Genomic DNA, 288,358 nt, shown 5'->3' with positions numbered 1-288,358 from the left:
CCATACAGCAGCTAAACTCTCCCTTTCCGGTTGTGAGTATGGCTTCTCAATTTTATTCAGGGCACGACTCGCATACGTCACAATGTGTCTTGCACCTTCCTTCCTTGGTTCCACTTGTGCTAAAATCGCTCCTAAACCCACAGCACTGGCATCCACAGTAATCTCAGTGTAAGCTAACTGTCGGTCACTGACAAGTTCTTTCTTGATCGACTCAAAGCTCTCTTTGCATTTCTCATCCCATGAATACCACTTCCTTTTTCAACAACTATCTCAGAGAATCAGTTAATGTTGCATATTCAGGCACATACCTAGCACAATAACCAGTAATCCCTAAAAATGATTTCAATTCTGCTACATCTTTTGGTGGTTCTAATCCAAGAATGACATTCACCTTATCTGGGTCAGCTTTTATTCCAATTTCTGAAAAAATGTGCCCAAAGAATTTCAAACTTTGTTTGTTCACCTCACATTTCAGGCTATTTAAAGTCAAACCGCACTTCTGCAGCAATTTACATACTTGTTCTAATGATTCATCATGTTGTTTCTGATTAATTACATAAACAAGTATATCATCACTGTAGCTGAATGCATTTCTTACTGGTGCTATCACTTTCCTTATTGACTCTTGAAATATCTCTGCAGCAGATGAGATGCCAAAGCTCAAAACACTTATATCTAAACAGACTATCATGGGTGGTAAATGTGGTTATAGGTCTAGATTCTGGATCAATTTCCAACTGATGGTATCCCTGATTTAAATCAAGTTTTGTAAATCTGATTGCCTGATTTAGACAAATAATCATGTCCTCAATAGTGGGACCTGGGTGCCTTTCTCTCTGTATTGCTGTGTCAGGTAACCTCATGTCCACACATAAAGAAAGACGCCCATCTGCCTTTGGGACAACCACTAACAGAGATATGCACGGTGTGGGACCACCCTTTACTCTCTCAATGATATCATTATTGATGAGTTGTTGCAGTTCCTTAGACCCCTTTGCTTGTAGATGCAAACCTATTTGTCTTGGATGTGTAGGAACCGGATGAACTTTAGGATCAATGTGCAAATGTATCGCATCTCCTTTCAACTTTCCTACACCACTGAATAACTTATGACATTTTTCCTTTTTCTTTTCCAGATCCAACATTTCCTCTATCATTGTTTGTATTTTTTGACTTTGTGATGGCATCCCTTTTATCATTTCCGATTGACTATAATTGATATCAATGAATCGTAGTTTTGTAGAAGACTTGCAGCTAATTAGACATCTCCCTACCGCACGGCTGCTTATGACATGCATTTCAATCGGTACACAGTTATCCTTATGAATCAAGTCACATTTAAATTTTCCTTTGGAATTTAATGGTTGCGTTGCTCCCCATTGGAAAATATTAGCTTTCGATGGTTGCAATGGGTATAGTTGAGCCATCTTTCCATGTTCCTTTTTACTCATTACATTCACCGTAGCACCAGTGTCAACTAAAAATTGTATGCTGTGTCCACTTATGTTCACTGTGACTTTTATAGCTACGTTTCCATCCAAAGTGTTATGGATTAGTCTCACATACTCTTTGCTGTACCTGTCGTATTCTTGATATTCTCTACTCGTGCACTCTTCCTCTAGTGGTGGATTCTCATACACATCTCCATATGACATTCTTTCTTGTCCTTGATCTTGGTTTGATTGTGATGCTTGGATTTGTTCCTGCTCCATTTGCTTTGTGTCTTCCATTTGAAAATTATCCATAGCCCTAACAAATCCCTGTTGTTGGACCTGTTGACTTGGGTTTGTTCTTTGACTCCCACTTGGTCTTTCCAATTCCTTCTCTGGGTATGCTCTTGCATTAACATTCCTCTGAATTTCATACCTTCAATTTGGGAATGTTTGTACATTTGATTTATATATTGGCACTGACCACATTCTTTCTCTGCACATTGTTTGAAAATGGTTTTCTTGACCGCATTGCAGGCAGGTTTGGCCAATGGCAGGACACTGGCCTCTGTGCGGGATCTGAAACCCACATCTGTAGCATTGTCTTTCCATGGTATTTTTGCAATTATTCTATACTTCTTGGCGGGGTATTAACCCAGTTGATGAATTGGAATATCTTCTTTGCCTTTGTACATTTTGATTTTGACCCACAGCAGCAATAGTGTCCAGTCTTTTTGGGTTTTCCATATTCGCCACCTGTGTATCCACCCTTTCATAAACTAAAGGTAAGAGGTTTTTTTAGTAGATGTTTTCTAAACTGAAATGATACACAACCTTCAATAATTCTCAGTCCGATTGCCTCATTATTGACGTTTCCTCTCATCGCCATGGTTATGTACCTAATATAACTTGATTACAGTAATACACAGGAGTCCTTAAAGTACGTCTTTCACTTATTTAATCATCAAATTAACTGACTGCAGCCTCCCACAACTTTCCAGATTTTCCAGGCCCACTTTACATTCTATTACATCATTCATATTCATCTTTAGAACACTACACATAACAGCAGCCAGCATGTGATACATAACATCCGGGAGAGCCATTCCTGCCTCCATAGTAACCATCATCTTTGCACTGTTTGGGATAGTCTTGGTACAGCATCGAAGTATCATTTCACACAAGCAGAACAACACCAACAGGAGCACCATGATCAGGACCAATATCTTTAACACTGCCCCAAGCCAAGTTGGTGACCTTGAGAACAACAGGCCTGTACCCCTGCTTCACATTCCATGTCCATCTTCAATGTGTAGGGGCCCGACGATATGCATCAGAGACGCGTTTTCTGCATCATTTGGAGGGTGGTATGTATAGCAACACAGTCTTTTGTTTTTACATATGCCCCTCCATCACCGTCAGAAGATCCAGAACATACCAGTTCAGGAGTGTCAGTGACTGGATCACTTGCAATTCACTCATGATAGCATTCAGGCCTTGTTCAGTATCATTTGCCAGCTGGATCATCTCCCATCTGATGATCTGCAGCCATTTTTCATTTGCTGGAACTTGAACACCTGTCATCAGAAGGGAGGCAAAGAACACCACTGTCTTGGCGTACAGGTGATATTTATAAGAGATTGCTTCTGACAAGTAATTCAACCTCCTCTTCTGTATCTTCAATGAGCGCGTCTCCCTCTTTGCCGGTGGGGGTTGGGTCAGAACTTGGTTCTGATGTTGTATAGCAGGTTTGGATGCAATTGCTAGATGAGCTTCAGGCACCACCATAATAGCAGAGTGCAGTGTTGTTAATTCACAGGTGCCCCGCCAAGATGGTGGGAGATGCAGGTATGCTTGTTGGCAGCACACCCAGTAGAGATCCATAGGAGCTGCTGTTCCTTTTGCAAGATCTGGAATGAACATTGTTTTATTGCTTTTGGTATTGGGGCCAACCAGAACTGTCCAGTGCATTCAAAAACAAAACTCATATTCTTCAGGTGCTTGAACCTTCAATGGAATTTCACATATCTCGAACCATGTCAATTTAGAAACATACTGCCCCATATTGTGAAACAGTTCTTACTGATGTTCCATATTACTTCTTCTCCAAACCCTGCCACACAGCTCACCACCGCCATGTCCCCTCTGTTTGACATGAACATAACTGCATGCAATTTTAGTATGGCACATTTTTCTTCATCCTTGTCCATTAGAACAACTTGTACCTTGTGCCCCTGGAACAAACTGCGAACCCAACACAGTGCCAGATGAACCAAAAACTGGACTTCCAAGGATGGCATTTACTGCAGTACTAACATGTTTGGCACCCCTGGGGTATAAGGGAGCTGACATAACAGCTCCCATTATATCTCTCCCTACTGAGTGCATGCACCTGTACCACATGTTACTAAATTCTGGATGTTGCACATCAGACATTGCATCAAAAACAATTCCTTTGTACTGAGCATATTCATTTTCTTCATCTAGCCCCCTTTTAAGCTGCAGCTTAAATTGCCATAATACTGTGTTGTGTAAATGTGTTCTTTTCAAGTTCACTAAAGTAGTCATAAAATCATCTGTGGGTGTTGTGACATCAAAAAATTCCCTATTTCCAGATCCCTCTATACTACACCCCAATCCCCCTTTATATGCCCTAACCATATAAGGTATTTTAGTTACTATGTTTTTATTAATTTACATTTGTTGCTTGTACACTCTGCTTCCCGGATGGAAGGTGCCTGGCTTCCTGTTTCAGAAACGCTTTGCGGTCTGTTCTTGATTTCAACTCGCCTTACTGGGTGGGGTCTGGCTGGTGCGATAGAATGTGCATTCAAAATGGATGCTCGTATCGGAGGCGCAGAAGACAGTCACAGCAGGCAAGGGCCTGGTGTGACAAAGTCACGCCTAAGTCGGGGCTGTATGTGCTTGTCCCTGCGCAGACTGGGCCTTGGGCCCCTCCCCCCTTGACTGGTGCCTCTTCCATTAATATGTCTAGCAACATACTCTGTTTAGATTTGCTAAATATAGCTCCCAACAATACTATTTGTCCACCAGGGTTTAGCATGGTTTCGCCGAGTATGACACATATGTATGGAGCTGGGTACCCTTCCTTGGCTTGCTTTCTACTCAATTCAAGTTCCTTGGTAGCCCATGCCCAGAATTGTTATAATCTCATAGATGATCATAAACTGAATTTGCTTTGTATTTCTGCAACTTGGCTCTGTGAATATTCGGACCCTTCTAACATTGAAGCTCTGCCTCTGGGCTATGATATTTTATGCTGTGACCGCATATCCACCCATCAGGTGGGGCCCGGGATGTGGGGGGCATTGCAATGATTTTTAAGGCTTCTTTTAAAATTACTCCTATAAAACATAATATTAAAATTAAATCCTTACTGGTTCGCATTCAAACATCTGCTACCACTACTATGGATGTTTTATTGGTCTATCACCCTCCAGGGCTTGACCGTCATTCTGTTTTGATTTCCCAGTTTTTGTGTCTGAACTCCAGCATATTATCTCTAATCTGCTTATTTCCTGTGACTTCAACCTTCTGGCTAATAAGCTCAGTGAGCAAATGCTATCTCATTTTTTGACCTCTATGCTGGACTTGGGTCTATCTCAATGGGTTCTGTACCCGACTCATAAGCTGGGTGGGTAATACCTTTGATTTTATTTTCCCCCAGTGACTGCTATTTCTGTTTCTCCGGCACTCCCCATTATCTGGTCTGACCATTTGTTGTACCAGTCTCAGTCTGTTTAATGGGTCCCTTCCTATCAAGGCCCGGACAGCCAACTTGGAAGCGTAGCTGGCACTCCGCCTCTCGCCAGGAGTTAGGAACCCTCATTGCCACTCATTCTGCTCTGATTGATTCTTGTACTTTCACTACTATGTCCCTTGCATTTACTGATGCGCCTGACTCTGTTGGTCCTCTCAGGTGCTGCATATCTAAAATGTGTCCATCCGAACCTTGGTTCATTGATGAACTTAAATCCCTTAGGCTTTTTCGTAGACAGGCGGAGAGGAAATGGAGAATTGCATACAGGCCAGCAGACAAAGTTCTCTTTTGCCAATCCGCAGTCAAATATTAAATATAAGCCATCCTCTCTGGTAAGCAAATTTTTTAAGCAAGAAGGTAGAACGTGCTATTAATCAACCTAAAGCACTACTCAGTGGAGTCGTTTCTGTCCTCGCCTGCTAAGTTACATTCTAGCATGATTCCATCTCAGGATCTTTGTTATTCTTTGTCAACCTATTTTGATGAAAGGATTGGTACCATTCAGAGTATGATCAACAGCTCCTGCTCTCATCTCCCCATATCCAATGCACGTTGTGCAGACATCTGCTCGCGTACAGTATAGTCCTCCTTTCCGACCTTCTCCTTCTTAGACATTCTGTCTGCCATCCCTAGACTAAATGTGCATCTCCTCTGGATCCCACTGCACTTTTCCCCTTTCCCCCTCCCCTGCACTTGCGCAATCTCAATGTCTCCTGGCCTAGTAGCATAGCTGTCTCTGTCTACCCTCTGTTTTCCCTCCCTTGCCTCGTTGCGCCTTGAAACACTTGCGTATAGGCACGTTATAAATGCCATATCATATCATATCATTGCCCTCACTCTCCTTAAAGATATTTCAGCTGATATTGTTTCCTGGATCAAAGTAGCAGGGAACAGCTCTTTTTCCTTAGGCCATATCGCCAATGACCTGAAGCATGTGCTAGTTATCCCTCTTATTTAAGAGAAACCTTCTTTGGATTATGCAGTTTTGTCTAATTTCCATTCTATTTCATCCTCTTGTTCCCTATGAAGTTGCTTGAATCTCAGGTCTATCGTCTTCTGGGTTCTTTTGTAGATTCTTCCCTTTTCTTTAATCTCTTTCAATCTGGTTTTTGCCCCGACAGGGGCATTGAATATGTTCTTGTTTCAGTGGTGAACGATCTTGCTTGCCTAGTAGACCATGGTGGTGTGGAGCTTGCTGATTCTACTCAATCTCTCAGTGGCATTTAACACTGTTGGCCACCCCACCCTGGTTGCCCGACTATCCTCTGCAGGCCTTTCTCTCCAGGTGCTTTCCCGGTTTTCCTCCTTTCTTTCTGGTTATACTCAATCTATTTTCCTTTCTCCTTTTTCTTCCAAACCAGTGTCTCTATCTTATGGAGTCCCACAAGGCTCTGCTCTGTCGCCTCTTCTGTTTAACATCTACATCCAGCCACTTCTTGGTCTCATCCATTCCCACGGCTTCCTCTGGTACTCCCATGCTGATGATATGCAGATTATTCAGTGACTCGATCTATCTCAGCCTGACATGGCTGCTTGGTTTAGGGACTGTTTGGAGGCCGTAGGTGGTTTGATGACCAGGAACTGGCTGAAACTGAATGGCAAAAACACAAGGGTGCTGGTTGTGGGATCGCCTTTTTCTCTGTCCTTCTGGACTCCTGACTTCTGGCCCTCTAGTCGCTGACGTTTTCCACTCATAGTTAATCTTGTGAAAGATCTGGTTGTTAAAATCTCTGCCTCATTGTCAACGTCTGATCAGGTGTCATCTGTCTGTCAAGTTGCCACTTTAAGCTAAGGACACTTCTTAAGGTCCTACCTTATACTCCTTCTCAATTTCATGCTCCCGTTGTTTCTGTCCTGACAATGAGCGGTATGGATTATGGTAACATGCTCTACTTGCCTCAAACATCCCATTTAATTAATCAAATTCGGCTCTTGCAGAATATGGCTGCAAGAGCTGTGCTTCATCCTCCTTTGGGCTCTCACATGACCCATTTTCTGCATCAGCTTCATTGGCTCCCTGTAGGAAAGCTTGCAGTGTTTAAATACTTATGAATTGTGCTTAGAGCCTTTTACAAACTGGGAGCTGAATAGCTTCAGGCAAAATGTTGTCCTTACATCCCCTCCAGAGCACTTTGACGATTCAAGTCCCCTGGATAAAATATTCCGACATAGGCGGACATGCGTTCTCCGTTGCTGCAGCGAAAGTTTGGAATTCTCTTCCATTTGCCCTCCTGGCTATTGATAATCATCTCTCTTTCCACTGTGCCCTGAAGACTCTCCTGTTATAAAATGGTGGTACTGCTCGTGTTGGTCACCTATGATTCCCCTTGTTCCAAGATGTATTTGAGCGGTTGCTGTGCTTTACAAGTTTTATTAACATAACATATAAATGCACTTGACAAATACCAAAATATACCAAAGAGAAACCCACAACCAAGGTAAAAAAGAACTGTAATACAGTGAGACCTGTAGAACAGCCAAGTGTACTGGAAAAAGTAGAGATAAACCATTTAATTTCGATGAAAATAGAATGAAAATAACTCAAAACAGCAGCATATTAATATAACACCAGCCTCAGCCTTTGTTTCCTCCTTCATATCAATATTTACAAAAAACATTCAGACAATATATTCATAGAAGGAGGTGCTGTATGGGGAACCTTCCTAACATCGGAAAGATGCACCCAGCACCTCAGTTCCTTCACTGTGACCGTGAGTGGAGTGGCATACACTCCACTACCATATACGGTCTTTTATAGTGGGGCTCACTCTAGCTGCAGACAAAGTTTCTCAAGTAAACTGCCTCCCCCAGATGTAGCTGCAGTGGTGGCTAGTTTGAAGAATCTGGTGCAGCGCTGTTCTCTTCTTCCGCTCGTTGTGGCGCAATCTTTTGAGAAAGGTATTTTTATACATTGTGTTAACTTAGTCAAGTATGATTTAAATTTGCCTCCTAGAATTGATGCAGGCCTTTGAGCATCAGAAGCACTACACACAAGTAATAGTGGAGTGTGCATATGTCTTGTCCTCACTATCTCGTGAGGGGAGAGGGGATGGCCCTTACAGGGCTGGATCCTCAAACGGAAAAGGGCAGAAGGCAAGAAATGCACCCAGTTTTTCTTAAGTGTATCACATCATTTCGATAGCTTGGCCTTCAAGAGGTTGTTCATTCTTTCAACAATGTCGCTGGCCCGGGGATGGTAAATGGAGCACATGTTATGTTTAATCCCTAACACTTCTTTAAATAGCTCATTAAAGAAGTGGGTGCCGTTAACACTTTTGAGAGTCTCGCACACTCCCCATTAGGGAAACTCTTCTGTTACCAACATTGTAGCTGTCAATTTGGCATCAGGATGTACACAAAGATCAGCTTCATTCCAACGGGAGAAGGGACAGACCACTACTATAAGATAATGAAAGGCGTTGCACCATTCTCCTATGTCTGCAAAATCAATGTGGAGGTCTCAGAATGGATCAATTGGGCAGGGCAACGTCCTTAGGGTGTGGCCACTATTTCATGTCTGTCAAATTGTACAATTTGATGTAAACATATTTTAAAGTTCCTGTATGTTTGGCACATAGCAATCCTCCTCGGTATCAGCAGCAATATGCTGCTTAGACACACACAAGGGGTAGGGAAACTGATCAAATGCTTCTAAGTCAAATTCCTGATTGTGGACACCACCTCCTCTGCAACAGTAACTTCTCACTCTGAACTGTTTGGGTCCGCAACTATATAACTTTAGTAATGCGTAACGCAGTATATGGAACATGTATTTGCAATTGCATATTAACAATTGTTGGGCGTTCAGGGATATCTGGCCGCCATAAATATGCAGCCAATTTCGCGGTCACTTCTGCTGTTGCATTGCCAAGATAAATTAAGTCCCCGCCATTTGTATGGGTGGCACACTTGACGATCGCAACGCGTATTGGCTGTGAGAGAGCATGAATCAATCTGTCTAGGAAGGCTGCATGCTGTACTGGGGATCCATCAACTCTCTGAAACCCTTTTCTCATCCACCTCAAAAAATCCTGAGTGCAAGGTTGTTGTGACATGCCAAGTTGGAATATATTGTTACTCGACATCCCTGCCTGCCTCTAGAGCCTCAATGAGAGCATTTAGTACAGCTGTCAGTGCAGAATAATGCCCCAGTAACCTCTGGTGAATTAATACATTGTAATCTCCATCAACCAATCAGACCACTTCTCAAACAAATTCTATTCTGTCCTGTAGCAAAAGGACCCTTGATACAATAACAGTACCTCAATTAATTGCATAATTATCACCACTCTCTGTGTTAAAAGATTGTGAACATTTCTATCAGATACATATTTTATCTCTGAAGAGGTGTCGTGGTGCAAGGGCGCCTCTGAAAGTGAAAAAACAAAGTAAAAATAAAAACAACCCCTCGTTTTTAGACTCTTTAAGAGAATTAAAGCAGATTTATCCAAAGAAAGAAAAAAAATGGCTGAAACTTAAAGATATATCCTCTTGCCAATCTGCTAAATCTGCATTGGTAGGTTATGAACAAGGAATTGCTTTAGCAAAAAATCAGTTTTTTGCAAAGACAAATTCAAAGAACCACTCTAAGTAATTATTTGCTACAATTGGGAGTCTTACCTCACCAATATGTGTATAATATAATTTGCCTCTATCTTGCACTTTGGCTAATGAGTTTAATGCTTTCTTTAGTGACAAGGTCAACTCTATTCATATACATATAGATTCCCAATCAGGCTTCGTTTTAACTTCTAGTCAGATTCAAGATTTCTCAATACGATCTACCGCCCCAATCTCCTTGTTTTCATTCTCTCTGGTTGATCTGGATGATATTGAAGTCCGGACTCATAAACTCAAACCTACAAATCATGACTACGACCCTATGCCAGACTATCTTGTGGTGCAACATGCTTATTCCCTGCAACATTTTATGACGGATTTTGTGAATGCATCGTTAGTGCAGGGAATTGTACTGCGGGAATTAAAATAAATCCTTTCTGATGCTTTTGCTGAAAAAACCTACCCTGGATCATCAGATTCTGCCAAACTATCTTCCAATTGCTGGCTTTCCATGAACTCTGAAGATCCTGGAAAATTAGTCACCACTCAGTTGCAGAGATACTTGGAAGAGAATTTCATCCTCAATACTTTCCAGTCTGGTTTCAGACCCGGCCACGGGACTGAGACGGCGCTGGTGGCTGTGTGGGGTGACATTTTGAGGGCCGCTGATGAAGGTGATCTGAGCATGCTGATCATACTAGATCTATCAGCGGCCTTTGATATGGTTGACTTTGGTCAATTGTTGGCCAGACTTGCTGAGGTTGCCCAGGTATCAGAGGGAGCATTGAGGTGGTTCTCCTCTTTTTAGAAAATCGGACCCAAGCAGTGAAACTGGGAGGTTGTTATTCTGAAGACCTCCCAGTTTTTTGTGGAGTACCACTAGGGTTGTCGTTATCTCTGATACTTTTCATTGTCTATCTAAGGCCTTTGATTGATATATTTTCCAGGTTTAAGTTGAACTATCACTCATATGCGGATGGCACGCTAATCTATGTCAAATTAATAACTGTACCAGAAGCCACAGAATTTGTCTTAGCCTGTGCCACTGCCGTTAAAAATTGGATGATGGAGAGTAAGCATCAGCTTAACCCCATTAAAGAGGTCATGGTGCTTGGCCCAAAACATCTCCTTTAGAACTATCCAGCCACCACCTCCTGCCCTGCCATTGTCGATGCTGCCACATCCTTCTCATATAAGGTAAAACATGTAGGCTGTTTCTGGAAAGCATCTTTGAGTTGTAATGTGGCTGTTACTTTTAGGAGCACCAGACAGTCAACTGCAGTGGCTTCAGGTAGCCCAAAATGCTGGTGTTAGATTGGTGTAGAATCTAGTAAAAAAGGTTTCATTTCTACACACAGGCGAAGATTGCATTGGCTTGCTGTCTGGAGACAAAATGAATTTAGAACAATGTGTTTTGTACACAAGTGAATTCAAGCAACTGCACCTAGATATCTCGCCTTAAAAAGAAAGTTTCATCAGTCATCTCAAGTTTTATGCTATCTGGCAAATATATGTTGTTCCTCTATCTCTTGCGTTTCTCAGACGACCATTGTTTTTGTATCAGGGGCCCCAGCCTTGCGAACGGAGTCCCAGAGGAACTAGGAAAGACGCTGTTGTTTGTTGTTTTAAAAAACAACTGAACACATATCTATTCCAATGACTTACATATTCTCAGTTTCTACCTTTCAAGTGTGCATAGCACCATAACATCTGCGCCTAGATGCAGTTCTCTGTTTGGTTCCAAAAGGATCTGCGCATTATAAATCATAAATCAAGTCAAATCAAACTCTCCTTGCATAATGGAATCTAGCATACTTCTATAATATGTTAAGGGTTTGGTGTCCATAGAGCTGTGTTGTATCAAAACAGCTGTCATCATTATGGCATTGTAATGCGAAAAGAGAGAGCACTCTTTAGTAAAGTCAGGGGCTGCTAGGACAGGGGCAGTGGAAATGACATCTTTCAATTCTTGAAAACTAGTGAGCATTTCATCAGTCCAAATAAATGTATTTTTCATCCACTGGGCCTCTTTAAGGGCTTGCAGCAGTAGTCATGCGTATGAGGATTAGAGAAAAATCCAGGCCCTGCAATACTTGCACAACCCCAGGAATGTTTGCATACCCTTAACAGTTACTGGCTTGAGTGTGCTGTGCACTGCTGCAGCGCCTTCTGGAGTAACTCTCTTACCATTAACTGAAATCAATTGGCCTAAATACAACACCATCTGCTGACAATACCGCAACTTTACTCTTTCCACCTTGTACCCTTTGTTGGCCAACAACTTTAGTAATGTAATTGTATCTTCCATGCACTGTTGCTCAGTAGTGCTACACACCAACAGGTCATCCACATACTAAATAAAGGTAATCAGCACCTAGGTATTGCCCAAATCCTCATGCAGAACCCTGTTAAAGATACTCAGGGACTCACAGTACCCCTGTGAGAGCCTAGTATGTTCAAACCACCTCCCGGCAAACATAAACACAGTGAGGAACTGAGAATCTGAATATAGTGGGACTGAGTAAAAAGCGTTCTTAAGATCCAGTAAAGTGTGTAGCCGCATTGGGTAAGTTACACAATATCATGGGGGGATTAGGGACCACAGGAAACTCTGCCTGTACCATATATCATTGAGGGCCTGTAAGTCCTGAATCATTCTCCAACTTGCTCTCTTCCATTTCTTTACGAGATAAATAGCCATATTGCATGGACAATTTGATGGTACTTTGATGCCCTGATGTAGGTGGGCCATATGTCATAAATCCCTCTTTAGCTGCTTTGGATAGCGCATACTGTTTAACTCTGGGTAACACTGTACCTGGCTTCAATGTGCTATGTATTGGTGCAACATCCCACAGGAGCTCGACGTCATGAGGGTTACTTGTCTACAGTTGTCAGGTACCTGGGATAAATCCTCTCGGGCAAATGAAGGGGACATGGGACCTTCTAATAACACGGGACATGGGACATGTTTCTACTGTATCCTTATTTTTCAGGGTGCACATACCTCCAATATTATCTCCCCGTCAATGTCTGTCACTATTAACACAATCCTTTCTTTCAATACCAATTCTGCTTCTATGTCAAGCATGATAATAATCCCTACAACAGGTTCTTGGGGCTGAGCGGGGCTGAAAAGAAATTCGGAGGGCACCCACCAGTACTGGATGGCCAATTGCGGTACTGCCAAAGAATTACTGTGATCCCATAAATAAAAATATCAGGTGCCATCGGTATTCCTCTTGCCACTGCTTTATTTCCCATAGCATGTATGATTAACATGATTCTTACATAGCAGATACCAGGGGTCAAATACACCACTCCCCTCTCAGTAAACAAAATGGTCATGTTGAGTTTACTTATATATCTCTACCCAGTAGATTGATAGGGGATGATGTGGAGAAAACACAATGGGGCCTGTATCACTATGTCTCCTACTTTAATGGGTAATTCTTTTGTAAACTGAACCAATAGTACTGTCCCAGAGAAGCTCTGGATGTGCATTACCTCGCCTGGCAAAGGGAATCCTCCCTCACTAATTCATGATTTCATTGAACCTGTATCCACCATGAAGATGGATGGTTTGTTGCCTATCTCCACACCCACCAAAGATTCCTCTTCTATGTTGGCAGTGACCAATAGAACTGGGCACGCTAAGGCTCTCTGTGGGCTGCCAAGTTTGGATATGTGTTTGTTCCTGGAAAAACAAATGGGTTCCCTCCAACAACAGTGGAAAATGTGTAATGGGTCACTGTGCAATTGGGTACTGCTTTATTATTCTGCACTTGGGGGACATGCTGCTGCCACTGGTGTACCAAATATGTTGGTGCACCACCAGAGCCTGGTGCAGTGGTGCGCCATATGTGACTGCTAATGGTGCTTGCATATAAAGCTGATGATATGGGCACAGGCCTCCTTGAGGGTATGGTATGGCTGCTGCTGCAAGTATGCAACCACTTGTCTGCTCCTGCACTCCCTGGAAAAATGGCCCATCCACAGACATGTTCTACACTGTCTTACTCCTCCTTCTGTGGCCCTATTCCTCCAAAACCACCTTGTCCCCCCAGGAGCCCTGAAGAAAAACCTCTTCCTCGCTGGTACCCCCCTTGGTACTGATGCTGGTACCCACCATTCCAATCATATTTGCCTCCCCAACTGGGCCCTGCTCGCATGTCTGCCTGGACCTCTGTGGGTTCCACCTGTCCTTCTGTCTGTACCATTGTTACTGCCCTCTTCCAATGCAACTTTTGCTAGTTTTTTTCTGCACCATTATCACTTCCTCTATTCGTCTTTGCTGAGCCGGTTCCCTCTCTTCCTCTTTCAACCATTTACAGTGATGTACAATAATAGACTGTATTTCTGTGCAGCCCTTGGCTTCAATCCCTACTATCTTACAAGAGTCTTGTGTACCTCCTTTGGGAGTCCTCTTTTCATAAAAGAACATGATTGCTCAATCCCAGGAATCTCCCGTCTCTGCCCTCCACAGTTTCTGTATTTGAAAAATGTACTGAGTGGGGTCTTCATCATCCCACATTGTCTGCTGCATTATTGAATGAAGATCAGGCCTATTTGGATATGTACTCCACAGCACCGCCCATACTTGGGACCTAATGTCATTGAAATGTGCTCCATCATGGCTATCATCCCCTAACTTCACAACCAGATACCCAGCCTTAACCCAAATGTCATTGGCCTTATTCCTCGGTAATTAAACAAATACACTTTTTAGATCCCTATAGCCAATGTCGTCCCAGCCGTCTGCTTCTCAAAGACATATATTCACTTACCGGCTCCAGCAGTGAGAGATGTGAGTGCCTTTATTATGTTATTTTTTTCCCTGTGGGCCCATGGTATATACTGGGCCCTCCCAGGTCCCTTATGCAATAATGGGAATTAGTACCCGGTGAGGGCGCAATCAGAATGGAACAAGCATTCTGATTGGCCCTCGCTGGGGCTTTACCCGGCCAAGAATCCCTCGATTCTCGGCCGGGATTCCAGTTGCCTTTTTCACGGCAGGGGCATTGTAGCCCCTCAGAAAATGAGGAGGCTCGAAGCAGGGCCATCCCCACTCCGAGCCTCCCCACGGCTGAGAAGCTGCCTTCGCCCAGCGCTGGGGACTCATGTATTTTTTTTGGTTGTTTTCTCTAATCCTCCCACCTCCCCATCCTCCCCACCCCACTTACCTTCAAGCTTGCTATGTCCCCGGCAGGGGACGATGGAACCCTCCAGATGTGTGGAGACTCGGAGCGGGGCCCTCCCCACTCCGTGTCTCCACACAGCTGGAGGCTTCCATCGTCCCCCGCCGGGGACTCGGGTACGTTGTTTTATTTTTTAGTTTTTTCTGCCTGGCTAGTTCTTCTTCCGTCTTTGTAAACGCTTCTTCCAACTCCTTCGGTGGTTTCCTATCTATTTATTCCTGCGTTCTTGCTCTCGCAGCTGAATACACTGTAGGGTTGGGGAGTTTATGGTACTCGGCCAGCATGGGTGGCGGGGGAGCAGGAGTGGGCAAAGGCACGTGAGTGGGATTTGTGTATCCTGATGCAGCGCGGGTAGGGTAACAACCTAATGGAGGCAGAGACTAGTCTGTTTCTGTAGCGGACACTGTGCCGGGGGGTACTGGAGCACTCGGGCGCTAGGCATGGTAGTGTTCGGGACACAGGTTGTGGGTGACATATTCACCATTTTAGGGGGCTTTATAGGGACATATTCCAAGTATTCCACCATTTTCCACAATTCCATCACATTCTTTCTAGTTTTCAACTTCTTTCCTCTGTACTTAGCTGCCAAAAAGGCATACACATGGCTCAAAAGTCTTTATAGTTTGTTCCCTGTTCCGGCCATGGCTTATACTCCCCTACTTTAGTCTATGCTAGCCATTCTTTGTGGTATTTAAGAATGTTTTTTCACAAGAAGGGAAGAGCTTTACACATACACTCCAGCACGGTTACCGGCTCCGTCGTAGCCACCCTCTTTCACTGTTATACAATACTTCTATTAACCTTGCGCGAACCAGCGGGACTGTTCCCACCCGTTACCTCCCTTTTAACCACCCACTACCAATGCCCCACCCTTGCCCTCACTCACAACCTCCAGGACTGCTTTCACATGCATCCTCACATCACCTGCAAATCTTCTCTCACACAAAGTCAGGCCCTCCCTCCGCCTCTCCTCATCACAATAAAACTAACATTAATAAAATCACAATAAAGACTACTTTTCCATTCCAACACCCCCTAGCTATCGGGTGAGGAAATCCGAGGTCCACAAGTGGTCTCTACAACAAATTCTTCTTGTCCTCATGCACTCCACTGGGTGGAGGGATCCCAGGTCCACTGGTACAAGGTAAGAAGAAAAAAGGTATGGATAGGGCCTCAGTATATTAGCCTATATCCGTACTTCTTTTTTCTTCGTTACACAGCCCTGTCCTAGTAAAATAGGAAAGGGTGCCGTTATACCACAATCCTCCATATTATAACCAAAGCAACCTATAAACAATCTCTCCAAGGTGCGCGCAAGGGACTTGTCTCTGCAGGTGGGCGCGGGCCCTTTGGGTGTGGGGCCAGGAATCCTCAGTCCTTGCATGGGAGTCTGGGATCACGTCATGATCAGCAATTTTGTAGGGTAACCTTCCAACAATCAGACCAAGAAATAACAACCAGCTAGGGGAAAAAAGCTACTGCACCCTTTTGTGAGAAGAACAAGAACTTTATTTGTATAAAAAGGAAATGGCGATAGGGTATTGTAAGTCCTCTGCCGCAGAGCTCTCTCTCCTCTTTAAAGCAAACAGCACATTATAACTCTGAAAATCATCACCTGTGACACATACAATATATAATGTTCACCCCTACCCTCATTGGCTGCTGCCTATTTACACATTACTAATCACATATATTCCCCCAGTTCATTAGTCGCATCATCTTTGTATCTGACTCCTTCATACATGGGTTTCAAACTCTTCACCTTGAGTTGCTGTTGGGTGAAAAGTTAAGTTACTATGAGCACTGCCCTGCCCTGAAGCCTAATCATGTGATGGGCACCTGGTCCTCAAAATGAGCTCAGTGGATAACTTCGAAGTCAGTCTGGTGCTTGCAAATAAAGCAACTCTTTTCTCATCCCAGACACACAGGCGCCCCTTCCTTGCCTCTCCGTTATAATCTTATAAGAGTTGCCATCACATTGGGCTTTCCCTGGTACAAATCATGGGCCTCGTTGTCCTCTGCCCCCCCCCCCCCCCTTATCATCTACTCTTCCCAAGGAGCAGGCCTGGCTATTCTGCAGGTCCCACTAATCAGCCTAATATATGAAGGATTTAGGAGTGTTGTTCATGGGCATCTGGTAGTTGAAATGAGATGGCCATTATCCTGGGGGATGCTGGTGTCCAATCAGCTCGAGTTTTGGCAGCTCAAGACCTCTGCCCTGGCTCCCATGGGTAGTCCTTCACAACCTGTTGCAGCCCCAACTCGTGTTCGCTGTTCACATTCCTTTCTAATTTTGCAAAACTCTAACAGGATATATTTGTGTGCATGTTTGTGTGTGTTCCCTACCTCTCCTGGGGTGAGGTTAGAATATTCGACCACAAGGCCTCATTGTTCTATGTTTCCAACATGGCCTGAGAGGATTAAGACCTACCTTCAAATATGGTGTAATTGCCATGTTTCTTGTCACTGAACAAAGATTCATATTATTTCTGTTTTATGCGCATGCAGGTATTCACCTAACACCCTATAAAGCGTATTGTTCATTTACCTTGAATGTATGTAAAGTCCTGCAGTCAGCATGCCCTACGCATTCAACTATACCCACAAGAGTCCCCCCTGACCCCTGTGCCAGCTCATGTGCATTTCCCGGGCATTAATATATTCTCAGCAATCTAAATCGTTTGGGAGGGGCTGGGATCTGAACATGCATCCCAGCACTATCGATCCCAGCTAGTGACAGATAGGAACTGAGGAAGGGGGCATGACTGTTGTACTCCTGACAAATTCAATTTTATACATTATCAGTAAAATCACTAATTTCTCTGAATTACCAGTTTCAGCATGACACAAGATTGTCTTTATCTGCAATGCTGCAATGCTACAATTATGTTCTACCCTGAGGTAACAAAGGGATAACATAATGTGTGTCAGAGCTTGAAGACTAACTTGGACCAGGCAGGTTTATACATCTGCAGATATTACTGAACCTTCCATCATAGGACTAACTTACTTCTGCACTGGCCCCCTAACTTCATATGGGCAGCTCTTACTGGTGTGCCCCTGAGCATTTCAATCATGAAACTTGCTCCAGGACATGCAAAATACAGGATACAAATTTAGACACATGTGCCCATTCTGCCATCTTTACCCGTTATTGACACAGGGTTCTTTTAACATCTATTTCATAGAGGGCATAAAATAGAGTGACAACCAGGGACCCCTGAGGTCTCCCTAGCTACTTCTGTGGTCTTCCTTCCGACCCCTAAAAAAATAAAAAAATATATTTATACTTTTTTTTTTATTATTAAACTGAGGCTCCTGGGCTGTGGCCAGCAACATGTGGCTCTTTGTTTCTGGAGTGACTGTTTTTCTGATAGCTATAACTGGTAAGATAGCTCAGTGAGTTGAGCGCTCGCTGCTGCAATGTGTGTGTTGTGTGATCTGCAGGTTGCAGGTTTGACTCCCTGCAAGGTTAACTCAGACTTTCATCCTGCTGAGGTTGATAAATGAATACCAACACAGGTTGGGTGATATTGTATGTGTATCTGTACTATATGAAGCACTTAAGCGTAAGTGCTATATAATAAACACATCATTATCGTTTGGCCTTGGACGCCTGCTTGCATGCACAGTAATTTGGTAATATGGGCCTATTTGCACTGATATTAATAATACGTATGGTGATGCATTCTTGTATAAATGTATATCACTGTATATTGATATTGTAACCATATTTTTCGAAGTATACTTAGAAACAATGCTATGTGATGCCACTTCCTCTTTTGTCAAGGGGTGAAAGGCCGTGTTCCATCGCTTCCCGTGATGTCACTTCGGGGTGGTGTCAAATGACATCACTTCCTGTAATGTCAGAGGTCAAGGGCCATGTGATATCACTTCCGTTACCCCTGGCATTTTGGTGAAATTAGGTCCCTAGGGACAACATATGGATATACAGGTACCAGAGCAGCTTTATTTAGCTTGCTATTTTGTTTTTTCCATAATTTCTTTGTATTACTTTGTATTGGTTTCAATAACGTTTCACACATTTAGACATCCGATATTATCACGTTTTACAGAAAAAAAGAGTAGACAAATAAACAAACAAGAAAAACATTACATACACATTTAAAGACATACATTAAAAGTGTCCCATTCATACATATCTAAAACGCAACCTAGCTGAAATACCTGCACTATATACTCAACTAGACTGTCCATCCTAGCTTCCCATCATTGAAGAGTACTTCCATTTTCAGGACATCCTACCGTAATAGTATAATTTCCAAATCTAATAATGATCACTTGCTTTTATGCTTCCATAAGATCAAGAACTCATTCCTTTTCCATGGCTGGCATCTGTGCAAACATCACAATGTTATTGAGCTTCTTTTCAGCCACTGGCCAGACTCTAATTATAGCCAGCACCAAAGAGAATCTGCAACCCAACAAGCATCAACACCAAAACATTCTCCTGCTTAATTTCACTTAGAACATCAATACACTTTCCATGATAAAGTGCATTATTATCTACCACGTTAAAACAGCAGTCAAAACGTGCCTTGTCAATTCCTCCTTATCTAACTGTTTGCAATATCTTTTGCCCTCTAGAATATCATACCATGCTCCTCATATACCCTGCACTTTTAGTCCATTCGATCTCAATAGCAGAAACATTCTCCTAAACCTAGGCGAAGGAAATTGGCACAGATAACCCTACAGGTTCAAATAATTAAAAGGCATTCTAACAAACGTGCTTACACTTTTTAGCTTCCGTACATACTCATGATTAATGGCCCAATCCGGAAATCTCACATGTTTAAGAAATATTGCAGGAGTGCGCCATGTTCGTCTTCCGAATGTGGGCTCCACACAATGGTTTCATTCTTAAACTCAAGCAGAGGAGGGATAGACCTGTCCTCCATGGCACTCTTAAGAATCGTTAAAATTGAAGTTCACCCACGAAGCTAATTCATCACGAGAGAGACTTTTAAGGCAGTGAATATAGTTGTCATCATACTCAATCCCATGTCTAGACATGGCTTTTAGATTGTGATCTTTCCACCCCAGATGATTCGTCTCCTCATTAATTGCTAATTCCTGAACTCTCCTAAATTTAAAACCATCATTTTCCACCCTCATTGTCAACGACAGGACGGCATGGTCACTAAAGGTATTAAGCTTTACTTTTAGCAACTCTTCTCTCTTTAGTCCTTTTTCACTCATATAAAAGTAATCAATTATTGATGTCTTCTTTCCTTGCCTCCATCTGGTTGATGCCGGATTATCCTCCGCTAATCGCCCACTCAGCAAGACCATCTCTAAATCAACAGGAAATTCCACCCAACGGTGAGTCTTTTGGAAGCAGGTACTCCCATTCTATTAGAGTGTTGTACTACCTTTTTTTGTTCTAAAGTTTTGCTTTCCACACAAGCGGTATTGACGTCACCCCCAATTATAATCACATCATCCGGATTACTAAGCAATATGGAAGCCAACATTTTATACACATACACCTGAATACGTTCTGTATAAGCACCCCCTGGTGGGTCATAAATATTCAGAACGGCATTTTTTATATTCAGGCCAAGATCAATTAGCAAGATTAATACATTGGAATACCCATCATCAAGAGCTACTTCTTCTGACTTAAACATATTGTGACAGGCTATCAATAAGCCACCCATGGGGTGCCATAGAGGCCCTTTTCTAGACTTTTTTATAGTGGCACCGATATCCTTCTATTGCAATACCAATAATAAGCCAGGTTTCTTGCAGCATAATGATATGAGGTGAATGTAGCATATGGGTCGAGCCTCCCTTTCCTTTAACTAAATGTTTTGTGTTCCACGATTTTATTCATCACTGTTATGGCCTCTTGTCCAGTAGGGTGGGAAGAAACGAAGGTAACTAAGCCCAATGATTATCTTTCTCACTGTTGTCCTCAAAATATAGCCTTAATTCAGATCTCGAGAGAGCAACCGAACGACCACCTACATGAACCATTAGGTGCACCTTTGTTTCAACTTTGGAGCTACTTCCAAGCTCCCAATGGTACTGGCCATGCTGATCTATATCGTAGCCCAGCTTTAAGAGCAAATTAGAATGTTCTTATATGGTTTTTACTACTTCCTTCATGTAGCAATTGACTCTTGTCGCAGGGCAACGGGTATCATCCAGTTGCTCAACATATTCAGCCTTGACTCTCCAATCCTCTCAATGGTTGCAGCGAGTAGCATAGATTTAGCAAAGAGTTCTTTTCTATTGTCATTGATCTAGGCACATTATTAAAGAATTTTGTAATGGCTGTTTGCATTTGATCACTAACCAATGCTTTATTACCTTGCTGAAAGTAGTTTTAGATTTTTCCTTTGTATACACAGGCTGACCTGTTTGTCCACGACTGCTTCAGAGCCCCCCATAGAAAATTCAGCATTACTAGAAGTTGCACCCTCAGTAATTTGGTCCTCTCCCCCGAATGTTTGCTGCACAAGTTATAGTTTCTTGTGGACATTTTCCAAGTCATACTTCAAGCAACCATGCTGAACCGTCAGCAGCAGAAAGAAAGCAAGGACAAATCTTTTACTCAAGTCACCCGGCAGAGACCAGACCAGATTGGCCCTCGTCTCCAACCCGCCGCCATAAAGGCAGGACCGCCGACACTCAGCCACACTCCATGCCACATTCTGCGCCACACTTTGGTTATGCTAGGGCTGATAAGGCAGGGTGTGCCGCATAACAGAAAGTCCATACAGCAACTTCTACTACAAAGCAATTAGGTCTACCACCAAGACCATAGACACTCAGCCACACTGCGCTATCATCAAACCTTATTTTTTCCATAATCAAACCTCACTGTCCTCTCACATGCTTATCTTTCAGAATATTACGCTGAAATTGAGTCACGGCCAATATCCTATATATGAACACACCTCTCATTCACATCAGTCAACAAATACAATTGGATAATCACTGTAATTAAAATCTAGGCAGGAAGATAAGTGCGTTTTAGCCTTCATAGACATGCTTGATTTGCAAAACATGGGTTGGACAATTCCTTACAGATACCGAATCGTCCAAGATGAAATTACCAAGAAAGCGGGTGAGTTTTTGCTAACGCACAAATAGTTGCAGATGATTTAATGAGTATAGCTAGCAGACTGTTGTATAATCTTGCACAGATGACAGGCGGCGTGGTGGCAGGCTGGATGGCTTTTATTCACCGATTAACAAACTGCCATCAACATATAAGTATTGCAAGGCCTGGGGGCTAGGCAGGGTTGCCTAATAACAGTTCCTGGGCAGGGAGACAGGAATGTCCAACATTAGTAAAGGCCCCAGGCCCTAATCTCGGAGGAGCCGGCAGGACGCGTCTTGCCGCGTCCTCTGGTGCTCCCGTAATGACGCGAAGCGCGCGGGGGCGGTCCTAGCCGCCTACGCGAGATTTCGCGAGAGTAGGGTACTCTCGCGATATCTCTACACACCTCCCTTTGGTAAAGAAAGAAGAGGTTCACTGCATAACATAGTCAGTGTATCTCACCGGTCTTCTGTGCTCTCTTCTCGGCCGGTCACCCTTCCCAGTGCGATCTTCCTGCTGCTCCTGTTCGGGTTCTGGCAAGGGTGATCCCTGTTCCATCTCTGTTTCTTCCCTTTCTTTGTCGTTTCTCTCGGGCTCCCTTGGTTCCCTTCGCTCGTTGTCTATTCCTTCTTCGGCAGACGTTCTCTCCGGGGTTCTTGCTCTTTCTTGTCTCTTCTGATATAAGGCTACTCTTTCCAGATTCCATGTGCGCCCGTCCTCTGTGCGGACATGATTGGTTCCCCTGTGGACCACTTTGGTGGGTCTGCTGAACCGAGAGCCCGTGATTTGGTCCTTTTTTGGTAGTCTTATTTTAACCCAATCTCCCCCTCCAATGTCTGACGCTTGCCGGGTTCTTCTTCTTTGGTCACTCCATGTTTTCATTCGTGCCTTGCTGTTTTCAATTCTCCACACCACTTCTGACATGTCCACGGCTTCATCTTCTCTCACTTTGGATAACCAAATTATGTTGTATAATCTTGCACAGATGACAGGAGGCGTGGTGGCAGGCTGGATGGCTTTTATTCAACGATTAACAAACTGCCATCAACATATAAGTATTGCAAGGCCTGGGGGCTAGGCAGGGTTGCCTAATAACAGTTCCTGGGCAGGGAGACAGGAATGTCCAACATTAGTAAAGGCCCCAGGCCCTAATCTCGGAGGAGCCGGCAGGACGCGTCTTGCCGCGTCCTCTGGTGCTCCCGTAATGCGCGCAAAGCGCGCGGGGGCGGTCCTAGCCGCCTACGCGAGATCTTGCGAGAGTAGGGTACTCTCGCGATATCTCTACACACCTCCCTTTGGTAAAGAAAGAAGAGGTTCACTGCATAACATAGTCAGTGTATCTCACCGGTCTTCTGTGCTCTCTTCTCGGCCGGTCACCCTTCCCAGTGCAATCTTCCTGCTGCTCCTGTTCGGGTTCTGTTCCATCTCTGTTTCTTCCCTTTCTTTGTCGTTTCTCTCGGGCTCCCGTGGTTCCCTTCGCTCGTTGTCTATTCCTTCTTCGGCAGACGTTCTCTCCGGGGTTCTTGCTCTTTCTTGTCTCTTCTGATATAAGGCTACTCTTTCCAGATTCCATGTGCGCCCGTCCTCTGTGCGGACATGATTGGTTCCCCTGTGGACCACTTTGGTGGGTCTGCTGAACCGAGAGCCCGTGATTTGGTCCTTTTTTGGTAGTCTTATTTTAACTCAATCTCCCCCTCCAATGTCTGACGCTTGCCGGGTACTTCTTCTTTGGTCACTCCATGTTTTCATTCGTGCCTTGCTGTTTTCAATTCTCCACACCACTTCTGACATGTCCACGGCTTCATCTTCTCTCACTTTGGATAACCATGGTGGTATGAGCGTGGAGGCTGCACTCCTCCATCTCAACATCCGAAACGGAGATATTTGCGTTATTCCGTTAGGGGTGAGTCTGTGGGCCGCTATGGCCTCCCTGGTAGTTTTTAGGGGGTCCATCCCCGAAGCCGTGGCTAGTTGTATGGCTCCCTTAATGAACCTGTTGGCCCTTTCAACAAGCCCATTTGCTTGGGGGTGGTACAAGGCCGCCTTCCTTTGGCCTATATTGTTCTTTCTTAGGAATTGTTCCATGTCCCGTGAGACCAGTTGCACCACATTGTCTGTTACCACTTCCTTGGGGAGGCCTTCTCTTTGAAAAATTTCTGTGAGGACTTCAATTACCGTCGCTGTGGTAATGTTCGGGACAAACTCTGCCTCGACCCACTTGGATAGGTAATCAACCAGCACTATGCCGTACCGATGTTCTGGTGCCATCGCTTCCAGAGGTCCTATAAAGTCTATGCCCACTTTTGACCACACCGCTTCTGGTATTTCTGTGGGAGTTAGGGGTGCCTGTCTGAGTTTCAGTCTTTTGTCACTATTGAGGCACTCATGACAACGCTCTATCATGGTGCGAATCTCTTGGTCCATGGACGGCCACCAGTAGGCCTCCCGGACTCTGCGCCGGGTCATCGTGTTTCCCAGGTGACCAGCGTGGGCTCTGCATGGGTTGGTGCTCCTCATGCCTATAGGTGGGATTATCTGGTCCGTCTTCATTATAATTCCGTCTGTTTCCGATATCTCTTCGGCTACCTTCCAATAGGGTCTCATACCTTCCGGCACCATTTTTTCCCCTGGCCACCCTTCCTTGATCCACTGACGGATTTTCGCCATGGCCGGGTCTTTCTTGTCCTCTTCCAGCCAATGTTTCTCGCTGAGTTCCATATACTCAGGTGCTTTTATGTCAGTGATCGATGCTACTATGCATTCTCCTCTTAGAAACGTGGTGGCCTTGTCTTTACCTTCGGGCAATCTAGACATGCAGTCAGCCTGCGAATTCTTCCACCCCGATATGTGCTGCACTTCGAACGTGTACTCCTGCAGTTTTGCTGCAATGCCTGCCAATCTGGGTGTGGACACTTTGGTACCTCCTGGGCTGAGCATGTGGATGAGGGGTTTGTGGTCCGTCACCAACTTGAATTTCGTGCCCCACACATATGTTCTAAAATGTTCTACTGCCCATGCACACGCCAACATTTCCTTTTCTATGGTGGAGTAATTTTGTTCCGCCGAGGACAAGGCCTTCGAGGCAAAGGCTACCACATGCTCCGTGTCCCCCTTCTTCTGCGTAAGAACTGCTCCTAGTCCGTATGCACTGGCATCAGTGGTGATGACTGTATCCCACTCCGGGTTAAATGGCTGTAAACACGGCGCTTCCATGATGTGCCGTTTTATACTTTCAACCGCCTTCCTCTGGGGTTCTTGCCACGAGAATACCGAACCCTTTTTGAGTATGTCACGGAGTGGTGCTGAGGTTTCAGAGAACAAGGGAATAAATTTAGCGTAATACTCTGCCAGTCCCAAAAATGATCTTACTTCATCTTTGCTGATCGGTTCTGGTGCTTCTATGATTGCCTGCATCAGATTTTGTTTCGGGCTTATCTCTTTTTCAGAGATTTTGTACCCCACGCGATGTTTGACCGGGACGGCATTTTTTTTTAGCATTATTCTATGGACAAAGCCCTTTATGTGACCCGGCTCCTCCGAGAAACGTTTTGGGTAGTCACTCTTGACTATGGGCCCATCCCTCGCGCAGACAGACAGTACCTGGTCTTCTGTGCTGGGGTCCAACTTGATTTTGAGCTTGTCTTGGTCGTCCCATCCCAGTACTGCTGGGCCTTCATGGCTGAAATAAATTCTGGTGGTGGTTTCTCTTCCTTTAAACTCCACCTTCCCTTTGATATATCCCAGCAGTTCAACTGACGCCCCTCCAAATACTGTGGGTTTGTGGCGTGTGGTGAGAACTTGGACCTTTTCTTTTCCGACCATTTCCTTGTATGTTCGTAGAGTATTATGGTGAGATCCGATCCAGAGTCCGCCATCACTCTTGTTTCGCAACCGTCAATTTTGATTGTGCAACAGGGCTTTTCTCTTCTTGCCCTTGTGCTGTTTACCATGATGACTGTGGGTCTCCCCTCATCTTCTGAGGATGATTCTTGCTCCCTGGTGTGATCGGTGTTTACACTGGTGACCTTCTTGTTTCTCCACCGACATACCACGGAAAAATGGCCAATGCGTTTGCAGATTGAGCACTCCTTATCTCTAGCTGGGCACTCCCTATCGAATGCCAGGTGTTTGGGGCTGGTGCACCTGTGGCATTTCAGAGGTTCTTTCTTACCTCCTCTCCCCTCTCTTGTGTCCGGTGTATATCTTTCTCTCTTTGAGTGAAATGTGACAGCTTGGATTTCCGCAGAACTCTGGGTTCCCGTGAGTTCTTTTCGTCTTCCCGCGGTTTCTTCAACCGCCCTGGCAATTTCGATCGCCTTCTCCAGTTGTAATTCTTTCTCCATGATGAATTTATCTTGAACTTTTCTGCTGTTGGTGTGGACTGTCAACATGTCGCAGATGAGGCTCTCAGCATTGTTGCCGAAACTGCACAGCGCTGCCAGTTCTCGCAGCTTGGTGACGTAATCGTCGACCGGTTCGGATATTTCTTGTCTCCGAGTGTAAAAGCGTATTCTATGCAACACCGTGTTCTCTTTACTGGCAAATCTCTTCACTATTCTCCTAACCGCCTCCTTAAAGACGTCATCGTTGTCGCCAGCCACCGGGATCGGGGTAAGACTCTCAAACACCCGCTGTCCTTCCACTCCCAGGGCATTAAGTAACATAGCCCTGCGCCGTGCCGCTGAAAATCCTGCCCCTCCTAGAGCCTCTACATACGTCGTGAACAGGGGTTGCCATTGCGGCCACGGAATTGCCGGTTTACCTGGAGTTTGCAGGAAGGGGGGTGGCGGCGTCGCTCCTTGCATGTTCCCACGTGGGTTGTAGTGGTGATCCTCGTCGCCAAATTATGTTGTATAATCTTGCACAGATGACAGGAGGCGTGGTGGCAGGCTGGATGGCTTTTATTCAACGATTAACAAACTGCCATCAACATATAAGTATTGCAAGGCCTGGGGGCTAGGCAGGGTTGCCTAATAACAGTTCCTGGGCAGGGAGACAGGAATGTCCAACATTAGTAAAGGCCCCAGGCCCTAATCTCGGAGGAGCCGGCAGGACGCGTCTTGCCGCGTCCTCTGGTGCTCCCGTAATGCACGCGAAGTGCACGGGGGCGGTCCTAGCCGCCTACGCGAGATCTCGCGAGAGTAGGGTACTCTCGCGATATCTCTACACAGACCAAGCTGTGACAGTGATCAAAGGGAAAAAAACAGCTCACACTTAACCAAGAAATCTAAAATCACGTTAGGTACTGTAAATGATCACACCAACTAAAAACAAGAAGTATTGACATGTTAAAGCAGCAACACGAAACTTCCAAATGAAAAGGATTGTCTCACTAAATGAACACCGAAGAATGTTTATAAAGAGTCTTTAGTGTGAGCGTTGAATGAGATGCCGGTGCTGAAAACGTTCTTGTCTTTTTTTACTATGATTGATTAATGATAAACTTCGCTGAAAAGTGTCATGTCATCTGCACCTTTCAGCACAGCCAGCACAACTGCAAGGTTCACACCCAAGCAACAAGTACGAACCAAGAAATATCTCATTGGGCTGTGGGTCTGCCTTTTATCTTTTGTAGCATTATCAAATCTATAAATGCAGTAATCTCATAGGAAGTTTGATTTAGCCTTTACTTTCAGGGACCGATTTTGATTATGGTGATCCATGGGGGGAGCAGACTTTTCTTACTTTGGCACAAGAATTTCCACATTTTTGTATTCTACCTTTGTCCCGGGCAAGGGCGCTCAGCCAATCAGGTGGCTGGAACAGCGGGCCCAGCGTGGCGCCATCTTGACTGTGTAGAGTCAACAGGGAGCATATTCCTGTTGCCTCCCCACGTTCCCCCACTCCAGCCACCCCGAAAAACAAACCACACCCTTTCCCCACCTCCTTCCCTCTTTGTCCACTTACCTGCTGAAATGGAGCTCTGTGCTCCGGTCCCAGAACTCATCCGGCCCATGGTGGCCACCATGGAAATAGAAAAAGGACTAATTCCATTTTTCTATGCTAGTGGCCATCTTAGTTGCATTCTTTTTACATGAGATTGGACTCGCACAATAGGCATGCAGCCCTCCTCCTGTAAAAAAAAGAAACTATTTGCAATCCGTATTAACCCCTGGTGCAAATGGCTACCGCCCCCTTGTCAGGAGGTGGACATGGCTAGTTTTGGCCCACAACCCTCGCTGAGGCTGCTCGCTTAGCTTGGGCCTGGCTAGTCTTGGGCAGGCGGGCTGTTACTGCCCATGTCCGCCCCTCGATGTGGCTGTGATTGCCATATTAAAGAGGGCAACAACGTGCTTCATGTGCACCACCTTTGAATGTGCATCATCGGGGTTACAGATCTGTTTTTTTTAATGAGCTGTCTCTGATCTTTAATTTAAAGTGTGCACCACTTACTATACGAAACAGAGATTAACAGGGGTAAATGCAAAATAACAAAATATATGCAATATGAAACACACCCTAGATTTGCAAGACACAACCAAGAACTAAATCACGCAGTTTGTCATCTTTAAGGGTTTAAAGTTAGTGGTCTCAGGGTATAATTTATTTCTTCTCTTGCTCGGGCAGACTATATATACATATTAAGATAATCCGATTAATCACAACAAAACCCTGGAAATTTGGTGGGTGTAGAAAGTGACAAACATCCTAAATGTTAGTCCCTCCCATTCCCGGAGAATATCATCCAAGATGTATTTTTTCACATCATTGTTGATTCCTCCTGTGATCTCATGCATGTGGTCTTAGGGTTAGTAACAGGGAGGGAGACTTGAGTTAAGACAGTTGTCACTTCCTTCACCTGCCGAATTTCCTGGGTTTCCTTGCACTGAATGTGATCATCTTAACTACGTCTTATCTAAAGTTTGTTTAATGCATTTCAAGGGTTTTGTTATGTTACATCGTCTTCGGGGTCTACTCGCCACAGCCTTCATCCATCTCCACTGTCCAGATTGTAATAATGAAGCAAAAAGGCAGTGGCCCACGGACCATTTCCTTCAGCCGAGGCGCATATCCACATGCCTGGTGTTGGGAAAGATTTCGTAATTGTAGGTAATTTTCCTTCCATGTGGCAACCCCTAAACTTTTTGCTGTTGTTTTTCACCTTGTTCTTGACTTTGAAAGAGAAGTGCAGCCTTCTGCCGCACTCCTCTGGGCTTTCGCTCCTTTCTTACGGGGTGTAAGAGGATTCAATTCAACACTACAGCTAAGTCAACGCCTAGTCTATAATACTGAATGAAAACCCTTATTGATATATCTTTAGGTCCAGTTCATGCGTTCTGGATGACTACCCCTATATAACACCCCTCTCTTGGAATCCCCCTGACCCCACTGAGCCAAGAAGTAGTTCTGTTTTGCAAGTTAAAAGGTTTATTTGATAATTTAAACAATAGATATATAGATCACACTTTATAATAAATTAATAATTGACTAGCACACTTAATCTGATATGATAAAGATTAACAACGGAGAATCTGGCACTAACACGCTTCTCTATAATCAATAAGGAGTTGACATGAAATGGATAAGGTAGCACACTGGTGAATAGGAGCAAAAGAAGAAGGTGGTACAGAATGCTTTATGTAAGCTCAGGTGGATGCAATATTCAATGAATGCAGTACAGAAAATACTCAATATGATTTCAACCAAACAATGTAATCACTTTTCTCTGGCAATCCCCTCCCCCCCTTGATGCAAGGCAAGGAAATGGAAGGAAAACACACAGTTCTCAGAAATGCAATCAATGTAAATCAGTTCACCCCAGCAAGCTTACACTACAGAAAACAGATAGGAGTTTTGAAAACACAGGCAAAATGCTTTGATATGTGCTAGCAATGGATGAGAAATATGCTGGAAATGCTTTTAATTCCCTTTCAGAGGTTCAGGGTGAGTGGTATCTAGTTAATATTAGTCCAGGCTCACACTAGCAATGAGGCAGGGATAGTTAGCAGGTTAAACGAATTTCTGGCAAATGGAAGGCAAGCAGCAGCGGTTTTTACATGTGAAGAAATTTGCAAATCGCGGTAAAATTCGCGAATGCGTGTTCCGCGATTGCGGTAAAACTATAAGGGGTAGGAATGCGGTTCTAGGTTCGTAGGAAAGCCACGATTCTAACCTTTCAGATGAAAGTTATTGCAAGTCTCTAGCACAAACGGTTGCGGAGATATGAGCGAGTTTGTGAAGGTCGTTTTTCAGATTTGAAATTTTAAAGTTCAAAAAGACAAGTGCAGCTTGCAACTAGGAAATGACAAGTGACAGCTTTACAAATGACAGGTGACAGTTAGGAGACAGTTCTACTTAGATTAAAATAGGTTGAATTATATTATTTTAACTAGGAGATTGGTTCTGCACAGTTTTCTAGGTACTCACACTATATTCTTGAGTGAAATGGGCCTCGCCATGGATCTGGTCAGGTTTTAAACTCGCCTCTGGTCTCTGCACTTCACAGTGATCTGGGTCAGCTCTCTCTGGTTCTCTGGTCTGGGTCTCTAGTTCTGGATAGATTGAAGTCTCTAGTTTGGCTCTCTGGAGGTTTGATGGAGGTAAAGTATGGATTTTTCCGGCAGAGCTTCCAGCTGCAAATGGATTTGAAAAGTCCCTATCTGTCCTGTCTGTCTGCTTTTATGTGTTTAGAATGTGGGTGTGTTCTAGCATCACTGACCCTACCTCTCTCTCAGCTTCTAATTGGTCAAACTTCCATTTATCATTTGATTGGGGAAGGAAGTGTGTGTCAGCGTGATGTCATTTTATGGCTTGCAGATAGGACACTCCTCTGTCAGATTGCACATATTCTATATTTGATAATAAAAGACATATTTCACAGTTACACAGTTGCTTGAAATTACATATACATGGTGTGGCTGAATTTAGCCATGTCTCTGTCCAAATCTGCTGTTTCTAAGAGCTTGCATTCAGAAATGGCACATAATTGACTTTTTAACTGATTTTTCACTTTCTGACATTGACCCAACTTTACATACATGTGTGCAGGGAGTATGGACATTAACTGATGAAGTTTCAGATTTTTAACATGCATACATTTAGAGTAATATCCACTTTTCCGCTAAAACCCCCCTGAACACGCCACCGGGTCGAAAAACCTCTTAAACTGTGGGCAGAAAAATCACAAGAATTATGGTATCATTTATAAAATTTTCACATGTCCGTACTACGAGTTATTCATCTTTTTAAAGTTATGTTCTGGCTCCAAAGGGGTGTGGTTTCCTCTCAGCACAAGGTAGAAATACTGGTTTATCCAGTTCTGCCAAGCCAGCTTGCTCTCACAGGCAGTGCCCCTCCCCTTTCCTCAGGAGGAAGCCACTTTTTACGACCATTTACGACTCCTGCCAATAAAACCTTTGCCTGAGCCAGGACAGGGCTTTGTTCACTTTCCTGCAGAGCACAGGTAATTCAATTATCAGATAGATGGCATATCCTTAGTGTGAGCAGCAAAAGGCAGCTAGGCCTGGGAACACAGCTGTGACTCAAGTTTCACTCCTGATGGGGGTAGTTGCCAGGCAAATTGGAATCTCTTTAAGCTGTCATTTCTGTTCCCCAGTTTCTGCATTCAAATAAAACTAAACATTTTCACATATGCAGCTAGAAGGCTGATTCTAAGTTTAAAACTGTGACATTTAAACAGTTACAAAGGCATGTGACACCAAACATAGGTCACTCATTTAATCTAAACATTTTCGATTTTAGTGTCTTTAAATCCAGTGCAACTTAAACTGCTGACTCCATAGCAGTTTTGTTATAAGCATTGTTTTGGGCTCTTCATTTCCCAGATTTTGTAGGCACACAACACTCCATTCTACCAAATGTCTGCTGGTGTCCAGTGAGTTTTTAGATGTGTTGCAATGTTTAAAATAGACAGTTTGAGCCTGCCTTCAGAGAAACACAGGGTGGTTTTAAACTGCCGGCTTTTGGATAGTGGTGAGTACTGGTACTGCACCCATTTTTGGGATTTAAGAAAATGAATTCCCAACAATTCTAGGTTGCATTTGGCAATCAGCATTGCCATTCCCAATGGTTTCAGACTACTGTGCGGGTAGTCCAATGGTGATTTTAAAGCGCTTTGAAGCTAACCGGCGCTACTGTTTTTCCTTTGGCAACCCATTTCCCTCATGGCAACCCGGCCTTTCGTTCTCGCACTGGTGGGTGGCAAGTGAGGCAACCATTTCGGTGTGCGCACAAACTGCGCAGCTTTCCTGGATTTCGGCGCACATGTGGGTTTTCCGCTATCTTGAATTTTCTAAGCCCACAGCACCAAATGTTGTGGCATGATAGCTTAAACGTGGGTCAGGACACCCAACAAGCCCCCCCATGCGACTGCACTTTGAATTTGAGTCGATGGGGAGTCGCGTGCCCAAGGGTTTTGACCCACGCACCGGTCTGTCCGCATAATCTTCTTCCTACTCTGTAGATGGCACAGTTCATCATCTTCTTCTCCATCCGGTACTGATCGATCGGTTCTCCTCGCCGGTCCTGATGGGAATATTGGGCGGTCCACTGGGCCCATTGGATCTTCGTTCCCGGTCTCCGGATCGCCCTCCTTGGCCCGTCTTCAGGTTTTCTTTCTCCTAGGACGACAAAGGAAGAGCGGCAATACCTACTCATAGACGTTTTTCCACCACTGTTGAGATAGTGGGGCAGCATATGCATTTCATCATAACAAAACATTACATTCTTATTTTGAAAGAAAAACAGTATAACTAAGAGACAGCTTCATGCAAATCACAATATTTTAGAGACTAGATGTGGTAGGTTTTATGATTGGAACAGAATTAGTCTGAGACAGTACCCGCTAGGATTCCAGAGGATTCCTCCAGTTGTTGCAGAGCGTGCCTGGGATGGCAACATTTCAACTGGTTTATGTGGACCCACTTGTCTTCCCCCGCTGCCAAAGGACCTTTGGGGATGTGGATTTTGTAGGCCACAGGGGAGATTTTGTCGATGATCTCAAAGGGTCCCTTCCATGTAGGCAAAAATTTGCGCTGCTTGGCCTGGTTCCTTTGGAAGTTGTATAGATAGACCCGGTCCGCCACCTGATATTCCTTCCTGGAAGTTTTCAGGTCATAGTGGGTCTTCATTCTATCAGCTGATCTTTCTAGATTCCGCTGAGCATAAGCAAAAGCATGTTGGAGGTGTTTCCTTAAATTCTCTACATACTCATATACTCATGAGTAGTGGAGGCATTTATCAGTGTCTGCTCTTGGGTCCTGTAGAGCAAATGCTGAGGAAGCACCATCTTGCGTCCAGTCATCAACTCAAATGGTGACATTTTGGTTGCAGATGAAGGGGTAGATCTGATAGCCATTAGGACCAGAGGTAATCGGATATCCCAACTTGCCCCAGAATCTGCCACAAACTTCTTTAATATGCTCACAATGGTTCGGTTATATCTCTCTACTGCCCCAGAAGAAGCTGGCCGATAAGCAATATGCAACTTCCTTTTGACCCCCAGTATCTCCCACATCTTTGTCATTACTTCACTGGTGAAGTGGCTACCTCTGTCTGACTCAATCCTTTGAGGTAGACCAAAACGGGAAAAGATGTGGTTAATCATCAAGGCAGCTACAGTTTCTGCCTTGCAGTTTGGGGCTGGGAGACATTCCACCCACTTGGTAAACAAGCATGTCACAGTCAACATGTACTTATTCCCCCTAGCCGAGCGAATCACAGGGCCTACAAAGTCGATTTGTAAATCTGACCATGGCAGTGTCATTCCCCTCTTTTGTAAAGGCGCCCGGTGTGTGAGGGATGTCGGCTGAAATTGTGCACACACAAGACAACCCTTCAAATATTGGTTGAGGTCCTGGCCCATGTGTGGCCAGTATGCAACCTCTCTTAAGATTTCCAGTGTTGTGTGAAACCCCCTATGACCGGCGGTGGCCGCATCATGGGCGTGACTTAACATCAGGCTTCGGAATGAGGTAGGAACCACCCACTGATAGTGGCCAGCTTTGGATTTCCTTACCAGCAAACCGTCTTGGATCCGGAACATTTTTGGACATTTCATCAACACTCTTAGGTCCTCTTTCCCAATGTAATCGGTATCCGTCAGGGGAAAGTTCTCAGGGTCCTCAAGGTGCTGGTAAAATTTACCAATTATTGGATCCCCCTTCTGAGCAGTAATCAAATCAGCATCAGGGGTCTCCTTACTCCATTGTGCAATTGGAAGGTCGTTGTGAGCATTTGTCTGGGACCTAGTGATAGCAGTGACCTGGATTTCCCCCAACAGGGACTCAATCTCAATTAGATCCCCTTGGATGGCCCCGGTTTTGGCCAGCTGATCAGCTAAGTCATTTCCAGTTTTGTCTGGTCCCTCTACTTTGGAATGACCCTTGATCTTCTTCCAATAGATGGTCATCCCATTCGATGTGACCAGATCATCAATGTTTTGGATCAACTTCCCATGTTTCAAGGGTTTGTTGTTAGCACATAACATGCCTCTGGTTTTCCAATTAACCAGGTGCTCCACGAACCCGTTCCGTACATAATCCGAATCTGTGATTATAACCAGTTCGTGGAGTTGATGCTGGACAGCAGTGAGTATGGCCTGATGCACCGCCATCAATTCTGCCACCTGACTACTTCGGGGACCAATTTTGTATCCAGCGGAGGGTTCTGGGGACTCATTCACCCATGCATTCCCTACGCCAGCCACCAGTTCTTTCTCCCCGTTGTTGTCAACATGGTAAGAGCATCCATCCACATAGACAGTGGGCATTCCCTCACACTTGTCCTCTTCAAAGACTTTGTGGGGGGAATTAAGGTATGCCTCCATGTTGTCCTTGATTTTCAGACTTTCGTCCTCGAGACAGTTTTCTCTGGCACAATCATGCAAGTCAGCCAGACCTTGCGCGAGGGGACTCTTCTTGTTTTGGCCATATCTGACCTCCACAGGAAAGCCTTGCATTGAAAGAATCCAGGAAGTAATTCGGGAATTACTCACATTTCCGGCCCGGATTCTGTCACTTTGGAGATATTGCAGAGGCTGGTGTGGAGTCTCCACTATGATGTGCTCCCCCTGGATAAACGGGCGGTAATTCTTCAATGCCCACACCGTCGCCAGGAGTGCCTTCTCACAATCGTTGAATTTCTCCTCCACAGAGGATAAAGTTTTGCTCGCATATGAGATTACTTTATTGACCTTGTCATGCTTTTGGTATAATACTGCCGTCAAGCACGTATTAGAGAACCCCGTCTCCAGGAAGAACTCCTTGTTTCTGACAGGGTAAGCTAGGCAAGGCGCTTGTGAGAGGCTTCTTTTGAGTTGTTTTACTGCCTCGGATTGTTCTGGACCCCATTCCCACTTGACCCCCCCCCTTCAGGAGATGAATCAGGGGTCTGGTGATCTCTGCGTAGCCCTCAATGAACTTTCTGCTGTAATTAGTCAGTCCAAGGAGGCTCCTCAGTTCCCGCAGAGTTGTGGGGTCTTTCAGTTTCTGAAGTGCTTCCACTTTCTTTTCCTGGGGACAGAGACCCTGAGGAGTAATCTCATGCCCCAAGAAATTAACACGGGTTCTACACCACTGTGCTTTCTGAAAGGAAAGTTTTGCTCCGGTGGCCCTCAACTGTGTCAGAACATAACGGATCTCCGCTATGTGTTCCTCCACAGATGAACTTTTGATGAGGACATCATCTACATAAGCCAGGTTACCCCTCGCACCCAGGTCGGGCATGGCCTTATGTAGGAAAATGTTGAATTCATTGCCGGAGTTGAGGTATCCGAAGGGAGTCCGGGTCCATGTGTACTGCTGGCCCCCAAAGGTAAAAGCCAGCTTGTATTGGTCCTCCCTACTGACAGGCACAGTCCAGTATCCATTGGTCAGGTCTATTGCAGTGAATACCTGTGACCCCTGGATCTGGGCCAGCCCTTGGTCAATGTAGGGCAGAGGCCATCGGGAAGTATGGACCCGTTTGTTGAGCTCCCTGAGGTCGGCGCAGAGTCTCCACCGGCCGTTTGGCTTCAATATTCCCAGCACCGGATTATTGAAGGTGCTGTGGACTGGACGGATTATTCCCCGGGACTCAAGGTTCTTAATTATTTCAGTAAGGGACTCCATTGATGCGAGAGGCAAGCGATATTGCTTCACAAACACTGGAGTCATGCCAGGGTCCGTGGGGATTGTTGTTGTGTGGATGTCAGTGCGACCACAGTCATATGAGTCTACCGCAAAGAGATCTTGGAAATCCAAGAAAACTTGTTTCAACTTTTGCTTTTGTTCCAGAGTCACACAGGCATCAGCTAGGTTGACTCTCTCTTCCACCATCTGCCTGAAGCCTGGAGAGACTTCTGGTTTGGCTATTTCAGCGGCCTCCTCCAGCTGGGTGGAGAAGTCCCTGGTCAGAGTGCTGATTTGGACTGGAGGCTTCAGGTGGGAAAGGCAGCCCTCATGGACCTGGAAAATCACCTCATCCCTCCTGAAGTCACAAGTCACATCTTCCTTACCATAGGGGCAGGAAGTGTACACCAGGAAGTTCCCCCCATGCCGGGTAAAAATCCTGTCTGGTGTTGTATTGTCATCACTGTCACTGTCAAAACAGTCCTTGGGGATTGGTCCTAACAGTTCATTTACTAAGTCGATGGAAAAATGTCGGTCATCAACCGCCATTCCAATAATGGTGCCTGCGGCTAGAGTAATACTCTTTAAGTCGCTGTTATCCACCTCTATTAGAATGGTGTCATGTTCTATGTTGACTAATGGAGTTGGGTTTACCCCCAACCCTTGCTGTTGGAGAGAAGCATTTAGATGTATGTAAGCATCAGGGTTTTTCAACTCTTGTCCCCTTTTAACTTTCACTTCCAGGGAGAATTGTCGGGTCCTTTCTGGGATGGTGACTTCCTCTTTAACCTGAATTTCAACTGCATACGGTAGCAATTGAGCTGACCTAAATGCTTTTTCTGGATCAACAAAGCCCATGGGATTATCCGCTAATCGGGACCAAGCTTTGAAGTTTATTAGGTCCAAACTAATGGCAAAGCGATTGAGAATGTCACTGCCTAAGTAAAAGGCGGCAGGGACATCTCGCACGACCCAACAATTGTGGACTATGCTCTTGTTGCCAATGGAGATTTTGAGCATACACCTGCTTGGCAGGAGATGTTTGGAATTAGGTGCTTCCAGGTCCATTTCCCACTTGTCTATCAGTTTGAAGGTGGGAATGGCTGGATCTTTTGGGAGTTGGCGGAACATGGCTTCGCTGATGAAGCTCTTACCGTTGTTCACACACACTCGAGCGAGAACAGAGTCCTTCCCATCATTTAACTGAACAGGGATGAACAACTGCTCTCCAATTTGCTGAATATCAGCCAGGCTTTCAGCTGATTTCACATCTTTCAGGACTATAGGAGTGGGAGTTCCTGATTGTGGATTAGTATAGAATTTCAGAGTGTTTCCTTCCAGCGTGGAGTACCACTTTAGACTGGAAGGAAGGTTGATTTTCAGAAATAGAGAGGACCCTCCACCACCAGTCTCTTGTCCTACTGCTATTACTGTCACGTCTGGAATTCGGCTATTCTGGAAGTGAAATTCTACTTGGTCAGATTTTTGTTCAACCATGTGGCAGGTGCCGTTTAAACTAACATGGTTGACACTCTGTTTTAATTTTATTGGTCGGCTAGTCTGGGTCCAGAGGACCTTGTTTACACAATCTATTAGGGGTGACAACCTTCTCAGGAGGTCATTCCCTAGTAAACAAGGGGTGCCCTCTGGGGTCACAACTATGACTGGGTGTTTCAACTTATGTCGCCCAATTTTAATGTCCAAATCTGCCGTCCCCTCGACGGGAATTTCCTTCCCGTCAAAGTTCTGTAGTTGTCCAGGAAGAGAGGTGAGAGGAATTTGGTAATTCTCTCCCCTTCCTGCATTCAGTTCGTCAAAGGCCCTTCTGGACAGAAGGGTAGCTTGAGATCCAGTGTCCACCAGTGCCGAGATTGTACCCTGCCCCTGTACTTGTACCGGGGCATAATATCTTCCCTCCTTCTCCTCAAGGGGGCACAGATAATGTACATTTTTGGACAACTGGTGGGCTAATTTTCTGGTTTTGGACATTGCTAGCGAAGAGATTTGGGCAGAATTCTGTGGAGAGCCTTGGGAATCTGAAAGAAAAATTTGGCAACTGGAGATCAGAGCCATTGTGGGTTCCCCTGGCTCCGGTTCTGGGCCGCCCCCCCCTTTTTGGAGGCAGTCCCCAGTATGGGTTTGAACCCGGGGATTTTCTTGCTGTTGGTTCTGGGAGGAGATGGTGGGCGGCGGTAGCTCAGTCTCCACATCTCCCCAGTCTGGATTTTCATCCCTAAGGACCCATTTTTCTTTGGGAGGAGTTCCCCCCTCTCTGAAGGAGAAGATCCTTTTCCCAGGATCCTCTGAGGATCCCTCTCCCTCAAATTGGAAGATCTGTACCTCCTCCTCAAACTGAGTCTGTTTGGGTCTTTTGTTTCTCCTACCCCCCCTCTGCTCCTTAGGAGGCAGACTTTCAGGGGCAAGAGATTTTGTTTCCGGTTCCTGGGTTTCCAGGGGCTGTTTACAAGTGAGGAAGGAAGCTTCCTCCAAGGCTTTACACCCCCCTTCCCTTTGTGCCTCCTCCCTGGGAACCGGTGAGTTATCGGGGTGCTGCCCCCGTCATTGTTCTGGAGCACCAGGTCCAGAGTTGGCGGCGTTCTGCGCCGGCACACCCATCTGAGGGTTCTGCTGAGCCCTCAGTATGTGACCCAGATCCCGCGCCATGTTTTGAACCTGGCGCTCTAACTGGGAAACCCGCTCAGGCTGATACGGGGCCCTGTTTTCTCCCCTGGGCTGATCCCGGGAAGGGTAGCTGTCCCTCCTCTGGTAATACACCGGGTTGGGAAGATTTGGGTACCCCTCCACCCTTGGCCTCCCCTCTCCCGGATTCAGTGGTCTGGGCTCAGGGAATTGGGGAAAGAAGGATGGATGGTTTTGGGGCTGAAAGTCGGGTGGATATCTGGGGAAAAAGTTCTGCCCAGGGTTTGGTAGATTTCTGCCCTCCTGTGGGAAGTTTGGAGTGAAGTTCCCTGGGTTAGGTGCTTGGCTGGATCCCCCCCCTTGGGCTGGAGGAGTCCACACATAACCCAGGATGGGTCGATTTCCCTTGTAACGGGGACTTACATAATCAGGAGAGCGAGGGACCCCATTTGTGGGGCTGCCTCCTTGGCTCCCTGTCTGTGACTGGCCCGAGGACCTTCTGGGCCCAGCATTATTAGGTGCAGGTAGGTTTTTAGGCCCCCCCATCTCCAAATCTAAAACGGGGGTGACCTTTACCTCTGCCACCTTGGCAGCAGCAGGGGTGGTGTTGGCTTTGGGGTTTTTCTGGGCATTACTTTTGCTATCTACCGGTTTCTGCACCTCATAGATCTGGGTAGCCTGTTCAATGACCCAGTCTAAAGATCTTTTCTCGTGAAAATCCCTCACGAGCTGGGTCATGATATATTTGGGCAAGGCATGGAAAAACGTATTAATAAATTCCCTGCTATCCGTGCGCACCCTTCTTGTGGTCTGTGCAAAAGCACGCTTTAACTCCTGCACAAATTCTTGTGGGGCCTGATCCTCCCCACATTGCAAATTGTAGGCTGCCTTGCGAGCCTCTTGAGGATTTCTGTGAACAGAAAAATGTTTCAAGATGGCCGCCTTATAGGTGGACCATCTTAAATGATTTTGGTCCTCCAGCCCCGCAAAGAAACTGGAGTATTCCGGGGAGAAGGTCCACTTTACATATTGAATACAGCTTTGGCTGTCCTTCAAATGGAAAGTCTCCATCATTTGTTCAAACAACTCTAAGTGCTCCCAAACAGAATACTTAGCGTTCTTATGGTAAAGCGTGATGACGCTCCTGATCGCCTTAATCTGCTTTAAGGGGTCCTTAAGCAAGGCCCTTTTTGCCTTATTGGCCTTTTTGGTTCGGGTAACCCTTGTCCATTCTTCCTCGGACTCAGAGGCACTGCTCCCAGAGGTTCCCGTCTGTTCTTCCAGGTTTTCCCGGATTCTGCGAGCCTGGGTATGGCTGGCAGAATGTGGGGACCGGGTCTCCTGTGTCCTGCGCAGTTCAGAGGAGTCTTCAGATTCCTCCTTGCTGCCAGGATTTGATGGGTACCCCCTCCACTGACCTAACTGGGCAGAGGTTTTCAGGATGCCCTTAATGGGCCTACTCTCCTGGGGTTCCCCATTGAACTGTACTGTACTTGGGTGCCCATACCCGGATGCCCACCCCTCCATTCCTGAGTGGTACTGGCCTATGAGCCCCATACTCTTAGCTCGATAGTAATCTGCCATCCCTGCGGCCCTGTGCTCATGTGCGCCAGGGGACATGGGGGTGGTAGAGTCCAGGGACTGGGGGAGATGAAGGCCCCTGGTGTTAGGGCTCCTGCGGTTATGGTCAGGAGTCTCTCTTTCCCAGCGGACCTCATCTCTATCCGCCCCTGCTCCCTGTTGCAATGCAAGAGCCTGCATTTGTGCTTTCAGTTCCTCTGTTAAGGCCTTACTCGACTCTATCAGTCCCTCCTGCATCGCTACCTGTTGTTGGAGCCTATCATTGTGTTGACAGAGGGCCTCATTTTCCCTCTGTGCTTCCTGGTTGGTCCTGGAGAACTGGGCCAGTCTTTGCTGCAGGAGGGTTACCTCCTGAGCTGTGTCCCTATTGGCCTGCTCCTTTCTTGCTAGAGCATCCTCCACCCTCCTGGTGTGCTCTAGCAAGTTCTGGTGTTCTTTTTGGAGGTCACCCAGTCCCTGGTGGGTCAGGTGATTTTCTTCCATTTTTCTTTTTAAATGGCAGACTTCCTGGCCTAAGGTATCCCTTTCCTGACTGAGAGCCTGCATCTGTGCTGCCAGGTCGTCCCTTTGCCTTTGGAAGGCACCAGCATTCTGGCGCTCCTGATCAAACTCTGCCTGGGTATCCAGGTCTTTCAGAATTAGTTTGTTGCTCTCTGCCTTCACTCTATCTAGGTGGCCTTGCAGGGTGACTACCTGCTCAGCACATACCCTGTTGAAGTCCAGTTGTTGCTCCAGCTTTTTCTGGTTTTGCAGTAGGGAGTCCAAACCTTCTTGGTATTCCTTCTGCAAGGCCAGAAATCTGGTATCCTGTTCTACCTTTTCCTGTTGCAGTATATCCATATCCTCCTTTATTTTAATGATGTGCTGCCTGCTGTCATTTTCTGACTCCTGGCTCCTCTGCAGCCTCTGCTCAGAAGAGTCCAGATCAGATTGGGCCTTCTGTAATGCCATCTGTTGCCTATTTGCCAGATTTTGGCTTTCAGCACATCTATCCTGCATGTCTCCCACGTATAGGTACAGGTATGCTGCTATCCTGGCAATCTTATTGTGTTCCTCTTTGGCTTTAGGAGCCATATATAGTTCACTCAGGGCCACATGTAAGGGACCCTGATCTCTATATATATCTGACCCTGTTTCAGTGACCTGTTGTGTGATGGCCTGCAACCACGCATCCTGGCCCTGTTCGGTCCATTCACCTCTCACAAATAGCTTATGCAAGAGGTGCTCTCTGGCTATTTTAATTGTCTACTAAGGTCGTCATTCTAGAGATTGGTCTCTGTCCTGACTTACAGAAGTTAGTATTTTATTTTTGCAGAACAGAACTTTTCTTGGAGTGTCCCTTTTGAGGAATGCTTTACAGCGTAATGCAGCGTGGTGATCCGACCGGATGTGTGTATCCCGTCAGTTAGCACACTGTATTAAGCTGCACAAGTGGTAAATCTAACCCAACGTCTCGGCTCGAGCCCCCAATTTGTAAGAGGATTCAATTCAACACTACAGCTAAGTCAACGCCTAGTTTATAATACTGAATGAAAACCCTTATTGATATATCTTTAGGTCCAGTTCATGCGTTCTGGATGACTACCCCTATATAACACCCCTCTCTTGGAATCCCCCTGACCCCACTGAGCCAAGAAGTAGTTCTGATTTGCAAGTTAAAAGGTTTATTTGATAATTTAAACAATAGATATATAGATCACACTTTATAATAAATTAATAATTGACTAGCACACTTAATCTGATATGATAAAGATTAACAACGGAGAATCTGGCACTAACACGCTTCTCTATAATCAATAAGGAGTTGACATGAAATGGATAAGGTAGCACACTGGTGAATAGGAGCAAAAGAAGAAGGTGGTACAGAATGCTTTATGTAAGCTCAGGTGGATGCAATATTCAATGAATGCAGTACAGAAAATACTCAATATGATTTCAACCAAACAATGTAATCACTTTTCTCTGGCAATCCCCTCCCCCCCTTGATGCAAGGCAAGGAAATGGAAGGAAAACACACAGTTCTCAGAAATGCAATCAATGTAAATCAGTTCACCCCAGCAAGCTTACACTACAGAAAACAGATAGGAGTTTTGAAAACACAGGCAAAATGCTTTGATATGTGCTAGCAATGGATGAGAAATATGCTGGAAATGCTTTTAATTCCCTTTCAGAGGTTCAGGGTGAGTGGTATCTAGTTAATATTAGTCCAGGCTCACACTAGCAATGAGGCAGGGATAGTTAGCAGGTTAAACGAATTTCTGGCAAATGGAAGGCAAGCAGCAGCGGTTTTTACATGTGAAGAAATTTGCAAATCGTGGTAAAATTCGCGAATGCGTGTTCCGCGATTGCGGTAAAACTATAAGGGGTAGGAATGCGGTTCTAGGTTCGTAGGAAAGCCACGATTCTAACCTTTCAGATGAAAGTTATTGCAAGTCTCTAGCACAAACAGTTGCGGAGATATGAGCGAGTTTGTGAAGGTCGTTTTTCAGATTTGAAATTTTAAAGTTCAAAAAGACAAGTGCAGCTTGCAACTAGGAAATGACAAGTGACAGCTTTACAAATGACAGGTGACAGTTAGGAGACAGTTCTACTTAGATTAAAATAGGTTGAATTATATTATTTTAACTAGGAGATTGGTTCTGCACAGTTTTCTAGGTACTCACACTATATTCTTGAGTGAAATGGGCCTCGCCATGGATCTGGTCAGGTTTTAAACTCGCCTCTGGTCTCTGCACTTCACAGTGATCTGGGTCAGCTCTCTCTGGTTCTCTGGTCTGGGTCTCTAGTTCTGGATAGATTGAAGTCTCTAGTTTGGCTCTCTGGAGGTTTGATGGAGGTAAAGTATGGATTTTTCCGGCAGAGCTTCCAGCTGCAAATGGATTTGAAAAGTCCCTATCTGTCCTGTCTGTCTGCTTTTATGTGTTTAGAATGTGGGTGTGTTCTAGCATCACTGACCCTACCTCTCTCTCAGCTTCTAATTGGTCAAACTTCCATTTATCATTTGATTGGGGAAGGAAGTGTGTGTCAGCGTGATGTCATTTTATGGCTTGCAGATAGGACACTCCTCTGTCAGATTGCACATATTCTATATTTGATAATAAAAGACATATTTCACAGTTACACAGTTGCTTGAAATTACATATACATGGTGTGGCTGAATTTAGCCATGTCTCTGTCCAAATCTGCTGTTTCTAAGAGCTTGCATTCAGAAATGGCACATAATTGACTTTTTAACTGATTTTTCACTTTCTGACATTGACCCAACTTTACATACATGTGTGCAGGGAGTATGGACATTAACTGATGAAGTTTCAGATTTTTAACATGCATACATTTAGAGTAATATCCACTTTTCCGCTAAAACCCCCCTGAACACGCCACCGGGTCGAAAAACCTCTTAAACTGTGGGCAGAAAAATCACAAGAATTATGGTATCATTTATAAAATTTTCACATGTCCGTACTATGAGTTATTCATCTTTTTAAAGTTATGTTCTGGCTCCAAAGGGGTGTGGTTTCCTCTCAGCACAAGGTAGAAATACTGGTTTATCCAGTTCTGCCAAGCCAGCTTGCTCTCACAGGCAGTGCCCCTCCCCTTTCCTCAGGAGGAAGCCACTTTTTACGACCATTTACGACTCCTGCCAATAAAACCTTTGCCTGAGCCAGGACAGGGCTTTGTTCACTTTCCTGCAGAGCACAGGTAATTCAATTATCAGATAGATGGCATATCCTTAGTGTGAGCAGCAAAAGGGCAGCTAGGCCTGGGAACACAGCTGTGACTCAAGTTTCACTCCTGATGGGGGTAGTTGCCAGGCAAATTGGAATCTCTTTAAGCTGTCATTTCTGTTCCCCAGTTTCTGCATTCAAATAAAACTAAACATTTTCACATATGCAGCTAGAAGGCTGATTCTAAGTTAAAACTATGACATTTAAACAGTTACAAAGGCATGTGACACCAAACATAGGTCACTCATTTAATCTAAACATTTTCGATTTTAGTGTCTTTAAATCCAGTGCAACTTAAACTGCTGACTCCATAGCAGTTTTGTTATAAGCATTGTTTTGGGCTCTTCATTTCCCAGATTTTGTAGGCACACAACACTCCATTCTACCAAATGTCTGCTGGTGTCCAGTGAGTTTTTAGATGTGTTGCAATGTTTAAAATAGACAGTTTGAGCCTGCCTTCAGAGAAACACAGGGTGGTTTTAAACTGCCGGCTTTTGGATAGTGGTGAGTACTGGTACTGCACCCATTTTTGGGATTTAAGAAAATGAATTCCCAACAATTCTAGGTTGCATTTGGCAATCAGCATTGCCATTCCCAATGGTTTCAGACTACTGTGCGGGTAGTCCAATGGTGATTTTAAAGCGCTTTGAAGCTAACCGGCGCTACTGTTTTTCCTTTGGCAACCCATTTCCCTCATGGCAACCCGGCCTTTCGTTCTCGCACTGGTGGGTGGCAAGTGAGGCAACCATTTCGGTGTGCGCACAAACTGCGCAGCTTTCCTGGATTTCGGCGCACATGTGGGTTTTCCGCCATCTTGAATTTTCTAAGCCCACAGCACCAAATGTTGTGGCATGATAGCTTAAACGTGGGTCAGGACACCCAACAGGGGAAACTGACATGCCCTTAAGACAGTCAGTACCGGGGAACGCTGTTTCCCGTAGTTTCTTTTATCATGTTGCGGCTTTAGTGCAACATGACACAAGAGGGCACTGTAAGCTAAATTACAGCTCTCTTGGGTCTCTAGCCTTCTACAGGCCCTAGATACTCGTTTAGGATTGTATTTGATCGGTGCAAGTGATTCAGGGACGGGAATGGTGGCAGCGATCGTTTCTTTGTATTTTGAGCTCCTTTTGGCGTTCTAAGCGCGTTTTCTGCGCCTAACCCAAAATGGTGGCCTGGCTCCCAAAATGGCCAGACCATGAGGCTCCTTTGTCCTGTCCGCTGACCGTCTTGCTCCCTTCACCTTCCCCAGGTCGAGCCGACCCGGGGTCTTCCTTATTTGGGCATGTACTTTCCCGTGAAACACGGATGCTTTCGCGGGCTTCTACTTGTCTTTTGTGTGCCTCCAGGGTGTTGGCTGGGATGTCTGGTCCCAATACACATCCTGGGTGCCAGAGAGTCTAGGGTGGTGTGAATGCCTGGGACCACCGTGGTCCGTGATTGGTCCACGAATGGTGTGAGTGTTGATGAGCGGATCTCCCATTGGGTTCCCTCCGTTTTGGCGCGAAGGGAACCGTGGATAAGAGGGGGCTGGAAACACCACTACCATGTCGATCTCCTGAGTTCTCACGAACGAAGGAATACAGGAGCCAAGTATCCTGCAACCAAGAGGCTGGACCGAGGAATCGCTGGTGACCCGCTGAAGGACTCCTCCTCTGCACTGCTGTCGCCTTGTGAAACCCAGGTTGGGTAATATTTCGAGTCCTTGTCACTCTCACACGCTTCATACACTTGGCGTTCCCAGGTCGGAAGTGAGTAGTGTACATTTGGCTCAGATACACACGGCCGCTCCGTTGCCCTGCTGTGGTGACTTAACTGTGCAGGTTTCTTCGATTGGGACGTCTTTTTACTCAACACGACGACGAGGCGTTCCCTGCTCTTCTGAACCTGCCAGCTGCTGAAACTGACGCGGAGAAGCCTGGGTCTGCTTGCATCAGGGACCGGTGAGTAGTTTAGCTAGGATCTGGTCGCCCTCCTGCAGGAGCCCATTGCTTTTCCCCGCTGTGTAAAACAGCACCCTTTTGCCGTACTCGCGCTCTGCTTCTGCCCACTGTGGAGGCTGCGCTTGAGTCGCGGAACTTGTTCTCCTTCATTTGTGCACTGAACTGGACTGCCTGATTTCCTTAGAAGAGACTCTCCTTTTGCCCGTTGGCACCAGCGTGTGCAGGTACTTTTGAGCACAAGGCTCCACTCTTCGCAGCGCTCGGACTTCCATCTAGTTAGGTGCCTCTGAAGGTGAACTGGGTCTAAGCATTATTTCGCACTGCCTATCTTCCTTCCCTTTTAGGTGGACTACCCATTTCGTGCCTCTAATGCTTGAGACTGTCGTATTTGTATATATATTGTGTTGATATGGTATGTGTTGGTTTACTATTGTGATACTGTGATTTTCTCGCTACGGTCATTGTTTTAAAGGCCTTAAAATAAATGTGTATATATTTTTGATATAACAACTGTTTGGAGTAGTTTGTAAGTGATCTTGCTTTGTGTGCTCATTGCAGGCTTTCAGTCACCCTCACCCCTCTTGAGACCTAGTCTTGACCGCCGCGATCGCTACCTTGATTGGTCTGGCTCGTCCAGAGGTTACCCTGTTCCAAGTAATTAGGTTGGCCTTCTGAACTTCTGCGCCACCAGGACAGAGTTCAGAAATCCGTCTTAACAAATTGGTGTACAGCGGTGGGATACGACTGAAGGTATCCAGTGTTGCGCACAAACTAAGGCATTTCAGGTTATTCCAACCAGGACACGTAGTGAATTGTTGTAGTATAACTTTAAAAAGGCCATAGTCCTATCTAACAGTATGGAAACAAATACTTTGTTAACTTTAAATGCTTCCAAATCAGAAACATTGAAGAAGATGTGTGCGGAGAGAGGTGTTTCCTCTCAAGGCAGGAAATTGGAAATGATCCAAAGAATCGTGGTGTGGCAAGAAGCGCAGCTTGACGCTATAACTTCTGAGGACAGTGCGGAAGGTGGTGGGGCTGCTCTCACTGGTAGAACCGACGGTTCTGCCGCCGCACTAATCCATCGCGACCACGAGGACAGGGAGGACGAGATGTCTAATGTTTCCTCTGCCAGTGCTGATGGGGAGGCTATGCTTGAATTCAAGAAGCAAGAGCTGCGGTTTAGGCAGCAGGAGCTTGAATTCAGCATAGCCAAACTAAAAATCGAACAGGCAGAAAAACAAAAAGACAGGGATCACCAGTTGGAACTGGCCAAGCTTCAGTTTGCAAATGGGTCCAAGGGTCCTGGACATGGGTCTGGGGCCTCCTCTCATCCACGGTTTCCGAAAGATCTGCTCAGTGTGTATGAGGAAAGGAATGACATTATGGACTGGCTGAATGCGTTTGAGTATGCATGCGAAGTTCAACAAGTTGACAATGCTGATAAGATTGCCTGGTTACTCAGCAGACTGCCCCATTCTGGCTGTAGTGCCATTATGGAAATGTCGAAGGCTGAGCGAGCTGATTTCGCAATGTTAAAGCAAACTCTCATTTTAAAGTTTGGGAAGACTCCGGCCCAATATTTGAAACGTTTCAGAGAGTATAAGAAAAAGGAAGGTGGTACTTGGGTATCTTATGTCACTGAATCCTTGAAAAACTTAACTGGCTGGGTCGAAGGTTATAAGGTTTCTACCTTCGAAGGCATGTTAAATCTTGTCATGCTGGAACACATTTTTGCTTCTTCTTCCCCGGAGCTTAAGCAGCTTTTGGCCGATTCGAAGGAGATAGATCCTAAGAAGCTGGCCATTGCAGCAGACTTATGGGTGTCACATTGAGTGTCCCATAAGGACAAAACTCATCCTGGTAAGCAGGAGGAAGGGAAAAAGTCCAAAGATATGGAGGGTGGAGAATCTGCTAAATCTTCTTCTCATAAGGGCCACAAAAAGAAAAATAAGGGTAGGACACAAGAGAACTCACAGGGTAGTGGAGGTCAGCCTCCGAAACAAAACTCTGGTTACAATAAGCCTCCCTATGTAAACCGACCCAATGGATCTTGTTTTGCTTGTGGAGCAACTGACCACGTGAAGGGGGATCCCCGTTGTAAGGTTAGACCTTTGGGGGTCCACTCCGCTAATCTGGCCTTCTCCTCCTACGAGGAAGAAGAGATTACAGGAGCATCCTTCTCCTCAGACTCATTTCCCAGCGGGATAGAGGCTGAGGTAGTTTTAGTGTCCCTGGGAGCCTAAAGTCGCAGAGGCTTATGCTAGGATTCCGGATAATACCAAGCACTACTTTAAAGACAGTGTGCTGATCAATGGAGTAGATACTCCAGCTCTTAGGGATAGTGGGTGCAGTAGCACTGTAGTGGATTCTACCTTGGTAGACTCGGAGGAAGTTGCCAGAGCTACTCTGATGCCCACTAAGTTGGCTGACGGCCCCCTCCGTATGTTTCCCGTAATACCTGTAAATCTTACTTTAAATGGTACAGCAGTCAGGATTCCAGTGAGCATTCAGAGAAACGTCCCGGGAAAGGTCTTGTTAGGTAATGATCTCAGAGCTTTAGGGCTCGTAGGAGACACTGCCGAAAGACCCTACACACGGTCTCAAGCACGGGCAGCATTGGCCAAGTCCAATACGCCGCCCCAGCCGAAGGGGAAACCCAAGGCGAAAGGAGTCGACAAGTCAAGACGAGGGAAAGAGAATATTCCCCCGAGCTCGCCTACCACTGCGGTGGAGGAATTTGGTCAATCGCCCGGGCCTGACGAGGAGGTGGCGATGCCTGAAGTATTTGACCCCAACGATCATCCTGAACTAAAAGACTTGTTAGTTGAAGGATGTCCTGATAGGGACGAATTCAGTAAAGGCCAACGTGAGTGCCCATCTCTGGAAGGCCTGAGGAGACAGGCCTGCTCGCAGCTTGAGGGTGAACCTCCTGGGACGCATAGGATTTATTGGGAAGGTGGACTCCTGTATAGTGAGCCCACAGAGTCTACAGAAGGAGACCATAGGAGGTTGGTGGTTCCCCTTGCTGTTAGGCCCTTCCTCCTGCAGTTGGCGCATGAAGTTCCCCTTTCTGGTCACCTTGGTATGAAGAGGACCAAGCAAAGGTTATCCATGCACTTCTACTGGCCCAAGATGGGGGTTCAAGTAGAAAGTCACTGCAGGAGTTGTGCCTCCTGCCAGTTGTCTGGTAAGGTTGGCGCGACAATCCAAGCTCCGTTGGTACCGCTCCCAGTTGTGGGGGTACCATTTGAAAGGGTAGGGATCGACATCGTTGGTCCCCTTGACCCGCAAACATCCTCGGGCAATAGGTTTATCCTGGTGCTGGTCGACCATGCAACCAGGTATCCTGAGGCCATCCCATTGAAAACTGTAACTGCCAAGTCAGTTGCAAAAGCTTTACTCGGCATATTTACTAGGGTTGGCTTCCCTAAAGAAGTTGTGTCAGATCGTGGCAGCAACTTTATGTCGAAGTATATGCAGGCTATGTGGAAAGAATGTGGGGTCACCTACAAGTTCTCTTCTGCATACCACCCCCAGACCAATGGTCTGGTGGAACGTTTCAACAGAACGTTAAAGAGCATGATTGGGGCTCTGGAAGAGCCTCAGAGAAGAAAATGGGATCTTCTATTACCATGCTTACTGTTTGCCTACCGAGAGGTACCACAGGAGGGTGTTGGCTTCAGCCCCTTCGAACTTCTGTTCGGTCATCCCGTACGGGGACCCTTAGCCATCGTCAAAGAGGGATGGGAGATGCCCACTCCCCCTGTTACTACCAACTTAGTTGATTATGTGCTAGGGCTCAGAAAACGGATGGTACTTCTGATGGGCTTGGCTAGTGATAAATTGAAGGCAGGGCAAGCGCTGGTGAAACATTGGTACGACCAGAAAGCTTCCCTCATCAACTTTACACCTGGTCAGCAAGTCCTGATCATGAATCCCATAAGGCCTCGAGCTTTACAGGACAAATGGTCAGGCCCTTACACAGTGGTGGAGCCCCTGGGTGAGGTTAACTATTTAGTGGACCTTGGAAGGCCTGGACAGGCTCCAAAAGTGTTTCACGTGAATAGGCTGAAGGCTTTCGTCCCAAGAGTCGAAATCGCAGCACTGCTACTGGCTTCAGACTTTGAGGAAGAGGAGTCTGAACCTCTCCCCGACCTGTTCCAAAGCGGTCCTTCAGATAGCTCCTTTGAGGGTGTCCGAGTGGCCCCTCACCTGACTTCTGATCAGCAGGCTGAGGTGAAAAGTTTGCTTAGGCAGTTTTCCCCCCTGTTTTCACAGTCGCCTGGTTTGACACCTTGGTGCAAACATAACATTGACACAGGAGACAGTGTACCTACCAAAAGTAGGGGATACAGGATGTCAGACAAAGTACGGTCTTATATTAAGACGAGGTCAACAAGATGTTAGACCTTGGGGTGATTGAACCCTCTAGTAGTCCTTGGTCCAGCCCTGTGGCTTTGGTTCCAAAGGCAGGCACTTCTGAATTGAGGTTCTGCGTGGATTACAGGGCTCTGAATGCTGTCACCAAGACAGATGCACACCCCTTGCCTCGAACAGATGAGCTGGTGGATACTTTGGGTGACTCCAAGTACCTCAGCACGTTTGACCTCACTGCTGGCTATTGGCAAATAGCTTTAGCAGAACATGCCAAGGAGAAGACAGCATTTTCTACTCCAGACGGCCTTTACCAATTCCGGGTAATGCCGTTCGGGTTGAAGAATGCACCTGCCACTTTCCAGAGGCTTGTGAATCATGTGTTGAATGGGTTGGACGAATTCTGTCTTGCATATCTGGACGATATAGCAGTTTTCAGTGCCACCTGGGAAGACCATGTGAAACAACTCGGGATTGTGCTCCAGGCTCTTCAGAAAGCCCACTTGACCATAAAGGCTAGTAAATGCCAGATTGGACAAGGCTCAGTGGTTTACCTTGGACATGAAGTAGGTGCAGGGAGGATACAGCCTCTACCCAGTAAAGTACAAGCAGTACAAGACTGGCCTACCCCCACTACGCAAACCCAAGTGAGAGCCTTCTTAGGACTCACGGGGTATTACTGCAATTTTGTGGCACACTATGGCACCATAGCTGCCCCTCTGACTGCCCTCACAACTCCGAAGAAACCCAAGAAGGTAACTTGGACCGACGAGTGTGAGAAGGCCTTCAATGGCTTAAAAGACTCCTTGTGCCAGGCCCCTGTCCTCAGGGCCCCTGATTATCAAAGACCTTTTATCATGCAGACGGACGCCTCTGACACCTGGATAGGAGCTGTACTATCACAAGTAGATGAGAAGGGTAAGGAACACCCTATCGGTTTTATTAGTCGCCAGCTTAAGGACAGAGAGCTCAGATGGTCCACGGTAGAGAAAGAATGTTTCTCTGTTGTGTGGGCCCTAAGGAAGCTGAGGCCCTACCTCTATGGGACCCACTTCACTGTGCAAACTGACCATAAGCCGTTAAAGTGGCTAATGAACATGAAGGGGGAGAATCCAAAGTTGCTTAGGTGGTCCATAAGTCTACAAGGCTTCGACTTCACTATTGAGCATAGGCCAGGTGTCCAACATAGCAATGCTGATGGGTTGTCCAGAATGTTTAACCGACCTGAACAAGAGACTCATCCAGGGGTGGATTAGTCCCCCTGTTCATAGTCTGGGAGGGGCGAGTGTTAGGAAAGATTTCGTAATTGTAGGTAATTTTCCTTCCATGTGGCAACCCCTAAACTTTTTGCTGTTGTTTTTCACCTTGTTCTTGACTTTGCCAGAGAAGTGCAGCCTTCTGCCGCACTCCTCTGGGCTTTCGCTCCTTTCTTACGGGGAAACTGACATGCCCTTAAGACAGTCAGTACCGGGGAACGCTATTTCCCGTAGTTTCTTTTATCATGTTGCGGCTTTAGTGCAACATGACACAAGAGGGCACTGTAAGCTAAATTACAGCTCTCTTGGGTCTCTAGCCTTCTACAGGCCCTAGATACTCGTTTAGGATTGTATTTGATCGGTGCAAGTGATTCAGGGACGGGAATGGTGGCAGCGATCGTTTCTTTGTATTTTGAGCTCCTTTTGGCGTTATAAGCGCGTTTTCTGCGCCTAACCCAAAATGGTGGCCTGGCTCCCAAAATGGCCAGACCACGAGGCTCCTTTGTCCTGTCCGCTGACCGTCTTGCTCCCTTCACCTTCCCCAGGTCGAGCCGACCCGGGGCCTTCCTTATTTGGGCATGTACTTTCCCGCGAAACACGGATGCTTTCGCGGGCTTCTACATGTCTTTTGTGTGCCTCCAGGGTGTGGGCTGGGATGTCTGGTCCCAATACACATCCTGGGTGCCAGAGAGTCTAGGGTGGTGTGAATGCCTGGGACCACCGTGGTCCGTGATTGGTCCACGAATGGTGTGAGTGTTGATGAGCGGATCTCCCATTGGGTCCCCTCCATTTTGGCGCGAAGGGAACCGTGGATAAGAGGGGGCTGGAAACACCACTACCATGTCGATCTCCTGAGTTCTCACGAACGAAGGAATACAGGAGCCAAGTATCCTGCAACCAAGAGGCTGGACCGAGGAATCGCTGGTGACCCGCTGAAGGACTCCTCCTCTGCACTGCTGTCGCCTTGTGAAACCCTTTTCACCTTTGATCGAACCAGAAGGCCTGTACTGGTACTTCGACCCTTTGGAATAGCAGGAACAGCTATTCTTGGCATCTTCACCATCTCCTGCCAGTAAGCCTTCGGAAGCGTCTCTGGGCCATCCAGCTGACTGACCAGCTTACACGGGAGTCTTGCTCTGTAACCACCGCCAGGTTGGGTAGTATTTCGAGTCCTTGTCACTCTCACACGCTTCGTACACTTGGCGTTCCCAGGTCGGAAGTGAGTAGTGTACATTTGGCTCAGATACACACGGCCGCTCCGTTGCCCTGCTGTGGTGACAAAACTGTGCAGGTTTCTTCGATTGGGACGTCTTTTTACTCAACACGACGACGAGGCGTTCCCTGCTCTTCTGAACCTGCCAGCTGCTGAAACTGACGTGGAGAAGCCTGGGTCTGCTTGCATCGGGGACCGGTGAGTAGTTTAGCTAGGATCTGGTCGCCCTCCTGCAGGAGCCCATTGCTTTTCCCCGCTGTGTAAAACAGCACCCTTTTGCCGTACTCGCGCTCTGCTTCTGCCCACTGTGGAGGCTGCGCTTGAGTCGCGGAACTTGTTCTCCTTCATTTGTGCACTGAACTGGACTGCCTGATTTCCTTAGAAGAGACTCTCCTTTTGCCCGTTGGCACCAGCGTGTGCAGGTACTTTTCAGCACAAGGCTCCACTCTTCGCAGGGCTCGGACGTCCATCTAGTTAGGTGCCTCTGAAGGTGAACTGGGTCTAAGCATTATTTCGCACTGCCTGTCTTCCTTCCCTTTCAGGTGGACTACCCATTTCGTGCCTCTAATGCTTGAGACTGTCGTATTTGTATATATATTGTGTTGATATGGTATGTGTTGGTTTACTATTGTGATACTGTGATTTTCTCACTACGGTCATTGTTTTAAAGGCCTTAAAATAAATGTGTATATATTTTTGATATAACTACTGTTTGGAGTAGTTTGTAAGTGATCTTGCTTTGTGTGCTCATTGCGGGCTTTCAGTCACCCTCACCCCTCTTGAGACCTAGTCTTGACCGCCGCGATCGCTACATTGATTGGTCTGGCTCGTCCAGAGGTTACCTTGTTCCAAGTAATTAGGTTGGCCTTCTGAACTTCTGCGCCACCAGGACAGAGTTCAGAAATCCGTCTTAACACCTGGCAACTTATCAGATCCCACCAGCCATGGGCACTGTCACTATCTCACCAGCACAGCTAAAGGTGCATTTGACACTGAACAGTTGCACATGGGCCTTTCTCGCCCCCCTCCTTTAATTTCCACAGTGTTTTCCCCCCAAGGGATTTTCGGCAGAAACAACTACGGTCTCCTCAATGTCGCCCCTTAATTACTCACAGTAGTTTAGTTTATAACTTTGAAAACTACAGTACAGATTTGAATCAAACCAAAAAAAGAATTTCTGCAATTCTTTGTCCCCAAATGTATTCTCATTGGCGCAAATTCGTCCAGCAGTTTTTGTGCTATAGGAGTCCAATGGAAGCACCTTTGTCTCTATGGGAAAGTAAATTGGAGTAGGTGAAAAACGCTTTTTTTGCTTTCTCAATGGCTTTTGAACTGGTTGCATGTTATCAATGCCCCACTAGTTTCCACCTTCTGACTTACCTGTCTCAGCTTGCTCCATCCTCCTTGCCCACCGACTTGCCTCCTCTAGTGGATTGGGGGCAACCACAAGTAAACACCTCCAAGGAACCCACCCTTAATATACAATTAAATTCCCCCTAACGATGTAATTTTGTTGATGTAAATTGACACGTTATAATTTACTTCAACAACAGAACGGGACACCCCTCACCTGTTTTACCAACCAGTAGTAGAGGTATATATCCTCTTGAGCAAAATCCTTTGCCCACATTACAATTCCAATACAAGTGTATTCCTTCACATCAAAAGCTGTCCATTCCTCTTAAAGGAAAGGACAGTTCCCCCAATTCACCCACACGTACCTGATTTCACTTGTGTGACCCAGTTGCCACTTATTAGATTCACCCTTTTAGGGCAGCCACAAGCATTCCATCAGCACTACTGATGCCTCCACTCTCCATCTACACCACTGGGTCCACCTCAAATTGCATCTCATGGATAATCTCTCTCTATTTCTTTGTACTATTTTTTTTTGTTTTTTTATTATGTTTTGCTTCTATAGCGCTTATGATAAGCAATGTATCATTTTTAATGACATTTTGAACATGTAATAATGGCACTGTGAACATTATCCGGACAAAAAAAAAAAGCATGGACGAAGAACCATGAGAATTGTAAACGTAATGATGATCCCAAACACTATCCAAATGAAGACGGGCAAGTTATTGAAAATGGGCCCTACAAGCTATAAATAACACCCACACCCAATATCCCAAAAGGCGGGAACAGAGGCAGGTTCCTACAGGTGACCATCAATGCAAGAAGCCGGCAAATAAGAGAGGAGATCAGCATCAAATAAGTATTGCTACAGCTAATCAAAATGTAGATGGGAGCTCCCGATAGCTCTTGCCAAAATACAGCCATTCTTGATTCAACACCCAACCCCCATGAAAGACAATTGTAAATTACAATGGTTCAATTTCCCTTCTTAAATTACCCTTTTGGGTGTTTCCTAATACTGACATGGGTGGCAAAGTCCTATGTGGGAGGTTGGGAGATGGGATGGAAGTGATCTTGGGGGCCAAGTGTCACCATATGCTCCATGTTGAAGGCCCCAGAGGTGGCACACAGAGAATCCCACAGGCTCCCCAGTCCATCAATAGCCTGTTATCAGTGGACTGATCTGCCTAGGAAGGAAAATGAGAGTTCTTCTGAAGTCTCCTTCGGCATCCTTAGTAAAATACCAATCACTTAGGTTTGTATTTCCAGAACTAAACCTCTTTGACCTAAATAGTTGGCTTCAAGTTATCTGTTGATCCCCAGCATGTGACATATGGTTTCAGACGAGAGATCATAGACCTTGACCAGTTATAGATTGAACTCCTGACAAGCAGCAGGTTAAGAACTGTTCCAGTGGATTCAAACTCACACTTTATGCTTTTAGATCTCTAGCAATAAAGAAAAAAGTGTTCTGATTTGCTACCATTCCATATCAAGGGTTGGGTAGGAACTTGGGCGCAGCGGTTTGGTCCCATTTGGTCCAGTCGCCTAGGTGGTTATGTCTCCATAGGAATAAGCGGAGCTCAGTGACCTATGCATCGATCTCCATTGAGCCCAGCCTTTGAATATTTTGCACATATAATGATTTATTTCCTGGAAAGGAGAGAGTCCAGTTTAATACTCATTTGCAATTGGAACATCTCACTGGATGCTGTGGCATTCTGTCCGTACCACAACCCCATACCTTTGGACCCCTTTCAAAATTACACAAGCCTCAGTTCCCAGTGAACAACCAAAGGCCTTGGTGTTTCCATTATTCACATTTTTGGATCAGCCCCTCCAGTTCAACAAAGTGGATGCCGTTGTTTGGTTCCACTGCAAGTATTTTTGGTTTACAGAAGAACAAACCAACACCAAGGACTCCAACCACAGACCCCATGATTCCACAATTGGGAGTCATCTGGAAGCTAAAGAACAAGAATACAATTTCCTTCCACTGGACCCAGAGTTCACCTGAGTACATCATATACCTTCAAGTTCTGACCCACGACACCTTCTTAATGCTGGCATCATTCAACCTGAACAATCACAGAGAGGAGACCATGCGGCTGCAGAAGAAATTGGGAACATATCACACTTGAGGCAAGACTCGGGGTATGTTATGATACGGGCATATCTTCCCGTCCAAATGAAAAACGCCAAGTAACAGAATTCTTCTGTTCATTTAGCCTGTTCCCGTCCGTTTGCTTGAATATACAGGGCCAGAGGCGTTGCTAGGGGGGCTAAGGGGGCTATAGCCCCCAGTCCCAACCGTTCTGGCATTAGCATAGCCCTGTGTCTTTTCCAGACCTAGCAACACCCCTGTACAGGGCCTCCCATGGCACTGAAGGCTGACATCGGGTGCACATGCCCTTGCACCTCAATAGAAGCCTCTTAACTGCACAGACAATAGGGACAGCAGCCCCTCCCATGAGGCGCTGTGAATGTGATCCCCTCACTGCAAATCTGGCCAAGATATCTGTGTATCCCCCTTTGATCTCCTCCTTCACAGTCACTGCTGCATTAGACATTTAATTGCTCCATACTATTTCACCATCCATTCCACCGTAGGTGTGTGTGCATAGCTGAGCACGTAGGTTGGTGAATGCTTGGCTTGTGGATGAATGGATCAATGTTAAATTTGCATGTGGATTAGTTATAAGACTCACAAAAGGCAGGATTAGAAATATTTACCATTAGACAACACCGCTTACCACACACAACCCGTGCCCGGGGCATACAAACATTGATAGAAATACACAGACCTTACAATCAGAAGCTCAATTAATCTTTTCATAAAAATGACTGCTCATATTATTTTCTCATTCAGATGCACATAGTGCTTTTGAGCGGTGTAATGATGACTGTTATTAGCACATAGAAATCATTATTGACCTAATCTCAGCCAATCAGTGATCATTCTGTTTACAGAAGCAGACAGGAAAATACTTTGCTTCGACAAGACACTTCCTCTCTGCAAGGACTCTTTTTTTGCTGCAACATGCTAGTTAAAAAATGTAAAAGAAATTCTAAACAATTGGAAAATGCTTTCACTCGCTTATAGAGAAAGGCATTTACTTTTACATGACACCCCATGCATGCTCATGTAAAAGAAAATTCCACTTCAACCAGGTTGCAATTAAAATGCTTAACTTGAAGACAAAGGTTTTCAAATATAGCAAAAAAACACATTCAATTTACAGAAACTCAATTTGTCTATTCACTTTACTCACTCTTAAAGCACAATGTTTTACGTTAGCAAGAAAACTCTATCACCTATATTTCTACTACCAGAATGTGATAATAGTCTTACAGACCTTGGGAGGAGTCATTATCGTTTGGGATAATGACCCGCCACCATGTTATGGCCGAGGCGTAACCCTTCCTCAGTCAGTGAGGCTGTATTATTACCCTGCTTAATGATACTCATTTTACTGGCCGCAAAAGGATGAAAGGCCCAATCGCCCCGATGATGTGCAGTCTTGCCTAACACACAACAGGGATCCCTGTGCATCCAAGAAGAACAATGGCAATTGCATCCCTATAGACACACACCTCTTCGTGCATTATAAAAAATAAAAAAAACTGCACATCATCACCTATTTAGCAAGTCTGCACACAACACCTAACTTCATATTCAATTATCCATACATTGAACAAGCAGTAACTAAATCTTTTATTTTATAAGACCATCATATCAAAAACTTCCATATTAATAATAATAAAGCATTTATAAAGCGCTACGAAGCCTCAGGTATCTGAGTGCTGCTTATTATTACCCACGGTGTGTGGTGCTCATTTATCGACTTCGGAAGGATGAAAGGCTGAGTTTGGCCCGGCTGGGATTCGAACCTGCATCAGCAGGCTCTGCACAGATGACAAAGCGAGCGCTCTATTGTTATGTTGATGTTATTCCCATCAAAAACATACACTAGGAACGCTTGATGGTTATAAATTCTCATATTCAACCATAACTCAATTCATGACCTATACACACATTTCTAAAAACACTAAACGCAATTCTAAAACAAATAAATAACACAGTAACAATTGCACTGCTAAATAGCCGGCAAGGACTAAAGTGCCTTTAAACAGTGCAAAAAGGTGCCACACTATTGCACCTTCAACAATGCCCATATGCTCTTTATTTTATATGAAGAGCAACAGGTGCTAATAAAAAGTGCGCTTCACAGAACATCCTATTGCTATACAAGTGCTTCTCAGATAATTCAAGTCAGAGGCCAGCGTTTAACCCATAGGCAATTCACCAAGTATGCATAGCACATACAGCAAGGACAGAACAATGCGAACTACTTCACTGAGACACACAGACTAGATACATCAGGAACAACAACAATGCAAGCTTCAGTCACACTCTGCGAGCCAGTACACCATAGGCAACAGCAACGCATGTTTTATCTACAACCATACACCACAGCACAACCTGAAGCAGATCCTATGAGGCTCACATAAGGAGAGGTAAAGCTTGAGGAACAGCAGCGCAAACCTCCGATCACACGGATTACAGGTAAGCAGCACACACGCGGAAGGATTGGAAAATCCCTTTCATGCACAGATGATATATAACATCAGAAGCAGTGATCGAAGTGAGTAGGAACGCTCGGTAGCTATGTTCCAATACTTTATTTTTTTTCTGTTTACCATTCCTCTACTTTTCACGACCATATTCACCATTCTATATAGCAGATTTGTCCATTCATGTCCCTGTGCAAGTGTAAATTTGTAACAGTAGCCTTTGTTTCTAGTCACTTTGACTATTACAATTCCCCAGCCACAACACCTTGTCACATGTTTCACTAGACTTCCTTCTACCCTCTCCCCTGCCGAGACCACAGTTCCACTACTTTTTTCTGTAAACATCTACTGCTGATCCGAAGCAGCCGCGCCGCTTTCCTCATATGTACAGCATGGGCGGTATTCGTTGAAGGCTTCTCCTGCTTTTTGGCCAGTATACTCAGAATACCTTCATTGCCATTCATTTGCATTCATTGGCGTTACTCAGGAGACTAATGGCGAATGTTCATATTCCTTTTGAAACAAGACGGAGCTCAAATCTCATTACATGATTGCGCTGGGTTGTGGAGTGCACTCCGGATAGGAAACTATTTGTGCCCTGGGGCCAGTCGTAGTGGCAACCCTTTGCCATTTTCCTGTATTTGTCACAGCAATCAGAGATGAGAAACCTGCAAACGCAGGCTTATGGGTGACCTGCCAGGACGCGGGGCTACACATTGGTTTGTGGGAGGAATGTACTCAAGGTGATGGGTGTCTTCTTACATGCTCATGGGAGACGTGTAACATTAGCATTCTGGTGTAGTGTTCACTGTGTCCAAGCAGGGGTAAGCTGGCTGTGGGGAAGGACACATTCCTGTGTGGGGATCATGTGCTGAGGTAGGATGGTTGCACATTGACACATAATACCTCCATTTTAACATGGGTGAGGGCAGTGACGGATTATCCACTAGGACAAGTAGGAACTGGCCTATGAGGACCCCTCCTTTTAGGGTCCCCACGACAGTGGATCAAAATAAAGCAGTGCAGAAAATGTAAAACGTGTTAGGAGATCATGTGTGCGGGGGCCCCCACATTTCAACTGCCTCTCGGCCTCCACAGGGTTTAATCCGGCACTGGGTGAGGGCACGCGCCTGCAAAATCAGTTAACATAATTGTCAATATTGTGCATGATGAGCAGATACAAAAAGGGTATACGTCTTTAATGTCAGAAAAAGTAGGCTGGGGTAGAGTGCACATGTGTATTCAATACACAGCCCGTAGAGGGAAGAGGGTACTCTCGGTGTGCCATTAAAGGTCTGATATATGTATTTGATGAACGACGTTATGAGGACCAGTTCTGTCAGCACTGGTAATGGTCAATGCCCAAATAAGTTCTCACCCATTACAGCATTGCTCAATTGACAGAAATTAAAGTGTTCCAGATGCTTACTTACTGCCTCTCTGAACCCCTCAAAATCTGGTAGCATTATACAGAAGGACTGAAGTAGTTTAGCCCTTATGCAGTGTGGGGCACAGGGGAAATAGGGTACTACTGAAGATATTTAACATATAGCAACCTCAAAAGTGGGTTCTCCAGGTGACCCATGTGTTACCCTTTTGCCTGGCTCAATGTGCAACCTAGTGCCAGGAAAAAATATCGGTCACAGCCCAAGCACAGTTACACCTTGCTACCGATCTATGAAACAGTGCCTTAGCACGCTCCTGGGTTTCTCCTGGGGATGTTGAAGACACCCCTGTAATTCACACATTACACAGTAATGTTGTGAATAGTGAATGATTGCCTATTGGTGTAACCTTAATATAATGGGACCAGGGTGTTGATTCTGGTGAACACCTTATCAGCTGGCCAAATGCCTATTCAACTCTGTCAGCAACCAATAACTGAGCCCCATCCCAAATGTTATTTTGAATGTGTTCATGTGTAACACCTGAGCTATTTATTTAATAATATGTATTAACAGCCCTATGTTCTTCCTCCTCCTCTACAACACTCTCTTCCTAAATACCCTCCATCTAGAGCCCTCCGCTCGTCCTCCTTAAACTGTTTGCAGGTGAGCTTTTTTACTAAGCAGAGATTTGGAGGTCGATATTTATCCTCTGCAGGTGCCTCCCACTGGAACAGCCTCCCTGCCTCTCTCCGCCTTGAGCCACAGCTCCTTAAATTCCGGAAACTACTCAAGACCTTCTTCTTCACTTCCTCCTTCTCTCTCCCTCCCCTCTGCTAGCCTCCTCTCTTTTTCTCTCCTGCCCCACTTCTCCTTCCCTTCTCTAACTCTATTCAGTTTTTACTGACTGGTCGCCTGGTTCACCTCTGAAGAGGAAAAGTGGGAGTGTCCCTTCCCTCAAGCCACGCCTAAACTTTGGAAGATGGCGTCACGACTAAAGAACAACCAGCCACACAAGTTTGCACCTCTGCCCACTGCCCTGAATGTCAACATACACTGTGACCATGCTCCACCTCCGAAACCAGACTGCATCCCACACAAGATACGCAGCGGGAACCAAGACGGAGCTGGGAATGATCGAATGGACCAGCTCGACTACACGCTTCGCAACCTAAGCTGCCATCGTTAGAGATGACTTGACTACATAGCCATGACAGACAGAAAACACATGTGCTGTCGCACACCTGGACCATTCACACACCAATCCACACGAAGAACACGTTCAGTGCTATGACTTAGCAGACCAAGCACACTCACAGACGTGCATCGTTATTATTTCCACTTAGGCCAGCAACCGCATTGCAGAAACGCAAGACACTGGAAGAGTTTGTGTATATGCTTGCAGAGTCTTCATGCTACTAACCCTGAGGACAAGACCCTATAGATGGACCGATGAACAAGGAATCACACTATGCACCACTCCTCTTTGCCCTATGGACATTATGCCATGACATGCAGCCCCGGCCGAAAAAAGGGCTCAGAACAGAGCCTACAGGCCTGAAGCAGCTCATGGAACCTAAGGCGCTACAAGGTGCGGAGCACGCAGAGCAGCACCTGGCTGGAGCCACCACAGCCAAGATAGCGATGTTGCAAACCACATTCCGACAAGGTGACACCCGCCACCGCCATGACTATCTAAAGCAAAATACAAATGAAACCCCCATAATTCTGCCTCAACCATGGTCTCGCAACACATGACCAGGCCAACCTGGTGCAGTGCCAATCCCCAAAGACTGAAGAAGCACCGGCGTCCCTTGTCTGGGACCCCTCTTGCAACAAAGTCGTAACAACTCAGACACAAGCGGTGATGGGAAAGGAGCGCTCTAATGGCAGTAACAGAATCTGTCCATTGTTTCTCACTGACACATAGTGATACATTGTTGCCAGCACCAGGTACATCACGGGCTGGGAACGACGATGGTCCCAAGCTTGGGGGCTCGCTGATGGACCAATCAGGACATGGGGGGGCTAACCACTGACGACAATACGACACAACCAATCACTAACTCTCTCCATGTATCATTTTCGAAGTAACGATTTCTAGGGACGAACCAAGCGTACCACCTGACATCTTATCCACCAGTAACCTGTTTCACTATATGGTCCTATAATGAACCTACCACTCGGGGAACCAACCCGGAGTGGCGATAGGTTTGGGGATGAGCTTTCACACGTGACGCAAACTGTTACGTCACACAGGTAGAAAACAGGCCTGCAAGCTCAACTCGGATGAGAAGTTGCCTGGAACCTACGCTCCATTAATTTGTCCCTGCCTGTTTCTTCTAATAAACAGCAGTAACTCATTGCTCTTGTGTGGCCCCTCTTCTTCTTTGGGACACGGAATGAGTTAGGGACTTCCGAGAGCTGGAGGTCCGTAGACCCTGGGTGTGGCTGTGCCGACCACCAGAAATTACCCTAACACCTCCGAGCCTCACAGGTCCCAGGCTCCCCCGCCTGTCTTTGCACTTGCCGCTGGGCCTCTGCACTATGTTCTGACTACTGCTTTTTCAGCATACATTCCATGAGAGGGGTAACCTCTCTGCACTTAACCCTGGGCCCTGCTGGACTGGGTTCCCTTACCCGCCCCCTCCCTTATCTGTCTGTACACTTGCATGACCCGAATTCACTAGGACTAGTAAGTTCTGTCTTGTCCCCCTTTTGTCTCCCCTCCCTAGTTTGGTTGCCCCGGAAACACTTTATGCACTTGCACTAGTAGAAATGCCATCAGGCCTAGTATGCTAGTATCTTTTTTGTTAGATCATTCCGAAACTTCGAGGCCCAAGAATGTCTAATGTATTCCCTTGCTTCCTTCCCACCTTGAAGCACTTCACTTGTGTATAAGCGCTGTACAAATAAACAATTACAATTTTAATACATCCCCTTGCTGTTTATTGGATTTGTTTGTATCTATTGTAATTTCTTGGGGGGAGGAATAGGGAGGTTTGGGAAGCATTATATTAAAAAGCCATAATGGCAATGTCATTGGGAGAAAAAAAATGAATATTCTAAATTCCCCAGAAGATGCTTGCTGAGGCAAAGGGCCTTATATCTTACTAACGTGTGCTTTGTGTGTCAGCTCATATCACAATGTAGAATATAATAATTGTTATTATACAGGCAATTAAAAAACAACACAAAGGAGACCAGACAAACCAACAGAATATTTACTGTACATGCTTGGTTGAGGGTCATTCTGCAGGTGGGAGGTACAGGACAATCAGGGGATCAGGAGTTTGGAATCATGTGTCTTGATGCAGTGCTGCAGTAGATCCTCTCACAACTGTATGTGTGTTTTTCTCATTAAATATCTTGGAATACATGTCCCATAAGGCATAGAGTATATTGGGGTGTACTACATATAACACAAGCATCCTGAGCTTGTGATGGTGGTTGGAAAGGCCCTCCAAAGTATGCACAAAAATAATCTACACTTTACAATTAACCCCTAACTGCTCAGCACCAGCTAATTCAAAATTGGTTTTGAGACACATCTTTCTGGCAGTCTCTGCCCTCTCCCTCCTGTTCACACCTGACATAGTGCTGAGTGCCAAGGACTACAGTTTAAGGTCAATCCGGGTCATTGCACTGCAACACTTTCCTGGAGGAGTTTGAATCCATGGCCACAAGTTAAACACACTTCACATGGGAAAAGCAAATGCGACATTCACGTGATAGAAGTTCTGCTAACGTCACATTGGACCATTCAGTGCTTACACTCGAGAAAGCGAGGGAGAGATTTCCAAGTGCAGATTCACTGCTGGTTCAGTTCTGAACACACTATTTATCAAGGTGTGACCCAATCTTTCGAAAGTGATCTTGAAATGGAAACCAGAAAGTTCTACCCAAGTAATGAAATGCGCCGTGCAAAAGGTTTGTCTTCATCAATAAGACAATGTTGGGAGATGAAGTGCCTTCAAAAAATGAAAGTGACCTCAGAAGGCGAAGAAGAATGTGACCTAAAAAGCCAACAAGATCTGAGTAGCCGAGGTGAAGAAGAAGGTCCTCTTCCCTGCCCTACATAATATTCCACTTTGCAATCATACACTATGTAATTGTCCATTTGTATTGCCATTAGGAGGATTAGAAACCATATGGGGGCATTGCAGTCTGTTGTGTTCTTCCCATTAAAGCCTCTCCTTTTCATTATCTATTGCCATCAGAAGGATTTTCTCCGTTTGAAAGCAAGTACATTGTTGCCTCTTAGGTCTTCGCATTCATGAAGTCCCATGACATTAAAATGCTTTTTGATTCTTTTCTTAATCATGAACACCTCGGCCAGTGCTGGTTAATAATTTGGAGGCGGCACCATCACTGAACGACCGCATAAAGTTGAAGAAAGTTCAGGGGTCTGCCCAGAGGCATGGGGGAGGGGCTGTGGGGGCTATAGCCCCAGGTCATTTGGCTGTAGACCCAGAAAAGAAGCTCAGGCACTAGAACTAAAAGCCAGCTATCCCCAGTTTCAACAGTCAGCCCCAGATCTTTTCCAGAGCTAGCAACACCCCTGGGTCTGACCAACCTGCCTACCCTTCACCTGCAGGGCTGCCTGGGCAGCCCTGAGCTCCTGCATGGAGATAAGTTGCTCTGAACTGTGTACCCAGAATTAAAATGTGCTCCTCTAAAGGAACACTATGTTCCTGCTAAGGAGGCTTGTCACATTGAATGACATTATGAAACATTGATAACAAAATGGAAAAAATACCCTTTGCATTGTGATATGGGGATTTTTGGTGGCTTTAGGCAATACTGGGTGGCAAATCTGCTGGTTCTTAGAGGAAAGTGGAGGATGTACCCAAGGACTCGTAATCCCATTTTAAGGTCAGAGTGGCGTAACAGTAAACGAGGTCACCACCAATTTACTGCCAAACTCAAAATAGGGGCCATGGTCTCCAGCTACTGTTGAGTCCAGATTGCCTCATTATGCTTCTTTAAACAACTCTGTGTTTGTCTCTATTACTCCTCCAGAAAGATTATGTCCATTCACCATCATCTCTGTGAAAAATATCTACCTCTAGTGTTCTCACTGACCCCAACATACTTTTTGTGTGATATATCGAGAGACCTAGCTCTCACTGTAGGAGTACCCTCCGATTGAGTAACCCATGTCTCTCATCCTGGGCATCCTTTCTAACTGTCCTACTTCCATTTTAGTGTGTACATGTTTAGAGTCTTGGGCCAATTTCTATTTATAAGTGTGGCTTCCATTGTACACCATTATGTTGGCCAACCACTGGGTTGACCCTATCATTAAAAACTCCAGATGCGACCCCAACATCAATGCACAGGGGGCGGCCATTAGACTGCATGAATTTCCAAATGAATGTGTCATTATTTCTCAAAGGTGATGCTTCCCCTATTCTCTCCATGACTCCCATTGCTCACAATCTCAATAACAGAGTTTGATATAATTAGGAACCTTGAAGGAGCGTCAATAGGACATAGTGATCTTTAGAACTCCAGAATGGAATGACACTTCCAGAAAGGTCATTCATTTTGTAAGTTCTTAATTATGGCAGTGCCTGGGAACCAAACTCCATCCCGTTAGCAGTCAGTGTTGTCCTACAGGAAAACGCATATGCCAATGGGGCTTGATGGAATTGCATGGAACATTTTTCACTGCCGCACTTGTCCTGTACAATTTCCTGTGCCACTGTAGGAACTGCACCAGGAAACAGTGTCTATTATGGGTACTCTATTCCACAATTCTACAAGAGAAGTCTGATCCTTCGGACACCTGGCAGTGGGCCCCTGAAACTAAGCCCCAGGAAACTCATGTCAACCTAAGGATTGCTAGAAATCCCTCAAAAGTTTCCATGTTTGCCTTCTGCTACCCCCATATAACTGAATAGGAGCATAACCCACCCCTCACCCCCAATCTTAACACTGCAGTTGTTGGCCACACTATGGTGTTCATCTAACTCAGAACGATGGACACTGCTGGGGTCATTTACTCCCAAAAAAGAGTAAATTGCACACTGGGGACCACTTCCATTTGCACTTCAGAGCAAAAGGTCTCCCTAGTGCAACATGAACACCTTCAACCAGGTAATGGCCAAATGTACAACAGAGCCAAGAAGCCTTTACACTTTATTTGATTGAAAAAGTGCAAATGGCTCCTGCAATTAACGATTGCAAGAGGCATTTACAATGGATTCCTATGGACTGTGCCGGATTTTGCCAGCTGAAAAAAATCAGGTGCAAACCACCAGAATATAGAGTGTTTCCAACAGCATGAACATGTCATTCTGGCTGATCATTTTGCAGATTTGGCAGGTAGCGAGGAAAAGCAGGTGGATGTGTTAAGTCTCAACTGCTCTGTACATCTGTGTGGCAAACGATTGAACATTTGTCCCGTTAAGTAATTATAGTCAGCTATGCTAAGGCATGAGGGCTTGAACGTATTGTACTGAAGTTGCCAGCAGAAGTGGTATTAATCCTGCTAGAACCACTCGTCACTCAGTTTTCATTATTTTAATTACGTGGTGTCTGAGGGCAAGTTCCTTCAGGACGCTGAGATGTTCCCTAAATGGCAGGGGTGGGTGGAGTGTGAGAAAGAAAACAGCATGGCGAGAAGTCAGTTTCTCTCCATAACAATGGAAACATGGCCATGTCTACCAGCCCTATTGGCCTCCTTTGTGTGCAATTGTCATCTTCCTTCCCTTCGCAGGCTGCCTCGGCTACCCGGACTGTCAGGATTGTTGTCCAATGCACGTACATAAAAGAGGAAATGCACAATCTACGGACCCATAGAGAGGATAAAACAGCTGCCCAGGCAGATATTTAACCAAACATATAAGCAGTACACAATTTCATAATTAGAAAAAGCTTCATTCTGTTTCATGGATTTCCATTTTAAAGACATTTGTCATGGCAGCCGATGTTTACAGCTCACCTGAAAGATCTGAATTAAAACACGTATATTCTTGTTCCCTTGAATGTGCTCACTCAATAATCAACCCTTATAAAAAATGGCTGCTTAATCTACTTTAGTCACACACCAACCCAATGACAGAAAATATGGGAGTGATCAATCGGGAGCACTTCATGCCTTACAGAGCAGCTGATTGACAGCACATAGGCAATATATGCATGTGAGACCTAGAGCTTTCCCAGCATGGATCTTAACATGTTCTTGTGGCATACTATACTATTCAAATGATATAAACCTAGTAAAATTGTCACAATATGCCATCAAATAATTTTTGAGGGCAGCGTACATTCCATCAATTTTTCTTAATTGTTTGATAGACATTCTTCATACAGGTATGCTCTGTTTGTACTTCCCACATACTTTCATCTGGCTAAAATGTTATTTCTTGTGTGAACTTGTTCAGTTGCTGTTTGTAACGTGCCACTCTCCGTGGTGCGTGATACAATCAGAAAACCTGAGTCAACATCCCAAGGCCCAACCTCTATACCTGCAAGACTTGAGCGACAGCACATTTTTCGGAAAGCGTCTAATTAAAAGAGGTGGTAACCGGTTGCTGGATCAATGTTGTTAAAAGTAAAATAGTTCTGTTAAGCACTTAACTAGACCGAACAAAAAAAATGAATAGGATTTTTTGAACACATACCATGTAGAGGTGTGCCATTGGTGAAACAATTTTGCAGACATTGTCAAAGAATGTGTTTGCTTGTTTGCTTGTTCAATATAGATTCCAGTATAGATTAAAATGCATATGCTGTCAAATATGAGACAAGTATGTGAAAGTTGTCCAAAACGAGCTGTCAGCTCAATGTACATGGTACAGCCAACACAGGTGTAGATGTATCATTATCATTACATTGTGTAGTATTTCTTTTTAAATAGCTTTATTTTATTTATTTATTTTTTACATTTATAATGCACAAAGGCAGCCCTAGGGCATTGTGGCACTGTTTCAAGCATGGCTTACTTAGTTACAGGAGACAGACGGAAAGACTGCCTGGAAAAAGACAGCCTGTCTGTGGTTCGTGGTTACATTGAACCTAATACCAGACAGGTAGTGATTAAAACATGCAAAGTTACATCAAGTGGGCGGCTCTACGGTTTAAGGTTATAGGGAACCGGATACAACTAATACCTTCACGGACACCAGTATCTGGGTGTAGCTACGGGTGTAGTGTGAGTTAGTTGAAGAGCTTCGTTTTGAGGGCTTTGTGGAAGGACAGGTACAAGGTCTCATTCCTAAGTATATTGGGGGGGGCATTCCATTATTTTGGTGCTTTGAAAGGGAAACTGCTGCCGCCCGCTTTGGCCCTTCTGATAGTGGCGATGTTCAGTTGGTTGGAATAGTGTGATCGTTTAGGTCTAGATGCGCTGGCTCTGACTATTTTCTCTGAACGATACGAGGAGGCTGTGAGAGAGAGGCATTTGTGGGTTATGGCTAGGGTCTTGAATATGATGCGTTCTTTGACAGGGAGCCAGTGAGCAGCACGTCTAGCATGAGAGATATGTTCCTTCTTGGTAATGTTCAAGGCTGCTCATTGCGCATTATTTTGAATCATTTTAAAGTCTGTTGAGATTTTTGGCAGAGGGGCCAGCAAAGAGCAATAGTCAAGTTTTGCACCTATGGTGGCTCTGGCTATAGTGAGACAGTTCTAAGTAGATAGGTAGGGTTTAACAGGATTGATCAACTTCGTTGTGAATTAGGCAGAAGAGGCAATGGCACTAACCTGGCATGTCATGGAGAGTGTGAAATCAAAGTACAACCCCAGAGTCTTTACTGAGGGCGCTGTATTGTTTATTGAGTTTATTAAGGGTTTCTTTAAGGCCGTCTAGGAGAATTTCAGTTTTGTCCTTGTTAAGGCAGATCCTGTTGGCTGCCATCCAGGCTTGGGTGGTGGCATAGGTCTTGTGCAGTGACTTGGCATCAATATCATATAAGCCAGAGAAAGGGAGGAGGACCTGAGTGTCGTCAGCATAGTTTGTGTAAGCTATGCCAAGAGCGTCCAGCTTGTCGAAGAGAGGGTTGGTAAATATGTTGTACAAGGTGGGCAAGGTACAGGAACCCTGTGGGACTCTGCAGTGAATGGTGGCTTTGATGAAGTCACCTGTGGAGAAGCAAGGTGGTGAATCAGGGGGCCAGGTGGCCCTCCAAACCAGTGAATGTTGGCCCCGGGTGCTTAATCGGGAGGATGCTCTGGTCACCCTTCCTTGGTTCCCAGTACATGGCAGAGGACTAACACAATGACACATTTTAGGCCATTACTAAGAGCCAGGCTTGACAAAATGACTGCTGCTGTGCAGGAGTGTAGGAATGAGTAGTGGTTTTTAAACTCCTACTCAGCCCCACACTACTACCAAACCAGCAATGATCCCCCTCATAAAGGCGAATCAGGCACAGCCCGATTGGTACCTCTCCTTTGTCTCTTGTGGTAATGTGGGATAAGGGCAGGCTACACCCTTCAGGAGAGTTGTGAGCTAGCAAGGACGCATCCAAATAACAATAGAACTTTGAGGCCAGCATATAGGCAAATTCCAATTAAGGTTTTAGATAAAATAGTTGTCTGTAATTACACAAAAAATTAAAATCACACATATAAAACACTAACAACCCACCCCTGGTAAAAGAAGACACAGAATATGTAGAGTGTTCAAAGAACGTAAGCACCCTGGATCTGGAGACAGGGGTAGAAAGGCAATAGTCTATGCATAAATATAAATGTTCAAAGAATAATGGACTCACTCCAAATGTGGCACTCAGGGAAAACAGTGGCAGTAACAGCGCCACTTTATCCACCTCACCAAATTATAAGAAACACACAACTGATGGTAATTCATCCAGAGTCAATTCCATCAGAGTAATTAGTGCCAAAAAATAAAATGTTAATTCCACCATATTGTAGGATGAAAAGCTGCCATAATACTACGTAAACAGGCTGTAACTCTTTCAAAAGTCCATGCCTCCACCCAGAGGTGGCAGTAATTGTATGTAGATAATGACAATTAAGCCACAGATGCATCCAATTGCATCCAAAAGAGTATTTAAGGACACCTCTCCCAAACCCACTTCCCAGCATCATGCACTTCCCAGTAGACAGGAACTGTACATCAGGGGACCAGAGCGGTGAGAAAATATGATAGAGGGGAGAGTGCCAGGACCCAAGTGGATTTAGGAAGGAGCTGAACATTCTGTGGAAGGTCATGCCAAGTAGCAGAGAGAAGCACCACATGTCAAGGAGCCTAGTAGAAATGGAATCCAGAATGCAGGAATACTACCTAGGGCTAATAATGGATTCACACCTAAGAGTAATGCATTAAATTGTGTGCCTCTAATGTATGTGCCCTAAAAAGCACTTTTCACAGGTGGGAGTCCTCCATGTCATTAAGATGTGAATTAGCCCTGGCTTGCCTGGTGCCTGCTCAAACACCAAGTATTCAGATTCCTGAAAGTATTCCCCAAGATGGTATGGGATTATATGGATGCAATGTATGGAAAGAGAGTTGGAATATGCATCTCTTGATTGATGTGTTAGATTTTCAGCCTTATTGGGTGTCACCAGTGAGGTGTAGCTTGGGTCACTAGGCCCACCAGGCAAGGAACCCAGATCTGGGCTACCCGTCCCACTCAGGGTTACTACAACAAAAAACAAGCAACGTGATGGCTGAAGGTTTATAATTAATCTTAACCTCTGGCATTGCTCTGGGAAGCCCTCCAGACGATCATTATCCACCTGTCAAGCCATTACAGAAAGGAGAAAACCATATGCAAATCAGGCTTGGTTCCATCACAAATGAGCCAGTCCATTCTGACCTTCTTGGTCACATTCCTACTGCATGAGATCAAAAGCATCCCCACACATGTTTTGGCGTCCTTGGGCATCATCAGTGAGGAGTAGCTTGGGTCTCTAGGCCCAAGAGGCTCAGGACCCACCTCAGGGCATCCACGTCCCACTCATGGTAACTACAACAAAACAAGAGAGGTGATAGCTGGAATGTTTGGAATTCATCTTAACCTCTGGCATTGCTCTGGGAAGCCCTCCACACCATTGTTATTGGCCTGGAATGGGAAAGACCATATGCAAATCAGGCTTGGTTCCATCACAGAAGAGGCAGTCCATTCTGAACTGTTTGGTCACATCCCTACTGCATAAGACCACAGGCAACCGCAGACATGTTTCAGCATCTTGCTTTTGTGAATTATTTGATGTCACACAACCTGAAGCTTTTCAAGTTTTAAAATCAAGCTCTAATGCTGCATGGGAAGCGTAGCATTAACATACTCCTTTTATAAAGCGCAGGTACCACCATCCCAAAAATGTGCCCTTTGGTCCGTTTATGGTCCCAGAGAGACTGGTCTTAAAATGCCTTTCGCTTTATAAAGAACATGTTAGGAAAGTAAATTATTCAGTACAGAAATGAAAAAAGACTGCAGAGTTTGATATCCAGCAAATAATGATGACATTAAAGAGACAATCTGGAGGTCATTGTATTTAAAATGCTACTTGCATGCACAGGACCGACACCATTAGCACTTACAAAGTGGTGGGTCCCTTGCATTCGGAGTGAAAAAAACGAATGGTAAAAGCAGACATAATTGCCTTTACTCTTTAGTTTTGCTCTTTGTCTTGTAAAGAAATGCAATTAAAAGAAATACTGTTTGTAAATGATGCTTTGCAGGCGCAATATGTTCCTATGGAATTTGCCTGCTCTTTAGCAGGTGCTGATTTGAGGCAGATTCCATAGGAATCTGTTTATTTAGGTTTGCATGAAAATCTCACGCAGGGCTAAAATGAAGTAAAAACAAGAAACGGAGGAGGAAAGTACAGTGGAGATTAATATGCTGTTCAGTTCTAGTTCTCCGCCTTGTATGCACACGAAAATGGGTCGGAGTGGTTAGTGAAGGCGTACAAGCATTACCCTTAATTGTGCACCTTCATGTACCCCACCACCCATTTAAAAATGCCCCCTCTGTGTTTACATTATTTTTTTATTATTTAAGCAATTAACACAAGCCATTTAATGTATTTGTATGCATTAAATGGTTTTACAGCGTAGCTGACAGTGCATGTTAGCTATATTTTGCAAACCTCATGTAGCAAAGTCTCATTTTGATCCTAAATCTGGAGCCTTCAACAGAAATGGAGAATACAAAAAAAGCTAATGAAGGACATTTCTTGGCAGGGTTTAAGGCAGAAGAACTGTATTCACAGCCAAACCACTTATTTTCTTTTCTCAAATTGGTACATTCAGTAAATACCAAACAAGTAAAAAAGATGCTCACATAGATACATCAGGTTTTTTGTTTGCTTTGTCGATTAGGCAGTTCTTCAGCAAACTATTGCATTAGGGTACAGCTAAAAGGGAGATGGGATATGAGGAAGGATACAAAGAATGTAGGTGTTGTTTGGTTATTTACCCACCCATAAACTGCACATGACCATGGTAAAGCCTATGACCATTCTCGCCCACTTCCTGACCCTCTCAAACCAAAACACACCTGATGGGATCTCATTGAGCTAGCTTTATCAAGAAGTAACATTAGACTTTGTGCTCAAAAGGCCTGCCAGAGTTATTTCAAAGCAGCCTTCTGAGATTTAATGGCTTAATTGCAGATGTAAATGTGCTACTGGAGTACTAAATGTGCTTTAAGCAAGTGTGACTTTAGCCACTTGATTTATAAGAAGTATATGCATGCTTCACTGAAGGCTGGTTAAAATAGAATATTGGCATAGCCAGCACTTTTGGCTTGTGTATACGTATTAAATAGGCATTTGCCAGTCCCTGCTATTTTATGCATATATGTATTAAATATGCATTTGCCAGTCCCTGCTATTTTATGCCCAGGTACTCACACCAGCTTGTAGCTGCTACCATTAATGGGCAAGTAGTACCATTACTATAGTTCCTAGCAAATGTCTACCCATATGAAAGTGGTGGGAAGAAAAAAAGGGGTGCAAATGGTAGCCAAATGCATAATTGTATCCACACACATCATACACTCCTAAACTCACTTTCTAGGAAAAACCAAAAACCTACTTCAGATTTTACACGTGGTAAAATGAATTACCACCTATGGTAAAATAAGCCTAGTTCCTGTGGGATCTCAGTCTATGCACTAATAAATGCAGTCATGTAATGAAAACCCAAGTCATTGGTTTCCAAATCTCTACTTTATAATAATAACAGGGTTTAAAGCTGTTCAGATAAAATACATCATGCGATACAACCTATGTGTACATAAGAATGTGAAAGAACATTTGTTAGATTATTCGCATGCAGTAATAGAATCAACTGAACACAATCTTACCAACTGACCATGGTCCCGATAACCTTGGCGGGAGGTGCGATTTGAGAGAGAGAAAAAATAACAGCAGTGCAAATTGCTTCATGAGCATTTGAAAGCGCCTACGCATAAAATATTGAGAAACATTAGACATGAAACGCTCTACCTTTCTATCTGACTGCCTGTCATGCATGCATGTAGCAATTTCCTCACTTGGGACTTATATTACCAAGAAAGCTGTGCATTGCTTTGCTTGACCAGAACTGGAATTTCCCTCTGTTTATCTGTACACAGCACACAGATAAGGACTGCCACGACCTCAGGAAGCCTGCTAGTACTGGACTCGGCCTGCCCGTCGCAGCTTCAGCATTCGGAAAGGTTTCTGTCTGTCTCTCCCAGGAGATTCCTGAATGTCTGCCCAGCACACCCACTCACAGTTCAATTTATAATCTCCCCATGTCATTCAAAAGAAATCCTTCCCCTCAACCAGATCATCTCACTGAACCCCATGTGGTTTTACTGTTGGACAGCAGTAAGATACATTTCTTCCCTTTGCTTCCTGAATCAACAATGTTGTTTTTAAACAGGGCACATTCCATATTCGCAGCTTGCCACACAAGGTTCAACTTTGCATTTAACCTCATTTGAAAAGAGCATTTTCCAAAATCATTTTCAAGTTATTGTCATATAGATCAATTTACACTAATTGTTATAAATGACATGTTACAAGTTACTGGGAAGGGGTTAGCATGTTAATGTATATTAGAATTTATATTTAGTGCAAGCCAGTCAATTGAAATATCATCCTGAAGTGAACAATTGCAAACATGTGCTTTTTGTTCCTGAACCCTGTACATTTCCCATCTGGTGCCCACACCAGCTACATTTGCCACTGCTTGCAGGTGTTTCTATTCCTCTGTTTCTGTATAAAGCCCACCAACACTACATGTGCATACTAAGCTAATACACCCCTGTAACTCACAGGCCCCAGCTTTTCAGAGCCCACAACTATTCAGAAACCCCCAGCTATTCTTACATATTCCATTATAGATTCACTGATGCAGTAAAGCTCTGCACAACACTTCCACTAATACTAATAAGACTAAACACAAGCAATGATGCCACTAACATGAAATTTCACTCACAAAGAACTTTATACATACATTAAAATGTTTAATTTAATTTAATGTGTTACAGTTTAGCTAATAAACTTTACACATACATGGCAATAAAAATACAATAATAAGATTAAGATTACACAATTAAATAAAATAGCAATGCTAATAACAATAAATAAATAAATCTAGCCTAGACACAATCATACATTCTAAGACCTAAAACAACCTAAATCATCCTAAATCAAGCCCTGTGGGAATCACATCAGAACTCACCAGGATACGAAATACTGACAATATTTGGAAAAAACGGTTAGGAGTTAGAATTCATAATTACAGGATTCACAATTACAGAGTCACGCATAGCCCAAGAAGGGTTCTAGTAAAGGTGTATCCCATCACTACTCCTGAGTGTAGATAATGCTACCTATTCAGATCCTAATGCCCAATTTTCCCTCTATGACCAACCAGATGTTGTATAAAGCAGTAAAAATGTGGATATTTTCGGAGTTTAAGCAGTGATGCCAAAATAATGCCTTGGAGGTTGTTACAGAGTCATGCGTATACTTTCCCATATGTTGATGTATTATGTTTGTCATACTACTACATTGAGTCAGGACATGTCTTGCTGTCTCAAGAACATTATTGATTTTACACAATCTGCAGATCCTTAGTTTCGACAGCAATCGATCTCTCCGGCCCGTGACCCATAGGGTCGGGAGTTGGTCCAGTCTTAATAGGAGTACAAAGCGTCGCAGTCTTTTGCAAGGGCATAAGTTAAGGTAATCTTGTGGTCTCATATATGTATACAACCTGAATTTCACAAATTCATAACTTTTCAATGCACTGAGGTGGGCAAAATTTTCCAACCAATCCCACATATCTATTCGCTTATCTAGGGCTCTCTGAACTTGCCAGGTGTAGTCCCCTTCGCGATATGTCCATCCTATATCAGCGAGATAGCTTAACATTATAGCAGCGGGTGAGAGGGAATTTTGTTTTTTACATATTTCCTTATCCACAGCAATCAATACTGGATTTCTCGTACCACTACGCATTTTAATAAAAAACCCTAGTCTCTTTTTCATCACTATAGCTTTCAATGATGGTATACCCAGCTCTAGGCGTAAAATGGCCATTGGAATTCCTGGGGGCAGCCCCAAGACCCACCGCCAGAATTTCCCTTCTATTACTTGTAGCCAGCTAAGATCTAGGTCGAACAGGGCCTCTAGTCCATAGGTCAACCATGGGTGTAAAAACCTGTACATATAGTTGGCGAGTGCCCCATAACGTGAAACCTCCTTGCTTGTTAGTGAAGTTCGCAACCAGCGATGTAACCTGCGCTGCTCGCGTCATCCGAGAATGTTTGCATATGCTATAGTCACCACTAGGCTCGAAGTCAATACCCATATACCGATAATGTGGGGCGTAAGGGATTATGTTCTTACCCACCATAAGATTTACGCGTGACACTCTTTTATTGGTAAATCGCAATACCTTAGTCTTGTCAAGATTGATAGTAAGGCCATTATGATTAGCATAATCCCACAAAGCAGTGGCCGATCTGCGTAGGCCACTGATTGTGTGATCAAAAATGACCAAGTCATCTGCGTAAGCCAGGACAGTGCATACCAGCTCCCCAATCTTAGGTGGGCAATTTGAGACGGCCGTTATGGCCAATGATATGTCATGGACATACAGGTTATATACCAAGGGGGCCGTCACACAGCCCTGTTTCACCCCCCTGTTCTGCAGCACTTTATCAGTCAGGTGTCCCTCTTGGTCTAATTTCAGTCTGACTGACGTATTATAGTGCAGCAATTTAAGGTAATACAGGATGCCTGCTGGACACCCAAGACCGTTAAGTTTAGCCCACAAACGTTCCCTAGGGATGGTGTCGAAAGCTGCTTTAAAATCAATATATAAAGCGTATAAAGGTGGTGCACCTTTACTGCGTGCTTTAGTTCTCAGCAGGTTCATGACCATTAAATTGTGACTCGTTGAATAACCTTTCCTAAAACCACACTGGAAAATGGACAAAATGTTGGCCCTTTCTACCCATGATTGTAATTCCTCAAGCAGTAAAGAAGCAAACAATTTACCCGTTGTGTCCAACATGGAGAGGAGCCGATAATTAGTGGGATCTAGGCGATTGCCCTTTTTAAAAACAGGTATCAATACTGCTGTTTGCCATGAGCTCGGTATTTGCCCCTGTAACGTTATCTTCTTGAACAGTATTGCCAATACGCTCGCCCAAAACTCGGGCTGTTTTCTCATAACTATATTGGCTAGACCGTTCGGACCTGGAGCTCTGGACGGTTTGAGCGTCTTTATCTTGGAAATTATGGCCGCATATGAGATATCAAAGGCCAGATAGGGAGCCAAGGTTATCTGAGGGCCCAATTCGTCACTCTGTGGTATTGTATCACGGGCTAGTAAAAACTTAACCCATTTCTCAGCTTTAATTGGATTAACCATTTGGCCCTTCGATGACTCCCTAGTATCCCCCAGAAGTGCCCAGATACTACGAGTGTTTTTAGAACAAATCGTTTGCACTAATCTCTGGTGAGCCCAGGTATTAGCGACAGATTTTATATTTTTAATAATAGATCTATATTTATTTTTAATTTTCCTCGCAGCCACTCGTAATGCATCAGATGGTCCTAACTTTTTCTTGCTCATACGCAGTTCCCGTCTCAAGTCCCTTTTGGCATCTCTAATCTTATTATTATAAGAGCGAGGCCCACCCTCCGGTCTAAACATGCTAGTGGTCGGAACCAAAGCATGTGTATGAGAGAAGGCTTTTATCCAATTTTCTATGGATTCAATAGACATGGAATGGAAATCGGGTAAATTTGGCCATTTATCCATCTCGAGTGCCAGTGCAGCCTGATTAATGTTCTTAGCTGACCATCTAATGTTGGAGCCTGATTTATTCGCATAGACTGTGCCCATATTGCACTTGTCGAGAGCTCTCTGTTGTATGTTTAGTATACAGTGGAGAGCTGAATGATCGCTCCATTTATTTAGTGATACAGACATATCTTCCACTAAGAGGAGCATTTTAGGGCACATGAAGATGTAATCCAGGGTACTACTATATAGCCCATTGGACCAAGTATGTTTCCCCGGGTAGTCACTATTCGTATAGCCATTTAGCATTTCCAGATCCCATTTGTCAAGCAACCGACGCCAACGTGGCCCCTCGATGTCGGTTTTAGTATGTGTTAAGAGATGTTTCTCTCTCAACTTGGGGTTTTGAGGGTATTTCCCTGTCTCAGCAGGAATACGACAATTAAAATCGCCCATAACAATAACTGCTCGATTACCAGGTAGGACAGACCAGGAGGCCAGTAATTCATGAAGGGCTTCTTGAATAGGTTCACTAGTTCCCGCATGCGGGGGATTATATATATTTATCAAAAGGAACTTCCCCTTATCATCCTGTGTTCCATATTCAACCTCTACTGCCAGCATATTATCACAAACATTACATGGTATCTGTCTCGAGGGCAGAGAGCTGATCACACCTATCAAAAGCCCTCCAAATGGTCTCCCTTTATCGCCCTTCTTAGCATAGGATTGATAATTCATGTATCCATCAAGTAATATAATGTCCATTGCCCATGTCTCCTGTAGGCATATCAGGCTATGTTTCACAATAAAATTAACCGAACCCTCCGGCGTCAACAGATGAGAAAATCCTCTTGTGTTCCACGATAACAATGTCAAATTTCAATGTTTAGGCAATACCTCTGGAAGAGATTCCGCGAGCCATTTTAGGACCAACTGAACATCAGCAATTTCAACTTTCTTTCCTTTAGGTATCAGGGGGTACTCCACTGGTATGCCCGGCCCACTTATTTCCACAAGTTCAGCACTGGTGTCAACTTCGTCTAAGTCTGCATCAACCTCAACATCCACAGCCCTTAGCTCTTCACGGTATTTCCTAAGCATCTGTGCGGTGGATATAAATTTACAATGTATTGCAGACACACAAGGGTTAAGGCCTTTTAATGGTTCCACAAACAGGAAATCATCTGATTTTAAGACGCGTAGTTCATGGACCGAATGCAGACGTATTAGGAACTCTGATCGTGGCAGCCATCTGCGTTCGCAGGTTTTATATAGAGAGATCGGGTCCGTCCTTAACTGGTCTGCTGGGAGAAATGATGGTACTAGCCGGGGCTGGTTCAGATTGAAGTACCAGGTCAGGGCCCCTAATCCGTGTTTCCTCCTCCTCTTGAAGGTCGGCCTCAAATCGTTCCCATTCGTCTGCCTGGTCCTCTGTTTCATCCACGGTCGGCAATCTTCCCACATCAGCAGTCAGATCCACCGTCACTGGTTGTTCATATTTGGGTGGCGAGACTAGATTCGGATCTTGATCAGTGATAAGCCAACTGCAGAGGCGGCCTACTCCAGAGCCCATCTTTTTCTTAGCTCTGGCTGCCCTTTTTTTTGCTTTTTTTGAGCGCCCCCCAATGTGCGCCGTCTTATCTTCTTTAGTATCTTGCATCGTATTTTCCTTGTTCTTTTGCGCTTTCTTAGCCAGTTTGCGTTGTTTACGGGAATAGAAGACTGTCTCACTCTGGTCCTCATTTACCGAGGAATCTTTATCAGCTATCTTATTTATTTCCTCAGCGATACCTATGGCCTCCGATAGATTGATTTCCGCCTCTTCCTCCTTATTCTTTTCTTCTATTTGTGTATTAGGCAATGGGTTAGTATTCGTAAGAATCCGACCCGTCATTTGGAGCAGAATTTTGAGTGCAAATTGAAGGGAGGCCACTGAGGATTGAATCTCTGCCAGTTCCTTTGCCCCAGGGAACAAGGTGGAGAGATTTCCTTCCTCTGAATCCGGTCCGTCCTCCATTGATACCATTACTAAATTAGGGGAGGCTGACAGTCGGCCCAAAGGTATCTCGTGGCCCATGATGTTAGCAGGAGATGACATAGAATTATTATCCTGTCGCAGACCTGTGTCTTCCAGCGGCCTGAGGATCTGGGGGGTCATCCCCCGCTGAATACTCAAACACAGGTCTAACAGCGAATTGTTATCTATGTTGTCAAAGTTAGTGGAACTCATTGGGTCACCACCCCTATCACCCGATAAAACGGGGTCCTCAATGATCGTTGAGTTAGTTTCTGTTATGGGAAGGGGGGCAAAGAAACCAGTTATGGCTCCCTGTCCCGAGGGAATGGAAATGCTGGATTTTTTCTTGTTATTTATTTTAGGTTTTCTCATCTCCTCGTTCGTCGGGGTTTCCACTTCCAATTGTTTCTTTGTCTTGCGCAGATTATACTTATTTTGTGTCATTTTCTTCCCTGGCGCCATTAGGTCATATAGCAGTGTTTATTACAAAAATCAAGGTACCTTCTCTCTAGCCGGTTTCCAGATTTTGCTACACCCAAATCTGAGCCAGATTTCAACACGTAACCTGCACTGTCCTTACTAAGCTGAAAAGGCGCAGAGCCAGCTGTCACCAAATAGCAGCGCCCCTCAGGCAGGCACTATGCAGGTTCAGCACACACACCCAGATGGACTCCTCACCATATGGTGGCTATACGATTAAATCAGGCCATGGGAGGGAGGCTGGGTATGAAGGTGGGGGGGACTGGTAGCAAGGGGGAGGGGGGGGAAAGGGGCTCAATTTAAGTGAGTAACACTGCTTGCTAGGCAGTGTAATCACTGCAAGTCAATATAGCTCCCCCCTGCACTTTTTCCCCATGTGCTGATTACCCACCGCAAACTCTATCCGCTCCTAGAGTTCCACACCGACAGGAGTCACTCTCCGTAGGCACCCGAGTACTCCAGCAGGTGTCCCGCGGACGGCAAAGTGCCGCCGCGGCTAAGAGCACAGAGCAGGCAGGCTCTACGAGCCGCCTCGAACACAGTGACCAGCGCACGCTGACACTCCGGCGGCACCCGTGTGCTCCAGCTGGCTTCCCGCAGGTGGAGGTGCCCTGCCGCGGCCGCGGCTGTACGATGAACGCCCACAGGAGGCAGACAGGCGCCGCGAGCAGATTCGTCGTCGTACGCTGGCAAGCGAAGGCGGGCTCAGTCTCAGGTTACTGAGGAAAGGACCCTGAAAGAAAAAACGTCCGCACCGACTCAAGCCGACTCAAGCCGCACCTCGTAGAATCGTAACGTCACAACGATTGAGGCCGCCTCCGAGTCTTAGTAAAATGTTTTACATGCTAAGAATTAACTTTGTGCCAATGAACGGTCTAATGCCAGTAAATGGTAAAATTATAAAATGAAATTGTTTAATATTGAAAACTTCGAAATACATCAACAAAAGTGTTTTATATCTAAATTTTGAGATATAAATGTATGCTAAGTAACCAGGCAAAAATGAATACAAAAAAAGAAAGAAGAGGACAATTTAGTAACAAATTGTGTTGCTTTTTACCATTCCAAGATGGCGAGATGCATACAGATGAACATTTAGACTTTGAATAGTCCTACTTTTGTTTCTAAAAATGAACTATAAAAGAAGCTTAAAAAATTGCCTTCAACCACGCCAAAATGCTGGAATACACGATTAGCATGCTGTAATCTTCAATGGCAAACTTAAGATACAAATTCATGATTTAAACAAGTAGATAGGGTATTTAGTGCCATATATAGACAAAGAAAACCTAGGAAACATAATTTAACAAAAAACATAAATGTTTTATTACCTAACAAAAGAGAAGGAAATGCTAAAAATATAGGTGGTAAATAAAACCTGATGAGAACCTACGTACAATATATTGATGGGAGCCATACTTCCAATAATGCATTAAAAGGAATTCATAAGTATCAATCAAACTGACATTTGTTGATGAGGTTTATCTGAAATAATATTTTTACAAGACATGTTTGCTTATTTTCATAATAGTGTATACAAAATTGGTTTAAAATAAAGGAGAGATTTTACTTCAAATTTAGTCGTATTACGAGATACACAACAACAAAAGCATACAATCTCTTACAAGGTAATTGTGGATATTCTATAATACTAGCAGTACAAAAAGAGAAATAATTAGCTCAAAGAGTACTATAATCATACAAGAGAATAATGTTTTAGTGAGTTTTTATTCATACAAATATTGATATACAAGAATGAGAAATGTATTAAGTGTATTTTATAATAGCATCAATGAATGATTATGATGATTACGTTCTCTCTGTTTTCTCCCCTCCTTGTTTCTTTTTTAAATATATATATATTATTTGAATGAGACTGTAGTTAAAACATAGTAACCATAAGAAAGACAGTAAAGACAGTAAAAATAGTCCTGAAGAACCTCACCATTAGGCCCGCAATGATTTAAAAGGACCTATGAGTAAAACACGTGTAGGATGTTCTAGAAATATAGGCTATTCTAGCAGTATAACTATAAAGAATTGACTGCAAGAAGGTGGGGACTGCTCTAGCACTATAGGCAATTCTAGGAGTATAGATACCACATGTAGAGCACCAAGAGACCACGTAGGTGGCAACAGTGTGCAGTATAAGAACCGTTGACATAACATAACATGTAAAAGAAATAATTGCAATAAGCTGAAGGCTGTTCTAACAGTTAAATATAAAAACATTGATTGCAAGATGTATGGTATTTGGTAGACCTAGAAGTAGAGTACAAGTATGAACAATTGATTGCAATAAGTCTGTTCTAGCAGTACAAACTACAAAAAATAAATGATTGCAAGCTGTATGATATTTTGGCCAGAATGTGTACTGTAATTATGAAATTATTTAAAAGGTGAGAAATTAAAGGTTATATCAATCAAGTTGATGATGGGAGAAATGTGTTGTTGATTGAAAAAGTTAAGTTGATTTAATAAGGCTTTTTAATATTTAAGCTGATAAAATAGACATTCATTTTGTGTTTGACGGTAATGGTAAAAAACAGAGAGTATTTGGAATACTGCTTGTTTTTACTGACCACCCAACTTCAAGTTGGATTTCACTGCAATATTTACCCCATGTGGAATAATAAAATCTGCATGCAGTATTTGGTATACTGTATTCAGAAAATACTACTTGGATTGTTTTCCCCACTAATCTGCAGGCTGCTAAACATTATGAAAATCTCCAAAGATACCACCATACTTTTATTTCAGCCACTGGTATTCATATTTCCTTCTAGGGGAAACATAATTGTATAAACGAACCACACTGATACACCCATTAACACAAGACAAGCACAACAGTTTAAGCACACATTGAGGAGACCAACATATCATAGAGAAACATATATGACATACATCTCAAAGATAAAATAAGTCATTTAGATTAAGAACACGCAACATGTGAAGTAAATAACCATAAGGCAAGACCAAGCAAGACCCTGCGGCACACAATACTATGGCCAAGACTTTCTAACTCAAAATATTTGACACAGGGACGTTGCAACACAAAAAGTAACTGTTCCTTGGATTGACACAGCCCACGTTATCTGTGGTACTTACACTGTTCCTGGCTTCTTTCCTTTCCCATTTCCATTGCCACAGCACCACATTAATCATGCTAAGGCCAGTTCCTTTTATATTGCATGCTTCCCAAATGTTCTGCGAGCAGTGGACTCTTCACAAGACCCTTTTTCCCTTGCACTGGATCATCTGTTTAGGAACCAGAAACAGTAACACACCATGAATACGAAAATGAACTCCCATTATGCCCTCTGAATCAGGCATCACTGTATCCTGTGCCCTCGATTGACCAATGACTCAATATTCCTGTGAAACAGCACCCTGTTCATGTTCACAGAGCCACTCTCAAACACTGACTGGCCACTAGTAGGAGCCATTTAGTTTGGTTCCCACTAATTCCCACCTAAGGTTGGTTGATGAATCGAAGTCACTGGCCAGACCCTACTCCCCTCCTGGGATTCCCTGTTCCCTCAGTTGTACTTTAGTTCATTATATGTGTGACAGGGCAGTTGGGTGGGATGCGCAAAGAGACTGGAACTCAGGGAGCTTTTACTAAGCAGAGTGAATGTATTCCACCTCAGGTAGCAGCAAATAAATAGAAAATATGGTTTTGTGTCGAAATCTTTAAAGACACTCTCTCCATGAAGGGTGTGTGGCTCTGAAGCTCCATAAAACAATGGTCTCTCAACCTATGATTCATCATGTATAAGGGTGCTAACAATAACTTTGGGATTTAGGACATTGTGGTTCATTAGAAGAGGAGCCTTAGGGTATTAATCTTTTGTTTGTTGCAATGCTGACAGAAGCTGTTTACAAGTGCCACCGAGCACACACAACATGACAACCCCAATCTGATATGTGAAAGACATCACCTCTATCGGGGGCCTTGGTTCTGCGGCACAAACGTGGAAAGCCGGGATCAAGGGATGAAGTTACACACCCGTTTGAATGAAGTGGTGAGTGAGTGAGAGCAGGTCTGCAGATGCACTCCTGAACCATTTGAGCTCGGGGCTTCTAAGGTACAAGGAGGAGGGAGCTGAACCAGGGCCCCTTGTTGTAAGAGTACCGGGCAAGTAACCACCACTTTTTACGCGGGGGAGAGATCATTCTTGCCCAGTGCACCCCTTTGTGGTTAACACCCTGGGGTGTCCTGTTAACTCCACATTAGTCCTGATTTCCCCTGCAGCTTTGGAGAGGTGTGGGCTCTCAATTAATGATCAATGGTCATAATGCTTATAATTCTGAAATGACTAGGAAATAACTCTGTGAAAGTATATTCTAGGGCACAGTGACTCTCTTTCTTGAGATGTGATTACCACACAGGAAGAGATTCTTAGATTTCCTGGAGAAGATCCTAAACCTCCATCAGGAAAATGTAGACTGGGCACTGTGGCTCTTCCCCCTGAAGAGAACATATCACACTTAACGGCTTTCTCCTTTTATAGTGGATCAGGGGGTGGATGCCTTCGCCCCCCCTAATATTTTTAATGACCTATAAGCAAAATCTCTAAGAATGTTTTTAAAGGGGGCAATCTCCAGTCAACACAGCGTAAACTGTTCTTTGCACCAAGGCCAATACTCTGAGTTATGAGAACAAATCTTAAACAGCCATTGCTTTTATGAAAGAAAATCTCATGGCAGGTTTACAAACAGTGAATTAAATGACAGATAAGATGCCCAATGTATCATCAGATGTAAGCAATTTACCACAGTTTATCTCAATGCTTGTGATGAAATGTGGGGACCTTAATAAACACTTGCACCTCAGTAATATCCATCTGAAATTTCTCACAAAGAATACTTATGTCAAAGACTTACCAGATTGCTTAACTAATCACTGACTTGAATTGCTCCCAGAAGAGCAGTTACATGATAAGGAATTAGTGAGGGCACGTAGAGATTATTAAAATAGACCTAACCAAGAAAGTGAATGCCACAGAGACATTTTCATTCGAACCACAACCTGTTTCTTTGAAGAAAAACTCCTATGAGAAGCTACAGTGTGGGGATGATGTGAATTTGAATGGTGAAATATTTAACTTTTCCAGAACCTCTGTATTCAGACTATTCAGAAGAGACATGCCATTGAACCATGGGTTATAAGTGTCACAACCCCGGAGTATCTCACAACTCCTTCCTGACCACGGAAGCCAAATGCAGTTGACCCCTCCGACCTTGGTGGCACGGGCTCCTGGTTACCTCGAGGCAGCCAATGGGGGAAGAGGGTTAGGTAGAAGTTGTGGATAGGGAAGGGGGGGTTTAGGGTAAGTGGAATGAGGGCAAGGCTTTTGCGTAGTGGATGGGTATTGGGGAAGTAAGGAAAGGTACATGCAACCACGTAATGAAACACACTTGAATAATTCTCCTGTTGTACCTGACCTCCTAATACCAGTGTTCCCTCCCCTGATCAGCTTGGGCACCCTCCTTCTTGATTAGGACTAAGCTCACAAGAAGAATAAACATACAGTGAATCATGACATAGCTGGCAAGCAAATAAACAAACACATAGCATCAGGAAGACCTGGATAAGCTTCTATGTAAGCAGTACATGAACACAAGAGTGTACTCTCTTAGCACTAAAGTGCTTGCTGAACACAGGAAAACATGGCAAAGCATAGCAGTAAGCAAGGAAGTACTGAGAACATTGCTGTGTCCTTAACCCATGTCCCTAAAATTTTCGCTACTTAGATTGTTCCATTTGACATGCAGAGCAAACAAGAAAAGGAACGTTTCGTATGCCATATGAAACATTACTGCTTTAACTCAAGAGTTTGCCAGGGTCTTTATTCTGGCTGTAGATTGTGCCCCCAAATGTCCTCCTCACCAGCAAACCAAGATCACCAACGTGGAGCACTTAACTGAGGCGTGGGGGTGGGGGGTGGGGGCGACTGCCCTCCTCCCAAGGCTTTGAAGATTGTGACTTGAGCGGAAAGAACCTACAGTCTGAGTGGTGACCTCACGCACACAAGGACATTCTCCTGATGCCTCCTCCTCTGGTCTCCGTCAGTGCACGCTCACCGTTCCCCTGCTGACATCCTTAGTCCTGCCCGCACTCCTCTGGCCCCTGCCAGACAGCAATATCACCAACAAGCAGCACAGGCCAGGGAGGGACTTTATAGGCAGTCCTGCTTGCGCGCATGCGCACGCAACCACATTCCCATTGCCTCATGGGAATTGTTGTCTCCCAGTCCCGGCGGACAGAACAGACAGCCTCTGTGCTCCCACTCCTCTTTTCCTCACAATAAGGGCTTTGGAAGTGGCAACAAACTCAGATGCTTCATTCCCCACTGGTCTGCAATTTCAACATCTATGCAGTGCTCATACAATCACAACATTGGGACAAGGATGTGAGCTGTGGGAGATTGAGCTCCAAGTGGAACACAATATCTTGGAACCAGACAGTCCTCCCCCAGAAAGGAGAATAATCTGGACACTGGCAAACAATGAAAAGAGAGCATGTGGTCAGGGCAAACAGGGCACATTAAAGACACAGAACATTAAACATACAAATCTCAATACAAACAGACAAAACATATTCCAAACTAAAGTAAAATTTAAATTCTTAATAAAAGATCAAATAAGTCATCTAAAAATCTAGACAGAGCCGATAACCGTGAAATGATATTTATTTATTTATTTGAGTTATACATAACCTTTCCAAAAAATTAAATAAATATATCTAAAACATTTTTCCACAGAAAGAAAGATCAAATGGAAAAAGAAAAAAGAATTCCCACATAAAACAAGCTGCAGTGATTTAAAACAATATGTACAAACCATTTTATCTACAGATACCATGGATCACATACTTCTTAAAACCACAACATTGTACTCATCAAATCCTTATCGTAAGAAGACACTGGATATTGTTACAAACTCGTAATTTGCCAGTTTTATGTAGTCGATACTATTTTACAAATACTTATCAGATATCTAACAACTGCAAGCTGCAACCTAATTTAAATTCCATATAACATTTCCAACCATAATCTCTCAAGGTTCACATTATCACCATTCACAAATCTCTCAAAATATTATATGCAATCCTTTTTCAAAGAGATTCAGTGTCTCTGTCAACCCTGGGGCACCGCAGTAGTGACACAATGACAAGTCATCTTTCTCCTCTCCCTTAGATCGGTAATTTCCCGAGTCAGCAGAACATTGCATTTAAAGCGCATACAATCATTGCGTGTTCTTTTATCTGGAAATATGGTCAAGTACATGCAACTCCATACTTCCGCCTCTTTTGTCGCCAGAGACCAAATGTTTGTAGAATTCTTTTTCAAAATCTTTAACACAGGTGTTATTCCAATCCAGTTGTTCCCAGTATTTGTTTACCTTATTGGGGTTAAAAATCAACATCTCACATGTTGCCCCGGATTCCGTGAGGAATATTAGACATTCCTTTGTTAACTCCCTTAAGTACTCATAATCACAATTTCTACTACGTACCCCATTACTCAACAAATCATACAAAGTTTCCTTAGAGCTAATAATCAGTTTTCTAAAGAGCCATAACCTGCGCCACTTCACCATACTTCTAATGGAGCACAATCCCAACTCATAACGCAGCGCTTCTACTGGCACACACTTGGGCAGACACTTAAAAACAGATCTTAATAGCCTGACCTCGTGTTTATTTAATTCATCAATCTCCCACGCAAAGGAACATTTCCCATATTTAGAATCAATTTTTTTGAGATGGACAATTTGTGTATTCACCTTCCCCTCGATATATTCCCTACAATGCATTTTCCTTTTATTTTCCAATACGGGGTAACCTAGATACCGCAAATATGGTTTCACATTCAGCTTTTCATGGTTCAAAAACCAGACAGGATTTGCCCTATTTACTTTGTGGTGCAGGCGTAAGATTACCGTTTTCTTTGCATTGATTAATAGTGAGTTAGCAAGTGTGTAGTCTCTAAATACAGTCAGTAGGCGTTGCAGACCTCGTGGTGCATGGTCAAACAACATAAAACCATCTGCATATGCAGTCCAGCATATCGTATATCCCTCGACTGTCGGTGGTACAAAAGCAACCGCCTCTAACACATCACCTGCATCCGAGACATGTAAATGAAAGATTGTGGGTGCAAAGACACAGCCTTGCCACAACCAATTCAAAGCATTTATTGTTTGCGTCAATAGTCCAGAATTGCTCAATCGCACCTGCAACTTAGAGCCTTCATTAAGATGGTACAGGATTGACAGAAGGGCATATGGTAGTCCCAATTTGTATAGTTTCCCCCACAGAGTATTCCTGTCGACCATATCAAAGCCATGGTCAGGTCAATTGACGCCATATAGCCTGGGGCACAGTGAAATGATGTGCTGCTCCATTAATCTGGGCCACAAAGTACAATCAACATCAAAAGTACAGTAACAATGTCAAGTGCTTTAAAGTTTCCATGTCATCTGCACTTCTACATAGTCGACACATTTTATCCTGGAATGCTAGGCCCAATCGCGGTCCTGTAACTTCAAGAGCAGGTAATTGGTTACATTTAAAATGGATATATGTCATACGGGCCCTGGAACCAAGAAACAAACGCAAATAGGGGGAGAGACGATGTTAACTCTGTGAAAGTGCAGCATATACTCTATACAATTTGTAAAACGTCAAGCGCTCAATGGTCACTCGCCAGTCCATCCCATTAAGTTTCTTTTTAACTTTCAGAGGATTTTCCCTTAATTCCTCCCGCAATGACTCCATTTTACTAAGAATATGCCTCATGCTGTCAGAAAACTCATGAATAGAGCAAATAGAACATGATTTGTGCATGGCTGCCAAATCAATGAATAATGATTTATGAGGGGGGATGCAAACATTAGTTTATGAGTTTAATTGTTTCCAAATAACTTGTTTCCAGTGAAATAAAACTGCACTCATGCCCGATTACCGCGTTAGGAGTAGCTAACCAGAGACCCAGGACACTTTTCCACATTGTGCCCTGGAGGGAATTGTAAAGTACCTAAACCCGATGGTAAAAGTTCCACACCATACCTTAAACTGACTTTGACTTTTGCTGTAAAGAAACGAATAAGAGGCAGTCAAGAGCATGTACACAGTTTAGAACATTTTCTTTTCATCTGTGGCACAAAAGGTTGGGACTTAGCTCATAGTCTTTCTCTATACTCAGCTAATGCAGAAACATTAGATACAGTAAAACCCAGGTAGCGTAACAATGGAACTTGATATTTTATTTGTATCGAGCTCGTACACAAGTGTTTCGGAGTGCGATGAGGCAAGGGAGGGGAACAAGGGAGAACAAAACAACAATCTAACTAGGCCCAGTGACATTGAGAACGTGCAAGTGCATGGGAGAGAGAAAGGGGGGAAAGTGCATGGAAGGGGGGAGAAGTGGAAAGTGCTGAGCAAAGGAATACAGATCAATAATAAATAAATAAGTTTATAATAAAAAGCAACAAACAAACAGCCATCATGTGGCAAGTTCTAGGTTTAAGGCAACAGGCAGGGTGTGTCTGATAAGTGCAGAAAAGAGGGGGCGTATGGATACAGAATACAGACTCCAGTGCAAGGGATTGCCAGGAGGCAGTGCGGGTGTGTGGCAGGGTGAGCAGGAGCACAGTGTCAATTGTAACAAGACGCGATTGAGAGGAGCTGCACTACGTGAGCAAGTATGCGCGCGACCAGTGTCTCAACAGATCCGGAGGTGGACTCCCGACGAAAAACGCGCCAACAGGTAAGACAGCGCCTAACCTCCTGCCCAGCTATGTAAACCCTGATGCCATCACCAGCGAGACAGAGACATAAAGCGCCACCAAGCCTTACACAAACCCGACCCCGTTTAAGAGTTTGACCTCTGGGGGTGAGGGACTCGACATTTTAGAAATAGGCATTGGGGGAGGCAGGGATGAGGAGCCCATGCGGGTGCCAGAAATTGAAGTTTCGTTAGAGATTGCACCCGCCGAGAATAGGCAGCAGACTGAATCCCTGCAGAAATAATCCATCGAGGTTATCCAGCCCTTTAAGAACATTGGGGGAAGTAGGTATGAGGACCCTATGCGGGTGACAGAAAGTGAAGTTTTGTTAAAGAGTGCACCCGCTGAGAATAGACAGCAGACTGAATCCCAGCAGAAAGAATCCACAGAGATGACTCAGCCCTCCATTAATATAGAGGAAGGGGAAGGCAATAGTAGCCATAAGTCTGCAATGCTCAATACAGTGCCTGCTCTCTCTCAGGACAGGATAACAAACAAGAAAGACAAAAGTCAATTAAAAAGGGATGTTACTGGTCATCTAGGGGAGATGCCAGAACAAATACAACAGCCGACTTTAAATATACAATAAAAGAAATGATCATACCAACAATTGAAGATCCCCAGGCTGAAAGACATACCTCTGCCCCTGGAATTAATGGGAGGCCTATCAAGGAAAAAGCTATTACCCCACAACAAGTAAGAGAAAAAAATCAGATCAAAACCCAGAAGGAAAAATATAATGATGAACAAGAGGCAGAGCTGCGAGACGAGACGGTCGACCCTGAGGCAGAGGTAGTGCAGACAGAGGGTGACCGGCCAACGCAGAAAAATGAATATCATGAAAATATACAACCTCAATTAGAGGAGCACTTGAACAAACGATCTCTACCTATCACGATCATCTATGAAGATGATAGGGAGATAATTTCAAGCCCCTTAAATTAACCTGACTGGCAGGAAGATTTATGGCAGGACTCAATACAGCAACCTATAACTGCGCCATCTACAGAGTCGGCAAAAGTTTGCACTAATAGCTCTCGGTAACTATGTATGGAGAAGGAGAAAAGTAGAAGCCATATGGTCCCAAACCACGGACGGAATAGCCCGGAATCACCGACCAGGAAAAATTCAACCTTGGCCAACAAATTAATCTAAGATAGCTCAAACCTAATAGGAAAAATCGTGAGAGAAAAAAGGAGGAGTTTCTCTTTCATTATGGAGACGCTGCGCTGGACGAAAAAGAGCAGCTCAGTCCGGTCACTCAGAGGGGTCTATTCCAGAAAAAAACTATGAACCAAACTAAAGGGTTTACGAGCAATAGCTCACTGGATGGGACTACTACAAGAATGGAAGATACTACTCAGCCTCTGTTGGTTGACGATGTGACTTTGAGGAAACTTAGCGAATATTGCAACAAAGGGAGGTTGGAGGATCTTGCGCACATTCAAAATGTAATAATTGCAGTGTGAATACAACGTTGGCCCCCTATCTCAAACTCTATGAAACGCTAAATGATACTGTAACTTCGATCTATGCAATGAATTTGGAAATGAAGGAGCAAATCAAGGAATTAGCAGGTTTTACGGAAAGATTGGACGTAAGGCTCGAGAAGGAGTCAGACGTCTCGTGCCAGTGGCAGAATAGCCTTTGCGATCTGGCTTGTCAAGATTCGAATGATAAACATCTGCTAATGGAATCGATCTTAGAAGATCATAAATGGATACGGAAGTCCTGTGAGTTGAGGGCAACTGTAAATGAAATCCCTAAAGATACACAGAAGAATAACTTACCAACTAAGGATAAGGGGGCCAATGATCTTGGGGAAAGGAGCAACCACGCCCAAAGCAAAAGAAAACAGTGCCCGACAATACTTCAGGTGATAAGAGCCCAGTATCAACATATTCTATATTTCAAGAGGCAAATATACTTCCCCAGGCGATGATAAAAGGGAAAGAGAACACTCTACCGGCATCTCCCTGCCACATTGCCAACAATAAAATGAAAAAACAAGCAATAAAAAGAAAAGCAAATGGATCCCAAGATTTCCTAAGAAATATAAGAACTCCATCACGTGAAGATACAAGACCCCCTTTAAGAAACCAAGGCGTGAAATGACATTAAGTAATCTCCAGCACCAAGATTTTCGGCAAGAACAAGTCACTGAAAGAAAGGATGAGATGGATTCAAGATCAATAGTCAATCTGGACGCTTCTGAATGCCTGAGTGATCTTATCGAAGTTATCAAAGATAACGACGAGGATGAGACATGTGCGAACATCAGCATGACGGATTGGCAAGTGATTGACAAATATTCAAATCTGGAGGAAATAAAAGAAAGAAATCTACAAGAGAAGTCTACTGCTAATAAAAAGGAGACGAGGAGGAAAGGGACGAAGGTATACAGCGAAGCACGGAGAAAGTACAGCAAGGACACAAGGACAATAAGTTGGCTGAAGGATCTAGAAGATCAAAGGACCTCATGCCCAAAATTTCAACCACCTAAGAAAGATGAACCAGAAAATCGAAGATATTCAAAGAATCAAGAGCGACGAAAAAAATAAATCATAGACTTGACGATGGGAACCAATAAGAAATCGCAAATAAAACAGGACGTCAGTGAACGGGGAGAGAGGCTTTAAAGGAAAAGATCGCCAAATCCTTTAAATTAAAACTTGAAAGGCTCACCAAAGATCACAAAAAAATCCTGCTAAACAGGAAAAACACAACGTCTCTGATAAACAGAGTGCTAGTGAAAGAGAAACTACATCCGGATGATATAGTAATCATTGAATTTCTAGATGATAGAAGGATGGATTTGATTATGATGCATCTCAGATCTGAGAGAGTACGGGATATGGTGTGGCAAACAAAAAACACTTTAAGGGAACTAGGCGCGAGGTTGAGCATAGTGGACAATAAGGAGATTAAAGGCAAAAATAACGAGAATGTGCAAAATAGCCAAAATTTGCATAACCCCTAAATAAAAGGCAGGAGGCGAAAAACTTAATTAATGATGAACTAAAACAATTCTCTAATGACAAACAAGAGAATATTACTCAAAGGAAAGAAAAGCGTACCGAGAGACTCCCTGAAACTGACCGGAAGAGAACTAGTCAGAAAATAATTGAGAATTCTCTGACAAAAATGAAGTATACTGTGGACAATTCAAGAAACCCACGGTTCCAAAGTAAAGCAGGAACCACCAAAGAAACCCAAGGGGAGAAGAGGTCTGGGGCATCAAAACCCACCCTGGAAAAAAAGAAACAATAGGAATCACAGCCCAAGCGAGGACCCCTACTAGCCTCATGGAACACCAGAGGATTTGGCCATTTGTACTCTGGTGAATGTGAATTTCTGGAAGAGTATGAAATCATATGCATACAGGAATCTTAGGTAAGATCTAGTCCTGTATGTGAAGGCTATCAATCATGTATGAATCCAGCCCTAAAAGGTCTATTCGGACGGCCAAGAGCGGGTCTCTTGACACTAATTAACAAGGACGTAGACCTAGAGATTATTGAACATCTAAATCGGTACACTCAAATGGTCAAATTGGTTAAAAACAGAGGACAAAGTGAAATAAGAATGCTCCTAATAAATACATATTGGAGTCCCATAGACTGTGAAATAGATCAGTATTTAACAAAGATCATGGAAATGATTGACACATCAATGTTTGAAGAGCCAAGTCAACTGATTCTAATATGTGGAAACTTGAATCTAAAACTCTTGGACTCCTCGGGAAGGCTGAGACCAAAATTATATCCAGGAACATCGAATCGAGATGGATTCGGGAAATTAATATACCAGACATAACGATGATAAATGGGCAGACGACATGGGGATATTCCAGATGCTAAATGGGCAGACTACAGGAGACATTCCAGGAGAAAATATGTGGTTCTGTGGCAAAAAGAGTGCCTGCTTAGATTGCTGCTTCGTGGCTGAAAATACAATTAGATGGATAAAATCAATGCATGTAAAGAAACAAACTACGAGTGACCATGCAATGATAGAAGTAGAACATTTATGGCCCTCTAACTAACTGACAAATCCCATGAAGCAACAAATTGAACTCACATGGGGCAGAAACAGAATACAGCTTAAAACCGCCGATATCCCTCAGCTGACGGCCAACTTGGATAACAACATAAGGGAAAATCAAAACGGCAACACGGTGGAGTATAGATGGCTCCTGAAAGATTTTGAGATGAAGAGAGACATAAACAAATCTACAAGCTTAACAAGGAAACATGCATATAATAGTGTGGTGGCAAAAAAGAAAAGGGAACATCAAGCTGAAATACGTAGAATTAACCAAAGTAATCTAACGGACAAAACAGAATTGTTGAGGCTGACAAAGCAGAGGTATAAGAACTGGTTAAAATCGACCAAAATTTGGAGAGCGCAGTGTGATGCAGAAAAGATGCTGGCTGCAATTACAACTGCCAATGCCAGCTCCCTTTGGGAAATAATAAACAAAGGAGATGATCTACAACCTGCATTAACCAACAACCAAGTATCTAAAGAAAACTGGGTGAATCACTACACTGCAATCTTTAAGAAGGAGAGGACTATTGTTACGCTCACCTGGCTCCCATAGGGGCGTCGGTCGGACCCGGACTGCTGCGGCCTCCACCAACGTGATGTGTAGTGCAGAGATGACAGACTGGACTGGCCCGCCTAATCTCGTCTGCTTGACCCGTAGAAGGATTCTCCTGCAAGTGGACAGAGAAATTTAGCCACCCGTGGATTCCAGTGATGGCACCTCCCTGCTCTCCCCACTAATCACATCCAAAATCCCCTTCCAGTACTCTCACTTTATATTCTTAAAAGAAGAGCTCTCCATCCTGCGTGGATTGCAGGGGCGCTTAGACACCAGTTGCTTCACTGGTTAAAAGGCGTTGGGGAGTTCCGGACGAGAGTTGACTCTGAGGTTCCTGGCGAAGACCAGTAAGTATAGAGTTCATAGAGTTCAATATGTCCGATGTTCACTCGTATCCCATTCCTTTCTTATCTTGCAATGGAGTTCGAGAAAAGATGGTCTTGTGGCGGTAGATGGTGTTCAAGTAAGAGTCTGTATTATCCGATGCTGTCCGGTAAATGATGCATGTATTTAACGTGTTGTTTTCTCTCCGTTTTCAGATGTGGCGTTTGAAGATGTGAAGAGTTAAAGAATAATGCCTCTGCTGGTAATCAAGTAAGTCTATGGTGGTAAGAGAGATTGCATTTTTTGTCTCTCTCGGCTCACCTGGTTGTTTCTTTTGTCCCCAGATGACAGAGTCGGCGAAGAAATGATGGAGGCAGCGACGGATCAAAAGGTGCTGTAAAGACTGGTGATTATGGCACGGCACTGCAGCTGGCGATGCGACGCCTGTAGAAACAATGTCCTTTCCAGGTGCTGAGACGTGATGGTTCCGGAATCAGGTAAAAAACTGGAATAAAGTTCGTTTTCTAACCTTGCCTTTACTTTCCTTCTTCTCTAGGAGCTCCGGATTCAGGACGGGCGTGGCAGAGGTCTGGAAGCTGACTTGCAGGCACGGTGAGAGTTACGCTGCTGGATGCAGAATAACGCGAAGCGTGTGTTGCTGGTCGGGTGTGGTTTAAATAGCCTCAAAAGTAGTCCCAGGTAAGAAGTCCCTAGAACCACACCCGAGTAAAAAATAGTCCCTGAAGAAAAATAGTCCCTTTCAGGCTTCATGTTGGATTGGAGTCATTTGCAGCATGGTCTGCCTGAGGTAAGTAATGACTATGAGCCTGGCGCTTTAGGCGCCACAACTGATTTCTACTATGAGCCTAGGGCCTAAGGCGCCAGGACTGACCCCAGATAGCCCCTACCCGGGGCTGCTGAGGTTTTACTAAATGTCTAGATGCCTGCTCCCGGGGCTGATGGGCTTGGTCCAGATGCCTGGGGGTAGGCATCATGACAACTATAACATCACCTAACAAGATGCCTAATTTGAAACTGTGGGCCATTGATATAGACCTAGTGGATATATCACTAAGACTTACTCAACTGAGCTCCTCAAGAGCAGCCGGCCCGGACGGCATATCAAATAAAATGTTAAAAGAAAATAAGGAGGAGTGGGCAGATTTCATTCTGATCCTCTTTCAACAGATCCTGCGAGAGAGAGTAATACCTGCATCTTGGAAAGAAGCGCTGATAGTTCAAATTTTCAAAAAGTGGGACCGTACGAACCCCAGGAGCTACAGACCAATATCTCTGATGGACTCTATTGGTAAAACCTTGTCATCTATCCTGTTAAGAGATCTAAAGAAGTGGGCACTGAGTACTGGCATTTTGGACAAATGCCAGATTGCCTTCATGAAGGGGGTGGGCACCTCCATCAATCTGTTCCTACTAAACCCACTGAAAGCCCGGGCTTTGGAGACAAAGGGGAATGTATACCTGGGCTTTATAGACCTCGGGCAAGCGTTAGACGCAGTGAACAGAGAGTGACTGTGGACAAAACTAAAAAAAATGGAATTGCCCGGAAGTCCTATTAGAAGCAATCTAAGAATTGTATACGAACACAACAATTTAGATAATTGTCTCGAAAGAGGGAGACACCACAGAAAAGATCTCGACAACAAAGGGCATTAAACAGGGTTGTGCCTTAGCCCCCTTTTTATTTGTCCTATACATTGCAGACATGCAAACCTCACAGGAAAATATAAGAGCTTTTGCACCGAAATTGGAAGGAGCAGAACTTCCATGGGTCCTGTATGCGGATGATGTTGTCTTCATCGATCAGACGGCAATAGGGCTACAGAGGAGAATCAAGGAATTAAAAAAATACCTGGACGAAAACAAAATGAAAATCAACATCTAAAAATCCATGATTCTTATAAGACAAAGAACAATGGGTAGAAGGAAGAAAATCCCTTTTAACGTGACAATTGAAAATCAGGCCCTAAAAACTGTGGATACCACTATTTATCTGGGAGTCAAAGTAAACAAAAACAGTAATGAACAAGCTCAACTGAATTTCCTTAAGGAAAGACTTGTCAAATTAACAAATCAAGGGAGATAATTGCATCGGAGATATGGCGTATACTCTATGATACTGATCATAACATTCTGGACACAAAAGGTAACACCTATCCTTACACATGGAGCTGAGACCCTCTTAAATTTACCATGGGAAGCATGGGGAAAATTCGAGGGGTATTCTGGAGGAACATTTTAAGACTACCAAATTGTCTGAAAATGGCAACAATCAGGCACAAATTGAGGTTGCAATCCATGGCCTCAATAGTACTCTGGAAAACAATCTCCCTATTCCGGAAATGTTTCCTGAAAAAACCATCAATCCCGTTTGAAATCCTGGTAACTCACCCGAACATCAACAAGGACAAATTCCTCGGAGCATGGAAACAAAAATGTCTTGACCAACTCCAGCATAATAACATCAACCTAGAAATGCTTAAAACAAATCCTGAAAAGGCGAAGAGATGCCTAAAAGAAAGAGACTGGCTAGAAACAGATACATTAAAGGCTGAGAATGGATACTGTCTCAACATTGTATGGGATAAGAAAGCTCTGAATCATCTCACATCATATATTACAAAATGTCCATCTTCCCACTACAGAGATCTGTTGATGTGTTGTCGACTGAACTTATTACCATCAAAGGAAGTGAAATTTCTAAGGAAACAGATAAGTGAACAAGAGACTCTCTGCCGCTTTTGTAAAAATGGGGAAAGGATGGAATCAACAAGGCATTTGGCGTTATCATGTCTGAAACTTCAAAATTTAAGAAGAAAATATCTGAAGGTGATACCCACACGAATGGAGCACAGTACAGAAGAGGAGTGGTGGGAATGATTAATGATGGTCGATAAAATCGGCCAGACTCTAGATGTACTGATGCTAGTGGAACGGCTATACATGGAAATAAAGAAAGATGACAAAGATGATGACCTGAACTCTGAAGTGGAGGAGGAAGGAGAAATTTAAAGGACTCTGAGAAGGACTCTCTGCTGTACTGTTCGCCTCCTTGTAGATGGAAAGGATCATTACATGGAACATTTGTTAAAGGTTGACAATTTGTTTAACCAATAAAACAATGAATAAAAGGAAAAAAAAAAAGAGGAAGGTCATGCGGTGCTTCCGGAACAGGAGATGGTTCTCCGCAAGTTTCAGAGTGCCAGGGAGGTTGCTCCAGAGGGAGGCCCCAAGTGAAGACAGAGATCTACCCTCAGCTTGTTTCTTTGAAAAACCACTGACCCTGAGGGAGTTAGAGGTAGAAGAGCGAAGAGCGAGAGAGGGAAGGTATTTACGGAGGGACAGCTGAAGGTATTTCGGACCCAGGCCCCATAAAGCCTTGTGGACAATGCAAAGGGTTTTGAATTTACATTCAGGAGCTACTGGAGAGATTGCAGGGCTGGAGAGATACGATCCCAGTACTTGAGGCCGATGACAAGTCTTGCAGTCCTGTTCTGGATAAGTTGCAGAAGGTGGAGGGTAGAAGAAGGTAGATTTAGATGAGGCTGTTACAATAGTCCAATCTAGAGACAACCAGGGCTGGCGAGACAGTGAGCTTCTGGAGGAAGGAGAGGAAAGGTAGAACACCTCTGAGGAGGTCCAGTAGGAAGTTTGACTTTTTAGAGACATCAGCGATGTGGTCAGAGAAGGAAAGCGTGGAGTCAAAAATGACCCAGAGGTTCTTAGCCCTGCAGGTGGGGGAGGAGGAGAGCCAAGGGCGGCCAGCCAGAGAGTGAGAGGAAAGGAGGGTGAAGTTGTGCCGATGAGGAGTATCTCTGTCTTGATTCAACCTAGTATCCCCCACAGCCCAATAAATTGTCTTGGGCTTGCTTTTTGTGGTGTAAAGGGCTATCTTAGACTTGGAACCATTAATAACCAAGTTATTTTCCAGTGCATATTCCAAGAATAAGTGCAACTTTCTCTGGAGACCTATCAGTGTTAGATCAAAAAATAATAGGTCATCAGTGAATGCCAACCAATTTCTTTTTGCTATCGCCCAGCTTAACCAGAAAAGTCATGTTGGGTGTCCAAAGTTTGTCCAAGTCTGCCAAGTAAAGGTTTAAAAATAGCAGTGCCAACACGCACCCTTGTCTCAAACCAATAGATGTTTTGATAGGTTTCTTCCACCTGCCTCCTGGTCCTGCCTAGGTCTGACCTGACCTTCCAGAATCTGCCTAAACTGGATAACTATGTTTTGCACCAATGGCAATGTTACAGTGAGATTATCTCTTCAGTACCTCTCCTTCTTCCTCCACCTGTTCCTACATACTCAGACCACCTTCTCATCCTATTTGTCCACTGACAACCTCCTTTCTGGTGACTCCTCCTGCCACCTCTTTCTGAGGGTCTAATCCTTCCGTTTCCTTTCTCCACACCCACATAGTGACTCTGGATCAATAAACCTTGCCACCTTTGTTTTCTTTGGTTACTGCCTTCTCTGTCTCTCCTGATGTTGACTGTCTGCACCACCCAGTGTTACCATCTGCAGCTGTATTACACTCCCACTTCAAGGGGCCACCTTATCCATCTTAATCCACTCCCCTCCATATAATGGCATCACCTCCACCTCTCTCCCACTTTTTTGAGTCACCACCTCAACACCAACCTTACCTCTACGCATATGATACTCCAATGACTCTCTCCAGCCTGTGATCTCTCCAAATGTTTCTCTTTGCAACTGCCACTAAACTACAAACCCCATCTCCAGAAATCCAGGCTGACTAACTAGGGTCTCTGTTGTGTTTAGAATGCTTGACTGATTAACTGCACCTGTTTCTTTTTTAACATAGGGGCCCAGGCTGCGATCAGCTGCCTCTTTCAAGTCCACTTGGACTCATTTTAGGGGGTCAGAGAAAACATTTATCTTGCCTGTTCGCCATCTTGGATTTTACTTTGCCCTTCCTGCTATCCTTTCGGTCTGCTTTGGAAGGCCACAGAACCGGTGCATCCCCAGAATGTGAGCCTGTGGCTGAAAGAACCCATGGTAAAGTCTCTAAACCCTCTCAATGTAAAAAGAATGATTTCTCCCGGTAAGATTGAAACTTTGTATACTCTGTGGGGGTGCGCTTTGCTGGTTGAGAAAGGGTTAGTGACTTTGTTTATTTCATGGGTAGACAGATTGCTGAGAAACTATGATCTGGCAACAGTGCATAATATGTAATCACCTTTGGCTCAGCGGAGAGGGGACATCTCTCTGGGCCTTTTCAATCTACCACAGAATGCATTGTAACAGTAGCAGGATAAATGCTACACGTATCATCTGAATGAAACTGACTCTGCTTAAAGGGAAACATTTTGAGTCTATTTAAAGAGAGTTTCGGGGTCTCTCTTTTGGGGAGGGGATGCATAGGTGGTTTTGTGGCTTCCTGACATGCAATGGGGACCAAAGGATTGTATTCAAGGGGTCTGCCCCATAACTACCTCATGCCCATCATCCACTGGTTCACGTAGGCATCTTCCCACTGAGCCACACCATTGGTGGTCTGCTGAGCCAAGGTGGGGAATTTGCACAGGAGGGAAAGAGTCATGGCACAAGTATAAATCCACCTCCTTCTGAACAGCTGAAGTGCACGTCCATGGGGAAGTAATATGCACGCATTGATTCATAATCAGGGGTACTTTTATTGAAGAGTCAATGAATAACATTTACCCTTCACACTCATCCCCATGCATGTGCTTGAAATTGATTTAATCATTTCACACAATGGGAGGATGAGGAAGAGCTTGGATGGGGTTCTGTGGATGAATGTGAGAAAACACTGACACAAATAGAATGTACCAATACAATGCTCATGACAGCGGAAAATGATGCAGTGAAGACAACATGGTATGAGAATGCTTGGATCGTTAATAAGGCTTGAATTATCTCATATGAAATGTGTACGAAATATGCTAAGTTTAATAATTGGATAGATGTTCTTCCCATTATCTGGTAAAACAAATCAGGTGAGATGAGTGTTCATGCGCTTTAGATTTAACCCTTTAAGTGCCCTAGAGGTACCTGGCCCTGTTAGAGGCATACCAGTGTCACAAAGACACAGCAGATTATACAAGGGACCTGAATATTTGGAAATGAATAAACATATCATTTTTTAAGTTGTGAACAAATAAAGATGACCAGGTGAGTAAAATATAAGAACTCTGTTCAGAAGGTGGCATTTATAGAAACAGATTGCTTTTGGTATTGTCTTATGAGAAGAGCACAGGCCTCTTTGGTACTGGGACTACTTCGATTTAGATATTAGAAACAGGGACTTCATTTCACCAAAATGCCAGGGGTAGCAGAAGTGACATCACACGACCCTTGACCTCTGATGCAATCACAGTAAGTGTTGTCATCTGACCCAACGGAAGTGACATCAGGTGAAGGGATGGAACACGACCTTTAACCCCTTGACAAAACAGGACGTGGCATCACATAGCATTGTTTCTAAGTAAGTAATTACAGTATCGCTGTAAAGTGATATACATTACATACAAGAATGGATCACCATTTGTATCATTAACATCAGTGCTTATAGGCCCATATTACCAAATTACCATGAATGCAAGCAGACGTCCAAGGCCAAACGATAATATATAGCACTTTTACGCTTTAGCGCTTCATATAGAACAAATATACATACACTTTCACCCAACTTTTGTTGGTACTCATTTATCAACCTCAGCAGGAAGAAAGGCCGAGTTGGCCTTGCCAGGAGTTGAATCTGGAGATCACACGCACATTGCAGCAGCGAGAGCTCTACCCATTGAGCTATCGTACTGGCTATAGCTACCAGAAAATCAACCACAATAATTAAGTTTATAATTTATTTTTTTGGGGTAGCAAGGGAGACCACAGGAGTTACAAGGGAGACCTCAGGGGTTGCATTTGCCACTGCTGGTGACCCCTAAATAACGTCCCTGAAAAGAACGATTTTTGTCAATTGGTAGTACTATTTTTATATCCTCATAATTTAATTCATAATTGAGCTCTACAGTTATCATCATAGTTTTTTCTCTGTGTCTTTGAGCCTTACAAAGAGAGTTCTTTAAAGATGCTGACTCTGATGAAAACTATGGGTTCCTGACTTTTGTAACAGACTTATTTCATTTAAAGGTAATGGGCCTCATTACGAATCAGGCGTTAAGGGGTTAACGGCGCTGTAAACGGCGCCGACCCTTAACGCCTGATTCCAAGGTCCCTTTGCGCCATGGTGAGTTTAACGCCTGCTTTTTGCAGGCGTTAAAATCCATGGCGCTAAGGGACCATGGTGCTAATTACGCCACCGTAATTTACGGTGGCGTAATTAGCGCCTTCCCCACTCCCATTATGCCATATGGGGCAAAAATGGGAATGGGGAAGGGTAAAAAGGGAAATGGGGATTTACCGCCCCACTCACCTTGGAATGGGGCGGTAAATCCGACATCCACCATGGTGTAAACATAGTTTACACCATGGTGGTAAGGGTACGACCCAGGCGGTAACTTACCGCCTGGGTCGTAATGAGGCCCAATATGTGTTAAAATATCTACATTGTTGGTGATTTCAGAATCAACCATGTGTAGAAGCCATTCAAGGAGGGGTCTAGTATGGTAAGGTCATGCATTTCCAATGTATTATCAACCAGTAAAGGATGCAAGCAATCCATAGGGACATTATTCCATTCATGTGCGGCAATATATTTAGTAGGGCAAAGTACTAAGCCCAAGAAAAAGTAACATTATCCTCCAAGAGCGATTTAATAATCTGAATTAAAGGTCATAATTGAGCTTGAGACTTTTGGGTAGTCATAGAATACACCATAGAGAGAAACCAGTGATAGCTGTATCCATGTAAACCTTTGTTTAGTCAAATATTTATTTATTTATTTATTTGTTGCATTTGATTAGATGCCCAAACCCTTGGGTATCACAGCGTAAATTACATATATCTTCGTTTTCATGTCGAGGTTACATACATTTTGATTTGCAGATACAGCACAGTCATATATACAGATTGGTTATCGTTTGGCATTGCAGTTATCTTGTGATACTGAAAGGGGTAACCAGCTCTGAGAGAGGGCTTGTGCTGGGGTTTTAGTATTTATTGAATAACCATGTTTGATTTGGTTTTTAAACTTAGGTAAGGACGTTTTGTTGCACAAGTGGGAGGAGTGAATTCCAGATGCGGGGGGCTGCAATGGGAAAACTGGCATTACCTGCTCTTGTGGTGGTGAAGCGTGGGATGAGTAGCTGAGTATTGGCATTGGATCTGAGTGCTCTAAGCAAGGTGTGTAATGCAGCTATTGAGGTAGGTGGGGGCAGCATCAAAAACATTTGTGAGTGGTGGTTAGTGTTTTGTGTAGGATTCTTGCGTGCACTGGGAGCCAGTCTGCATCTCTTCTATGATGCGTGATGTGTTCTCTTCTCTTGATGCACAGTGCTGCTCCAAGGGCTTTATTTTGTAGGAGTTGGAGTTTGGTTAAGTTTTTCTTTGAGGTACCTAGCAGTAAGATGTTGCAATAGTCATTTTTGTGAGGATGAGGGCTCTAGCAAGTGTTAGGCAGTTGTCCGAAGATAGGAGAGGTTTGCTTGGTGTGATTAGTTTGGCAGTATAGGCCGTTGAGGAGGCAAGGGCGCTGATGTGATTATTCATGGTGAGGTTAGAGTTGAGGTGCACTCCTAGTGTTTTGACTTTGTAGGAACTGGTGATGGGTGTGCCATCGATCACCATGAAGGTGTAGTCTGGGTGGTTCTTCGTTATTTTGCCGCAGGATTTTGCCGCAGTGATTTTTTTTTCGATAAAAAAACGGCGATGAAAAGTCCCGCGACAAAAAATCCTGCGGCAAAAGAACGGTATACCGTCGGGGTGGAGTTTGCTGAGTCTGGTCGGGGAACCAATTATGAGGATTTCAGTTTTTTCTCCATTAAGGCAGAGACTGTTATTAGCCATCCAGTTTTGGATATGGGAGTAGATAGTGTTGATGGTGGCGGTGTCCGGTTCCAGGTTGCCTGTGATGGGGATAAGGATCTGTGTATCGTCATCAAAGTTTGTGTAATTTACTCCCATAGCATCTAGTGCTGCAAAGAGTAATTTAGTGTAGGCGTTGTATAGATCTGTTTTTTTAGATCCAAAAGGGCGGTTTCCGTACTGTGGTTGTGGCGGAAGCCTGATTGTCTTTCCCCTAGTAGGTGATTTTGTTCAAGGTGGGATTGTACTTTGGTATAAGATATTTTGTCGATGAATTTGAGGAAAAAATGGCACTGTTGTTATTGGCCTGTAATTAGTGGGCATAGTTGGGTCCAGCAATGGCTTTTTGAGTAGCGGTGTGACCCATGCTACTTTGATGGATGCTGGTATTTCGCTGGAGTTGAAGGACTCATTCACGAAGATAGTGATGGTGGTTGCTAGTGTGGTTGCGCATTCCTTAACTACTTTAGCTGGAGTGCTGTTGCCTTTGCAGTTAGAAGGCTTTAGTGAAGGTACTGTTTTGATGACTTGATCAGAGGTTACTTGTTTAAAGTGGAATTCTGATACATCCGAACTAGTGGTAGTAGTTGGATGGTTGGGGGGCGTGAGGTGAGATCTAGTAGTTTTTTTATGCGGCAATTTTATTCTGGAGCGTGGTCACTTTAGAGGATAGAGCATCCTGAATGGTGGTGCACCAAGTTTTGCTAGGGATTATGGGGCTGGTGGGATGGATAGGAGATTCTAGTTCTCTAATAATAGTAAATAGCTCTTTAGTATTGGAAGCTGCGGCTGCTATACAGTCGTTGAAAGATTCCGCTTTGTGAGAGAGTACACTAAGTTTGTAGGCTTTAGATCATTTTGTAATTTGTTTTGAAGTTTTGGGGAATTTATATAATATATACGTATATATAAATATATCACCACCTCTATCTAATGAAGTTTTATTTTTTTTATTTTTTTATGTTGGCAATCTTTCCACCCCATATATAGTGTGTGATATATTTCTGCAACCCTCCATTAGAGTGGAAGTGCTAGAAAGAAGGTAAGAAAGTGTGGCAATACATGTGTCTTTTAAGACATTCATTCAGCTGAACCAGGATACACACAACTTCCTCCAACTAGCCACATCCCTCCAATTGTGAGCCACTAGAGCTGGATAATTGACCTTAAATAAATCTAAAAGATTACGCCTAAGGTTTACTCACAAGTGGACCCAATCCATTGCCCAATTAAATAGAATACATCTTCAAGAATAATTGTCATGTCAGGTATGTATAATACCTAAGAGATCTGATTTAACATAAATAATTTTGAAGCACAACATATCTTCACATTTTTGTAATTTATCTTGGAGGACCTACAAGGATACAATACAAAGGGATCTTGTAATACCAACAAAATGCTGTCCGCAAAGCAACTAATTTAAATACCAATTGGCCAAATGTTCTACTATGATTCATGATTAGCCCTCACATGTTTTTCAAAGTGATCCATGGCAAGCACAAACAGTGTTGAGTGGGAGCAGCCATGCACATTCCCCTATGTAGATTGAATGCAAAGAGGGGTTGCCATTAACTTTGATTATAGATCTGCTATTGATGTAAATGGTGAATATTCATTGTAAAAAGGTTTCAGTGACACATTTTGCTCTCTCCGTTAATGTTAGCAGAATTGATGGGGCTTGCTGATATCATGTCATTTTATCTAGAAGGTGAACAACCCACCTGATGTTATCGAAGGTCTAGTGGTTCTAGACAAATCCTGCTGGGTCTGAGATTTGCTCTGATCTAGTTAGCAAACCTCTACAAAAATCTTAGCATCAACATTTAAAAGAGTTATGCGATTGTATGAATTCTATTTTATGGGATCTTTGCCCATTTAGGGATTAGATTAATTACTGCCTCACTCTTGAATGGAGAAATGCAACCATAATGAATGCATTAATTAAAGAAGGTGGTTAAGTCAGAGAGGATATGCTTGGCATTTTTTGCAAATGTGGCTGGTGAGGCTATTAGGCCTTGGGGTTTTATTTGGTTTCCATTAGTACTTTTCTTTTTTAATGGGTTCCTCCAAGGTTTCATGTTCTTCCAAGGAGAGCCACAGTAGGGACGTGTCTGTAATGTAAATAGAACATGTAACTTGATTTGATTCATCAGTTGAAGAAACAGTCTTATGAAAATCACAGGGAACCTCCATTTTAAATTGTTCTTCATGCATGATGTTCACTTTCTCATCTTTTACAGTTCAAACAGAATCTTGATTAGCTTCCAGGGCCAGGACAGGAGTCTGTCACCTTTTGCTACTATTCTCATCACAGTGTTTTTGACTTAGAAGGACTCTCTCAGATATATTGCATGTTTATTTGGTTTATGATTGACATTAGTTTTCAAAAGATTATCATTTTAGCTTGTGCTTCTAGAGCAGATTACATAGCGGCCAGATGACCTAACACACTTCCCCTGCTTTTACTTAAGACCAATTCCATTGCTAAAATAGTTCCCCTAATGACTGTTTAAAGCCTTTGATGTTCCATCAACGCATTATTTGAGAAGAACTCCTTAATTTGGGCAGGCACTTAACTACAGTTTAATGGGTCCCTAAGAATACGTTTTGGGTGGGTCCATGTACGCACTGTGTAATAAGAAGGCGTAGGCATCAAAGACATCTTTATTATGCTATGCTTAGCCGGCCAGATAACACAGTGAGCTGAGCGCTCACCCCTGATATCTGTGTGCAGCCTGCTGTGGCAGGTTCGCATCCCGGCACAGTCAACTCAGCCTTTCATTCTTTCGAGGTCGATAAATTGAGTACCAATATGAGGGAAAATAATGCCATCAGTTGTTTTAGTACTCTGAGAGCCATGGGTGTGTAACACTATTTAAGACATGTATTATTAATATTATTATAAATATAGTGATTGTGCCTATGCTTACATCTGTTAAAGTAACCATTGGGCCTTCTTATTCACATATACAATCAAATATCGTGCATGTGGGAGAAGAAATAGTATTATCTCTGAAAGACGTGTAATGATCTCCATGTATCAAAAACATATATTCACTAACCTCTGTTTGTTTCAAGGATTCGGATGCTTGTTTGGCTTGTGCCTGCCGTCCTAAGGAATCTTCTAAAGTTGTATTCATAATGATGCATGGGTCACTACTGGTAACTATTCTTTAGCTTTACTAAAGTGAGAATGATTTGGAAAGAATTCTTGGAGCATTTCATGCCATGTCAAACGGTGGCATGGTCAGAGGCGATTGTAATGTCCCTCCCAATTTCACGGTAGCAAGAGTCTTTCTCATTTTGGGGATCTAATAATGTATCCATAACTCCAGATATTGAATCTATATTGAATCTATATGACATTATATTGAATCTATATGACAAATGGCCATACGTGCAGGTTTCTTTAGGATTAAAGCAATAATCTTGGTGGGAAATATACTTAAGCCTGTGTTCATCTTTTTGTGCTGTATGTGTTTTCTGTATGAGGGCAATTATAATGTTCTAATTTTTAAAAAAGATAGGTGAATTCAGCTCTCTTATGTTGACCTGTAGATGGTGGCATTGGTCAGAGAGGAGGTGGGAGAGATGACCAACTTGCAAACCAGGCTCTCGAAGGAAGAGTAGGGCTGGGTAGGTATGAGGGAAGAAGGGACCCACTCAGGGAATATAAGAGAAACCCCACCACCTGCACAGTTAGGATGAGGCTTGGAGATGATCTTATAGCCTTCGAGGAGAAGGGAATCAAAAGCAGTGACTGAACTAGCCTTGAATCATGTCTCGGTAAGAGCAAGGATATCAAGGTCAAGGTCTTCAAAAAGGAGGCAGATGTCGGCAGAGGTTTTAATGGCAGAACAGGCATTGAGGTTTTCCAAGGAGGGGTACAGTGGCATAGTACACCAGTCAGAGGGGGGAAAGGCAGAGAGAGTGGAAGAAGGAGTATCAGGAGTGGGGAGGAAGATAAGAAGGGATTACAGGCACCGGTCAAAGAGAAGGAGGTTGATTTGAGGACCCTGAACCAAGATAGTGCCAATGTGATAGACATTAATCATACACCTGGATGATGCAAAGCCCGCCAAGAGGACTTCCCAATTGGTGCCACCATTAATGGGTGAGGATGTAAGAGAAGAGAGAGTAGAGATGAGATGAGGAGTCCATAGATATGGAGAAGGGACAGAGAAGAGGATATCAGTAAAGATCTGCTGGACATTGCACTGACATAGGTCTCTGCGATAGGTAGTCAAGGTTAGTGGTCAGGATATCTTTTGTATGCTTTTTTTCTTCCAGTCCTTGTGAGAGAGGGAGGATAGGTGATAGTATAGCAGTTAGAAAAGATGGTGGAAATGGTGAGCGCCACAGTGGTGGAGGAAAGGAGAAAGAAAGAGGAGGGCTGCACCACGAAGTACAAGCACAATTTACCAGGCGGCTTAGTAGCTGAAGGAAGCAAGAGACAGATGCACTGGGATAGCAATCAAAGCACAGAAAACATATGCAGGCCACAAACATTCAATTTTGATACAAGGTACTCTGAACACAAAAAAACGAAATTGGCAGCACCGATGTAAGGGCACCTAAATTCGATTTTTGATACAAGGTACTCTGAACACACAAAACAAATGTCAGCACAACTTTTCAAAAGGACAAAAAGTGATGTCGGTAGGAATAAGTGAGATTAAGTAAGGCAAGGAATGTAGAGTGTTGTAGGCACACCAAGATTCAACGGCTGTTAGAGATTAGTGAAGAGCCTGTCCCCAATGCCCAGTCATTACTCACTGGTAATCTGCAGTTTGCAGTGAGTTGCTATGTAATTTTATATGTATTCAGAGTAGTTAATGAGAATGGGATATGTGTTACTTTAAGGGTTGCTTTGTGTTCAAGTTGATACATTTCAGATGTGCATGCGTGTAGCAAAACAAAATGTCAAAATCTGCAATCTGGGTATGGGTTGGCCATGAAGCGCCTAGAGGCTGGGCAACAAGAAGCTTCACAGTGCGCATGGGAGGAAGGGGATTTGTGAAGAAGAAACCACTGTAAAGAGGATGCAGTAGTTTTTAAAAAAATGCATGCTCTGATATACATATATGGGGAATTTACAAATCTATATGCAGTGTGCTCTTTTCATGAATTGGTTAAATTCTGCAGTCAAGATTTGCGAGGTGAATTCTGAGTGACTGGGAAAAACAGATTTTGCAGGTTTTGGAACCTGAAGGGAAGTTAATGAATAACTGCAAGATTAAACAGATGGTCAGTCAAGAGGACGGTGCAGGGTTTTTATGGCTTGGCAGTATCGCTGAAGGCAGTAATGCAATTTGTTAAGTACCTGGGAGTTTGTTATTTATTGTTCAGGGGGATCCTGCCATTTGCTTTTTGCCCAGCAATAAACCTGGAGTGAAGGACGCACAAGGTCAGAGTTGATTGATTCTTTTTGGGTTTCAATTGTTGTCTCAGGATGTGACTAGAGGCCATGCATGTAAATTGGTAGTCGTTTAGATTAGAGTGTTCCAGAGACACTAGCAAGTCAGGGTGGGTGAGATGGTTATCGCTATTTCAAAGGAAACCTGTTTATTCCTCCCCTCCTCATATTGTTTGAAGTACACTTGCAAACTATGTGTGATTACATCTGGGGTTAGGAGGTCTCAGGCCAGCTGGGACTCATAATGAATTATGTTTGTATGTGAATATGTAGCTATGAAATAATGTCATGATTTACCACAGAAGACTCCGGAAAAGGGGTGTGCTACGAATATGATCTGATGATGGTAGTTAACCAAAAGTGACCAATGAGAATGTGGAATTTGAAGCAAGACTGGATTTCCTTTGTACAGGTTTTGACCAATCATGTATGGGTGGTGGTTTGTAGTACAAATATATGGGACTGTTCTAACTGTTGCCAATATGTATGTAATTTGTCAGCCGGTGTGGTTCGGAGAGACTAGATAATAATGCCAACACCTTTTCTAGGATGGTCCCCAACACAGATTTAAGAGGATGCTTCAGCTAATGTTGTTGATTTGGTGGAATATCTATACCATTAACCAGGTTTGGTCTCTAAGGAACAATCAGGGGAATCTAACACATCCATCAAAAGATGTAGATTCCTACTCTCTTTCCATACATCCCATCCATATAATCCCATACTATCTGGGGGAATACTTTCAGGAATCTGAATGCTTGCTGTTTGAGCAGGCACCAGGCAAGCCAGGTCTAACTCACATCTAAATGACTGGGAGGACTGGCACCTGTGAAAAGTGCTTTTTAGGGTAAACACATGAGAGGCACACAACTTTCTGGATTACTCTTAGATGCCATCCATTGTTGCCCCTAAGTAGTATTCCTGCATTCTGGATTCCATGACTACTAGGCTCCTTGACATGTGGTGCTTCTCTCTGCTACTTGGCATGACCTTCCACAGAATGTTCAGCTCCTTCCTAAATCCACTTGGGTCCTGGGACTCTCCCCTCTATCATATTTTCTCACCGCTCTGGTCCCCTGATGTACAGTTCCTGTCTACTGGGAAGTGCATGATGCTGGGAAGTGGGTTTGGGAGCGGGATCCTTAAATACTCTTTTGGATGGAATTGGATGCATCTGTGGCTTAATTGTCATTACTTTCATACATTTACCTCCACCTCTGGGAGCAGGCACTGATTTTTAGAAATACTTACAGTCTGTTTAGGTATTAATATGGCAGCTTTTCATCCTGTAATATCATGTAATATACTCTGATAGAATTAGCTCCGGGTGAGTTACCATCGATTTTGTGTTACTTATATTTTGGTGAGGCGGATAAAGTGGCACTAATGCTGTTACCACCACTTGTTTTCCTTAGTGTCAAATTCGTAATGAGTCCATTATTCTTTGAAAAGGAATATTTCTGCATAGACTATGGCCTTTCTACCCCTGTCTTCAGTTCCATGGTGTTTCCGTTATTTGAAAACTCTAAAGATTCTGGGCCTGATTTACAATAACATTTTAATGGGACTGTCCCATATTAAAGCATGTTTGTAATTCAGGTCCTTTGTGTCTTCATTTGCCTGGGGTGGGTTGTTAGTGTTTTTATAGGTGTGATTTCTTTTGTGTAATTACAGACAACTATTTTATATAAAACCTTGTTTTGATTTTCCCTATATGCTGGCATTACAGTTCTATTTTTATTTGGATGTGCCCTTGCTAGCTCCCAACCCTCCTGAAGGGTGTAGCCTGCCCTTGGCCCACATTACCACAAGAGACGAAGGGGAGGTACCAGTCGGGTTGTGCCTGATTCGCCTTTATGGTGGGGATCATTACTGGTTTGGTAGTAGTGTGGGGCTGAGTAGGAGTCTAGAAACCACTACTCATCCCTGCACTCCTGCACAGCAGCAGTCATTTCGTCACGCCAAGCTCCTAGGACTGGCATGAAATGTGTCACTGTGATTGTCCCCTGCCATGTAACGGGAACCAAGTTAGGGTGCCCCTATTAAGCACCCGGGGCCAACATTCACTAGTTTGGGTGACACCCGGCCCCCTGATTCACCACCTTGCTTGTCCACTGAGACATGTAGGTGACTTCATTAAAGCTATATAAAAATGAAGACTACATGATCTAATGATGATTATACATCTACACGTGTGTTGGCTGTACCATGTAGACAACTTTCACCTACTTGTCTCATATTTGGTAGCATAGAAAGACTTACTTTAATATGCATTTTAATCTATACTGGACAAGCAAGCAACCTCTTTGACAATGTCAGCAAAATTGTTTCACCAGTTCCAAACCACACATGAGCCACAAGCGGCACACCTCAAAATAGTATCTCTTCAAAAAATCCCAACCATGTGTTTCTTTTTTGTTAAGTGCTTAAAATAACTATTTTACTTTTAACAATATTCATCCAGCAGCCTGTCACCACCTCTTTGATTTAGACAGTTTCCTAGAAATGTGCTGTCACTCAAGTCTTGCAGGTATAGAGGTTGGGCCTCGGGATGTTGACTCGGGTTTCTAGTTTTATCACGCACCACAGAGAGTGGCACGTTACAAACAGCAACTGAACAAGTTCATACCAAAAATACAATGTTAGCCACATGAAAGTATGTGGGAAGTACGAACAGAGGGCACCTGGATGAAGAATGTATATCAAACAAATAAGAACAATGTATGGAAAGGGTGCAGCCTGCAAAAATTAGTTGAGGGCATAGTGTGGCAATGTAACTTTTTGATATTAGTATGTGACAAGAACATTTTAAGATCCATGTTGGGAAAGCTCTAGGTCTATATAGCCTATGTGATGTCAGTCGGTTGCTCTTTGAGGAATGAAGTGCTCCTGATTGATCACTCTCATATTTTCTGTCATTGGGTTGGTGTGTGACTAAAGTAGATTAAGCAGCCATTTTGATAAGGGTTGATTATTGAGTGGGCACATTCAAGGGAACAATTTATACGTTTTTATTAAATCCACATCTATCAGGTGAGCTGTAAACATCGGGTGTCATGACAAATGTCTTTAAAATGGAAATCCATGAAACACAATGAAGCTTTTCATGATTATGGAATTGTGTTTTGCTTATATTTTGTGTTAAATATCTGCCTGGGCAGCTGTTTTATCCTCTCTGTGGGTCCGTAGATTTTGTATTTCCTCTTAAGGTTGGACAGTCAGGGTAGCCGAGGTAGGCTGCGAGGGAAAGGGAGATGTCAATTGCACACAAAAGAGGGCAATAGGGCTAGTACATATGGCTATGTTTCCATCGTTATAGAAAGATACTGGCTTCTCGCTTTGCTGTTTTCTTTCTCACACTCCCCCCATCCCTGCCCTGCAGGTCACATCTCAGCATCCTGAATGAACCTGCTCTCAGACACCGCGTAATTAAAATAATGAAAACTGAGTGACGAGTGGTTCTAGCAGGATTAATACTACTTCTGCTGGCAACAGCAGTAAAATATGTTCACGCCCTCATGCCTTAGCATAGCTGACTAAAATTACTCAAGTGGGACTTGAGAACATAGTGTTTTTAAATACTGTCTACAGGGACTTAATTTCACCAAAATGCCAGGGGTAGCGGAAGTGACATCACACGACCCTTGACCACTGATGACATCCCAGGAAGTGATGTCATTTGACCCAACCCCGAAGTGACATCACGGTATGTGAAGGAACATGACCTTTCACCTCTTGACAAAACAGGAAGTGGCATCATATAGCATTGTTCATAAGTACACAGCGAAAAATAGGGTCTTCAGGTTAATCATTCTGATGATTACAAAAAAGCGCTCATTAAGACATTGAGAATTGGAATGGAACTATCAGTTCACTGCTTCATTTCATAAGTAGAACGAAAACTGAGCTGTTAGAATAGGTGACGGGACGAATAGGGGAAATCCCCCTCTGTTTCTGTCAAGTTGGCCCGACTTGTGATCAGGAGGCCTGGTGGGAGAACTCAAAGTGTAGCCGTTGAGTTCTTCCTACCAATGTGTCCCTTTGTATTTCTAAGTAAAATTACAAAGGAACCAATTAGTCGAAAGATGGTTCTACTGTTGCAGCCGAAGATGGAGACAGAAACCGTGGAGCGTGGAAAAGCAGCTGATCAAGGAACACCGTAATGATGGCAGGTATACACCGAGAATAGGCTGTAGGGGTTAAACCAGTTATCAGAAAGCTACGTGTATAGAGCGGAACACAAACAATTTCAGAAAAGGACAAAACGATAATCAGGAATCAGGTAATAGGCAGTGAAAACTTACCAATGGTAGACAGGGAAAAGATCCTACTGAGCAAACTCTGCAAACCCAACCTATCCTTAGCTCACGACGAAACGAGGACGCCTAGACGGAGTTTGGCAGTCTCAAGTCCACAGACTATCCCGTCGAAACGAGGACGCCTAACGACCTGAGCGCCGGGAATCAGTCTCTAGTTATTTGCGCTCTTATTTTTGGGCATGCAGATTTGCTCAGGTAGGTGATGAATAGTGCCACAGTGTAAACAGTTGTTGTTCCTTCATTCGGCGTGTTGAGTCCGAAATGTATAAGGACTTTACTGGGAAGCCGGTGCAAACAGTAGAGGTAGAGCAGGTCCAATAACGTTCTGACATTTGACAGCGTGCGGACAATAGGGTAGAACAGGATCAGCAGGCAAGGCAGGTTAAATAGCGTTCCGGGGTTCGGCAGCGTGCAGACAGATGCAGATCAGAATCAGCAGGCAAGGCAGGTCAAATAGCGTTCAGGGGTTTGTCAGCATGAGGACAGATGCAGATCAGAATCAGCGGGCAAGGCAGGTCAAATAGTGTTCCGGAGTCTGGCAACGTGGAGGCAGTTCAAGAAGTAACAAACGTAAACAGACAAGGAAGCAAGAGTTCAAGAAACACAGACTGCGGTACAAAAACAAAGCCAGGAAAGGATAAGCGCAGTCAAGAGAAACAAGACGTGGTTCAGGAGCTTACAGCGATTTCGACGAAAATCAGAAGCAGCGAGCGCAGCTACCCAAAAGCATTATATTGGGTAGCCGCGAACTTGATTGGCCCCTCCTCTTCCTTGCAGTGTGATAGTTTGTTTGTGGAGAGGACGACATAGTCGCCATGGCAAAATGGCAGCACGGGTTCGGAAAGAGTGTTTTGGCTTTTTCTCAAAGGAGCAGAGTTTCTTTGAAACGGATAAGGGCTGACGTTGAATACTTTAGGTTGGATGTTTTGCGGTGATCTTGACAGTTCAACACCCCAAAGAAGGCCTCCCTCTCCTGGACCAGAATTCGGCCACCAACCGGGGAGCATGTATATTCACAGCAGGCTCCCAGGTCCTGTCCTCCGGCCCATAGCCCTTCCAGTCCACCAAATAAAGACGAATCCCCCTCCGAACTCTGGTATCCAGGATGTGACTCACTTCATATTCATCACAACCCTGAACGTCGACCGGAGAGGGGCGCAGAGGCAACCTAGTGGAAGGAAGACAGGGCTTCAACAAAGAAACATGAAACACGGGATGGGTATGCCAACTGTCCGGCAGATCTAGACGTACTGCAACAGGATTGATGATCTCAGACACTCGATAGGGACCAACAAAACGAGGCACAAGGAAACGATGACCAGGAATACGAAGATTCTTAGTTGTCAACCATACTTTGGATCCCACCCTGTAATTGGGCGCTGGGAGCATGTGAGCATCGGCTTGATCCTTTTGTTGCAACTTGGCCTTCCGCATATGTGAAGAAACGTTGTCTCGTATTTTGGCCCAGTTCCGGACGCAGGCCCCGGCCGCAGGGCTCAAGGATGACAGGTCTGGTTGTATGGGCAGGGTACAAGGATGACGTCCACACATAGCAAACAAGGGCGATGTTCCCGTGGATGAATGCACCAAATTATTATATGCAAATTCTGCCATTTCCAACAAGGGCAACCAGGATTCTTGGTGTTGCAAGGTAAGACACCGAAGATATTGCTCAAGAGTGGCATTCAACCTTTCGTTTTGCCCATCCGTCTGGGGATGGTATGCAGTGGAAAAACGATCTTCGATACCTAAGGAGGTGTTAAGGGCTCGCCAGAAACGAGAGGTGAATTGTGGTCCACGATCTGTTACAATCACCCGAGGAAGACCAAAAAATCTAAAAACATGTTGTAAGTATAATTAAGCCAAAGCAGGCGCCGTGGGAAGCCCTTTGCAGGGCACAAAAAGAGCCAATTTTGTGAAATAGTCAATGACGACCCAAATGGTATCATGGCCTCGATCGCATGGCAATTCAACAATGAAATCCATCGAGATCATGACCCATGGTTCTCCAGGAGTCGGCAATGGTTGTAAGAGGCCAATCGGTTTGGTTGGAATACACTTGCATTGAGCACATATTGCACAGATGGCTACATAGTCCAGAACATCCTTAGACATTGTTGGCCACCAAGACCTGCATCGCAACAACTCCAGCGTCTTACGAGTGACAGGATGAGCTGAGAATTTGGTTTCATGGCACTAACGCATAGCAGTGGTACGAGTCTCCGAGTCAGGGAGATACAGCATTCCATCATGGTAAGGAACGCCATGGACCACAGTCAAATTCAATTCTTGAAGGAGTTGTGGATTGGATTTAACCCAATGTTCAAGGGCTAGTCGTAAAGGCTTTTGTATTCCACACGCACAAGCTACTTGAGCAAGCCGAAGGACTGTCCGTTCGTCTCCTAATGAATGAGAACCACCATGTAATCTGGAAAGAGCATCAGCTTTAGAGTGTCGGGAACCAGGTCTGTAGTTGACCTGGAAATGATACATGGAGAATAATTCATGCCAACGGGCGTGTCTGGCGGTAGTGCACTTTACTGATTGCAGGGCCAAGAGATTGCGATGATCTGTGAATACTTGAACTGGTAGAGCAGTTCCCAAAAGATGATGACGCCAGACGAGGAAAGCATCCCTAATGGCCAAGAGTTCCTTTTCTGTAATAGTATAGTTCGCCTCATAAGTGGTGAGTTTTCTTGAATGAAAAGCTACCGGATGTAACTGACCACTATCCTTGCACTCCTGTGAAAGGATGGCCCTGAGTGCAATGTCTGAGGCGTCAGCCTCTACCATGAATGGTAGATCCAGATTCGGATGCATTAAGACAGGCACGGAGGTGAATGAGGATTTCAAATGATCAAAAGCCGTTTGGGCATCTGGCGTCCACCAGAAAGTTTGTTTAGAACTGGTCAAAGAAGTAAGGGGAGCAGCGATAGTGGAGAAAGAATTTATGAAACGCCGGTAGAAGTTTGAGAAGCCTAGGAAAGACTGCAACTGCTTAATGGTAGAAGGAATCGGCCATTCCAAAACCGCCTTGACCTTGGTATCACTCATTTGTACACCCTTGTCGGTGATGTTATACCCTAAGAACTCAATTGAGGTAGCATGAAATACACATTTCTCTAACTTTGCATATAAGTGGTTGTCTCTTAATCGTTGGAGGACTGTAGAGACGTGTACAACGTGGGTCTGGTATGATGGAGAATAGATAAGAATGTTGTCAAGATAAACCACCACATAAGTGTCCAACATGTCTCGAAAGACGTCATTGATGAAATGCTGGAAGGTAGCAGGAGCATTACATAGCCCAAAGGGCATAACACAATACTCATAGAGACCGTATTTAATTTTGAATGTGGTCTTCCATTTATCTCCTGAATTCATTCTTATAAGGTTGTATGCACCTCTTAGATACAATTTTGTGAATATCTTGGAACTGCCTAATTGGTCTAAGAGTACCGAAATCAACGGTATTGGATATTGATTTCAGACTGTAACTGCGTTCAATTCCCGGTAATCAATACAGGGGCGAAGATCCCCTTCTTTCTTGGGTACAAAGAACATGGGTGATGCCGCAGGAGACCGTGATGGACGGATAAAACCCGCACTGAGGGCTTTATCTATGTATTCTTTTAAGATGGCATCCTCTTTGGTAGTTAAGGAATACACCCTTCCGTTAAGTATTTTAGCACCAGGGATTAGATCAATAGGGCAGTCATAGGGCCGGTGAGGTGGTAGAACCTCGGCTCCTTTGGCATCGAAGACATCTTTGTAGGCCGAATACTCGGGAGGCAAGGACATGACAACAAGAGCACCCACCGCGGACGCTACCTCAACAAGAGCATGACAAGGAGCTTCCTTAGGCACTTGGTGAGTTTTACAACGCTTTTCACAGTGCTTAGAGTAAAAAAAAAACAACCCTTCGATCCAGTCAACAGTAGGGTTGTGAGTTCTGAGCCAGGGCAAACCAAGGATAATTCTGAACTGTGGTGCTGTAATAATATCAAAGGTGATAGTTTCAACATGACCCGTGAGTGTAGTCATGGTCAAGGGTATGGTTTGTTCAGTGACCAAGCCGGACATTAACGAAGTACCATCTACGGCATTCACTACTTCTGGGTGGGTTTTGGTCACAATATTCACGCCTTTCTCATGAGCGTAAGAGAGATCAATATAGTTACCAGTGGCTCCCGAGTCCAGAATCGGATCACCAAACCAGGAAGGACCCCACATGGGTTGAAAACAGACATTGAGCGTGACCGGAGAGTGCATCATGGAGTCTTGGGACACTGGACTCAGTAGGGGGACCCCTTCCACTACCGAGTCAATGCGTTTTCTCTTCTTCTTGGGTTTCTTTGGGCAGGCCTTCAAAAGGTGGTCGGGAGACCCACAGTAGAAACAGAGGTTATTCAAACGTCTCCTTTCTCTTTCCATGGAGGTTGAGGGACCCCGCACGGCACCTATTTGCATAGGCTCAGGTGCATTAGAAAATGACGTAGAAGTGGTGACCAAGACAGGCATTGTTCCGCTTTTTTCACCCTTCCTCTCAGCTCTCCGAGCATCTATCTGGAGGACGAGATCTAACAATTCATGGAAGGCCGCAGGTACCACTGGAACCGTAGCAAGGATGTCTTTGATATTATCCGATAGGCCTTTATAAAACAATGAGGCCTTCTTGTCCTCAGGCCACGCTGTTTCAGCTACCAGTTGGTTAAACTTAGCTATATATGACAACAAAGATGAGTCCCCTTGTTGAATAGCCAGAAGCTCAAGTTCGGTGGCTTGGGTTCTATAGCGAGTGTCAAACACCCGACCCATTTCCTGCAGCAAGGCATCACAATCAAAGAGCAGCGGACGCCCTGCCTCCAATAGAGGATTAGCCCACGTGGCTGCGGTACCGGCTAAATGTGACAAGACAAATGCTGCCTTTGTAGCTGTATCAGGAAAGGCTGTGAGCGACATAAGAAGTGCAGGCGACATTGATTTAGAAAGGTCCGATAAACTTTAGGGTCGCCATGAAAACGCTCAGGGGGAGCTAATGGAAAATGGGTGGCCATGACCAACGAAGGCTGTACAGCTGGCTGGGGATTTGGAGAGGCAGAACCTGAGGCCACTGCTGGTGGGGGCACTGGCGCCATCGAAGGGGCTCGTGCTTGTAATTCATCGATTCTTGCTTGAGTGGCATTATGAGCGGCCGTCATATCGGTCCTCAATTCAGCCATCAACTGCATAAGAGTGACCAGAGTATCATTGACATCCATCTCTCTATTTTGTAGGCTTCTGATTATGTCAAGTTGGCCCGACTCGTGATCAGGAGGCCTGGTGGGAGAACTCGAAGTGTAGCCGTTGAGTTCTTCCTACCAATGTGTCCCTTTGTATTTCTAAGTAAAATTACAAAGGAACCAATTAGTCGAAAGATGGTTCTACTGTTGCAGCCGAAGATGGAGACAGAAACCGTGGAGCGTGGAAAAGCAGCTGATCAAGGAACACCGTAATGATGGCAGGTATACACCGAGAATAGGCTGTAGGGGTTAAACCAGCTATCAGAAAACTAAGCATATAGAGCGGAACACAAACAATTTCAGAGAAGGACAAAACGATAATCAGGAATCAGGTAATAGGCAGTGAAAACTTACCAATGGTAGACAGGGAAAAGATCCTACTGAGCAAACTCTGCAAACCCAACCTATCCTTAACTCACGACGAAATGAGGATGCCTAGACTGAGTTTGGCAGTCTCAAGTCCACAGACTATCCCGTCGAAACGAGGACGCCTAATGACCTGAGCGCCGGGAATCAGTCTCTAGTTCATTGCGCTCTTATTTACGGGCATGCAGATTTGCTCAGGTAGGTGATGAATAGTGCCACAGTGTAAACAGTTGTTGTTCCTTCATTCGGCGTGTTGAGCCCGAAATGTAAAAGGACTTTGCTGGGAAGCCGGTACAAACAGTAGAGGTAGAGCAGGTCTAATAACGTTCCGGGATTTGACAGCATGCGGACAATAGGGTAGAACAGAATCAGCAGGCAAGGCAGGTTAAATAGCGTTCCGGGCTTCGGCAGCGTGCGGACAGATGCAGATCAGAATCAGCAGGCAAGGCAGGTCAAATAGCGTTCCGGGGTTCGTCAGCATGAGGACAGATGCAGATCAGAATCAGCGGGCAAGGCAGGTCAAATAGCGTTCCGGAGTCTGGCAACGTGGAGGCAGTTCAAGAAGTAACAAACGTAAACAGACAAGGAAGCAAGAGTTCAAGAAAAACAGACTGCGGTCCAAAAACAAAGCCAGGAAAGGATAAGCGCAGTCAAGAGAAACAAGACGTGTGTTCAGGAGCTTACAGCGATTTCGACGAAAATCAGATACAGCGAGCGCAGCTACCCAGAAGCGTTATAACGGGTAGCCGCAAACTTGATTGGCCCCTCCTCTTCCTTGCAGTGTGATAGTTTCTATGTGGAGAGGACGCCATAGTCGCCATGGCAACATGGCAGCACGGGTTGGGAAAGAGTGTTTTGGCTTTTTCTCAAAGGAGCGGAGTTTCTTTGAAACGGATAAGCTCCGACGTCGAATACTTTGGGTTGGATGTTTTGTGGTGATCCTGACAGTTTCAGTTGAAATCACCACCCTCACTGAATGAGTTAAAGAAATATGGAATATCAGATAGACTTGCTATGGTTCCTATAACTAAGAAATAGCCACCGGACCACTTCAGTGATTGCACAACACTTTAGTGACCAGACAGGACTAGAAATAGGTTTACCAAGTTAGGTGGATTTGATGATATCTAAGAGATCATAACTTGAGAATTGCATAAGGATATGAATGAGAATCTCAACAACAAGATAGGTGTGCCATCTTCCTAATAATTAGATTATTTATATACAAATGTTGATTATTTGTCACACCTATCGATTATTTGTCACATCTAACATGATTTACTGGATATGTAATACAAGAGATTGTAACTTGAGAAATGTATGAGGTTATGAGTGAGAATTCCAATAATGAGATTCACCAACTGATCTATGCGACTGCCTATCAATGGCAACTGTTGATTATTTGTCACATCTATCTTCTATTAATTGGAAATGTATTGCAACATATTTGAAGTTTAAAAGTGGACAGATTTATCAATTGGATGAGTATATGGATGAGAATACAAATGATGAGGTAGGTTCACCAACTGGTGAATTTGACTACCTGGTAATGAGATTACTAATATATAACTGTTGACCATTATTTGTGAAATTCATTTTATATTTATGTAATACATCATGCTTTGAAGATTGTTTAAGAGTGGATAGATTTATCCATTGGACTAGCAGGCCCTTGGCCAACAAGATTGCAATGAACCCACGGTGGTACATTATCTATTACATCAACATTTATTTACTACAGATTTAACATACCAGGTCAAATGATTGTGAGCATGAACCCGATACTGGTCATGGGAATGTTGTACTGTGGAGAAATTCAAAATAACAGCAACATTCAAATATTGGAATACTCTATTTTTGCAAGTTCAGGTCGATCATGAATTGGAATTGGTGATTCTATATATTCTTGAAGACTGAATATATTGACAATCAGCAATATGTACATTAGGTTAAGTAGACTGACAATCTACAAAATGGATCCATACATAGTGCAAAAGACAACCTAGAATCAGGTATGACATGATATGATAGGTTATTTATTATGTGCTTAATACCCAGAAGTTCCTAAGTGCGGACCCGGAGATTGAACCTGTGGTGCTCAGTGTCCTCTTGCTTCCAAGGCGAGCATGTCGCCCCTGACCTATCCTCCCGAGACAATTCTGTAGCTATGGAGAGGGGATGACAATATGGGTATGATACACATCAGTATATAGTGGCACAAACTATCTGTAATTCTCCTTTATATGAACAAAATATATTCTTCCTTTGGGATATATACTTTTAAAACATAACGGAGTAGGCGACTAACGCATACCCACTTGGAAATGTTTTATGAACAACATTCCCTAAGTGCAATCACATCTGCACTTAATACACTGAGCAAATTGTTTTCAGTTCAATCCGATCATAAAGAGACATATTAATAAACCAACTCAGTTATAAAACATATGATGTTTGACGCAATGGCGTGATGGCGTATAACAACAAAAGCGGCCATCTTGAATGCACTCATCTCGTGGTTCTAGATCTGGAGATATGGCAACTCAGGGAAGAAGCACTAAGGTGAGCCAAGCCGAGGGATAATGTCCAGATTAGCTGGTTGACATGATTCTACATATTAAAAGGTTTTCAGAACTTGATTAGAAGAACTAATCAATTCGGTTTTGTCTACAGACCACTGATTGTATGGCACAAACTAGAGGAACCTAATAGACAGAAAAGGACAAGCTTCTGACATACAGACCACCACTAGCTAAGGATTTGCAAAAATAACTCTAGACCCGATCATTTGTTTAGAAATAACAATCATGTAAGGTCCATGACACAGTTTCCTCATGTAATACCTGGAGGCAGAAATTGCCTAACCCCACATATAATTGATGAACCAACTGTCAGTGAAATGGAGGCCACCTACCTGATTATGGATGAGCCAGAGATGCAACTGCAGCACAAGCAGGCAGGAATGGAACAAGCATTGGAAGGAATCAGGTTATGAAGCATATGAGTATATACCTGATCGCCCCTCCGAGGTCCGAGAGAATAGGAACACAGAGGTGCCACCAGGGAAACCCTCCTGGGGGAAGAAACCCTGGGTAGAGCTGCTAGGGTGCGAGGGCTCCGAGTCTCGGGTAATCTGGAGAACAGTAAGATGATGAAGAAACTAACACCTTCTAGCGGTAGAACTGTTGCCCTACAGTAAGACAGATGGTAAAGGCTAATATAGGTAGAGGCTCCAAGAGCAAGGGCATGAGTGAAAGCAACTATAATGATTACCTAATCTGCTGGCTCTATAGGTATCATGCCGGATATGTAGACCTGTTGAGTATGGTGCTGTGGATGCCTTTTAGCCCAGAATGGATGTTCTGGACAACAGATAAGAAACAGACCCTGGGTGAACGGGAAGTAAACGAAAGTAAGAAGAATTGGCCTAATAATAGAAAAGAGACCCACCAGGAATAAAGCAGCTGCAGAATCCAAAGCAAGCCGTGAGTATCCCAGCGTATGCTTCTGGGAAGTGTAGTTCCAGGGAGGAATGGCACTGGATGCAATAGTCAGGAAGGGAAGATAAGTTAGAAACGGAAGGAGGGCTAGCCACAGTAGTGGACGGGAAAGAAAGGGGTCCCTTACCAGAAAGGCTGTGGACAGGAGACAGACACCAGTCTAGACAAAGAAGGAGCGGAAGACTCAGTCCGATCACAAATCCTGATGCAGCGATGCCAAAGCTGCAGCGGGTGGAAAGCGAAAAAGAAGTCAGGGAATGAATAGGTAGAGAGCAGTGACAAGACACGAGAAACAATAACCAAGGGCAGATACTCACTTTGCGTGAATGCACTGTATGGAGTGTAGCAATGCGAATAGTCTTTATCAGCCCGTGGTATAAATCTGCTTCCTGCTATGGTTCTGGGGGTGTGGCTTGGTTAAGAGAAAAGCCTGAATGGTAGACTGTACGGCTGCCGGTGTACAGCGCGACCGCCATGTTAGGAGTAGATTTCCACATGGAAATGGTGCCCGGCGCCCTCCGCGCACGGACCCGGGTCTGGCGGCTGCATAAGTGTAGATGATTCATCACACATCACCTGTTTCTTTACAGGTGTAAAATGAAGGTCTATCCATAGAATTTTGAGAGTGAAACATCGATGGCAATGGGAAACAAGCCATTCTTTGCCATAAACACAGCAGGATATTGTCACAGCAGGTGTAAGGTATACTAAAATGTGTTGCATATCTTTCTTTTGAAAGCCATAAAGCTACTGCTACATCTGTAGCCGATAGCTTCTTTTCAAAATTGGATTGATAAAGTCCTCTCCTTTTAAACATCTCTATCCGTGGGGAAAGCTGATCTTTGAGTGAAATCGAAAATAATGGAAGCTATGAATACTTGAATAACATCCCTGATTAATACAGCATCATCCAGGTGACTATTTATAGTTACGGGCACATGAAAGACGGGGTTGTTACTATTAACTGTGAATTAGATGGATTACTTATATATGACTACATATAATTAATTCTATATAGAAAAGCATTTGAATCATAATGAATCAACATCTCCTGAAGAAGTGAAGATATTCCTGAAACGCATTGAGCAGAAGTACAGGAAACTATGAAACTACAATCACTGTGTTTTTTTATACATTGGGCCTTATTATGACCCTGGCGGCCGCAGTATGAATGGCGCTGGTAACGTACCGGCACTGTTCATACCGGGCTGCCACATTACGAGTTTGCTTGCGGGTGGTCTGGCCAGACATGCATAGCGGCACCCGTGAGCAGACCTGGATGCTAACAAACGGATCTGTAATTAACGGTTCCATTGTTAGCTTCCTCCCCATTCCCATTGGGCCCTATACGGGATGAATGGGAATGGGTATGTACCAGGTCCGGGTCCTGAAAATTTGAATAATCGGACCGCAAAAGTCGGAATGGCCCGGTAATTCCGTTTTTCGGGACCCGGACATGAGTTTGGAGGTAGCCATGCTGGTAATGACGACATGGCTACCTCCACATTTATTACATGTTTTGAACTTTGCAGTTGATTGAGGCAAAAAACGAATGTAGTTTGACCCATATGATTTGTAATAATCCATAGGACAAATTGATAAACAAAAATAAGTAAAACATTTTTTTTTAAAGGAATATGCTAGGTGTAATAAATATACATAACAAATAATGAAGTTATTGGTTGTCTTTACAACACACATTTGGTGTGCAAGGGACGGGAGGGTGCCACAAGATTGTGGACATCTGCTGGTTCTTCATTGTTGATACCACCTAGTGTCAGGGTTGGTTAATCTCCCTTGCACCGCACTAATTATAATAAATACTCAGTGTTCACTAGAATTCAGGGTGTGATCCTAGTTTTTGGATAATAGAAAGAAAGGGAAGCAAACAAGAGTGAGCAAAGAGAGGGCACATGCATTATTTTGCTAGATCAGAACATTAAAAGAGGGATAAAATGGTCAGAGTTAGAGGACCCAAAAGAAAAAACACCAGAACCTACACCTTATTCCGAATGACTCCAATCACAGTCACATAGTGCAGGGGATATGTCCCCACCTTATGTAAGCAGATTTAGGTCATTGCCAGGACGAAGGTGAAGGGGTAAAACTAACCCCACATGGAAGTCAAGAAGTGAAGGTGGATGCGATTGTAGACCAGGATTTACACAGTTCTCGTTATTAGAGAAAGAAGGAGGACAACCACAATATATTCCATAGCCACAAATGGATAAAGAACATTTTAAATATAAATTGCCTAGTCTGACTGCCAGTGCATGAAAATGGATTAATGAGTTAGAAAGGATGACAGTGGGAATGACGTTAGCAGTGATAGACGTAAAAGGCATACTAGCAGTTATTCTAGTGGAGAGAGCCAACGACATATGGAGACAGGCAGGATATGTAAGTGTGACAGCACAAAACATGACACAGGATGAAGCACCATTTAATAATTGCAGAGCAGACATATGGAAGGTGCTGTCAATATCCTGACATATCAGACATGGGTGTGATCATGACTGGGAAAAATAGGGGGATGAAGATCATGTTGCTTTTATTCAGAAGATTCGGGAACATTGGTATCTGGAGATGAAAGAACTGTGGGTTAAATCAGTAGCATTATTTCATCTTAGTCAATGTCAGGCACTGTCCGACCCAGTGCAGAGTCAGATGAAAAAACAAGTAGGGATTAAAGCGAAGCCATGACAAGAAATACAAATGTTTCTGGGATTCTTATTGTTATTTGTGGTGCAACTTATTATGCTCAGCAACCTTTCTGATTATGTTATCAGCCAGTTGCAAAAAACTGTGTGCTGTGGTCAGAGGAGCCACAGATCCCCACCTCCGTGATTCAGAAAAAAATGTTTTTTTTCAAACAAAAGAATTGCGCCACATCTTAATTAGTTTTACACAATATTGTATTTGCAAATTGTATCAATTCATGTAATCGCTCTTAGATACTGTTAACACGTGTTTTGGCTTTATACTGAGCCTTTTTCAAAACAAAAGGGCAGAAATATTTCATCCCCATTTCTTTGTAGATTAACCATTACATCATATTTGACATATTCATTGTCATATGTTCAAAAATTCCATAGAAGTAAATGTGTTTAACAGAAAATTAGGAGGGGTGAGGGGTCGGATCAGATGAGTTAGAGAAAAAACAATCAAAATAAATAAAACACAAGGGAAAAAGAAAGAGAAAAAAGTGTATAATTAGAAGGAAAAGTGGAAAACCTTTCATATTTCATGTACAGAAATCCACATAATGTCTAAAACTCTACACTTTGTGCTCTTTTACACATTCCAAATACACAGGAAAATTCAATTCAAGTACCTAAAATGTCACGTGTGCACTTACTGAGAAAAAAGCCCCAACTCGTTTTGGCATATATTAAATATAGTCAACTTCCATCAGTTAATTGGTCTTACGGTATTGCACCCATTACTATGAAATGTTTAAACAATCTTACCAGGTTGCAGAATACCAAATTCTCAGGTGTGATCTGGTTAATCCAATGTGTTTTCGTTAGGGGACTGCAAAGTCTTGGTGTTACAATCCCTCCTGCAATGTATTGGTTTTGTTTACAGTATGTATGAATTCATATATTTGGACACTAATTTATCTCCCTTTACACCCAGAGTTCATTAGCTGTACTGGCTGTGTTCTATGAACCATAGTATTACTTTATGTAAGGTCATTTTAAGTGGCTTTTATATGTATAGCATCTACCACAGCATCACACATTTGCTGCAAATGTAACAATACCATCATTTTTGACTTAAACATGATTTAAGATGTTTCACATTTAGCCATGATTGTTTTGATAAATGTACTTTCGTAGGTAGGTCCATGCGCACATATCTTCATCTTATTGTGCGCTGTCCCTCGTAAGGGAATCACAATATTTTGTTACCTCGGTCTGAAAAGCTCTTCAGAATCACACCATTGGCCTGGTTGCTTCACTGTTTGTGAGCGCAAGGATATCGCTTGTGTATAAGCTTATGTTTCCCTGGAAACGGATCTAGTCCCTTCTCTTTTGTCTTTTTCCAACAAATGTTTGCAGACAGCCATCTTGGAATGGTGCGATCTGCATGTTAATAATAAGATCTTTAATCTTCACATGGTGATTCCTTGTTACTGATATATCATATGTTGGTTTTCCCATTAAATAGTGTTGATTCATGGTTTCCCACCACTTGTTACATATTTTATCATATTTAAGTTCATATTTCCAAACCGATCCTCTATATTGCATGAGTCTTTCAGTGATAGTTGAACGCCTTAGAAAGCACTCACCTATATTTATTGTTATTATTCAAATTCTGCTATATCATTCTTGTACAGTCACATGATTGGGTAAAATAGTATCCTCTTTTCCCCATTAGCGCACGCTCTAAAAATAGAACACTGTATTTAGCAATCATTGCAGATTCACCCGTACCTCCCAAAAACGTATTTTTACTTGTTTTTAACTGATGTTGGTGTTGCCTAATTTTTCAAGAGGTTATGATGAACATATATATATATATATATATATATATATATATATATATATATATATATATATATATATATATATATATAAATGGCCACAGCAGTGGCCATGTAGTTATGGTTAAGTTGTTGTTTCCATAGGAAGAGCACTTTTTGGGTGGCTTATAACTTCGCTCCCCATGGACGAATCCTCACCAAACTTTGCAAAAAAAGTATTTGGCCCACTCTAAAATTTTTTGCAAAGTTTGGTGAGGATTCATCCAGGGGGGCAAAGTTGTAGGGGGGTCCCAAAACTTTTTTTCCCCATAGACTGAATGGGGAAAAAACTTTGCTCGCACCTACAGCCCAAACCGCTGGACGGATTTTCACCAAATTTGGACCAGGAGTAGCGGCTTGACCCCGAAAGCGCTGAAAATCCATCCAGTAGTTTTTTTTTTTTAAATGACCAAAAAGTAGGTCATAAAAAATTAGTGATATCTGTGTTCGGTCCGCGGACACACTTCCCTGTTCGATCCGTGGACAGTGTCCTGATTGGCCAATCGGCTTGCGTGATGTCCACGGACATGCGACGTGTTTGCTGATTGGACAGCGTGAAGCGTGTCAGATTTTTGGTAGCGCCCGTCATCTTGGATTCGCGGATGTCCGCGGACAGCGCAGTGAAACTTGGTTTAAAATGTGTATTTAGTAGAGTGTGTTGGTGTGTAAGAGTGTTTGGGGAGGGTGGGAGAGTATGAGATAGTTTAAATGTTGTGTTTTTTTATGTGGTGGACGCTCTTGTTGTGTTCGATTTGTCTGCGGACAACACGGCTGTTCTGAAATGTTCTAAATAAACTAAATGGGGGGGTGTTCTGAGGACGCAATATGTGTCCGTTTTGTTCGCAAGCAAGCTGAAACTGTTCTAAGAACACTCGCGGTGTCCTGAAATGTTCGTAAATAAACAAAATGGGGGTGACCTGAGGACGGTGTCCGTATTGTTCTCTGGTAAGTTGAATGTGTTCTAAGAAAACTTGTGGTGTCCTGAAATGTTCGTAAAAAAACAAAATGGGGGTGTTCTGAGGACGCTGTATGTATTGTTCGTTGTGAAGTTTAAAGTGTTCTAAGAACACTCGCGGTGTCCTGAAATGTTCGTAGGGGAAGTCCTGAAGACAGTGGATGCACTGTTTGTGCACTGTTTGAATTATGATGCTCTCATATAATTTAAGTTGTTGAAGGGGTTTTGATAGTGGATATAATTCCAAATTATTTGTGATAGCACGTGAAAGAGTTTGGTTGTTGTCAGTTTTGTAGTGCAGAGTGCAGTAACTACAAAGTATTACAGGGTCAGTTATTTCGTATTTGTTTTCTGCTATAAGGTAGAGAGCTAATTCAAACCATTTAGAATCTTCATTGTCTTCTATTTTGTATGATAGGTCTACAGTTTTTGTGCTATTTTTATTAAAAAATCTGCAGCAACATACACACACATGGTTTGGTACTTCAGCTGATGTACGTTTAAATTTTAGTATTTCATTTTTGTATGTGTGTAGTAAAAGGTTGCCATGTGTAGAATTGTTACTAATTTGGTTTACAGCTATTTCATTCTGTAAGTGGGTTTCACTTCCAAAATATTTTTTCTGGATTTCTTCTAGTAGGTCTTTTGCTGTACCATGTAGAAGAATGTTATTTAAATTGGCTAGTGCTAAAGCAGGACTTTTAGCATAGTACAGTTTATAAACTAGATTTCTTATAGTTGAATGATGTGTTGATATCCTTTTGATATCATGGAAGCTGGTTTTGCAAATAGGTCTTGTAACGCAGGCCAATGAATGTCCTTGTAGTCCTGTGTACGTGCGTACTGGACAGGTCTCCATATTTTGCAGTAGTTTAATTTTCATTTTGTCTTTGCTTTTCATATATTGAGGAATTGGCATAAAGACTTGAAAAATTGTGTGGGAATGTTACACATTGACGTGCATGGCCATTTGTACACTAGACATTCTGATTCAGTTGAATGGAGGGGTAATTCTAAAAATGGCATATCAACAAAGTGGAGAAATCACATTTTAAATGCTGCATCTGACGCCTCGGTATCAATTGAGCTCCTTTTGACCAATCTTGATTGCGCAAAAAGTAAAATCTATCAAGTTGATTGGATTGGTAACATGGAACTTTGTCTGATGCATTTGGCACCAAAAGAAATGGAGTTATATCTGACTATCTGTTGAAATTCCCATCACATGCATGCCGACAGAAATATCTAAGATTTAGATTAAATTAGTATGAAACAAATGACATCTTGTTTAGAAGGAAAGTAATATCAAAGGAACAGAACTTCTGTCGATTCTGTCAAATTAAGGATCAAAGAGAAACGTTACAACATCTTGTAATTGAGTGTACTGCATTAAATGATATGAGAGTTAAATGTTTTGGGAAGAAATTGTATGTTCAGAGCAATTCAGATCATGCACAAATATGGAATCTTCTATTCTCTAACCCGAGAATAACTATACAGATTGCAATTGTGCAATTTCTAAATATAATATTTCCTGAAAATGGAATTAGATAACTGTGAAGAGTAACCAACATTTGACATGTAAGTTGAGAGAGACTATGTATATTTATTGTCTAAATTTTGTTCAATTAGGTATAAGCCATTTCTAAATATAGATGTTTGATTATATTTTATGAAAATGAAAGGAATATCGGAAAAGTTGGTTTACCAGCTACAACAAATACATAATAAAATGAAATATGGTATTATTATCTTTTTCATAACCTCGACCACTGCTATGTATGCGAATTTGTATTTGTTTGCTTTTGTTTGTACACTTCTTCATTAAAGTATGGTTCTGTGCTTGTAGTGTGACTCCATTCACCTCCGCAGATACTTAAGAAGTTCTTTCTGTTGACATTTTGTTTATTGAGAAGTCTTTTTTGTAAATTATTATTAGTTTTTTAGTGGTTTCATTTTGTTTAACACTAAAATAAATAACTTTCTTTTGAGATGAATTGCACTGCCTATCAACGCTTCTAAGATTAATTTCCTGTGATAGGTTTTAAGCATTTAACCTGGTTTCTCTCCTGTTTTTATAAGATTTTGAAGGACTTTGTGACGGAACATTTTGGCTAAAATACTTTTCTTGGTATGCTTACTTTGAACTATATCAAGATTTAAAGAAGCAGTTTTATCTGTAGTGATAGCTGATTTTCTGCTAATTGTTTTTTGGTTTGGTTTAGATTTTGATAGAGGAGGCAAAGTTTTTGTACTTGAAACTTCTTTTGTTTCACTAAATGACTGTATTAGCTGTTTTGTTTCAACTTTTTTTTACACATTGTGCTAGAAACGGATGCTTATGTTGGACACTTATTTTCATTTGCTCTACTTCTGCGCTGCTTTCTACGGACTTGATTTTTGGTAGGCATTTTTTAGGGTCTGTTGGGTTGTGGTGTTCTGCAATGTACATGTGCTGTGTGCATGAGTGTTTGAGTAAGATGATAAAGATGTATGTAATGGTGTGTGATTGTGCTTTGGGAACTACAACTAGTAGGGATGGGTATTCTTGAATTAATGTGTTACTAAACTGGGGTTCAGATGACAGAAAAAAGTAAGCTAGTGGTGTGGAGAAGTATAAATAGTATATCTAATGCTATACAATTAAAACAGTTGTTCCAAAAATAGGAATTTGTGGGCCATTCTGGCTGTAAATCGCTGTTTCGAGACATGGGGGTTTTTGGACAGAATGGTGCAGAATCTCTATTTTTAGGCATAGAAATAGCATGAATTAACCTTACAGTGTGCTTGAGTAATAATACAAATTTTATGTTGATATTCTACTTACTTTTTTTCTAAAATGAGCAGGTTACTTCTTAGTTGTTATTTGTACTTCAAATTCGGTTGCTTCTTTTCAGGAGAATGGTCTTCACTTCAATTGTAAAAGAAACAAATTAGTAATTTTGTTTGTATATATCACTGTATTTAATTTAGACATTGATCTTTTTAATTGAAATCCTCAGCGCCTTCCTCAAAACCATTAAAACTATCTTATTTACATAAGATACGTCGCACAAGTTGAATACATATGATATGTTCTTAATGAACAAATTGTATTGCAATGACTAACTGTTGCAAACAAAATATCTTTATTATCTCTTGTTAAATTCATAATGTACCACTGAATACCATTATTCCTGTAACTAAGCTCTTCCAAGTAATAGTGCCTCAATGTCATGGGCTGCTTGTCCTATATAAATGTAAGTAATCAAATAAATAAAGAAATAAAAAAATGTAATTGTACAAGTATTATTGTTTGAGATTTGAACATAGAGTGTGCATGCAATTTTGTTTGACTATATGTAGTCTATATATTTCATTTCAAAAATGTTAGTTTAACATGATTTGAGTGTGTGTGTGTGTATAATGAAATTAAATAGTACAAAGATTTGTAAGTGACAATTGATTTTAGGAGATTGAAAAAAAGACAGTTGATTCATTTTACAGATTATACAAGCTAAAAGTCAGTTAGAAAATGTGTTCATGTACTGTATAGAAAATATGCATACCTGTAGTTTGTGTTCATGCATATGGATATGCATGGAGCTGCAAGTAGAAATCTTGGAGACTTGTAAAGTATTTCTTGTAGATGGTGCTTGCCAATGATATGACACTTGTACTCAGAGAGATTCACAGTACATTTGCAGTGCTGATCTCTGATGATGCAGTTAGATGAGGTCTTGAATGTGATTGGTGGATGGTCATGTGACTTCTTAGCTACATCCAATGAGGGAATGGCCCAGAGAGTGAACTGGAAATGGTAGAAGGGCTGTTCATGTTACGATATGTCCGCGGACATGGTGGTAGTTCGCGGACATCGGGTGTTACATCCGGGGATTTGTGGGTTCAGAAGTCATGCAAATGAGAATGAGCACTGAAAGGGATTGGTCAGGAAAGTTTAGTGGGTGTGTTGTGTCAGGAGAGAGTTTCTCAGATACTCTTTTTGCTGAGAGAAGAACAGATAGCTATGGCTGTGTGTTTCAGAAAACAGATTGTTTGGATTTTGGGAGACTCGTGGATACATTTGTTGAACGAGCATGCAGAAACCTGTGGTGTAGCTGTAGATCTTAGATTCCCACATGTGGAAGTACACTGGCATGGAGTACGTGGAATGAAGTGGTTGGACTTGTTACCCCTCTGTGCTATTTTGGAGACAGAGCAACATCCAGATATAATTATAATTCATTGTGGAGGGAACAGTTTAGGACATGTGTCTGGATTTTTTTTTGCAATTTGCTATGAAAGAAGGACTTGGGAAGGTCATGGACATGTTTCCAAATTCTCAAGTAATTTTTTCACGGATTGCGCAGAGACAAATGTGGCTTCTTTCTTCTTCATTTGGTCCACAAATGGAGAAAGCAAGGCACAATGTCAATAAGGCTGTTTGTGTCTTTCTAAGAGATTTTGGCATGTCCTCTTTTCACAATGAAAATATTATGTTTCGTAGTACATACATTTTTCGCAGAGATGGAGTACATCTAACTTATGCTGGAAATCAGATTTTTCTAAGAAACATACAAAATACATTGCAACCTTTTTTAGAATGACAGCATCCATTTTGAAGTAGGTGTTGAGTATTTATAATTTTTGAAACACAAACACCTCCCAAAGGCTCTTTTGAGAGCCATCACTTCCTCCCAGAGAAAATTGCAATGGTTTTGATAGGGTAGCACCCAAAATTTTAGATGTCCACAGACAGTCCGCGGAATTCTAAAAAATACAAAGGGCCCTGCTTCATTTATTTTCTCTTCTATTTTTTAACTGTGAAAGGCGGCTCTGACGAGAGCCTTTTTTATTTTTGTTATTTTAGATATTTTTTTGTTTTTTTATACACGACACACTAGGAGAGGAGGGGAAAGGAGGATAAAGGGGGGGACACCAAGCACAGGGATAAGAAAGGGCAAGCTGAGAGAGGAAGATGTCGAGTGGGTTTTACTTGGGTAGTGAGCAGGTCTTCTTGTGCTCTGAGACGATATTCTCAAAAGCACTACGAAGTTGCTCCCCCCTGCAGAGTACTGTGTCGCAGTACATACACACAACTGTGACCCTCGAAAGGTAAGGCTCATCAGCATTATGTATGGCCTGTGAGGCAGCTTGAGGAAGACGCTGTCCTACAGAGGTGTTCCTTGTGGTGACAGGATCAGAAACGGAGGATGAAGTATAGGAAATCAACCTACTATGCTCCTCGCAAGGTACAACCTTGCGAATGGCCCCAGAGTGAAATGACCCTAGGTGTCGCTTCATGGTAGTGGTCCCAAAGCTGTACGAACTATGCCTCCCACGACTGAATACCATTTTGCACTCATTGCAGGTGACTCGGTTCTTACGAGCCTTAGGACCGACCCCATGAATGGTAAATAACCGCCACACCCAAGACTCATGCCGAGTGCGGGTAGTAGGGATTTCCACTATCTCATTCTCATCATCCTCTTCTTCCTCCTTTGCATCCTCACTCCTGTTCCCCTCTTCAGGCCCTTGGGGAGGTGGTGGTGGTGGAGGGGGTGGGGGTGGTGCTGAAGCAGGTGCAGCACCAGGTGGCAGTAGTGCAGCCCTGGATGCCATCTTGATGATGGTGTAATCTGCAAGTTGCAGGAAAAATAGCTGTGCTCTGAAGAATGGCCAGAAACACAATGAGAATAAGCTCTAGGGCGTGGTCTTTTATAGGGGTGCTTGTACGCGGTTCGCGGACATACGTCCTCTCCGCGGACAGATCAAACACAAAAAAGGGTTCAAAAACTTTCAAAAAGTATGTAGAAACTCAGGATTAGTATGTGGGACTTGTGCTATGGTGAGTTTTTATTGACAAATATTGTGGATTACTTGAAAATGTACTTTTAAATTGTTCGGGGACACGAACAGTATCCGCATTCAGAACACACGATCAGCATGGGCACGATCACATGATCGCTTTGCGAACATGTTGGCGAAGGAAGCGGCTGTCCACACGACACCAAATGCATGGACATTGGTTTGCGCATGCGCGTTGATGTTCTACGGACACTGTTCGGGTCCTGAAGTAATTAAAAGTGCGTCACACGTCAAACGAACAGTTACGGACAACCGTTTGTTCTTAGAACAGTTTAACTTCCTTGCGAACGATACGAACAGACATAGCGTCCTCAGGACACCTCCATTTTTGTTTATTTATGAACATTTCAGAACACCGCTTGTGTTCTTAAAACAGTTCCAACTTGCTAGCGAACAGTACGGACAGGTATACTGTTCTTCAGGACACTTCCATTTTCGTTTCTTAACGAACATTTCAGGACACCACTTGTGTTCTTAGAACAGTTTCAACTTGCTAGCGAACAATACGGGCAGGTATAGTGTTCTTCAGGACGCCCCCATTTTATTTATTTACAAACATTTCAGGACATCGCGTGTGTTCTAGAACAGTTTCAACTTGCTAGCGAACAGTACAGACAGGTATAGTGTTCTTCAGGACACCTCCATTTTCATTTATTTACAAACATTTCAGAACAACGCGTGTGTTCTTAGAACAGTTTCAACTTGCTAGCGAACACTACGGACATGTATAGTGTTCTTCAGGACACTTCCATTTTCGCGTGTGTTCTAGAACAGTTTCAACTTGCTAGCGAACAGTATGGACAGGTATAGTGTTCTTCAGGACACCTCCATTTTCGTTTATTTACGAACATTTCAGAACAACCTCACTGTCCACGGACACCTAAATTGTTTTTTTTTTAAAAATGAAACTAATTACAACACAATATAAAAATGTAACTTTATTTAACATATATTAACAATTCATGACAGAGAAGGTGAGGCAGAAACGGAAATAAAAACAGGAGAATTAGGGGTTTCAACATGATTCGTATCAGGTGAAGAAGGGACGGAAGTCTCATCAAAAGTTTTTGGTTATGGAGAGGGGTTGGGGATAATTGACTGGGATATAGTGAGGGGGGACAAGTACATGTGGGACAATGGTATGAGGCTTTTGTTTTAAAATGCTCCTCAAAAAAAGTTTTCAAATTATTAAAATTGGTCAACAATATATCTATTTTTTCTTTTATGCTGTCAAGAGTGTTATCCGTAACAGTTTCTTCAGAGGTATTTTCTATTTTGGTATGCTCTGTACAAAAAAAAACGATATATGTTAAATGTATATACAATAATAATAATTAAATGGTTTATATTGTAAAGTGTGTACCATTAGTTTCACTATCTTCTGACATTTCCTCATGTGGGAAATGCTCCTCTAGCCATTCCAGGGTACTAGACATTTCTGTGAGAAAAAGCAGAAAGTGTTCATAACCTAACTGATTACCTTTATGCAGAGAAATGATTGCTCTGTTTCAAATCTATTACTTAACCTATCTATACATATCACATGATGTGACTGGACCCTAAGCAAAATAGTGTGAGTACAACATATACAAATATGAGCATATACAGGGAAAGTACAGTAATAAAAAAAACATCAAAACTATCAGAAAGTGCTGATAACTCTACTGATAATTTTAATACACAAAAATGATTGCTGTCTTTCAAGGTTGTGTCTTCCCCTATGTATATGTTTCATATGATATGGCTAGACCATAAGGGAATTATTGTAAGAACATACTTGAAGGATAAGTCTACAAATATAGTACATTTACAATGTTTTGTTCCTGACTGTTACTGAAGAAAATCATGTGGCCTAGATATGTGAGGAAAGGAAAAAAGGGGGTGTCAGACATGTGATGTCATCAGTGATGTCATCAATGACATTTGAGATGTCATCTTTGATGTCCTGGGTGTTAGGCTTAGCAGTGCACGGTGGTGGCACGAGTTAGGGTTGCTTAGCTTACCATAACTGGTGAATTTCAAGGGTTGTTTGGTTTTACTTGGAACCATAACGTCCCTTTAACAAAGTTTTTTCACTGAATATATATATATATATATATATATATATATATATATATATATATATATATATATATATATATATATATATATTTGAAAAAAAGGGGGAGAAAGCCGGGCTTCCAGCAGCCCAAAAGCATATGCACTCGAGTCGATCTGCACGGTCCTCTGTGCTGCGCCAAATCCCAAAAACCAGCCTGACTCGGTCGGTTCCTCACAATGTCCAATTTTATTTCATTATTAAACCATTAAAAAAGAATATTGAAAAAAGAAAGCTCATATGACGCGTTTCACAGAGTACTCGCTGTTTGTTCACATACAGAGAACCAAAACACCAATGGTGATACATATACTCACACACACCCTATGTCTCTATGGTTTCAGCTCTAGAGTTGTCCCTTTTCTCTTTCCTCTTTTGTCCGCATCCAATGCATTGTGTATGATGTTTGACACAGAAACTGTGGCGGCCATTTTAAGATAGTTAACTAACTTCTAATGGAATGCTTGTAGGGCCTTTATGTAAGCTTCATTATAATGTTTTCTAGTTAGTAAAAGCAGTTTATCGTTTTAAATTATACAATGCATGGAAGCTATTCATTGAGGAATATTTGTAATTATCAACCCACTTTTTAAGAGAACATTCAGTTTGAAAATGCTTGATGCATAGGAAACATAGCAGCTACAATCGGTATTTCAATAAATACAGTGCTCAATGCCTAAAAGTGCTTAGTGCATCGATAAGAACATAGCAGCCACTCTTGTCATTCTAATCATAAAGTGCTAGTGCATGAAGATAAGAACATAGCAGCCACTCTTGTCATTCTAATCATAAAGTTCTAGTGCATGAAGATAAGAACATAGCTGCCACTGTTATCATTCTGATCATAAAGTGCTTAGTGCATTCCTGCAAAATTTGCATCTTAAAGTGCATCATGCATATTCATTATAGCAGCCATAACGATAGTTTCCAAATTAAAATACTAAATGTCAATTCTGTAGTGCACTCCGGGCTGGGAAGAGAGGCAGTGATTTCTAGATCAAACTTCATAATGAACATATAACAACTTCATCAATGCCACTCTGCACTGTTTATCGTGTGCCCCCTATTTAAGGCAAGGTGATAATGACTGTTTATATTTTACCTCCATTGCAAATCATACTACCACTAGACTCAACTTATTCTAGGTACTTACATGTGTTGCCCAGCATACATAATTAATACTGGGAATGAAGTCAACTCATAATAAGTGCACATTTGTGTTTGTACAGTATACATGACTAGCCCATACTTAGTCCATGTGTGGTTTGTTTACATTTGTTCAGTATAAGGGTAGTTAGCCCATTATTGACATATAATACTTTTCTGAATACATATAATTACAGAAACACATCAAGTTCTTTACTTCAGTGGTCGCCCAGTCTATACATTTACTGTCCCTTTGACTATAGAAAATGAACCATCTCATTGTCCTTGTTCAGACCGTGTTCAATCGTTCTGAACCTGCAAATAAGTCTTGCTTCGGCTTGTTGTAAGAGACGTTCCATATTGCTGCCTCTCCTTCCCAATGTTACTTTCCGCAGGCCTATAAATAAATCTCAGGTGTTGTTTATTCTCCATTTGGTGCCCTTCTTGCCAATGTACTGCTAATGGTAACGTCACATCTTGGCTTCCTATTGTTGAAAGGTGTTCTCTTATCCTGATTCGGACTTCAGGTATTGTGCTTCCAATGTACAAATGTGTACATGCACATATGATGGCATATATGACGTATTTTGTTCTACAGTTGATATTGTCCTTGATTTTTACTCTTGTTCCTCTGCCATCTTGATAGACCTTTTAACTCACATGCGCATACAGGCAAAGTGTGCATGTCCCACATTTCCTGAATCCCGTAGTTTGTGGATTTAGCCATGTCCTTGCTTTTTCTTGTTGCTATTCTGGAAGCAATGAAGGACTTAGGTGCATTTTCAATGTTTTCACCTTCATGTAAATGATCCTTGGTTGCTCGTTAATGTATTTATTAAGGTGTGGGTCCAGTTCAAGGAGGTGCTAACTTCTTCTAAAAATCTTTCTCATATTTGCATTGTCTGTACAATACGCAGTAATGAAGTTCACTTTGGCATCTACTTGTTTTCCTTTTTGATCCTTTGGTTTAAGGGTTTGCTCCCTGGTCAGTTTAGTTGCTTTTCTTTTTGCTGCATTTATGCATGATTGTGAATATCCTCTTTGCTTGAATCTATTTTCTAGAAGATCACATTCAGTGGAAAAAATCCTGTTTTCTTGACAGTTTCGTCTGGCCCTAATAAATTCTCCTGTTGGAACATTCCACTTAACAGGTCTATGGTGACAGCTAGATGTGTGTAATGTGGAATTCACTTCAGTCTCCGTCCTATAAGTTTTTGTCATTAGTTTCCCATTTAGTATGTATATGGTTAAATCAAGAAAGTTGATTGATGACTGACTAGTGTGACCAGTGAATTCAATACATTGTTCGTTGTTATTCATCCTTAATCTGAATTCTTCTAATTCTTCAGGTGTGTCATTCCAAATTGTAAGAACATCGTCAATGTACCTTGCCCAAAGTATAATGTGTCTTGCGTACACCTCATCTTTGTACACCCGTTCCTCCTCGTACATGCCCATAAACAAATTAGCCAAAGCGTGTGCATATTTTGTGATCATCGCAATGCCTCATTTCTGGCGGAAAAAGTTATTGTCAAATAGAAATAGATTCTTTTCAAATGTCACAGTTAGCATTTCTTTCATCATTTCTATGTAGTGGGAAGCAGAGTCATCCTTGAATGTATAATCTATGGTCCGTCCTAATCTTCTGTCAAACACATTTACTTCTATGCAATTTTTGAACATATAACAATGAATATGTCAAATATGATGTAATGGGTAATCTACAAAGACATGGGGATGCCCTTTTGTTTTGAAAAAGGCTCAGTATAAAGCCGAAGCACAATTTGCAAATACAAGATTAGGTAAATCTAAAGCTGTTGCACAATTCTTTTGTGTGAGAAAGCACATTTGTTCATGAGCAGAAATACAGTTGACTACCATACATCATTGTCGATTGGTGAAAGAGAAAAATAAGAAGAAAGCTGAGAATAGAAAGAAGAGGAAGCAAAGTTAGTTCATTACAAATTGTCAAATTTGCTATAGAAGGTGCAGTATTGACCAGCGATGAAGGTGTGGCCACACAAGAAGCACAACCAGCGCAGCAAGTTAATCCAGGGTACCCTATAGATCAAGGTGGGTAAAACCTTTGGCCACGAGGTAGAGGGAATGGACCTAGGGGATGAGATGGATTTCAAAACCCTCAAGGGGGAGGAGGATTAATTTGAGGACACTCAAAACAATGTTGGAACTGTGGGAGGACAGGACATATAGCCTGAACATGTAGAAGTAGAAGAGGCATGCAACAGAACTGCCTTGCTTCCTGAGGGGGGATGGGCTATTCATCGCAATATAATACAATACCACAGGAATATTATGCCCAAGATCACACGCAGTATCAGTCACACGTGCTGCAAACACAGCAAACACAGCAGATCCTGCAGAAAACACAATTGACACAAGGGCAACCACAGCAAGCACCCATGCACACACAAGTTCCAACACAACAACCATGGTACGCTCCAATACAACATGCAAGAGTGCCACAATGGAAGGAGAATACAGGAGCCCAACATGCATCCACACCCAGAATCGGGAGTGTGACAGCAGTAGGAGGACATCCTTTCATGGGTACAGGGATGAATTTATATCCAAAATAAGAGAGCTCAAGGAGCGACTTGATGTGTTCAGTACTATCTGTGACACCAGACCCACAGGACAAACCAAGGGTCAGGTTCACTATAGGAGGCAACACATTTTGTTTCTTGTAGACACGGGAGCAACTAATTCTTGTGTTCGAGAGGGAAAGTGCCAAATGTCTGGGATCACTATGAATTCTCAGGGATTCTCTGGGGCCACAAGTTTGGTTCCATTTATTGATGAATTACCACTTTTTATAGGTGAACATGATGTGCCTCTGCCACTATTGTATTCTCAGCAGGCACCAATTAATTGATTTATTTATTTTATTTATTGAGCATTTGTTAGACACCTATATAACAAAATTGTGTTTCGAATGCCACAAGGCTAATTTGGGAAGGAACAGGGGAGTATATAACAGTAGCAAAACAGTAAATATACAATTGTGGTCCTACAAGGCCTTGTGGCATTCAGACATGTAAGTGCAGTGAAGACAAGTGTGGGAGATAGGGAGAGAAGGGTGTGTGGACCAGGGAGGAAGGAGGGTAAGAACAAGTGCTGCTGGGAGCTCAGGAGGGAGGTGCCAGGGGGTGCAAGGGAGGAGGCCGCTCACTAAAGTGCTAGGGTGGAATAATCCCATGAGAGGGATGCCCAGCCCCCAGGCATGGGGCCCTTATGGGCAGTGCTGAGGGGGGGTGCTGGTGTTGACTGGGTACAGGGCCTGGTAACTTGTGAGATTCATGAAGGACCAGGTCACCAGCCTCAGTGGCGTTATTAGCAGGGAAGGGGAAAGGAAAGACGTATAGAAAAGCAGAGTTTTGAGAAGTTTCTGGAACTTGAGGTGGTCTGGCTCAAGTATGAGAGGGGCAGGGAGACTGTTCCAAATAGAGGCACCATCTGAGGAGAGAGACCTGCTCCCCGCTCTCTGCTTGGAGAGTGTTTGGCAAGCAAAGAGTTAGAGTTAGAGGAGTGAAGGGCTCGAACACAGAAGTATTTGGGGAGGGACAGTTGGAGGTAAGGTGGTCCCAGGACCCAGAAAGTCGTGTGGATGATGTCGAGGATCTTGAATTTGATCCTTGCAGCCACTGGGAGTCAGTGTAGAGATTCTAGGGCTGGAGAGATATGGTCCCTGGGATTCAGGCCAAAGGTAATTCTTGCAGCTCTATTCTGGATTGGCTGAATGGGTCGTAGTGAGGAAATGGGGGAGGTTGAAGAAGAGGCTGTTGCAGTAGTCCAGCCTAGAAAGGACCATAGCTCTAGATGCATTGCGCTTCTGGAGAAAGGTGAGGAAAGGGAGAATGCCTCTAAGGAGGGGAAACTGGAAGTGGTCCAAGATGTGAGGGGTGATGGAGAGAGCAGCATCAAAGATGACCCCAAGGAATTGGATGTGGAGGTTAGAGGGACAAAGGAGGGCAGCCAGAGGGTCAGAGGTAAACAGGGTGCAGGTGTCCTAATGAGAAGGATCTCTGTTTTGCTGACGCTAAAACAGTGATCGTTAGCTGAACACCATCTCTGGATGGCAGTCAGACTATCAGGGATGATAGGGGAGCAGGGGGAGGTGGGAAGAAGTTTGAAGGACAGCTGTGTGTCATCAGCATAATAATGTAAATGAGGAGAGAAGATGGAGCTCAGGTGATCAAGAGTGGTGAGACAGCTGTTGAAGAGCAAAGGTGAAAGGATGGAGCCCTGGGGGATACCAAAGGTAGAGAGTGAAGTGTTGGAGGAGAAAGGCCTAGTTGCAGCTGGCAAGCATGGCTTGTGAGGAAATAGGTCAGCCAAACCAGTAACACCGAGGGTGTTACAGAGCTATATTATGAGGATAGAGTGGTTGACTGTGTGAAAGGCAGAGGAGATTTCAAGGAGAATGAGAACAGTGGAAGAGTGGGAGTCAAGACTTGTGAGCATGTCTTCAAAGTTATTCAGGAGAGCTGTTTACGTGCCTCTGGATGCTCGGAATCCAGATGGGTCTTCATGGAGGCAACCAACAAGTTCATTGTGAAGTTTCAGTTGGGGGAGGACCAACTTCTCCAAGAGTTTCCCCAGGGAGGGGTAATGGAGATGGGGTGAGCCAGGCAAGAGGGGTCAGGTTTTATGAGAGAATGCACAAGGGAGTGCTTGAGGGAAAGCGGGAAAGAGCCAGTGGCAACCAAGTATTGTATTATATAATATTATGACATGACTTGATGACAAATCTAAACATGACAATATTGTTCACTGACAAAGGCATAGTGTGTTCAACTCGAGGGATACACTACATATATATAAGAGAATGCAGACTTGCATTTATAGCCGAAAAGGCATTAAAAGGGGTCCCTTTGGACCCAGAAGTATTTTTGTATTGAGTAAACACTATATTGACATGGCTTTCAAGACTAGTAGGTAAATTGTTTAGAATATCCGATGAATTTTTGTTTAGGCCAGAAATACCTATGGATGACAAGGAATAGCAGATTATCCCTCTAGCGCTGGAGACAGCAATGCTAAGAGAGGAAAGGGTGGTGGTCCCTGGAACACATGATGAGGGAAGAGCATGGAGAAAAGTAATACCTCGTAACGAAGGATACAGACTAGCTGACTTGACAGACGAGGAGTTGTTCAGAGATTATTATTTAGATGATGAATTAGTATGTTTCGTGAGTCTTACTTATTGGATTAAAGTTGACAATAGAGAGATACCACAGAGAATGGCAATAGTAAGGTAGAAACCGAAATTTTTCCAGGAAGATTTAGAAAAGGTGCCAAGCATCTTATGGACCTGTGGTCCATATGATATGACATGGGCCTATTTAGTGGAGCAGGAGCAGATCCTAATAAGCTTAAGCCAGGAGCAATTTTGCCATGAGAAAACAGTACCCAATGTCCAGAGAAGCAGATGACCTATTTGAAACTATTTCTGCTTTGATACAGCAGGGAATATTAGTGCCATCAGAGTTCCCATGTAACTCAGCAGTGTACCTGGTGTAAAAAGTGACAGGAGATTATAGACAGTTATTCAGTATCCCCGCCCCTAAACAAAATTGTTGAAGCAGAGTTTCCTCTGGTTCCGAAACCAGTTACAATATTATGCAACATCCCAGTTAAGGCAAATATTTTACAGTAACAGATTTTAAAAATGCCTTCTTTTCAATTCCCCTTCATGAGGCTTAACAAGATTTTAACTTTTTATCATATAGAAACCAGCATTGGAAACATACAAGGTTGCCTCAGGGGTACTGTGAGTCCCTATCAATCTTTAATAAAGTCCTTCAGGTGGACCTAGGTAACATACAATTTGAGAGCACAATAATTTAGTACTTAGATGATATATTAGTATGCAGTGAAACAGAAAAAAATGCAGAAAAGATTCAGTTCAACTAATGACAATACTAGCAGAGGAAGGATACAAAGCAGACAAAGAGAAATTACAATATTGTCAGGAAGTGGTCCTGTACATAGGAAACCTATTTTCTCAAGAGGAGAGGACAGTGACACCTGAGAGAGCAGAAGCAATCATGAAAACTCCAAAACCTGAGACAGTGAGGGAAATACAACAATTGTTAGTCCTATGTAATTATTTTAGGGACTGAGTTTTTGATTACAGTACATATATTTGATCACTATTAAAAAGGCTCAAGGAAGCACAGATAGGTAAAGATACGATAACATGGACAGATGAGATTAATAAAGGTTTCAAGGAATTAAATAAGGCGATTTGCATAGCCGCTCTGTTAGGAAAACCACATTACACCGAGTTATACTTATTCTCACATTGAAATGGAGAAGCGATGAATGCAGTACTCACACAGAAAATGACATAAGGACATGGACATAAACTGCATGCTTATTATAGTGGGATTCTAGACCCAGTAATGAAAGGACATTTCCCTTACGAACAAGAATTTACTGCTGTTTGAAAAAGCTGCAAGTATTACAATGGGATGGTCAATGATGTTATTTGTCGTGCACTCCTTATTTGCATTTTGGAGAAACCCAAAAGTACATTGACTACACAAAGAGCATCAAAATACAAAGTGATTATTTCAAACCCACCAATTAAAAGTGTTAGATGTGGAATAGTAAATCCAGCTACAATCACGGCTGAGCTAGTAAAGGAGGTAGATGATATACTATATTACTGGACTGCACAACTTATACTGAATCTGATGACAATATTCCCTATGTTAGAGAAAATGCTCTTCGAGGGGGGAAAGTCTCTTTATTGACGGTTCTTTGAAAATTGACCAAATGACAGGAGAAAGACATACTGGGTTGTCAGAAGTGAGGTTCAAAAATTTGAAGTAGTAACAAGTGCGAGATTGCATTCACAGGATGAGGAAGTGACAGTGTACTATGACTTCGTCTATGTGACGTCAACTATACACATTGGAAAAGGAGGGTTTTCCTCGATGCAAACCGCACTCCAGTACAACATGCGTCTCTATTGGACACCCTTATTAAAGTACTAAGGCTCCCATTGGCTCAGCCCATACTAAAAGGGCAGACATGATTTCTCGGTCCTATGTCACTTTTCTGCTTTTTGAAGGGTGCACATAAAAAAGACTGATTTATGTCGGTCAATTTTGTGTGGCCCTCAAATTGCAGAAAGAAAGCACATCACAGAGTCCACCCCTGAACTCCCCTTTGCTCCTGATGTGATGTTTCCTAGATGGGGTGTGTGCGAAGTCCTGCGGTCTGATAATGGGCCACATTTTGTAAATGAATCGCTGAAACAGATAGTTCTTTTTATAAGCATAAAGCACACATTTTCATCCACCTTTCACGCACAGGCGAATAGTGTTTGTGAGAGGCTACACAGACTTCTCAAAGAAAGGATAGCCAAATCAAAATAACTGGGATGGCTACATTGCTTACCCCTTGCTTTGTTTGCCCTGAGAAACCAGCCTGGCACATATCAGCACCTAACGCCTCATGAGCTGGTGACTGGATGCTGCATTAGAGTACCACTTGCTCTACCTCTCACTCAAATAAAAACGGATGCCCATAGTGTAGCGAAAACATTAGGGATGAGGTGCACGATTATTGACCAAATATGACCGTTAGTGTTTCTTTTATTTCCCAACAGATCAAAAAATGGAGGGAAGGTTCAAACAAGATTGAAGAAGACAATAAACAGTTGATCCAATTGACTTGTTAGAGCAACCATACTTGTAAGTTTTGTATGTACTTGGAATAAGCCCTGTTTTGAGAGACTGTACCTAGTAGAGGGGCGTCAGTCCTACTGCAGTGAAACTCCAAGGAAGATCCCGGCTACACTTCTATGTCATGAAGCTCTACCAAGGAGAGACCCTGACCCATCCTGCACCCATTGACAGTGAAGCAAGAGAAGAAGTTCTGAGCAGGCAGACTATATCGTCTACCAAGAGCCAAACCAAAGAAGAGACGAACTAAAAACATTTGGAACTATTGACTTTTCCTAAATGTAATAGGAAGCAAATGGACTTGCCAAATTTACAGAAAGTTTTCAGTTGAACTAAAAAGAGACTATATTTTGAAGATAAAACACAAAGATTGCACACAACACATTATGTGACCTGAAACATTGCATGTATTTCTGCATGCTGTTTTTGTATACATACTCCGATCATATCCAGTTCTGGAAGGACAAAACTAGATGTTCTATTTTTTGGAAATACTATAAACATCCCTATTATTCACAGATTCATTATTGCAATAATTATACAGTTCTTGTTATAAAAGTGATAAAAAAGTGAACAAGTGAATTAAGGAAAATGGAATTTCCCATTATGTATGACACACATTGCTAACAAGGAGACCACTCACTCCACAACAGACACTGCAACACCTGAATACTATGGCAATACTACTCGTTACGCAAAACACAAACAGTTGTTGACATCTGGTAACCCTATTATGCACTCCTCAAGGGACGTAAAGTCCCAGGTACATTGGAGGTCTTAATCAGCGATCGTCATGGACTGGGTATCTCATAATAGACCTGTTCTGTATGAAGTTTCTAGATATTCAGCCAGTTATCCTGACCACAGTTTTACAATTTTTCAATTTTTCAATAATGAGATTCTGTAAGGATAAATTCCATATACTATTCACGCATCAACATTGAAGGATACCATCAGTCATCATTGTATTTCAAAATGATAATGCTATAGAAATAATGTTTTACATTTAAATGAACATATAGATATTCATGTAAAGAAACATCATTTACAAATCCAATGGTAATGCCACATGTATCACATATACAAAACAATTCATAGACACGCATTGAGTGGAATTGTGTTACATTTTTCACACAATTCGGATTTGAAACATATAACGAGTAAATAATTGGAACTGTCCAATAAGCCCTTCTTAAAACACAATTGCCAACACGTTTCAGTTTGTAAATAATCCATCTTCAGGGCTTGAGAGCACTTAGTTCCATAATATTCCAAATGTTGCTTTCTATTCTCGTATTCACCTAAAGGGCAATAAGTAGACTCACTTAGTCCAATTTAATCTGAATCAGTCTAGATAATACGACATTTTCAAATTACATAGTTGTGCTCCTCATCCCCAGTATTATATCAATACTTCTCGTTACCACATTCGGTACTATGTGCTGTCTTCACTTCCTCATGCTTATAACATTTTATGACATATCGGTCCTCATTCCGAGGTTGGAGGTAACCCTGCCATAATTAGCAGCATGGTTACCTCCTTACCTCATACCGGGTCCATGTTCCTCAAACTTGGAAGACCCGGTAATTCCTCATTCGAGGAACCTGGACCCGGTACATCCCCATTCCCATTCGAGCCCCCATAGGGCTCAATAGGAATGGGGAGGGAGCTAACAACAAGCCTGTTAATAACGGGCCCGTTGTTAGCTCCCTGGTCTCCTTGCGGGACCCAGTAAGGACGCCTGGTTTTACCAGGCACCCTTTGCAGGTCCCTCGATGAGACCTCGTAATAGGGTGGTAAGGGGTTAACAGCACCACCACCATTACCGGTGCCATTAACCCTTTACCAACCACCTCATAATTAGGCCCATTGTTTTACAATTCACCTGAAGTATCAGACAACAAGACATCTCTTTCCATCTCTAACAAAAGCACACATGATATTTTCCATGACATCTTTAAGCAAATTGGTCGAGCTAAGAGGGATGCCAGGGAAGACAATCAGGATATAAACACATATCTTGATAATTCAGCACATTTAAAGAACAACATGTGGTATCAACACATGAGTGAGGTAGGGAGGAACACGTCAGATGCGAGTTGCTATGTATGCTCCCTCATCCCTTATGCCATGAACACAGCCATAACATCATAGCAAGAGAAATACCTGCTCATGATGCAATGTGTCTCGTCCATCTAGCAGCATGCTCAACCAGAGGACAATTCGAGGGGAAATGGGCAACCCTAAAAAGGATGACAAAGAAAAAATTTACCATATGAAGATGCCTACATAAAGAGACAAAAGATAGAAAAATATCCAGAATGAAATAATAGAATGCTCTTTTATTTATTGAGTGTTCTGACTGGAGGGAAAACAGATAAGAGTTATTGAGCAAAAGAGGTTGAATTGTGCAGATGGATAGGAAAGGAAAGGCCAGGATTTCCAGGATGCTGGGAGTGAGCTCAGCTATTGGTGTATGGACAAGTAGCCTCTAGTGAAGGATGGGAATCAGGAATGCCAGCATGCAGTGCACAATTATTAATGACATTACCCGTCAAGAATGCAACATTGTGTTTCAGAAAACAAAGGCCTGGCCAAAGTTGGAGAAAATATAGAATGCCACAAAATAGTTGAGATTCCAATAATGACAGGAGGAGCTGCAGTATTGATGGATGGCTATTTGGCCTCTGGATCCAAGGCTTATTTGAAGGTACCAAACAGCTGGGAAGTAATATGTTCTTTGGTGATGATACATGTTCCTGCGTTGGTGATCCCTCAAAGTGAACTCCACATCGATGGCTTTCCAACAAAGGATGCACACCAAAGGAAGAAGTGGTTGCTCAAACTCATCCAAAAGAAGAGGGTGGGTTGCTTTTCAGCAAAATCAGTAGTAGCTTATCACAATATCACAGATGAGCATAACCTGGTCGATAGGGTGGCAATGATATTTACAGCAATGTTCCTCCAAAAACTTCAAGCTGCAGCAAACACCAAGTGGTTACAGGTTACTAGGTGGGAGCTGCTACAGACAATTAACACACCTATAAAAGGATTTAATGTGATAGGAAAAGAATTGAGCGCCATCAGGGTCATGTCCCTCCAGAACATGTAGGTCCTGGACTTGATTACAGCAATGGAAGGAGGCATGTGCACAAAGATCTGGCCTTACTTCTGTACCTACACACCTGCCCACGATGAAGAAATTGGAACCCTGACGGAAGCAAAAACTATGCTGTCAACCCTGCATATAAAAACGATGGAAGAAGTAGATGAGACCAAGATTCAGAATGGTTTTCATCTCTGTTCTCATGGGTTCCAACTTCGATGGCAAATGCCTTCAAACTGTCTGGAGCAAAACTAGTGTCAATATTGCTGGTGTTAGGTATTGTATGAATAATCATAGGACAGTTCACGAAGACAGCAAAGAAAGCTATTGGGATGAAGATAATGATCAATGCGAATGCTGTTGCTGATTAACATACCCAAACTGAAAGCAGCACCCATGAGCACCTGGATGCCAATCCTCTAGTAACCCCAGGAACAAAGTTTTGCTATTGTAAGGATCATAAGAACTACACAGGATGTTGGGTGTTCTGTTCACTGACTGGGGAGTGTGGATGAGCACATAAAGAATGCAGGGAACCTGAGGGGGGTGACGAAGATATGGATCCCAAAGAAACCGTTCTCTGGAGAAACAATGAAGAGGATTGAGGAGGTGGTCAAGGACTTGAGCAGAAGGAGAATGTAAAGAAGCAGCTGTATACATCATTAGACCCCACCCCCTCTCCTCTGTCATATTGCAAGAGCAAGGATACACTCTGCTTGACCCAGGGTATTATTCCAATACCACAATGAAGATACGAGAGACATTATGCACTCAGACAACCGTATCAAATGTATCCTGGAACTGGAGCAGTAGACAGACGTCTACAAATGTCAATGAAGCCAGAAGACCTATAAGAAGTTCTGACAGGTGGAAAGTGATGTCATAAAGAAAAGACACGATGACACACTGAAATGATATAAAAATACTCAAAGAATGAAGCTGTAACTAAAGATGCAAAGAAAACATATATACGAGTGAGAAGAAACCCTATATACAAAGAAGATAAGTAATCAGAAATGTAGTAAATGTATATACGCAGAAACGCAAGGTAGATGAGCCACATTAAAGCTTGCTGCAGAAGAAAATATAACATGGGTAAAGCAGCCATGTTGAAAGGATGGACGTCAGCTCTGAATAAAAGTATGTGACAAGCTCAATGGAGAGAGACCAAGGCTGCAGAGCTGACAGGTGCTGGAAATACGAATTTGTGCACGAACAAAGAATAGCAGTTTGGCCAAGGATCAAGGATGCGACAGCAAGAAGCAACTGCAAGGTACAAAGGCAGTCAACTGAGATAATCTATGTATGGATGTGGCAGGATTGCTATGCTATGTTATGCAGGATTACTATGCTATGTTATGTAGGCTATCTATGCTATGTTACGCAGGATTTCTATGTTATGTTATGTTAGGCAATGCTATCCTATGGTATGCTACATTAGGCTCTCACATACAGTTAGGCCTCAGACCCTCCTTGTCACCTTCTTCTGTCTCCCCCTGCTTTCTCTACACACAGCACCCTGGACAGGTCAAAACCCTCCTAGGGCAGAGGACACGTCAGGCCTTCTTTTCTGCTTATTCTCTACAAGTATATCATTAGCCCCATATATGGGAGATAACAGTAGTGTTTCTGTGAATGCTGCTTATTCATAATAAAACACAATGGCCCTCATTATAAGGATGGCGGTCCGGGAACTACGGTACCAGTAAGCATGCCGGTACCGTGGTTCCCAGATCGCCATATTACGAGCTATGCTTGCGGGCGCCTGTCAGACCAATAGATCTGGCCTGGCGGGCAAAGTGGCACCCACGAGCGCAGCATGTCGGATGCACCAGCACTGTCGTTGATGGTGCCGGTGCATCCAATGTCCCCATTCCCATTGAGCCCTATGGGGCTCAAATGGTAATGGGAACTGACAGGCACGGAGCAATACATGAATTACCGGGTCCGTCAATCTCGGAATTACCCGGTAATTCCTCATTGACGGGTGCCAGAAAAAATGCAACTCCAGCGGCAGCCATGCCTGTTCTACAGGAACGGCTACCGCCAGGGTTATAATGAGGCCCAATGGCCTTGCAGGGTTGCGACACAAGGTCACAAGTGAGATTTCGAGAGTTCTTGCCAAATGTCTGCAATATCATGCCTAGTAACACCCCAATTGTAAAATTGCTAGAAAATATTAATATTTGCCTATGATATGCTATATAACTGTCTCTCTAGGGGTGGGCCCCTAGAGAGAACTCTGTGTGCCAACTTCATGAACACTTGCATGCTGTGTTCTCTGCTGATCCCATTGTACGCCCCCCTAGGGCTCAACGGAAATGGGGAAGGCGCTAATAACAGGCCCGCAAATTGCAGGCCTGTTATTAGCTCCAAGGTCCCTTAACGGGTCCCGCAAAGAATGGCTGGTCAGACCAGCCGTTCCTGCTGGGACCCGCTAAGGGACCTCGGAATATGGCGGTAGGGGCTTAACGGCACCGCCATCCTTAACGGTGCCGTTAAGCCCCTACCGCCATACTCATAATGACCCCCTATGACTATCACTCCACTCTCACAGCTAATGACCTAGCTGAAACATTATCAACATTAGAGACTCTCTCCTGACCTTCCTCATACTCCCTCCTCCTACATTTGTCATTCTGCCTACTCTACCATCATCCTCTGCTGAAATCTCCCACTTTAGTCACACTAAAACTGATGAAGTGCTATCTCTATTGATGAAGGCTAAACCCTCTTCTGCCGCATGAGACCCTCTTGCTCCTCAGCTAGTCAAGCCTATTTCCCCTATAGTGGTCTTTCACCTCGCTGAACCATTCAATCTTTAAAGCAAGGGGCTGACCCAAACCTACTGGCTAACTTTCGTCCTGCGTCTCTCCTTCAGGTTTTACTCTAAAGTGCTCAAAAGGGTTGTTTACAACCATCTTACCAATTTCTTAGACATCCACAACCTTCGAGACCCTCTACAAGCAGGTTTCCAAACCTGTCACTCCATGGAAACTGCTCTTGTGAATGTGTGCAACTTCAATGCCTCTGCTAAGCACTCGCATCTTTCCTCTATCCTAGCTCACTTTGACCTGACTGCTGTATTTGACACTGTTAATCACTCTGATCTTTTTAATACTCTCTTTCCTCTTGGGATTTGCGATCAAGCCTGTGCCTGGATTGAATCCTCCCTTGCACCTCACCAATTCTTTGTTTCTTAGAGCAACAACACCTCTCAACTCACTCCACTAACTGTTGGTTTTCCACGAGGCTCTTTCTTGGGTCTGCTCCTCTTTAGACGCCACACTTCTGCTCTTTGGGCATTAATCTCTTCCTTTGGGTTCTGGTAAAAACTCTTTGCAGAAGACACCCAAATCTTCTTCTCTTTTCCTGAACTCTCCTCTGATCTCTTTATCAAAATGTCCAACTGTTTCTCTGCCATTAAATATTGGATGGCTTTACACTCTCTGATGTTAAACTCTACGAAAACAGGGGTACTCTTCTTCCCTGCCAAAAGCTCTCTCTCATCTCTTTCTCGTCCTATCCAGTTCCCACCTGACACTCTCCCCTACTCTTCTTCAACTATAAACCTCAGCATCATCTATGACTCTTCTCCCACCTTCTTTACTTTAATTTCCAAAACTGGAACAGCAGCTCGCCTCAACCTCCAAAACATTAGCAAAATCAGGCACCTCCTTCCTTTCAACACCACCAAGCATCTCTTAACCACTCTTGTCTTCTCTAAACTGGACTACTATGCCAGAATCCTATGTGGTCACTCCAACCATGCTTTTTGTCCCCTGGACAAGATAATTAACTTTGATACGAGGACTTTCTTTGAACACCCTCATTTCACACCAATTTCCTCGTACCGTCACCAGGCTGAATGGCTGATGATGTAAAGCAGACCAGATTTCAATTTCTTCTCCTGGTTCACAAATCTCTCCACTGTATGGCACCTCACCTCGGAATTATCCTCTTAACCTACCTCTCATCTGCCTGCTTGCTAAAACGTTTCCCTTGCCTCTAACTTGCCTCTGTCTCTCTGGAAAAAATGCAACTCCAGGCTACCGTCAGGGTTATAATGAGGCCCAAAGTCCTTGCAGGGTTGCGTCACAAGGTCACAAGTGAGATTTCGACAGCTCTTTCCAAATGTCTGCAATATCATGCCTAGTAACACCCCCATTGTAAAAGTGCTAGAAAATATTAATATTTGCCTATGATATGCTATATAACCGTCTCTGTAGGGGTGGGCCCCTAGAGAGAACTCTGTGTGCCAACCTCATGAACACTTGCATGCTGTTTCTCTGCTGATCCCATTGTATGCCCCCCTAGGGCTCAATGGGAATGGGGAAGGCACTAATAACGGGCCCGCAAATTGCAGGCCCGTTATTAGCTCCAAGGTCCCTTAACGGGTCCCGCAAAGAACGACTGGTCAGACCAGCCATTCCTGCTGGGACCCGCTAAGGGACCTCGGAATATGGCGGTAGGGGCTTAACGGCACCGCCATTCTAGCACTTCACCCATCATGCTCACATCCCGAGCACAGCTGGCCATACCGCCTAGCTGCACTTAAAAATGTCCAATGTTGGTTGTCCTTAATCTATGGCTATCCACTTATATGTTGCCCCAGATGACGGTTGCATTTACTCCCCTCCACAACCTGGTCAGAATGTCCCTCAAACTCACCCATTTGTAATAAGCTCTCTGCTTCCTGTCAAATCTGATTTCTTGTCTTTTGTACGTTCTTTGTGATCAAAAGAGCATTGTTCCTCTTGTATATAAATAAATAAATACAAGTACTTCTGCCGGTGTGGTGTGTAAACATTATCAGTGTGATTGGAAGTTTGCGCTGCTACTCCTCATGCTCTACCGCTTCTTATGTTAGTCTAATAAGAACGGCTTCAGGTTGTGCTGTGGTGTATGGTTGTAGATAAAACGTGCTTTGCTGTTGCCTATGATGTACTTGCTCACAGTGTGTGACTGAAGCTTGCGTTGTTGTTGTTTGTGATGTATCTTGTCGGTGTGTCTCAGTGAAGTTCACATTGCTGCTGTCCGTGCTGTGTGTGCTGTGCATGCTTAGTGAATTGCCTTCGGGTTAAACGCTGGCCTCTGACATGGAATATCTGTGAAGCACTTTTTTAGCAAGAGTATTATCTGTGAAGCACACTTATTATTTTAGCACTTGATGCACTTTTTTTATAAAATTAAGAGCGCATTAACAATGTTGAAGGTGCAATGGCGTGGCCCCTTTTGCACTTTTGTAATGTGCTTTATTCCTTGTCGGCTATATAGCTTTACAATTGTTATTGGGTTAGTTATTTGTTGTTAAATTGTGTTCTGTGTTTTTAGAAATGGTTGCATGGGTGATTAATTGAGTTATGACTGAATATGAAATACGACCGTTAAGTGTCCCTTTATATTTTTGATATGGATATGTACATTTATGCATTTTGTATTTAATGTGTTCATTCAATGTATGAATAATTGAATCTGAAGTTTGGAGTTGTGTGCAGCCGGCTAAATAGATCACGAAGTGCAATTAATGAAAAAAAAAATACACAAAGAGGTGTGTGTTGATAGGAATGCAATTGTCATTACTCTTCTTGGATGCATATGGATCCCTGTTGTGTTTTAGGCAAGAATGCACCTCGTTGGGGCAATTTAGTCTTTCACCAATTTTGGGACGGTAAATTCAGTATCATTAAGTACGATAATAAGAATCTTATAGAGTAGAGGGAGAGGTCACTATCGTGGGTTAATGACCTGCCACCAAGTTAGGACATCATTTGGAGAAGGGTCATTATCCCAAGCGATAATTACTCCTCCAGAGGTCTAAAACACTATTAGCACATGGAGATAGTAGCAATACATGTTTTAGAGTTTTCACACTGAAGTAACAAATGGTGATCGTATAGTGAGTAACGTAAATAGGCAAACTGAGTTGGTAAAATTAATTGTGGTTTAATGTTGTAGTATCTCAAAACCTCTGCTAGTCTTGAAGTTAAGCATTTTTAATGGAAACTTGGTTGAACTGGAACATGTTTAACATGAGAGCAGGCATGAGGTGTCATGTAAAAGTAAATGGCTTACCGAAATCATATTCCAATTTGGTTATTTCTTTCTTTGTTAATTAGCATGTTGCTGCAAAAAAGTCCTCCCGTAGGGGAAGTGGTTCGTTGAAACAAAATATTGCATGGAAATTGCATTTTTGTTTCTCGTGTGCTTCTGAAAACTGAATGTTCACTCTTAATATTCAGATTGGCTGAAAGGCCAACACGATTTCCATGTGCTAATACAACCTTATAGACTGAGTGAGGGGCCATTATCACTCTCCTCTACATTCCTCTACTCCCCTGCCTCCTCCCTCTCCAGCACTCAGGACTCACTTGGCCCCCTCTTCCCTTCCCTCCTACTCTCCTCTTTCTTGCCCATAGCACCCAATGAGGTCTCTAGACAAGTCCTCCCTGTGAAAGGGTCCTCCAAAAAGGTGCTCCTCTGCTCCTCCAGAACTATCAAGGTCAATATTGCCTTCCTAGCGCCAGCTTTGGCTGATATCTGTAATCACTCATTTGCCACTGGCTCCTTCCCGCTACCCCTCAAGCACTCCCTTGTGCATCCTCTCTTCAAAATGCCCTCTGCCGACCCCTGTTGCCTGGCTAACTACTGCCCTATCTCCATTAGCCCCTTCCTGGGCAAACCCATGGAGAAGCTGGTCATCTCCCAACTGATCCAGCACACTCAATCTGTTGGTTGTCTCCACAACCACCAGTCTGGCTTCAGAGCTGCCAGAGGCACAGAAGCTGGTCTACTGAACACTCATGAAGACTTGCTCTCAAATCCCGATTCCAACTCTCCATCCGTTCTTACACTTTTGGATCTTTCCTCTACCTTCAACACAGTCAATCATGTAACCTTGACAAATCTGCTTTGTGATTCTGTTGGCATCATGGCCCTAGCACTGGACTGGTTGACCTCATACCCCTCCGACCGACCTTCCCAAGTTCAACTGGGCCCTTTTATCTCTTCTATCACACCGGCATCTCCTCCAAACAGGTTACCCCATTCTCTTCCAGAACCATCAAGGACAATATCTCGCATCTCGCCCCTGCTCTTGTTGATCTCTGCAACCACTCCTCTGCTACTGGTTCTTTTCCATCCTCCCTCGAGCACTCCCTTTTGTGCCACCTTCTTAAAAAACACCCCGCAGACCCTTCCTGCCCCGCCAACTACCGCCCATCTCCATCACCCCCGTCCTGGCAAAAATAGTTGAGAAACTGGCCCTTCACCAACTCAGCGCTCACACTGAACTAGTTGGTGGACTACACAAGCATCAGTCTGGATACTGAGCATCCAGAGGCACGGAAACTGCTCTTCTGAACACCTGTGAAGAACTGCTAGCATCGCTGGACTCCAACTCCCCTGCTGTCTTCATCCTTCTTGATCTCTCCTCTGCATTTGACACTGTGAACCATTCCATCCTCATAAAAAGGCTACATGATACCCTTGGTATCTCGGAGTGGGCACTGGACTGGCTTACCTCCTTCCTAACTGACCATTCCTCCAAAACCATTCTGGGCCCTTTCTCCTCACCTAATTCCTCTTCCACCTGTGGCGTTCCCCAGGGATCCATTCTTTTGCCCTGGCTCTTTAACATATACCTTTCTCTGCTGGCATGTCTCATTTCTTCCTTCTCCCCCACCTTCCAGTGCTAAGCTGATGACACACAACTCTTCTTCAAACTTCCTACTGACGCCCTTGCACCCTTGTACATCCCTGACTGCCTCTCTGCCATCCAGGCCTGATACACTGCCAATGACCTCAGCCTCAATGCAAGCAAAACTGAGATTCTCCATATTGGGTGCCCAACCCCCTATTTCTTCCCTTCACTCTGGTCTTCCTCTAGGCTCTACCCCACCCCCTCCACAGAAGTCAAGAATCTATGAGTCATCTTCAACTCCTCTCTTTCCTTCATCGCTCATATTCAGGACATTGTCAAGAAGTCCAACCTTCAGCTATTTCTTCTCAAAGGATCAATTCCCTTCCTCTCCTTCCTGCAGAGACTCAATGTTACCTGGGCTCTGGGTCTCTCCAGGCTAGACTACTGTAATAGCTTCCGCCTTAGTCTTCCTTCGTCCATCCTGCGACCCCTCCAGCTAAACCAGAATAGGGATAATTATCCTTGGCCTCAAGCCCAGGGACTGCATCTCTCCTGCCCTTCAACGCCTCCACTGGCTCCCAGTCTCAGGACGGATTAAATTCAACTCCCTCTGTATCTTCAACAAGGCTATATGGGGCCAGGAACAACTCTATCTTCAATAATTCCTGACCAAATACTCACCTTCTAGACTCCTGCGTTCCTCTGGCATCAACTCCCTGTGTGTTAAGCGGTTTGCTAAACAGAGAGCTGGTGGTCGATCACTTTCCTCAGTGGGCTCCCTCTCCCTCTGTGCCTTGAGCATGACCTCCTTAAGTTCTAAAAAAACCTCAAGACCTTTCTATTTACCTCTTCTTCCCCTTCGCTATTCCCTGTTAATCATACAGTAATGTGACCAATGTGCAGGGCCCTTATGTATCCTCCGTCCCTGAGCCCCCACATCTCTCATCCCAGCCACTGTCTGTCTACTGCACTTACATAGGCTCACCCTCCCCTCGGGAGTTTTCACTTACTTTCTCTCTTAGCACTACTCCCTGAGCACTTCTCCATGTGTACCACAGCAACTATCCCTACCCCCCTCCCTTCTGCACTTGCACGTTCTGAACCTTCACAAGGCATAGTAGGTGTGTATCCCCTCCCTTTTAGTCTCATTATTTGTTTGCATTATTAATTATTTATCCGTGTAATTCATTGTCTACCTTCCCCTGTCCCCACCCTGTTGCCCTGTGGGCACTCTGAAACAGTTTTTGCTAATTGTCCTGAATCAACATCAACATCTACCATGTCCCTCTGGCCAACCTGATCTCCCCATTTTCTCCTCACGTCCATTGTTATGCAGATGATACACAGCTCTCCTTAAAGCCCCCCTCTACTGCCTCCTCTTCCTCCTCTCTCATCTCTGACTGTCTGACTGCTATTCCGGCATGATGTGTTGCCAGTGATCTCTGCCTCAATGCCAGTAAGACTGAGATCCTTCTCATTGTAACCCCCCCCCCTCAATATTTCCATCCTACCCTCTGACCACCCTCTTTGGGTCCTCCCCCTCACCCTCTTGGGAGGCAAAAAAAAATGTTGGTGTCATATTGACTCCTATCCTTCTCTCGTCACATCAGAGACCTAGCCAAGAAGACCCACTATCAGCTGCACCACCTCCTCAGATGCATTCTCCCTTTCCTCACCTTTTACCTACACCTCAAAGTCTCCAGAGCTCTAGTCCTCTCTAGGCTGGACTACTACAACAGCCTCTTCCTGGGCAGGACAAAGACTGATATGCAAATGGATATTTCCCATCTGTGAAAGGCACAGTGAGTAAAAGCAGTGGCTGCGAACTCTCAAGTGGTTAATAACCACTGAACAGGTTATCAAGTCTGTTCTTTCGAGAGAGGGGCGCCCGCTACCGTTGTAAAACTCTTCCTCAATTATCCTTTATCCTCCCTGCGCCCCCTTCAACTAATCCAGAATAGGACTGCAAGACTTATCCTTGGCCTAAGGCCCAGGAACTGCATCTCTCCAGCCCTAAAATCTCCTCATTGCCTCCCGCTTGCTGCTAGGATCAGGTTCAAGACCCTCTGCATCATCCACAAGGCTTTCTGGGGCTTGGGACCCCACTACATCCAACTCTCTCTCCTGAAATACCTCCATGTTAGAGCCCTTCGGCCTTCTAGCTCCAACTCTCTGCAGACCAGATGCTTCGCTAAGGAGAAAGTGGGAGGTAGATCTCTCTCTATACAGGAGCCTCACTCTGGAGTGGTCTCCCTGCCCTTCTCAGGCTTGAGCCGGATCTCCTTAAGTTCTGAAAGCTCCTCAAGTCCATCCTTTTCTCTCTTCCCTTCCTCTGCCCCTACCCTGTTAACACCACAATTTGCCTCAGTGACTGGCTACCTGGTTCCCAAGACTAACACTCCAGAGGGTGACAGTAGTGAATGAAGAAGAACTTCAGAGCCGATCCCCACGGACGGTTTCTAGGGTGGCTTTCAGCCCTACTGCTTCAGGCAACAGGCTGCCTCATAGAGACTTCTCTGCAATTTCAGCGATTCCGTGAGAGACATTTCCTTAGATGACCTTAGCGCCACGCTCTACCGACACGTGAGGTGCATTGAAGACATGCAGCCCTACTTTAGGACTTTGGCCTCATTTGCACACTGGTTGGCTAAACCTCTCTCCAACACATCAAGGTCAGCAATCTCCCACTACAGCCACACAGTAGGAACACCACTTGTCCCTATCACAATTCAACAGAAGGATTGTACGCCCCACAAGAACCATTCCGAGGTTGTGTTTGTTTGTTCACCTTCACTCAAGCTGGATGCAGAATAGGAATTTGATGCCCATTACTTCCTGCTGATGAAAGTTCTGTATATATGACATTTTAGAACTGAAACATGTTGAGACTAGATGTTTCTATATAACAACAGAGCTACAACACCAACATCAATTGTTAAGATACTAATGATTGTAAACAATGATTTACCACTTCTTGCCTCTTTCTATGCTCCAATTGAAGGTTAGCCCCTTATAGGCTATATGTCACAAAAATATTTCTTTTGATGACACACGGTTAGAATGTATGCCTAATGATTTAATACTTGTGTTATGGATGTCTTAAATAATTAAAACTATTGATTGTTAAAATGTTTCACCAATGACCTATCCATTTATGTTCTATTTTCTTATATTTAAAGTCCCTCTGAGTTCTACAGGGCACTAGCCCCGCCCAGTCTACCCACCTCCTTGCACTTAGCATGTTAACCTTCACCCTCTGAACCCCATGCAATCCCTAGCATTTGTCCTCCTGACCTCCCTTTAGCGCCTGCCTAGCCCCTATTTCACTTTCCCCTCCACCTACATCTCCCCTTTCACGGGCACTCTCTCTTCTTTACCCTGCATTTCCCTTGCCACTCTAGCACTTTGCATTTTGCACAAACCGAGACCCCTCCCACCCCCCACACACTTTGAGTTACTGCACTTTCAAAATCCAAATGTCACAAAGCCTAGTAGGACCATTATTGTTATCTTTCTCACTTATCCCCTCCCCCTGTGCCCTGTTTTTGTCTTGTGTCACATTGAAACACTGTTTGTTGTATAGATGCCTTACAAATATCCAATAAATTAAAAATAAATAAATAATGACCCACCACCAAGTTGGGGAAGGGTCATTATCACTTGTTAAGATTATGTTATTTTTATGTTAAGATTAATTGAGCCGCTGATTGTAAAGGCTGTGAATTTGTGTCAACGGGTGTATGTCTCATGCAGCGGTAGTGTGTGCTGAGCGGTGTTGCCTAATGATAATTATTTCTAGTCCTGCCCCTTATGATCTTTACGACTAATCCACATGCAAATTTAACATCACTCCATCCATCCAAAAGATAAGTATTCACCGACCTATGTACCCACCCATGCACCCACCTACTGTGGAATGGGTGGTGAAATAGTAAGAAGCAATGCAATGTCGAATGCAGCAGTGGCAGGAGGAGAATTAAGGGGTACACGGATATCTCAGACCAGATTGGCCTTGAGGGATCATATATGCACCGCCTCATGGGAGGTTCCGCTGCACCCATTGTCTGTGCAGTTAAGGGGCTGCCATTGGAATGCCAGGGCACGTGCACTCGCTGGCAGCCTTCAGTGCCATGGGATGCCTTGCATATTCAGGTAAACAGGTGTGAACAGTATAAATTAACAGAAGAAAACTTAGTCAGTACTGATTAAGGCATTGGAGAAGTATAGCCAGACCTATTTGACACAGTATATATGGCACACCTCTTTGGTCACATAAAGAATCCTGTTCCTTGTAGTTTTTCATTCTGGTCGTAAGATAATGTTGCTATCACAACATGCTCCGAGACTTGTCTAAAGTGTGATACGTTCCCACCTTATTCAGCAGCCGCATGGTCTCCTCTCTGTGATGTTCCAGGTTGAATGATGCCAGCATCAAGAAGGTGTTGTGTGTCAGAATGTGAAGGTATATAAGGTACAGAGGTGAATTCTAGGTCCACTGGAAGAAAATGTACTTCTTGTTGTTCTTCTTCAGAAATGTTGATTTCCAGATGATTCTCAATCGTGGAATCAAGGGGTCTGTGTTTGGAGTCCGTGGGGTTGGTAAACTAAGTATTCTTGCAGTGGAACCAAGCAGTGGCATCCACTTTGTTGAACTGGAGGGGCTGATCCAAAAATGTAAATAATAGAAACACCAAGGACTTTGGGTGTTCAGTGGAAACTGAGGCATATGTAATTTTGAAAGGGGTTCAAAGGAAGGTAGTTATGGTAGGGACAGAATGCGACAGCATCCAGTGGGAATTTCCAATTGCAAGTTTGTATTAAACTGGACCTTCTCCTTTGCAGGAAGCTAAAAGATATGTTTGTCAATTATTCATAGGCAGGGCTGCTTGGAGATGGATGGATAGGTCACTGGGCTTTGGACGTCATACAGTTATACTGCAGTCCTTGGACTGTTGGCTGTTTATATTGTAGATGTGAAGGACTGGATGGCCTGAGCTAGTGTAATTTTCTATGACTGAGCTTCCTCGTATTCTGATCAAGATGTAACCACCTTGGCAGCTGGACCAAATTGAGCCAAACTGATGCACCCAAATTCATACCCACCCCTTGATGTGGAATGGTAGGGAATCAGAACCCTTTTTTCTTAATTGCCAGAAAACTAAAAGCATAAACTGAGAGTTTGAATCCACTGAGACAGTTCTTAACCTCCCGCTTGTCAGGAGTTCAATCAACATTTAATTAGTTAAGGTCTGTGATATCTCATCTGAATCCAAATGTCACATGCTGAGGGATCAACATATGACCTAAAGCCAACGGTTTAGGTCAAAGCATTTTATTTCTGCAAATAGAAACCTAAGTGGCTAGTATTTTACTAAGGATGCGGAAGGAGACTTCAGAAGAACTCTCATTTTCCTTTGCAGGCAAATCAGTCCACTGACAACAGGCTAATGATGGACTGGGAAACATGTGGGATTCTCTGTGTGCCACCTCTGGGGCCTTCATCATGGAGCAGAAGGTGACACCTGGCCCCCAAGATCACCTCCATCCCACCTCCCAACCTCTCAGATGGGACTTTGTCACTCATGTCAGTATTTGGAAACACCCAAAAAGGGTAATTTAAGAAGGGAAATGGAACCATTGTAATTTACAATTGCCTTTCATGGGAGTTGGGGGTTGAATCAAGAATGGCTGTATTTTGGCAAGAGCTATCAGGAGCTCCCATCTACATTTTGATTAGCTGTATCAATACTTATTTGATGCTGATCTCCTCTCTTATCTGCAGGCTTCTTGCATTCATAGTCACCTGTAGGAACCTGCCTCTGCTCCTGCCTTTTGGGATATTGCGTGTGGGGCTTATTTATAGCTTGTAAGGCCTATTATTCTACAACTTACCAGTCTTCATTTTGACAGTGTTCGAGATCATCATTAAATTTAAAATTCTCATGGTTATTCTTACATGCTTTTATTTTTGCTTCCTTTAATGTTCACATTGCCATCATTTCATCTTCAAAATGTCATTAAAAATGATACATTGCATAGTATAAGCACCATAGAAGCAAAATATACTAAATAACAAAAAATAAATACAAAGAAATAGAGAGAGATTATACATGAGATGAAATTTGAGGTTGGCCCAGTGGTGTAGATGGAGAGTGGAGGCATCAGTAGTGCTGATGGAATGCTTGTGGCTGCCCTAAGATGGTGACTCTAATAAGTGGCAGCTGGGTCACACAAGTGAAATCAGGTACTTTTGGGTGAATTGGGGGAACTGTCCTTTCCTTTAAGAGGAAGGGACAGCATCTGAGGTGGGTACCTACGCTTGTATTCTACGTGTGGTTGCCCTCAGCCCATTGTAGTAGTATAGTAGGTGGACATGTAGAATGGACCAGGCTGAGACAGGTAGGTCAGAGAAGGAGGAAACTAGAATGGCATTCAAAGCATGCAGACGGTTCATAAGTTATTAAGAAAGCAAAGCATTTTTTTGTTTTTCACCTACTTTAATTTATGTTCTCATATATAGGTGCTTCCATTGGATTCCTGTAGCACAAACACTGCTGTACAGATTTGCGCCAATGAGAATACATTTGGGGACAAAGCATTGCAGAAATTTCATTTTTTTGGTTTGGTGTACATTTTTCAAATAGTTTTTCAAAAATTCAATGAAGATGGGAGTGTTCTGGTCCAAAGAATAGATTTCTACATCTCCCATGGTGAATTGCAGCAGTAAGGCCTTTTAGAATTGAAAAGTTGCTGGGTTTTTTTTGTGGGCTTAATTTGAGTAATTACCGTGGTAATCCTGTGGGGAGGCGAACATTAGAAGTGCTAAAAGCAAGATTTCGAGAGGGAAAAAAATGGGGCTTAAGATTAGGGACAAGGTGGAGAGGTGGAAAAAGGAGCCTGTGTATAGATGGGGAGTTCAATGATTACCGGGCATAACACAAGGCAACATCGAGGTGACTGTGGTATATTTCTGCTCGAATTCCCTTGGGGGAGCTACTGTGGAAATTAAAGGAGGGGAAATAATAAGGAGCCATGTGGCACTGGTCAGTGTCACATGAACCTTTAGCTGTGCTGTTGCGACAGTGACAGTGCCCATGGCTGGTGGGATCTGATAAGTTGCCAGGCATGTGAATATGCGCCTCGGCCGAAGGAAAGTGTCAGTGGGCTACTGCCCTTTTGCTCAATTGTTGCAATGTGGACAGTGGAGATGGCCGAAGGCTGTGTCCAGTGGGCACCGGAGAAAATGTTACATAACAAAACCCTTGAAATTAAGTGAACAAACTTTAGATAAGACGTAGTTAAGATGCGCTGATTCAAAGCAACCAAAGCCAGTAAATTTGGCTGGTAAAGGAAGCGACAACCATCTTAACTTGAGTCTCCCTGCCCCGTTGCTAACCCCAAGACCACATACATGATTTGACAGTAGGAATAACAAATGAGGTGAAAAAATACCTCTTGGGCGATATCCTCCGGGAATGGGAAAGACTGTGATTTAAGATGGTTGTCACTTTATAGGCCCACCGAATTTCCTGTTTTTTTTTGTGATTAATCAGATTGTCTTAATCTACAGATATAGTTTGCCTGACCAAGAGAATAAATATATTTTAGCCTTATACCTCTTTATGAAAACCCTGAACAATGTTGGGCTGCCTGATTTTGTTCCTGGTGGTGTTGTGCAAATCTAGCGTTCTGTATCCTATTGCACTTTTTTTGCTATTTTGCATTTACTCCTGCTCATCTCTGTGTCGCATAGAAAGTGGTGAACACTTTTAATTATAGATTTCAGACACCTTACTTAAAAAAAACAGATTTGTAACTCTGATGGTGCACATTCAAAAGGTGGTGAACGTGAAGCAAGGCATTGCACTCTTAAATATGGCAATCACCCCTGTGTCAAGGGGCAGGCATGGCTGGTAATGGCCCACCACCTGAGCCTAGGCCATGTCTGCCCCGACGAGGGTTGATAGCCATTCGCACCCCAGGGTTCATACAGGGTGCAAATGGGTTCATTTTCTATTTTTACAAGAGGCGTGCTGCGTGCATATTGTGCAAGCCCAATCTCCCATAAAAAAAATGAAAACAAGATGTCCACCACCATAGGAAAAGGTACTTGGTCTCTTTTCCATTTCCATGGCAGCCGCTGTGAGTGGGAGGAACACCGGGACCGGAGCACAACACCCCAGTCCAGCAGGTAAGTGAAAAAGAGAGGGAGGCGGGTGGTGAAAGGGTATGATATGTTTTTGGAGGTGATGGGGAGCAGGGGAACGTGGATAGGCAAAGGAAGAGGCTCCCTGTTGCCTCACCACAATCAAGATGGTACCACCACAGTAAAGGCTAAACCGAACTTCATATGAGGTTACTGTATTTATAGATCTGACAACGCTACACAGGATAAAAGAGAGAATCACAGCCCCATGAGCTCTTTCTTGGTTCGTACTTGTTGCTTGGGTGTGATCCTTGCAGTTGTGCTGGCTGTGCTGAAAGGTGCAGATGACATGACACTTTTTGGCGAAGTGTATCATTAATCAATCATAGTAAAAAACTCACGAATGTTTTCAGCACCAACATCTCTTTCAATGCTCACACTAAAAAGACTTTATAAGCATTCTTGGGTCTTCATTTAGTGAGAACATTGATTTATTTAGAAATTTCTTGCTGCTGCTTTAACATGGAAACGTCTTGTTTATACTTAGTGTGATCATTTACAGTACCAAATGTGATTTTAGAGTTTTTGCTTAAGTAAGTGTTGTTTTTACCTTTTGATCATTGTCACAGCTTGGTCTGCTGCCCATACTCATTAATTGGTATGTAAGTGTGGTTTAGTAAGCTCACCAGCTTACTTATTAATTTCACCTTGTATGATTCAGTATCTGTAAGGAATTGCCCAACACGTGTTTCGCAAATCAAACATTCTACAAAGGCTAAAACGTACTTACCTTCCTGCGTAGATCTTAGTTACACTGAGCATTCAATTGTATTTATTAACTGATGTGAAGGGAAGGACACACTGGGCCTCATTATGACATCAACGGTAGCCGTGCCTGTAACACAGGCACGGCTGCCGCTGGTGTAATTTTTTTTACAGTGTTCGCGAATGGGCAATTACCAGGTCATTACGGCCCTGCTGCACCTGGTAAATGCCCATTTACGGGCTCTGGAAAAAAGATGCTCCCAATTCCCATTCGGCCCCATACGGCTGAATGGGAATGCGGTGGTCGGATGCACCGGCACCATTGATAATGGTGCCGGTGCATCCGGCATGCTGTGCTCGCAGGTGCCACTCTGCCCGCAAGGTCCAAACTGGCGGGCAGAAAGGCCCCCCACACAACTCGTAGTTGGCCGGTCCGGGAACTACGGTACCGGCAAGCTTACTGGTACTGTAGTTCCCGGACCGGCAAACTTATAATGAGGCCGACTGTGTTCATATATTGGATATTTGCTGGGATTCAATTTCAGGTGAATGCTCTAAAGATACACACGTGAAAGGAAATTATTAATAAGGTCTGATTATGGAAAAAATCAAAATACCAAGCAAAATAAAGGTCTGAAATAGAGGTTAAACGAACTCTGTGGCAGTAACGGGTAAAGATGACTGAATGGGCATATGTGTCTAAATTTGCTCTGTCATCTTACCTGGGGTATCCTGTATTGTTCATGTCCTGCAGCAAGTTCTATGATAGAAAGCTCAGGGGTAGACCTTTAAGAGCTGCGATATGAAGATATGGGGCCAGTGTGGAAGTGAGTGTAGTCCTATGATGGAAGGTTCAGTAATATTGACAGATGTTTTAGCCTGCCTGGTCCAAGTTAGTCTGCAAGCTCTAACCAACATTTGGGGGGTCATTACGACCCGGGCGCAAAGGGATACCGGGCACCGGTAATGACAACGGTGCCGGTAATCCTTTTGCGCCCTGTTCGGAGGTCCCTTTGCGGGTCCTTCCTCAACGGCTGGTTTTAGCAGGCGTTAAGGACGGGACCCGCAAAGGGACTTCAGAGCTAATAACGGTACCGTAATTTACGCTACCGCTATTAGCACCCTCCCCATTCCCATTGAGCCCTATGGGGGCACAAATGGGAATGGGGATTGACATTTTCAATGGGGATTTACCGGTCCCGCAAAGGTCGTACTAGACCCCTAAGTCCCCATTGAACCAGGGCGGACATGGTACCGGTAATGGTGCTAGTCATGGCGCTAATAGCTAATAGCGCCATGACTAGCACCAACCTCGGAATGAGGGAATATGTTATCCCTTTGTTACCTTAAGGTTGAACAAGTTAAAATTATTGTAGCATTGCAGTTAATTCTAATCTTATGTTGTGTTGAATCTGGTGATGCAGTAAAATTAGTGATTATATTGATAATGTATAACATTTAATTTGTCAGGAGTACAACAGTCATTCCCCCTTCTTCAGTTCCTATCTGTCACTAGCTGGGATCGATAGGAAGGGAATATTTGAATGGACCATCAAAATCGTGTCATTTAATGCCATTGCCGACTAGTTGCCGACTACTTCCCTACTTTCAAATGGTAATTCATGCTATGGATGATGTTGCAAAATGTAGTTAACATCTTTGAGTGTCTAGCAAGAATATCAGAGCTACATTATGAAAATCGCCAAGACAATGGGATACTGAAACCATTCCTTTCCTTAGAGAAGGGAAACTGCACAATTCTAGAGGACATATTTTAAACGTTTGTAAAGATAAATGAACAGTGAAATCTTAATTATCTGTTAATGTATTACCCTGAAGGCTGTATTAAATAGCATTTCCCATTGTTGGTGACTAGCGGCTTTAATATGATGCACAGGGCCTGCAATGGGTTGGTGATCTTATCCTGTGCTAAAGCCACTATTTTAGCTAGCCAGTCTGGATAACCCTCTAACTACCCACATGCAGCATCACCAATTATCCTACTCCCCCAGGCACTCTGACTCCCTATGTCTATCAGCCATTGCAAGCATTTACTACACTTGTCCAAGGAAGCAACCCTGCAATCAGCCAAATTGTGTAAGCTAACCTAATCACACTCTGCATCGTGCCAATGGGGTTAGCCACCCATAGTTTGCATTTGAGCATGTAGGGATGGGATAGTATTGTGACTTGGTTAACATGCTCCACATCCACACAGAATTGTGAAGATAATCATCCATCTCATCTAGATAGAGTTGGTAAGGTAATCGTGTGCCACATGTAGATAGAATCGTGGAGATTAGCATGCGTCACATCTAGATAGAATTATGGAGATTAGTATGCGTCACATCTAGATAGATTTGTGGAGATTAGCATGCGCCACTTCTAAATAGAATTGTGAAGATAGTCTTGCATCACTTCTAGATAGAATTGTGAAGATAATCATGCATCTCATCTAGATAGAACTGCGAAGATAATTGTATGTCACATCTAGATAGATTGTGGAGATTAGCATGCGTCACATCTAGATAGATTTGTGGAGATTAGCATGCGCCACTTCTAGATAGAATTGTGAAGATAATCTTGCATCACTTCTAGTTAGAATTGCAAAGATAATCATGCATCTCATCTAGATAGAACTGTGAAGGTAATTGTGTGTCACATCTAGATAGAATTTTAAAGGTAATCTTGCATCACTTCTAGATAGAATTGTGAAGATAATCGTGTGTCACTTCTAGATAGAATTGGGAAGCTTAAAGTGTGCCACATCAAATAGTAATGCCGTTAATCAACCCTACTAAAAATCTCACCCCTCTGCATACACCTCTCATACTCAAACAAAAAACAACCATACCTCTAAGCACAACAAACCACACACACTTCACTACACCGCAACAACAAAACAAACCACACATAGTCCCGCACAACAGAACATGACGGCCACCAACAGAAAAGCACACTTAATCTCAGCGAACTGTGTTAAGCGAACTGATGTTGACAACAGTACATCACAGCTCTCTTGCTCCTATCCCTCAGTCCTACTAACCCATCCCACAAGCTTTCCCTTTCAGATCCAGCAGAGCACCAGGGGACCACTCTGGTGGTGAAAGTGTGCGGTATAAATATCCTCTAAGATTAACATTAACATTGTTGGTAATAGAAAGGTTCTGGTTAAAAAAAAATCCTGGATAATAAAGTTTCCAAGCCAAATAACAAAATGTCCATAATCCGAGAAAAAGGACAGGAAACTTTGCTATCCCACTTTTTTGATCAGTGACAAGAGAAAGAGTAAACAATAAACCTGCTGTAATATCCCAAAAAACCATCATCTCATCCCATGGACTGAACCACTGGATGCAGGTGAGACTGAAATGGCAAACTATCTGACTGAGATTGGGAAGCGCGTACATGGGCTCAGAGCTCATGCATTGATTCGCCCAAGACCTGATGTTTAAGCAGGATTTTAATGCTTTTGTGAGGGATTGGATGAGTTCTTAGAAAGCGAGTTTTGGCATGTATGTACAGAACCAGCGACTGAATGTTTTTTTTGTCGATTGCGTTTGACTGCAGGCAATTGAGGCAGTGCTGGTCCACAGTGCAGTAGGATCAGCTGGAAATATTTTGAGCAAAACTACAAAACTAAGTAGAAATGTTTTTTTTTTGTTTTTTTTTTGCTATGGACAAACATGTTTTTATTTGAGTAGGGATTTGTTTTTTGTTTCCTTAATTGGGAAAGCCATTTCGCTTCGGAAAGCCAGTGTGTTTTGGAACACCAGCCTGTATTGGGAAGAACGTGTTCTTAATATTTTGTTAGGGTAAACATTTAGAGGCCGATTCATGGAATTAATGTGCGCTGAAAATTCCAGCGCAAGCGTGCGAAACCGTGCGAATCGCAGTGCAAGTGCGAAAATCGCAGTGCAAGTGCGTAAATCGCAGTGCAAGTGCGAAAATTGGAGCAAAACCCATGCACATCGATTCATGGAAGTCCGTGAGCGAGTAAAATCTGGGATGTGCGCAGAAAATCTGCGTGGCGCACGACAGCGCACAGGTCATCTAACAGCGTGCGCTACGGCCACAGCGAAAGCGCACATAGCGCGGCGCACATAACAAAAGTAGGCGTAACATGGGGCGTGACACGCGGAATGGGGAACAACGCGTGAACATTTGGGCGTCACAGGGGAAGTACAGGAGGCAAGTGCGCAGAACGCCCACACGCTCGCCTGCAACACGTATTCCTGGAATCGAATAGGGCAAACCAGCGCACGGGTGAAGACTCGCACAGGCCTAAACATGTCCGCCACACGAAGACAGGCGGTAGCGTCCCTGCGCATGAAAAAATTGTGCGCCAAAATCTGCACTAACAAAAAGCACGTATATACAGCTCTGATGATTGTCCCATACTTTGGCCCTCTAGGACAAATGACGTGCAAAGGGGTACGCGACAAACACGAACACCCGCTGTGTCAAAAATAGCGTGTGCGTGTATTTCGGGGGTGCGCGAAAGGTTTCACACGCGATTGGCCTTGGGCGAGTGGGGTGCATGTAAATCTGGGGTTCGTGGGAAGTTTCACACGCAATAGGCCCTGTGCGAGTGGGGTGCGTGTATTCCTGGGGTTCGCGTGAAGTTACACATGCGATTGGACTGGGTACGTGTAAATCTGAGGTGCGCGGGAAGTTTCACACGCAATTGGCCTTGGGCGTGCGGGGTACGTGTATTTCGGGGGTGCGCGGGAAGTTTCACACGCGACAGGCCCTGTGCAAGTGGGGTACGTGTATATCTGGGGTGCAGGGGAGTCCTACACATGAATTGGCAGTGTGGGTCCTGCCAGGTGTTCCCTCTACACCCTCCACGGCCCCTGCAGGCAGCCCACACCACAGGGGACTACCCTGCACCCCTGGTCATGTCCCGCAGGCAGCCCATCCACCATGGGAATGCCCCCCAGGCAAGCCACATGTCAGCTTGCACTACTGATCACCAACACATGACCCCCTCCACCCCAACCCCAGCAGTGCAAGGCAGCTGCCAGCAGGCCCCCACTCATGTCCCACTCATGTCCCCTTGCACCCCCACCCCCCAGCAGTGCAGGGCACTGGCCAGCAGGCCCCCACTCATGTCCCCTTGCACACCCACCCCCCAGCACTGAGGGGCACCTGCCAGCATGCCCCCACTCATGTCCCCTTGGACACCCACCCCCAGCACTGAGGGGCACCTGCCAGCAGGCCCCCACTCATGTCCCACTCATGTCCCCTTGTACCCCCACCCCCAGCAGTGCAGGGCACATGCCAGCAGGCCCCCACTCATGTTCCCTTGCACACCCACCCCCCAGCACTGAGGGGCACCTGCTAGCAGGCCCCCACTCATGTCCCACTCATGTCCCCTTGCACACCCACCCCCAGCACTGAGGGGCACCTGCCAGCAGGCCCCCACTCATGTCCCCTTGCACACCCACCCCCCAGCACTGAGGGGCACCTGCCAGCAGGCCCCCACTCATGTCCCACTCATGTCCCCTTGCACCCCCACCCCCCAGCAGTGCAGGGCACCTGCCAGCAGGCCCCCACTCATGTCCCCTTGCACACCCACCCCCCAGCACTGAGGGGCACCTGCCAGCAGGCCCCCACTCATGTCCCCTTGCACCCCCACCCCCCCAGCAGTGCAGGGCACCTGCCAGCAGGCCCCCACTCATGTCCCCTTGTACACCCACCCCCCTGCAAAGAGGGGCACCTGCCAGCAGGCCACCACTCATGTCCCACTCATGTCCCCTTGCACCCCCACCCCCCAGCAGTACAGGGCATCTGCCAGCAGGCCCCCACTCATGTCACCTTGCACCCCCACCCCCCAGCAGTGCAGGGCACCTGCCAGCAGGCCCCCACACATGTCCCCTTGCACCCCCAGCACTGAGGGGCACCTGCCAGTAGGCCCCCACTCATGTCCCCTTGCACCCCCACCCCTCAGCAGTGCAGGACACCTGCCAGCAGGCCCCCCCTCATGTCCAACTCATGTCCCCTTGCACACCCACCCCCCAGCACTGAGGGGCACCTGCCAGCAGGCCCCCACTCATGTCCCCTTGCACACCCACCCCCCAGCACTGAGGGGCACCTGCCAGCAGCCCCCCACTCATGTCCCACTCATGTCCCCTTGCACCCCCACCCCCCAGCAGTGCAGGGCACCTGCCAGCAGGCCCCCACTCATGTCCCCTTGCACACCCACCCCCCAGCACTGAGGGGTACCTGCCAGCAGGCCCCCACTCATGTCCCCTTGCACCCCCACCTACCAGCACTGCAGGGCACCTGCCAGCAGGCCCCCACTCATGTCCCCTTGCAAACCCACCGCCAGCACTGAGGGGCACCTGCCAGCAGGCCCCACTCATGTCCCCTTGCACCCCCACCCCCAGCACTGAGGGGCACCTGCCAGCAGGCCCCCACTCATGTCCCCTTGTACCCCCACACCCCAGCAGTGCAGGGCACCTGCCAGCAGGCCCCCACTCATGTCCCCTTGCACACCCAGCCCCCAGCACTGAGGGGCACCTGCCAGCAGGCCCCCACTCATGTCCTCTTGCCCCCCCAGCCCCCAGCACTGAGGGGCACCTGCCAGCAGGCCCCCACACATGTCCCCTTGCACCCCCACCCCCCAGCACTGAGGGGCACCTGCCAGCAGGCCCCCACTCATGTCCCCTTGCACCCCCACCCCCCAGCAGTGAAATGGCGATCTCATGACACAAACCAAAAGTCAACTATGTACATCAACACATGTCCGCCACACGAAGGCAGGCGGTAGCGTCCCTGTGCATTAAACAAATGTGCGCTGACAAAAAGCCTGTATATACAGCTCTGATGAATGTCCCATACTGTGGCCCTCTAGGACAAATGACGTGAAAAGGGGTACGTGACAAACACGGACACCCGCTGTGTCAAAAATAGCGTGTATTTCGGGTGTGCGCAGGAAGTTTCACACGCGATTGTGCCTGGGCAAGCGGGGTACGTGTACTTCAGGGGCTCGCGGGACGTTTTACATGCGATTGTGCCTGGGCAAGCGGGGTACGTCTATTTCAGGGGCTCGTGGGAAGTTTCACACGTGATTGGGCCTGGGCGAGCGGGGTACGTGTATTACTGGGGTGGGCAGGGAAGTACAGGAGGCAAATGCGCGGAATGCCCACACGCACGCACCAAAAAAGACGTGCTAATCCGGAAACACGTATGCCAGCAGGAAGCAGGCGTACGTGGACCCGCGCAGCATAAAAGTGCGTGCAAACAACAAGTAAGCTCAGACGCCAGGATGAACATACCGTTCCTAGCAGCAGTGGTCATGGGATACCGCAGGAGGAGGAGGAGGATAGTCAGGCCCAGAATTTTCACACTCAGAACCAGCCTTTTTGGCATGCCTGATGACCAGGTGTATGGGAGGTACAGGTTTCCACCTCACATAATACTCGACCTGGCCAGTGAGTGGGAGGATGACCTCACATCACCCACCCTCTGCTCCCAAGCACTCAGCCCCCTGGAGAAGGTCCTCAATGTACTGCACTTTTTGGCCACCGGATCATTTCAGCGGACAAGCGCCATAGTGGGGGGGTGTCCCAGGCCACGCAGTCACGCTGCCTACACCAGGTCTTGGCCATCATGACTGCACGCCCATCAGTCCGCAGGCACATATACCTGCCCAGAACACCTGCAGAAAGGCAGGCTGCCATCCAGGATTTCTACGGGGTGGCACAATTCCCCAAAGTCCTGGGTGCCATTGATTGCACCCATGTGGCTCTACGTCCCCCCAGGGCATCGGAGCACATCTATAGAAACCGCAAGCACTGGCATTCCATCAACGTCGAGGTAGTATGTGATGCCAAGGGAATCATCACCTCAGTATATGCCAACTATCCAGGGTCCACCCACGACAGTTTCATTTACAGAATGTCAACCCTAAACCGGGACCTAGAAGCTGGGCGGCATGGTGATACATGGCTGCTCGGTGAGTATAAATGCCACAGCACATGCATGCATGCCAGATACTGAGTAATGTCACAACCCTACTAATGATACCCATCACCACCTCCCTAGGGGACAGTGCCTACCCTCTGAGCACCCACATGATGACGCCAATTCGGAACCCCACCACACCACCCAAGGTAAGATACAACACAGCCCATATTGCAACCCGGGCATAGTGGAGCGCGCATTCGGAGTGCTCAAGTCACGCTTTCGCTCCCTTGACCGTTCTGGCGGGCAACTGTTATACGCTCCCCCAGTAGTGTGCAGCATCATAGTGGCAGCATGTGTCCTGCACAACGTTGCAACATGCCGGGTCCTGCCAGTGGACATGGTGGTGCCCCCACATCCCCAACCACATGCACGACTGCTGTGCATGGGAGGGGAAAGAGCACGGGGTGAGGCAGCCCAAAAGCAGCTGGTGGCTAATTACTTCACTTAGAATCACACCCCTGTGGAGTGCACACAGCCCTGCCATATACCAGCTGACAATCGATGATGACACAAGGGACAGTGAACTGTCACAACCATACCAGCATGAGATTGGTCACCTGGAAGTGTCACAATGTGTGCATCCCTACCTACAGAAACACCACCAATGCTGTGTCATCAAAAGACACATATGCTGCTAAATGCATTACCCCCTTGCAAAATACAACATGAGAACAGTGACATGTCACCCAACCCCTCCCCAGCACCACCACCCAACACACCATGGCATGTCATGCTATGTGAGAGCAAACAAAGCAATCCCGAAAACCTGACAAAAGTGTCACAAAGTACAGTGTCCCTTATGGAAACTGGTCACACACAATATGCTCCCAGTAATGTTGAACTAACAACACACATGACCAAATACTTACCAACAATACAATGCAGCTACACAAGATCAAACATAACTAAAACATGACAGTACTAAGTTAAAGTAGTCGTAGTCTTACAACCTGAATATGCCACCACATCGCCCCCTTCCAACTGTAGTCTTGCAGGCTTCAAAACTTGTCTGTGTACTGCATACAACATGAACTCCATCTCCAAAGTAGACGGCCTTGTGAAGACATGAGGAATGAACCTGCAAATTCAGAGGGAGACATGGAAGCAGAAGCATACATAATTCCAACATGCAGTGTACAATACAACAACAATATACACAAGGAATGTCTACACAGTATTGACTACAGACTGCCCAGACAGCTCATGGGAGCCCAACATCATTGTGTACATCACTGTCACTTGGTCACACCCTTTGCAAGCCCATGGAAACAGGAAGCAGGAGGGGTGTGTGTCTCACGAACCCAAGCATCGAACCCAAACTCAGGACAAGCCTGCATGTGCCCAGCTGGAATACAGTGGATGCCCACGGGAGCCACACAAGGTAACACACTGTTAAAAAATAATAAAAAATAACAAATAACAAAATCAAAAATCAAAAATGGCCATGTGGGGGCTAGGGGGTGAGGGAGGCCACCCAGGAGGTCCGAGGACAGGGTGCGCACCAACAGCCGCCTGTGTGGATGTTGGGAAAAAAAAACACCTCCATGGGCTCATGGCCTGCACGGCTATGCCAATGTGGGGGAACTGCTGCTGTCGCTCTCATTACCCTCTGCTGCTGCCACAGGAGGAGGTGGTGCTATGGGAGGCAGCCCACGCAAAGCCCTGGTATGGTCCTCCTTGGCAGCAAGCATGCAGGTGTGGAAGGTCTCATTCTGGAGGATTATAGTGCGGAGATCCCCATGCAGCACCTGACGCGATGCCCGGATCTCCTCCCGAGTTGCCTGCATCTCAGCTGAGAGCGAACGTGTGAGCCGCTCCAGCTGCTGTTCTGTCCTCAAGTTAGTGGAAGTCTCAAGGTCAACAAGAGTCTCCCTGAGGTGATGGAGTTCTACGCTCAGGGCTTCCCTGTGGCCCTGGGACTCTATTGATATCGATTGGTGTAGAGTCTCCAGTGCCGCTCGTCTGTCCCTGTTGGACGCCAACATGTCCTCCCTGTGTGATTGGCAAATGGAGTCTGTTGCCTGCTGTAGTAGCTCCATCTGCCTTTCAGGGGGAACAATGGAAGTGCCCACCCTCTCCATTGCTTGAGCCATCATCTCAACTGATACTGCCTGTTGGGTTGCCATACCGTAAATGGATTGTTCCCTTGCAGTATTGCCTGGTGGCGTACGGCCACCGCGTCGGCGGGCACCACACATGTTTGGGGCAAGGCGATCTGCGCCTTGCTGTGCCGGCACTGCCTGAGGCTGCAGGACTGCATTCCCCCTCTGATCTGCTGGCCCAGGAACAGGATCAGATGTTGTGGAGTGTGACCTTGCACCCGTAACCGCCAAAGGCTGACTAACCAACACTGACATCCCCATAGAGGGTTCTACCCCTGGTGCAGGTGGGTTGGACAGAACAGAACCTCTTCCAGAAACACTTACCTGTGACGCCACATAGGTGTCATCAAGCGAATCAACACCTGAATAGAGGTCTGGGGAGGTGCACCCAGAGACACCCCTGGACAGAATCGTCTGCAGCAAGAGTGGGTTCTCACCCACCACCACACCATGTCCCCCACTGGTGGCCGGTTGTACCTCAGGTTCCTCCTGGGTCTGCACCATCTCCTCAACCTCAACAGCATCAAGTGTGTCATCCCCTGCAAAACATGAAAGGCAAAAAATGGAAACAGGCATTAGCACCATGGCACACAAATAGGCCTGACAAGCTACAGAAACAGTACATAATTTACACATGTCCCACATGACTATAACCATCCCATGCATGCACTGTCACAGAGTTGGAAGGGGAGGCAAAAGTCTGATACTGATAACACCAAGATGGAAGAGCAACACATTTGCTGCATGCTGGGTAGCACTGCCATCACATTGGCCTGTGAGTGGCATGTCCTATACACATACATGACACATGCCATCACACAGATGGCATGTACCATAGCCATGGTACATTCCACAAGTACATCCATATGTCAGTGAATGAGTACTGTCACCCATCCATGTGAGAGGGACATGAAGAGATGAAAAATGCCACATAGTGTGAAAAGATATGCCATGTGCCACACACTGCAACACATCCAGTGTACAAAAATACAGTGATTGCAGGGCCATGTACGCATCAATGGTTGTGCACTTCAACATGACAGGAAACAACTAGCATGTTCCACATTCAAACAGGCCCAAAAACATCATGTGATCAGGACAATACTCATTCAGCCTGAATGGCCAAATCATTCAACTACCAAGGTGACACATGTGGGCCAATGTGGGGTTATTCAATGACAGAAGCATGTCACATATGTCACAATAGGGCTGAGGAATGTGTTGCAAAAGTGGGAGAATTGAAACAATCAGCCTGAAAGAACACTGAAAAATACAAACAATGTTGTTGCATGATGCCACCTCAAGGGCAACTGCCGTAATGTTGTGCTAAATTACTACCATGGGCAGAAGGGATAGTGTCACACCCAAATTCAAGGCCGCAGAATGTTTTGGATGAAGCACATGGGTGACCCATACTACTCAGTCACACACACCCTCACCTGGCACTCAATCAAAACCCGTCACCCAAACAACATACACATGCATTACACAGACACGCATGGGCACTCACCGGACAATGTGTCATAATCGGGTAGTTCTCCCACACCTCGGATCTGTTCCTCTGTGACGAAGGTCCCAGCAACAGACTCATGTTCAGTGAGTTTGTTGTCCTCTTGTGGAGACCCACCGCCAGTAACCAGAGTAGCGGCATGACTTGAGGCCAGCTTGTTCTTTGCTCTGCGTTTCAGGTCGTTCCACCGCTTGCTGCAATCATCAGCTGAGCGCCTCACAAATCCAAGGGCACTTATGTGGTGGGTGATGGTCTGCCAGTGTGCCTTACGTTGACCAGGTGTGGTCTTGGACCCTGCAGTCACCACCATTTCATGGCTATGTTGCAACACATAGCTCACAAGTGCAGCAAGTTCCGAATCATTGAAGCAAGGCTTCCTTGAGGTACCAGAGTGTGTAGCCGTGTCTGGGGTCTCAGCCTGTCGTGCCAGAGGACCCTTCTTCCTCTTTTTAGAAGGTGGAGTGGAGCCAGAGTGGCTAACGCCGCTCTGGTCAGTAGGGGCAGAATCACCGGTGGACTGGGTTGTTGGAGTGTGCGAATGCACGTTGACCATAGGACTTGGTGCAGGCATTGTCTGAAGTGTGATGTTGGCAGGGGGAACATCAGTATGATGGACCAGGACTGACACTGTCCTGGCTGGGAGAGTCAGAGCTGGGGCGGATGGAGCTGCAGCTGCCCCTGCAGCCTCACCACCCTGCATATCTGGGGCAGCAGATGACATAGCTTCCCCAGATCCACGTGGCTTGGTGACAACTTGCACCGCCACACGTGGCTTAGACTTGCTGACCTGGAAGTCAGCCAGGGAGTCATCCTGTGCCAGGTCAGGTGCCACAATGGTCTGGTCCAACAAGGGCTGAGCTGGGATGGTTTCATCCACGTTTCCCTCAACCAGGGGGGGGTCATGGGTGTCCCTGATTGGTCCTCCACACATGGGGGTATAGGGGCACCCTGCAAATCCCAGCCATGTCCCCTACCGCACCCACCACGTCCACCTTTTGAAGGTCGGCCACCTTTGCCTCCCTTACCGCTTGGTCGCCTCCCAACCATGGCACTGATGTTGTTGAGTGTATGGGAGGAGCAGTAAACTATTGTCCTGGGCAATTGGGTGTCAAGGGGCAGGGTACTAGATGGAATTCGTACCCTAGTGCTCCAACAAGGCTGTCTGTGACCCCTGGGGGAAGATGATGGGTCACGCAACGCACAGGCATGCCAAAAACAAAAATAAAAGTGCACGCAACCCCTCATAGACCACGTGCGTGGAAAAATGAACCCGCACTACGCTGTGGCACCCAGAAACACAAAAATAAGCATAGGCGTGATACACGCAGCCTACAATGACCTCTGAAGGGGTACGCGACACACGGGGCAAGCACAGTTGCTAAGTACGTGCGGAACTCACCGTCTGCCTGGAAAAAGAACGTGAAAAATACGCGCGTGTGCGCGTTGGCAACACCCCCGCCAAAAGAAGAATTGTACGCTGTCTGAGGAGACAGAACAAAAGGAGAAGTGAACACTGTTTGAAGAAACAGGCCCAAAAAAAGTAGAAAAATGAAAGCTGTCAGAGGTAACAGGGAGTACGAACTTGAAATGCTATAAAGTAATCGCGTGTGAACCGACAAGAAGTACAGAATCCACCCACTCGTTCTCCATAAAAAGCACGTACAAGGAAATGGTGTCCTACACGTACCTTTTAAACCGGCCCACACGTACACATCACTTACGCGTGTACGCGCCCTTTCCTCCAATTACACAAGCTGACACTCGGACGTGCAGCTTTTCCATGTGTGCTCTGTCATGACGTGCTATGAGGGAAACACCAGCGTGCGTCACGTCACAGATGCGCTTACGCGCTAAGGGCCTTTGGTCCAATGAAATCGCATTCGTGCGCTGACGCGCTTACGCGCTAAGGGCCTTTCCTCGAATTACATGCTAACGTGCTAACTCCGTATCAAGCTGGCCACGCGTTCACACACGGAAAACCACGCTCCTACCCAGAAGGCCGAATTACTGCCCCCCAGAGCCCCGAGCACGCTCCCATTTGCCATCTGCTGCTGCCTGATTGCCTGATGCCCACGTGCCCTGCCATTTGCTGCCTGCACGTCAGCCAGGGGTGCTGTTGCTGTGACCACCCCTGCTGGAACCGAAGACTCCTGACTGGGATTCCATCGCTCCACAGCCCAGCCCCAGGACCCAGTTGCCCACCCACTCCTGCCTCTGGGGTTGCCATGTCCAGCACTACACCATCTGGCAGCACTGGCAACCCCCAGCCAGAGAGGCAGAGGGCCACCAGCTTCACTGCCACCGAAGTTGGTGTCCTGGTGGAGCAAGTCCTGGGTCAGTATGATGCCCTCTTCGGAAGGTCGCATGCCGACAAGGAAGGACGGACCAGAATCTGGACGGACATCATGACTGCCATCAACGCGGAGGGGGTGGCAGTCCGCGAATTCCATCATGTCAAGAAGCGCTGGGAGGACTTCAGGTCCAGGACCCTCAACAAGGCCCGGCGCCTCTTGAAGGCAGCGGATGCTAAGGGGCGCCAGGGCCACCTGTTGGAAGACCAAATGAGGGTCCTGGAACACGTATGCCCAACGCTCCACATCCAGGTCTTTGAGAGGCACACCCATCTGGAGTAGAGCGGTAAGTGTACATGCCTACTGATTGGAAGCTGTGCGTGTGGTGGCGTGCTAGTAGTGTGCAGGTTGCACATGTGGTTTTGTAGGGCCGTGTACGGATGTGTATGTACAGGGCCGTGAGGCTGACAGATGCGAGTCCTTTCATGTGTGAGACACATGGATGGTGTATTTGTGGGTAAGCATGCAGGCCAAATGCAGATGTGTGAGCACACATGTTTGAATGACTGTGTATGTCAGTTGTCAAGGTTGTCGTGTCACACATGGATGTTGGTTCCAGCTGCATGTATCTGCACTGTGTACATGTGCATGTATGTGTATCTGACAAGTGTGCAACTGTCATGCAACATTGATGCATGTGAGACTGATATGTAGAAGACTGATTGCCAGATGTGACATGGATGCCGATCTCATCACTCCGACACTTGGTGGAGGTGTACACATGCATGTAAGTGTGGTGGCGTGTGTGCATGTCTAGTGCACTCCCTGTGTCTCATGTGATGTCTAGCTCACCTTTGCCTGCTCATGCTGTTGTATGTGTATGGATGGTGCTGGCTGTTGCGATATGGCTGTGGAATAGCTCATGTATGTGATTTGAAATTACATGTGTGTTGGTGTCATGCCTGCTGGACATATCTCTGGACCGGGAACAACCTCTCCATACAAAATGAGTTACGCCCATAGAACCGCTAGACCATTCTATTTGAAATGGAGGTTGTTCGATGCATTGCCCGGAAAACGACGTCTGCATTTTTCACGTCCTTAAATTCACGTGACTTAGTTCCGTCACGTGTATCACGGCAGTACGTACATAAGCAGCGTGGAAACGTCGATCGCTGCTTCTGATTAATTCATTTTTGGCGTTTTGTAGCTGAACTCCGGACCTGCGTCTCGCATTCCTTTCAGCAACTTCTTTGGCCTTTTGGAGCGTGTTTTCCTCCACACCCTAATTCCTGGAGCCGTGTATCCTGTTCGCGTGTCAAATCTCCACGTGGACGCTGTCTTCAAGCGCGGCTGTCCTGAGCTGCGTGTATCCTGTTCGCGTGCCAAATCTCCACGCGGACGCTGTCTGCAAGCATGGCTGTCCTGAGCTGCGCGTATCCTGTTCGCGTGCTAAATCTCCATGCGGAAATGCTGTCTCCAAGCGCAGCTGTTCTGGCTGCGTGTACGCTGTCGCGTGCAATCCTGCACGTGGTTTTCTGAAACTACTTTGAACCTTTTGTGCCTGTGACAGTTAACAGGTGAACTTCTAATTTTTGTTCTTCGTGGGAAAGGAATTATTTCATGAACTATTGGAAGGTGATTGTGCACAGTACTTTGGACGCTATCCTGTGGTGCACCAACCCGGTATCTAGTGTGAGCCTCGTGCCGTTCGGGATAAGTCTCCCTTACTAATCTTCCCCTCCTTTGTCGTTGGTTCAACTCCTGGTTTTCTTCAAGAGACTTTTGTTGAATACTTCAGTTTTTTGCCATAAGGTCAGTGTTTTTAATTAATGCTAATACTGTGCTATCATAGTGATTTGAGTTTGGGACAGTTTCTTATGATACTTTATCTATCCTAGGCGTACTTCCGATACAATACCCACGCCTGTTTCATCAGTCAGGAGTTGGATCATTTGGAAGGTCTAATTTGACCTACCTACAATCAAGTCGTGTGAAAAAGGATCCGGAAGAGCCCTACCAATTGTATCCTTTTTGGTTACCGTATCCTTTTCAATTGATACTTTGGTGATTTATGACAGAATCAGAAGCCATGGAGGGTACGCATCCTTTAACTGTTTTGACTCAGTTAATCACTGACTTGAGAAATGAAATGATTATGGCACAGGACATGCTATGGCATCAAATGGATGTTATGCAAGATGCCATGCATGCCACTCCTCAGGGAGCACAGGTTCCAGTAGCCACTGCATCTGGATCTGGGACTACGGCACCATCATTATGACAGGAAACTCTTAAAGTGGTTATGCCAACACAGTTTCCCTTGGCTCCCCTGGAAAGGTTCACAGGTTATCCTAAAACCTATGGAACTATTGTTAATCAGTGCCGACTTCATTTCCTTTGCCAGCCTATTTCGTTTCCCGACCTAACTACTAAAGCAGCATTCGTGCTTTTCCATTTGGGGGGTACAGCGGCTGCTTCGGCTAATCCTTTATTGGCATCAAATAGCCCCTTGTTGTACGATTGCGATGATCTTCTGGCTGCTATGAGCAAAGTCTTTGATATGCGCTACGCTACTCAAGCCACAGATCTGGAGTTGCTGAATCTACAACAAGGCAGTCAGCCTCTGTTGGCTTACATCGCCCGATTCAACCAATTAACAGCCGAAACCCAATGGCCTGAAGACAAGAAGACGGCTGTTTTCTACAAGGGTCTCTCAGATGAACTCAAAGATGCCTTATCCACGGTCCCAGTGGTTCCTACAGGTTTCTCAGAATTTCTTGACTTGATTTTACAAATTGATGCCCGAAGAAATGCTCGCAAAGGAGAGAGAAAACCATTCCTGCATGCACCGGTTCGTTCTGAGACACCGGCAGCTTCTTCGAATTATCCTGAACCAATGCAAATTGGTGCGGTGAGAGGCCAGTTGTCTAGAGCAGAAAGAGAGAACCGAAGAAAAAACAATTTATGTATGTATTGTGGTTCATCTGAGCATTTACTGGCGGCATGTCCTAAAAAACCAGTTAAGCCTTCGGGAAACACCAAAACTCGACAGTAGCAGGAGTCCCTGTGTCGAGTGTTACATCGGACTCCATTACATTTCCAGCACACGCACCTATAGCTGTTGAGATGACTTTACGTTTTGATGATCAAGAATTGGTTTCCAAGGCTATGGTTGATTCTGGAGCCACTACTAATTACATCGATATCACATATGCCAAGAAATGTTCTATACCCCTTGTAGACAAGAACAAACCTGAAACTGTTAATACTGTGGATGGATCGGTCTTGATTTCCGGTATGGTAACTCAGGAGACTGTACCTATTCAGATGACTTTATTAAATGGTCATTCGGAGGAAATAGTCTTCGATGTCATTGCGGCTCCTCAGTACAAAATATTACTTGGACTTGCTTGGTTGACTCTTCATAATCCCGTAATTGACTGGGTTACGGGATTGATCCAATATCCTTCTGTTTTTTGCAATGAACATTGCTTTACCAGTCAGGAGGTGTCAAATAAATCACATATTTTGGCCTCTATGGAGGGAATTTCCACTATTAGTGTGGTACATCAGAGCGGTACACATATACCAAGTGAATATACAGATTTTGCTGATGTGTTTGACAAAGGCCAGGCAGAACAGCTGCCTCCACATAGGCAGTATGATTGTCCAATTGAACTAATTCCTGGAGCTAAAATCCCTACTGGTCGAATCTATTCTTTAACTCCCAAAGAAGATGTTGTCTTGAAAGAATACATCGATAAAGCTCTTGATATGGGATTTATACGGCCATCTCAATCGCCGGCTGCCTCTCCTTTATTCTTTGTTCCGAAGAAAGAAGGAGATCTAAGGCCTTTCATTGATTACAGGGCTCTTAACGATATCACCATACAGAATCAGTACCCTTTACCACTGATAAATGTTCTGTTAGATCAATTAGGAACTTCCAAGTACTTTTCTATATTGGACTTGCGCGGTGCTTACAATCTGGTTCGCATTCGTGAAGGAGATGAATGGAAGACCGCTTTTAAGACGCGGTACGGCCTATATGACTATTTAGTGATGCCTTTTGGTCTTTGTAACGCTCCCGCCACATTTCAGTTCTTCATGAACGATATCTTCAGAGATATGATGGACCAATTTGTGGTGATTTACTTGAATGACATTTTGATATATTCATCGTCTTTTCCAGAACATGTTAAACACGTGTTAGCTGTCTTACAAAGACTGAGAGAGAACAAGCTTTTTGTTAAAGTCGAGAAATGTGTCTTTCATACACAAGAAGTGGAATTTCTGGGTTACGACATTACCAATCAAGGTGTTCGAATGAGTCGTTCCAAAGTGAAGGCTATATTGAATTGGCCCGTTCCACACAATGTCAAGTCATTACAGTCATTCCTAGGTTTTGCGAATTTTTATCGCAGATTTATTCGGTCTTTTTCCAAAACAGTGGCCCCATTGACAGCTTTAACTAGTTCCAAAGTTCCATTCTGTTGGAACCAGAATGCCCAAGCATCTTTTGAGATGTTAAAGGAAGCATTTACCACTGCACCTGTACTTCAACATCCTGATCCGGATTGTCAGTTTATCGTTGAAGCAGATGCTTCCAGTGTCGCTACAGGAGCTGTACTTTGGCAAGTTTGTGCAGAAACCAAGGAGGAGCATCCAGTTGCTTTCTTCATACGAACAGAACTATACTGTCATTGAGCGTGAATTACTTGCAATCAAGGATGCTTTCCGAGAATGGCGACATCATCTTCTTGGGGCCAAACATCAGGTGCTGGTGTACTCTGATCATAGGAATTTTCAGGCATTCAAAACTATGAAATGTCTTACAGCTAGACAGGCCAGATGGCATGTTTTTTTTGCTCATTACGATTTCCAGTTTACTTATCGTCCTGCCAGACAACATATCAAGTCGGATGCTTTGTCTCGCATCATTGAAGAGGTGAAGGAAGAACCATCGGTGCAAAATAAGTTGTTGGCAGATCACGTGATATGTAGTTGTTCTGCACAACCTTCCCTAAAAACGAGTTACAGGAGTGGGTGAAACTAAATCCACAATTGATTCAGGAATTGAATCTTGATATATACAATGGTTTGCCTTTCAAACAAGGAGTACTCTATCTACCAACTGGTATGACTCGGAACAAGGCCCTCAGTTGGGGTCATGATTCCTTGATTGCAGCCCATCCTGGACAGAAGAAGACCCTAGAGTTACTGAAAAGATGGTGTTGGTGGCTGTCTATAACACAAGATGTTATAAATTATGTTTCAACATGTTCTGTATGCAGTCAATGCAAGAACACTCCTGGCAAACCAGTGGGTTTACTCCAGTCCCTACCTGTTCCTAAAAAAACATGGGACATGATATCAATGGATTTTGTGGTAGAACCTCCAAGAAATAATGGCTACGATACCATATGGGTTGTGGTAGACTACTTTACAAAATTGGCACTTTTTATCCCCTTTATTGGTTTACCAACAGCTGCTGGTTTGGCTGATTTATTCATCCGGCATATATTCCGTTTTTTTGGCCTACCTTCAGTGATAATCACTGACAGGGGCTCACAATTTGCGTCACGTTTTTGGAGAGCACTAAATTTGACATTACTAATTGATGACTGGTTGTCTAGTGCTTATCAACCTCAAACAGATGGACAGACTGAGAGAGTCAATAGCACTATAGAACAATATCTGCGATGTTTGTGCCTGCAGTTTCAGTCAGATTGGCTCAATGTCCTGCCGGCAGCAGACTTTGCCTATAATAATTCCTACCATAGTGCCATAGGTACTTCACCTTTCTATGCTCTGTATGGGCAACACCCCCGATCCATTCCTTTTGATTCCAGTTTGTCTTTGGATACTCCTGCAGCAGGACGTAATATTAGAGATCTAAAGAGTCTACAGACGAAAATGTTAAGCAGCAATTGGAGCAAGCTAAAAAACGAGATAAGACATATGCCGATGCTCATAGAATTCCTGTCTACAAGCAGGTATGAAGGTATGGCTGTCCACTAAAAACTTGAAGATCCCTGGTAAAAAGACATTTTTGCCTAAATACATCGGGCCATATGAAGTGCTCCACGTTATAAATCCGGCTGCTGTCCGTCTGGCATTGCCACAACGGTGGCGAGTGCATCCTGTATTCCACGTATCACTCATCAAACCGTGCTCTGATGCTACTAGATTGCCTATACGGCCTGTTGCTATTTCTGTGAAAGGCTCAGACGAAAATGAAGTACAGGACATACTGGACATGAGGCTACGGTCTGGGAAGCCGTATTATCTGGTGGATTAGAAAGGCTATGGTCCCGAGGATAGATCTTGGGAACCTCTGTCTAACATTCATGCTCCTGCTTTATTAAGGCGATTCCACTCGAAAAGGGGAGAGATTGCTCCTTTGGGGGTGGCACTGTCATGCCTGCTGGACATATCTCTGGACCGGGAACAACCTCTCCATACAAAATGAGTTACGCCCATAGAACCGCTAGACCATTCTATTCGAAATGGAGGTTGTTTGATGCATTGCCCGGAAAACGACGTCTGCATTTTTCACATCGTTAAATTCACGTGTCTTAGTTCCGTCACGTGTATCACAGCAGTACGTACATAAGCAGCGTGGACGTACTGGCATTTTTTGGCATTTTTGGCATTTTGTAGCTGAACTCCGGACCTCCATCCTCACATTCCTTTCAGAAACTTCTTTGGCCTTTTGGAGCGTGTTTTCCTCCACACGCTAATTCCTGGAGCCGTGTATCTTGTTCGCGTGTCAAATCTCCACGCGGACGCTGTCTTCAAGCGCGGCTGTCCTGAGCTGTGTGTAGCCTGTTCGCGTGCCAAATCTCCACGCGGACGCTGTCTCCAAGCGCGGCTGTCCTCGGCTGCGTGTATCCTGTTTGTCTCCCAAATCTCCACACGGACGCTGTCTGCAAGTGCAGCTGTCCTGAGCTGCGTGTATCCTGTTCGCATGCCAAATCTCCACGCAGACGCTGTCTGCAAGCGTGGCTGTCCTGAGCTGTGTGTATCCTGTTCGCGTGCCAAATCTCCACGCGGACGCTGTCTCCAAGCACGGTTGTCCTGGACTGCGTGTATCCTGTTTGCGTGCCAAATCTTCACGCAGACGGTGTCTTCAAGAGCGGCTGTCCTGGGCTGCGTGTATCCTGTTCGCATGCAAAATCTCCATGCGGACGCTGTCTGCAAGCGCGGCTGTCCTGAGCTGCGTGTATCCTGTTCGCATGCCAAAATCTCCACACGCGGACGCTGTTTTCAAGCGCGGCTGTCCTGGCTGCGTGTACGCTGTCGCGTGCAATCCTGCACATGGTTTTCTGAAACTACTTTGAACCTTTGGTACCTGTGACAGTTAACAGGTGAACTTCTAATTTTTGTTCTTCATGGGAAAGGAAGTATTTCATGAACTATTGGAAGGTGATTGTGCACAGTACTTTGGACGCTCTCCTGTGGTGCACCAACCCGGTATCTAGCGTGAGACTTGTGCCGTTCGGGATAAGTCTCCCTTACTAATCTTCCCCTCCTTTGTCGTTGGTTCAACTCCTGGTTTTCATCAAGAGACTTTCGTTGAATACTTCAGTTTTTTGCCATAAGGTCAGTGTTTTGAATTAATGCTAATACTGTGCTATCATAGTGATTTGAGTTTGGGACAGTTTCTTATGATACTTTATCTATCCTAGGCGTACTTCCGATACAATACCCACGCCCTTTTCCAGTGATCCATCTCTCTGCCTGTTTCATCAGTCAGAGAGTTGTATCATTTGGAAGGTCTAATTTGACCTACCTACAATCAAGTCGTGTGAAAAAGGATCCGGAAGAGCCCTACCAATTGTATCCTTTTTGGTTACCGTATCCTTTTCAATTGATACTTTGGTGATTTATGACAGTTGGGGATTGTGATGCCATGTCTGAAGTTTGACAATGACACCCGTGTGCAACTGTCATGTGTATATGAGTCCATTGTACAGTGCCCTGATGCCTGTGTCCTATCTCTCCCTGTCTGAAGCGTCGACTGATGAAGAGGATGGAGAGAGTGCTGTGGAGCACAGCGGCAGGGATCGCACAGCCAGCCGGAGACGCAAGGCCCGGCTCCCCTCCCAGGTTGTCATCTCGTCGGGGAGTGAGGAGTCCGGTGCCGCGTCCCAGGTCGCAGCTGCCGAGGGGAGGTCCAATAGGCGGAGGTCGGAGTTGGACTCCTCGGCAGCAGAAGGGGCAGCTGAGACCCCACAGGGCCTGACGGAGCAAGATGGCACAGAGTCATCCAGGTTGGTGGGGGGTTTGGTGGAGGAGGAGGCCGTGCAAGGGACAGAGACGCGGTCTGGAGGTGGGGTTTCCACTGGTGCAGTGGTGCAGTTCAGGGGCAGGGACAGGAGGCAGCACAGGCCGCCGTGGAGGTGCCTGTGTGTAATCCTGTCCCCGATCCTGTGACTGCATCATCTTGCACCAGCAGGGATACCTACGTCAAGACCCGTTTTCAGGCAGGGGATGAGCTTACGACAACTGGCCTGCCTCTGCCTGCGGACGTGGCTATCCGGGACCGGGTTGAGCCTGTCCTGGGTGGTGTGGCATTGTGTCAACGGGCCATGTAAGGTGAAATGCAGTCTTTTCATGGGGAGACTGCATGTCGTCTCGAATGGCTAGTTGACCACGTCGACCTACTGGGACAGGTCCCCAGGGCCGTATTCCTCCGTTTGCTGGGCCTTGTTCCGACCCCCTCCTCAACTGAACCCCCTATGCGCCAGTCGTACTCCGTCCCATGTGTCACCTGGGTGCCCTGTGGAGCTGCCTCTGACCCTGCGGCCAGGCTGGTGGAGGACACATCCCTGCCACAGTCGGGAGTCGGACGTCCAGCAGGGGTGGCCACCTCAACAACTGCACCCCAGCCGGAGGAGGATGTGCAGGCAGCAAGAGCCAGGGCACAGGCAGAGGCACAGCAGCAGCAGCAACAAGGTGGGAGCCATGATGGCTCTGGGCCTTCGTCATCGGAAGGGCAGGCATCGGCCAGAGGGCAGGAGGACCCAGGACGGGAAGTGTGTTCCGTGTGGCAGCGGTTAGGCCATTGCATAGATGCAGAGCGGCAGCAGGCAGAAGAGGCACAGCTCACGATGGTCAGGGCGGAGAACTCCATGTGGAGGGCCCTGAGGTGGGCCGAGGCCTCGAGGAAATTCGCAGGGAGTTGGAGGAGAACATGTCGTCGTCCCTGCGAACCCTGGGGCCATGGAAGAGGACCGCCACCGGGACATTGAGCAGGAGTTTGATGATGCCCTGGCCCGGGACATCCAAAAGTGAGCCGTCGGACTAGCCCGCTGCCCTTGTAAATAGTTAGATAGTGTTAGGTTTCCTTTGGTTTTTTTCTTTATTTTGGTTGCGCTTGGACAATGCACCACGTTTTTGTATATAGTTTTTCATTAGGTAGTATTTTTGATATGTTTCAATTCTTCAGTTGGGATCATGGACCCTGGATTGTTCATCTGTATATAGTTTTTTTTTTTTTTTTTATTTTGAAAACAAATAAACAATACAAACCAAACTTGCAGCATTATTTACAAGAGACTCGTGAACATCAATTAACGCACGTTACTGCTCCCCAAATCCCCCCCCCCCTCAAGAGCTTGTTTGCATTTCTCGTTCTGTATCCGCTGCGTGTGGCTGGGTATCGGTTCCTTCCGAAGCTGCAGAATCCACTACTGTGCCAAACAGTCCTGTTATTAACATTCTCCAAGCCATCAGGTTACCCACTTCTTCTTCCCCGCACTTGCTACATGCCTCCTGCCACACCACCGTTTCAGCCTCCGCCCATCTTTGCAAGTCCCGCCACCATACCTCAACCCGTGGCTTGTGGCTCTGCTTCCAGCCCATGGCAATCCTTCTTTTAGCAAGCACATATGCCAGGTCCCTCAGTTTCCCAAGATGTTTAGTATTCCGTGGTCTGGGAAACCCTCCCAACAGGCAGGCCCAGGCAGTATCTATGTTGAGCGTGACCCCTTTATCCGCTAGTTTCTGTGCCACTTCCCCCCAAAAAGCTTCAATCACTGGGCAAGACCAGAACATGTGTGTCATATCAGCATCTCCTTCATCGCATTTTAGGCATGCTTGTCTTCCTGTGTTTACAAACTTAGATATTCTCTTCGGGGTCATATAGGCTCTATGCGTTATGTATAACTGTATCTGCTGCAATCTGGCGTTTCAGGACACCTTCTTGTGGTATCCTATAGCACGTTCCCACATTCCATCGGTCATCTGTGCCCCCACCTCTGCTTCCCAGTCAAGCCTCAAATGAGTCAAATCCTTCCCCACCCGGGTCATCACCATCTCGTACAGTCTAGAGATCTCGTGCCCTCCTTCTGATATGTCATATATTGTTCCCAATAGGACGTCTGGCTCCTCCGCCAGTACAGTCTCTGGCCAGGTTTTACGAATAGTCTGCACTAGCCTAAGATACGTGACATATTGGCCTCTATGCAAACCTGTCTCTTCTCCCAGTTCTTTGAAATCTTTACTAATCCCTTCTTGCCATACATCTCCCAATGTGACCAGCCCAACCGATTCCCAATAGGTCCTAATTATCATTCTGAGTTGGTTGTCTCCCCCAGCTAAGGCGACTAGTGGCACCTGTGGGGAACACAGGCACGGGTTCTCCATCAGTTGGCATACCCTGTGCCACATCTTCCACCCAAGCAAAAGCATACCTGGGTGTTCTTTCATTTCGAGTCTAGGCACCCAGATAATCTCCTTTAGGTAAAACGGGGTGCAGTCCTGCCCAAACAGCCTAGATTCAGGAGTTACTTCATCAGAGAGCCATTTGGTTACATATTGCAACTGACTAGCTACATAATAGGCCTCAAAATTCGGCAGCTTAATGCCCCCTCTATCATGGAATTTCTGTAGCTTCCATAGCGCCACTCTATTGCGAGTGCCATGCCATAGGAAGTCCCTGCACATGCTGTTCAGTTTGACAAAAAACTTTTTGGGTATCAAGTATGGTATATTACTGAAGAAATGTAACAGCCTGGGCAGGACCACCATTTTGAGCATCGCCCCCTGTCCCATCATCGCCAGCGGCAGCTTCCCCCAAAACTTCATATTTGTTCGGATTTTTTCCACAGCCATCTCGGTATTATGCAAGTATTCCCCCTCCACCGTATGATGCACATCTATTTCGAGGTAGCGGAAGGGATCAGCCGCCCAAGGTACGGACAACACTGGCAACCGTTCCTGAGGGGCTCCTATGTAGCTCCCCAATGGGAACATGCTCGATTTTTGGGGGTTTACTGCTATGCCGGACAGTTCTGCACACTTTTCCATAACCTCTAGAATATACTGAAGATTTTCTTCCGGATATTTCAAATATAGTAGTAAATCGTCAGCAAACAAGGATATTAGGTGTTTCTCTCCCCCTACCTCAATACCGACCATGTCATATTGTTGTCTGAGGTACACTCCCAGGGCTCCAGGGCTAGAATGTATAACATCAGGGACCAGGGGCAACCTTGTCTGGTGCCTCTACTAAGTTGCCACCTCTCAGATATCACCGATCCTGTGCGTACTCTGGCCAGTGGTTCACTGTATAGTAATTTTGCCCACCTAACATAACCCGGCCCCATCCCGTATTCTTCCAGGGCCGTCAGCAACCACGGCCACCTCACTGAATCAAAAGCTTTGACTGCATCTAGGGACACCACCGCCATTTCCCCCTCGCTCCTGTTTCCCTCTTCAATCACCCGGTGGAGTCGCCTGTGGTTGTGGGTTATATTTCTGTTACGGACATAACCTGTCTGATTCGGGTGTATCAGTTTGCTAATAACCCTTCAAAGCCTATTGGCCAAGACCGCCGTCAAGATCTTGCTATCCTGGTTCAACATTGACAACGGCCTATAGGAGCCGCAGCTATGCCCTGGCTTGTTGGGCTTAGGGAGCGGCACAATTAATGCTTCTCTGAGCGATTCCCATAGCCGACCCATCTCAAAAGACTCATTGAGCATCTCCAGCATAGGGGGGAGTACTTCCACTTTATATGTTTTGTAAAACTCGCCAGGGAATCCATCCGTGCCCGGGGTCTTGCAGGTGGGCAGCAGCTTCACCACCTCCTCTAATTCCTCTAAGGTAATCGGTGCGTCCAGCTCCTCCTTTTCTTCATCACTAATCTTAGGTAATTCCATGTCTTTTAGAGTTTCTCTAATCTCCTCCCAATTGTCCCCTCCTCTGTCCTCATATAATGTCCTATAATAGTCCAAGAATGCCTCGTTGACTCCCTCCTGGGTGTCAACCACCTCCCCGTCTTCTCTAGTTATTGTCCTAATCGGGGGCCTGGGGGTTTCGCTCTTATATAACCACGCCAACAAGCGGCCAGTTTTATCCCCCCCTGCATGTTGCCTCTCGACATATTTCTTGTAGTTAAGGATGCAGAGCCTTCCCCAAAGCTCTGCGCACCTTTGCTGCAACTCGAGTACAAGTTCCGCATCCCCTCCCGCCCTGTTGCTTTCGCGCTCCAGTTTCTCTTCCGCTTCCTCTAGTTCCGTTAGGACCCCACCCTGTAGGCCTTTTGACTTAGCAATAGCAGCACCCCGCAATACCACCTTAAAGGCTTCCCAGAACGTGCACGCTGAATCTACGCTGCCTGTGTTTACCTCAAAGTACTGTGTGATCTCATCCCTGATATCTTCCCTGAAGACTGGGCCTCGGAGCGCCTCCGCCCGGAGGCGCCATGTCGGTATCCGCGCCCTGGGGCGGCAGTACTGCCAGCTCAGCACCAGAGGCGAGTGGTCCGACAGGACCCTAGCTCTATAGTCTATTTGGGTGGTCTCTATCACCACATCTGGCGTGGCAAAAAAGTAATCCAGCCTCGTGTGCAGGTGCTGCGGAGCTGAGTAGTGCGAGTACTGTGTTTCATTAGGGTGTTTCAGTCTCCAAACATCCACCAGTCCAAAGTCATCTAGTAATGTCTGCAATACCCTGGCCACTGGGGTGGGCCTATCAATCTTCCCATCAGATCTGTCTGCCTTTGGGTTGAGCATGCAGTTGAAATCCCCTCCCCAGATAACCCCTCGTCCCATACACGCGCCCAGATGAGTACACAGGGTTCTAAAATACATCGCAGGGTTTTGGTTGGGGGCATATGTATTTATAAATGCACACCTCTCTATTCTCCACCAAAGCCTTTAATATGACCAACCTCCCCTCAGTGTCCACCACTTCTTGTGTAAGTTGGAGCGGAACGTGCGGTACTACCCAGACCAGCACTCCCCTAGCGTAGGCAGAATACGGAGAGCCTACTACAGTACCTCTCCACTTCTTCCCCACCAGTTCCAATTTTTGCTGGGTCAAATGTGTTTCCTGCAACAACGCGATATCAATCTTCTGTCTTTTTAAGTACATCATGACTTTGTTTCTCTTTAAGTAACTTTTAAGTCCCCTGACATTCCATGTTATGATCTTAAGGTCCCCCATGGCTCATGAGTGTCTTCTTGCCTTCCGTGTAGCGACTCCCCTTTGCCCACGTGATACAGATACAGCTCTCCATCTTTGCTTGTAGCTTCTCGTACCAGCTCAAACTCCCCATAACTATGTACACGGCAAATTCCCAACTTCCCTCCCCTCCCCACCCGTCCCTTCCCCAACAACGCACACCCCAACTGTTGCCCAGCTCCATTCTCGGAACTCAGGCACCCCCACATCTAGCCCCACAAGCACCAAACAATGCACAGAGATCAGTAGGGTGAAGTCGCCCTAATGGCCACTTAACTAAAATTGTTGTGGGGTAGAGAGAACCACTCTGCAAGGCTCCCGTTAATTCAATAATAACTACAGTGCTTATAACATTTAGTGCAATAGTCTGACCTTCTCTACTGAAGGTTGCGCAAACGACTATGTTCAAGTCCCACGTGCTGCACCATCTTGTGGCACCATCTTCGTGCATTACTTATCTCTTCCGTGCTCTTTCTCCGTCCAAACTTCTGACTCCTGGGGACATCCTTGCGCATCGAGCCATCCCATGGCATCCTCCGGGGTCTCAAAAAACAAAGTTTTGTGTTTATGAATGACTTTCAATTTTGCCGGATACAGTAACATATATTTGTGGCCCGCCTCTCTCAATCTCCACTTTACCGTCCCAAAGTTCATGCGGCTACGCTGCACAGACAGGGTATAGTCCGGGTAGGCCGTAATGTTTGCCGCTCCTCGTGTAATCGTTCCTCCCTTACGAAAGTGTTCCAATATCCTCTCCCGATCTCGGTAGTTAATTATTTTGGCTATCACCGGCCTAGGCGGGTTCCCTGGCGGCGGCCTCCTTGTTAGAGCTCTATGTGCCCTTTCCACTGCAAATCCTTGGGATAGGGCTCCTCCGGGTATCTCTTGCAGTAGCATGGATTCAATGAATTCCGTGGGATCATGGCCCTCCAATCCCTCCGGCAGGCCCACGATGCGGATGCTGTTTCGTCGGGCTCGTCCTTCCGCCTCATCCGCTTTGCTCTCCAAGTTGCCCACTCTTTGTATCAGGGCATGCAATTCGGCCTTATGGGAGGCGCAATCCGCATTATTCGGGCTAACTTCCTTCTCAAGGGACTCCGTGCGCTCCGCCAAGGCCCTGACATCCTGTCGGAGTAGATTAACCTCCTCCTGCACCTCTCCGACCTTGAGATTAGTGCCGTTTTCAGTTCAGTGATGGCTAGTTCGAGTTTAGATTCCCAGGCCGCCCTTAGGTCCGCAATCACAGCTAGGACTTCTTGGTTAGTGCCCGAAGTCGTCATGCCGCTTGCAGGCGGCTTGTCCCTGCTCTTGGTATTGTCTTGACCCAGGGACGTCTTAGCGAAGTCGTCTAAGGTGGGCTGTTGCTCCTTCGGCCTCACCGTTCTATTCGACATGACCCAGAGGACACATATTTTGCACAAGTGACAAATGTGCACTCAGTGCGCCCCTTTCGCTCGGTCACCGTGCGGCCTGCTACTTCCTTTGTTCCGGACATTGGTTGGCCATTTTGTGTCGTCTTTCGTCTCCGGCACTCCTTATCTTTTCCGCACAGATCTCTGCCGCCGTTCTTCCTGCACCATCCAGAAGTTCACCACGCGTGGCCCGATCATTCACACACCGACATGTGTATTTTCAGCGGTCGTCGGCCCATCATTACGCACTTTTTCGCCCGGATCATTACAGGATCTCGGGAGCTCCTCCAGATTGCGTCCTCCCACATGGCCCTCGTAGCCACGCCCCCTCTGTATATAGTTCACTATTGGATTCATCTTTTTTTTTTGGATTTCCCCATGGAGCAATGTTTTTCCCTTGGATTTGCTTTGTTGGACTGTGACTTTGGACACCTTTCCATTGGATTATGATTTCTTGTTTTTCATTATTTTACAGACATGCAGCTTTTCTTTTTTTATTCCCATTGTTGTTTGTTTGATTTTAATTCCATTCATGTTGCTTTTAATACATTTTTTTCTTCATACTTCGATGTGTGGTATTATCTCATTGGTTTCATGCATGTCATGATATGGGTTTTCACATTCACTTGCAACCATTGTGTGTGTGTGACGGACATGTGTTCATTTGCATACTTGCCATTGTGGTTGTATCATGTAATTGCCTTTTCTATGTGGGTGGATGCAATACTTGGTTGGGTCTTTGGGCTGGGAAGGCTGGCCATAAGGGCCATGATTGAGGATCGTCATGACCTGGGGGCAGTGGGACATGAGTGGGGGCCTGCTGGCAGGTGCCCTGCATTGCTGGGGGCTGGGGGTGCAAGGGGACATGAGTGGGGGCCTGCTGGCAGGTGCCCTGCACTGATGGGGGGTGGGGGTGCAAGGGGACATTAGTGGGACATGAGTGGGGGCCTGCTGGCAGGTGCCCTGCACTGCTGGGGGTGGGGGTGCAAGGGGACAGGAGTGGGGGCCTGCTGGCAGGTGCCCCTCAGTGCTGGGGGTGGGGGTGCAAGGGGACATGAGTGGGGGCCTGCTGGCAGGTGCCCTGCACTGCTGGGGGGTGGGGGTGCAAGGGGACATGAGTGGGGGCCTGCTGGCAGGTGCCCCTCAGTGCTGGGGGGTGGGGTGCAAGGGGACATGAGTGGGGGCCTGCTGGCAAGTGCCCTGCACTGCTGGGGGGTGGGGGTGCTGGGGGACATGTGTGGGACATGTGTGGGTGCCCCTGACTGCTGGGGGGTGGGGGTGCTGGGGGACATGTGTGGGGGCCTGCTGGCAGGTGCCCCTCAGTGCTGGGGGGTGGGGGTGCAAGGGGACATGAGTGGGGGCCTGCTGGCAGGTGCCCTGCACTGCTTGGGGGTGGGGGTGAAAGGGGACATGAGTGGGGGCCTGCTGGCAGGTGCCCTGCACTGCGGGAGGGTGGGGGTGCAAGGGGACATGAGTGGGACATGAGTGTGGGTGTTAAGCGGAAACCTGTGCAGTTCCCTCTGGGACCACTGCAAAAGATTTAGGCCTACAGGTGTTTGGCAGTAAACCCACTTGGTAGCAGTCTGTATCACACAGATTCACTTGGTAGCTGTGGCTGAGCAGTCAGACTTCCCTCAAGAAGAGTTAGGCAGTATGTGGAGTATACAAAATAGGGCAATTTACACAGTAGAACAAGCAGACACGGAATAGAGCTTGGGTGTAAAGATATGTAGTTATTTATTTATAAAAACACATCTATGAAAAACACACTGGCACTAATACGGCAAACAACTTCAATTACAATTACTATAAGTATCTCACTCCTCTAACAATAGTTCGACAAGTCTAGGTTCATCGGCACCACTTATTTGCAGACAGAGGTGAATGCTTTAACCTAGATGGCACTCTAATATTCGTTAGGAGGGGAGAGAAATGGCAGGGTATGAAACCAACTCGGTACCAACACTTTTACGAAACAATGCAAGGCAAGTAAGGCAGGATCTACCATAGATTACAAAGTTCAGAGGCCAGGCCCACTCGGAGAGAGGCAAGGCGCTATGTCCCAAAAGTATCACAGTGGAAATGCAATTCGAGTCTTTGTTGCAAATTGTCACAGAAAGGTTGAACCAGTTTAGAACAAAAAGTTAAGAAGGTCTGGTGGCGACCCGATGGAGAGGCGAGGATTAAGACACCTCACGCTAACCGTCACAAGGGAAGCCAGGCGGACACGGTACCTTGTATGTGGAGAGACAGCTCCGGCGGGGGCAGTTGTTCCTGGTGGGGGATGCAGGTCGGGGCTTTGCCAAGAGATGAGATGCTCTCATCGTCAAAGGAAAGTTGAAGATCGTTGCACCACCAGGGAAGAGACCAGCCGCGGAGTGCTCCGTCACAAGGCACCACCTTTTGGTCGCGGTACGGGCTAGTGGCTATCCGGTTGCCAGGGTGCTCAGCACGGGCAATTCGACCACTACGCCCTGGAAGCGAAGAAAAAGCAAAGGGACTGGTTGTTCCCACCAGTCAGGGGAAGAAGACTCTCCAGTCGGGAGATCTCCTCTGTTGTTGGGAAGTGGTGAGTCGGTTCAGCAGGGCTCCACCGGAGGTGTCGTCGTTGCAGGTCGGCTCAGCTTTACCCTCGTCGGATTCTTAGGTCCTGTGGTGACTTCTGAAGATCCAGTCCCAAAAGCCCTGCTTTTATGCAGGAAACCCCCATTCATTCAGCCTAGCTGTCAATCAAAACACGCTAAGTGGTGAGCGGGGTGGCTCACCACTTGGGCCAATCACACCAGAGTGCGACTTGAGTTGGCAAGGCAACTCAGTCCAGGGTGCCTAAACCCCCTCCCACACCCCGGTGGTACCCAGACAGAATGGCACCACTTTGGAGGGCTTCTGTGTAGAAGCCCGCCAAAAGTGGAACAAAGGGCTCAACCTTTGGTTCGGACTTACAGAGGCGAACACAGACGCCATTTTACAAACCGAGTTCTGGCAGAAAATACCAACCGGTAGATTTATTTAAGACAAATAAACCGGCGGTATGTTAGAGACTAACAGGAACAAGTATTAGCCTCCAACAATGGCAGGAATCCCATAGAATTATATTCGGGGTCGAATATAACAAGTAGATTCCATTGCCACCAGCCAAAACCCGACGTGGGGGGACTGGACAGTGCCCCCTCGAATAACAGACCCAGGGGCAATCGAATTACCCCTACTAGTACGTCCACAATAGGATGGTTTGTACTAGTTCTGTTGGTAAATTTAGGTCTAGTAAAGCAAATGGTGACTTTACATGCCCTGGGAGACAGTAGTCAGTCCTAGGGTATGGAGTCTATGGTGGGGATCCTCTAGGACGCCCCAGTGTTACGGCACAGAGGGTGCGGTGTAACACCCATAGTAAAACATATGAGACCCTATGGAGTAAAAGACCCCATAGCCCATAGAACACATAGATATTCAAAGAAATCAACCACATTCATGTCCAAGAGTGGGAGAAAAAGAGTCTCACTCTTGGCAGGATGGACAAAAACAAACTCCAGAAATCCAGCAAAGCTGCTGGGGGACTCACTAGGTTAGGAAATGCAGCCTAAACAGAGAATTCTCCCTAACAGTAGGCCTGCTGGCAGGTGCCCTGCACTGCTGGGGGTTTGGGGTGCAAGGGGACATGAGTGGGGGCCTGCTGGCAGGTGCCCCTCAGTGCTGGGGGGTGGGGGTGCAAGGGGACATGAGTGGGGGCCTGCTGGCAGGTGCCCCTGCACTGCTGGGGGGTGGGTGTGCAAGGGGACATGAGTGGGACATGAGTGCGGGCCTGCTGGCAGGTGCCCTGCACTGCTGGGGGGTGGGGGTGCAAGGGGACATGAGTGGGGGCCTGCTGGCAGGTGCCCCTCAGTGCTGGCGGGTGGGGATGCAAGGGGTCATGAGTGGGGGCCTGCTGACAGGTGCCCTGCACTGCTGGGGGGTGGGGGTTCTGGGGGACATGTGTGGGACATGTGTGGGGGCCTGCTGGCAGGTGCCCCTGACTGCTGGGGGTGGGGGTGCTGGGAGACATGTGTGGGGGCCTGCTGGCAGGTGCCCCTCGGTGCTGGGGGGTGGGGGTGCAAGGGGACATGAGTGGGGGCCTGCTGGCAGGTGCCCTGCACTGCTGGGGGGTGGGGGTGCAAGGGGACATGAGTGGGGGCCTGCTGGCAGATGCCCTGCACTGCTGGGGGATGGAGGTGCAAGGGGACATGAGTGGGGGCCTGCTGGCAGGTGCCCTGCACTGCTGGAGGGTGGGTGTGCAAGGAGACATGAGTGGGGGCCTGCTGGCATGTGCCCTTCAGTGCTGGGGGTGGGTGTGCAAGGGGACATGAGTGGGGGCCTTCTGGCAGGTGCCCCTCAGTGCTGGGGGGTGGGGGTGCAAGGGGACATGAGTGGGGGCCTGCTGGCAGGTGCCCCTCAGTGCTGGGGGGTGGGTGTGCAAGGGGACATGAGTGGGGGCCTGCTGGCAGGTGCTCTGCACTGCTGGGGGTGGGGGTGCAAGGGGACATGAGTGGGGGCCTGCTGGCAGGTGCCCCTCAGTGCTGGGGGTGGGGGTGCAAGGGGACATGAGTGGGGGCCTGCTGGCAGGTGCCCCTGACTGCTGGGGGTGGGGGTGCTGGGGGACATGTGTGGGGGCCTGCTGGCAGGTGCGCTGGGCTGCTGCTGCTGGGAGACATGAGTTGGTGATCATATTGCAACATGACATGTGGCTTGGCTGGGGGGCATGCCCATGGTGGATGTGCTGCCTGCGGGACATGACCAGGGGTTCGGGGTAGTCCCCTGTGGTGTGGGCTGCCTGCAGGGGCCGTGGAGGGAGTAGAGGGGACACCTGGGAGGACCCACACTGCCAATTTACGTGTAGGACTCCCCACGCACCCCCAAAATACACGTTCCCCGCTCTGACAGCAAAATCGCGTGTGAAACTTCATGCGCAGCCCAGTAATACACGTACCCTACTCCAATTGCGTGTGAAATTTCCCGCGCACCCCTGAAATACACATACCCAGGCCAATCGCGTGTGAAACTTCCTGCGCACCCCTGAAATACACATACCCAGGCCAATCGTGTGTGGAACTTCCCGCGCTCCCCTGAAATACACATACCCAGGCCATTGGCGTGTGAAAGTTCCCGCGCACCCCTGAAATACACGTACCCAGCCCAATCGCGTGTGAAACTTCCCACGCACCCCCGTAATACACGTACCCCACTCGCACAGGCCCTTTCGCGTGTGAAACTTCCTGCGAACCCCGTAATACACCTACCCTGCTGAAATCGCATGTGAAACTTCCCGCGAACCCCAGTAATACACGTACCTCACTCGCACAGGCCCTTTCGCGTGTGAAACTTCACGCGCACCCCAGTAATACACGTTCCCCGCTTGGCGTTTGCTGTTTGGCAGCCCTGTAAACTGGTCCAGGGTTAGCGCAGCCCTTTGCGCTGAATTAGGAATTTTGATGGCTTTTCCTTGTGCGAGGGCGTTCTTGGGGGCGTAACTGGCGCTGCTGCAGGGTCGCTGCGTCACTCTGCGCCACGGCTGGTTTTGGAGGCTAAAATCCATGAATACGCTGTGCGTGGAAATCGATTTTAGCGCACGCGGCTGGCGCAGACATTCGCACGCGCACACTGTGCGCCAGCCGCGTGCGCCACTTTTGTGCGAAATTCTATGAATTACCCTCTTAATGTTTTTTTGTTGCAAAAATGGGAGGGTCTGTGGCTAAAGATGTAGCTCGATCCTCCAGTGTGTTCAGTGATCTTGATGTGGGGTGCAGGTGGACATGGAAATGCTGCCACCCTTCCTTTAGTCTGAAGATGGAGAGGCACAGCTGTATGACATCTTATGTCTGATGAGGCACATACACAACTTGTCTCATCCTTCTACACATGCTGTTGCTTCTGGGGTTGTTGGTGAGACTGATGAAGGCAGTTTTGATGTTTATCCTTGTATGGTATTGGGCCCGGGATGTGTAATTCCCTTGGCGTTTTCACGTCTGTTTTCCGAATGAGCTTATCTTCTGATTGAGTGCTGTTTACATGGACTCGGGATTCCGCAGCTGCCAGCAATTAGAAGGCAGATTGCAGTATAGCACTGCTAGCCGAGGGTATAATGCATGTGTACAACATTTTAGATGTACTCTGTGAGCAACCTACATTGCAGGTTCTTGAGAAGACCAGAGTCTTGGCTTTTCTACATGCGTTTAATATTTGAAGGTTCTGCAAGTGGTTCCCTCTTAATAAAGCAGGCTTCCCTTTTGGTATCGTGTGGCTCGTGGATGCTCTTGGTGGTGGATCCGTCAATAGTTGGAACCTTCTCACAACTCTCTCTGTTTTTCGTATTAGATGAATGCTTTCGAGGTCGTTAAAGAGTTTTACATTTATCAGGATGAGCCATACACATGAGGCTAGGGATGGACTGAAGAGGATAGGGCATCAGCCATGGTGGTCCCTGTCTCACAGGGACAACACAGTCCCATACTCAAGCCTCAAGCAGTGGACCTTGATAAACAGCCCACCTTTAATTCATGTGTTAGTTAGTCAAACCTTATGACTACTGTTACACCATTCTGCAATTAGGATTACCTGTAAGAAGTTTACCTGAAATGGAATCACACCTAAAAACCTGCATATGCACACATTTGCCCCATTAACTTAACACATTTCTGCACAAGTGGTGGGATGCAATAGCGTATCTCGTACACTTGCACCCAAAAATGTTGGGCTTGATTCCCAAAAGACATCAGAAAGTGTTTGTCTTAAATGTGCACATTCAAATGCCCTTGTTTACCCGTTTCGAAAATAGCTCAAATCAGGTGGCATTTCAAAGCGCATTCCAGATTCAGAAATGAGATGTACTTTAAAATATCCACAAAACAAACACATTCTCCGGGCCTGTTTGTATTTGGTGCAGAGTGTGTGTTGGCAGGGTCACTTCTGAATTTTGCATGCATATTTTGCTGAAAATGCTGTGCTGAAAAAAAACATAGAAAAATATGGGGGGGAATATAAAGGGTAGGGTGGGTGTTATATAGGCAATACATAATAGGGGAGGGGGAATTAGGGGGACTCCCCTATGAAAAAAACGATTATTCTATGCTGCAAAAAAGTAAAAGGGTGAGGAATGAACACATAACCTTATAGAGAACAGTATTGGAACACACTTCTTCTCTTCCACTTGTGTATAGGCACCATACAAATGCCAAATAAACAAATAAATACAAAAATAAAATATCTATCCCTGAAACAGGGATAGAAATGCGTTATTTCTAATTATTTTCCTTTCACAATTAATGTCTATACATGGTGTTTTTAGATGACTGACATTTGAGGATTTGGCATGGACATAATTCAGCAAATTTGATTGGATACTAAGCATAACTAAGATCTCCCCATGAGCAGGATTATGTTATGGCGTAGAAGTGCTCATTTAAGTCATAAAGCTTGTCAATATTTTATGCATTATACGTGATCATATCAAGCACACACGTAAAATATTGTTTTTCCAAATCAACAAAAAAAAGACAATAATAATAAAAATAAACATATTTCTTCAATGAATCAACAGCATAGATTGGATTATAAAATACTTAAGGGAGAACATTGAATGAGATGTGGTTGTTATAATTGGTGTGTCCTATAAGGTGGAGTGGGTATAGGGACTGGCCACAGCCACATACTACTTTATAATGGACCTGGATGCAAGGTTGGGAAGGTTCTCATGGCCCACCCTGCCATGCTCGGCTGCTTGGAAGGGGCTACTCACATTAGTGCAGCACATGCCTGGAACTCTTTAAGCAGACCACGCACATAGGTAGGTTCCTGCACTCACCTGAAAACATTTGGCCCCATTGCCCTGAGAGTCCACCCTTTGGCGTTATCAAGTAAATCCCATCTCCCCTGAGAAATGTGGTAAGGGGAGTGTATAAAATCAAGCAGGCATTATCACAGATGCCATTGGTGAGGGATTTGCTTGTTCAAGTTATGTCAAGAATGTCTCCATGAATGTTAAAACTAGAAAAACACCTCCTGCACATTAACAAATACTCCCCACACTTCTCCCATTCGAATCCACCGAAGAGCAGTTCTAGATATAGAGCTGAACCACAGAGATCCAGGAGAACAATCCCTTATCAGACCGCTGACCAATGCGGATTCAAGATGGTGGTCGGCCATAACGATTTTGGACTTGTGTTCAGGGGGCGTAGGAATGGGGCAAAGGGAGTAAGGACAAAGGACGTAGCACCAAACATGCAAGTCAACCTGATGTGCTTCGGCCGGGGCAATCCCCTGAGACATGGCCAAGTCCTTGGACAGAGCTGGAGCTAGGAGAGAACATTGATGGTGATTTGTAAACAGATGGTGGTGGCAGAGGTGCAGAAGGAAGTAGAAGGGTAGACAGAGGTGGGCAGGGGAAGGGAGATTTTGAGTATGGTTGAGAATAAAGAGAATGTGGACAGTAGGAACAGTACAAGGGAAGAGGTGGCACGAGGAAAAAAAACTAACAGAGGAAATGAGGAGGGGCCAAATGGAGGTGTAGAGTACCCGAAGATATGTTTTGGAAGTAACATCAGTTGGTGAGAGGAGGAGAGTACTGGAGGAGAAGATACCCAATAGGAGGCTGAGAAAAAACAGGTGAAGAGAGTATAAAGAGTGGAAAAGAGTCTGGAATAAATGGCCCGAAGGAAAAGGCAAACTATAAGGCTGAAAGAATTGAGTAAAGAAGAAGTGGAGGCACAAGAATGTGGCAAAGCATTGAGGAGGTACAGGCGGAAGTGGGGGAGAAAAGCAACGAAGAGAGATAAATAGTGTGTGCAGAAAATAACCCCTTATGCATACAATCATTGAGAGTCATTGAGGAGCTAAAAGGATGGGGCACTGGGCTTTGGAGCCAGGTCCTCCAGGCAGGGAAAGCGGAAGGATAACTTACCCATAAGAGCTGAAAGGCCTTCTCTGCCTATAGTTATTTCTACTCCAAAGTTGTTCTTTCCGCCAACACAGCATACTTACTGTGGGCACCATATCACCACGTATACCCATCTATTAGTCCAGGATCAGCTTCAATAGTCTCAGTGCAGTGCACATACACTCTACATTAGTGAGGAGTAATGCTCTAGTCCACCGCCATTTGCATGCATTTGCCCATGTTTTTCATGCCTGACTTCTAATTTAACAGGTTTCCCCACAGAGCCTACCACATATCTCTGTCTCTGAGGGCGCTCCTTCAGTGCCCAGTCCGCCGGCGCCCTCTGTGTAAGAATCGGCTGCCTTAGTTTGTAATACTGTCGTGGGTCCCAACGCGTCTATGCGCAGTCTGCATCATTCAAGGAAGGCTGACCAGAGCGTTACGTGGGCGGCCATCTTAGTATGTAGTGCTTCCCTCGCGTAACGGGGTAAACAGTATGTTGCTAGCACTAGATTTGGTACGTATATCTACCAACCATGATAATCTCTATGTTTTGCACGTGCATTATCAATATTGACAATCTGTCAGAGAGCATTTACATTCAATGACATCGTAACCCTCCGTGTCTCGCTGCAACATTTAATATCGTGCCTTTACCCATCACACAGCCTGTGTGGTTGCTGGTTACTAGCAGGTGTGCAGACACTGACCGCCTGTGCTTAGAAGTGTTTATGATTACACGATAGTCCCGCTATTTCCTGGTCTCTGTCAGTACTCCAGTTGCCTATTGCACAGTGTCACATAGAGTAATGCTGATTACACAAGCACGTGTTGCTGGGAAACCAGTCAGTCATTGCTGCCAGGGCAGAAACAGCTGACTGTCAACCAGCTCTGTTCTCTTAATAATAGATGTGGGTTTTAATTTCACGTTAGGCCGGCGCCAGAACATCCAAGGAAGATTACATTTATTCAACGTTCCGATATGTCAAGCTAATCAGGGTCAGACCCGGTCAGTCCATGAATGGTAACGGCCTTGCAATGCAAAGTATTTTAAGAAAACAGAAGGTACAATTGTAGTATGGGCTTGTGCTGTGGTGAGCAACTGGCGATTTGCTATGCAGGGTGTACATCCGCTGTATATAGCACAAACTGGCCAGTGGTCAGAGGGGGTAACCACAATGGCCTGCAGGGTGCAGGGCAAGGCCAAGTATAGTTGAATATTTGAGTATTTGGGCAATTTGGAATAATTGTCAGCACATTCATTATTTAGTTAGTTGGGGATATTTTCCAGCCTGTGGCAGGGCAAGTCTTCTTCAGACGACCAGGAGGTTTTTGCTGTCGGACAGTTGTCAGCCGGTGGCAGGGTAGGCCAAATATCACCCCCCTTTTGCTAACCCCCCCCCCCTCTCAGTGCAGTAGTGATTATTTACCCTGCATCTAACGCCTGGCTTTGTTATTTAAAGGATGATGGCCTTCAGTGAGGAAACACTTTACATTTTGATTTAAGGGATGATTGCTGTCAGCTATACATGAGTAAGAACAAGCAGTGGTGTTTCAGGGATGTTAAGTAATTGATAAACAGTATGACTCCAAAGGGTCAATTGTTTTTATGGGGTCGATTTCTTTTAGATGGCAGAGCAGTGATGGCAATTTAACTCGTGTGTTGTATATTCTTGGTGAGACTTATTTGTAATGGTGTACCCTGTCCGTGCCCCCCTTATGTACTGTGCATGATGCATTAATTGAGGGGGAACCCTAAAGTCATGGACCCTAGAAAGAATAGCCAGTCCGGAGTGCCAGTACACGAGTAAGAATCTGAGTCGGAGCAGTTACCAGTTAGCTTTGACGGCTAAATGCCTGCATAAATCCCAGGAAAAAGGCATGCAATGGGTCATGACATGTTGGATAGCGGCGTAGAAGCTGCAGAAGTAGCTGAATCACGGCCACTGACAAGAGTCCCAGGTGCTAGAGTAAGGAAGTCTAAGGTGCCCTAGGAAGCACCAGGCACCAGCCCTGAGCCACCAGCAAAGAAACTGAGAAAGGACAGGGGTGGGGAGGCAGAGCCAATCCGTAAAGTGCAGCCAGCTTGTCCACCGGTCATGTGTTTGCTGTCTATGTCAGCTATCAAAACACTATATCACGAACTTAAGGAACCTCTTATGCCTGTGTGTTGCAATACCTATGGGTCAACAGGACCTCAAAACACAATCTTTATTCCAGTACAAGACTATGCAAATATGTAGCAGAACACATTTAAAAATTACACATTTTTATTAAGTCACTTAGACAAAGTTTTTTGTAAAAAACAACATTTTACAATTATTTAAAATCAGTTTAAAAAAAATCTAAACAAATATAAAAAATGGATCAGTTATTCGCACATCAGAATAATAAAGTGCATTGCAAACTACCGTATAGTTCAAATTCTAAAAAAATTCTCTATTTCTGTATTCTATTTCTATAGCAACTTCTTAAACACTGTAGTCAGGTGTAAAAAAAAACGATTCCCTGCATTCAGGTGTTAGTCGCTAGCGTTACACTTGTTACATGATTCCTACTGATTAATACAGCTTGGTTCTTATATTGCTGCTTTGCATAAGTTCTTAGACACTGTTTGTTTTACAGAGTTGTAATACCCAACATGTTTTATTATGTCTTAATGATTCTAGATTTCATGAGAACTTCTTGAGGGGAAAATTTGACTCAGCAGTTGGTAGATTCTAACGTTCTTTCTAGTCTTGGAACATTGCAAGGCTTTTAGGATCTTCTTGACCCCTAGGAAACACAACACACATAATACAGCTAATATTAGCGCTGTAATTATTCTAGCTAGCTATACGGAGTACTGGTCTCCACTTTATTAGCTTACCGTAAGAAAGGGACTTTTTCCGTCGTTCTTCGGTTTAGTAGATGCGTCTTCTATGTAGACATCCATCTGTTGAAATAACATTAACCACTCGATACAACCGCATTGTGAGCATATTTAGACTTCTTTCTAGTATACCATTCAGTTCTACAGAATTCATAACAGATTGGGGTACTCTATTTTAGTTAACCCAATTATCTGCTATGTGTTTAATTCGATTTGCAGCTTTTTTCATGCTTATTAACTTTGCTCTATTATCCTTAAGTATATACTTATTAGGACACATATTTGATCTTATTCTACTGGTAACTGAACCAAAATCTATTCATCTATTGGGTGGATTTGTTTCTATAATCCAAGAGTAATTAAATACAAATATATTCAAGTAATGCATCTGAAACTTACTCCATTGTCAATGAGCAATCTGTGTGTAGAATGAATAGAGATCCTTCTTCTTAAATAAGGGGAGTGAATATGCGTGTTGGTCTGCACGTAGTAGGTACCGGATTAACCTGTCTTGCCTTAGTATTGTGCACTTCTCCGTACCTCACTGGCTCTCTGAGGGATAAACAACAGCAAGATAAAATAACACACTGTTCGGATTACATCTTATCCTCACTAGACTAGGAGAGAGTATGGACCCTGATTGCTAGGTGTTTATTGGACTACGACTTGTTTTTCCATGTGAGCAATATCACCGGGGACAGCTCGTTCTACAATTAGGCACATGTTAACAGCGCGTTTGATGCTAATAATACAATTTAGGGCATCCTGTTTCCAGGCTTACTTGATCTCGCTTGTCGTCTATCTTGTTACTAAGCATCTGGCATGCAGATGGATGGCGTTAGTCTGTCTAAAAATGACATGTTCTGCCTCTATTTTTTGAAAGGGTAGCTACATTCTGATTGGTTGTCCGTGCGTACTATGCGTATTGCGAACTTGTCTTACGTTACAGATCACGTTGTAACAATGCCTACGGGACTGGTCTGCCTTAGCGTTTCCGAACTACACCTCCCACGTGATTCAACATCATCCGCATTGTCGCGGTGTTCGTTGGCCTAATTAATGGTAAAGTTTTTAATTCACTCGTACTTATTTAGTCTAGCCTCTGGTTCGTAGATGGTGCAAAAGCCAACAGTAATGGAACGTGGCTCATGGGCTGAATTACTTGTGACATATTTTGAAACAATTATATTTATTTATTCTGAACAAAGGGATCATAGGTGGTATGTAAACAGGCATCCTTCACTATACATAAACGTGTTTAATTGTATTTAGGTATTCCTAATTAACGTTGTTATCTTGAACTCATGATTCAAATGCATATTGAGGATTTCTTTGTATTATATGCATCTCATCATTCCTTATCATAAAGTGGATTGTATATTGAATGATTATACTTTCATAAATTAAATTTTTTTCTTACAACTTTATCTTTGTGAAAGGTTATGCCGCTCTACCTGTTCGTTTAGCCCTGTATTTGCTGTATCACACAGATAAATCAGCCATTGTTCTTTAGAATACAGTCTACTACTTGTCGGATCTCCATCTGTAGATAGTGGAATATGTATCAATACTGTCCACTTCAGGTCTTCACTTATATGATCTGCCATTATGAAGTGACTGACTAGGGGTGCTAGTAGTACTTTTTTCTTGATATTACTTCTTTGTTCAGAGATTCTGATCTTAATTCTGCGCGTAGTCATTCCTATATAGATTTTCTTGCATGGACACCAAATAGCATACACTTCGTTACTCGTGTTACAATTAGTGAAGTTTTGTTGTATCCATGGTCTCTGTAGTCCTAGTTCTACTTCTGTACTTCTGTTAGTTAAACCACAATTCACGCATTTGCTGCAAGACGAATGCCCTGTCAATCTGGGGAGGGCCCATAGTTCGCCAACGCTTTTCTGTGTTTGGAGTGCCTTGGTAATATCGTTTTTAGTTAACAGATATTTAAGGTTAGCACCTCTTTTAAATGTGCATAACGGTGGTTCTAACGGACACTCACCACCTTTTGAAATGTCCCAATGTTTTTTTTATCGTCTTGTTTATTTGATTGGACATAGGGGTGAAGGTACTTACAAAGACGATCCCTTTTGTGTTTTCTGATTTCTCTCTGTATTCCAACAGTGCGTCCGGATTATTATGCAGCGATCTTTTTAGAGCTTTTTTCACAATTTTTTTAGGATAATGCCTTGCTTCTAATTTGGCACTTCATTTTTGAGCTTCTGTTAGAAAAATAGTTTTAGTGGAACTATTTCTTTTAAGGCGTAAAAATTGCCCTAATGGAAGGTTTTCTCTAGTGTGGCATGGGTGGCAACTCTCAAAAGATAGAAGAGAATTGTAGTCAGTAGCTTTATGGAAAGGTTTCACTTGGAGGATGTTCTATCAAAACACTGCCAGGTGACCAGCCAGTGGTTTCACCACTTAGTCGGACTATCCACCAGGCACCGGCACCAGGGGTGGTAATGCCAGTCGGTGGGTATCCTGTTGTTGATGTTGTACAAAATGTGACTTCCAGTTTGCCTCAGGGGATGCCATTGTTTCAGGCTCGGAGTAACAGTTCTGCATGCGATGTTTGATTGGAATGGTCCAAAATCTTTAGAAGGTCCCCAATGAGTCTGCCTCACACTCCCGAGCCAAAGTTTAAAGTTTTAGCCTACTTTCAATTGGGGGAGTTTTCCTATGGGATTAGGGAGTACCCTGAGCCAGGCACCAGGGCAGGCAATGGGAATGGGGAGGGTGCAGCCTATATCCAGGTCTAGTGTTCTCCCAGTAATGGGGGTGTCACAGTTTCGGGTGTCTATGGTAGGGGTGCCCTCTGTCCCTTCCACTCCCACTGTGCCCACAGTCACTTTCCCACTGGTGGTGTCAACAATGAGCGGTGTGGCCGGAGGCTCCACCATGCAAGTATGGACCAGAAAAGCTGAGGAGGAAGCAGCAATGCCACAGTTGCATTCCAGAGTGCAGGGACTCTGCCTTTAACTGTAAGGGCATCAGGTAATGTTGCCCCCTTCTATCCACTATGGGTAGCTTATATTGGCATCTGACCAGCATGGTTAAAGGAAAAATTTGCAAAGGAGACTATGTGGATGTGTTTGATTTAATCCATAGGAGGCAGTGGCTGAGAAACGTCAGGAAGGGAAGGACACATTGTTTAAGCCCATGAAAATATGAGTCGATAAAAGTCTGTCCAAAAGGATTACACATTTTGTCATATATGCTAGTGTCCTCATTGAAAAGAAACCAGAATTGGGTGAGGGGTTATTTTTATTATCTCAACACTATTGTGTCGGCTCAGCACAAGTACGATCAGGCGGTGTGGCTGAAGTACGATACACATTTTCATTCGATAAAGGACAACTGTCCTGCGATGGGATGGGATGAGAGAGATGCCAATAACTAGTTAGATTAGATGCTCCCCAGAGGAGCTCATGCTGGAGCCTCTAAATCCTTTTATGCAACAGAGCCCAACTCCTCCGCCCCCCCTCCGCAAATAGGCTTTTCAAACCAAAGACTACCTGCTGGCAGTTCAACAATGTGGCTTGTGCAAAAGGTGCCACTTGTAGATTTAAGCACCTCTGCTTTTTTTGTGGATGTCCTCCCACACTGAACTTAAGTTCTTCAATAAGCAAAGGGTCAGTGAGCAAAGGACCTGAAGGGGTGGGAGTACAGTAATCAGAGGCAGAATTCCAAGTTGATTTTACCATAGCCAAGTACCGTATTATTTTCCCAAATTTGGCAGCTATGTTGAGTGATGCAGATGCACTATTTTATATCACAGATTTCTTGAAGGTTTTAGAATTGCTTTATCTTTGTCAGTAATGGTTCAATCCCAAAGAATCAGAATTCCTTGGGTCTAGACCCTGATACAGCCTGAAAAAAGGATTGAGAAGGAGAAACTTCACGGGGAGAACGAGGTGTCTGTCTATAGCACACAAGCAAATATAACATGTGTTCAAGTTTTAAACTCTAGATTTATATTGCATATATGCAATATGCTTTAACTGCCCCTGGGACGTGAATGCTGTTGTTACTGTGGTGCATGGGGGATCAAAGACATGTTTCGGGAGATCCATGGGGGAATGCTATAGTTCACCTATAATGAGGTTGTTATTTTATGATCATGGAGCGATGAATCTAGTCGAATCGGGGCATTCTTATGTTTTGGAATTGAGTATGTACTTTCTTATCAAATTAGTGGTTGTTGGAAAGGTTTATGCCTATAAGCCACCTATTCTTTGTGATTTTAAGGAAATGTTATGCATGATGCGATAATTGTCATCGGTTGATAATTTTCACTTAATTTTCAGTGGATATTACCAGATTGAGGAAGTCAGATGTAGGGTATTTAGTGTGTCAGTATCCTTTGGGAGTGGGGAGGCTGTTCAATAAGGCCTCGGCTTGGGTTGAAGTTTACTTACCAACAAAATATCCTGTCCTCAATTTCTACGTTCTACATTTTCCAGCTTCACTGGTGTTGAAGTATGTATAAATCCTGATGGCTCGGGTCGACCCTATTTGTTGGCACTTTCTCTTCTACCTTTATCTTTGCCTACACGGACAAGAGCATGCTATGTAGCTTGTGACTGCACATTGCAAATTCCTAAAGGCTGGTACAGATGATTTGTAGTCTGCGATGATTTGGCAACCCGGGTTGTGGGTTGAGGGGTCCACTCTCGTCTAACAGGCCAAGCCGGTGGGGAAGGTGGAGGTGGCCCCTCGGGTTACTCATTGGGTGGAAATGTAGCTCAGGCTTCGACTTTGGACTGTCCGGCTGGACATTGACATTTGGATTTTTGTAATTAACCCTGGACCAGCTCAAATAGCTACTAGGCCGAATGGGCAGCTGGTGGGTAGGCAGTTTTGGTGGTATGGGGTGCACCCCACAGCTAGGGACACATCACTGAAGAAGCTGATAATTAAGTGGCACAGTTCATCTGCACCCCTACACTACGCAGCTCTGGACAGGGTTTTTTCCACAGGCGTAGTGTGCATTTCTCAGAAGAACGGATGGACATTTTCATTCACAATTTTCAGGGGGTATTTGAGAGGTGCCTGTACTCTAGCACTGGGGGAGAGCTTTTGGATAGTAGGCCAGTCAGCCCTTTGGCACTGTTAATGGGGATCTACACAATGTAATGTGCAAATGTTCGGACCATGACCAAAATTATAAACTAAGATGAACTGTGATTTTCCTACCTGGAGGGATCCACTCATGTTCAATAGGCTGAACCGGCGTGGACGGTAAGGGTTGTCCCTCGGGTTGCCCATTGCGTAGAAATGTAGCCCAGGCTTGGCCGCTGAACTGTCGGGCTGGTCACTGGTTTCTGCAATTAACCCTGGGGTTGCTCAGATAGCTAGTAGGCCAAACTGGCAGTTGGCGGGTCGGCAGCGCTGCTAGAGTCAAGGTCTTGGTAACCGATAATAGTTAATCTTAAAGACATGTGGGGTCCCCGTCAGAATCTGTGCACATTTTTCCATGATAAAATGCCTCCCTGTTTACCTCCCTAAATCGATGTAGTATATATTTTTTAATACAACGTGTGTTTCATGAAGACATGGGCACCTATTGAAGAGACTGAAGGTTGTTTGTAGAGGGGCACACCCATTATTATGTCGTTATCAGAGGTATCACGAAAGAGCTGACGACAGGATGACTTGCAAATAATTGTGGGAAAGCTTGAGATAAAGGTTCTCTGAGACACCATTTATGCGCTTTAATTCATCAAATAAGCAAAGTATTTAAAAAATAAACATTCTTTCAATGCTTTAGTTACCTTCTGTTAGAAATCTAACTCAGTTTGATTGATGAGCTAGTCCAGGGACAGGGTTGGCCCAGGAAGGAATGTGCAAATTCATGCCTGTCAGCAGACGGAGCTCTTGGCATTTCCTGTTGCTTTATCTAGACTCTGAGTAGAGGTGCCACTTATCATGTGAGTAGTGCCAACAGTAATGCTTTAAAGTAGATGTTTTGGACTATACACCCCATGATACCTCACCGTTGGCTATGCTGGCTAGGGCTAATGCCAGCTGTAGTCCAAAACATCATGAGAGCCAAAAGTTGCAGATCCCTGCTCTGAAGCTAATTTGAGTTCAATATTTTAGATAATATTTTTTGTGAATTACAATACTTTTATTTTACCTATCAGCATGAGTTTTTTTGCATTTGTTGCAGCTACGCTGTGAGACATGCAACAGCCTAATCCTTTTAATTGATGCAATATATCCTGCCTGGCTGTAGAGGGGATCCATAACCTCAGTTTCCGGTCCTTGCAAATCAGGGTGTGAGAGTGAGGCAATGGGATTGTATATAAATACCAAGGCCCGCTTGGCCTATGGGAGGTGCAGTGGCCAAGCATGCTGGTGTGGCTAGTCAAAGTGTGTTAACTAAATGGGCGCCCCCTAAGAGAATTGTTCAACAAAACTCCTGACTTCTTCATTAGCCTGCCTGTGCCACTCCCGCCGTGCATTCTCCTCCTGAAGTTGCTATCCAACATACAGCCACGGGTAAAAGTGGGTGTGGGGGGGACTAAAGGGCACGACGTTCCCTTACTTTTCAGGGCAGCCCGTCATCGTTCCCTTACTTTATGCGACCCACAATACCGTTTTAGGACGGCAACTTTTAAAGAAATACTTTTATTTCATCCCCATTGGGGACTCAAACCTGAGCCCTGCTGATATCAAGCCAGTGTAACATTGCACTACGCTTTGTCGCACGTGCTGGAAGATAACTATTTATTTCAATAGGCTGCTCGGGATACAAAACCCATTCCCAAGCCGACAAAACAACCAGCTTGATCGCGATCTGCATAGAGAATTTGTCAGCAGGCAATGGGATGGGTTGGCTGTGGCTGGCCATGTTCTTTAAGAAGTGCGAACGGAGGATGGTGAAGGGGAAACTGCATGAAGGTGCATGAGGAGTGGGACAATGACAAACTTATGGAGGTCATTTAAATGCCTTTTCTTTCATTGTGTTTTCTTCAGTTTTACTAGAGCTGTTGTGAAACACAATGTAGCAGGGTGGAGTGGAGGCAAGGAAGGAGCCATGTATGGAGTTTTGAATGGGGGAGGAGTTACAGTGAGTATAGGGTGAGGGGGCAGAAAAGAGGACGTGGCTGAGGGAACATAGTTCTACTACTTTTCTTTTTACACTTCGCTGAATACAGCAGTGTTTTTACAAAACCTGTATTTCATAATGAACATCTGTAGTTTTTCTTTTCATTTGCTAGTAATCCCTTGCTGCAGAACCTGTTTATTTGAGGTAGTAGTGTGTATGCGGTTCCCAAAGTGGCTTGGGATCGGGCTTCGGAAAGCACAATGATTTGTTGACACAGCAAAACCAAGCTCTAATCAGGGATGGGCAGAGCACCAGGCGAGAAAATACGTGCCTCTGCCAGATTACTCAGCTCGAATCATGCCGGGACTTCTCCTGTGACGTAGATCCGATGCACGCTGGAAAGAGAGACCTCGGCGGTGGTCAGAGGAGGAGCGTTGTTGAACTTCAACCAAAGTATGCCTTTAATCCAACACAAAATCTAGCTGCATGGCACTGCCAACCGCCCCTGAAAATATACAAGAATGCCTAATTGTTCTGACTGTCGTGGTTGGAGTGCTTTTATTTCAACGACAAAAGACAAATACAGCCCCTATTTGGGTTCAGTTCTGTGCTTGTTTGCTTAGCGAGCTGGGGCCTGGGCCTGTCACTGATGGGTGTAACTTGCAAAATGATACAGCAGTTTCTGTACCACATCTGGGTATATATTCGCTAAAAAAAGGGGGACGTTATGGTTAAGTTGCCCTACTAAAAACCTGTGCAATTCACTAAAAAAACTTTACACACATGACTAACACCCAGGACATCAAAGATGACATCACAAATATCATTGATGACATTACTGATGACATCACATGTCCAGCCCCTTCTTTTTTGTTCACTGCCATATCTAGGCCAGGTGATTTTATTTACTGACAGTCAGAAACTTAACATTCAAAAGGTATTACATTTATAGATGTTGCTATTCTCACTTGTTCTTACTCTACTTTCTGAGCGTGTGGACTAATTTGCAAACTTTGTCTGCTTCCGCAACATTGCAAAAGAACTTACAGTATAAAATCACCATTTCACATGTCCCATACAATGGCTCTACCTTTAAACGTATTGTTTAGAATTTTTGCAATGCTTTTGAGGGATCAATATGGGCATAAGCCGCACCCCTCCACCCCTATAAATGGCCACATCCCGAGCTCATCTTCATTGTGCTTCTGGCTATAGCAGATTTAGTTGTGCTGCCTTTACTGCTGTAGCGACCATTAGCCAACTAATCCTTATGGCATCCATGGCAACTGTTGCTTCATTAGCCTCAGCACCATCCTGAAACCCTCCACCACCACCACCTCCCCAAGGGCCTGCAGAGGCAAATACGGGTGAGGATGTAGAGATTGAGGAAGAAGAGGAAGAAGAGAATGAGGTGGAGGAACTCAGCACTACAAGCACTCGCCGGGAGTCATGGGTCTGGTGGTTGTTTTATGTTTTTGGGAACGTACCAAAAGCAAGTGCGAACCTTGTCAGGTGTAACCAATGCCAGTTGGTGCTGAGTCGCGGGAGACCTGGTACATACAGCTTTGGTACGACAACCATGAAGCGATAGCTAACTTCGTTCCACAGTGCGGACATTCGCACGGTGGTACCATGTGAAGAACGTATTAGATTGAATTCCTCCACAGCATCCTCCGTGTCCGATCCTCTCACCACAAGAGAAACTCCTATGGGGGAGCACATCCCTCCAGTTGCCTCACAAGCCATTCGCGATTCTGTTGACCCTTACCTTTCGAGGGTCACAATATTGTGTATGTACTGCGACGCAGGGGGTGTCTTCGAAGTGCTTTTGAGGCTACAGTCATGGAGCACCAGAAGAACTGCTCCCTACCTAAGTAAAGCCCACCCTACATCTTTCTCTCTCCACCTGTCCTTTCTTATCCCCGTGGTTGGTGTCCCTTCCTTACCCTCCTTTGCCCTCCTCTCCTAGTGTGTTGTGTGCTCAAAAGCAGTAAACTGGAAAACAACAAAAATTACAAAAAAGGCCCTTTTCAGAGCCGCCTTTCTCATTTAACAATAGGACTATCAAGTGACCATTGTAGGCCCCAGAGCATTTTTCAAAAAGTCTGCGGACAGTCGAAGGACGCACAAAAATGGAGGGTGCAAGCGGAGCAAAATCAATGCACTTTTCGCTGGGAGTAAGTGGTGGATCTGAAAAGAGCCTTTCGGCGGTGTTTTGTGTGTTTCAAAAACTGTACATTGGAAAAAACGGACTGTCAAATAGGTGACTATGAATCCAAAAAAGGTTGCAATTCATTTTGTACATTGCAAAGAAAAATCTGATTGCCAGCATATGTGAGATGGACTCCATCTCTGCGAAAAATAAAAGTGATACGAAACAAAATGTTTTCATTGTGGAATGCGGACATGCCAACATCTCTTAGAAAGGCACAAACAGCCTTATTAACATTGTGCCTCGCTTTCTCCATTTGTGGACCAAATGCAGAAGAACCCAGCCATATTTGTCTTAGTGCTATACGGGAAAAAACTATTTGGCAATTTGGAAACATGTCCATGACCTTCGCAAGTCCTTCCTTCATTGCAAATTGCAAAGAATTCCAGAGACATGGCCTAAACTGTTTCCTCCGCAATGAATGATAAATATTTCAGGATGACGCTCTGTCTGTAAAGTAGCACAGAGAGGTACCAAGTCCATCCACCTCATTCCACGCACGCCATGCCAGTGCACTTCCAAATGAGGAAATCCAAGATCTGCAGATATACCACAACATTCTGCATGCACCTTCAGCCAATGTATCCATGAGTCTCCCAAAACCCAGATAATCTGTTTTTGAGCACACAGAGCCATAGCTGTCTGTTCTCCTCTCACGAAAAAGACGTTCTCACTAAATCTCTCCGTTCAGAACACACCCACTGAACTTTACTGACCAATCCCTACCTTCGCACATTCTCATTTGCATGCGTCTCCACCCCAGAATCCCCGTTGGTAATACGCGCTGCCTGCAAACTACTGCCATGTTTACGGACACATAGAGGATCAGAGCGTGACGACTGTACATTTAAATATTATTCCCCTTTTCCTCTTTAAGGTGGGCTCTTAAAAGATCCTTTTTTTGGGAAGATGCCTGACAGACACGTGTTATTTTGTATTTTTAAATATTTTTTCTTCTTACTTTACTCCTACAACCATTAGAGAACCTTCTCCAAAGCAAGCCTTACATTCCAAAAGAACATGGCATTTTCCAAAGAAGATAACGCAACACCATCTGCTTCAAAATAAGCCGCATTACTGGAAACAATGTTCTCGTGGCGGCAGAAAAACATACCAGCTCGTAACATGAAAGAACGCATGCCGCGATTGATGTTACACTACCCAATACTTTGATCAGGACAGAAAACAGAACTGTTGTCCCATTTTCCTCTAGCAGGTAACCCAGAAAAAATTACTTTCGCAGTTGGAAAGATGTTCATGACTGCTTGAACCAACTGTTCCAAATCTTCCAACAAAGTATGTGAACTCACGTAGCCCAAATGGCAAGCACCGTAGTGCAAAAGTACCACATGGGGAGTGATCATCCTACGCATTTCTCTGCAAACTTGGAGAATTGCTGCAACATTGTGATCAGTCTCAGCGCTCCACAGCACCTCCACTCCTCTCACATCGAAATTATGTGCCACATGTCTACTTTCGACATAGTGCTGTAAACCAGGGACAAAAATATCTCAAAGCACCAAAACCTTGACCCTCTCCACCTCTGCCATCTTCAGTATACGCACCGTCTTTCGACACAAAAGAACAATGTGAACATCTGATTGGCTGATGCCTACAGTCCCCTTTCCATGGTGTATTTGCTGTAGAAACCTGTATGTGACATGACCTACCCGCGGAAATGCATTGTCTGCGTGCGGCACATAACTCTTACCCAGTCCTTCTACCCTTTCCACATCAGTCGTGAATCCATTCCCTCATTGGACAGAACTAAGCAGCCACACAGCCATCCACCAATCACAATCAACATCGCTAAATCTAACTCCGTCATCAACATTTCGCACTTCAAATGTACTATCGATGACCTTGAAGGGAAGTCGCATATCAGTGCAAAGCACCTACTTCAAAAACTACTGTGCAAGTGTCGTGGATTTCTACGTACATCTCCATGCATGCGCACATGCATAAGTATAAAGTACAGGTATGCATATTTTAAGCAGAGAACATGTGCAACCCTTATGATTTCATTGAACGCTCCCCCTTTATGTGCAAGATATCCGATTTTTCATTGACAAACCGCACTACTTTTACTGTCTCCCGCATAACCTGTACATACGTCACAACTATCCCTATTGAGCGCAAAACTCTATTGTCCATTAGAAAATGTCTGAATTTTGTAATGTATACCGCCTACGTTAATGCTACTTGCAATGCGATCGTATGAGAAAAATAAACACTCTCGATTGCTGTGGTAACATCTCCCGCTGATGGTCTCCCAATTTTTCAAGATCGTACTTATAATATGAAAGTAGAGGAATTTTTCCCATCTACTATAATGACCTATCGCTTACAAACCTCTCTGCTATAGATAATACAGCTTTAAAAAAACAAGCCATTTTCATAACCTAAAAATTGTACTCATTTCGCAGTGAAAACCGTACAACAAGCAAAACTTAACAAAGATCAGTGCACCATTTTTGAAGATGTAACAAAACAAATTGCACACGGTGTACAACACGAAAATAAAGAATGTACCTGCCAAAATTACAAACCTATACTGCTATACGTCAGTGGTGAAGATGGGTTAGGAAAAACATTCTTAATCAAAATCATCAGCAAGTTCCTTCAACAATTGACAAACAACAAACTGTCAGCTGTTGTAACTGCCCGCACAGGTTTAGCTGCCTACAACATAGGCAATGGCACTTTACACCAATTACTACTCCTTCCAGTAGGACACCAAAACAAATTAGACTATTACAAAATGTCTGCAGAAGCTGCAATGGAACTATGCAGAGTATTAAAACAAATGAAAATGCTACTAAAGATGAAGTAAGCATGCTCTCCAACCTAATGTTGGCTTTGATTCACCTCAGATTGCAAGAAGTACTTTAAACAAACTACGAAGAACTCTTTGCAGGGAATAACATTATCGTTTTCGGAGATCTTCTACAATTGACACCTGTGAAAGGTGAACCTGTTTTTAAAACCTTAGGATACAAACTCTGCCGTAAAACTGTTGGCAGCATAGGAAATGTCAACCTTTGGCAACATTTCCAATACAGAGAATTAACAGAAAACATGCGGCAATCTGCAGATTTCACGTATGCCAACATCCTAAAAATTATTAGAGTTGGCGTACTATCTCAAGAAGCACAAGCAATATTGAAAAACTGGCACAGTAATGCACTTAATGGCGATAATGCATGTGCTACTGATGTTATGGAACAATTAGCACACAGAAATGTCAATTGTATGGCCTTAATGCCAACTCTTGCAAGCTGTTTCAAATTCAATGAAACAATGTTAAATAAAGAAATGCAACCAATAATGGAAATTTGCACCACAGACAAAATAGACGTACATGGTATGACACTACCCATGTGTGAGAAAGCCACAACAAGACTAAATAGCTTAGAAAATTCAATCTCCAACACTGCAGGGTTGGTTAAAATATTAAAATTATCACTAAATTGTAGAATCATGCTTAAACGTAACCTTGACGTGGAACAAGGGCTAGTTAATGGGGCACTGGGTACAGTTGTTGGCTTTCAAACATACCCACACGACAACAACATTCAGTTTGTCAATATTCACTTTGACAAACTTTCATAAGTGAAAAGGATAGGGCTCTCAACTGCTCGATTCCTTCTCTTCTAAGACATGTATGTACGTAGAGAACAATTTTCTCTAACTCTTGCATATGCAGTCATCATTCATAAATCCCAAGGTCTTACCCTAGACAAAGCATTGATAGACATAGGAAACAAAGTCTTTAAAGAAGGCATCAGCTACGTAGCACTATCACGCTTATGTACACTTCACGGTTTATTTCTAATCAACTTTGATGCAAGTAAACTGAACGCTGATATTCCTTGCATTGTAGAATACAATAGACTGCGTTCACTGTACACCCCCATCTGAAACAATATCCTGTTCCAGAAAAAGTAAAACATGCTAAAAGAAAACTAATTCAAACAGAAATGCAACAGTATCTGACGGCAAATCCTTCAAAGAAAACAAAAGAAGCTAAAACATCATCAATTACCACAAGCAAAGAAGAACCTATTAGGGAAAGTAAACCAGGTACTTCTTCAAAGAAGGAACAGAACCTCTGAAAAAAGCACTCATATACAGAGTACTATGCAAATGTAGCAATGAATATTCTATTTCAATTGCCACCAATTGTTAACAATATTTACTTACACAGTACAGACCAATTGTGTTTGCAAATGTTAGTCCTTCACAGAAACTCGACAAATAATCCTGACAACATGTACAGTGTTCACGGAATAAGACAAGAATTGGACTACTGTTCTGGAATGGTGAAATTCACTATAAACTCACAAGAAGATCCACAAGAATTTCTGATTGTACTTACTACAAGTACTGAAAAACAAAAGCATATCTATAAATTAAATCTTCAAGATTTCATACATGTGGAAACATACATGCACTCTCAATAACAATGTGATACAGGAACACATCCCGAATGAGCGATTTGTGTATGTATCCATACCTAATTGTGAATCCATTCCATTTCAGCAACTTGTACAGAATGCAAACCATTATGTACTATGTGCAATTCAGACAATCGCTCCACCTTACTGATACAAACACATAGTATTTACATTATACTCATGCTTCTACGTTATAATGCAGATGGTACAAAAAACAACTGCAAGCTGACTAGATTCACACACGGTCAAGTGTCACTTGGAAAGAAAACCTTTACAACAATAGGTATAATCTACCACGTAGGAGCTGCAAGCAATGCAGGTCACTACACTGCATACATTAAAAAGAAATGTGGATGGTTGGAATGTAATGATAGCACTATTACTCTAAAACAGAGAATGCCAGCTAATCTTATAAATGCGTATTTAATCTGTTTAAAGCCCAAATGTAATAACTGTGTACTTCAACATTACGAAAAAATCAAGTAAAAGACTATAAACAGTTAGAATACGCCAACAGGTATCTAACTGCCCAAGAGTGTATAACAACAACACAGATAAATGAATACCACAGATCCGTAACAACAAATGCAAAGTTAGAATATGCCAACAGGTATCTAACTGTTGTTAAAAATCTACAAGAAGGCAACAGACATAACATTAATCAGAAAGAACAAGGAAACACTCAAAGAAAACAAAGAAATAGTTAGTAGCATAGCAAATAAAGGTTTTTCTTTAATCCGACAAGGATTTTTTTCCCCCAGACCCAAGGAATTGAAAAACAAACACAGAAACTGAGCAAAATGCACAGTAGACTGGTTTGTAAACTAAATATGAGGGTAAAAAAAAAGCTAAACTGTCTATTATACAATGTAATAAGTCTTCATAAAATGCAAACACTAACATGCTTTTTTCTTTTATCACAGAAATTAAAAAAGGATATTTCTGCCAAGTACTAAAGTAATGTAAGACATATATGGATTCTGAACAAAGTAAACAGTAAGTATAATTACAGTCATGTCATACATATTCGAATGTACACATCTAATCTATGGCAGTAATATGGTGCAGTGGCATAGGCTGGGCCTAGCGTCTTCGATGTATAACCTCCCATTTACGCCCTATGGCCAAGCAACCAAGACTATAGGTCCTACCCACAACCATCACAGCATATAAAAACCATGGTGCTTTTAATTTCACTATTTATAAGTTTCCTCTTGGGTGCATGGTCTGCAGCTATGCATCCAAGACGCTAGGTCGTGCACACAACCACCACACCACAGCACACCCATGTTCACTTATAACCTCACTGCTTATGACTTCAGTCTTGGGTGCATGGCCTTTGGCTCTGGGTCCTGGCCAGAACCACCACAGCATATCGCGCCCATTGTGGCCTCTAATTTCACTACGTATGAAGTTGGTTTTGGGAGGATGGCCTTCAGCCATGCACCCAAAACGCTACGCCCTCCCCACAACCACCTGAATGATGTTTGATAGTACGAGTGTACCTATACCTGTAATATGCTGCAGTAGTTGTGGCCACAGGCTACAGTCTTGAGTGTAAAGCCATAGATTTTTCAATGTATGGTTATGCAGTATATAAAATCCGTAGTGGCTTATAACTGCAGTGCTTATAACTTTGTTCTTGCGTGCATGGCCTTTTGCCATGCACCCAAGACTCTACGTCCTGGCCACAACTACCACACCATATCACACCCATTGTGGCTTGAACTACACTACGTATAAATGTGCTGTTGGGTGCATGGGCTTCATCCATGCACCCATAAGTGCAGGCCCTCCCCACTGCCACTTGAGTGATGTTCAATACTACGGGTGTATCTATAGCTGTGATATGCTGCAGTGGTTGTGGCCAGGGCCTAACGTCTTAGGTGTATGTCCATACATATTTCAATGTATGGGTGTGAAGTGGCTTATAACTCCTGTGCTTATAACTTTCTTCTTGGGTGCATGGCCTTTGGCCATGCAGTCAAGACTGTACACACTCCCCACAACCATCTGATCGATAATGAACACTACAGTTGTTTCCATTGCTTTGACATGCTGCGGTGTTGTGGCCAGGGCCTACAGTCTTGGAAGTATAGCCTACGGCCTACAGCCATGCACACAAGACTCTAGGCCCTAGCCACAGCCACCGCAGCATTTACACCCATGGTCGCTTATTAATCAGTAGCACACCCATTGAATGAAACATTATAACTGTAGCATGTACTCAATTTCTACCCAGGACTCTAGGCCCTGCCCACACCTACCAGATACATAATCGATTGTATAGGTGTGATGTATGAATCTGATATGCTGCAGTGGTTGTAGCCTACGGCCTACGGCCATGCCCCCAAGACTCTAGGCCCTGGCCACAACCACCACAGCATATTACAGCCATGGTCGCTTATAAATCATTAGCACACCCATAGAATTAAACATTATAACTGTAGCATGTACTCAATTAGTACCCAGGAATCTAGCCCCTGCCCACACTTACCAGATACATAATCGAATGTATGGTATATGGGTGTGATGTATGAATATGATATCCTGCAGTGCTTGTGGGCAGGGTCTACACTCGTGGGTGTATGGCCTACAGCCTGCAGCCATGCACCCAAAAGTCTATGTCCTGCCCACAACCACCACACTATATAAAACCCATGTTGGCTTATAACTTTAGAGCTTATAAGTTTGTTCTTGGGTGCATGGCCTCCGGCCATGCATCCAAGACTGCAGTCCCTCCCCACAACCACTTGAGTGATGTGTGTTAGTACGGTTGTATCTATAGGTGTGGTATGCTTCAGTGGTTGTGGCCACAAGCTAGACTCCTAGATGTATGTCCATACATATTACAATGTATGGGTGTACAGTGGCTTATACCTCCAGTGCTTATAACTTTGTTCTTGGATGCATGGCCTTCGGCCATCCACCCAAGACTGTACACACTCCCCACAACCATCTGATCGATTAGCAATCCTACAGGTGTATCCATTGCTGTACAGAAAGGTGATGGCTGGAAGGTTTTGATTTAATCATAACCACGGGCAAACTCTGAGCAACCCTCCAGACCATCGTTTTTCAGCCTGCCAAGCCATTACAGAAGGGGAAAAACCATATGCAAATCAGGCTTGGTCCTACCCCAAAAGGGGCACACCAGCCCGAACTGCTAGGTCACATCCCTTCTGCACGAGACCACAAGCATCCCCAGACATGTTTCAGCCTTGTTGGGCGTCTTCAGTGAGGAGTAGCTCGGGTCTCTATGCCTGGCAGACTCGGGACCCACGTCTGGGCATGCCCGTCCCACTCCGGGTGACTTTAGCAAAACAGAAAGGTGATGGCATCCAAGACTCTAGTCCCTGGCCACAACCACTGCAGCATGTCACACCCATGGCGGCGTACAAATCAATAGCACACCCATAGAAAAAAATTATTCAATTACAGCATGTACTCAATTTCAATGTTCACTAACACCACGCGTGTCCTTAGAATAGTTTCAAGTTGCCTGCGCACAGCACGGACTGAAATACTACCCTTATGAGACCTCTCAAATTTGGTGAAAATCCGTCCAGCGGTTTGGCCTGTAGCCATGCGCAAAGTTTTTCCCTCATTCAGTCTATGGGAAAAAATATGTTTTGTGACCCCCCTATAACGTTTCCCCCCCTGAACGAATCCTCACCAAACTTTGCAACAAAAATTCAGAGTGGCCCATATATTCTTTTTGCAAAGTTTGGTGAGGATTCGTCCAGGGGGAGCGAAGTTATAAGCCGCCCAAAAAGTGATCTTCCTATGGAAACAGCAACTTAACCATAACTACACAGCCACTACTGTGGCTGTGTAATATATATATATGTGTAAATATCTGCATCCAAGATTTCCAATGATGCCCACAATTTACTTCTTGCCAAAAGTTCATAAAAATAAAACAAGACCTCCAGGGTGACTTTGTGTGGGGCACTACTTGAAAATGTGTCTAAACTAGTAGACGAAACACTGATTAAATTTGTCACAAGTCTGCCGTCATATTTACAAGACACAAAGGATTTCCTGAACAAAATAGACGGCATACCTTGGGAAAAGTCATACCTATTAGCCACAATAGATGTGGTCTCCCTATACACTTCAATCAGACAAACAGATGGACTAAAGTCTTGTGAGTACTTTTTAAACACCAGATCTTTGAATGATCTCAAGCATGGAAAAATGATTTTAGAGATGATCAATCTCTGCTTAACAAATAACAGCTTTCTATTTGACAATAAGTTTTATACCCAGTTACAAGGAACAGCCATGGGTACAATGTTTGCTCTCAGATACGCAAATATAATGATGGGATGGTGGGAGAAATCTGCAGTGTGGCTCCCCTCTAACAATCACCAAACGGACAAGGCGGTCTTGTGGCTGCGTTATATAGATGACCTATTTGTAATATGGGACAGACCCGAAGACGAATGGCTGGAGTTCGTGAAGTCACTCAACATAAATGAATACAATCTCCAGTTCACTGAGTGCCACAGTAAGACCACTATAGTCTATTTAGACATACTTGTAAATGTGGCCCATAACAGTTTGGTGACTGACTTGTACAGAAAATCAACGAGCTCCAACACACCACTGCATGCCAAGAGTAACCACCCTACGTCATTAAAATGGAGCATTCCATATGGTGAATTTATCCGCATTAGACGGAATTGCTCGCAACTGGAAACTTATGACAAGGAATGCAGATCTATGGCACTAAGGCTCCAACAAAGAGGTTACCCAAAAAAGTGTTGGAGAGAGCTTTTCATAAAGCACGACAAAAGGATCGTTCTATTTTGTTAATGCCCAAGGTCCATACTGAAAATGAAACAGAAGACCAAGACACACGTCTCATCTTGACATTTAGTAAAGCCTCTAAGAACATTCACCAAATAATACATAAACATTGGCATGTACTGAAGCACGATGAACATTTGGGATGCACCTTGGGGTCTAACATTAATATTACCTATAGACGTTCCACCTCTTTGAAAGATAACCTGGTGTCGAGCTATATGAGCCCTAGAACAGCATCTGTGGCTCCAGGCTAGTTAAATATCAACCCTGAGGGTTATCAAAAATGTACAAAGTGTAAGGCTTGCAAATTTGCAAAAAGCATTAAACAATACCAACATCAAGTTCTAAAAAATAATGTGATCATAAAATCCAGAATCACATGTGAAACTGAGTATGTTGTGTATGTCCTTACCTGCCCGTGCAACAAGTGGTATGTAGGGAGTAAGATCGACAAGCTAAAACTCAGAATTTTGCAATATATCAGAGCGATTAAAAATGTCGATCCAACATACCCTATGGCCCTACATTTCCAAGAGAAGCACGGAGGAAAACTCGATGGTTTTGGATATTTTGGAATACATACTATCCAAAAAACAGCAAGGGTTGGAAATAGAGAACTCCTCTTGCGACAAATGGAAACCAGATACATCTTGGACTATGAGACTAAGAAACCACAAGGCCACAACCTTGATGAAGAATTATATACATTCCTACGTACTTGATAAGGCTCAATAGCACTTTAAATAACTCTATGGCCTGCTGAAGATGATCCCAAACCAAGGCATGTCCTGTTAAGTTCCTGTCTCCTCAAGCATTATGTGTATTTAAGACTCTTTTTTATACAAATTGTATTTATATGATTGTGTCAATTCATATGTAAAATACATTCTGGTGTTATTGGTTGCTTGCTTGCAGCTCTTTTGGGTGATATGTTTTCTCACAACTATTAAGATTAGAGGGTCCATTTAATACACACTTTTCTCTCCATTTGGAAGATTATATGAATTTTAGACCTCTCTTCTTTCTCAGTTTTTATTGTTTATCACTTATTTTTCTTGTATGGGTGACCAATGGAGATTTTATGTTGAAGTATCAATGTAACGCAATGGAAAAACAGTTGGATGCACATTTCTTCCTTTTCTATTTGTCTCTTATTCTCACTGGTTAAAATAACTCTTTGGTTAACAACATTATCTTTGGTGTTCTGCAAGTGAGGTTTTATCATGTGTAGGCAATTGTTTTAATAATGATTTGGCTAAATTATTTTAATCCATGCAGTAACAAATGATATGAGCATAAAACATTTTTTAAGTATGGTATATCTTTAATGCACTAAGCACTTTATCCCGTTCCGACAACAAATCATTTTGTGAGGCTGCTAAATGCACTAGGCACTTTATAAATTGTGAACTGTATTTTTATGGTTACCAAATGCAAATAGCACTTTAACAACATCAAATTTTGCAAAGTTCGTGAATATAGTTATTAGTATCCGAACAGGTAAACCCTAATACGCTTGAACCTAAGAGCTCAAAAGAATATGTGCACTATGCACTTTATTTGAAATACTGCATGAATTTATTTATATCACAATTAACCTCACAAAAAGCGATTTTTATTGTAATAACCGCCTGCTCCATGTTAGCAATGCCCGATTTAAAAAGCATGTTTTGTTTTGCTTTGCTATTTAGCCCAATTTTGTTTGACCCATTCCAAGATGGCAGATTAGAACACGAGACAAAAAGGAAACGTGCATGACTCTCTGTACTGTAACCATAGAGTCAATTGGTTGAATAAATAGTCCTTCTATTGTGTTTGTCACCCTAAACGTGAACAAGCGGTTTGTTACTGCGAAACGCGTCGTTATTCGTGTTTGTTTCACCTGTCCTAGACAATGGATTCATTAAAGTATTAATTTTTGGCTGACATACTATGGTTTCCTGACTCAGTGTTTTGCTGTGACTACTGCATGCAAGACTGCTTCCCGGAGTGACTTGTGCCTTCCCTGGACTTCTGGACAGGGTTTATTACATATATATATTCAATGAAATAACTTTGTGGACGTTATGGTTACAAGTTAAACAAAAAAAAAAGAATATTAGCAAAACTGTTTTTCATCTTAAAAATGGCATCAGTTATTGCCATCCCTCCTCCCCAAGAGCCACCAACACCACTAGCTGGAGGACCTACACAACAAAAAAAAAGCCAGAACTTCCAAAGGCAATGAAGAGGACCAAGAAGATGAGGTAGAGGAAGTGCCCACGTCTACCACCTAGAGGGAATCATGGGTGTGGCAGTTATTTACCACTGTTTGGTAAAGCTACCAAAGAAAATACACTGGGTGCAACATTGTACCTACCTGGACAGTTCTCCTGCGGGACCACCTCCATGCGCCGCCACACCAAATCCAACCACTGCAATGCTCTCAGAAAGGTTATTCCTTTCTTAGAAAGTAGTAGGCTCTCTTCCACCATGTCATCTTCCTCAACCAATTTGATGACCACACAGCCTACTTCTGTGGGATATAGAATCCCACCAGATACCTTGCAAGCAAGAAAAGAGCCTGTTGATCCATATCGTTCGAAGACACCATTACTTATAGTGCCTTTGAAGCTGTCATCAAGGAGCATGAGAAACACTGCCCCCTACTTTAGATGTAATGCACGCGCAATATTTTCCCCTGTCCACCTGCCCCTCTATAATTGTGGTTTGTGCCTCTTCCCTCATCTCCCCATCTTACTTGCTGACCTCGCCTGCAGAAAAACACACACAAATCCCAAAACACCAAAAGAAAGGTTCTTGTTGGAACCACCTTTGACAGTTCGAAAATAGAACCTAAAAAAAAAAGATCTTATAGACTACTGTAGACTACTGTAGACTCCATCTACTTTTCATTTCTCAGTAAAGTAGATAGACTCAATAAGATTCTCCAACATTTCCATTATCATTTTGTCTTACTCTAATGGGAATAATTGACAACTGCATACTCGAGAACAAAATAAAAGGACAGAAACAATTTTCTGTCCCAAATACTTTTCTCTAGCATACAATAAGGAGCATAATCGATGGACCTTTATAACTATCCACAGCCTCCACAGTCCCCTTTCCAGGACTTGGATAATTAACATACCCGGATGGCACGTGCACACATCACACAAGGCAGCACTTCTACCCTTTTTAATGTTATATTTATAACACTCCCTCAATGCCTGCATTCAAATAGTCACACATCCATCCATCAATCACTTCCAAAAACTGTACGTATAACCCTATCACCATATTAAGCTATCCCCACACCAACTGCCACAATCTTTTAAAAATCTTTTGCATCTGCATTCCATTAGTTATACAAATAAATTGGACACAGTGCTCCTATAAATGCACATTTGCATTGTGCAGTGAGAGAAGTGCATAAATAGAAGGGGCAGTACGGATGGGCAAGTGCTCATGAGAACCCAGGAGGAAAATGCCAAGGGATGCCAAGGTGGGACGCCACTCGCTAACTACTGGAGCAGAGGAGTCCCAAAGGTGTGATGCAACTTTACTGTAAGATCCCTGTAACAACTATTTTTCAGTCAATTTAGTAGGTTTTTATTAGTGAACATGTTTCATGGTGTTACATCACTGTATATAAGTTATTACTAATTCCTTTTTTCGTATATATATGAAAGAACTATAAACCGCCTTTAAGAAACATATTTTTTGCAACACATTCTTATGTCTGTCATTATCAGCAGCACATGCTGGGGATGCAAATCATTGTTCAATTGCTTATAGCAAAAGGCACAACCATGACCCCAACCAAACTAATCCACCTCTATTATTTGCTGCATGTACCCTGAATCCTAGCTCAGTGTGCACTGTAACCTAATAATGTAATCAATGGGCAACACTCATGGCTTGCCGCATTCCCCAATGAGCAAATCAGAGTACACATTTGCGTTTGCCGAGGGTCAGGCCCACTACCCAGACACCAAATGTATATAACCAGTACTTCTACTTATATTCTTGCACTTTGGAAAAATAAAACAAAAGACATATTTCAAAAAACATGCTTTCAGTTCCTTGCTAATACTTGTCGCACAAATGTGTTGTAATCTAGTCTACCACGTCAGGCTGTAACCGCAAGCAGAATACTTTTTGCCATTCAAACCTACCGCTTCGGCCATGACGCATTCCCCAATAAGCAAATTACAGTACACATTTCTCCTTGCTGACACCAATGTTATATCACTGTGTTGTGTACTTACATTTTCACACTTTCAAAAAAAAAATCACAGGACATATTTGCAAAACCATGCTTTCAAATTCTTGCTGGCCCTCCTCATGCATATTTGATGCAATCCCATCCTGCACTTCAAACTCTACACAAGCAGATTTTTTTTCTCCCATTTAAACCTATCTCAATTTCGAGAAACTTTACCACATTGCCAGTCCCTGGTGGCCATGCCCACTTTAACCCCATTGCTGGTCCCTCGTGGTCATGGCAAATAACCAGATTGTCCGGCTCATGGACATGACCTGGACAATCTGGACACTGCCCATGGCCACAGCCTATTCCTCAGTCACCAACGGCATATCACAATTTGTTGTACATACATTATGACACTTTTCAAAAAATAAAACACAGACACATTTGCAAGAATGATGCTTTCAGGTCCTTGTCAAGGCTCCTTAAACAAGTTTGCTATACATCTGCCCATGATCTACCTTTTGAAAAGTGTCAAATGTAAGTACTTAAAATAGTCATATAACTTAGTGTCCACTTGATGAACATTCCTCAAACGGCAACCCAGTTAAAAGCCATCTAAAAATGTTGAGACCCCCCCACTAATGTGGTCCTCTCTTAACAAAATCCCACCAGACTTTGCAAAAACATTAATTTCTAGGTCTAAAATATTTTTTGCACATTTTTGTGCATAGTCGTAGAATGGCACCACATTTAGAAGCCTTTAAAATATTTTGGGACCCCCTCTAATTTTGTTTCCTCTTGACAAAACATCACCATACTTTGCAGAACCGTTCAGTCAGGTCTAAAATGAAATTCCAAATTTCATGCAGTTTCATTGAGTGGTGCCAAAGTTTTAAGCCATCCAAAAACTCCTTTTCACCAACCCTCTAATGCAGAAATCGGCATAGATGTCCCCGAACATCTCAAATGTTCACGTACATCACAAGACTGCGCTGGACATGCGGACTGTTTGCTGACATTGGAGTTGAAAAAATGCCAATTTTTGGGGTTTTTTAAGGCCATATGCCATCCAATCCTCATCACCCCTCACCTCTCCAGAGATTGTTTCAGTAGTTTGACAAGTGCAATGTTGTGTTTTCTAATAGATTTTTACCACTGTGTTTGCGGACACAATCTGCTGTCCACGGATTCAACATGGCGGGTGTTTCCGAAAATCTGACGCACCTCGCGCTTTTCACCATCCAATCAGTTGGCGTGTACAATGTTTGCTGACATCACGCTGTACTCGGGGCAATCAGAGGCCTGTCTGCAGATTGAACAAGGAAGTGAGTCAACAGACTGCAGCCAGATATCACTAATTGTTTTGCCATGCTATTTGGTTGTTTTAAAAAACATTACTGTATGGATTTACACCAAATTTACAGATGCACGATTGCAGGACCAAGCCGCTGCTCCTGTCGCAAATTTGGTGATACTCTGTCCTGCAGTTCGGGCTGTAGGCGTGAGAAAAAATGTATTTCAATTGCATCTATGAGAAAAACCACAACATTGGGGACACACCACACTTCGCAGAATCAATCTGATGGGGCCATATACTTTCTTTGCAAAGTTTTCTGAAGATTTGTCCAGGCAGGGGTGCGGGGGGAGTTATAAGCCACCTAAAAAGTCTGGGTTGAGCAACTTAACCATAACTACACGGCCGCTACTGCAGGCTGTGTAATTCAAGGAAAACACATTAATTACAGGGACTTTAAGGTGAGTAATACATTGTAAAAACAAACCTTGACATTGAAGGAAAAAACCTTAGTTGCAGGGACGTTAAGGTCAGAACATAATGCAACAAAACCATGGAAATTCCGCTAAAGCCACGTTTACTTCACGTCCCCTGTTGCACAGCCTATGAACACAATGATGACATCACAGATCACATCTCTGACATCACTAATTACATTACAACAGTAACCGGCATTTAGCATGATCTTCAGCCATGCTCAGTATGAATGGCAATCTATATTTGAAAAATGGTCAAAAAGAAATTGCCACTTACAAAAATAGATATAACCCTTTCATTGGAAATTGGTCTGGTGTTCTGAAACAGCCTTTGCCAAACCATCTAGGGTGGCATCTCCCACATGGATCCAGCTGTGACATATTGTATGCATTACCACACAGTCCTGTAGATTCGGTGTAGGCAGGATGGAATTTATTTTATTTATTTTATTTTATTTATTATTATTTTATATAGAGCCTTAATCCAAGGCGCTTTACAGTTAACAACAAGAAACACATCAAACATGGAACAGTAGATGCAAAACAGTATACATGAATCAAGTCTTAAAATCGGTATTTAGAACAATTTGCAAGAAGAAAGAAGAGGAGAGGGGAGGTAAGGAGAAAAGAGAAGGAGAGAAAATGAGCGAAGTGAGCGATAAAAGAGAGGAGATCATAGGAGAGACAGGAAAGATAAAGATAAGGAGGACAGGGAGAGGTAATAAAGGGAGGGAGGGAATGGAAAGAGCTGGAACCTGTCCTTGGGGTACCCCGGGGAGCCAGCCCCAAAGCAGGGAAAAAGCCAAGTGGCAGAAAAAACCCTGATGTCCAAGAGTCTTGATCGGAGTTAAACGTTCCGGAGTGCAGAGTAGAAACAAATGGGATCTTAGAACTGAAACGTGGCAGCAGGAAGTTTAAGCAGCTATTCCCTGGGATAGGAAGCAATCGCCTCAAAAATAGAAACAGGAAAAAACACGGAGAGATTAAAGCAGGTGAGTGGTGCGGTAAGGAATAACTAACACCAAACCCAATGATGCGGAGGTCCGCGTAAGGATCCCTGGCGCACGAGTGCCCCAGGCAAAGAGAGCGGAGACCGCTGAAAGAAGGAGGCAAACAGCAGGAAACGAAGGTAAGAAATGAGCGGCGATAGATGCCGGAATAGTACTAGAAGTGAACCACAAGACAGCGGAAGAAACCCGGGTTCAAACAGGACGCGGATAGTAGGAATGCCGGCAGGTCGCCGAAAGAGAAAAAGGTACGGAAAGACAGAAAGAAACAAACCTTAGTAGGGAGGCAGGAATAAGAGATACACACAGAAAAAACAAGGAAGAAAGTCAGGGCGAAACTAACAGGTAAGAGGACTAAAGTTTAAGTCGCACAGAGCGTTGTGCCAAGAACAACAGATACAACGCAATGAGCGGGGGGGCGGGGTCTGGTAATATACTAGACGCCGCCATATTGGATGAGGACTAGAGCGGTAGGAGAGCTAAAGTTAATGCCTCCAGCACTCCCACAGCTTCCACCCGCAGTTCCTGACAGAAGGAAAGAACAAGATGACAAATACTGGCGAGCTGATTGTGCACCATGCGCTTTCACTTTATGTTTCACATGAGCCTTCCTTTAGGGTTTGTCAACTTCATTCCAATGTACTCGGAGTAGGTGCTGAATCAATGTTGAGGTGCCCAAGCTTTGCAATGGTTTATTAGAAGTTTCTTCCTCAAAATAACACACATCACTTCCTCAATCTTCTTCTTACTGTGTTCCTCCTTGACCCGAAAATACTGCCACATGCCTGCAACAGTCTTCTGTGCACATTGCTTCTTGCAGGGAGGTAAATCCATAGGCACCCCCAACACCTCATCATCACTTCTTGTCCCAGACATATTGTAATGTGAGAATGTGGAGAAAAAATGAAAACTGTTAAAAAAACACAACACAAAAAGAACCCTACCACTCAAAATAAAAAAACTTTTTTTAAAAATCACAAGCTAAAATAAACATCACAAACTACAAAGCACAAGACAAATGACAAAGTTATATGAAAAAGAAAAGTAAAAAAGGAATGGATAAATGAAGATAATGCTCTTTAAAAGTTCCTGAAGGCTCACAATCAAGTTCAGCCACCAAGAGACAAAAAGCAATGACAGAAAACAAGAAAGGGGTATTTGGGTTTGTGGAATAAACGCTGCTAAATGGAAAATCTAACCAGATTGCATTTTACATAAGTGGGGTACGCCCCAGTGCAATGACGTGTTTGCACCTAAATAATTGACCAATCATATTGCTCAATAGACAAGGCCTAACCACATCAACAAAAGGGCCTCATGTGCCAGCGAATCGCATCACGTTCTGCAAATACGCACCTACACATGACTCGCATCCGTGTCAACAAACAGACCAATCACAAACTGCAGTGTCTCACTGCTGCTATGCCTATGCCGTATGACGAAATCCAGACATGCCAAATGGACCAACGGGCTGGTGAGTTTCATTTATTCTTTTATTTATTTATTTGAACATTTATATAGCGCACATTACCCAGAGGTATCTAGGTGCAGGTACGCGTCTTTGCGCCTCATGCGGCAGCCAATCGGAATGTGCACTGCGTTTAGGTGCCTACTCATGATTCGTACCCACTTTTTTTCCTTGAAAAAAAGTTGTCATTGTTTGTGGCATTTGTATTTCAGTCTTTTCATTTTTGTAGTGTACATTTACACATGTCTAACAGTTATAGCAGCAGAGATGCCGATGTTGTGTGGGTCCCCAATTCATCCCCACCCCAGAATAAAACAATTGGCATGAAGACCACGCAGACAGATGGCGATATTTCAAGGTGAAAGAACACTGTTAAAAAAAATGAGGCAGAGGATGTCCACTGCACGTTGTGCAAGAAAAAACACTGAGACGAGGACCTTCAAAAGTTTCTTCTCAAAGCCTGGGAACATCAGTCCTAATAAATCATCTGGTGCGAGTCCACTGCGACAATGTGCATGATGCCTATCGGAAATCACATAAGCACCATAACATTAAAAAAAATGGGCCTCATGCATTACGTGTCTGAAAATCAGCACTGCCTCCAGCACCTCTATCCACCAGTGTGACACCAACAGACAATCAACCCTCAACCTATGCGGCTGTTTCAATTTTCCCTGCTGCTATTTTTCGGCACCCAACAATGTCAGTTATGAAAGTAATGTGCTGCCTATGCTACAATAGGTTTGCCTTGAGAGGTACCACAATAAAGGATTGGAACAAGTTTATATCTGACCACCAGGTTAATTGTCATTCCTAGTTTTTGTTTTGTAAATTGGCAATTTGTTCTCCCCTTTTTGGAGAAAATAAATATTTAAAAAAACAAATACCCAAAAAATACATGTTCCTTTTTATTTTAATTCCATTTGCTACATGTTTCATCCTTATGTGTTTTCCTTCCCTGTTCAACCCCCCTATTCCATTCCCCCAAACGGCCCTGTTAAGGGCCACCCTCTAAGCTATAAAAATTGATGAAATTAAACACAGACTTCAAAAATATATTGCAATATCTTTTATCTATTTTATGCAATTTGAGCAACTAAAGTTAATTTCCCCAAATGTTCACTGATAACTGCAGTTGTAATGTGTCCTGATGGGGCTCCATAGCTGCGGATATGTCCATCCATTCATTGCTGGCCTTAGACCCGCCTTGAAATACCTGTAACCTCATTGGCTGGAGTGGTAGCTGCCGCTATATATATATATATATATATATATATATATATATATATATATATATGCATATATATATATATATATATATATATATATTACATGGCCAAAGTAGTGGCCATGTAGTTATGGTTAAGTTGCTGTTTACATAGGAAGCACTTTTTGGGCGGCTTATAACTTCGCTCTCCCTGGACGGATGCTCACCAAACTTTGCAAAAAAAGTAGTTGGGTCACTCTGAATTTCTTTGCAAAGTTTGGTGAGGATTCGTCCAGGAGGGGAAAAGTTATAGGGGCAGGAGCGGTGGCCTGGTCCCAAAAGCGTGCTTTTGTGAATTTGGTGTAAATCTGTCCAGTAGTTTTTTTAAAAATGACCAAAATGTAAGGCAAAAAAATTAGTGATATCTGCGTTCGCTTCGCGGACGGACTTCCCTGTTCGCTCTGCGGACAGCACCCCGATTGGCCCATGGGCTTGCGTCATGTCCGCGGACATGCAACGTGTTCGCTGATTGGATGGCGAGGAGAGTGGAGCGCGTCAGATTTTCTGTGGCGCCCACCATCTTGTATTCGCAGTCGACCGCGTACAGCGCAGTTAAACGTGGATAAAAAATTGTATTTAGTGCCGTGTGTTGGTGTGTAAGAGTGTTTGGGGAGGGTGGGGGAGTATGAGATAGGTTCAATGTTTTGTTTTTTTATGTGCTAGACCTTTTTGTTGCGTTCGATTTGTCCACAGAGAACACGGCTGTTCTGACATTTTGTAAATAAACGAAATGGTGGGGTGTTTAGAGGACGGAGTATGTGTCATTTTTGTTCGCAAGGAAGGTAAAAATGAGCTATGAACACTCGCGGTGTACTTAATTGTTCGTAAATACACAAACTGGGGGTGTCCTCAGGACGCTCTCCGTATTGTAATCTGTCTAGTTCAATGTGTTCTAAGAACACTTGCAGTGTCCCGAAATGGTTGCAATTACACAAAATGGGGGTGTTCTGAGAACGTTGTTTGTATTGTTCGTTGTCAGGGTGAAAGTGTTTTCAGAGCACTCCTTTTGTTCGCTAATAGTACAATTTTCTAGGGGCGTCAACCGACTTTTTGTCCACTAAAGAAACGATAAATCCGTCTGATGTGCGCCGACATTATGTGATAATCCTATGACTGGCGCTATTGACCTGGCTGACTTGCTTTTGCAACACTAAATCATATCTCCCGATCCTAAGCTTGATATTATCAAAGCATTCCTATTCCCCGCCTTTCTCTGTGACGTTACAGGGTGCGTAATGAAATGCGCCCAGTCGTCTCCAGTACTACGCGACTTTACACAGAACCCGGAAGACAACACACATTATGTCACAACACAGCGCGCCACAATTCGGAATATGAAACTGTGATTTAAAAGCAAAGAGCAAGATTGTAAATGTTGTAAAGTACATTTATTTGACATCAAATGTTTAGAGAATATTCAGCAATTTGCATTTGTCTTTGTTGTCGATCCGCAAAAGTTCATGTTGAGACACGCGATGTTCCTTTGCGGTACAGCGAGTGTTAGATCAGCTTACAACTCAGTGCGCCACAATTCGGAATATGAAACTGTGGTTTAAAAGTAAACAGCAGGATTGTACATTTGGTAAATACATTTATTTCACATGAAATGTTTAGTGAATATTCAGCGATTTGCTATTGTCTCTGCTGTCGATCAGCAAAAGTTTATTTAGAGCCACGCGTTGTTCCTTTGCGGTAGATAGGCTGTTGGTTTATGATAAAAGCAGTAAATGGTCGCTCTGATAATCGGAATGTTGCTCCAACAACGAGCCATTAGACCACCCTATTGGTTGGTATGTTGTTTGTAGCCGCTAGTACTGCGTAAGGGCATATTGGTCCTTGGGGATTGTCCCATAAAATGGTGAGGGTCATGAAGTTGCATATTTGGACTTGCACCTGGCAGTTGAAGACCCCATCCGCTGGAGTCTGTAAATCGTGACTTAGACAAAATGGTCCCACGTACCTGTTTTAAAAAACAGAAATTAGTCTCACCAGCCGATCTTCATTAAAAATCATCATTTTATTTATTAGGGCGTGAAACTATTTGCTATCGAAGATAGTGCAACAGAGTATGTTAATAATAAAATAATAATATTTTCCCATTCAAATAGCGCTAAGAACCGTGAGGTATGTAAGCGGTGCTTATTAACCACGGTGTGTGGTGCTCATTTATCGACCACGGAAGGATGAAAGGCTGAGTTTCGCCTTGCCGGGATTCAAACTTGCGTTAGCAAGCTGTGCACGGATGTCAAAGCGAGCGCTGTACTCGCTGTGCCACTTGACAGGCTACAGTGAAGTGGCACAGCGATTAGAGAGCTTGACCGCCTATAGACCGGTTAAATTATTTCTATTAACCCACCCTGTGTCGTCTGCCTTTTTCAGAGCCCTCTAAACGACAGGGGATCAATTCGGCGGTGATAGTGCGCGGTAGAAAACATTATGCCACTTTCAACGAACAAGTTCAACTTGAGCGGTCTTTAATGCTACGCTATTGTAATTATATTTGGTATAAAGTAATCTAAAGGGTTACTTACAGTACAATTGCAATTTCCATTGTCTACGAGTGGTGCAGTCCCAAAATACGACTCCGTGTGTGCCAACAATCTTTTGTATAGTGATATAATATGTAAAAGTGGTTTTGTTTCAGAAATTTCATCTTTATCTTCTATTACGTTTTAGCAACACTCCTTCAAGAGAAGTCTTTCATCACAATCACTGTCTGTCAAGGTCAAAACACAATACAATCTTATAGTCCGCTTTGTGAGCCTCTCCGGGGCCCGAGAAAAAAATGGAAGCAGCTGACCTTCACTGTGAACGAGCATAAATCCTTACTTTGCAACATTCTGTGTAAAGCCATCTGTAGAAGTTGTGGAAGCAGCTGACTTTCACTGTGAACGAGCATAAATTCTTACTTTGCAACATTCTGTGTAAAGCCATCTGTAGAAGTTGGTTTTTGCACGCCATGTTTGTATTTTGTTTGCGTGATATTAAAAAAACTTTGTTAAAGGGACGTTATGGTTAAGTTGCGCTATTAAAAACCTATGAAATTCAGTGAAAAAACTTTGTTAAAGGGACGTTATGGCTCAAAGTAAAACCGAAAAACTCCTGAAATTCGCCAGTTATGGTAACATAATCAACCATAACTCGCGCCACTGTGCACTGCTAACAGTAACACCCAGGACATCAAAGATGACATCACAAATGTCATTGATGACATAACTGATGACATCACATGGCTGGCTCTCCCTTTTTATTCTTTACTGACATATTGAAGCCACATAGTTTTCTTCAGTAACAGTCAGGAAGTAAAAATTGAAAAGGTACTATATTTGTAGACTTAGGGTCCTGTCACATCATATGAAACATGTACATAGCGGAAGATACAGGCTTGAAAGAGAGCAATCCTTTCTGTGCATGAAGATAATCGTTATGGTTATCAGCACTTTCTCATAGTTTTATTTTTATTACTCTACCTTCCCTCTATATGCTCATATTTGTATACATTATACTCACTCTCCATAGAGTGAATGGGAAAAAAATTTTGCTCGCGCATACAGCCCAAACCGCTGGACGGGTTTCCACCAGATTTGGACCAGGAGCAGCGGCTTGGTCCCGAAAGCGTGCTTTTGCAAATTTGGTGAAAATCCGTCCAGTAGTTTTTTTTTAAATGACCAAAAAGTAGGTCAAAAAAATTAGTGATATCTGTGTTCGGTTTGCGGATACACTTCCCTGTTCGCTCCGCGGAAAGTGTGCTGATTGGCCAATCGTCTTGCGTGTTGTTCGCGGACATGCAAAGTGTTCGCTGATTGGACGGCGTGGAGCGTGAAGCGCGTCAGATTTTGTAGAGTGTGTTGGTGTGTAGGAATGTTTGGGGAGGGTGGGAGTGTATGAGATAGGATGAAAGTTGTGTTTTTTATGTGTTAGACATTCTTTTTGTGTTCGATTTGTTTGCGGCCATCACAGGTGTTCTGAAATGTTCTAAATAAAGTGACTAGGGGGTGTCCTAAGGAGTCAATAAGTGTCCGTTTTGTTCGCAAGCAAAGTGAAACTGTTCTAAGAATACTCGCGGTGTCCGGGGAGTGTTTGTAGGTGGTGTCCTGAGGACACTGTCCGTATTGTTCTCTGTCGAGTTGAATGTGTTCTAAGAACACGCGCAGTGTCCTGAAATGTTCGCAAATAAACAAAATGGGTGTTCTGAAGATGTTTTTGAGAACACTCCCGGTGTCCTGAAATGTTTGTAGGGGTTGTTCTGAGGACGCTGTCCGTATTGTTCTCTGTCAAGTTGAATGTGTCCTAAGAACACTAGCGGTGTCCTGAAATGTTCGCAAATAAACAAAATGGGGGTGTTCTGAAGACGCTTCTAAGAACACTTGCGGTGTCCTGGGAGTGTTCGTAGGGGGTGTCCTGAGGACAATGTTTGTATTGTTCTCTGTCAAGTTGAATGTGTCCTAAGAACACTCGCGGTGTCCTGAAATGTTCGCAAATAAACAAAATGGGGTTGTTCTGAAGACGCTTCTAAGAACACTCGCGGTGTCCAGGGAGTGTTCGTAGGGGGTGTCCTGAGGACGCTGTCCTTATTGTTCTTTGTCAAGTTGAATGTGTCCTAAGAACACTCGCGGTGTCCTGAAATGTTCGCAAATAAACAAGATGGTGGTGTTCTGAAGACGCTTCTAAGAACATTCCCGGTGTCCGGGGAGTGTTCGTAGGGGGTGTCCTGAGGACGCTGTCCATATTGTTCTTTGTCAAGTTGAATGTGTCCTAAGAACACTCGCAGTGTCCTGAAATGTTCGCAAATAAACAAGATGGTGGTGTTCTGAAGACGCTTCTAAGAACACTCCCGGTGTCCTGGAATGTTCGTAGGGGGTGTCCTTAGGACGGTGTCCGTATTGTTCGTTGTTAAGTTGAAAGTGTTGAAAGAACTATCGCGTTGTTCTGAAATGTTCGTAGGGGGTGTCCTGAAAACGGTGTCCGTATTGTTCGCTGGCAAGTTCAAGGTGTTCTAAGAACACTCACATTGTTCGCGGACATTAAAAGTTTCACATAGATCATAGTTGAAATGTTTGACTCTATGGATGTGATATGCTGCGGTGGTTGTTGCCAGGGCATAGAGTCTTGGGTGCATGGCCATTTGGCCATGCACCCAAAACTCTATGCCCTGCCAACAACCACCGCAGCATATCACATTCATATTTGCTTATAACTTTGGGTGAAAAACAAATGTATAAGGAACAAAGGTATTAGATACTATGGATGTGATATGCTGCTATGGTTGTCCTTATTATTGTATACTTACTGTTTGGTCTAGTAATGGGAGTCCATGTTTTTCTTCTTCATTTCTGTGATAATTTGGCCATGCACCCAAGACTCTATGCCCTGCCAACAACCACCGCAGCATATCACATTCATATTTGCTTATAACTTTGGGTGAAAAACAAATGTATAAGGAACAAAGGTATTAGATAGTATGGATGTGATATGCTGCTATGGTTGTCCTTATTATTGTATACTTACTGTTTGGTCTAGTGATGGGAGTCCATGTTTTTCTTCTTCATTTCTGTGATAAAAGAAAATAGCATGTTAGTATTAGTATTTTGTAATGACTTATTACATTGTATAAGCAATATACTTTTATTTTTTTTCGACCCTCATATTTAGTAGAGTACAAATCAGAGTACTGTGCAATTTGCTCAGTTTCTGTATTTGTTGCTAAAATCATTGGGTCTGTGGGAGAAAAAAAAATCCATGTTGGATAAAAAAAAAACCTTTTTCTGTTATGCTACAGTTTATTTGTTTGTTTGTTTTCAGTGTTCACTAGTTGTTTCTGGCTAATGCTCCATACTTTGCTTTGTTGTATTTTTTTTGGAGCAGTAACAGATTCTTCATTTGTTTTGATATTATAAAATTTTGGAGCAGTTAGATACCAATTGGCATATTCTAACTGTTTATTTTTTTAATATATTTTAGTGGTTTTGATTTACCTATTTGGATATTGTTAAATTTTGGGACAGTTAGATACCAATTGGCGTATTCTAACTGTGTATTCTTTGGCCTAATTTGGTGGTATTCATTTATCTGATTAGTTGTTGTAGAATCTTTGAGCTGTTAGATAGCTTTTGGAGTATTCTAACAGTTTATATTATTTTAACACAAATTTATAATTTTGGGACAGTTAGATACCAATTGGCGTATTCTAACTGTGTATTTTTTGGTCTGCTTTAGTGGTATTCATTTATCTGATTAGTTGTTGTAGAATCTTTGAGCAGTTAGATAGCTTTTGGAGTATTCTAAGAGTTTATATTTTTGTAACACAAATTTACTTAAAGGTTTAAATACAGTTTATTCATCAAATTTTGGTTTTAAGAACATCAAATAAGCGTTTGTAAGATTTGCTGGTAATCTCTGCTTTAGAGTAATGGTACTATCATTACATTCAAACCATCCACATTTCTTTTTTATGTATGCAGTGTAGTGCCCTGAATTGGTTGTGGCTCCTGCATGGTACATTATACCTATTGTTGTGAAGGTTTTCTTACCAAGTGATATTTGACCAGGTGTGAATCCAGTCAGCTTGCAGTTGTTTTTGGTACCATCTGCATTGTAACGTAGAAGCATTAGTATTACGTATTTACTATGTGTTTGTATTACTAACGTGGAGCGATTATCTGAATTGCAGGTAGAGCATAATCTACCATGGTTTGCATTTTGTACAAGTTGCTGAAATGGAATGGATTCACAATTTGGTATTGATATATATATGAAGCGTTCATTGGGGGTTTCTTCTTGTGTCACATTGTTGCAGAGAGTGCATGTATGTTTCCACATGTATGAAATCTTAAAGATTTCATGTACAGGTACGTTTTTGTTTTCCAGTACTTGTAGTAAGTACATTAGAAATTCTTGTTGATCTTCCTGTGAGTTTATAGTGAATTTCACCATTCCAGCACAGTAGTCCAATTGTCGTCTTATTATTCCAAAAAAACTATATGTGTTGTCAGGATTGTTTGCTGCATTTCTGTGAAGTACTAACATTTGCAAACACAATGGGTCTGTACTGTGTGAGTAAATGTTGTCAACAATTGGTGGTAATTGAAATAGAATATTCATTGCTACATTTGCATAGCAACTTACACCAACTATATTTGAGAATTTAAATGGTCCAGGTAGTTCTGTATCTAACTGCTTTTTTTGGAGTTTGTCTTCCTTCTTTAAAGAAGTACCTGGTTTACTTTCTCTAATTGATTCTTTTTTGTTTGTGGTACTTGATGAAGTATTAGTTTCTTTTACTCTCTTTGGAGGATTTGCAGAGACGTCCTGTTGCATTTCTGTTTGATTTAGTTTTCTTTTACAACATTTTAGTTTTTGTGGAACAGAATATGTGTTTAGATGGGGAGTGTATAGTGAGCGAAGTCTATTATATTCTAAAATGCAAGGAATATCAGCGTTTACTTTACTTGCATCAAAGTTGATTAGAAATAGACCGTCAAGTGTACGTAAGCGTGATAGTGCAACGTAGCTCATGCCTTCTGAAGTGGGAAAAGTGAACAAAAGGCTCCCACCAATCCCCTCTCAACCCTGGCCTAGAGGATCACGGCCCAGACACCCGCCACGAGAGGAGTTTGCCCATCTCCCAGACGACCAAATACCCTGGTACAAGAACATACGGATGTGCCCACTCGCGTGCCCACCCGCCTGCCAACCAGCCTGCCCTGCACATGCCGACACCTGTGGCATGGATGGACTCGACTAAACCATCCAGCACCAAATCAACACATCGTTAGAGATGCCATGATGACCTAGCCATCGGTCAGCACACTCGTGCAAACATACACACCGGACACTCCCACACCAATCCACACCAAGAACATACTCAGTGCTATGACGTAGGCGACGGACACACCCACGGACGTGCATCTTTATTATTTTCCACATAGGCTTTTCAAAATGCAGAAACGCAAGACGCATAATGAACTCATCTAAAAAGGCTTGCTCACGCTTCTTCTAAACCCATGTACCATAATGAGAAATATAACGAAGACACGATACGGGGGATGAAGCGATATGATACCATAACCTAAAAGAACCTGTGTATTAAACGGTCCCACCTATGCACCAGGCCCAAGTAGGCCGCAAGCAAAAGCCTCCATGAACATTGAATGAGCAAGAGTTTGGTTGCTGACCCTGCAGAATGAGCTCAGCAAAAGCAGACAGTCAAGGGCACAACGTTGCAAACTCTCATTCCACAAGCCGACGCCAAGGTCGCACCTGCAAGATAAGCCAGGCACACAGTGAGAAATGCATTAATTGTGCAGAATTCTGCCTCAACCACGGTCCCACCTCACGTGACCAAGCCGAACTTGATAGGGTGCCAAGCCCAGAAGGAAGAAGGCGCCTGGATCCCCCGTCTCAAGACACAGGCAGATACAATTAAGCGACTCAATGGACATCCGCGGCGGTGGGAGTAGTCGGCCTTCCTGCTTATGAATAAATCCTCACATTGTCTGCACATACCCATAGTGAAACATTGTTGCAAGTGACAGGTGCGCCGCGAGCTGGGAACAGCGATGGTCCCAGACTGGGGGGCTCGCGGGTGAACCAATCAAAACATGGGGCTCTTATCACTGACGCCATTAACATTGACCAATCCTCAGGGGTCTTCATGTAACAATTTTTATGTATCAAACTAAAGGGACAACCCAAGTATACCACCTGACTGACCCTTAACCAATAACAACGTTCTCTATACGTATGCTATACTAACCCTACCACTCGGGGAACCAATCCAGAGTGGCGATAGGTTTTTTGCTAACTTTCTCAGGTGACGCAAGTAGCGCGTCATACTAAGGTAAAAAGGGCCTGCGAGCCCCACGATGTTGAGAGAGTGTCAGGACGGATGCGTACGATCCTTGACCCATCCCTGCCATTTTGTTTAATAAACAGCAGATTCACCTTGCTTCTTGCGTGTGTCTCATACTCTATCTCTTTTGGGATATACGGGAGGAGTTGGGGCCTCCCTGCCCGGAGGTCCGCGGACGGCCCAGCCGACCCCGGGAGAATTTCCCCCCGACACTTCTTTAAAGACTGCGTTACCAATATCTATCATTGTTTTGTCTAGGGTAAGACCTTGTGATTTATGAATTGTGACTGCGTATGCATGAGTTAGAAAAAATTGTTCTCTGCGTACATACATATCTTTGAAGAGAAGGAATCTAGCTGTTGAGCGTCCTATCCGTTTTACTTCTGAAAGTTTGTCAAAGAGTATATTGACAAACTGAATTTTGTTGTCACGTGGGTATGTTTGAAAGCCAACAACTGTACCCAGTGCTCCATTAACTAGTCCTTGGTCCACGTCAAGGTTACGTTTAAGCATTACTCTGCAATTTAAGGATAATTTTAACATCTTTTCTAAGCCTGCTGTGTTTGAGATTGATTTTTCTAAATTATTTAGTCTTGTTGTGGCTTGGTCACACATGGGTAGGGTCATACCATGTACATCTAGTTTGTCTGTGGCACTAATTTCCATTATTGGTTGCATTTCTTTACTTAGCATGATTTCATTGAATTTGAAACAGCTTGCAAGAGTTGGCATTAAGGCCATACAATTGACATTTCTGTGGGCTAATTGTTCCATAACATCTGTAGCACATGCATTATCGCCATAAAGTGCATTAATGTGCCGGGTTTTCAATGTTGCTTCTGCTTCTTTAGAAAGTATACCAACTCTCAAACTTTTTAAAATGTTTGCATAAGTTAGATCTGCAGATTGGCGCATGTTTTCTGTTAATTCTCTGTATTGGAAATGTTGCCAAAGGTTGACATTGCCAATGCTGCCAACAGTTTTACGGCAGAGTTTGTGCCCTAATGTTTTAAAAATAGGTTCACCTTTTACTGGTGTTAATTGAAGCAGATCTCCAAAAACAATAATGTGTTTTCCTGCAAAGAGCTCTTCATAGTCTGTTTTGAGTACTTCTTGTAATCTGAGGTGAATCAAAGCAAACATCAGGTTGGAGACCATGCTCACTTCATCTATTAGTAGCATTTTCATTTGTTTCTATACTCTGCGTAATTCCATTGCAGCTTCTGCAGAAAGTTTGTAATAGTCTAATTTGTTCTGGTGTTCTACTGGTAATAGTAGTAATCGGTGTAATGTAACACCACCTATGTTGTAGGCAGCTAAACCTGTGGGGGCAGTGACAAAAGCTGACAGTTTGTTACAGATGCAATTTAATGTAGAAGTCACCATTTACCTATTACCCATTTTGAAAAGAATCCATCAATCAACCCCTGTCTGGCCAACCTCCCTTCCCTCAGGCCCACCCTTTGTGCATGTGCTACACCTTCTGGAACTTCATCGCCCTCACTACCATCCTCAGGTGGCTGCACATGAGCATCAGGGGGCAGTGGCACATTTCCGCGACAACAGATGTTGTGCAGCATGGCACATGTCAGTAAGATTTCACAACTTCTTCTGGTGTATGCATCATAGCACCTCCCTTGCGGTTGAGGCACCGGGAGCGTGCCTTCAAAAGTCCAAATGCCCTCTACACGCAGATCCGTGTACGGGCATGGCCAAGGTTGTATGCCCGCTCCGCAGCCGTGTGTGGGTGACGCACAGGGGTAATGAGCCACGTGTACTGGGGATATCCAGATTCAAAATCCAGTGGGTGTACAGAGCCCTGTCATCAGTGTGATTTTGCAATATTTGTCATTTGGACTATGACATTGTGGAGTGCGCTGTCCTATGGGCACGATTGTATCAATGGGGTACTCTCCACTTGGTACGGCTATGTTTCGATATGTAACAGTACTCATTCACATGTCGCAGGATGAGGGGCCCTTCCATCTACTTCTGCTTGACAGAAGTGGCTGCCTCATGTGTCATTGCTAATCCATTGGCCTACAGTTGCATTTGCTGCTCTTCACTATTCTGTACTGTTCTCCATGCATTCCCATGGCCATTTTGGGGACAGTGTTTGTGGGATGTGCATTGTCATCACTCGGCCTACTTATGTGTGGAGCATTCGTGGATGTGCCAGCTGATGGTTTGGTATTTCATTGCTGTTGGATGGCCAGGCTGGGATATCTGTACTCTGTCAGTGTTGGGAGCCATGGTGCTACTCACACAGGATGCCTTGTTGTGGTGGGGCTTCCATATGTCACTGTGCCACCACATGTCTTACATCCTGCATGGGTGTGTTCTGCTGTGTTGGACATGTCCAAGGTTCATCGTGCAAGCTGCTTGGATGTGTATGCTGCTGTGATGCTGCTGACCATTGGGAATGATGGATTCTGACAGGCACCATTAGTTGAGGATTGACATGTTTTGTGGTATACATTTGTACTCACCCACTAGCCATGTGTTTTGGCCTCGGTGCCTTTCCATGTACGCTGACAGGGTACTGTTGCGTAGGACCATGGAGTCGTGGGTGGATAACTGGGTAGCGGGCACAGCAGTGGCTGAAGGTGAGGTCAGGGCCACATGTCATCTGCACATTGAGGGAATGGTACTGTTTCCGGTTTCTGTAGGCAGCCTCATGTGCCTGAGGTGGTACAAGTGCCACATGTGTGCAGTCCAGGACTGCTATTACATTCGGGACTTGGCCAATGGCATAGGATTGACCCTTTAGCTGGTGCACCTGTGCCTGTGTGGCTGGCAATGCAATGTTCTCGTTCACATGATTCAACAGTGCATCAAGCACCTGTGCCAGCATGGCACTGAATGTGGACTGGGCCATTCCATGCATCATGGAAACAGTATGTTGGTAGCTGCCAGTCACAAGTAAGAGAAGCACAGACACGAGCTTCACTAGGGGAGGTACTTCCGTGCTGGTGGCTGTGCGGCTGCATATGTCACCCTGGATTGTGTCCAGCAACTGGGTGATGGTTGCCCTGTCCAGCCGATATTCTGTCACCAACTGAACATCAGTTAGGGCCCAGGGTGTTGGCCTGACCCTGGGGATGGCTGGGCGCCTTGCGGCTGCTGCTCTCCTCCTCCTTCTCCTCAGCCCCACTGCCCCCTGCACTCCCAGGGCCCTGGCCTGGTTGACTGGCCTCTGTAGCTCCAGGCGCAGCAGGTAGAAGTCGACATCAAGGCTCCCGGCTCCAAATGGCAGCATGGTGTTGGGGAGGGGGTGTTGTGCATGGGTGGGTCCTTTGTAGGCCTCTAGATTGCATTGTTTACACCTGGGCCCTCATTGCTGTCTCCTCCCTGCTCCTGCTGGTGTAATGGGGTTGGGGAGGGGGTGTTGTGCATGGGTGGGTCCTTTGTAGGCCTCTAGATTGCATTGCTTACACCTGGGCCCTCATTGCTGTCTCCTCCCTGCTCCTGCTGGTGTAATGGGGCTGGGGAGGGGGTGTTGTGCATGGATGGGTCCTTTGTAGGCCTCTGGATTGCATTGGTTACACCTGGGCCCTCATTGCTGTGGCCTGTGTACTGTTACCTCCAGCTTTTTACTGGAGGTATTTTCGCCGGATTTTCCACCGCTTTTATGGCGCTAATAGCGCTTACGCCGGACTCCTGATCGATGATGTTTTAGCGCTAAAGGTTCCTGGCGCTCTTGTGGCCGGCGCTTGTACAGCTGGCTGTCCATGCGCCGGCTATATTGCGCTGGCGGTATTTGGAGTCGTGATCCGACGGACCCTTAAAATCGGCGCTATGAGCGCTACCGCCGATTTTAAGGGTTACCGTCAGGTCGTGATGAGGCCCTATATCTAGTAATCAAAATACTAAAATGGGTGACACATTTTGACTGTACCGTATCACAGACAAGCACAGAATTACAACACTCACATCAACCAATTACAAACACCGAAAGACACACATCATACATACCCTACTCTTAAAAATTACTAGAAGTTCAAACTAGGAGTCATTTTCCTGAAAACAGAGAAACGCTGAAGATATATTGTTTTAAAACTGTGTTGCTTATCCGAGACTGTTGGCTGTTTTGGTAACAGGCTTTTTGAGAGAGACTAAATATTAACATGGATCTAGGTTTCAGTGATTGTACAATTAAATGGTTTGGATTGCAGGGAATACTTTGGTTCCAAGTATTTCCAAAATTGTTTAGTCTGAGAAGTACAAGGCAGCCAGACGTCATACTAATTCATTGTGGAGGCAATGATTTGGGTAGTGTACGAGGTGTTTCCCTTACTTTAATGATGAAGCAAGACTTGGGAAACTAATGGAACCTTTTCCTCACACCGTCTTTATCTTTTCCAATCTGACTCAGAGGCAAAAATGGAGATGGACCACTATATTTAATGGTAAAATTGAAAAATCAGGGAGAAATGTTAATAAGGTAGTTTCAGCTTTCATGACAGACCACAACCAATTATGGATTTCAAACAACAACATACATTTCTGCATGACCAATTTTTATTGACATGATGGGTTACACCTAACTGATGAAGGACATGCAATGTTCTTTCAAAACATCAAAGCAGTACTCAAAATGTGCTGAAATACTACACTCAGTGTACCTCAAAACAGTCCTTTTAAGGACTACCTATCACATATAAATACAAGAATACAATGAAATAACATCTACAAACAATTTCTTGTATCAATAATACAGCTATAAATGGCCCATTGTAGCTGTGGGCACGCTCACATTTATTCCATGCATTCAAAAACACATATTGCAAAGGTTTCAAACTTAAATTACACATCGCTTGAGGTAAGAACATCGAATCAGAAACACAAGTAAAATTATGTGGTGTAACATCCACAAAATAATATGATTATTGCACAAATTACAGACACAGAAAATGTATGAAAAATGTATGGTTTGGTGCACGCGGCTATTGCTGTAGCTGCATTTAGCATAGTAACCAGAGAAACAGCGCTATTCATTAACGTGCCTACGCCCGTTTGTTGTATACACCCAGCTATAAAACCAAACAATAAATCACTTTTGTTGATAGCTGCGGCTCTTCAAAAACATGATGTGAAAAATAATGTTGTTCCCACTCCCAAACTCCAACTCTGTCAGCTATCCGCAGCTATGACACGCCCACAAATAGATGATGTTACATTTGTCTTTATTTAACCAAAGCACCACTGGGGTCCGTGTATAGCCGAGAGTACAGGCACCGAATGGTGACTGGTACGCTTGTAACCATGGCTACACATCCCAGTCGTTGCTGTGATTAGTCACGCCTCAAATTCCATCAAATGATTGGCTGGTATGGTAGACGCGGTTACCAATAAATGTTTTTAAAAAATGTTTTTATATATATATGACAACGGCATTAGAAGGGTTCAATAACATACAGATAACCTAAACACAAATTCAAAAGACATACATAAAATGTATATAATGTGCAGTAGTCAAACTTCGATAAATTCAGTAGATTTCATATTAGATATAGGCTTCTAATACAAAGGATAAGAAAAGTCTAACATCTGCACTTCTGTCTGAAATGTTACCTTAATATATTTATCTTCTAAATATTTTCATTTAAAGTGGCAGAGTCCTTTTAGTATTTTTTTTTAAAAAGTTTTCTTTTTTTTATTCCGCCATTGTCCCACATTTAAGTATGTCTGGAAACACACTTCCAAAATAGATAACAGTCCCAAAACTGACCCTGTCAAGAGCCATGGAGTTTTCCACCCTGACATCACTATAACCATAAAAAATAACTTTAAAAAAAGCACACACAAACACCCAAAAGTCTATAGCCACAGGTACAGAACTACACATACCCCATTTATCTGTAGTCCTGTAACTACGGTTATCGTGAAAATTATCATGCAAAAAAAAATAGCTCCCTGACCCCTCCAAGCCCACAGCAACTGTCTCTGACTCGCTACCAGCTCCCTATACTACAATGATGGTCTCCCCTCTCCCATTGCCCCCTTGCACACGCTGTTTCCATGACATGGTTTCATTTGTAATGTCAGCTATTTGTGGCTATAGCCGAGGCTACTGAAAGCTTTGTTTGGCAAACTCACTCCCTGGACCTCCTCTCACTCCCAAATGTCACTTGGTGTCCTCCAGCCACCCTCCTCCCACCTCTAGATTAATGACATTTGCAATTATTTTGACCTGCAAATGTCTTTTTAACTACTTTTCATTTCCTGATATCCTCGGCTATAGCCACAGTTATCTCTCGCATTGGGAAAACAAAAGATGGCGGCTGTTTCATTGCTAATAAAACCCAGTTTTTGTAATTTACTCAAGATACAGCTATCTATTTTTGAGAAGTGGACACCCTCTTCACCGTCAAATATTTAAAAAAAAAAACTATTGCACAGAATAACCACAAACCACGAAAAGGTCTCTTTTAAATGCTTCATGCCCAGGTTGTTTCGGACATGGTGCAAATCCATCCAGAGGTTTGGGCTGTGCATTTTGGAAAAAATGTACCTTGTTTGTCTATGGGAAAATTAATGGGAAGTAGGTGGCAACTTTGGAAGTACAGTCAATACTTTGCAGTCTCAGGGGCCCACACATCTCTAACTAACTTCACGATTTGGGCCAAATCCGTTACTCAATGCAAAAGTTATCAACAATAGAATTTGTAGAGGTTCCTATGGGAAACCGACTCACCCTATTTATTTATTTATTTATTTGTCATTTTTATAAAGCGCTACTTGCCCATTGGCCTCAAAGCGCACACAAGACAAAACAAAACATACAGAACAGATTACAATGATGGAGGGAAGCAGATGGAACTGGTCTAGTCTAATCATGTCTGTGAGAAAGGCAGCCTGATCTGGATCAAGGTTAAACAGATGAGTTTTCAGACTTTTCTTGAACTCATGAATAGAGTTGGCCTGCCTGAGTTCAAGAGGGAGTTTGTTCCAAAACAATGGAGCGTGAACGTCAAATGTGGAGCCGCCAAAGGTTTTAAGATTATATCTGGGTTGGGTGAGTCATAGGAGTGTAGACAACGACCAGGTGGAAGAGCGGTGAGGTAGTTGATCAGGTATTGTGGTGCTTCACTATGCAGCACATGTAGGTCAAGGATAGTATCTTGTGTGTAACACGATATTTGATGGGAAGCCAGTGAAGACTTTTTCTGGCACTCAGGACATGTTCTCTCCTGGTGAGACCATAAACAACCCAGTTTGGAGCAACTTGCAGGGCTGAAGATACACCTTTGATGTCACTACCAGCAAGCAGTTACAATAATCAAGGCATGAGTTAATCAAGGCCGTACTAGTAGAAATCTATTTTTTAGTGAGATGTACGGTCAAATGTTGTTCAATAATTTGTTTACATAACTATAAGAGGCCCAAACAGAGGCAACATGGGGTTTCATGAACAGCTCTGCATACAGCACTACACACAGGGGGCGATTGATGGAACAAACGTGCGCCGAAAATCTTGGCGCAAGTGCGAAAAAACAGGCACACGCGCACGTATGCGATTCATGGAAGTCCCTGCGCGTGTTTTTCTCGGGATGTGCGCCAAACCCGTGCATGGCGCACATGTCACTGCAACATCCCGAACGGCGTGCGCAACGCGTACAGTGAAAGCGCACAACCTCGGTGCATACACCAGAAAGTGGGCGGAACACGGGGCGTAACGCGCTGAATAGGGAACAACGCGCAAAAATAAGGGCGTAACTGGGGATGTACTGCAGGGAAGCAGACGGAACGCCCACACGCATTCGAACCACACGTATTCATGGAATCGAATAGGGCAAACCCGCGCACAGCCAAAGACACGCACAAGCCGAAACACGTCCGCCACACTAAGGCAGGCGGTAGCGTCCCTGCGCATTACAAAAGTGGCAATATACAGCAATGATGAATGTCCCATACTGCGATTGGGCCTGTGCGAGCGGGGCACGTGTATTTTGGGGCTGTGCGGGAAGGTTCACACGCGATTGAGCGGGGTACGTGTATTTCGGGGGTGCGTGGGAAGTTTCACACGCGATTGAGTGGGGTACGTGTATTTCGGGGGTGCGCGGGAAGTTTCACACGCGATTGAGCGGGGTACGTGTATTTCGGGGGTGTGTGGGAAGTTTCACATGCGATTGAGCGGGGTACGTGTATTTCGGGGGTGCGCGGGAAGTTTCAAACGTGATTGAGCGGGGTACGTGTATTTTGGAGGTGCGCGGGAAGTTTCACACGCGATTGAGCAGGGTACGTGTATTTCGGGGGTGCGCAGGAAGTTTTGCACGCAATTGAGCGGGGTACGTGTATTTTGGGGGTGCGCGGGAAGTTTTGCACGCGATTGAGCGGGGTACGTGTATTTCGGGGGTGCGCGGGAAGTCTCACACGCGATTGAGCGGGGTACGTGTATTTCGGGGGTGCGCGGGAAGTTTCACACGCGATTGAGCGGGGTACGTGTATTTCGGTGGTGCGCGGGAAGTTTCACACGCGATTGAGCGGGGTACGTGTATTTCAGGGGTGCGCAGGAAGTTTCACATGCGATAGGCCTTGGGCGAGCGGGGTACCACTCACCGTCTGCGTGTAGAAGAACACGTAGCCAACACCCACCCGCTGTGAAGTAATAGCGTGTGAACCGCAACGCCTGGAAAACACACGCACCGCACCCCACGGAAAGCACGTACAAAGCAATGGAAATCCACGTGGGATCTTCAAGCCCTGCCAGGGCAACGCCCGTGCGCGATACCTCACAAACGCGCTTACACGCTAAGGGCCTTTGGTCCAATGAAATCGCGTATGCGTGCTGACGCGCTTACGCGCTAAGGGCCTTTGGTCCAATGAAATCGCGTATGCGTGCACACACGCTTACGCGCTAAGGGCCTTTTCTCGAATTACACGCTGACGTGCAATTTTTTCATGTGCCAAATCACTCCGTATCAAGCTGGCCACGCGAAAACACACGGAAGACCACGCTCCTGCCCAAAAGGCCGAATCACTGTCCCCCAGAGCCCCGAGCAAGCTCCCACCTGCCATCTGCTGTTGCCTGACTGCCTGCTGCCCTCGTGCCCTGCCATTTGGTGCCTGCACATCAGCCATCTGCAGGGGTCCTGTTGCGGTGCCCACCCCTGCTGGAACAGAAGACTCCCGACTGGGATACCATCGCTCCACAGCCCAGCCCCAGGACCCAGTTGCCGACCCACGCCTGCCTCGGGGGTCGCCATGTCGGGGCAAACACCATCTGAGACCACAGCCGACCCCCAGCCAGAGGGGCAGAGGGCCACCAGCTTCAGCCAAAAGGAAGTTGTTGTCCTGGTGGAGCTTGTCCTGGGGCATTATGATGCCCTCTTCGGATCAGGACGGGACAGGATCTGGGATGACTTTTTGGTCGCCATCAACGCGGAGGGGGTGGCAACCCGCAACATCAAGCAAGTCAAGAAGAGCTGGGAGGACTTGAGGTCCAGGACCCCCATAAAGGCCCGGCGCCTCATGGAGGGGGGCCGGGGCAGCATGAGTACCATCCAGATGAGGGTCCTGGAACGTGTACACCCAGCGCTCCATGCCCAGATCCTTGAGAGGCAGACCCGTCTGGAGTCGAGCGGTAAGTGGCCAAGCATTGCTGTGTGAGACAGGGCATGTTACATTGTGCTGGTTGTCTGATACTTGCTTGTGTGACATAGGCCATGTACGCATGTGTGTGTGCAGGGACATCATGGTCATGCATGTGAGACCAGTAATGTGTGAACCACACGGTTGGTGCATGTGTTTAAATGTAACATGGGGCGCCCTATGTGGAATGGACACATGAGAGCATGCCAGTCTCTGTTCCTGGACATGGGTGGGGGTGAGGGATGGGTGCTGATGCCATGTACATGTATGGTGTCCATGTCTGTGAGTCTGACCTGCGTGTCTGTGACTTGTGAATGCCATGGATGCATGACACATGTCTGTGACAATGTTCAGATTCACTGATGCAGCCTAGTTATCCTTGCTTCCACTGTGTCTGGGGTGTACGAGGCCAGATAGATGAAACTACTGTGAAGTGTGTGCATGTGATAGGCATGACCCATGATGCATGTGAGTTCCAAAAAAACATAGTATGTTTCAAGAGTCCCTTGGAAATGTATGCTAATGTCCATAGCATGCGCCATGCCTGTTACTGCATGTGTTTTGCCTGCACTGACCAATGTGTTGTGGAGGGACATGATGGAAGTGATCTTTGACAGTGCCACTCATCTGCTATTGCTTCATGTCTAGGGGACCATTGTACAGTACCCTGATGCTTGTGTTCTATGTCTCCCTCTACACAGCGCCAAGTGAAGAAGAGGGCGGAGACGGCGCTGTGGAGCAAAGCGGCGGGGATGCCCCCACAGCTGCAGGGGAAGGGGTGGGTGAGCCCCCACAGGGGCTTGCAACGGCAGAAGACGGTGTGGAGCCATCCAGGTTGGTGGTTTCCACAGAGGAGGAGGAGGCCGCTACTGAGCCGCACATGGGGCCTGGTGGGGGCATCCCTGCTGGTGCAAGTGGTGCAGTCCAGGGGCAGGAGGCAGCACAGGTCGCCGTGGAGGGGCCTGTGCATGTAACTGTCCCTGACACTGGGACTGCACCACCATGCACCAGCAGGGATGCCCCATCCCAGGCCCGTCCGCAGGTAGGGGGGATGTCCTTGTCATCTGACTCCCCTCCACCTGCGGACGAGGGGACCCCTGGCCGTATGGAGAAGGTCCTGATTGGTGTCGCGTTGCGCATGGGTGTCATTCGTGATGACGTGCGTGCTGCCCGGGGGGAGCACGCACGCCATCACGAAGAGCACCGTGCCAACGTGGCCCAGTTGGGAGCGGCCATGGTCGGGGGTTTCGTACATGTGTCGGCCACTCTGGCGACCCTCTCCTCCTCTGTGGAGGCTATGCGCCAGTCGTTCTCCATGCCATCTTCCGGCCCAGATGCCACCAGGGCCCCCTGTGGATCTGCCCCAACCAACGCAGCCAACTCGGTGGGGATCCCATCCCTGCCACAGTCGGGAGTCGGAGGTCCAGCAGGGGTGGACACACCAGCAACTGGACCCCAGAAGATGGAGGATGTGATGGCATCATCGGGCAGGGCACGTGCACAATGGCGTTGGTGGATTCCATCAGCCTGGATGCCGTTGTGCTGGCAGAGGCAGTTGTGTCGGAGGCAGCGGCAGCCTCGACGTGGGAGGCATCCTGACTCGGGGCCATCAACATCAGGGGGGCAGGCATCGGCCGGAGGGCAGGAGAACCCTGGAATGGGAGTGTCTTCTGTGTGGGAGCAGTTGGGCCAGCAGATAGGTGCGGAGCGGCGGCGGGCAGAGGAGGAACAGCTCACAATGGTCAGGGCGGAGAACTCCATGCGGAGGGCGCTGAGGCAGGCTGAGTGCCTCGAGGGTATTCGCAGGGAGTTGGAGCTGGACACCGCATTATCCCTGCGAGACCTCGCGGCCAGGGAACATGCCCGCCTCCAAGCCATTGAACAGGAGTTTGATGATGCCCTGGCCCATGACATCAACCAGTGAGCCGTCGGACTAGCCCACCGCCTTTGTATATAGTTATTTAGGTTTAGGTTTCATTTCTTTATTATTATGATTTGGAGTCCACGGACTTTGCTCCACTTTTTGTATAGTTGTATTTTAGATAGGGTTCATTTGCTTTTGGGATAATGGACACTTCAGACTTTCGTTTTCAATTTTCAGGACATGTATATACTTTCTTTTAGTCATATTCACATGGAGTAATGTTTTTTTATGCTTTCCATCTTTGGATTTCGTTCTATGGACTTTGGGGATGCACCACTTATATTTTTTCATGTTTTGGATTTCTTTTCTTGCTTGGATTTGACTTTATTTTTCTTATTTCAAATATTATTTCTTCATTTGCATGTGTGCTTTTCATTTTGACATCTGTTATACTTTTTAATACATTTCTTTATTCAACATTATTGGTGTGGTGTACAGTGATTATTTTGGTGCACGTCTCCATGAGCATTGGCACAGTCATGTGTTGCAACTGTGTGGCTCTGTAGGACATTTGCTGATGGGCATGCTGGTTCTTTTCAGACTATCAGGGAATGGGTTATTTACTAGGGAGTGGGTGCAGTGGTTCGTTGGGTGTTTGCACTGGGGGGTGGAGGGGTGGTATTTGGGTTGCCATTAGGGCCATGTGTCTGTATAGTCATGGCGTGGTGTTTGGGGGACATGTGTGGGGGCCTGCTGGCAGGTACCCCAAACTGCTGGGGGGTGGGGGTTCAAGGAGACATGAGTGGGACATGAGTGGGGGCCTGCTGGCAGGTGCCCCATACTGCTGGGGGGTGGGGGTGCAAGGGGACATGAGTGGGGGCCTGCTGGCAGGGGCCCCACACTGCTCGGGGATGGGGGTGCAAGGGGACATGAGTGGGACATAAGTGGGGGCCTGCTGGCAGGTGCCCCACACTGCTGGGGGGTGGGGGTGCAAGGGGACATGAGTGGGACATGAGTAGGGGCCTGCTGGCAGGTGCCCCAAACTGCTGGGGTGTGGGGGTGCAAGGGGACATGAGTGGGACATGAGTGGGGGCCTGCTGGCAGGTGCGCCACACTGCTGGGGGATGGGGGTGCACGGGGACATGAGTGGGACATGAGTGGGGCCTGCTGGCAGGTGCCCCCACACTGCTGGGGGGTGGGGGTGCAGGGGGACATGAGTGGGACATGAGTGGGGGCCTGCTGGCAGGTGCCCCACACTGCTTGGGGGTGGGGGTGCAAGGGGACATGAGTTGGTGATCAGTAGTGCAAGGAGACATGTGCCTTTGCTGGGGGGGTATGCCCATGTTGGGTGGGCTGCCTGCGGGACATGACCAGGGGTGCAGGGTAGACCCCTGTGGTGTGGGCTGCCTGCAGGGGCCGTGGAGGGTGTACAGGGAACACCTGGGAGGACCCACACTGCCAAATCACGTGTAGGACTCCCCGGCACCCCTGAAATACACGTACCCTGCTGAAATCGCATGTGAACCTTCCCGCGCACCCCTGTAATCCACGTACCCCGCTCGCACAGGGCCAATCGCGTATGAAACTTCCCGCGAACCCCTGTAATACACGTACACTGCTGAAATCGCGTGTGAAACTTCCCGCACACCCCTGAAATACACGTACCCTGCTGAAATCACGTGTGAAACTTCCCGCGCACCCCTGAAATACACGTACCCTGCTGGAATCACGTGTGAAACTTCCAGCGCACCCCTGAAATACACATACCCTGCTGAAATTGCGTGTGAAACTTCCCGCGCACCCATGATATACACGTACCCCGATCGCACAGGGCCAATCGCGTGTGAAACTTCCCGCAAACCCCAGTAATACACGTACCATGCTGAAATCGCGTGGGAAACTTCCCGTGCACCCTTGAAATACACGTACACTGCTGGAATTGTGTGTTAAACTTCCCGCGCACCCCTATAATACACGTACCCTGCTGAAATCGCGTGTGAACCTTCCCGCGCACCCCTGAAATACACGTACCCTGCTGAAATTGGGTGTGAAACTTCCCGCGCACCCCTGAAATACACGTACCCTGCTGGAATTGCGTGTGAAACTTCCCGCGCACCCATGATATACACGTACCCCGCTCGCACAGGGCCAATCGCGTGTGAAACTTTCCGCGAACCCCAGTAATACACGTACCCTGCTGAAATCACGTGTGAAACTTCCCACGCACCCCTGAAATACACGTACCCTGCTGAAATTGCGTGTGAAACTTCCCGCGCACCCCTGAAATACACGTACCCTGCTGAAATCGCATGTGAACCTTCCCGCGCACCCCTGTAATACACGTACCCCGCTCGCACAGCGCCAATCGCATGTGAAACTTCCCGCGAACCCCAGTAATACACGTACCCCGCTTGCCGTGCTGGTACAGGGGTAGCGCAGCCCTTTGCACTGGATTGGGGATTTTGATGGCTTTTCCCTGCGCAAGGGGCATTCTTGGGGGTGTAACTGGCGCTGCTGCAGGGTCGCTGCGCCACTGTGAGCCACGGCTGGTTTTGGTAGCTGAAATCCATGAATACGCTGTGCGCGGAAATGGATTTTAGCGCATGCGGCTGGCGCAGAGATTCGCTCGCGCACACTGTGCCCCAGTCACGTGCGCCACTTGTGCGCTAAATTATATGAATTACCCCACAAGTGTTTTCACCTCCTTAGACACATTGATTTGATTTCCTGCTATAAAAAAACTATTCTAGTCAGGAAGCATACTTTTGAGTCTTTGTCCTGATGCTAAGATCAAAAGTTTGTTTTTTCGGGATTGAGAGCCAGGGAATGTGTGATCATCCAATCCTGAATAGAGTTGTAGATGCAGTTTATGGCATCAGCGTCAATGCTATGACAGCCAGTTAACTCTACGATGACCTGAGTGTCATCTGCGTAGTTGAGATACTGCACACCCAGGTCATCAAGAAGTGCAAGAAGTGGCATGACATAAACATTGAACAACAATGGGGAGATACAGGATCCCTGTGGTACCCGACAGGTGGTGACCATGGGCATTGAGCTAGTGTTTTGCACTGCGACTCTGGCATTCCTAGGTCCAAGGGAGGATAGGATCCACTGAGCAGTCATGCTGGAGCAGTGCGCCTGTTCACTCAGCCTGGTGACCAATAGTGAGTGGTTAACCAAGTCAAATGCTGCAGAAAGATCAAGCAGCAATAAGAGAGCAATGCTTGCGATGCTGGATTTAAGATCAATCAATGCGGTTTCTGTCCCATCTATGTGTCTAAAGCAGTTAATTTTGGTGTCTACGGAACATCATTTCGATTGCAGGGTGTTCAGGGTGAGTTTTATTAGTTGACAGTGTATGGTACGTACTTGTTATATGGTTAATTGTATTGCGGTGGTCGTGGACAGTGGTAATGTAGTGGGAGTATATTGTGTTTGTAATATGGTGGAATGATATAATTGAACGCACTTTGAAACACTTGTGCACAGGCGCGTTATAATGCCATATCGGCGATAGCGGTCGTTGACGGTGGACGGCTGCCCTGTACTTCTCTTCGTTCTCCTTGGCGGTGCCCTTCTCTGGTCAGCAGCATTTCATAGGTCTGTCTACCAGGGAGCGTTGGCAAAGATCAGCTGGTGCACAACGGTCTTGAGTCCTCGCCTTAACTGAGACCTGGCTACATGAGGCTTCAGGACCATACTTAAACTTAGCCATCCCTGACAAATACTCCATCCTCAGAGCTGATAGACCCAATTCTCGGGGAGGAGGTGTAGCCATTATCTTCAAGTCATCCTTAGAGTTTAGATCTGCCACTTCCTCTTTATTAAAATCATGCGAGAATTTCACTATCAAATGGCAAACTTCCCCCAAAAGCACGATCTCTCTCCACTTAATATATAGACCTCCAGGCCATCAAGGTGCCTTTGAGGAAGACATCACCTCGCTAATAGCTGAGAACTCCAAGCCATCTGCACAAATAATCATCCTTGGAGATTTCAATCTTGGGTATAACGACCCCATTGACTCTCCTGCCTTTTCCTTAGCAAATGCTCTAGCTGAGCATGACTTCTTACAACTCTGCTCTCAACCTACTCATCAGAAAGGTAGAATCATCGAATGGGTAGCGGTTCTTAACTGTAATATTACCTGCAAAACCCCCCAACCTCTCGTATGGACTGACCACTACCTCATCCCACTAGACATTAACATCATTAACTCTGAGCCCTTACGACACCATCCTGCCCAACCAGGAACAAGCACAACATTACTGCTGAGGCCCTAATACCTTTGGTCCTCCCCACTCTCAACACACTAGCAGCCACCGACGACCTTAACTAACTTACTGGTCGACACCTTCAATGACTCCATGGCCTCTGCCATTGATACCATCGCCCCCCTGAAACTGCGTAAAGGAAAACCCAGAGCACACTTGAACTCCTGGTACACCCCCAAACTGAAAATACTGAGAAAAAAGAAAGCCAAGTCAGAATTACTTTGGAAAACAGAACCATCGGCTGAAAACAAAACCAATCTTACAGATATATCCTCCTTATACAAAAAGGAGATAATTTGCGCTAAGGAAGATGCCTTCAATGCTAGAATAACTCAGGCAGGATCCTGCACCAAAGAATTATTTAATATACTAAAGGAATTAGAAAATCCTATTTCACTTGCAGACACGTGCATCAAAGACAAAACCTGGTGCACTAGTATTCAGAACGCCCTTGCCAATAAAAATACAGCGCTCCAAACCAAAATAGAAGACAAAAGACAACAATTTACCAATAATAAACCTAGCAACCTAAGCCGCTCACCGCCCTCTGACACCAAACTTAGGCTTCACTTTCAAAAAGATTACCACACTGGAAGTACAAAAAATCACAGCCTCTTTAAAACCCTCTAATTGTAAAGGGGACAGCAGCCCTTCCCAGATTATAAAAGACGCAGCCAGAGAGTTATCCCCCTTCACCACGAAACTAATAAACCTGTCCTTCTCCACTAATTCGGTCCCTGGCAATTTGAAACAATTATGGGTTCTCCCTCTCTTAAAAAAACAATCTCTAGACCCAGCCATACCTACCAATTACAGACCCATCACCACGGTCCCATTCCTGCTAAAAATCCTTGACAGAGTTGCCTACCTGCAAATTCAGGACTTGGAAACTAACCAACTGTTAGGAATACGTCAATCTGGCTTTAGACCCCAAGATGGAACCGAAACGGCCCTTGTTGAACTCAAAAGTCAGATTGATGAAATCAAAGACAAAGGTAAAACAGCTATCCTACTCCTTTTAGACCTCTCTGCGGCCTTCGATTTGGTTGACCATAAAATCCTTTGCAACCACCTATCTTCCGTAGCTCACTTCTCCTCCTCTGCTGTCATGTGGATTCACTTCCTGGCCAATAGAACCATGAGGGTTTTTTCACTATCAGTGGCAGCAGACCCCACCCCTATCTCCTGTGGTCTCCCACAAGGCTCTTGTGTTTCACTCACCTTATACAACATATTCACAAAGGCACTCTTTGACAAACTATTAATTATGCAGATGACACCCAGATACTCCCTACCCTTTCACATAACTACAACGCCGACGTCACCCGGATTTACAAAATCTTCTCCATCATTCAGGCATGGATGGCAATACACAGCCTTTGCCTAATGATAAGAAAACCAAGCTTCTCCTTGTCGGATCACCCAATAACCTGGCGAAACTTAGCCCCAGCTACAACAGCTTCATCATTGATGGCAATACCATTCCCATTGTGAAAAGTGTGAAAACCCTTGGCTTCTATCTTGATGCCAACACTAACTTGTCCATACAAATCATCATGACTGCCGCAGCCACTGCCTAGACTGGCAAACTGATTAGGGCTTGCAGACGTTTCTTGTCCACTAACGGCTTCCTTACACTGGCCAGGGCCCTCATACAGTCCAAACTGGACTATTGTAACAGTCTATACCTAGGGGCAAATCAATCCATAATCAATAAGCTTCAGACACCCCAAAACAACGTGCTACATGCAGCCTTAAACATCCCCAAATGAGAGCACATCTCCACCACAAATCGTGCAAATGGCTCTCCATTCAACAATAAATTGACCTTAAAACCATCTGCCTCACCTACAAACCCATAAACCAGCTGGCCCCACCATAGCTCACCAACAAATTCACCATGAAATCTGCCACCAGAACTACTAGATCCTCCAATACCTTATGCCTTACAGTGCCTAGATTCACATTAAAAAGAGCTGAAGGGTCCAGTTTCACAGTCCTTGCTTCCCAACTCTAGAATACCCTACCATTTAACATTAAATCTATTGTGTCCTTTCAGCCGTTAAGGAAACAGGTTATTAGTTGGCTACTGGACAAAAACGAGCATTGCCCAGCCACCCATGTCTGACCATACTGCCTACCTAACTGTTCTTACCTGAAAACTGTATAATTGCTTAAATGTATAAATGTAAACTGTATATATTGCATGCTGTAACCATTTCCTGATGCGCACTTTTACCTCCGGGTCTGGAGCGCTATATAAATAAAACAAACAAACAAACAAACAAATGATGGTACCTCGTAACTCGGGAAGAGCTCTCCTTACCAGGTCCTCTCTTGGATCAGTTCTTGAAGGCACAACAGCTTTCAGATTACACAGAAGGGTGCAGCGGTTCACCTTCCTCTTTTGGCTCGGCTTCAAGAGTAAGCATCAAGTATCAACTTCAGCTTCTGAACGATTTCTATCAGTGAGAGGCCCCCATTTATACTGTTGATCTCCCATTTACTCTGCTGGGTCACACTCAGGCAACCAATCACTCAAAAGGTCATTCACGCAGTCAGTCAGCCAAATTAGGTGCATCATGCATTTAGGCCATTCTTCTCCATCCAGACACTCACAACACAGAATGTGGATTCGGACAAGCACTCAGCACTACACACTGCATTCATACCAGTTTCGGGCAGGGCTGTCTCAGTCATTGGGCCTCATAACAAGGTTCCATAATGGTGCCTGTGCTACAGGCATGCTGTGCTCGCAGGTGCCTTTCATTCTGCCTGGTCAGACCTGATGGAATGAAAGGCACCAGCGAGCAGAACTCAGAGTTTGCCAGTCCGGATACAACGGTACCGGCAAGCTTACTGGTACTGTTGTATCCAGACTGGCAAGATCATAATGAGGCCCATTGTGTCAAACACCAGATACTAGACACCCACAACACAGAATGTGTATCGTCGCATACTCCATTCACCCAGGTCCCACCCCACGGGCGTACCCACAACATACAGTCATTGGGAAGGCTCCAGCCAGTCTGGCCTGGACTTCCCCACAACACCATATATGGAACTTCCACCCAACAGCCAGTCAGGAGAAAGGGACAGAGTGATGGCTTCCCAGGACTTCAGGAAAAGGTAATAGGCAATAGAAAGCAAGAGGCCACAGGGTCCATCGTGTTTAGCATCAGGAATCCACTGATTCCAATGACAGGGCCTGGGCATCCCAAAATGGAGGATGCACAGGGCAAATGTCAATTCAGCACAGAGCTGCCACCAGCCCGTACCCTGCTCTGTGGGCCAACCACAGGTTCCCAAAATCATACACTAGGAGTACAGGGTTGTACTATCACCCATGTGTGCCATATGGGTATCCCAAGGGTCTGTTCACCAAACCAAATACAGGAAGAGCCGCACCGCCAGGAGTCCCACATGATCTCCTGTGTGGAAAACAAGTCAGAACACTTGATAAAAAGCAATAAAGGACAAGGATTCAGAGGCCCTGTACCTCTGATGCATTTCCAGCATCACAAGTACAATTGAGGATAGTGCTTATAGAATATGTATTTGATTATACTTGGTAGGGTTACACAGTTCCATAGAGTTATGAATCTGGAACCTGTGGTTCATTTTCTCTGGAAAAAACAGTATCATTTGTTAAGCAGGATAATTTAAAAGCTTTAATTGTGTATATTTTTTTTAATAAACTTTATTTTTTATTTACTTCTCAAGAGCATAGGTTACAAGCATGCTTAAGAAAACCAATGTAGTATCCCAAGCATTCTTCTTATAGTCAGTGTTCATTTCTTTCATACGTAAATTCTTGAGTATAACAATTAAACAATTAATTCCCCCTTACTTTTCTATTATTCCCTTTTTAAACAGATTTATTTTCCCTTCAGCGATACCGTATTCCAAACCTAGTAATTGCAACATAACATTTCTTACAACATAATACTATTTACTCTTGTTGCTATATCGTGTATTGTCCTGTATCTCTGGGGTTTTCCTTTTCTGTTTCCTTTTTTTGCCCCCCTAGGTCTTCCCTCTCCCAAACCCCCAACCCTCCATGGCCATCTCCACTGGGTTCTTAAGTCCTTTGCTGCCTCCTTTTGGTTTTCTCGTTGTGCTGTCTCTTGCGCTCTCTCCCTGTTCTGGGTTGTTAGGTGATCGATATATTTTGGAGGGTCCGTGGTTTATAGAAATGGGCTTCCCTGTCTCCGACAAAGTCTCTAAAAGGGGACCAGATGGACAAGTATCTCTGGTATGCCTATGTGCTTATGGCAGTTACCTTCTCCATTGCCATTACTCCCCATATTTTCACCCACCACCATGGTGTCATCGGGCCCTCTAGCGTTTTCCACCATTGTGCCAATGTCATTCGTGCTGCTGATAGTAAATGTGTTATTAGGGTGGCCATGTGTCCCGATGCTGCGTATAAACCCTCTGCTTCCGCTCCCAAAAGGATCACCTTAGGTGAGAGCGGTAAGTCTCTGCCAGTAATGTCTTTGATGTGTCCCAGTATCTCCTTCCAGTAGGAAATTGCCTTGGGGCATGACCACCACATGTGGAATAGATCTCCTCTCCCTCCACATTGTCTCCAGCAGTTTGGGGGATACTCTGGGTTTATTTTGTGTAATCTGTGAGGGGGCATGTACCATCTGTAGCATAATTTATATGCAGCTTCTTTAATTGCTGTACATTTGGAGGATCTATGGGCTCTTGTCCATATCTGGTCCCACTCTTTTTCCGTTACCGACTCTCCTACATCTTTTTCCCAATTCTCTTCATATCTTAGGTTGTCCGTTGGTTGTGCCCCATCGAGCAGTCTGTAGATTCTTGATATCCCCCTCTTTGGTTCCCCCTCTTGCATTGTAAGTTCCAAGCCTGTTGGGGATCTTGTTCCCGCCCTTTTCACTGACGGTTGGGAGATCCAATGTCGTACTTGCATGTATCTGAACCTTTCGTTTTCCCCCAGATCGAATTTCTTTTTGCATTCTAAGAAAGGGATTGGGTTACCGTTTTGGTACATGTCCTGCAGTGTCAGCATGTCTGCACCTTTCCATCCCTCCCAAAATGTCTTCTTCAAGCCTGATGTGAAGTCGATGTTATGTGCTATTGGGAATAGTGGGCCCAACCCTTGTTTGATCTTTTTCATTTGCATGGCTCTGTCCCAGTTACTCAGGGCTGTTTTAGTGACTCCTAGTAATTTTCCTTCTGCTTTGCGGGCCTTGGGGTTCAGTGCTAGGAGCGCCGTTATCGGGATCTGTGTGGATGCTTGTTCTATGCCTCTCCATCCTTTGGTGTCGGCTGGTTTAGCCTACTGGAGTATGGGGGCCAAGGGTGCTGCCATGATGTATCTGCCCAGATCTGGGACCTGTCAGGCCTCTCAGGAGTGGGGGATGGGTCAGTATGCGTCTCTGTATTCTGGGTCTCTTTTTCCCCCATATGATGCTATATACTGTGTTTTGAAGTTCTCTGATTAACTGTGGTGGGATCTCAGCGGGTATTGAACTGGTCACGTATAGTAGGCGGGGGAGAAGGGTAATCTTTACTGCCGCTATTCTGGCCAACCACGATAGTTCCTGGTTATCCCATCTCAGCAGGTCCGCTTTTAGTTGTTTCCAAAGAGGGGGGGTGTTCAATCTGTATAAGTCCTCGAATGTCCTTGCCAAGTGAACTCTGAAGTATTCTAGAGTGTTTTTCTCCCATTTCAGGGTGAATCTCTGCTTTTTGCTGTTTATTGTATTTGTGTCCTCCGTTATGTTCAGTGCTTTTGATTTATTGTAATTGATTGTAAACACGGATATGGTGGCAAATTCTTCCAGTGTCGCTACGGTTCTCGGTAATGTATTCGTAGTGTCTCCCATATAGCGCATCACATCGTCAGCATATAATGCTATTTTCTGCGGGGTCTCCTTGATTTGCACTCCTTTTATATCGGGGTCTTCTCTGTATCGCGCTGCTAGTGGTTCCATATCCATTGCAAGTATTAGTGGGGATAGGGGACAGCCCTGGTGTGTACCTCTCCGTATTTCCACTTGTTTTGAGTTGCGGGCGTTTATCCGAAATGATGTAGATGGGCATTGAAAGTTTGCCAGGATCATCTTGCTGAATTGTGTCCCGCACCTGAATTTCTCCAGGACCATCTGCAGGTATTCCCAGTCCAAGTTGTCGAAAGCGCGTGTAGCGTATAGGGCCGCTATCGCGAATTTCTGATTTGTGCATCTCCCCCATTCGATTACATCTATGGCTCTTCTGACGTTATCTTGGATGTGTCGTCTCCTGACGAACCCTGCTTGATCCTCGTGAATGATGTCTGGGAGGACCTGTAATAGCCTATTCGCTAATATCTTTGCATATAGTTTTGCATCCGTGTTTAGGAGTGCTATCGGGTGGTAACTTGAGCATTCGGTGGGATCCTTGTTTGGTTTCAGTGCCAGGATTGTTGAGGATCTTGCCATATCTGGGGAGATCGATCCGGTGTCTCTGATTGTGTTGAAGAGTCGGGTGCGGGGGTCCAGTAGTTGCGTTTGGAATGTTTTGTAGTATGTATTTCCAAAGCCGTCTGGGCCCGGGGTCTTGTTCCTTGGTAATGAAGAGACTGCTTCATTGATTTCTTGGGCTGTGAATTGTCTCCCCAGGATTTCTGTATCCTTGTCTGAAATTTGGGGTAGATGAGTAGCCAATAGATAGGATTTTTGGTCTGTTGCATTTAGGTTTGCTCCTTGTAGGAGTTCTTCGTGGAATCGGACCATTATCTCCAGTTTTTCTTCCTTTTTTTTGATCATGCCCTTTTTTCATTTCTTAGGGAAACTTTATAATGCCAGGATTTCTGTTTTTTTAATTTGCCCGCTAAGAATGTATTTGCCTTTCCTCCGTGGACATAGTATGATTGCTTAGTGTTAAGCAACATCTGTGCTACCGTATCAGCGGTGTGACCTTCCAGTTGAGCACAGACTTTCTTTAGCTCTCACCATGATTTCTGCGTTTTTCGGGACTTGTGGTTTTTCTCTGCGTCTTTTAGAGTTAGTTCCATCTTCCGGGTTAGTATTGCTCATTCCCTACAGTATAGCGCTGCCTGGGCCATGAATTCTCTCCTGATTACGGCCTTCCCCGCATCCCAGACTGTTTTTCAGTCAACTTTGCGGTTATCCTTCTCTCGATAATAAGCGTTTATAGTTTCTTCCATGTGTGTTCAAAGCGCCAAATTTTACATATACATTTACTTTTTTAGACCATCACAAACAGTACGTTCTAAGTACTATGTTTAGTACAACATCAGTGTATAACACGCTGCTGTTGTATTGACATTAAATAATCATTGGTTTATTGGGAAAAAAAGGTCCATACTGGATTTAAAAAAACCTGATTACAATTATTTAAGTGTAAGTGTGATAGTATATATGTTTGAAGCATGCTGTGATTAAGGTTATGCTTAAAATAGTTAGATACCTGTTGGCGTATTCTAACTACATCAGAGTTCAGAAGATGTTTTGTCGTATAAGAATTGTGATGGCGTATCTGAAGTGTTTTGCTATGGACGGTATTTTATAAGCAGTTGGATACCTGTTGGCTTATTATAACTATATTGACATTTAAAGGTACTATTGTAGTATTATGGATGTAGTTAGATACCTGTTGACGTATTCTAACTGTTAATTGTGGTACAGTTTATCGACTAAATTTGGGTTGAAGGAATATGAAGTAGGCATTGTTAGATTTGCTGGTAACCTATGTTTTGGATTAATGGAGGTGTTGTTACATTCAAACCAACCACTTCTTTTTTTGACATATGCAGTATAGTGTTGTGGAGTGATTCTGGCACCAGTGTGATATATTATACCTACTGTTGTAAAGGTGTTCTTTCCAAGAGATACTTCGCCATGTCTGAACCCTGTGTGTTTACAGCTATTTTTGGTACAATCTGCATTGTATTTTAAAAGCATTAGTATGACATATTCTGCAGAAGGTGGTGAACTGCAATGGATTTAGAATTTGGTATGGATACATTTACAGATTGTTGATTAGGGATGTGCTTTTGTGAAGCATGGCTGCATAGAGCACATGTATGTTTCCAAATCTATGAAATTTGGAAAATTTCATTTATAGGGATGTTTTTGGTTTCCAGTATTTGTAGTAAGTACATTAGGAATTCTTGTGGATCTTCCTGTGTGTTTACGGTACATTTTACCATTCCAGCACAGTAGTCCAATTCTTGCCTTATACCTGATACACTGTAAGTGTTGTCAAGATTATTTTTGGCACTTATACGAAGGACGAGCATTTGCAAATAGAACTGGTCTGAGCCGTTAAAGTAAATGTTGTGAACAATTGGTGGCAATTGAGAAAGAAGATTGATTGTAACATTAGCACAACAATTTACTCCATTTGTGTTGCTGAATTTAAATGGACCAGAGAGTTCTGTGTGTGGATCGTTTGATGGGCTTGCTGATTGTTCTGGAGAAGAGGCATGTGTGTCTTTGTTTTCTGATGGACAAGCTGTTGACTTTGTGCTAGACAGATTTGTGGTTTTATTTTTTGATGCAAAAGGAGTTGGTTGTTGTTTCTTTAGTGGTATTGTTGGGAGATATGTTATAGATCTCACAATCATGACATCTTGTTACCAACATTATAAACATAACCCCTTGTAGGGACTTTTTATCAAAATTTATTTCATATTTGATGGCATCAGTGACATTTGCGATATCATTGTTGAAGTCCTGGGCATTAGTTTTAGCAGTGCACGGAGGAGGCGCGAGTTATAGTTGCTTAGCATACCGTAACTGGTGAATTTCAAGGCTTTTTCGGTATTACTTGTAAGCAGAACGTCTCTTTAACAACGTTTTCTCAGTGAATTTCATAGGTTTTTATTAGTGCAACTTAACCATAATGTCTCTTTGACAATGTTTTGGTAGTGAATATATTACAGGACATGCAGTAGCATCCCTGTAGTTATGGTTAAGTTGCTCTACACATCGGAAGAACACTTTTTGGGTGGCTTATAACTGTACTCTGCCTCCTCTGGACTAATAGTCTCAAAATGTGTGTTTTTTCCCATACATGCAATTTATTTATGTTTTTATTCAAGTGTATATTGTTTACTATAAACTTTTCACTTTTCCATCCAACAATCATTCAAAATACCCTTTCCCTTTTGTCCACAGTCCACGCCCTCCCTTTAATGTCCATTCATTTGTCAAAAACATAGGACTTATCCTAGAGCATTATGTTGGGGCTTTAGGCCCTCCATCTCCTTCGGTTTTGTAAAAACAGCCTCCAGAAATGTAACCGTTGCAAGATTAACTCTATGATTTTGCCCCCATACACAAGGTCCCACCATTTTTCCACATTTAGACCTGCTATTTTTTTCATACAGATGTATTGTTCTCAAATCTTTTAGGTTTGGGCAGTACAAAAACAAATGTTTCAACGTTTCTCTCTGTGAATCACAAAGATGGCATTCTCTTCACACCTTATGCCTATCATACCTTAAAAGAGTGGTTTTATTGTGCAGTACATTGATCCTGAATCTCAAAAACAGGTCCCTTAGCTTGTTACTTGGGAATTCTTTTGGGTTTCCTGGAATCACATTCATCAGACCATCATTTTCTTTTGAAATGGTTTGAGTGGCTGACATTGACCTTTTCTCTTCAGGTTCTCGCCAGTCATCAGCCCATAAGATCTTTTTTAGCAGCATTGTTTTTTTACATAAGGTTTCGATAGATGTGCCTACATTTTCAAGCATTGTTGTGCAGTCCATTTTCCATTGGTTCAGGGCCCAATCCTTTATATCTGATTCTCCTATCCTGATTACTTCAAATTGTGGTGGGCAGTTTCCCACGTTTGCTTTTCTGAAGAGCGTTAGTATATTCCAAGCAACTTTAGCATGTAATGATGTTAACCCCAATTTGTGCTGAATAATTGCCATAGGAACTGCCAATGGAAGATTATTAGGCAATATTGTATGTAGTAACCCTGTGGGAGACTACAGCAGCCTTGTCCTCTTGGCAATAGGGAACCCAACTTTTGGTATAGGTCTGTACTACACAAGTTGGTAGAGTGACTGAGCAGCCAGACTTATCTCAAAGGGGTGAATGTGAGCTGTAGAGGTGTAACATAAAGATTCACAGTGACAGGTATTCAAGTAACACATACTCAAGGTTTCATATTAAAATAATTATTTATTAATTTAATAGTCTGTTTTCAGTTAAGTAAGTAGATACCCTTTTCACATGTCACACACACACACTTCCTACTCCCTGAGGTGAGTTCAATACCTAGGACACTGTGGATATTGATATATCACTTTTAACACAATGCACTACTGAGGTTGTGGAAAAAGGAATAGGTTAGGGAAGGAAACTAAGGTTATCACGTTTCTCCAAACAGGTAAGCACTTTACAATCCCACAATGAAATATAGGTTAACCCTTTCTGAGCTATAGAATTAATTTGTGCATGACATTTTGAGACAGATAAACACAAAGTCAGAGGGTAAGAAGAGTCTTCAGGGAGCCAGGACAGGCAATGTCAATACTTCTTGAAAGATAGCACATATGTCTTGCACTGTGTTAAAGAGAGTTTCTGTAGAAAAGAATCACTGTTGGACCACACTCTTGGTGGCTTGTGAAAAGGAAAGCTGCAAGCAACTCTGAAAAGGGCAGCCAATGCAATCCTCCAGTGAGAGCAATCAAGTTACACACAACAAGAGGTAAGTACCCCTAGTTACACAGTACCTTGAGTCTGAAGAAAAGGGTCCAGCTGACTTCTATTCCTGTTGTAGTCCTGCAGATCCTGTTGTTCCTGGGCCTCAGTCATGGGGACAAGAGGGAGGCTATCTGGGGACTCCTGCACTATGGTTTGAAGGTCAGCGGCAGCTTACTCCACATCAGCAGCATTTGGCGGTTTTAGCTACTGGCAAATAGCACCACTGCAGTTCTTGGATACCTTGTGGACTCCCCTTGCTTCTGGAGTCCAGCACTCTGTTGATGTGGCTCAGGCTTGGGTTGTCTTGCTTCGGGGGAGTCCTTACGATTTTCCTGGAGCTTGGATCTGGCTTATAAACAATGCACTTGTTCCTGGTGTTCCTGTCCCCTGGCACTCGGTTCCAGCGGCAGCAAAGAAGTACAGCCAGAAGGGAGAGGGGTTCCAGTCAAGTTCGTCTTGGGGTCAGTTGGTCCCACCAACCCAAGGGAAAAAGTTGTACATTCCGGGATTCCCTAGTCGATATGAAAATTTGAGCTTCAGCACTGCAGCAGGGCTTCACCGGGTAACCAACAGTCCAGGAGGGTGCAGCAAGCTTCTCTTCCAGCTTCTTTTGTTCCTTCATCCAGTGGTCGACTCTTCCTTCCTTGCAAAAGGCCTTGCCTTTTATGCATGTTCCTCCCATTCTTTCACAGTCTAGCTGTCACTCACACAGCAGGGTGGATGTCCTATAAGGACAGCCTGCCATCCAATCACCTTTGGGTGCATTCCTGTAACCAAGGAGACTAAGCACAGTGAGTTTTGGGAACCTCCATCGCTTCCAGCCCTGCCATACAAGCTGGAGCCAGAGACGGGCTTCACATGTGAATCCCGCCAAAGACAAAACAAACAAAGGAACCAAACCTGGTTTAGCACGAAGAGTTCATCTCAAGAAGGACCATAAAAACAGGAAATGGTGAAAAAAAAAGACCAGGGCCATTTTGACAAAATAAGCACCCATGGGTGTAATAGTGCAGCTGAGTATTCAGCCTGCGCTAAAAATGCACAATGGTAGGAAATTAAATCACTGCCACCAGCCATTAATTGTAGTAAGGGTAACATAAAACATGTTACATGAGAAGGTAGACACAGGGGATACTAAGTAACCCACCAGCATTCCACAGAAGATGGTGTGTGCTGGGTCTACACAGAGAAAAAGGTAAGTAAAGTCAATGTTAATATACTGCTCTTGGAAACAGTAGTTTTCGAAGAGAAGGTATTTAAACCTTAACAAAAATCCAAAGGACCTTTCTATAACACTGCTCTGAAGGTGCTGTGTGTCACAATGCAAACAATGATACCTATGGAGTTTGTCAGACTTGAAAACCAATGTAAACACAGAGTCCAAATCAGAGAAAAATACTTGACAGGGTGAGAAAAAAGTCTCACTCACTCCAGGATAAACATTAAAAGTCCTAAAGTCCAGCAAAAGAGCTGGGTGTCTCTAAGGTAGAAGGAAATTAGCAGAGAAATGAGATTTCTCCCTAACAAAGATGTAACATTTGTTTCCAAAAGAAATGTTCCAGGAATTCCCTGAGTCCCCAGCAGAGACCTAGAAAGGCCTCAACACCCAAAATAAGGACATGTGTCACCTTTTGTGAATAGAAAGATATAATAAGTTGAAGAGAGAATTTCTCATATCTCTGATCAATCGCCCTTCCTCGAGCTGTGAGGCATTTCACTTTCGATTTCAGACAGTCGATCCATGCTTTCTCTCTTTTTGTCGTGCTTAGCATTGTGCCCAAATATTTCAACTCCTTAACTGGTACCAGACGGTTCCCTCCCATTAACGAGCTTTCTTTATTTTTCCTTCTTCCTCTTGAATCCGCAAATATCATGATCTCGGATATATTAGCATTGATTTTCAAGCTGTTTTTATCCACATATTTCTGGAGAATATTTAGTTTCCTTTGTAGCCCAATCTTGGTCTGATCCAAAATGACCAGGTAATCTGTGTGTAATAGCCAGCCAACTGCCATTCCATTTATTTTTGGTGGAAATGATGTTTGTCTTTCAAAACCCCATGTCTTTTATGAAGTTAAAGAAAGTTGAGCAAGGGGGCATTCTTGTTTTAGCCCCTTTGATGTTTCAATTTTCTCTGTGAGGGTTCCCTTTTGGTCCAGCTTAATCCGCATATTTGTTTCTGAATGCAGGTCCTTAATTGCTACCAACAGATTGTTCGGGCATCCTCTAGATTCCAGTTTCTTCCACAGTAGGCTTCGATCTATACTGTCAAAGGCTTGTTGCAGGTCTATAAACACGATATATCATTTTTGTTTCATATGGGTTACTCATAACCCATAGTGCTAGGTTTAGACTGCACCCACTTCTTTGACAAAACCAGCATGTCCACTGTCGAAGTTCTTTGAGGTCTTAATCCACTCTTGCAGTCACTTTAGGAGAATCATCACAAAGATTTTCCCCAGGATGTCGAGTAGTGTAATTGGCCTATAATTTGTAGGTAGTAAGCGGGAGGTTTCCTTTTTTATAGATCGGGACCACTATCGCCGCTTTCCAGGATTCTGGGATTTTGCCAATCTTCGTTATTCTTCTGAATAGTATGTCACACAGCTCTGCCCATTGCTCCGGTGTCGCTTTCAGGACGGCATTAGAAACCCTGTCTGGTCCTAGTGCACGTAACTTACTTGCCTTTTTTCTAAGTATTTTGATCTCCTCTCTTCGAAATTCAATGTTCCAGCTCCGCGTTTATTTTCTTTCCAACTCCATCTTCTTGGGTTTATTATTTACTGTATCAAACCATTTTTTATAAAGTAAGACCCATGTTTCCTCACAAATGGGGTTTGCTAAATGTGGGGTCACTGATCTTACTCTATCATTGAGCAATTGCCACAAATTCCTACTGTTTATGTTTGTAAGTGCATTTCAGCATGCTCTCTGCATTGCATTGGAGAAGCCTTGCTTTATGCTGATTTTGCCAATTTTTGTATCTTTTTTTCTTTTATGCAGCAAATCCAACTTATTCTCCAGATTCAAGTTTTTTAACTCGCATAGCTCTTTCTTAAATTGTTTATTTTGTTTGGCTACAGCCTTATCATAAATGTTGATTATTATTATTCGAATGTTCACATGGTCCTCTGACATTTGATCGATCCAATCAGTTACAAGGTCAATAAAGGAGGCACCCTCCTGAACCTCTGGATTCCAATACAGATATAATAACAACAGGAATTCATGTTTCCTCCTGTCCCTTTTTCCTAGATCAATCCTTAAGATCTGGATATACGGGTTTGGATTTATTGGCTGCACTACTCTCAGGTTTGATCAATTTTGTATCATTCTCATAAAGCCGGAGGAGGGCCTGCCACATTTACCTCCTATTGCCGGCTTTAAATAGACCCCATATCCATACAACAGTGGTGGCTCTTTGAGACATTATTCTTGGATACAAATTATATCCAGCTTTGAGATCACTGGTAGCAGCTTGTTGAAAAGATGACTGAATCCATGAGTGTTCCAACTCCCTATAACCAAATTTTGACTGCACTTTTTCTTTTGACCCTAATCTTTAGGTTTGGCAGCTAGCGCACCAGCTACCCAATTGCAAGAAGAGGGCTCCTGAGATAGAGTCAAGTAAATTCGTTTTGGGTCATCTTCACATTTGCAGTATCAGTTTCCTCCCCACCTTTGATAGTGATCCTGATCTGGGTTGGAGCACATCTGTCTTTGTTTGTCAATACCGGGGTACATTTCCACTAAGTATCGGTTGCCTTGCCTTTGCACATCTACCAGATTCCTGTTGGTGCCTGCAGACCTTTTTCACTGGTCTAATCGGCGTGTACTGAGCTTGTGGACTTTCCGTGTGAGTTGTTCCCACCCCCCCCTTCCTTTTGACTGATGGTTCTGTAGGGAAGATCTACTGTATAGGTCAAAACCCAAGGCACGAAAGGCATCGTTTGAATCCAGTAACAGAGTCGCAAGGGCCAAAGAGCTCGTTATTAGGATTACTTTATTCTTTATTCTCTCGACAGGGACACGGATGTCATTTAGGAGTCACCAGAGGTCGCATCTGCGACCTCTGAGGTCTCCCTTGAAACCTCTGTGGTCTCCCTTGCGACCTCTAAAAAAAAAGACGTTTAAAAAAAATAAATTGTAAAGCAAGCTCCTTGACTGTGGCCAGCACTGTGTGGCTCTTTACTTCTGGAGTGCCTGGCTTTCTTGTTCAGGCCCCTTAAAAAAAGAAGGAAAATAAGAACAGGAGTGCCAGAAGTCTAACACTTTCAGCACTCACCCTAAATAAGAAAGACTAGGAATACCAAATAATGTGTCTTTCTGGCATTCTATGCAATAATTGCTAGACTCATTAAAAGTTTATTTCAGGCACACTTCAGGGGCTGAGTCACTGATTTAGTCTTTTTTTAAATGCCTCAGCTCAGCCTTTCATCCTTCTGAGGTCGATAAATGGGTACCAACACAGGTTGGTTGATATTGGGTGTATATTTTTTCTATATAAAGCGCTTAAGGGTAAGTGCTATATAATAACTCATCATCATCATTTGGTCATGGACGTCTGCTTGCATTTACAGTTATTTAGTAATATGGGCCTATGCACACTGATCTTAACGATACATATGGCGTCCATTCTTGTGTGAAATGTACATCACATTATAATGATATCGTGACCATATTTTTCATAGTGTACAATGCTATGTGATGCCACTTCCTGTTTTGTAAACCGGTGAAAGGTAGTGTTCCATCACTTCCTGCGATATCACTTTGGGGTGGGATTAAATGACATCACTTCTTGTGATGTCATGAGGGGTCAAGCATCGTGTGATGTCACTTCCGCTACCCCTGGCATTTTGGTGAAATGACGTCCCTGGTCAGGGAAACTGACAATTTTAATAGAATCCAAGTGTACAACTCTCAAGTGTGGAATATGATGGAAAAGAGTCATTAAGTTTGATCTATTTAAAATTAAGCCATCCTCCACTCTCAGGATTCTTTCTAATGTATCTGTTAGACTCAGATTGCAGACCATCTCGCCTTTGTTTTTCTCCCTATGATTTGATCTCGTCCAGTTTTTCAGATCTACTGGTGGCCTTTCCCATCCTTGAGAAACCTGCCTAAATCAAAGTCGATCCTCTTTTGATTTTTTAAGTCGCTCATTCATTAAGATTGTCTGTGGTAAAGCATCTACTTCAACATCTGCCCCGGATCTCAGCGTATCCTTTTTTCAGCTAAGGTGTGAAAGGGCAGGAGTTTAAGGAAACCCTCTATCTAGGGGATCCCTCGTCCTCCGACTCCTGAGGGCAACTAACCACCACCTTTCTCTCTTATTCCTCCACAGTGTGTTGGTCCTTATCTTTGCAGAGTGATAGGTCTAGCAACTCTGTGATACTATCCTCCTCTTTCTCCTCTCGATTTCCATTTGAAATCATATTTGTGGTAGGGGGTAGTTTCTCTAGGGATTTATTGTTTCCCAGCCTAGTTTCAGTTTCACCCAAAAGATCCTTTCTTGACGCCTTATCCTCTCCTTGCATGTTCAATTTTCTCACAAAGCTTCTAGAGCCACAAAATGTACCTTGCGTTGGTTTATTGATGTTTTTAGATTTCATAACTTGTTTACCTCCACCGCTGCAACTGGCCCTTGGGCCCCTTTTTTTCCTTGCTCAAAAAGAGAGAAAGGGTTATTCTTTCCTTTGCTCTTTATAATTGAATGTCTTGATTTCCCAAGCTCAGGAGCATCCAATGATGCTGATCTATCCACAAGTGCACTGTAGCATCATTTTTTTAGCCTTCAGTTGCACTGAGGTTTCACAAGGGTAGCTAGTTGATGGCTCACTTTCTTGCACTTTCTCAGATTGCAGATCGCTGTCAATAATATCAGTTTCCCTTGCACCTTCATTAGAAGATAAACTGCATTCTTGGTGCGTACTAACAGTTTTCTCACCTACCTTTCCCACTTCTTCTGGACACATGCTGCATCCTTTTTTTAAACCCTTTTGGGGATTTGACCAAGATGCTATCTCACGCACCTCTCCAAAAAAATAAGTTTATCAGATTTAGCGTCTTGTAGAAGGTCAATCAGAGATTTAAGAATCACACCCTCCATTTCTTTCTCTCTTCCCTTCTTTTCTCGGATGGATTCTATAAACGATTCCACAAAGATCAATTTGGAATTCATCAAAGCAATTTGTGTCAATTGATCTTTGTAATTTTCGCTCAAATGTTCGTATAGTTTTAAGTAGGGTGCCAAAGTAATTGTAACTGCTGAGAGGATTGCAGCTTGTAAGTTGAATGGCCATGCTGGTTGGGTGATTTCAATCTGAGTTGGTTGCTTCTGATTTTGTTTCCTAGAGTGACTGCACTTAGTCCATTTAGACCATTCCTCTTGTTCCACGTCGCAGGATTCAGTGGACTCTGCTTCAGAGGACTCAGGTTCACTGGTAGGTTTCTTCCTACCATGAACATCCCTCACATCACATCCTCTCACATATATAGGCCTCCCAGTCTTTTTGTGATAAAACGCTCTGCAGGGGAACATAATATTTAATGTTGCCCAGCCTTGCTTTTTTGGCTAGTATTGAATTTGAGACATTCAGCATGTCGCAGCCCTGACATTCCTGTCATTTACTCTGGTCAGTCTCAGTGCAATGACACATTTTTAAACCAAAGAGGGAATACTTTTTATAGGATGGGCCGCCTGAACCAGCTTTTTATTTGGATCCTGAGACCAAGATCTTTTCTTTTCATAGCGCCTCCTGCTATCAGATGCGCAAACCATACTAATTTGTGTCAAAATGCTATCGGCTAGCAGAGATGTCTCCCTCCAACTCTCACCAGATGAGTGCGTCTCACAGGTTTTCTTAGTTGTGGTTTGAGTTTCCACGGGCTGGACATGATTTGTCATGGCCAGCTCTGTGTTTTCATTTCGACCCAAACCAATCCATGCTGGTACCTTTCGATGAAGTCATCATTTGTACAGTCAATATCCCCTCCCCTGAAGAGAGTGCTTCTCTCCCTTCACGCTCTGATGGAACTACAGCTGGCATCAAAGCGGTGCTATTTAATTTAACTATAGGGCATGCCCCGGCTTGTGGCAAAGCACTTCCATTTGTAGATTCATACTGAGCACAAGGGTGCATTGTTTAGGATATCTTCATCCGTTAGTTCGAAATGAAAAGGTACAGTTTTTTTGTGGCGTTAACATCATCGATACTGATGGTGTTTCCTTCCCATTTTGTTCGGAGAGTTTCAGTGCCGGGCTAGGGGGAATTTTAGCCTTAAAGTGCCATTTAAGGTTTCCCAGGTCTGAACTTGAATAACTTCGCTTTATAGAGGTCCTGTCGGTCATGCCGGGCTTGATGTTTGATTTTGCATTTTCCCAAGTGACCCATCCTTCAGAGCGACGGTGGCACTTAAGGTCGGGATGAACCCCGAAACAGGTTGCACACCATCGTTCACAATCGCAATCGGCACTGGCGGATTGAAAGGATCCTCTCCCACCGTGCCCAGCGATGTCATTTGAAGCTCCGCCTCAGGTGCCGGCACAGAGCAGGTTTGTGGGGACTGTGGACAATCTCTCTCATTTCCTTCCACACTCCTAGCAGGGCCATCCAATAGTTCACAAACCACCTAAGGTGGTGAGCTTCCTTGTGTTTGAGTCTTTGCTAGCTTCACGAGTGCCACGCCATTCCTCACTGTGCTACATGCCAAGTCAGCAGCCACTGATTTTGAGTTTGAACATACCTGGCTCCTGGTGCGCTCTGGCCCTGTTACCCCCTTCCCTGCTTCCATAGATTTTTTCACTCAAGGTCTAAATCTTGCTCTTGCAGCCCGTTGCAGGAATCTTCCTCCAGCTACCCGTCGCAGCGGCTCACCCTCCTACGACCACTCCTGCGAACACTCAGCAAAAACTCTGCAGCGCTCTGCATTCGGAGTGAAGTTTTAATAGAAGCAGAGAAGCAATAGAGAGCAAGGACAGACACTCACAGCAAACACAGCAGGAATCCTGGAATCTCCTGCAGTACTTCCCACTTAACAAACACTCTGTGAAGCTACACGTCTGGAGTGGAGCTTTAATAGAAGCAGAGAAGCAATAGAGAGCAAGGACAGACTCTCACAGCAAACACAGCAGGAATCCTGGAATCTCCTGCAGTACTCCACGCTAGGCAAACGCTCTGTGACACCTCGCATCTGGAGTGGAGTTTTAATAGAAACAGAGAAGCAATTGAGAGCAAGGCAGACTCTCGCAGCAAACACAGAAGGAATCATGGAATCTCCTGCAGTACTCCACACTCAGCAAACACAACACAACGCCCGCATCTTGATTTGAGATTTAATAGAAGCAGAGAAGCAATAGAGAGCAAGGACAGGCTCTCACAGCAAACATAACAGGAATCCTGGAATCTCCTGCCGTATTTCACACTGAACAAACATTCTGTGATGCTCCACATCCAGAGTGGAGTGTTAATAGAAGTAGAGAAGGAATAGAGAGCAAGGACAGAATCTCACAGCAAACACAGCAGGAATCCTGGTATCTCCTACAGTACCCTACACTCAGCAAACACTCTGCAATGCTCCTCATCTGGAGTGGAGTTTTAATAGAAGCAGAAAAGCAATAGAGACCAAGGACAGACTCTCACAGTAAACACAGCAGGAATCTTGGAATCTCCTGCAGTACTCCACATTCAGCAAACACTCTGCAATGCTTCGCCTCTGGAGTGGAGTTTTAACAGAAGCAGAGAAGCAATAGAGAGCAAGAACAGACTCTCACAGCAAACACAGCATGAATCCTGGAATCTCCTGCAGTACACCAAACTCATCAAACACTCCACGACGCTCCTCATCTGGAGTGGAGTTTTAATGGAAGCAGAGACGCAATAGAGAGCAAGGACAGACTCTCACATCAAACACGGCATGAATCCTGGAATCTCCTGCAGTACTCCACCTTCAGCAAACACTCTGTGACGCTCCACGTCCAGAGAAGAGTTTTAATGGACGCAGAGAAGCAATAAAGAGCATGGGCAGACTCTCACAGCATACGCAGCAGGAATCCTGGAATCTCCTGCAGTACTCCAAGCAGTACTCCACACTCAGCAAACACTCTGCGACACAACGTGTCCAGAGTGGAGTTTTAATAGAAGCAGAGAAGCAATAGAGAGCAAGGACAGAGTCTCACAACAAACACAGCTGGAATCCTGGAATCTCCTGCAGTACACCAGACTCATCAAACACTCCACGACGCTCCTCATCTGGAGTAGAGTTTTAATGGAAGCAGAGAAGCAATAGAGAGCCAGGACAGACTCTCACAGCAAACACAGCAGGAATCCTGGAATCTGCTGCAGTATTTTATGCAGTGCTCCACACTCAGCAAACACTCTGTGACGCGCTGTGTCCAGAGTGGAGTTTTAATAGAAGCAGAGACGCAATAGAGAGCAAGGACAGACTCTCACAACAAACACAGCATGAATCCTGGAATCTCCTGCAGTACTCCTCATTCAGCAAACACTCTGTGACGTTCCACGTCCGGAGTGGAGTTTTAATGGACGCAAAGAAGCAATACAGAGCAAGGGCAGACTCTCACAGCAAACACAGCAGGAATCCTGGAATCTCCTGCAGTACTCCACGCAGTACTCCACACTCAGCAAACACTCTGCGACACTATGTGCCCAGAGTGGAGTTTTAATAGAAGCAGAGAAGCAATAGAGAGCAAGGACAGAGTCTCACAACAAACACAGCAGGAATCCTGGAATCTCCTGCAGTATCCCACACTCAGCCAAGACTCTGCAATGTAAACACATTTTTGCTCATGCCTACAGCCCAAACCGCGGGACAGATTTTCACCAAATGTGTGGCAGGTGTGGCAGCTTGGTCCCGAAAGTGTGCTTTTGGAAATTTGGTGTAAATCCATCCAGTTGTTATTTTTTTAAACGGCCAAAAAGTAGTACAGAAAATGAGGGATAACTGGGTTCAGTCCGTGGACTCACTTCCCTTTTTGGGCCGCGGACTGGCCTCCTATTGGTCCAGGGGCCGGATTGATGTCTGCGGACATCGGTCATGCCCACTGATTCAATGGTAAAAAAACATGATCTGCATCAGTTATTTTGAAATGGTCGTCATGTTGGATGCGCGGACAGCAGTCGGTGTCCACAGACATCGCTGCAAAAACATTAAAAAAAAAACATTGCACTTGTCAAACTAATGAAACAATCTCTGAAGAGGTGATGACGATGGGATATGGCCATGAATAGAAAAAATACCTTGTGGTTTTCCACCTTTGAAATTCATGAACAGTTTGGGGACAGCCCTGTAATCTTCACGAAAATGTCTGATGTACAGGGGCATCCATACATATTTTTGCATTACAGAGTTGGTGAATAGCAGTTTTCGGATGGCTTAAACCTTTGGCGCCACTGAATGAAACTGTGTGAAATTTTGTGATATCATTTTAGATCTGAACTTGAATGTGTGTACAAGTTTTGGTGCTGTTTTGCCAAGAGGGAACAAAATTAGAGGGGGGGGTTCCAAAATATTTGAAAGGCTTATATATTTGGTGCCATTTCACAAATCTACCCAAAAGTTTGCAAAACGATTCAGGACCCGGATTTGAATGTGCTGTAACATCATGAAACATTTTCACTTTTAAAAACCTATTAATTTGACAGAAATTATTTTGTTAAAGGGACATTATGGTTAAGATGTACCCCACCCTTGGGAATCGGCATCCTGCGCTCCCATGAGCATTTCTCCATCCATACTGCCCCTTTTGTTTATGGAGTTCTCTGACTGCGCAATGCATATGTGCATTTAAAGGAGCACTATGAATAATTTGTTGGTATAAGTAGGGGAAATGCAGATGCAAAAGATGTGTAGAACATTGTTAAGTGGCAGTTGGTGGGCGGAAGTTTAATATGTTGATAGGCTATATGTAGAGTTTTTTAAGTGATTGGTGGATATATGTGTGAATGGTCTAAAGAAGGCAAGGAGGGAGTGTTACAAATATAATGGTAAAAAGTGCAGAATGTCTGTCTTGTGCAATGGTGTGCATGTGAAATCCGGGTTTTCTAATAAGGCATGGGCTAGACAGAGGAATGCAGAGACTGTGGATAGTCAGAAAGGGCAATGCATTGTGGTGTTTATTGTATACTAGAGAAAATAATTTCAAACAGATAATTCTTACTGTGCTTATTTCTTTTTTCTCTGGTATTCTATTGTCCATTATTTCCATTAGGATAGTAGAAAATGCTGATGGAAATGTTGGAGAATCTTATTGAAACTAAATACTTCACTGAACAATTTTAAGTAGATGGAGTGTATAAGCTTATTTTTTTAGTTCTATTTTTTAACTGTGAAAGGTAGTTACTAAAAGGAACCTTTTTTAATATTTTTTGTTGTTGTTGCAGGAGAGGCCAGAAAGTAAGGTGGAAGTGAAATGAGAGTAGGGCATCAACCACAAATATGCAGGGACAGGTGGACAGGGGAAGTTGTTGCCCGTGTGTTACATTTAAGGTAGGTAGCAGTGTTTCTCATACTCCTTGACTACAGCTTCAAAAGCACTTCCAAATGGCTTTCCTCTGCATAGTGGTGTGTTGCAGTATATACAGAGGACTGTTGTCTTTGAAAGATATGGATCATCAGCCTCTTTTATCGCTTGCAAGGCAGCTGGTGATGTCATCTTTCATGTCCTGGGTGTTCGTCTTAGCAGAGCACACTGGTAGCGTGAGTTATGGTTGCTTAGCTTACCATAACTAGTGCATTTTTGGGGTTTTTCAGTTTTATTGTAACCATAAAACCCCTTTAACAATGTGTTTACATTGAATTTCATAGGTTTTTATAGTGCCACTTAACTCTAATGTCCCTTTAACAATGTTTTTTCACTGAATTTCATTGGTTTTTATTAGTGCAACTTAACCATAACGTCCCTTTTACAAAGTTTTTCAGTGAATATGTATCTATATATATTTATATAGTGTACAGGAGGGCGGAGCATCCTCTGACGGGCCCATAGATCAGGACTCACCCTCTAGTAGCTGTAAGACAAGATAGCTGCACCATGTGAGGAATGGGGGTGCAGGATTCACTTACTCCAACACGACTCAATAATGAGGACTCAATAGTTTGGCAAAGGGACGTTCGTTTAATGACAAGAACAAAAAACGGGGAAACAAATGGTAATCATCAATGATGGGATTGCCTGTCTCACTTCAACTCCCAAATTCTTCATTCAGTCAACAACCTTTATGGGCAAAATTCTTCATCATTTGACATGCAAAACTCATAAGTTTGTCATGCAATTCTATTGGTCGGAAAGGTAACTTAAGTATAGGTGCTATATCTGTATATGATAACAGAGCATGCGGATTGGGTAGCTCTTATCGGGTGGGAGTCTACGCCCATCCCACTACATCACGCATGATAGACGTCAATACAACTACGAGGTCTTATTGGCTCTACCAGCTATAAGACCCTAGATAATTTGGTCCATTGTGATTGGGTGGGTTACACCCCTAGGCATAAATCTCCACTTTAATTAGCAGCATGCAGAATGGACACCCAGATGCAGAGTGCCCCACGATTCACCCTGCCTCCCTTCCATCAATCAGTACCTTTAGGGCTACGTGTCAATTAGTTGGCTGAGGATGGCCTCGAAACTGTAGCTCTTATCAGGTGTAGCTCTTATCAGGAAATGTTATGGCATCCTCGGGTTCTGGGTGACATCAGGCATTGGTACCTCTCTGTCCTTGGCTGGTCACGTGTCTGTTCACCATGAATCTGCTTCATTTTCCCTCTTATTCGTGTATTTGATTCTTAAATAGCCTCACCACCTGCCTGGGGCATCCTTATCACGACCTTCACTGGCTGGCTGGTATGCTCTGAAGTTTCGTTTCTCCAGCGTTGCCGCTCTCCTCCCTTTCTGGAGTTGACCTCGAATTCCCAGGCATCGAGCTGCTTCTTACTGAGTTTCAATTCCGCTCTTTCCTTCGGGTTTGGCTGGAATATGAATCTTGGCTTTTTTAGTACCTTGCGGCCTGGGCTTAATTCTGCCTTTACAAAATGGAGGTGCACTTGTATAGTGTGCTTCATTGAGGTAGATATATACTTGGCACATGCCGCTCTATTCTTCTACTAAGCATTGCAAGCAGTACCGTTTTTCTTAGCTTCTTGTGTTCCAAGCCTATGTACACGTGTTAGCTGGTTGGTTACTTCTATCTTGCTTCATAGCAACGTTTCCTTACGTTTCAACATCGTCTCTTCTCCTGTGTCCATTACATCTATTTTCATAGCTGCTCGCACTGGCGTGCTATCCTTGGTAGCCCTTTTCGTTCATCTGCGAGTCTGTCCAGGCCCTTGTTTCATCTCCACTGGTCGTCCATTAAGGCTCTTTGGGTCTCTTCATGAACCGTCTGCAGGTACTCTTCATTTCGTCTCAGCTGCTGGTATGGTTGTCTAAGAGGGTATCGTGCAGCCCATGGTTGTCTGGTTATTGGCGCTTCAATAGGTATACATGTCCCTTTGATGGGTACTGGCCAGAACCCCACTGTGGCTCTCTGTTGGTTCATTTGCTCCTTACACATCACATATCTTGGCGAGTATGCTTCTGGCATTTCGCCATGGGTGGCTGGAGTGCAGGCCTTATTTGGGACCTCCTCTACAATAGGTGTATGTGTACAGTCCTCTCACTTGTGCAGAGGATCGCCCAGGCAGCCAGTAGAGTCTCCAGGCAGCTGACTACTGGGCAGAGAGAGACAGACAGCAACGATGGCGACGGCTGGAAAAGTAAGCACACTTATTTTATTCTGAAATACTCCTCAATATATTTATTAAGGCATGAGCAAGTCTTTGAACTAAACAATCACGCTCAGAGGGTGTAACAGGCTTCGCCTTTATGTGAAAATGGTGTCTGTGATGCCTGTCAACACTGAGCCATAGATGCAAGTGCACATTCGCCTTCTTCCCTACATAAATTCGGAAAGGTTGCATAGTCCTTCACTGCCTTTGGGCCAGTGCAGCACGTTTTACGATTTTATATAAACAATAATACATAAAAGAATTATTATGAATAAAACATGAACTCACAGACATTGGGTGTATTTTGCATTTAACTTGAAAGTCAAACTTGGGTGTATTATGCATTTAACTTTGCTCATTGATTGTAACCTGCTAGCCCAGTGACTGTTCCATACTGCTGTACCTGCCTCCTCTCTATTCCCACCCATGGCGGTTTCTGTTTCTCCCATCTATTCCAATCTATCAACTATCCTTCCCTTCTCACTAAGACTGGAAAGAAGAAGTATAAAAGAGATATCTTGACCTCCAACCCAGGTCTCCCTATCGCTGATACCTATTCCAGCGCCTCTTCCAGACAGACCCTCACCAACATCCTCTTTGTTGTTCCTTTGCCAGATCTATGGACCCTGCATATGATCTCTGTGCTCTGTCCTGTCTCTGTCACGACCCTCGCCCAAAACACCCTCTGGCAAACCCATTGGCCAGGTGGAGTCAGAACTCGGGTCTCTAGAGCCTGGTATCCTCTTCAAAAGCCCTCATGGGGCCAGTCCTGGTGCCTATGGCGCCAGGCTCATACAACATCAAAAACAATGTGCTTGGGAACTGCAGCTTCTTACCTGAAGTCTTCATCTTTAAACACTCGCAGCTACTGAGAACAGCTTCCTCGAATCTGCACGCCTCCGGACAGAATGACCTGAAAGAGGAAGATAGAGGCAACATTAAAGAAAGCAGTAGAGACATTTACAAATTACGAACTGCTCAAAAAGCTTAACTGGCTGGTCGCCTCTCGGCTGGCACCACTCCGGACATTCCACTTGCGCTGAAGAACACCGCGACCTACAAGGGGGGAAAACACAGGTTAGCAAAGACAAGACTTTGCAGCGCTGCGTATAGTGCTTACTTACCGCATCATAGCGCTCTTAATGCGCCATCATTTACCAGCGGGGCTCAACCAAGCCAGTTTGCCGCGCTGAAGCTCCGCATACCTAAGGGAGAAAAAAGAGACATTTTAAACAAAGAAAGGCATGCAGGATAGCAACAAAACTAAAGAACAGCAATAAGACCTACCTGAACAATATCAAACGGGCCAGCGTCAGTGAAGTAACTGGACCTCATTCGCCCATGAAAGACAACGCGCCCCTGCAAAGAAGGCAGGACGGAGAGCACACCTAATTCTACCACAAGGTGAGGAGAGGGTGCCAGAGGGACTGAAATCATACGGGGGTGGAGGGAGGATACTTACCCCAGTCGGTCAATCTTGAACACAGTCCTCCTGTATTTTCAGGCAGAACCTTCCCCACAGACCACATCAGGGCAAAGCTGAGAAGCATACCAGCGAGTAACCTGGCTGGGTGGCGTCCCTGTGGATACCAGGTAAGCGTAACAGAACGCAAAGACTACCATAACAAATCCACCTGGGCGCCATGGAGACATCATAAATGCACCAATTGGCACAATTACTAGGAGAGCTTCGTGCTGAGATTCATTCTGCCTGACAAGAGACTAATGCCCTCCGTAGAGACCTAATAGTGACCAAAGAATGCACTGAAGAGATTAGCAGGCAATACTTGCAATCACAGGCAGGACAGACACCTCTACCTGGAAGCAATCCAACGATGCAAAACCCCGCCATACCACCCACTCCGGTACAGATCACGTTACCTGGAACAGTGCCCCTGGCACCACTAGAAAGGTTCTCAGGCGACCCACAGAAGTATGCAGCATTCATCAATTAGTGCCGCCTTAATTTTCTTTGCAGGCCTGGAGCATTTCCAAACGACCAAACTCGGGTAGCTTTTGTCTTATCATACCTGAGTGGTAGTGCAGCAAATTGGTCGGTGCCGTTGGTAACCCATGACGATCCTCTATTACAGGACTTTGAGGGGTTCCAGAGAGAAATGGAAAAACATTTTGCTCGCCATACCCAGGAACAAGCAGTAGACAATGAACTCTTGTCCCTCCGACAGGGGAATCAGGACTTGTTAACGTACATTGCTACCTTCAACAGACTGGTTGCCAAAGCTAGATGGCCAGAAAACAAAAGAACCACGTTATTCCATCAAGGCTTACAAGGCGAATTAAAGGACATCTTAGCCCAGGTGGTTGATCCACCCAGAGACTGTGCAGAATTCATAAATCTGGTCGTGCAGCTAGATCACCGGTTGCAGGACCGAAAGGCAGACCGGTCTAAGACGGACCCTCGGACCGTGTATGTTCGATCAAGGGAAAAAACACACCCCATGTACCTGAAAATGCTGTAGAACCCATGCAGATTGGAGGGATACGGCCTCCATTAACAAAATAAGAGCGGGACAAAAGAAGACAACAACAGCTTTGTTTGTATTGTGGGAAACCAGGACATTTCCTGAAGGACTGTCCAGTAAAACCCCCAAAAAGAACAGTCAGGGCCACAGAGAAGGATGAAGCTAAGGAATCGGAAAACTACCAAGCTTTACAAACGTAGAGGTCAGTTTGTCGAGTGAGAAGAAAGAGTTGCTGACCTCGCACTTTGCAATACCAGTGTAAGGTGAAAGGTAACCACCATGGATGGGACAGAAATCGCTTCCGGACGAGTAACCCAGTGCACAGCCAGGGTAACCTGGAACAGTGCCCCTTGCTGTGCCAGGACGGACATCGGGAGTCTATTTCATTCGATCTCATCAAGGCACCTCAGTTCAGGCTAATAATGGGGATGCCATGGTTGGTTGCTCACCACCCTTTGATAGATTGGCGGGCACGAAAATTAACCTTCCCCGGTGACTGCTCCCCTGTCTGCTATTACCAAGAGGAGAAACCTGACGTCTGTATCTCCAAGACTCCCGGAGCAACAGTATTAACCCTGGGAGCAACTAATACCTTGCCAAGTGAATACCATGATTTCCAGGATGTTTTCCGAAAGGACCAAGCCAATACATTGCCGCTGCACAGGCCCTATGACTGTCAGATCGACCTTGTTCCTGGTGCACAAATCCCTTGCGGCAGGATCTACACTCTCACAGAACCAGAAAACCTTCATTTGAAATCCTGTTTAGACCAGTACCTTGCAAACGGATTTATCTGTCCTTCGAAGTCCCCCGCAGCCAGTCCTTTGTTCTTCGTACCGAAAAAGGATGGGGACTTGAGAACCTGTATTGACTACCGCGTATTAAACCAGATCACCATGAAGAACCGCTACCCCTTGCCACTTATCCCTGAGATGCTAGACCAAGTTAAAGATGCCCAGATTTATACCAAATTGGACCTTTGAGGAGCGTACCACCTGGTCCGAATCAGAAAAGGAGATAAATGGAAAACGGCCTTCCGTACTAAGTACGGCTTGTTTGAATATCAAGTCATGCCCTTCGGGTTATGCAACGCTCCTGCGGCATTCCAGTATTTCATCAATGACGTCTTAAGGGAGTTAATTGATGTGTGCGCCTTAGTGTATATAGATGACATCTTAGTATACTCAGCCTCGGAACAAGATCATGTCAGGCACATTCGTTCAGTCCTCACCAAGCTCCGTCAACATCGCTTGTTTGCAAAGCTTGAAAAATGCTTTTTTCACGTCACCGAAGTAGAATTTCTTGGTTTTATCCTTACTCCAGGAGGCATCAGAATGGACGTGCACAAGGTAGATGCCATTCTGAAATGGCCTTCACTGACGTCTCTGAAAGGGGTACAAAGCATGCTGGGCTTTGCGAACTACTACCGATGGTTCATCCCAGACTTCTCTCAGGTTGTGCACCCAATAACAGTACTATTACGAAAAAACAATAAAAAGTTTGCTTGGACCGAAAAAGCAGAAGAAGCCTTTCAGGAACTTAAACAAAGGTTTACCACCGCTCCAATCCTGCGACATCCTCGTCCAGACCTCCCTTATATCATTGAAACTGATGCGTCCAGTCTCACAATGGGGGCTGTCCTTTCACAGAAAGACCCGGAAACCGGCCATCTACATCCTGTGGCCTTATGGTCGAAAAAGTTCTCACCTCCAGAGATTAATTATGCCATCACGGACAAGGAACTCCTGGCTATGAAATCCGCATTTAAAGCCTGGAGGTACTACCTTCTGGGGGCCAGACACACCGTTACAGTCATCACAGACCACCGAAGCCTGCAATATCTCAAAACAGCCAAGGTCCAGTCTTCGCTGAATATGATTATGTAATCACATTTCGACCAGGAGTCAGAAACGGAAAGGCAGATGCCTTATCTTGCATGGGCATAGATGAAATAGTATATACAACTCCAGACCCAGTAACTATTATACCTGAAGACAAACTCTTGGGTATCACGGCAGCCTTAAAACAAGCAGAACTATGAAAAGAAATCCAATGGACAAAGAATCCTGATGCCTACCTCGCATTGGCAAACTCCAGGGGAACAATATACCATCAAGGACCATCTACCATTTTTTAGGGATCGCCTATATGTACCCAAGAAGGAATTACAACAGCATATTATTTCAAACTATCACGATTCACTGATCGAAAGGGCATCCTGGGATCGCCAAAACCCTAGCTAAGGTGAAAGAGAACTTTTGGTGGCCTACCTGGCGTAAGGACATCATTCAGTATATTCAGTCCTGCGGTGTCTGCGCACAAAATAAATCACAGAAACAAAAAACATCTGGTCTCCTACAACCATTGGACATTCCTCCAGTTCCATGGCACACTCTATCCCTTGCCTTCATCACTGATCTACCTCCAAGCCAAGGGTTCAACATCATCCTTGTAGTTGTGGACTTATTCTCGAAGATGGCCCATTTTATTCCTCTCAAAGGCCTCCCAGACACAGCCACTTTAGCAAAAGTGTTCCTGGAGGACGTGGTTAAGCTACCTGGCTTCATTTTGGTTCTGGTCTCTGATCGAGGCAGCCAGTTTGTTTCAAACTTCTGGAAAAAATGTTGTGCAATGGCGCAAGTTTCGGCGATCGGCTATCTACCAGTCACCATCCCCAAATGGATGGCCAAACCGAGAGAAACAATCAGACACTCGAGCAATATTTACGGTGCATGCTGCACCACGACAAAGGAATTGGAAAGACCTACTATGGATAGCCGAATATGCATATAACAATTCTTTACATTCAAGCACAAGACAAACGCCTTTCTATACCCTTTATGGCAGACATCCACGTACCTCTGAACTAGACCTTCCAGCCAGCTTGGAAATGCCAGCGGTAAACACTCTACACACAACCATTACTCAGGCTTTCAAAAGGGCAAAGGAACACCTTATTCATGCCAAAGAAAAACAAAAGAAATTTGCCGACCAACACCGGAAAAAGGCCCCTGATTATCAAGTAGGAGACAAAGTCTGGTTAGCCACTAAATTCGTACCCATCAAGGGAACCCGGACCTTTCATCCCAGATTCTTAGGACCCTATACCAATAAGGTAATTATGAACCCAGCAACCTTGAAACTGGATTTACCACCTAATCTACACATCCACCCGGTATTCCATGTGTCCCTTCTGAAACCAATGCAACACGGCACACGGATTGGGACACCACCTAAGCCCATACTTGTTGATGGAGGACCAGAATTCGAAGTCAAAGATATCTTGGACTCTAAATACTCTAGGACCAAGCTACACTATCTCGTCGATTGGAAAGGATTTGGAACACAAGATAGATCCTGGGAGCCCAGTGAGAATATCCGCACAACACATCTAATCAGGAAATTCCATCGGAACTTCCCTACCAAATCTGGGCCAGACAGAAGGAACACCATGGGAGGGGCCTTAGGGGGGAGTGCTGTCACAACCCTCACCCAAAACCCCCTCTGGCAAACCCATTGGCCAGGTGGAGTCAGGATTCGGGCCTCTAGAGCCTGT

The sequence above is a fragment of the Ambystoma mexicanum genome, chromosome 6q (genome assembly GCF_040938575.1).
Source record: "Ambystoma mexicanum isolate Mex_15411 chromosome 6q, UKY_AmexF1_1, whole genome shotgun sequence".
Classification (NCBI taxonomy): domain Eukaryota; kingdom Metazoa; phylum Chordata; class Amphibia; order Caudata; family Ambystomatidae; genus Ambystoma; species Ambystoma mexicanum.
This window is presented reverse-complemented; position numbering follows the sequence as displayed.